At 38.9% G+C, this 287,107-nt stretch overlaps 3 protein-coding genes, 1 non-coding gene and 3 pseudogenes across 9 annotated transcripts; 4 read left to right on the forward strand and 3 right to left on the reverse strand.

The window, feature by feature from the left end:
• Positions 1-2,031: 2,031 nt before the first annotated feature.
• DDX4 (DEAD-box helicase 4) lies at positions 2,032-78,220 on the forward strand. 5 transcript variants are annotated; one of them, XM_012775677.2, is made up of 23 exons: positions 2,032-2,529; positions 9,389-9,507; positions 10,768-10,853; positions 21,082-21,142; positions 33,101-33,178; positions 36,026-36,103; positions 36,864-36,911; positions 40,683-40,742; positions 53,211-53,312; positions 54,251-54,331; positions 54,846-54,893; positions 57,522-57,569; positions 57,676-57,723; positions 57,955-58,097; positions 58,865-59,017; positions 60,559-60,713; positions 63,860-63,989; positions 66,011-66,177; positions 70,088-70,233; positions 75,201-75,300; positions 76,411-76,681; positions 76,824-76,937; positions 77,893-78,220. In XM_012775677.2, the coding sequence occupies exons 3-23, from the start codon at positions 10,782-10,784 to the stop codon at positions 77,977-77,979; spliced, it is 2,190 nt and encodes a 729-aa protein (XP_012631131.1). In that variant the 5' UTR covers positions 2,032-2,529; positions 9,389-9,507; positions 10,768-10,781; the 3' UTR covers positions 77,980-78,220. The 5 variants fall into 5 exon arrangements, with proteins under 5 accessions (XP_012631131.1, XP_075864139.1, XP_012631129.2 ...); XM_076008024.1 differs by lacking the exons at positions 2,032-2,529; positions 9,389-9,507 and adding an exon at positions 9,899-9,964; XM_012775675.3 differs by lacking the exons at positions 2,032-2,529; positions 9,389-9,507; positions 53,211-53,312 and adding an exon at positions 9,899-9,964.
• On the forward strand, positions 16,669-17,904 carry LOC105877291 (GTP:AMP phosphotransferase AK3, mitochondrial pseudogene; annotated as a pseudogene).
• LOC105877290 (acylglycerol kinase, mitochondrial pseudogene) lies at positions 25,342-26,618 on the reverse strand (annotated as a pseudogene).
• Positions 78,221-81,530: 3,310 nt separating the features above from the next.
• On the forward strand, positions 81,531-161,511 carry IL31RA (interleukin 31 receptor A). The gene is made up of 15 exons (XM_076007902.1): positions 81,531-81,540; positions 81,671-81,834; positions 118,577-118,758; positions 122,224-122,405; positions 129,383-129,534; positions 135,062-135,227; positions 140,697-140,776; positions 143,548-143,764; positions 149,262-149,444; positions 150,380-150,481; positions 151,661-151,807; positions 154,306-154,446; positions 156,333-156,426; positions 157,667-157,748; positions 159,779-161,511. The coding sequence occupies exons 1-15, from the start codon at positions 81,531-81,533 to the stop codon at positions 160,265-160,267; spliced, it is 2,391 nt and encodes a 796-aa protein (XP_075864017.1). The 3' UTR covers positions 160,268-161,511.
• On the forward strand, positions 151,446-151,552 carry LOC142874126 (uncharacterized; annotated as a pseudogene).
• Positions 161,512-180,387: 18,876 nt separating the features above from the next.
• Positions 180,388-230,038, reverse strand: IL6ST (interleukin 6 cytokine family signal transducer). 2 transcript variants are annotated; one of them, XM_076008028.1, is made up of 17 exons: positions 229,818-230,038; positions 215,551-215,583; positions 213,811-213,889; positions 209,005-209,310; positions 207,861-207,981; positions 204,268-204,434; positions 203,593-203,747; positions 201,642-201,801; positions 198,789-198,871; positions 197,909-198,119; positions 196,316-196,498; positions 194,166-194,267; positions 193,851-193,997; positions 193,395-193,535; positions 190,428-190,524; positions 186,808-186,889; positions 180,388-185,384 (listed from the first exon to the last, which is right to left on the reverse strand). In XM_076008028.1, the coding sequence occupies exons 2-17, from the start codon at positions 215,572-215,574 to the stop codon at positions 184,650-184,652; spliced, it is 2,793 nt and encodes a 930-aa protein (XP_075864143.1). In that variant the 5' UTR covers positions 215,575-215,583; positions 229,818-230,038; the 3' UTR covers positions 180,388-184,649. The 2 variants fall into 2 exon arrangements, with proteins under 2 accessions (XP_075864143.1, XP_075864144.1); XM_076008029.1 differs by having other exon boundaries at positions 215,496-215,583.
• LOC142874159 (U6 spliceosomal RNA) lies at positions 208,574-208,680 on the reverse strand. Its single transcript, XR_012921983.1, has one exon. It is a non-coding gene; the product is annotated as a U6 spliceosomal RNA (small nuclear RNA).
• Positions 230,039-287,107: the final 57,069 nt, after the last annotated feature.

Consider the following 287,107-nt stretch of genomic DNA (forward strand, 5'->3'; position numbering starts at 1 on the left):
CCAGGTTCAGAACTTGCATGTGTGTATAAATGGTAGTAGATTGAAAAAGAAGAGGGAAAACAAGTTGGAAGGAGAGCTTGAGAGGATGAATTCAGTACTGGAAATGCTGAGTAAAGAGTATCTGTAAAATATTGGATTGGAGATATTCAGTGGGCTATTGTGTAGATAGATCTGAGCTCAAGAGCACTCTACATTTGAGAGTTATCAATATACAAATGGTATTTGTGACTTTCTTTAGAGAACTGGGATAGCTATTTTTATTTGCCCAGTAAAAATTTTCCTTTTTCCTAACAATAGACCCTACTACCTTGGCCTGATCCAGGCCTAGACAATCATCCTACATCATCCTCTCATATGGGGAACATGACTCAGTGAAAATTGAAGTCTTTCCCCAGAGTTAGCATGTAGACATGAAGAGAAAGAAACTCTCTTCCTGAAGTTGCTTATTAGTTCATACGATGCTAAGCTAGATGCATGTGATTATGGGGTTGATGGTAGTCATCATTTCCACTGCCTCAGAAAGAGAACATATCTTTAGAACAAAGACATCTCTGCTGAATGTATGCAGAGAGTGCCTAGATTAGTGGCACTAAGTCTAGGACTGAGGTCTTGGTTCCTGTAACTCTGATCTTGTTTCTGTATTTTTCCAATATACATGAACCAGTAAATCTCCCCTCCACTTTTTTTTCCTTGAAGCTAGCTAAATAAATTCTGCTACTGATCTTCTGGTTGACTTTGATAAATAAATAAATAAAAAATAAAGAAGTAAATACATTTTGCCACTGAAAATTTTTTACTAATACATTTATCCACTGAGACAAGATTAAAATCATTCAAGACAAAGAAAGGATAGGGGCAGGAATTGAGAACAAGTCCCAAGAAACCCCAACATTTAAGGAATAGGTAGAGAAGGGAATCTGAAAAAAAGACTGAGAAGAAATTGGTCATAGAGGTAAAAGGAAAGCCAGGAAAGGAGTAAATTTTTATATTTTTTAATGGAAAATTTTATGTATATACAAAAATAAGGAATACTGTATAATGAACCCCCATGTATCCATCACTTATAAAAGTAATCAGCACAAGGCCAAATCTTGTTTCATCTATAAGCACATCCCAGTGTGTATTAATATGTTTTTTAGAGATGGGGTCTTTGCTGTGTTGCCTAGGCTGGCCTTGAACTCTCGAGCTCAAGCAATCCTCTTGCCTTAGCTTCCTAAGTAACTGGGATTATAGGTATACGCCACCATTCCTGGCAACCTGGTGTCTACTTCTAAAAGATAAAGATTCCTTTAAAATATTAAGACCAGGTTGGGCATGGTGGCTCATGCCTGTAATTCTAACACTTTGAGAAGCTGGAGTGGGAGGATCACTTAAGCCCAGAAGTTTGAGGTTGCAGTGAACTATAATGATGCCATTGCACTCTAGCCCAGGCAACAGAATAAGACCATGTCTTAAAAAAAACCAAAAAGTTATAACCACAGCATTGTTATAAAATCAAAAACATTAATATTTGCATAATATCATTTAGTATCATCAGTTTACAAATTGAATTGTATTATACTTTTTTGTGCAGTTGGTTTGTTTAAGCTGGGACTCAAACAATATCCACACATTGCATTTGGTTATGTTTCTTTTCTTTTTTTTTATTTCAGAATATTATGGAGGTACAAACATTTTGGTTATATGTAATGCCTTTGCCTTGCCTAAGCCAGGGCTACAAGCTTGCCCTTCCCCCATACGGTGCACTCTACATCCATTAGTTGTGAGTTTACATACCCCTACCTCCCCTTCCCACCTGACCAGTACCCACTGAATATTACTTCCATGTGAGCACCTTAGTGTTGATCAGTTAGTACCAATTTGATGATGAGTACATGTGGTGCTTGTTTTCCCGTTCTGTGATACCTCACTTCCAAGGATGGGCTCCAGCTCTGTCCAGGATAATATAAGAATTCACCATTTTTTTTGTGGCTGCATAGTATTCCATGGTATACATATACCACATTTCATTAATCCATTCATGTATTGATGGGCACTTGGGTTATTTCCACATCTTTGCAATTGTGAATTGTGCTGCCATAAACATTCAAGTGCAGATGTCTTTATTATAGAACGTCTTTTTTTCCTTTGGGTAGGTGCCTAATAGTGGGATTGCTGGATCAATAGCCATTATTTTGGGGGTTTTGCTACATGTCTCTAAAGAAGAACAGGGTTTTGATTTTCTTCATGATATTTTTAGTTGGCTCCATAATGAAATAGGTTTTTTTGTTGTTGTTCTGTCATACAAATTCTCTTTTGATTGTAATCCTTGCATACATTATATTTCTACCATTCGAATTATTGATGTTACATATCTCTTATTGTTTTATTTCTTCCAAGAAAACCAAAATCATGATATTCCAACAACTAGAGATGATCCAACAAAGCTGCAAATGTGTCTTCCATTGCTAGTGCACTGCTGCTAAAGTTATTACAATACCGAGCAGCCTCCACCTTAGGTTCAGAGACTATCACTGAAGAGGAGAGCAGGTGAGATTTTAAGAGCTGAATTGGGGGTGAAGTATAGAAGATGCTAATCCACTATGCTGATTTCTGAATGACCCCAGTTCTGGGAATGCCTCTAAGATTTCTACTTTTATGTATTTAGCATAAATCCTGCCCTTTGGCAAATTCTTGCCTTTCCCTGAGGGATCAACTTTAATTGTCATACAAATTTCCTTCCCTGCGGTATGTAAACCCTGGGTCTGGGGGTAAGAGTGCCAGGATGCACCATTTCACCTCTCTGCCACCCAGGACACAGCTTGTGTTCATAGGTTCCTATTAAATGTTTCTTTCTGGGAAAAAAATTAAATTAAATTTTTAAAAGTATACATTGAAAGAAATACACAATTAAAATACACAATTGAAAGAAAGAAAGAATAATATTTCTATTTCACTCTTAAATAACCATAGTTGCTTACTAATGGGATGTGTATACCTGTTGAGCACTGCATCACTTCTCAAACCTTGAAATCAGATGGGACGCCGCTATCTTTCCTATTCCACATTGCATTTTGCCCAGCAGTTGCTTGAGGTCATAGCAACCACTGAAAACTGGGCTGGAAGATATATTATAAAAAAGAATATAATTTGATCTAATGTTGAAACTTTGAATTATCTCAAACTAGTGGATAGTTCACACGGTGTCTGACAGATGTCACTGTGCTTTCCTCAAAAACTTAAAATACCGTATGGTGTCCCTGTGAGTTTGCTATGGTGTCCTCCATTTTAGGAGCTGGAGAACATCTAGCCATTATTTTTCTGGAATACAGCAAGGATTGGCAAGCGTTTTCTGTAAAAAGCATTTGCCCAATAGCAAATGTTTTAGGCTTAGTGGCCATATGGTCTCTGTCAAAACTACTCAATTCTGCCTTTATAATGTAAATCCAGCCAACATAGACAATATATAAACAAATGGGGTGACTGTTGCTATGGTTTGAATGTGTGTCTCCTCCAAGATTCATTTTGAAACTTAATTGTCGTTGTGACATTAAGAAGTGGGACCTTTCTGAGAAGTCATTGGAGTAGGGCTCTGATCAAAGTGCTTGAGAGTGAGTTTGCCCTCTTCTGCTCTTCAACCGTGTGAGGACACAGCATTCCTCCTCTCCAGAGGATGCAGCAGTGAGGCTTGTAATTGAAGACTGGACTCTTTCTAGATACCAAACCTGCTGGCACCTTGATCTTGGAGACCCAGCCTCTAGAAATGTGAGAAATAAGTTTATGTTATTTATGAATTACCCAGCCTCAGGTATTTTATTATAGTAAGCACAAATGGACTAAGACAACTGTATTCCAGCCAATTTATAGAAACAGGTGTAGGGCTGGACTTATCCTGAGGGCCTTAATTTCCTGACCCCTAGTTTGTAGGATAGAGTGGAGATTTTCATTTATTAGCTGAATTTTCCTTCAACAATTTACTCCAAGGTAAAGTGTTTTTAGGAAATGCAGTATAAACACTTCTCTTGGTCAGTTTTCCAAATGCATTGGTTCTCTAGCATCTTGCAAAGGTGGCTAATGAGGTTTTTTGGTTTTGACATTCGCGTTTTTTTTTTTTTTTGGTATCATTAAGATATGAAGCTATGGAATTCCCAAATACCCTTCATTCAGAGTTACCAGGTGTTAACATTTTGCCATATTTGTTTTACCATTCTCTCCCTCTTCCCTTCTCTCCTGGTGCTGTCACACTTTCTCTTTCTCTCCCCTCCCACACACATTTTTCCCTAAACCACTTGAGATTAAGTTGCAGACAATATTTCTCTGCCCCCAAGGTTCCTTGGTGTATATTTCCTAAGAATGGGGATGTTCACAGTACAATTATGAAAATTAGATCAGTTTTTATTAATATAATGCTCTTGTTTAATCTACAGGACTTACTCAAATTTTTGTAATTTTTCTAATAGTGTCCTGTATAGCAATTTTTTTTCTGATCCAGAATCTAACACAGGATTAATCATGTATTGCATTTAGTCTCTATGTCTCTTTAGGCTCCTTTAATTCAGAATGATTCCTTAGCCATTCTTTCTCTTTCATAACATTGACATTTTTGAAGAGTATAGGGCATTTAGTAGAATGTGCCTCAATTTGAATTCATCTGAAATTTTCTTATAAATAGATTCCAGTTGAGCATTTTTGGCAGAAATAGCAGGTGACTATTGTAATGTCTTTCTCACTGCATCCCACCAGGAGGCACAATGATGTCAACTGGGGCATATTGGTCATCATTAATAGCTACTCTCCAAGTTCTTCAGTAAACCATGTCTCCAGTTTCCATGGCCTTATGTAGTTCCTTGTTCTTGAATCTGGACTAGCCTCATGACTTTCTTGAAATGTGACAAATGTGAGTCTGTGTTACTTCTTACACTAGATCTGAAGAAGCTTGCAGCTTCTGCCTTGGTCTTTTGGAATGTTGTCCATGGAATGTTTGTTTGGTTGGAACGCTCAATCTAGGGGTAGGCAACCACCCTGAGAAGTCTGACAGAGACCACCAACCTGTGAGGAAGACCAGCTAGCCACTTGGAGAGAGATGTCTGGCGAGCACCCAACTATTCCTGACATCCTAACCACCAGATGTCTGAGTAAAGGAGCCATCTTGGATGTTTAAGCAAATCGATATTGAACCTTCAAATGAATCAAGTCCCAGCCGACATCCGATTGTTACTGCATGAGAGATCCCAACTAAGCCCCCTTAATCCACAGAACCATGAAAGATAATAAATTGTTTTAAGCCACCAAAATTTAGAGCAGTGTGTATGTAGCAATAGATCACCAAAATAGTACTGTTAACTTTGATCACTTGGTTAAGATAGTGTCTGTCAGGTTGTTCCATTCTACAGTTGTTATGTTTTCTTTTTAATTGCCAAAAAATTTGTGGGGAGACACTTTAAGACCTTATTAATGTCATTTTTTTCATTAAACTTTCAGCTGCTAGTTTTAGTATGCCAGAATGGAATATTACTATGATAGTTTCAACATGGTGGCTAAAGAAACCCCTTGGCTGGGCGTGATGGCTCATACCTGTAATCCTAGCACTTTTGGAGGCTGAGGCAGATCATTTGAGGCCTGCAGTTTGAGGCCAGCCTGAGCAAGAGCAAGATCTTTTCTTTACAAAAAAATAGAAAATTAGCTGGGTGTGGTGGTGTGTGCCTGTAGTCCCAGCTACTTGAGAGGCTGAGGCAGGCGGTTAGCTCGAGCCTAGAAGTTTGAGGTTGCAGTGAGCTATGATGACACCACCTCCTGGGCATGCTAGCCCAGGAGACAGAACAAAAGCCTGTCTCAAAAACTAAACAAACCTCTCTATTAATTCTTCTACACTTATTAGTTAGCATTCTGCTATAAGGAAATTTTTCTTCTTTTTAATTTACTTATTATCAACATCTATCATGGGTTCTTATTTTATTCAATAAGTTTTAATTTGTTAGTATTGTTGTTTACTTTGATGATCAGATTGTCCAGATTTGGCCAATGGGAGCCCATTTCAGTTGGCTTCTTGTGCTTTGGTAGGTTTTGAAAGGTTCCTTGCTTTTTGCCAAGGAGGTTGGTTTCTTATAGTGGAAAATAGTATTTAGAGAACATAATATATATGCTAGCATGCTTATTGCTAATGAGTTGCTAATTGTTTCTAGGCTTTATTGATAGACAGATGGGAATTTTTTTTTAGGAGATGAGTTCATACTGATATATCCAGTTCAAATTTAAGAGTACAGGGTATATATATATATATGTATATATTTTTTTTTTTGAGACAGGGTCTTGCTTTGTTGCCTAGGCTAGAGTACAGTGACATCATCATATCTCACTGTAATCTCCAGCTCCTGGGATCAAGCTTCCTGCCTCAGTCTCCCAAGTAGCTATGACTACAGATGTACACCACCACATGCAGCTAATCTTTCTATTTTTTGTAGAGATGAGGTTGCTTAGGCTGATGTCAAACTCCTGGCCTCAAGTGATCCTCCCATCTCCGCCTTCCCAAGTGCTAGGATTACAGGCATGAGCCACCTTGCCCAACCTAGAAATAGTTTATTATTTTGCAGTTCTTTTTGTCTTAACATATATCTCACTAGGGACAGATGGTCACAGTACTCTATTTCAAATCACTTGAAATAATTCCTTTCTGTGTGATTAAGCCATTGGCTGAATACATAGTTACTTAAGTATATTTGTTTTCTTTTGCTGTAAATTTTAGGTTGCTTTTTAAATTTTGTTTTATGTTTTATAATTTTGTATGACATGGTTTCACAATCAAATTAACTCAGAGAAGTCTAGCACACATTCTTAGCATTACTACTAACTTAAGATCCTGTCAGAGGGAGCCAGGAAATAGAATGGTATATAATACTAGCTTCACTTTCTTGGACTACACATCAAGGAGCAAATGTTTATCAAACTGTGCTTGTCCTTTTTCATGATTTATGTTCAATTTTTGAATTATACTATTTTTATCCATTGCTTAATTATCATTTCCTCATCAGAATTCAATTTTTTTTTTTTTGAGACAGAGTCTTGCTCTGGTCACCCTGGCGTAGAGTGCAATGGTATGATCATAGCTCACTGCAACCTCAAACTCCTGGGCTCAAGCATTCCTTCTGCCTCAGCCTCCCAAATAGCTTGGACTACAGGTGTTCACTGCTACACCCAGCTAATCTGTTCTATTTTTTGGTAGAGATGGGGATCTCACTATTGTTCAGGTTGGTCTGGAACTCCTGACCTCAAGTGATCCTCTTGCCTCAGCCTCCCAGAGTGTCAGGATTACAGGCGTGAGCCACCACACCCGGCCAGAATTCACTTTTTCTTAACCAGAGCTTGCTCTCACACATTATATATATTGAGATTTATATAAAGAATCATTTCATCACAATACCTGAAAGCAACAAGAATCTGTTCTCCCCAGGATTGAATAGCAAAGAATGTTTGCTAAGTGTTATAAAAAATGTATTCATTTTAGAAAATTTGTCCATGTTTTCCACACTTCAAAAAAACCTAGTTGCTTATCATTCTATCTACAAGATTTTATATCTTGCTCTTTTTGCTTAGTACATATTTTCCCATGGAATTAAAAATTTTGCAAGAACAACATTCAAATTGAGTTAAAATACCTCAAGCAGTGGTCCCCAACCCTTTTGGCACCAGGAACTGGTTTCATGGAAGACAATTTTTTTCACAGACTGGGGGGGTGGAGCAGGTGGAGTTCAGGTGGTGATGCAAGCAATGGGGAGTGGCTGGATAGATAAAACTTCACTGGCTTACCCACCACTCCCCTCCTGCTGTGTGGCCTCCTGGTTCCTAAGTTTCATGGAAGACAATTTTTCCACTGATGGGGTAGGGTGGTGGGGAGGTGGTCCCTACCAGCCCACAGAGCAGTACCAGTCCACAGCCTAGGAGTTGGGGGCCGCAGCCTCAGAGGACCCTGGATACGAATTCAGAACATCAGAAAGAGGACTGCTGCTCTCCTCAACATATATACAATTATTTAAGGTACTAGCTGTCTCAAGGATATGATGTGAATATTTGGTTTAAATAGGGACATTATTTAAAATGACAGTTATGTTAAAATATATTTTGGTTTTGTTAATGAACCTGCAAAAGGTTTTTCTTTCCTCCCACGCCCCAGTTGTTCGCTGCACAGAAAGCCAATTACTGAGACAATAAGGATTGTCAAGGAAGAAAGGAAGTTTATTGCAGAGGATGTAAACTGGGAGGTGGGAGGACTGCCTCAAATCCTGCCTTCTTGACTGATGGGGTCAAGGGTTTTTCTAGAGGTGAAATGAATAATGTATGAAATGAGTATCACTGTGTTTGAGGTGGAGTATAAGGCACACAAGAGCAGTGAGAAATCATACTCGCACATATGCCACAGGATAGAAAATGGCAGATAAGTCTCTCCCAGGGTGGAGATTTTAGTAGTATAATGAGCTAGTGGTGTTAATATCAGTCATCCTTTTGATTTTGTGCTCATATGGATGATGGGGAGTAGAAGCTCAGTGGGTCCTTGGGCAAGATTCATGGTACAATGCCTTATCTTGACATCTCTGAACAATTGGGTAGTGTAATGCATTATCTTGCTACTACAAGGGGGGGTCCACTGTTTCTGAGAAACAACTCAAAAGGGAGAAGAGGGGTCAATGAAACAGAAAACTACAAAATTCTGGTTGGCAAATTTTACTGGCCTGGGAACTTGAAACATATGAGAACTGCAAAAAGATGTTTTGTTCACGGACCCGGTCACAGTTTGGCCTTTGTCAAACATAATCTTTTAAAAAGAATTCACCTTGAGAATAGTCTGACAAAGTTTAGCGCTAACTAGATAAATCCTGACATAGTCTTGGTGATTCTAGAGATGAAACAAATGAAACAAGTCTAAGCCCATAAAGTGTCTTATACTTTATGCCTGAGTATCAGACTGTGTTCATCAGATTTATGTTCCTGCATGAGATAGGAATTTCTTCAAAGATTCAGAGAAGTAAAAACGATGAAAATATAACAAAAAAAAAAAGAGAACTAGCTGTTTAAACAACCCATTGCCATGGTTTTTGGAGGGATGGGGAAAATACTGAGGGATTTTAACTGTTTTGCAGGGTCTGTCTGTGTAAGAACAAGAAAATCTGGTTGATGACCGCATTAAGTACTGAAATGACCCTTTGCCACTTTGGCCAGTGATCCTAGGGATATAAACAAGTGGACCACAACTCCAACCCTTGATGAACCTATGCAAACACCAAATTTCCTCCTTCCTTCCTTCTGGATAGGAGGCTGTTTCCTTCCCAAAGCGGTGGACCCCCGAGTCTTAAAGTTTTCTTTATAACTTCCTGGGGTACCAGCTGAACGGAGTCTCACCCGCCCCTCTTACTGGCAGGAAAAAAGAAAGCACCACCTCTACCAGCCTCAGCAGCACGTTGAGGCACCTGGAATCCCCGGATGTGAGAGCTACTGAGAAATACAGAACCGGGGGCCAACCGCCAGGGACTGCCGTAGGTAAGGGGACAGAGAAAGCTAAAGGGGCAGGGTGGGGTTACCCCCACCCCTTTTATTTTTTATCATAAATGGGGGAAGTGGACAGCTTTGGCTTGCAGCGCGTGCACAGGGAAAATCTAGAGCCTCTCGTGATTGAGGATCCCACCCGAGAACGTGGACACAAGTGGGGCTGTAGGCCCACGGCCAGCCTTGTACCCGCAGGCCCAACCGGCCACTCCGTAAGGAGGCCAGGGAGCCCGACCACCGCAGCGTCCAACGCGAGCAAGTAGAGAACGCGCAGCCGCAGAAGGGGGAGGGATGGCGCAGGCCTTCTGAGCTCTGATTGGCTGGTGGTGCTCGTTGCTTGGTGCCATTTATTGTTGGAGCGGCGCACCTGACGTAGTCTGCGTCTGGCACGTGCAGCCGTTTAAGCGGCGTCGCCGCTTGCGAGGAGTGGGGGAGAGCAAGCAGCGCAGAGGTGAGTAGGCCAGCGGCCTTTCTCCCGGCCTTGGCCTGGCGGTCTGGGCTTCCCAGTAGCCGGCCTTGGGGCCAAACGAAGAGCAGATGGGGTGGGCAGGGGTTTGAAGCCTTCTTTGGGAGCCTTTACGACCTCTGCCTGAGGGTCCTAAACCCCCACAGGTGCCCAAAGTCTGGGTGAGAGGCCTGCAGAGGAGGCCTGGACGTTTTTCCAGTCCCTGCGCGGCTTTTTCTCTGACCAAAAATGGTTATAAAACCGTTGGTGTACAACTCTTTTTTGGTGAAACTGCTTTTTCTTTGTTGGAGGAATTTGGGCCACTAACCTTTCTCTCTTTTCCTCGCTAAGCTCCAAGGCCTCTCCCCCCCCCCTCCAAAAATAAATAAATAAATAAATAAGCCCCTAACCCAACATCCTGTTTACCTTTGTAGGGAAGCAGGTAAGGGGCGAAATTTTGAGTGGTTTCTGAAAAATTTTCCCTTAATATCCAGTAAGCCATTTGGGGACCCTTTGAGGGAGGAGATAAATTCTATGAACAGACTTTGGGGAAAGCATCACTGGGGACATGATTGCTAACATGATTTGGTAAGTGATTAAACTAGTTTTTAAAGATAAAAAGGATGAATATAATGCTACCTCTTGGTAAGAAGCAAGACCTTATACCTTTTTGCAAAAACTTTTGGGGAAAATCAGCACCGAGTTGAGTAGTTTTGAGAAGTCTGTGTGAAACGATGGTAATTTATACTTAACAAAGATTTGATTCTGATCTAATGGAGGCCAAAAGTGCATTTTTTTTTTTTAAACAGAACTTGAAGCCACCATGGGAGATGAAGATTGGGAAGCAGAAATCATCAAACCTCATGTGTCTTCCTATGTTCCTGTATTTGAGAAGGTAATGAAATTTAAAGTTTGCAGTTATTAAATGATATAGATTGTATCAAAGTTGTGGTGGGAAAGTTCTAAATTATACAGTCTGTTTCAGTGTGTATCTCCATGTGATTATTAAGAGGCATGCCACGCCTCAAATAGAATAAAATAGTCTGAGGTAATTTGATAATTAAAAGCTAAATTAGATGTAATATTAACGTTCTAATTTAAATGTCAGTGATTTAGGACTTCAAGTGAAAGCAAATTTGTACAAATGTGATTGAGTGTCTCTGAGAGACACTTGTGTGGAAAATTGAAAATAATTTGGTTCTGGGTGATAATTTAAATTCTGAAAATTGGTTTTGTGCAAGGAGAGCTGTCAAGATAAATATATTAGGTTGATTCAGATGGTACCATTAGTTTGTACAAATCATCAGATCATTTTTTCTTAATGGCATTTGAATAGTTTCATTGTAATTCAGAAGTAGGGGCTCTGGGGTAGGCTTTTGGGTTTTAGTTCTGGCTTGAAAATTGAGTTTAAAAAGATTTAAGAGTATGCTTTAGGAGATAATATATGTTAAGGGATTGTTTTTGCATTAAGTATTATTTACTTAATAGTGTCTGCAAAAGTTTATCTTTTTTTCTTCAGAATTTCCAGTTTGTATGTCAGTCAATTCTGACACTTTTTGATTTCTAGTGATGCCTGAGTGGAAGTTCTTATTTTACCCAAAAATATAAAATATATAATTCTTTGTCTTCATTGTATTTAATCTGTATATGGAGTTAATATTAAAATACCTGAAATATCATTCTGGATTCATCATGTTTCTTAGAACTCATTTTAGAAATAACATATTTTGTATGTTATCCCTTTATAGTCCTCGTCCCGTCAAAAAAATAACTATTTGAGAACAGAGGAAAAAATCATCTAAGAGTCTTGCTTATTAGACAACCATTCCTGTTAATTTTTTTTTTTCCCTTTAAGAGATAGAGTCTCCCTCTGTGGCCCAGGCTAGAGTGCAGTGGCATCATCATAGCTCACTGCAACCTCCAGGTCCTGGGCTAAAGCAGTCCTCCTGCCTCAGCCTCCTGAGTAGCTGGGACTACAGGCATGTGCCACCACACCCAGCTAATTTTTTCTAGTTTTGGTAGGGATAAGGTCTGGCTCTTGCTGAGGCTGGTCTCAAAATCCTGAGCTCAAGTCGTCCTCCCACCTGGGCCTCTCAGAGTGCTAGGATTACATATGTGAGCCACCACACCTGCCCCATTCCTGTTAAATTTTTAGTAAATTTTCTTGTTTATTTTTCCCAGATATGTTTTCCTGTCATTGTAATGGTAGAATATAATAGTAAGTTTTGAATCCATATTTTACTCTTCAGCACTATTCCATATTACTAACTTCCTAGAAATAATTTCTTATGGTTATGTAATATCTTGTGGAAAAGATCTATTAATACCATAATATAAGTGGTTTTCACTTTGTGGATATTTAAGGTGGTATTAGTTTTTCACTATGGTATTGTCTTGAATATCTATAGCTTAAGGTGTTTTTCCCCCTTGGCACTGTGCTAATGAGGATAATATTTGTTTTAATTTGGTAATTTTTTTCCAAAAATGGAATTACTTGGTCAAAGGACATGTTATAATTCTTTTCCCCCCTGGTTCTCAATAGATTTGTATTATTATATGAAGTTTGATTCACAGATACAGACTTTCTTCCACCTGGACTTTAATAGTCATCTGTCCAGTTTTTATTTTTTCTTAGTCTGAGATGTTTGTCTTCGTGAAGTGTTCAATCAGCACACTGCACTATCACATGTGCATATTTATTGCATTGGATTTCTGCCATTGAGGGTCACTGACTCAGATCTTTCAAATTTACCTTTTGGAATCTTTGTGCTATTTAGTAACATAATTAGTTTCTTGACATTGGGAATACTAAATTGAATATTAATTTATGTTGACAATTCTACTTTATTGTTATTACATTTGTGTGGGGTCAGTTTGAGTAAGTTTTTTGCATTTGTTGGCAAACTTGACAACTGGTACTGGTTGTGCTGTTATTTGCCCTAGTTGATTTGAAGGACCGTTTTGCCTTCCTAGGTTGAATACAAGTGCAGAAACTAGGAATGGGTAAACACCATTTTTATGTAAAAGAAATCTGAGGTCTTTTATTCAGCATAGTTTCTTTTAAAGGCACCATTTTGTTTTTCTAAGTGAATTTGCATTTCAAGAGAAAGCTGGCTTCCCTTTTAAATTTATAGTGGCTTTGAAACAGTCTTTGGTTATTTATTTATTTATTTATTTATTTTTTATTTCGGCATATTATGGGGGTACAGATTTTAAAGTTTCAATAAATGCCCTTCCCCCCCTCCCCCCACAAGTCTGAGTCTCCAGCATGACTTTTTTTTTTTTGAGACAGAGTCTTGCTTTCTTGCCTAGGCTAGAGTGAGTGCCGTGGCGTCAGCCTAGCTCACAGCAACCTCAAACTCCTGGGCTGAAGCGATCCTCCTGCCTCAGCCTCCCGAGTAGCTGGGACTACAGGCATGAGCCACCATGCCCGGCTGATTTTTATATTATATATATTAGTTGGCGAATTAATTTCTATTTTTATGGTAGAGACGGGGTCTCGCTCAGGCTGGTTTTGAACTCCTGACCTCGAGCAATCCGCCCGCCTCGGCCTCCCAGAGTGCTAGGATTACAGGCATGAGCCACCGCGCCCGGCCCCAAGTCTTTGGTTATTGATATCATCTAAAATGTATCTGTAATCAGCCTTGCAAAGTGCTTCTCAGGAGCTTTATTTGGAGATTTAATGTTGAGACACACTTATATAATTTTGAACTAATAGGGCACTGGTAGAACTGGTAGAATTAGGTAAAACGTCCTGATTTTAGATTTTAAAATCTGATTTTAGATTTTAAATTTAAAGTGAGTGTACCAGATGGGGATAGAACAATGAAAGATGTGAAGTTAAGAAAAATTCAATAATCTAGTAATTTATATAGTCCAGAAATATCAGTGTTTAGGCATTTGCACATTGCTTGCAGGCTTATTGGGATGAGTGTTAGAATGGATGGGTGTGGTGAGTCTATTAGGTGTTCAGTTTGTTTACTAGCTGACCATGCTTCTTACTAGCTGAAGAGGGGAATAAGTCTATATAGCGATTGCTTCTGTCTGATCTATTTGCCTTTTTTTGTGGCACATTTCAGAAGGCAAAATTTCTGGTTAAAGTGGAAAAAGCTTGAGATAATTAGTCCCTCTACAATAATTTTATTTAGGAGAGGTAGCAGAGTTAGTAATAATTGTTTAGATAAGAAACTAAACATGTATATGATATTCCAGAATTGAAAGTAAGAGTATAGGTGAAAAGAAATGTGTCCATCAGAGTCCAAAAGGATTATTTATAACTTCATATGAAAACCCTTATGTGTTAAACATTTTGAAATTTCTGCATTGATTCATTTGGGTGGTTTAAAAAATTGTAAATGATTTACAGGTAAGTGTTGTAAATGTAAGCTAATGACAAGACATTCATTCAACATACTTTTATTGAGTCCTACTAGGAACTAGAGATAGTGGTCAACATGATAAGGTGCTTGCTATCATAGACATTGTATTTTAATGGGGGAGACAGAATAAGCACATTTGACAACCAAATTATAGTAAAAAGTGCTATGAAAATAGGGAAATGTGTGTGCCTGCTATGGGTTAGGTTTAGATCAAGTGGAGAGGGAAGACTTCCCTGAGACAGTGACTCATGAGCCCAAGACTTGGGAGTCCCGACGGGACATCATGTGCAAAGGTACCTGAGGAGGGAACAAACTTGGGGTATAAGGGCAACAGGAAGAAGGCCAATGTATTAGTTTCCTATGACTGCTGTAATAAATCACCACAAACTTGGTAACTTAAAGCAACAGAAATTTATTCTCTCACAGTTCTGGAAGTCAGAAGTTAGAAATCAAGGTGTCAGCAGGGCTACTCTCTCTGGAGGCTCTAGGAGAGAATCTTTGTGTCGTCTATTGGCTGTGGACATTCCTTGGCTTGTGGCTGCATCTCTCTGCCTTCACATGGCCTCCCCCTCCTCTGTGTCTGTGTAGATACCTTTGCCTCTCTGTTCTAAGGACACTTGTGATGGCATTTAGGACCCACCTAGATAATCCAGGGTAATCTCATCTCAAAAATCCTTAATTTAATCACATCTGCTTGACCCTTTTCCAAATAGGTGCCATTTATAAATGCCACGGATTAGGATTTGGTATCTATGCATGGCCCCTTATTCAGTTTACTAGCCAGTATGACTTAAGCACAGTGAAGTGTAAGCCAAGAGTGGTGGAAAATGAAGTCAGAGAAGGAAGGGAAAAAAGAGAGGGAGAGGAACTGGAGGTAGTTAGGGACATAGAATTGATAGGACTGAATGGGTTTGGATAGTGAAAGAAAGGAATCAAACATGATGACTAAGGTTTTTAGTTTAGGCAACTAAATGGATGATGGTGCCATTTACTGAAATGGAGAATTTATGGAAGATGAGCAAGTTTGGGAAGAAAAAACAATCAAGAATTGTGTACTAGCTGTTTTCAGTTTGAGATGGCTATAAAAACATGTAAATAAGGATATACCAGTCAGTAGGATACATAAATTTGTTGCTTAGGAGAGGGATCAGCACCATAAATATAAATTTGGGAATTATCTGCATATTAATGGCATTTACAGCCATGAGATTGGGTAAAATGAAGGTAGAGGAAGAGTATAATAGACTTAAAGGGCCCTGCCATGAGCCTTGGGGCACACCAACATTTTGAGGTCTAGAAGATGAGGAGCTGGCAAAGGAAATAGGAGGGAGTGGCCAGTGGAGCAAGAGGAAAACCAAAGGGGACTGTGTGCTTTAAGCCAGGAAAAGAATGTTGTGAAGAGGAAGGAAATAGTCAATCCTTTCTAATGCTGTTGAGAGGTTTGATAGGTTAAAACATGAAAGTAGTAATTTTGTTACATACTTTCCTTATTAAAAGCATTGTCAGTACAGATACAGGGATGGAAGGTAGATTGGAGTGCCTGTAATCCCAGCTACTTGAGGCTGAGGCAGGAGGATCACTTCAGCCCAGGAATTTGAGATTGCAGTGAGCTATGATGATGCCATTGCACCTGGACGAAAGAGTGAGACTGTCTCTCCCCCCTTGCCCCCACAAAAAGGCAGAGAAGTGGTGCAACAGCTTGAGGGGAATGTGGTGAAGTTAGTTTTTTTTTAAGGTAATGGGAAAGAGTAAGATTTTTTTTTTTAATGAAATGAATTGAGAAAGTTTTCGGTGGCTTGTTTCAAAATTTGCCTTGGAATTTGTATGTTCAGTATATATGGGATATAAGGCCCAGTGTGGTGGCTCACACCTGTAATCGTAGCACTCTGGCAGGCTGAGGCCGGCAGATGGTTTGAGCTCAGGAGTTCAAGGCCAGCTTGAGCAAGAGCGAGATCCCATCTCTACCCAAAATAGAAAAAATTAGCCAGGCATGCTGGCACATGCTTGTAGTCCCAGCTGCTGGGGAAGCTGAGGCAGAAGCATCGCTTGAGCCCAGGAGTTTGAGGTTGCTGTGAGCTAGGCTGATGCCACGGCACTGTAGCCGGGCCAACAGACTGAGACTCTTTCTCAAAAATAAATAAATAAATAAATAAATAAATAAATAAAAAATATATAGGCAGGCGAGCAGGCTGGGTTCGGAGCGCCACTGTCAGGTGGTGGGGGCCTGTCCACGGCCATGGGGGCGTCCACGCAGTCATCATGGGCGTCCTGGGCTCAGGCAAGGGCACCGTGTTGTTGTGCATCACCCATCACTTCCAGCTGAAGCACCTCCCAGCGGGGTCCTGCTCTGAGACAACATGCTGTGGGGCACAGAAATTGGTGTGTTAGCCAAGGCTTTCATCAACCAAGGGAAACTCATCCCAGAGGATGTCATGACTCGGCTGGCCCTTCATGAGCTGAAAAATCTCACCCAGTATAGCTGGCTGTTGGATGGTTTTCCAAGGACATTTCCACAGGCAGAAGCCCTAAATAAAGTTCATCAGATAGACACAGTGATTAACCTGAATGTGCCCTTTGAGGTCATTAAACAGCGTCTCACTGCTCGCTGGATTCATCCAGCCAGTGGCCGTGTCTACAACTTTGAATTCAACCCTCCCAAAACTGTGGGCATTGATGATGTGACTGGGGAGCCTCTGGTTCAGCGTGAGGATGACCAACCAGAGACGGTTATCAAGAGACTGAAGGCTTATGAAGCCCAAACGAAGCCAGTCCTGGAATATTACCAGAAAAAAGGGGCGTTGGAAACATTCTCCGGAACAGAAACCAACAAGATTTGGCCCCACGTATATGCTTTCCTGCAAACTAAGGTTCCACAACAAACCAGAAAGCCTCAGTTACTCCATGAGGAGAAATGTGTATAACTAGTATGATGAGCAAACCCTTCTTGTCCTTGCATTTAGAAGCTTCTTTTCTTAAGACTCCAGCTTGTATGAATATTCTTTTAAAATTATGTTACTTTTATTTCTACTGATTTTATACTGGATACTAAGTTGGTGCCAAATGAGTCAGATACTAAGATTAATTTTTTAAAATATCATCTAATGTTTTATCTAGTTACCTACTATGGGTGTGCAATTCAAAAATATCAAAAATGTCTAAAGTTTTATAACATCTGTTAGAGCAAAATTAAAAGAACAATTGGTAGTAATATAACCTTTTGTTCAGTAAGAATAAATAGATGATAAAATTTCCATATTTTTCTGGAAAAGTTTAAAAAATTACCTGTCATTTGGGGAAAATATCTCTTCAAAAGTTTTTGCATAGATTGATGCCAAAAATGACGTTTCTGACATGGTGGAACATGGCTTCATGAGATACCGTATCTATAAAATTCCAGAAAAAAAGCAACTGGATTTACAGATCTATTGCAAGGTACAAATAAGAAGTATATAAGGTAGGCATGCTGTATTTTGTTGTTAAACATACCTTCAGTTTACTCAGAATTTCAATTTGCTATAAAAATGTATAAATTACCATACAGGAAAATAATTACTTTAAGATGACTTGTTTTCTTTTCAAAATATGTATGTATTGAGGGATATGATTTATGTCAGAAATTGACCTTACAAATTCTTAGATAAGCACCAAAGTTGAATGAATTTTCAACAGAAAATGTAATTAAAGTCTTGTTTTTAGATGTAACTCAGGTTAAGAAATGCGTGTTTCAGGATATACTTGCCAGTTTTTCTCTTTGATCCAAATACGTTCTGCCTTGATAAATCTAAGATACAGTGAAAGAAAAGGAAGGAAGGGAAGAAGAAAAGAAAAAAAATAAAAGAGAAAACCCATGGCACTATGAGCATACTTTAGGAAAGAGAAAGAGATCAGGCATACCTGGGGCGTATTCCCTTGGCATAAATAGCAAACATAATTAGTAAACAGGTATAGCAATAAAAAGAATGTATATGATAGGGTAACAAGGACCAGGAGAGTAACTGAGTTTCCTGAAGGAGTTCTTTATTCCCAAAAAATTGGTATCTGCTAGCTTTTACTGTCACCCTGTCTTAGGGAGAAAGAACTCTGCTGGCAAGTGTCATGTGAGCAGCATTTATAACTATAAATCATTTTCAATTCCTTAGTGGGGCAACAAGGATGCATGCTTATGTACTGTGACCTGGAAGAGAAGTGGGGCAATTTGAGAAATAGAAGAGAAACCTATGTCTTCCATAGGGTACTCTTACTTGGTGCTAAATCAAATGAAACAAGCCCTGTACATGCTGTTATTAACTGCCTTTGAAAATCTGGCCCATTTTATTCCAGGCACAAACAAATGCCAGCAAGTAGTTCTTATGTATCCTAGGGGGAAAAACTTACTTTCCTTTTCCTTTGATTTTTCAAAAATTTATTGTTGATCTTTCAAAATGGACCAAGGCTTTTCTTAAAGGATTATAGTAAATATTTCATTCTTTATATAAGTTTATATAATGCCTTATTTGGATGTTAATATGTTTTCTAAAAATATTGTGAACCACTAAACTTATGAATTATCACTAGATTATCAGGCATGCATTAATCTTTATTAGAATAAAATGAAATTTCTTAAAAAATATATATATGTATATACATGGGATATTAAATTCCATGACATGAGGATCATCTAATAATAATAGTTTTTCAATTCTTTAGTGCAAGAGTGTATCATTTCCTTTTATCAGTTTTATAACTTTTATAAAACCAGCCTTTTTTTGGTTCTGTTCACTCAATGGGACTTAGGTCACTAGAAACAAAAAAATCTTCAAGTTTTACTTTAAATAGGGTAGATTGGATGACTGTTCTTGTTGTTTTAATGTCTGTGGTGGTTATAAATTGAAACTTTTTTACTGTAGCAATTACCAGAAGTCCAATGCATTTGAAGTAAGCTGTTGTCTTTCTGCTCTTAATAACTCAGAAAAATGGATAACTCTCAAGCTTTATAAAAGTAGTCCTAAAAGTCATTTAGTGTCTCTTGTGAAAGAAATTTTAGAAAATTATCATAACCTAACGATGCCTACCTTGATTTACTCTCTATAGCTTTGGGACTTACTTAAATGAAATTACTTGAGGGAACATTGTGACTGTTCTAATGCAGTTGGTTAATTCTAACGCAGTCAGTTGATTATAAGGTTTCAGCCATAGGTTTTAGATCACCTTTTATTCTTAAACTATTAAATTCTGATTGTCATGTGCAAGAATTTCAGAGCTCTATTCTTAAGGTTTTGTCCTAATTAGAGGAAACTTATGTGAGAGAAAATAAAGGAGTCGATTAATGATAAGGACACTTTAGGAGTTAGAAGTGAGAAAAAAAAAGTACTCAGGTTGTTAATCCAGAGATAACCTGAGAAATGTTGGAAGGTTCCAGAATTAACTTGGCATTCAGCTATTGATATTATAACAAAAGTTGAATTTCTAAAATCCAACAGTCATTATACCACTCACAATGTGCAGTAAAAGTGAATAAATTTTTTTGAGATTAAAGTGGGGAAAATGGAACTGTGAGTATTTGAGAACATCAAAGACAGTCTTCAGCTACTGCTGTGACAAGTTTGATTGAAATTAACCATGAATATTCTGATCTTATAGCCGAGGGACATATCACTTAATTGGATTTGCAGTGCAGCAGCAGGATGCATACATAGATAAATTGTTTTCAGTGCATAAGTGAATTTTCTTTTGTGTTAGTTCCTTTTGAAAAATGTGAATATATGTCACTATATATGAACAGTGGAGGTTTTTAAAAATTACATAGTACTTTACTGTAGAAACTGTTAACCACTAATCTTACTCTGTGCTCTACTCTGTACGGTTCGATGAGTATACTGTAATATATGGAACTCTGCAAACTATATATATTGTATATTGGCAAGCATTGATTTATTCATGTGTTACTTTGGTCAGATTTTATATTCCTATTAATAGTATTTGATTATACTTTTCAAGCATATGGGTAATTTAAATGACCGAACTCCTAAGTCAGGCATCAACAAACTCTTTCCATAAAGTGCTAGCTAGTAAATTTGTAAGTTTATGATTTAGACTTTGCAGCTTTATAGTCTCTGTCACAACTTTGCTGTTGTAGTGTGAAAGCAGCCATAGATATATGTAGATGAAGAGGGTGGTTTTGCTCCCTCCTGTCTACAGGAACAGGTGGCCCACCAGATTTGGCCCATGGCTGTAGTTTGACCACTGTTGTTTTGTGTTTTTTTTGAGACAGAGTCGCCCCAGGTAGAATGCAGTGGTATCATCATAGCTCACTGCAACATCAGACTCCTGGGCTCAAGTAATCGATTTGCCTCAACCTCCCCAGTAGCTGGGACTACTGGCACAAGCCACACATCTGGCTAATTTTTCGATATTTAGTAGAGATGGGATCTTGCTATTGCTCAAACTGGTCTTGAATTCCTGGGCTCAAGCAATCCACCTGCCTTGGCCTCCCAGAGTGCTGAGATTACAGGCGTGAGGTACCACGCCTGGCCCCGACCGCTGTTTTAAGTGACATATATTAATATGTTATATATACAATGTTAAAGTGAAGAGGTCTTAGAATTTAATTAGTAAAGAAACATCCAGTGATCCAGAAAACCTTATGTTCTATCATTGTTTTGTTCTGAACAAAGCTCAATTATTAATATTTTCTAGTATTTGTGAAATAGTTAACACGTTCTTATTATTCAAAGTAGGAAACTAGTTTTTTCTCTCTTATTTTAGGATAGGTATTCTTCTGGAGCAAATGGAGACACTTTTAACAGGACTCACTCTTCATCATCAGGTATGTGTTAAGGCAAAAAGGTGAAACCTTTTTTAGGTTAAGGGTTTGATTTAGTGAATGAGTAGCAGTCTAGAAGACATCTTATAGATGATGTATATTTCCTAGTGAAAATTAATTCTGATTTGGCTATTTTGAGATGGGGGCATTTCTAACTAGAGGAAGGGAAAAAGGGGAGACTGTAGTGTTATACACTGTCTTATATGATTTAGTGGGTTGTTATGAAACATTTGTCCAACCTAGAAGTTGCATATTTGGCTTCCAGGTTGCTAGAGCATTGTCAAGGTTCCTCACATAAAGGAGTAAGACATTGGACCCTACAAGATTGTTGAAGCAGGTTACAATGGTGGTGAACTGTCAGGATAACAATTGTTTAAGCCAAGCTTACCATACCATCAAGATATCAAACTCCCCTTAGCCTTCTGTCCCCAGCCTCTGGCAACCACCATTTTACTGTCTATGAATCTGAATTACTATGAATTTACTATGGGTCTGTGAATTTGAGTTACTGCTACTTTTAAGGCTGACTAGCATAAGGAAGAGGGTGTAGTGGCATCAGGTGGTAGTTTTTCCATTTCCTTACCAAATATTAGTGGATGAGGTAAAACATTTTATAGTTAAAGAAGCTGCTGGCTCATTGAAGCCTGGCCTAAAGTGGAAAAACCTGTGCGAGGTAGGCTAGTTTCTAAAATGTGAGGCTAGTTTGAGAGTATCAGGTTGAAGCAAATTTAATTCCCATGTACATCTTAAGTTCAGGGTAAATCTATTGACAAAAGTTAAGTTTAAAAGAGATGCTTTTGATATTGTCAAAATGCACTTGTCTTTCATAAACATTTAAATGTGGTAGTTTAATATAGAATATTCAGATTCTCAAAAGTTTGGGAATTGCTACCTGCTGAAGCCCCATCAAAAGGCTAATTTTGTTTTTCCCCTATGAACTCTGTGTGTGTGTGTATGTACTTGGAATTGTCAAAAAAGACAAATGGATAAAAGTAATCTCTGCTTCTTTACATGTCTGTTTGCATAGATCACTGGGTAATCAGGACAAACCTGGTTTTTTGAGGTATAAACAGATGCCAGTTTTTGTAAACAAGTGAAAATTTAGATTTGTAGTATATTAAAGATGCCATATTTTGTGTTGGAATCTTCAAGAAGATCCACTGAAATAACCATCAACTAAAAGCCAGGACTTTTCTTAGCATTAGATCTGTGAATGTTTAGGTTAATGAAATCAGGTAATGAAAAATATTAATTGCTTGGTTTCTTCTGGATAACATACTTTTTGTAGTTCTTTTAAAATTTTTTTTTCATGTAACTTTTTCTCATTACAGAAATATAAACCAGGCCAATGAATGTATATATGCAAATATGCTTATTGAAAAAAATTTTAAGTAGAGGTAAAAGGAAGAAATAAAATGGTCTGAAATCTTGGCCCCCAGATTTAGCCACCCTTGATAGTCTGATTTTTTAGATCTCTGTGTAAATGCCCACATATATAATTACAGTTTACTGGTATATATGTTCCTTTTATTATAAATTCCTGCCTTGCTTTGCCTTTGTTTACCTTCCCTTCCATACCTCTTCATGCTCTTAAAATTGTATTTAGACATGTTTCTTTTCATTGTTTAAGTCCATTTCATGGAATCCTGTTATAGTACATCTTTTAGTTAATAGTCATGGAAAGTCTTCTAAGCAACTGGTATAATGTAATTCTTTTCAAAATTAAGTGAAAAAAATTCACATTACCTGGCTTTAAGGTGTCAAATATTAACAACTTATAATGAAAAACAGTCCAATTTCTCATCTTTTGACTTCCTAGTATGAATGATATATATGTAGCTCTTTCCCATCCCCCAACCACCCCACTCACACTTCTTCCCTTCCCACTTGCCTAATAGTTATCACACTTTTTGTTTAAAATCTATATTCAGTTTTTAGATTATCATAGCTGCATATATATCATTCACATACGAGCCACATAATATTACAGTTTCATTTTCTTTATTATTAAACCTTCTGTTTTGTTTTTACTAGAGTTACCTCTTACCTTGTTTTGTTTACTTGATCTGTGTTTCTATTGTTAATTCATTCCCAAACTCTCTACAGGCATCCTCAAACTACTGCCCCGCAGGCCACATGCAGGAGTTTTTGCCCATTTGTTTTTTTACTTCAAAATAAAGTGCATAGGAATTTGTTCATAGTTTTTTTTAAACTATAGTCCGGCCTTCCAATGGTCTGAGGGACAGTGAACTGGCCCCCTGTTTAAAAAGTTTGAGGATCCCTGTTCTAGACTTCAGGCTCTTTTCTAATTTAGGCATTGAATATCTTCTTCCATTCTGTTACCAGTCAACTTTGTGATTCTGCCTAATCAAACAATTTTAATTCTGAGGTCATTAAACTAATTTTTTTGCTTCCTGATTTGCTTTTGCAGTTGTAAATGGTTCCCCACCTCTGTCAAAAAGTAGCCTCCTGCATTATCTTTAGACTTTTGCCTTTCATATTTAGCTTTTAATCATCTGAACCCATAATTTTTTTTTAAGTTATGGTGCTATATTTGAGTGTCAAATCAGCATGTAATATATGCAGTTTGAGCGTACCTACAGAGCTCACTAAAGAAAGAATCTGACATTAGGGTTTTTCTGGTCAACTCAGGCTATGGATCTTCAGTTATTGTGGAGTTTCTGTGAAAACGAAATTCCCTACCTTTGAATATTTTGGAATAATGTGAGAAGAATAGGTATTGGTTCTTTGACAGTTTGGTAGAAATCAGTAGTGAAGCCATCCACTCCTGGGCTTTTCTTTGTTGGGAGACTTTTTATTACTATTTAGTATCATCATTCATTGATCAGTGCAGTTTTTCTGCTTCTTTCTGGTTCAATTTTGGTAGGTTGTATGTGTCCAGGAATTCATTTCCTTTTGGTTTTCCAATTTGTTGGCATATAGTTGTTCATAACAGTCTCAAATGGTCTTTTATATTTCTGTGATGTCAGTTGTAATGTCTCCTTTTTCATTTATGATTTTATTTGGGTCTTTATTTTTTCTTAGTGAAGCTAATGGTTTGTCCATTTTGTTTATCTTTTCAAAGCAGCTTTTCATTGATCTTTTGTGTTGTCTTTTTAGTCTTTGTTTAATTTCTTTCCTTTTAATTTAGGGTTAGGTTGTTTGAAATCTTTTTTTTTTTTAACTAAAGGACTAGTTCATTTATTTTTATATATGAATGAAGGGTGTCAAATTGGTACGGTATTTAAATTACACTGGATATGTTTAAAAGAGTGATGTAACAGTTATTTTTTTTATTTCAGCATATTATGGGGGTACAAATGTTAAGTTTACATATATTGCCCTAGCCTCCAATAACAGTTATTTTAAAATAATATCTACATGACACCACAAAGTACATACTTTGGCAACTATTTAACTTCCCATGAAAACTTTTAGGTATCAACTTAGATGTGTGAGGAATGATTTTTACATGATTTTTCAAAATACTTTTGGGGCATATGAGCAGAATAGTTTAGGGGCCACTGCTGTAAAACACTTTTTCCACGTAAGGTTGAGAGACCACTTAAAGAATCTCCTTAGGAAGAGTGGCCAGTTTTTAAGGCTCCATCCCCAAATTGAGTTACCAAGTTTGGGGTAAGCCCCAAGGAAATTAGTTTTCAACATGCACCCCATGTGGTTCTCATGCAAACTAGCATTTTATAGTATCTTAGTCATGGCTGAAGAGTGAAACCACCTCACATGTTTCTGGATTGAGGACAGAACTCAAACAAATGCTAAAAAAGAACCAAGCTTACAAAGTAGTAGCACTGCCCCTGGAATTCCTGGACAGTTTAACAGAGCAGGAATGGGGGAGCATAGACAATCTGAGGAACATGCTCTCCACTGTGGTTGCAATTGGGGAGCAAACAAAATAAAGCCATTTTCCATCCAATGAATGTGAGAACGACTTGAACCAGCCTGAGGAAAATCAGTGTTTAGGAGGGTTGACTGTTAACACCAATGCGCTAGCGGAAGCTGACCGTCAAGCAGTGGCAGAGTACACCTTGGGAAGCACTGCTGGAGGGGTACTTGCCATGAAAATGCCCTTGGGATCCTCTGACAGCACCAGCTGAGGCACCTGTTCCCTTTTGGTCTCGCTGGTAGCTTGAAGTACAGCCTTGGAGCACCCGTCTCCCACCCCCTCACTGACTAGGCTGTGCTCAGCCGCTGTTCCCTCTATTAGGGTTACAGAAGAACTGCAGTTTCCTGGGGAGCAGCTTCACCTCCACAGGCATTGCTTCATACTCCTCACTGTCAATGCTGAAAAAGCCCCCTGTTCTGTCAGGCAGGAAGCAAGGCACACTGGCTGGCCTGGAGACATGTGGTGCCCTCGGTGTGCAGCTTGGGATTGCTCCCTTTCTGCTTCTTATAGTTATAAAGTCTCCTTTGCTGACAGTGTCGGGTTCAATGCAAATATTCATAAAGTCATCTTTGCTTGTCAGGTCAAGCTGACCATTCCAAGTTTTGATGGACAGTTCAATGGATGACAGCTGCACTTCTTTCCAGACCTCTGGGCTCACCTCTGGAGAGGGGCATCCTGTGGTTGGGCCCAGTATGATGCCAGCCTTCGTAATATTCTCCTGTACAAGGAAGGCCAGAGAGGGGTCTCTTCTAGTTCACTGGGAGATCTCTCTGTAGGTCCCATGTACGAAATAGAGGCTTGATGAGTTTGAGGCCTCTCCTTAAGAGTGCTGAAAAAGTGGGCAGCTTTGGTTTTTAGAGGCCCAACATACCAGTAATTGCTGACTTTGACGCCAGCATCTCTGAAGGATCCCCATCAAAGGCCAGTCATTGCAAACACAGGTTCCTTTTCACCCTTGATCTGGAAGACAGCAAGTGGAACAGTCTCTGCTTTCACAATGGCAAGTGCACCATCTGTAATATGTTGGACTTTGTTTCCACTTTCCACAAAGAGAGGGTATGACTCAAACTACTGGTCTGTCCCAGTGGGATAAATCCAGTGGGAATCTTACTGAAGGTAGCCTCATCTGTTCTTTGAAGAACTCCGGTAACAACCTCTTGCAGGGTTCCATCCCCTCCAGCAACAGTGATCACATCTGTGCTTTCCATCAATTCCAGGAGCTTATTGGCTTGTCCCTCATAATCTGTCTTAATGATAGTCACATCCATGCCAGACAAATGCAAAATTGGGGCAGCATTTTTTTTCAAATAGAGTCCTGGCTTTGCCTTTACAAGCTGCAGGATTGAGAAAGACAGTTGCCTTCTTCACTTGTGCGTTGGGAGAAATGAGTTGATTGCCAAACACCTGAGCTTCTTGACAGGCTGCTCTCCTTATCAGGTTATCATAGTGTTTTCCTTAGAGCCAATGGCCTCCCCATGTCAGCAGACAGAGCCCAGCTGTAGTCTTCTTCCAGTGATTTTGAAGTGTTTTAAAAAACACAGTCATCTTCTCCTAGAGGTTTGCACGGCCAGCCCCGCTCACTGCCCTGCTTTTCCTGTGTGCTCCCCTTAGACTCCCCAGCTGGTTCTAAAATCTTTCTATTTTTTGTGTAGGTATTTATTGCTATAAACTTACCTCTTAGTATTGTTTTTACTGTATACCGTAGTTTTGGTTTGTTGTGTTTCTATTTTCATTTTTTCAATAAATTTTTAAATTTCCTTAATTTCTTCATTGTTCAGGAGCAGGTTGTTTAATTGCTGTATATTTGTACTGTCCCCAAAGTTTTGTTGTTACTGATTTTTAGTCTTATTCCATTGTAGCCTGAAAAAGATACTTGATATGATTTCAGCCTTTTAAAATTTATTGAGGCTTTTGTGGCTTAACACATGGTCTTCCAGAAAGTGTTCCATGTGCTGATGAGAGGAATGTGTATTCTGTAGCTGTTGCATGAAATGTTTTTAAATGTCTGTTAGATCCATTTGGTTTATAATGTTGTTTAGGACTAATGTTTGAGTTTGTCTTTCTAGATTATCTGTCCAGTATTCAGAGAAGGTTGTTGAAGTCTTCAACTATTGTTTTGGGGTCTGTCTCCCCTTTTAGATCTAGTAATACTTTAAATATCTGGGTGCTTTGGTGGTGCGTTCATATATGTTTATGATAGCTATATTCTCTTGCTGAATTGTTTCCTTTATCATTATATAATGACCTTTTTTGTCTCTTTTTATAGTTTTCTACGTAATCTGTTTTATCTAAGTGTAGCTACTCCTGCTTGGTTTTGTTTTCTAATTACATGGAATATCTTTTTCCATCTCTTTACTATCCAGTCTGTGTCTTTACAAATGTAGTGAGTTCTTATATGTAGCACATGATTAGGTGGTTCTTCTTTTTTTTTTTTTTTTTTAAATACTCGTTTAGCCAGTCTATGTCTTTTTTTTCTTCTTCTTCTTTTTCTTTTCTTTCTTTCTTTCTTTTTTTTTTTTTCTTTGAGATAGTTTCTCACTCTGTTGCCCTGGCTAGAGTGCAGTGTCTCACTACAGCTTCAAACTCCTGGGCTCAAGCAGTCCTCCTCCCTCTTCCTCCCTAGTAGCTGGGTCTACAGGTGCATGCCATGATATCTGGCTAATTTTTCTATTTTTTGTAGAGACAAGGTCTTGCTCTTGCTCAGGTTGGTCTTGAACGCCTGACCTCAAGCAGTCCTCCCACCTTAGCCTCCCAAAGTGCTAGAATTACAAGGTGTGAGCCACCATGCCTGGCCCAGTCTATATCTTTTCATTGGGGAATTTAAACTGTTTACATTCAAGGTTATTATTGATAGGTGTGGGTCTACTATCAATTTAATTGTTTTCATTTGTTTTATATAGCCTATGTTCCTTTCTTTCTCTCATTTATATTTGTGGTTTGGTGGTTTCCTGTATGATAAAGTTTGATACCTTTTGCTTCTTCACATGTGTATCTGCTCTTTTGTGTGTTTTTATGTTGGTAGTGATAGTCCTTTTGATTCTAGATGTATGACTCTCCTATGTATTTCTTATAACACTGGTCTAGTGGTGATGAATCCCTCAGTTTTTGCTTGTCTGGGAAAGACTGTAGTTCTCCTTCCTTTCTGAAGGATAGCTTTGCTGGGTATTCTTTTCTGGCAGGTTTTTAATCTTTCAGTGCTTTGACTATATCTTTCTATTCTCTTCTGGACTATAAGGTTTCTGCTGAAAAATCTGCTAGTCTGGTGGTGATTCCATTATATATATGAGATGTGACCCTTTTCTATTGGTGTTTTTAGAATTCTTTGTTTGTTTTTGACTTTTTGTTTTTGTTTTTGAAGCAGTTCACTTTGTTGCCCAGGCTAGAGTGCAATGGCACAATCATAGCTCATTGTAACCTCGCTTTGGAGCTGAAGAGATCCTCCTACCTCAGCTCCCAAGTAGCTAGGTCTATAGTCATGTGCAAACACATCCAGATAATTTTTAAAAAAAATTTTGTAGAGATGGGGTCTTACTACATTGCCCAGGCTAATCTTGAACTTCTGGCCTCAAGTGATCCTCCCACCTTGGCCTTCCAAAGTGTTGGAATTATAGGCATGAGTCTCTGCATCTGGCCTGTCCTTTGACTTTGATAGTTTAACTATCATGTGCTTTGGAGAGGACCTTTTTGAGTGGAACTGAGCATCTCTCCTTCTACCACCCTCCTGCTGAATCTTAAGTTTTCTTTTTGGATGTTAATTTTTTTCTTTTTCATGTCTGTTACTAGTTCAGATCTTTTAAATTGTTTTTGGAATTGATATAGTTTGTCACAGTTTTGAGATAGAAATTCTGAATTATAGACCTAGTCCTTATGGGTTCTATTATTTTGGGATTTTCACTTACTTTAATCTTTTATAAATATGAAACATCTACCCTGCCTTCTAACAGGGTTGCTGTAAGGATAAAGGTCAAATGAGATAATGTATGTAATAGTCCTTTTGTGGAGTTTAAAACTGTACACTGTTGTAAATGCTTTTCTTGAAGGAGACCATGCTTTGTGTTACTTAATTTAGATCTGCTGTAATCTTTCTGTTTGGTGAAATAGTTCTACAATTGTTGGAGAAGCTTATATATATGTATGATGAAAATTTACTTTTTTCTCCAGAAATAGTTAACAGTTTATCCAAATAGATGAGGCCACAAGAATATAACCAAATCATTTTTTCATTCTAAATTCCAAGTGTGATTAAGATTTCCCTGTCAAAAGCAGAAACATTTTTTGGAAAGCCTTCACACTTTTTAAGTGACCTTTCTTTCCTAATAGCCATAGTATAAGGTGACTAGCTCAAATTTAATTAAATTTGCTTGACATAAGTGTGTTGTTTTATGAAATCATATCTCACCACTCTCAGTATTATATCTATAATATTTATTTTTGGCTAAATTGAATTTTTGTCTCAGAAGTTGGGAGAAGTGTGTATCTTCATCATAGGAACCAAATGGGCATATATCCTGTGGCTTATAAGTGCAAAATGAGTGAGATAAAAAGTTACATAAAATTATAGTATGAGGGAGAAAAACTGAATGAATAGTGGCTAATTAATATAAATACCAAAAGATAGCACAAATATTGGGAAGCACATACAGAAACTTTGATTAGTAAAGGGTATTTTATTCTGTTTATTAGACCTAAAACATAACTGTTGACTCCAAGAGTTTATTTCTTATATATGAGTACTTATGTTTTGAATATCACTGCACTGAAGTCTGCTTTACAACTTGATTCAAGATGGAAACATGAGTGAGCACCTTATTACCTTTTGTGTTGATTCCTTGGTTTCAAAACTTTGGAATTACTTAGGACAGTGCTGTTCACTAGATCTTTCTGCAATGATGGAAATGCTCTCTAGCTGCACTGTTCAATATGATAGTCACAAGCTGCATGGGCTATTGAGCATTTAATATGTGACCAGAGCAACTAAGGAACTAAATGCTTAATTTCATTTTAATTTTGAATTTAAATAGCTACGTGTGGCCAGTGACTACTGCACTACAGAGCAGAGCTTTAAAATTCGTGCCAGGCAAGACATGACCATTTTTGTATATTTAGGGAGAGCCTGACAAACATTAGAAGCAAACGTTTGGAGAATTGTTAATTTTTCTGGCTGTATCTTGTCTGGAATGCCTTGTCACTGTAATGTCACCTCTCCTTTCCTCTTTTTGCTGAAAGCTCAGCTACTCCTTAGTGATACTAACCTGATACCTCTCGAGGGGAATGCCTTGAATGTTGGAGCAGTTAGATTTTGAATAGATCCTCTTAAATTGGTTTTGAGCTTTCCATGATCTAAGAATGTCTGAAGTTAACCTAGTTACTACTGCCTTGAACTCAGTGGCTGTTATGTTCCTTGTTGAAATGTCTAGCCTTGTCACAGAGAAAGGGAAATTGGTATGAGTGATGATGTCAGAATCTAGCAAGAGGAGAAAAGTATATAGAAGGAGGGATATGTGACCCAAATATTTTTTAGCATTTTTATTTTTGGAAGTTTTTTACCCTTTTAAATATGTGGCAACTAGTGAGAGTTTAAGAATCTAAAGAATAATTATTACTACATGACTGTATTATAGAATCTTTATTGAGGACTTTTTCGTGAAAAGAAATAGCTACTATATTAAAAATATCATATGTAAACTATAACTCTTAATGTTTTGAACCACCACTCAGTTTTAAAAACATTACAATACTGTTATATAGCTTATGTGCTCTTTTCCTATCTGTCCAACCCCTATCCTGTATTGTTTCTTTCCCTTTTTAAAGATTTTATTATGTATATATTATCTCCAAACAGTATATTTTAATTTTGCTTCTTTGAGTTTTACAAAAATGGTACCTTTCTTTGTTCTGTAATTTGAATTTTTCACTCAGTGATTTTTTAACATTTACCCATGTTTCAAAAGTTGTATAAAAGTTCATTTATATTCATATTGTTTTGTCAGTATACCATACGTATTGTTATACATACTATATATGATATTCAAGTTGTATTCACTCCATTCTGTGAATATACCATATATTTTCATTCTGGTTTTGAAAAATTTTCATGAACATTTGATTTGTTTCCTATTTTGCTGTTACTAACAAACTTCTATGAGTATCTTGTCTTTTTCTAGTTTACTAAGTATATGTTTTTAAGTCGTGAATGGTGTTGAATTGTGTCATATACTTTTATCTAGAGACACGGTTTTCTCTTTATCTGTTAATGTTGTAAATTACCTTTTTTTAGATGTTCTAATGTTAAAATATCCTTGCATATGGGGAGAAACCCAACTTGGTTGTAATATATTTTATCTATTCAGTTTACTGTTGGGTTTGGTTTACTAGTATTTGTTTTTGAAATTTTGCATCTGTGAGTAAGTGAAGTTTATAATTTTCTTCTGAACTTGTCACATCAAAGTTAAGTTGGCCTTGTGGAATGGGTTGGTGAATATTTCCTCTCCTATTTCCTGGAATAATTATATGACATCTGTATGATTAAGTCTTCGAGAGTTTGGTAGAACTCATTTGTAAAACCCTATCTGTTCATTTGCCTGATTTAAGTACCGATTAATTTCCATAGGACAGTTGGGTTTGTTTTTACTGTTTCTTGGGTCAGATTTGGAGAATTAATTTTCTGGGAACTTTTCTATTTCTTTTCAGATTTTGAATTTAGTAACAAAGTTGTTTGGATAAATTCTTTCATTATCTTTGTCTTCTATCTTCGAGATTATTTAAAAAAAAAACTCTAATACTGTTCATTTGTGCTTTTTCTATCTGTTGCCCTCTTTCCCCCTCTTATTAGTCTTCAGTAATTCATCACTCCATCAAGTTTTATTTATCTTTTCAAAGAACCAGGTTTTGGGTTTATGAGCCACTGTATTATATGTTTGTTTCCTGTTTTATTAATTTTGGCTCTTACCTTTACTCCCTCGTTTACTTTTGTGTGATTTACTTTGTTCTTCTAATGTTCTTATTCCTTGAGATGGCTATTAAGCTTATTAATCAAGTACTTATTTTCTAGTATAAATATTTCAATAACAAGTAACATTTTTATCATATGATTCAAAGTAATTTTAAACTTCCATTGTGGGTTTTTTTGTTTTTTTTTTAGTTGTGGCTTATATAGAAGTGTTTTTAAAAGTACGTTCCCAAATGTAAGGGGATTTTAAACAAGTTTTTCGTATTCAATAACTTTTAATTTGATGCATCATGATTAGAGAATTTTGTATATGTGATATTGACTTTTGAAATCTATTGTTGAATTTATACCGTGGCTTTCTACATAGCCAGGTTGTTAATAAACATTCTATCTGTTGAAGAATGTCAGTTCTTTCACATTGAATGCTATGTATTTCTATGAAATTAAAGTGCAGAGTATTCTATGGATGATCACAATTTCTTTATTCTCTTTTAATTAGTTTTTTGCTATTACAGAAAGTGCTTACAAAAACATCTTTGTGTGTCTGTGTAACTGTTTGTGTATAGCCAGAGGAAAAATTCATGTTAGTGTACTTTCAAAAAATATATGGCTATTAGGATCAATTAGGATTAATTAGGATAAAGATTGAACCAGTTTATAGTCTAAATGCAGTGTGTGGTATGTTCTTGTTTCTCTATGTCTGTTGACTTTTCTGAGTATTAGCAAACCTAACTTTTCTGTTCAATCATGTGGTTGAAAATTGCTGTCTCCTTTGATTTCCAATTCTTTAATTATTAGCAAGATTTAGTCACCATTTTTTTTTTTGAGAACTACCTATTCATATTCATAGTCCATTTTCATTTATTTATTTTTCAGAGACAGGGTCTGGCTCTGTCACCCAGGCTGGAGTGCAGTAGCATGATCATGGCTCACTGTAACCTTGAACTCTTGCATAGCACATTTTTCTATCAGGCACTTTGTCCTCTTTCTTATTGCTATATAAAATTCCTTCTTTGCCACGTGTGACACATTGAAAAGGCCTAAAATCTACAACTACTTAGATACATGTTTTTTTTTTTTACTTGCTTCAAAATGTTATTGGCTTTAGAAATGGATGATGGACCTTCGAGAAGAGATCATTTCATGAGAAGTGGATTTGCCTCTGGGAGGAGTTTGGGAAATAGAGGTAAGTATCTTTGTCTTAATCTGCTGAGCTGTTGAATAGTGAAATGAATAGAGACTTTTGTAGATGTTTGATGCAAAGCTAAGTCTGTTATAACTCAGTGTATAGAAGACTTTGTGCTGAGATAATGAGTCATTTTTTCAAGTGTCGATATTCTTTTTGCCGTTTTACTTTTTGGGTATAGTAGGAAATAGTCAATTGTACTGACAGACAGGTTGGATGGATAGACATTTCACAGAGCTGCTTTTTAATGTGTTTATGGTATTGATTTCCAACAGTTGAAATGGGAAGAATGTTTGTAAAAAATTCAGGAGTTAGGCTGGGCCTGGTGGCGCCTGTAATCCTAGCACTCTGGGAGGCGGAGGAGGGAGGCTCACTTGAGTTCAGGAGTTTGAGGCCAGCCTGAGCGAGAGTCAGACCTGGTCTCTACTGAAAATAGGAAAATTAGCTGAGTGTTGTGGCATAGAGCCTGTAGTTCCACCTACTCAGGAAGCTGAGGGAGGAGGATCATTTGAGCCCAGTAGTTTGAGGTTGCAATGAGCTGTGATGTTGCCACTGCACTCTAGCCGGGTGACAAGAGCAAGACTCTGTCTCAAAATACAAAAAAACAAAAACAAAAAATTTCAGGGGTTAGAGGTGGGAAAAACCTCTTCCTTGAGTTTAAATTTTTCAAGAAGAAGCAATATGGGAAACATTTCTGTTAGGTCATAGTGTTAATTTTTTAAGAGGTTTTGATGCTAAGATTGGATATTAAAAGTTTACTTTTACAACTACAAACATTGATTTTTAACAGATAATGACCAGTAAAACACCTTTGTATAGTTCATTTTTAGACTTGATGTTAAAAAGCTGAGAATATTCTGTACTGTTTTATTATAGTGCAATAACATTGGAACTTCAAGTAAAGTTTATTTGAAAATACATATGATCATTTATTTCCTTTAGGGGATGTCATGGCTATGGCTACTTGGTAGTTTTAAACACATATAACACTTATCCTTGAATTTATGGGATGTTATTTTTTCAAAAACTTTTCATATTTCCAGATAGTTTTATCATCATGAAAACTAAAAGTTGATGAGTGGTGTTTCATTTGACATTTGGAAAACTTTTTGTTTGGACAATGAACACAAATTTGGATTTTATATTTTGACATGTTCCTGCTACTAATGGAAATAACTTATTCAAATATACATATATTTTTAAGCCTGCATATTAATAAATAAGATGCATTGCTGCTTTTGACCATATGATTATGGTAAGAGGTTCAAATGTGGGGTTTGTTAGCTACTCCTAACATTAGAAATATTTTAATATTACATTTATAGAGTATTTAGATATATTTTAAAATTCTATTTTAGAAGAGGTTATTGACATTTTTTGATGCAAACTTCTAAACATTGTTGAGTAGTCTTTTTTATTGAGAAAACCATCATTGAGACAGATTTTACCGTGAATTATTTCCATATGTTTAAGTTGAAATACATATTAAATTTCTCATCAAAACTATCTATTGAATGTTACAACTTTAAAAAGTTATCTTTATACTGTGTATTATCTGGAAAATTCATAGACCCATGATATAGCTTTTTTCCTTATGATTCAACTAACATATAATTTCAGTTTGTTTTTTTCTTGGTAGAACTTGTATAGCTAGTAATGCGTTTTTGAAGTTGACTCTTAATTGCTTAAAATTAGCTTTTCATATTCCATGATGTATAGTTGAATAGCTTTAACCTCTTGAATCACATACATCTTTAAGATCTGATGAAAATACTTATAGTTGGGCATGCACAATTTTGCATATGGTTTCAGGAGTTTCATGGACCCCCTCAACTCCGCTGTACTAAGGTATTACAGAGATAGGTAAGACAATTTATAGGGATCACAAAGAATGCTTTCATTTTTCCCAGTGATAGTTTAAAGTGTCAGTTTATGCTGTTTTGGATGTCTCTGCTCTTCCTTTTTTTTTTTTTTTTTTAAAAAAACATGTTCCTTGCTTCACATCTCTGCCCTCAGGATTCTTAATTGAGTGGTAGAGAAATACATGGAAAGAAATATTGTTTAAAAAGGGTACAGATAGTGTGTTGTGGGAATGTAGGAAGATTATTATATGACTGGAGGACTGAAGACTTCAGAAAATAATTTTTTGAAGGGTGAAAAGAGTTTTGATAGGAAAAATGGGAAAGCAGGGAATGCCATGCTGAAGGACCAGCATGTACAAAGGTACAAAATATTAGAAATTGACAGTGTGGCGTGCGGGAGGTTTAGTGTAAACTAAAATGTTGTATGTTCAGAATTATATAGTGGGAAATAAAGCTAGGGAGGTTAATATGGGGAAATAGTGTGGCAAGATGGGGAAATGTGAAAGGGAGTGGTATTCATGGCTTTTTTCCCCTTTTCTAGCCCCTTTAACCCTTACTGATTTCAATTTTAGAAGAGGAAAGGTTGTGAGAGATATAAGTACTGGAAAAATAGAACGGTTAAACAGGACAAGAGCATAAAATTTTCAATAGCAGTGACTTTCACATGGGCAGATTGTAATACTGGCACTATCAGGGTGAATATGGAAAATCATGGTGCTAAATTTTCTGATTTAAGGTCTCCAGTAAAATAGTAACTAGTAGAAAGCTATATTTCACCAGTAGAAGGCTTATGTTTTTATCTTGGTATCACAATTTAAGTGTTGTTTTAAAAGAAGTTACAGGTATATTACTAATTTTGAGTTTTTGTATTACTCTGTTCCTATCCTTGGAAGTCTTGTTACCCAAAAGATTAATTTAATTCTAAGTTTATGATGATGCACTTAATTTTATACATTGAGGATTTTAACTGTCTGAACTTTTTTAGATGCTGGCGAGTCCAATAAAAGAGAGAATACATCCACAATGGGTGGTTTTGGAGGTGGAAAGGGTTTTGGAAACAGAGGTAATTATTATATCTTACCATCAAAACTTGAGTGATTTTGTAATTTAATTTTAAACTGATTGACAGATATTCCATATTGACATTTAATTTTAAGACATATATTCCCTATCTGTGCAGTAAAGATCATTTTATTAAGACTCAACATTTTTTAATTTTATGAAAGATTATTGATGGATACTTTTGAAAATAATCTTAGAAATGAGTCTATATGCTTCAGAGATATATAACTCTTAGAAAGGTTTTTAGGAAGTGAGAAATTTGAAGCAGAACTTGATTTTTTTAAAGTTGCAAATGAAAAGTTAACAGGATTTCTGTGTTACTGTGAGGACAAAATTATTACATGTTGTATTATAATTTACTTGTATTGTCCTTTAGTAAATGGAGAGATTGAGTTAATTTGCAAAATTTTTAAAAATTTTGATGTTTTGAAATAGAAAGTATATAGTGCTCATACTGACATATACTTTTAATTTCCTCATGAACATAAGAGGAGAATATGACTTGAGGTAATATAGAATTGGCTGAAAAGAAAGTTGTTTTTAACTTTAAGAGAATGGAGTTGACAAATTGCCACAAAGCAGAATTCATAGTACAGCCTGAATAGTTCTCATTCATTAGCTATATGTATGGTTGCATATGGTTTATCTTATTTTAAAGGACATTTTAACTAGTAGTCCCTGCAACGTGTTTTTTTTTAAACTACAGAGGTATAGGAAATTGTTTTCAGCAAATTGCAAGTTTCATTTTATATTTTGTGTAGGTTTTTCAAGTAAGTTTGAAGAAGGTGATAGCTCTGGTTTCTGGAGAGGTAAGTCCAGTATTTTTGTGTTGACTTTTAAAAATTTAATGTCAGGAATACTTGCTAAAGAGAAACTAAGATTAGGTATCTTAGTCCAATTCTAATTTATTTTAACCCAGTTTTATGAAGCAGCTATATCCAGAACCCTCAGGAAGGATATTACTGGTTTATATAGAGTTCAGACATCCTAATTTGGCCTATTGCCACCTGCCTTAATCTGTGAGATGTAGCTTTTCAATGTTCTGCTACCTTAGGAAAATGGGAATAGATAGTAAAAACAGCAGGTCAAGAATTGAAATTCTACTCCATATATAAATACAGTTTGGTATTTGTAGGGTCCCATTTAGACTCAAATAAGTCTAAGAAAATGAGAGTGTAAATCACTGCTGAAATTAAAGACATTTCTGTACTGACATTCTGCAGGAATACAGAGAATGATGAGAATAATGTTACCAAAAGATACACTACAGTAACAAACAGCTTTTGAGTAGATTTGGATGAGACCTTGGAATCTGTATTTAAAAAGTATCCCTAGTAATTCAATGCCTCCTTTGTTTGGTAACCATTTATCTATGGAATGTTTATAACGTGGTATGCTTTGGAGTTCCAGACTTTTTCATGTCTCTGCTCCCTATCTGCTAGTTGAATGAAGCAGAACAAGTTGCTTAATCTTTCTAAATTACAGTTTCCTGTTCTATAGAATGGAGGCCATCTGTTTCATAGGTTGTTAGGCAGATTAAGTGAGAATGTTTGTAAAAGCAGAAATCTCAGTACTAGACACCTTTACGGTAAATACTCAATAACTGCCATCTGTTAGTCTTCATTAAATATTTGAGACTTGATCTTTTTATACTCTTTGATTCCCAAAGTCAAAACCAAGCCTAGACCTGATCACCTTAAAACTCCTTTGGAATAAAGTGGCATTTTAATTTTCAAATAAGACTGTTTTCCCTGAACAGTTGCTAGGCCCTTTCTCCCTGCTTCTTTCTCCTTTTTCTCCCATTCCATTCAAATGAAAACATATGTAACAGAACTAGTATTATGAGTGAAGAAAAACATTTTTATTCTTTTCCATTTCTTTTTAACTGTTACTATTTTAATCCTTCAACTTGTAACCCATTTAATATTCAAGATCATTTCCACTTACCCAAAGACCTAGCTACCCAGTTGAGTCCCTTCTAGGGTTGGTAGGTCAGAGAGCTTTTAGTACAAATTTAAGTTTTTCACAGCACTTGAGAGAATTTCTCTTCTCCAAAGTGGTCTGCTTGCTTTGCTTTGATCTGCTTCTGTTTTCATTATTAATTCCCCTAAAATAAAAAAAATTAAATGAATGGATTGAATTCTTTCATTCTTCCAATTGTTGACCAGTCCAGAAGCAGGTTTTGAGTTTATGGTACTCATGCAGAAGCTTTTACTCTGCACACAAATGGATGGTGTGTTTTGTGGTGGTTTTTTTCTGTAATCGAGTCTCAAACCTAGGGTTTGAGATTCAGATCTTCCTCCTGGCAGCTGTGTTATTTGAACAAGGTATTTAACTTTTGTGTTTTTCATTTTCCCTATTTATAAAATGAGGATTATACCTACTTCACAAGGTTTTTGTGAGGATTTAAAAAGTCAATACAGGCCGGGCGCGGTGGCTCAGGCCTGTAATCCTAGCACTTTGGGAGGCCGAGGCGGTCGGATTGCTCAAGGTCAGGAGTTCGAAACCAGCCTGAGCGAGACCCCGTCTCTACCAAAAATAGAAAGAAATTAATTGACCAACTAAAAATATATATACAAAAAATTGGCCGGGCATGGTGGTGCATGCCTGTAGTCCCAGCTACTCGGGAGGCTGAGGCAGGAGGATCGCTTGAGCACTGGAGATTGAGGTTCCTGTGAGCGAGGCTGATGCCATAGCACTCACTCTAGCCTGGGCAACAAAGTGAGACTCTGTCTCAAAAAAAAAAAAAAAAAAAGTCAATACATATGATGTATTTAGAATAGTGCCTGGTACATTCTACGTTCTATATGTGTTATTTTTATATAATTAATAGATTATAACTCTTTTGGGGATCATTATCTCATTTTTATTTGTGCTTGGCTTTATTTTCTAACACTACAGTGATCATTTTTTAAAAAAATAACTTTATTTCAAGATGGTTTGGTTCACAAGAAGTTGCAAAAAAAAAAAAATAGTACAGAGGGTTTCCATGTTCCCTTCACCCAGTTTCTCATGATGTTATTCTATTTTAGTTCCCTGCGTGGTCAAAATAACTATAAGTTTGTTTTAGGGGAATAATTAGCAAAAGATAATCTGAGACTCTCTCCTCTTGTCAGGCCCCACGTTAATTTAATAGGCTTTTTCTCTAAGGCAATAAATGTTAGCTATCATCATCATTATTCCAGGGCCAACCTTCTTTCTAAAATTCTTTCTTTCCTGCCCAGCTCACTTGTATTAAATCCTGCTTTCAAGAGAGTTGTCTTATGGCTCTTCAGGAATGTTTGTCACTTGTTGACTACAGCACATATAGTTTATAACAAGAGCTCTGTAATATTGTTTACTGTAAAACAGTATTCATTAAGTAGATTAGTACTTTTACACAAAAACTTAGCCCGTAGCCTGCAAGCTGTTTATTCATTTGCTGCCATTACTCTGACTTAATTATTAATGCCATGTATAAAGATCTCTGAAAACCGTCTCTGTTTTTCTCAAATGTGACTTTGTTGGAATCTTCTGGAAAGCTTGAAGTTATATTAATAACAGAACTTTTATATTTTCAAAAATTATTTATTCCTTGCTATCACTCTACAGTTCAGAATAAACATTTCTGGGAATGGGGCCTAGAAACTTATTTTTAACCAACTCTAAGATGATAATTAGGCAGCCTTTAGTGTAGTGGTCCTGTCATAAGACTATTTAAAAACCTGGGTAATGTTACTTGTTAATGCTGTTAAAAACAGAAAATCAGGATATCCCTGAAATATTTCATTAGGATGAATGGGACAAAGTTTGCATATGTTTAAGAAAGTAGGCCGGGTGAGGTGGCTCACACCTGTAATCCTAGCACTCTAGGAGGCCAAGGTGGGTGGATCATTTGAGCTCAGGAGTTCAAGACCCGCCTGAGCAAGAGGGAGACCCCATCTCTACTAAAAATAGAAAGAAATTCTATATATAAAAAAAAATTAGCCAGGCATGGTGGTGTATGCTTGTAGTCCCAGCTACTCGGGAGGCTGAGGCAGGAGGATTGCTTGAGCCCAGGAGTTTGAGGTTGCTGTGAGCTAGGCTGATGCCACGGCACTCTAGCCTGGGCAACAGAGTGAGAGTCTGTCTCAAAAAGAAAGAAAGTACCAGTGTCTTAGGCTTATTAAGAATGACAAATTACAGAAAAATATATGAATTTTAAATATAACAGTCATGTGTTTCTCATGGTCAGTGGAACACTGTGAGAACCACTTGGTTATGTAGTATAATAGTTTAGATATTCCTTAAACCATTTTTAGTCAAATTGACACTTAAGAAATTCTTATTTTGGGGCTTGTTTTGCCTAGTATAGCATTTGGCAAATAGTAGATTCTCAATTATATGCTTAACATTTAAGTACATTAGGTGATTTGTGCAGGAAATTGACTCTGAGTAATGCTTTTATTTCTATTGAAATTATTTGAAAATATTAAATGTTAATATTTTAATTATGAAAATATTTTGTTACTAATTTGTCTTGTGACAGTACTGTTCTTTAGATATTATGTCTTTAAAGTGAATTATTTAGGTGCTATTCACATGTTAAATTTTTATTCAAGAGTCTAATAATGACCGTGAAGATAATCAAACAAGGAGCAGAGGGTTTTCCAAGAGAGGCGGTAAGGACCACATTTTGGAACAATTTGTACTTAAAATAGAAAATGGTAACTGACAAAACTGATTTTGGAAGAGTTGAAAGAAAGAAAAATTCTGGTGCTGAAAACCTTTGAAGAAAAATATTTTGGCATTTGTTTGCTGCTTTTAATACTTGAATGAATATTCAGTAGGTGTTCCTCCTTTCACTTTCTAATGTCACTGGATGTCCCCCCTCCCATGCCCCCCATCTCCAGAATGTGCTATAAATTACAGAAGAGGGACAATGTGAATCTTGGTCAGTCACAATTTAGATGAACTGGGATGTCTTTGTCTCTGAATAAAATTATTGGAAATTTGAGGCAGGGAAGAAATTATAGATCATTTTTTGTTCAAGTCTAACAGCATTCCACCATACTTTGCTAATCTGCCTGTGATGAATTTGAGGTGAGAAGATATAAAAATTCTCATGCTTAGTTCTTGATTATATGTGGGCAGTCATATTAAAACAGCAACAAAAATAAGAGAGTGTACCTACTATAAAATTGCTATAAATGTGCAAATCTATGATAAAAGGGTTTATTGTTTAGAACTACATGGTAATCAGATGTATTAGTGTTTTTGCTGCAACTTGAGCACATACTTTTCCTTTGTCTTTTAGGCGATTAGCTGGCTGAATCAGGCCTTCCCTAGTAAAGCTCTGGGGCTTGAGGATTGCAGAATGAGAGAAGGTGTTTTTGTCTCCTAAATTGAGTCTTAAGATAATTGAGGGGAGAAAGTTTAGCTAAGAAAAAAAGATTCATCTTTTAGCATTGCTTTTTTTTTAAACAAGCAATTTTTGATACTTAATGTTCCTAAAACATTGCTTATATTTAAACATGTTTGATTTTCTGCAGAACAGTGAATATATCTTCCTTACTATTACATTTACTTTAAATCAATTTAATTCATATTGAAGTGAAGCAGTCAAAAGCCATTTGCAGCTGTCTGTGCTTGGTCCTGGCTTATAGACTACTGCAGGGTGACTAGCCAGGAACACAGCCATTTTTAAGGGTGTCCCTGATACCCATTCTCTGTAGGCAAATACATTTGGTGGTAGAAAGCTTCCACATAGTGGTCATTTAGTAAAAATGTGTGTGTATATAGTTTTTATTGAAATGCAACATGATATAAGTGTTTTAACAAACTGAACACAACTGGGTTCAGTGTGTTCACCAGCAGTCAGGTCAAGAAATGGAAGTTACTAGTGCCTCAAAAGCCCCCTTTTATGTTCGTTTTTCCTCATTAATGACTCCTTACCTCCAAGGTTAACTTCTATTATAACTACTAAAAGCATGGATTCATTCTGTCTGTTTTTGTACTTAACATGAATGGAATCATATAGTACCATGTTTCCCCAAAAATAAGATAGGGTTTTATATTTATTTTTCCTCAAGAAGACCCCCTAGGGCTTATTTTCAGGGGATGTGTTATTTTTTTTAAGTACGGTATAACAATCCATATTTATTCAAATATAGTTAAGCCATCATCTTCTGGAACATCATCGTAGTAAAATGGCAGCCACAGCTTTCCTTCTCCCCCCCCTGGGGACACACAATACCTAAAGCAGAGCGTCCTGCTCCTCACTTCACTGAGGAGACTTTTCCCTCAAAGCCTCAGCTTGCAGCACGCACAGGATGGCCAGGACCTGACAGGGGGAGCCGACCTTGTTAGTGGGGCTGCCCGCACCTTTCCAGTCACGTCTGGGATAGTAGCTGTCATGATGGGGCAGATGAGAAGGGCTGCTGTTTGTCTTTACCGCTCTGAGACGAAATGTATGGGTTGTGCAGATACCACGCTCATCACGAGGTCTTATTTTTGGGTAGGGATTATATTGCACAAATGCTTAGAAATCCTGCTGGGGCTTATTTTCGGAGAAACAAGGTATGTACTGTCTGGCTTCTGCTTAATGATTTGTGAGGTTTATTCATGTTATAATACTATTAATATAGTACTGTTTATACTATTAGTAGATGTAATTGTGGATCATTGTCATTGCTCTGTGGTATTCTTTTGTTCTGTTTTTCTAATAATGACTATTAGGATTACTTTCAGTTTTGGGCTATTCATCCCAAAGTGCTAGGGTTGCAGGCTTGAGTCACTTTGCTCAGCCAATTTTGGGCTATTTTGAAAGTGAGTCTGTATGAACATTCTAGTATTCATTTGGTCACACTGATATATACTCAGAAGTAACATTGCTAGGTCATTGACTTTGTATTTCTTTTGCTTGAATAGCTATTGTCAGATGTTTTATATAGGATATACTCCCATATCCACACCAATACTTGATATTTTCCTTTTTCTTTCCTATCAACCATTCTTCTGGGTTTGTGGTGGTGTAGCTCATTATGGTTTTAATTTGCGTTTCTTTGGACTAATGAGATGTGGAGCACTCCATATGTTTATTGGCCATTTGGACATCTTTTGTCAAGTCTTTTGCCGATTTTTCTATTGGGTATCCTTATTTTACCTTTTTATTTGTAAATGATTTAAAACTTACAGAAAAGTTGCCAGAATAGTACAAATGATTTCTGTATGACATTTATATTGGAGACCTTTGGTGAATAAAAGTTACTCATTTTAATCAAGAACAGGCGCTTTTGGGAGGGGATGGGGGAGTTCCTGTTCAAGAGCTCTTTGCTCCCTCTAAGGTCATGAAGATATTCTTATATTTTCCTTTCAGAACTTTATCTTTTTGGCTCCCACATTTAGATTGTAATTTATCTGGAGTTTAATTTTACTTTATTTTTTGAGACTGGCTTTTGCTCTCTTACCCAGGCTAGAGTACAGTGGTGTCATCATAGCTCACTGCAACCTCAAACTCCTAGGTTCAAGTGATCCTCTTGCCTCAGTCTCACAAGTAGCTGGGACTACAGGTGTATACTGTCACACTCAGCTAATATTTCCATTTTTTGTAGAGATGGGGTCTCTTCCTCAGGCTGGTGTTGAACTCTTGGCCTCAAGCAGTCCTCCCACCTCAGCCTCCCAAAGTGCTACAATTACAAGCATGAGCCACCACACCTGGCCTGGAATTTATTTTTGCATATTTTTTAGAGTATAAGGATTAAGATTTTTTTTCCATATGGAAATATGGAAAATGACATATGGATGTCCAGTTGACCCTGTATTACTTATTGAAAAGAATGCCCCTTCCATTCTGCACTATAGGGCTGCCATTGTCCTAGTAAGTATGTGTATCTGTTTCTGGACTCGGTTCTATTCCATTAGTGTGTTTTCCTATTTTTGTACCATTGCCCCATAGTCTAATTACTGTAGCTTCATAATAGGTCCTGATATTTGGTAGTATCTTTCAAGTTTGTTGTTTTTCAAGTGCTGTGGTTTGGATATTTGTCCCTGCCAAACCTCACTGTTGAAATTTGATCCCCAGTGTTGAAGGTGGGGCCTAATGGAAGGTGTTTGGATCATGGGGGTGGATGGATCCCTCATGAGAATAGAGTAATGCCCTCCCAGGGTTGGAGGGGGCAGTGTATAAGTTCTCTATTAGTTCCTGTGAGAGCCGGTGGTTAGAAAATTGCCTGGCATCTCCCCTCTATTTCTTTCTCTCCTACCATGTGATGTCTGCACATGCCAGCTCCCTTTCACCTTTAGCTATGAGTGGAAGTAGGCTGAGGCTCTCACCAGATGCCCAGTATTGAACTTTTCCACACATCAGAACCATGAGCCAAATAAACCTTTTTTCTTTAAAAATTACCCAGCCTCAGCTGTTCCTTTATAGCAACAAAAAACAGACTATGACATCAAGATTAACCGAGTTATTCCTTTGCATTTCCATGTGATTTTTAGAATTATTAATAGCTTATCAATGTCCAGAAAAAAAACTGTGTTAATTTGGGCTGCTATGACAAAATACCGCATAAATTGGGTAGCTTGCTCACAGTCCTTGAAGCTGGGAAGTCCAAGATCAAGGCACTAGCAGATTTGGTGTCTGGTGAGGGCTCATTTCCTGGTTCGTAGATCTTGCTTTTTCTTTGTGTACCCACATGGCAGAAGGGGCAAGGCAGCTCTCTGGGGGCTTCTTTTATAAGAGCACTAATCCCATTCATGAGGTTCCTAAAAGGCTTCACCTCCTAATACCATCACCTTGGGGGTTAGGATTTCAAAATATGGATTTAGATGGGCCACAAACAGACCATAGCTAAAATCTAATGGGATTTGTATTGGGACTGCATTGAATCTGTAGATTAATTTGGGGAAAATTAACATTTTTGCAATATTCTGTCTTCCAATTCATGAAATCTCCCTGCTTATTTAGGTCTTTAGTTTTTGCTAGCCATATTTTGTAGTTTTTACTATAGAGTCATTATACATATTTCTGTACTTGAGTATTTTATATTTTGCATATCATTTTTTATTGAGCTAATATTTCACATAACATAAAGTTCACCATTTTAAAGTGTTTACTGGCATAGTTTATAATAGATTTACTATGTTGTGCAACCATTACCTAGCTCTAGAGCATTTTCTTTTCCTCCAAAAAGAAACCCCTTACTTACTAGCAGTTAGTCTCATTTGCTCCTTTCCACATATCCTCTGGCAACCACTAATCTTCTTTCTGTAGCTGTTGATTTGCTGATTCTGGACGTTTTATATAAATTAAATCATACAGTATGTGGTCTTTTGTGTCTGGCTTCTTTCACTTAGCATAATGTTTTCAAGATTCATCCATGTTGAAGCACATTATGATACTTCATTCCTTTTTATGGCTGAATAATATTCTGTTGTGTGGATAATACCACATTATGTTTATTCTTCAGCTGATGAACTTTTGAATTGTTTCCATGTTGGGCTGTCATGACTAATGCTGCTGTAAACAATTTGTGTTCAAGTTTTTGTGTGAACATATGTTGTCATTTTTCTTAAGTATATACTTAGAATTGGTATTGCTGTGTCAGATGGTAACTCTTATGTTTAAGTTTTTGGACAACTGCCAAATTGTTTTCCATAGCAGCTGCACCATTTTACATTCCTACTGTCAATGTATGAGTGTTCCAATTTCTCTATATCCACCAGTACTTGTTAATGTCTTTTTTATTATAGCTATCCTAGTGAGTGTGAAGTGGTATCTCATTGTGGTTTTGAGTTGCATTTTCTGATAACTATAATGTTGAGCAGCTTTTCACATACTTATTGGCCATTTGTATATTTTTGGCAAAATGTCTATTCAGATCCTTTGCCCATTTGCACAGTTGGGTTGTCTTTTTATTATTTGAAGAGTTATTTATATATTTTCAATATGAGTGATATCAGATACATGATTTGCAAATGTTTTCTTCAGTGGGTTGTCTTTGTACATTTTGAATGGTGTCCTTTTGAAGCCCTAAGATTTGAAATTTTTATGCAGTTTTTTTTCTTTTGTTTTGTTTTTCTTTTGTTTGTTTTGTTTCTTTTTGTTCTTTTGGTATCATATCTAGAAATCTGTTGCCTAATCCAAAGTTATACAGATTTTTACCCATGTTTCCTTCTGAGAATTTTATAGTTTTAGTTCTTGTGTTTAAGTCTTGATCTACTATTTTTGTATATTGTGTGAGGTAGGGGTCCAACTTAACTGTTTTGCATATGGATATCCAGATTTTAACAGCACTATTTGTTTTATATTAATGTGTCTAGGTGTAGATTTCTTGGGATTTATCCTCATTGGAGTTGAGCTTCTTGGATGAATAGATTAATAGTTTTCATCAAATTTGAGAAATTTTTTGGCAAGATCTCTATAACAGAAAATTTCCAATTTTAATTGTTTTTAAATGTACAATTTGTGGTGTTACGTACATGCACAAGATTGTGCAGCCATCACCACTATCATCACCCACACAGAAACCTTGTACCCATTAGATAGTAACTCCCTGTACTCCCTTATCCCCAGTGTCTGGTAACCTCTGTTCTATATTCTGTGTTCTCTATGAATTTGCTTTTTCTATGTATTTCATACAAGTGTAACCATACTCTATTTGTACTGTTGTGGTTGGCTTATTTTACTTAGCATCATGTTTTCAATATTCATCCATGTTGTAGCAGGTATCATAAGTATATTCCTTTTTATAGTTGAATAATATTCCATTGCATATGTTTATATTTTGTTTATCCATTCATCTGTTTATGGACGCTTGGGTTGTTTCCTCTTTTTGACTGTTGTAGGATAATACTGCTATGAACATTCATGTACAGTTATCTGTTTGAGGTCTTATTTTCAAATCTTTTGGTTATATAACTAGGAGTGGAATTGCTGGGAGATAGGATAGGGTTAAATTAAAATAACACAAAGTTTTGCTCTTCTTATCAGCAATGATCCCTTTTTTGTTTTTAATAAATATTTCCTGGGTTTCTGCAAGCCTTTGATTCATTTCTAGAGTTTGGAAAAAGTTTAATCTTGATGGTTTTTGTCTGTTTTTTTTTTTTTTTCTTGCCTTTTTTAAGTAGTGGAATTTGGAATTCCTTACATGGCTATTTTTGCTAATGTCAGTGATGCATATCATTTTATAACTTTCATTTTATTAGTGTATGAAAATACAATTGACTTATATATTGAAAGTTTAGTGACTTCTCTTAATTTCTGTTAAGTACTTTAAATGAAAAAAAGATGTTCACTTTTTTTTTTTAACAAGGTTAAATGATTTATAAACTCATCCCTTTCTGAAGATTGTTGTTACCATACACCTTAAAGAATCATAAGAGATTGTCAGCTGTCCCTTATGAAATTCAGAATATGCCTCTTGGAAGAATTCATGCTACCTTTAAAAATGTTATTTTATGAAAAATGGTGTTTAAAATGGTAAATTGTAAAATATTTTAATAACTCAGAAAAATAGAGTAGTCTATTAGAAACACCTGGATATTACTACCCAGATTTAACAGGAACATTTAAACATGTCATACTTCCTTCAAATCTAGAAAAATTAGAATTGCTAAAGGGCCAATCTTTTGGGCCTTCCTTACCAGGAGAAACTTTATATTTTAAATCTTCCCCTTCCCAAAGATAATTTATTTTGACATTGGTATTTATACTTCCTGTTCATATTTGTATAAAAGTTTAATATCTTTTTATGAGTCTTTTAATCAATATATCTTTTGAGATTTATATATTGAAAGTATGGTTCTAGTTTATTCATTTTACCTTATTCTTTTTAAACCATCTTAACAAAGATCACTTTAAAAATTTTTATTTTATTTATTTATTTTTTATTTCAGAGTATTATAGAGTATTTAGAGTATTATAGAGTATTTCAGAGTATTATAAACAAATGTTTTAGTTGCATAAATTGTCTTTGCACTGCCCTACAAGCATGCCCATCCCCAAGTGCAAAGATCCTTTGTAAGATTGGATAGGATGTAGGGCATTTCTGTTCCTTCATTAAAACAAGGAGGTCCTATAGACTTTTTGATTCTACATAGCATCAATGTTATTTTCACTTTCAGTTATTAGTCTCCTCATATAACTCGGAACCGACATCAGCTAGTAGAGGGGGAACCATGTTTCTTTAAATGTTTGGGTTGTACTGTTATGGAGCATTAGCTATAGATGCTAGAGGTACTGATTCATTGTAGTTATTGGCTTATATAGAGAAGGTAGAAATGGCCCAGGTTGAACTTACAGAAAAGGGTAGTGATTAAAATGAAAAACGTAAGGGATGGGTTGAACATAGTTGAATAGAATAAATTAATCCAAAGGTAGATCTGAAGAAATGCCCTAAGTTTGGAAGTCAGAAGCATGAAAACAGGTAACAGGTATAGAAGATAGAATAAGACTTCGTAGTCTAACATATGTGTCTAAATATCTCCTGAGTTAGAGAACAGAGAAAATGGGGGAATGGGAAGAAGGGAAAAGAAGACTATTCAGAGAGAATAGATGAGACTTTTCTAGAGTTGGAGAGGTATAGGAGTCCTGAGCAAATTAAAAAACTAATTTACACCCTTATGCATTTATTGAAATTAGAGTATTAGAAAGATAAAAAAAATTTGAAACTATCATATGAAGAAAGATAGATTCGTCTGTAGAAGAACAATAATATACACAACAGAATTTTTTCCTCAGTAAAAGTAGAGGTCAGAATATAGTAGAATAGTAGATTCAGAATACTGAGTGAGAATAAACTCTAAACCCAAACTGCTATATTCAGATAATTAGGTGCCAGGGGAATATAATACCATTCATATAAAAATGTTTCATATTCTTAGGCTGTTGAAGAACTACTAACACAGTAGTAAGAAGACAACTGAATGCAGGAAGAAACGGGGTAGGAAGCAAGAAACAATGATGATGAGGCCCCCTTTCCCAAAAGATAAAAAAATGTAAAATATGTAAACATACTGGTAAACTTAAAATAAGTATTGACTGAATAAACTAGCAATAACCATTAATTTTAGAAACAAAAGAACTAAAATACTAGCAAATGGAAAGACACAAATTCTTTACCAGCTTAGAATAGATTGAAAGAGAGTAGACTAAAACTAACATTTCTTAAATAGGTGAAATTCAAGGATAATCAGAGAAAAGATAAAATGTATAATTTACTCTAATGAAAGAAATCCAATAGAGCTTTGTAGGAAGGAGACTAAATTAAAAATAATTTAAATATTTTCTAAATATTCATGGAGACATTGATTAAAAATAAAATATGTAGCTTATCATATGAGGAAAACTAATGGACAGAATAGAGAGAAGAAAGCATTGGAGAAAATCAGTAAAGAGAGAACACAAAATGATAGAAGTAAAAATCCATATACGGTATCAGTAATCATAATATATTTAAATATATTCAATGCAGAGTTGAAAATAAGAATATGGTAGTTCAGTATTAACCCGAAGAAACTTGGCATAGAAATAGGCAAAATATATTCTAAGGTAGACATATTAGGGATAAAGAAATAATTATTTAATTCACCAGGAAGACATTATAGTTCTAAATATGATTTGAATCTAACAACATATAAAGATACATAAAGAAAAATACACATAATTTAAGGAATATTTGCAAATCTTAGTGTTAACCCTTTTCCCTTCAGAATCTGTTAGAACGACTAGAAACTAGTAAGAGTATAGAAGATTTTACTGTCAGTTACTAAGTTTAATATTTCTATTTGCAATCATGTAACCGACAATTATAAATCACACACTTTTCCAACATATATGGAAAATACAAATAATTCAACTATCAAGGCTAAAAGGGAAGTCCCAAAATATACCAAAACACAGTCTATTAAGGCTGGTGCAAAAGTAATTGCAGTTTTGGACCGTGAATTTTAAATCATTATAACTAGGCTCAAACACATCTTTATTAATCAAAATAGGAGCCATTACAATCAACATATTTTTGCCAATGAGAAATAAGTTTGTTTGTTCCCCCAGTGTAAAAAACCAAGCTTCAAAATTTGTTGAACTCTTGGAAAGCATTTTCTGCATCCTGGTTGTAGAAATGTTTTCCCTGCAAAAAGTTGTAGAGATGCTTGAAGAGGTGGTAGTCGGTTGGTGAGAGGTCAGGTGAATATGGCAGATGAGGTAAAACTTCATAGCCCAGTTTATTCAACCTTTGAAGCATTGGTTGTGCAACATGACGTTGGGCATTGTCATGTAGAAGAACTGGGCCCTTTCTCTTGTCCAGTGTTGGCTGTAGGCATTGTAGTTTTTGGTGCATCTCATTGATTTGGTGAGTATACTTCTCAGTTGTAATGGTTTTGCCGGGATTCAGAAAGCTATAGTGAATCAGACCAGCAGCAGACCACCAAACAGTGACCATGACCTCTTTTTGGTGCAACTTTGGTGTTTGGAAGTGCTTTGGAGCTGCTGCTTAGTCAAGCCACTGAACTGGTCATTACAGGTTCTCCTATAAAATCCACTTTTCATTGCACATCACAATTTGATTGAGAAATGGTTCATCGTTGTTGGGTACAGTAAGAGAAGACAACACTGATCAACAATTTTTTTGAATTTTGGTCAGCTCATGAGGGCACCCACTTATTGAGCTCTTTCGTCTTTCCAATTTGCTTCAAATGCCAAATGTGACTGTAGTATGGTTGATGGTGAATTCTTCAGCAATTTCTTGTGTAGTTGTTAAGAGGACCACTTTCGACGATTGCTCTCAATTGGTCCTTGTCAACTTCTGATGGCCTGCCACTGCGCTTCTCATCTTCAAGGCTCTCATCTCCTTTGCAAAATTTCTTGAACTACCACTGCACTGTACGTTCGTTAGCAGTTCCTAGGCCAAGGGCATTGTTGATGTTATAAGTTGATGACCCATTTTGAACTCTAATAAGAAAATTGGTAGAATTTGCTTTTTGTCTAACATTATTTCCATAGTCTAAAATAAATACAAAATGAACAGCAAGTAATAAGTCATTAGCAAAAAAGCATATATAGAGAAATACGAGTTAAAATGATATATAACCACATTTATTTAATAATGTATTCTAATATCAAATGGCAAATTTCAACAGTGCTAAAAACTGCAATTATTTTGCACCAGCCTAATAATCATAGACTGTATTCTCTTATTAAGTTACAATAAAAGTAGAAATTGGTAATAATAAGCCTAATTCTCATAGTTTGGAAACTAAATTTCTCAGTTTATGAATAACAATTCCTATGGAAATTCTGAAATATTTAGAACTTAATAAAAACAGGATATAGCAAAACTTCTATAGCTCTGGAAATTTTATGACCTTAAGTGCGTCCATTAGAAAAGAAAGTGAACTAAGTGTTCAAGTTAAGTAATTAAAAAAAGGAGGAACAAAACTCAGACAATAGAAGTAAAAAAGATAATAGAAATGAAATAAAAACAGATACAATGGAGTGTTGTTCATCAGTAAAAGTGAATGTGATAATTTCACACATCAACAAAACCAAAGTTGACTAAAGAAAGATGTAGGCGAATATGTTCTGTATGAGTCCATTATATAAAACTCAAAAACTAAACAATGTTGTTTGAGGTTATGTACACAGTTGATAAAATAAGAGCAAGGAATTGTAAAACAGTTCAGGGTATTGGTGAAGGGAGTGGTGGTGAGGGAGAAGGAGAGAAACATAAGGCAAAAGAAACACGTGGGTTGAACATACTGAGAATATTTTAGTCTTAAGCTGGGTGGTGGGTACAGTTTTTCATTTTATTGTATTTTAAACCTTATATTTTATATGTTCTTTTACTTTCAGAAAGTAATTTATAGCTTAAAAGATCCATAAGATAAATCTTTTTCTTTGAAAAGAGATAAACCCTGACAAGATTTCTTTTACTTTTAGAAAGTAATTTATAGCTTAAAAGATCCATAAGATAAATCTTTTTCTTTGAAAAGAGGTAAACCCTGACAAGGTTTCTTAAAAGATAAGGAGGCGTTGGCTTGCTCCTATAATCCCAGCACCTTGGGAGTTTGAGGCAGGAGGATCACTTGAACCTAGGAGTTTGAGACTAGTCTGGGCAATATAGCAAGACCCCCATCTCTACAAAAATAAAACTTGTCCAGGCATGGTGATGTGTGCCGGTAGTCTCAGCTACTTGGGAGGCTGAGGTGAGAAGATTGCTTGAGCTCAAGTGAGCTGGGTGCAAGCAGCTATTGAAGCTACAGTAAGCTATGATTCTGCCACTTACTCCAGCCTGAACAACACAGACCCTGTCTCTACTGTCTCTTAAAAAAAAAAAAAGCACAAATAACTTAGAATAAAAAGTGGATATAGATATTGATAGATAGATTGTTGATAAGATTGAGAAGTGTAAGGTTTAAAAACGTAATAGATGCATAACTATGAATATACTTTGAATTAGCTCTGCCCATTTTATTATAAATAGGCTTTTAAAATATGTATAATATCAAGAAATAGCATGTGCAGAATTTTTACCTTTTTTCCATTGTTCTTTTTAGGTATAAATAGTCACAAATTTATAAACTAAACCGTCTCAATTTCTTTGTTTCCTGCCCTGTTGGCACTTTGGTTTTGAATTGATCTAGTTTTTTCGTAGGTGGAATCAAATTTTACTTGAACTGTTTCTGATTTTTTTGGTATTCACTTAAAAATAAATTGTTTATAATAGGAAATCAGACTATATGTTCCTGCGTGTCTGTGCTTTGAGTAAGATGTTTACTGTTTTCTGCAAGGAGCAAATATAAGCCTAGGATTTATTTAATCCTTCCGTGGGTTGTGGAAATGCAGTTAATGGTGCAGCTGTGGTGACTTTCAGTGTTTTATTCAAGTGACACTTTTTATTCCTTTTAGTCATTTTTAGTTTTGATTCTCAAAGTAAGCAGTGGATTTCTTTTAAATCATAGCTGTATAAGTAAAGTTGAATATTTATAGGTCAAATATGGCATTCTTTTTTAGTAACTACCCATTAATGCCATAAAATTTTTAAAGTTATTGAATTATTCAAAGCTTAAATTAAATTTGGCCACCATGTGCCCAAGATTTCTTTGTTGTTGTTTTGTGTTGTTCTTGTGTATGTGTTTTAATATTATAGGCTATCAAGCTGGAAATGATTCAGAAGCTTCAGGGCCATCCAGAAGAGGTGGAAGAGGTAGTTTCCGAGGTTGCCGTGGAGGATTTGGTCTAGGACGCCCAAGTTAGTAGTGTATTGCAAATGGTTTGCTTCATCTATTAAGAAGGAAATGATTTAAAAATTTTTTAAAAACCTATCAAAGAAGGTTTTTTATCAGGATTATATTAGAATAGCTTAGCACAGTGGCTGATACAAATTAATCACCCTCATTGTATATAACATAAGTTTTTAGACACATATGTAATTGCATGTTGGTTAACTTGGAATACATGAATTTTTTTAATAAGTTTGTGTGACTCAGCTCTTTAATCTTACATGCTGTTAAGTGTTTTAGAGTCTTGGTAATATGGCTGACTTTATAAATAGGTGGCCTTCTATATGGCTCTACCTCCCAACACACCTTTCTTCACCAACGTGGCTTTCTGCCTTAAATTTCTCCAGCTGTCATTCCTTGGAGCTAAGGTACTGTCTTCAGAAGTCACTGTTGGAAAGTATGTGTCTATTAACAGGAGGACAGACTAGTGGTTTTGGAAGCTAAACACATAAATTGTAATAATGATTTAATAGATGCGTATTAAGGGAATTGTCACTTAAAAAAAGTGTAGCAATCTGAAGAGTTGCTGTGTAGGACTGGTAAGGTTTGATTTGGCAACAGTGGGAGTATTGGGATGCTATTCTGGAGAATAATGAAATGATGCAATGTGAAGTTTCTGGGGAAGTTTATGAAGGAGACTTTTTTCAAATATGAAATATATATTTTGGCATAGAATTGGCCTTAACTACTTTTATTAAGTAATTATAATAAAATAAAAATTTTGAGGAAGGACATAATTTGTAGAGAAATCTTTTGTGTAATACTTAGAAAAATACTCATAATTCTTGTTAAACTATTTTACCTAGCATCTTTTAACTTATGGCACTATAACTTGATTTTTTTCTCTTTACTGAATGGTTAAAAATTTTTTAAAAATAACATCTAATTTTACTTTCTTCAAATCAAGATAATGAATTCGACCAAGATGAGGGTATGCAGCGCACTAGTGGCCTTTTCGGTTCTAGAAGACCAGCATTAAGTGGCACAGGTAAGAAATAAAAGTTATTACTGAATATTAATCACTCATAGATGTTTTTAGTGCTAGATTAGCAAACTTAATATATATGTTTTAAGCACACTAGGTTGACTCATGATTTTCTCTGCTTTTAGATCTGTAGGTAAAAATATATGGACAATTTTGCTTCCTTTATAAAATTTGTGCACTGTGAATTATTTCTATGTTATCTACCAATTTGAGGTATAAATTATTATTTTAACTGGAGGAAGGAAAATGGAGCTTGCATTGGTTTCAGAGAAGGGATCTAAACTAGAGGAAAATGATTAGTGTGATTTGAGGTGAAAATGAAGGACCCCCCCCACACAATTAATGAAATGTTCAAATGAGGTTAAAGTTTAAATTAAATCTAGAATTGAGATGGATGGGTTAAGGGACTAGAATTCCTAAGTGATTACTCTGTATTGAGTAGAAATAGCCATATGGTTTATGTGCTCCAGAAGCAGCTGTGTTATCTCTAAATATTCTGCAAAACAATGCCTTACAGGTAATGGTGACACTTCTCAAAGCCGAAGTGGCAGTGGAAGTGGACGAGGTAAGGGTTATTTTCTTTCTTTTTTTTTTTTTGGTTCATCTATAAGAAGTTAAAATTATTGTATTCCAAATTTAATTTTTGAAGTTAAAGGTTACTGTTACTGCTTTATACACAGTGAGGAGTATACATTTGCACACTCTGCTTCAGAGAGTTCCTTTTTACTTGCCAGATTTTTTTAATCTCTGATCTAGCAATTCTGTTACAGGAATTATACACTATAGATATGTTTGCAAATGTACAGGAATGTTCACTGAAGCTTCATTTACAATAAGTAAAAACCAAAAATCACCTAAAATTCATCAATTTATAACTTTACTAAACAATATAACTATAAATGACATACTGTGCAGAGGTTAAAGGTTGAGATACATGTACAAATACTTATTAAAACAATATGCTTTTTCTTATGGGATAGTTATTTGATTTGGTCTAAGTAAAATATATATATTTTACTTTAAATTTTTTTCAAAGTATAAATACTTTCGTATAAATGTTAAAATGTGCCAGGTGTGGTGGCTCATGCCTGTAATCCTAGCACTCTGGGAGGCCGAGGCGGGCGGATTGTTCTAGCTCAGGAGTTCAAGATCAGCCTGAGCAAGAGTGAGACCCTGTCTCTACTAAAAAAAATAGAAAAAAATTAGCTGGAAAACAAAAAACAAAACAAAAACAAAAACCATATATATGTATATAAAAAATTAGCTCCGCATGGTGGTGCATGCCTGTAGTTCCAGCTACTCAGGAGGCTGAGGCAGTAGGATTGCTTGAGCCCAGGAATTTGAGATTGCTGTGAGCGAGGCTGAGGCCATGGCACTCTAGCCCGAGCAACAGAGTAAGACTGTCTCAAAAAAAAAGTTAAAATGCTTTCCAGATTAGTAAACCATTGGAGCTTGTTTGATGTCTTTGAAAGATTATCAGTAATCGTTAGTCTGAGAGCAAAACGACAACTCCCCCTTTCCCCAATTCTTGGATTCTTCAGTATAGAAAAAGTATAAGACTAGCTAAACCGATCTTCCACAAATGCTCATATCTTGTATGAAGAAGAATGTCAAGACTTGTGGACATATGACAAGAAAATCAGAGAACTCACATGTAAGAAGTGTTATATCTAATGAGCTCTGAATCTAATGTATCATAGTACCTAAAAATGGCACAATAGATGACTAATTATGTAAAAATCAGAAAAGTAATGTATAGAAAAGAGTTAACATCTGTTTACCTAAAATTCATCAATAAATGAAATTGAAGTTCCTGGTTACAAGGTTGGTCCTTGGCTAGTATATATTAATTAGGGTTCTCCAGAGAGGCAGAACCAATAGGAGATAGAAAGTATAGATGGATAGATGAGAAGGAATTTGTTAAGGGAATTGGCTCATGAGATTATGGAGGCTGAGAAGTCCCATGGTATGCCTATCTGCGAGGTGGAGAACCAGAGAAGCCAGTAGGTAACATGGCTCAGTCTGGGTCTGAAGGCCTTAGAACCAGGGAAGTTGATGGTATAACTCTCAGTCCAAAGCAGAAGGCCTGAGAACCTGGGGGGTTGGTGGTGTAAGTCCTAAAGTGCAAAGGCTAGAGAACCTGGAGTTCTGATAGCCAAGGGCAAGAGAAGAAGGGTGTTCCAGCTCCTGAAGAGAGAGAGAAAATTTACCTTTCCTTTGCCTTTTTTTCCTATCTGGCCCTTGGCCAATTGAATGGTGTGCCCACCCACATTGGATGAAGGTAGATCTTTCTTAGTCCACTGATTTAAATGCTAGTCTATGCCAGAAACCCCCTCACTGACATACCTGTACATAATGCTTTCGCAGCTATCTGCATATCCACTAATCCAGTCACTTTGACACCTAAAATTAACCATCATGGCTAGCATTTGAGAACTTGGATTTGGGTAGGGTTCCCACTACCCTACTTAAGAGTGACTCATTGTGCCTAAACAAATGTACAATGTGTTTCATACTAAATACTTGCTTTCATTCTGGGAGGCTGGAATTTTGGTATATGCCAGACTGAAGATGAGTACATTATTAGCCCCTAATAAAAGCCTTGAGTACTGCATATCTCATGAGTTTCTCTGGGAGATAACATTTCACATGTGTTATCACAACTCATTGCTAGGAGAATTAAGCATGTCCTGTGTGACTCCAGTGGGAGAAGACTCCTGGAAGCTTGTGCCTCATTTTCTGTGGGCTTTCCCATGTGCCTTTTCTCATTGCTGATTTTGCTCCCTTATTTGTTCACTGTAATAAATCAAGGTAGCCATCAGTATGATTATATTCTGAGTCCTGTTGGTCTTCCTAGCAAATCATTGAACCTGGGGATGGTCTTGGGGACACCCTACTGCAGATTTTTAGCTTCTTTTAGAAAATATATTCCTTTGCTGATTAGGAAAGAGATATAACAGGTTAAACAAAAAAATAGTAGCACATAATCTCATCTGCATAAAATCAGCATTTTGAATACTAAGGAAACTTAAAATGTACAAGATTCTATTTATCTTATCTCAAGTGTTATTTGTAAGACAGGACTTTAAAGATGCCTATTTTTAGAACTGTCCTCTTTGAAGACAAGCAATGAAAGTAAGGATGTACACAGCTTTTTATTTTGACTGATTGTCACTATGTATTTCTTTAATAGGTGGTTACAAAGGTTTAAATGAAGAAGTAATAACAGGTTCTGGAAAGAGTAAGTTTTACTTTAGACAAGGTATTTGATTTTTATAGTGAGTTCTTATTTACCCCTAGATTTAAAAACAAAACATTTATCTCTTTTTGATTTGATCTCCTTTAAGATTCTTGGAAGTCAGAAGCAGAAGGAGGAGAAAGTGGTGACATTCAAGGTATATTAGCGTTTTTGTGATCCACGTGAAAGTATATTGCATTTTAGTAAAATGCAAAATGTTTAAAAGCAAAGTTAACTTTTAAAAACTTGAATGATGAAAACTTTAATGGTAAGTAATGGAAAGTTCTATGGTATTTAAAATTTGATTTTGTCAGTTTTTGTCTGTTGTCTCTTATTTATTTCTTCTAGTCTGTGTAATGTAAATTATGTTTTTTATTTAAATTCCAAGGACCAAAAGTCACCTACATACCCCCTCCTCCACCTGAAGATGAGGACTCCATCTTTGCACATTATCAGACAGGCATAAACTTTGACAAATATGACACTATTCTTGTAGAAGTATCAGGACATGATGCACCACCAGCAATTCTGGTCAGTGTATTAATTGTTTCTGTATTGACTATGTAGCAAATTTTGGTTTTAAAATATATGGTATATTTAAGTTGATATCAACACAGAAATTTCACCTTCAGTATCTAATGTCTTGGATATTAGATACTAAATGTAGATGTCTACCATCTACAGTAGAATTAATTGCTATGTCAAAAGAGAGAGTACTAGATTTCATCCTCACTCCCCATTCCAGGATGAGAACTTTGTTTAAATTTACTAAAAAAGATACTTTTCCTAGGTTCAAGTTGTTTGCTTCCTAAGTATGTGAGAAGGTGTGTCTTAGGGGAGTGATTTTTTTTCTAAGCAGAGTGGGGGAGCCCTCTGTCTTGTGTTGATAATTATACTTATAATGAGCTATTGTTATGGGTCAGAGTTTTTCATATCTTGTTGAAATATTATAAAAAAATTTTATTTCTCAGCTTTACCAGCTGGAAGCAGAATCTAAAAGCTGTAAGATTAGGAGGAATAGCTTTCCATAGTACAGAAGTGATGCACTATAAATTTGTTTTTAAGTTTTAAGGGGCAGAAAAAATATTTTTAGAACCATTGTTTATGGGGAATACTTCCTGATTCTATCGAGGTGTAGTATACAGGCTCTGGATATTTACTTTTGAATGGGGGCATATTGGTAAGGTAACATTAGTATATAAAATGGAATTAACTTGACACTAGTTCAGAAACTAGTCTATAAAATGATCTGCACATGATATATGGAATTTAATCACTGCCATTTTTTTTCTTTTTAGACTTTTGAAGAAGCTAATCTCTGTCAGACATTGAATAACAATATTGCTAAAGCTGGTTATACTAAGCTTACTCCTGTGCAAAAATATAGTATTCCTATTATATTAGCAGGACGAGATTTGATGGCTTGTGCTCAAACAGGGTCTGGGAAGACTGTAAGTTATTTTCCCACATGTATCCTGCCCCATATTCAAACTTTTAGGTTTGTGGAACTTCAGGTTTTCCTAAATAGCTTGAATCTCTTTTGATAGTAGAAGGTTTGTAGGTGATTTCAATGACCTGTCATAAATATTCATGCTTTTGCATCTGATTTTTAATTTTATTGAGGTTTATATACTTCTGAAGAAAGAATTTTGAACTATTTCTAGGGTAGTGTTGTAGTTCATAGATGTTTAATCTGTTTATAAGTGTGTTCAGCTCTTTCTGGGACATGGCAGAATCTAAAACAAAATACTGAAAGTCCAAGTACCAAAGATTATAAAGCATTGAGAGAGGGAGAAAATGATTTCTGTAATATAGCTGATACAATCTTAGAGTCAGAAGATAGAGAAACAGCTATTAATATATGCATTGTACATGGTCCTTAGTATGAAGTGACCTCAGGTTATGCCAATTCTAAAAGAATTCTGATGAGATCAGGTTGGTCTTAGGACTAATCTGGAGGATTAGTCTGTTAAGTAGCATTTCATGAGATGAGACTATTCCCAGGGTCATACAGTCCTGGTTCATACCATTTTAGTCTTAACCTCCATAGTAGAATTGAAGGGAAAAATAGGTGAACTGTATAATATAATAGCTGATGAGAGTTAAATATGGTTTTGTAGGTAGATTTTAGTGTCTTATTTTCTTAAATGAGAAAACTATAGCACAAAATTTGTCTTGCCAAATGTAACTTCAATAAGAGTGGTGTGTTTAGTAATCCCAAATGATGTTATCCAAGTTTTACCTGCCTATGGACCACTTTTGCCATGCATTCTGAGTGATAATTTTATTACATACCCCAAAGGACTCATTTAGAGTAACTGTTAAGTACAGTGATTTGAATCAAATTATATGTACATTCCTCTCTATAAATAATATTTTTGGCTGGGTTCAGTGGCTCATGCCTGTAATCCCAACACTTTGGGAGGCCGAGGCAGGAGGATCACTTGACACCAGGAGGTTGAGACCAGCCTGGGCAACATAGCAACACCCTGTCTCTACAAAAAATAAGAAAAATTAGCTGGGCGTGGTGGTGTGCACCTGCAGTCCCAGGTACTCGGGGGGACTGAGACAGGAGGATCACTTGAGCCCAGGAGTTTCAGGGTGCAGTGAACTATGATTGGACTACTACATTCCAGCTTGGGCAACAGAGCAAGATCCTGTCTCAAATAAATAAATAAATAAATAAAAGTTGTTGATCTATTTATAACCCATGGGTCTGTTTTGTTAAAAATTCTGAAAAACATTTTTCAGATAGGGTAGATTGATTTTTATCATGCTTTTTCTATTGTATAATATGAGCATAAAACTTAAATGTTAAGAATTTGTTGAAATAAGAATTCTTCATTTCTCGTCTTAAATTTACCAGCAAGATAGAAGCAAAATCTAAAGGCTGTAAGGGCAGGAGGAATAGCTTTATGTAGGGACAAAAGTGATGTCCATGGAAGCGAGATGATGGCACATAAATCTTTAAATTAACTAATTTAACTTCTAGGCAGCTTTTCTCTTGCCAATTTTGGCTCATATGATGCGTGATGGAATAACGGCCAGTCGTTTTAAAGAGCTGCAAGAACCAGAGTGTATTATTGTAGCCCCAACCCGAGAATTAATCAACCAGATTTATCTGGAAGCCAGAAAATTTTCTTTTGGGTAAGTATATCTTGAAAGCCACTCACAAAATAGTTTTTCCTTAGAGATTTTTTAAAATCACTTATCTTGAGAGAACTCAGTAATAATGCATTCACTCATGTAATTTTAAGCATTATTGATTGAAGTGTATTTTTTCATAAGCTTTATGGAATCCCATTTATTTTTGAAAAGAAAAATTATTAGATGTTAGATAATAGAAGTAGAAAATTAGAAAATAGTGAACATATGGTTTTTTTGTAGTTTTTAATGCATATTTAAAAATGAATTTAGAAAAAATAAATTAAAAAATGAATTTAGGATATTCCTAATAATTTTCTTTTACATAAAACTTTATAATATGGAAAACATAATCAGACCTAATTTTTAATGACTTTAAAATTGTACATGTGTATATATTTTATTTCCCTGTTTTGGAGTATTTAGGTTCTATCTTGGGGCTATTGTAAATACAATTGTAATGACTGTCTTGCTATATAAAGTTTTTATTTTAAGTATCTCCTTAGGATAGATTTTTATCAATTTTAATGTTAAAGAGCATGAACTTATATTAAAGCTTACACAAATATATATTTCTGCCTATAGTATATGAGAAATCTATTTTCACTATACCTTTTGCCAACACTTGGTATTGGATAAGTCATCTATTGCTGCCTGACAAATTATTTTAAAACCTAATTGCTTAAAACAAGCATTTACTACCTCACAGTTTCTGGGGATTAGGAATTGGAAATAGCTTAGCTGGGTGCTTCTGGCTTTTGGAGTCTTTTATGACGTTGCAGACAAATCTTCTGAAGCTTTGACTGGACCTCTCCCTAAGGATGCTTGATTATCCTTAGGAAATAGCAACTGGCTTCCCATAGATTGATCAGTAAGAGCAAGGAGGAGGCTGCAGTAGCTTTTATGAAATAGTCTCAAAAGTCACACATTTTCACCTTGCCACATTTTGTTTGTAAGAAGCAAGTCACTAATTCTTGCCCACACTCAGGACTAGCTTTATACTTTGTCAGAACTAGTGAAAAATGAAAATGCAGGGCCCTTTGTTCTAAAATTATTGCAAATTTCAAGACAGCAACAGCAGAGCATTGAACCAAGCACAAGGTTCTCCTGAACTTGGTAGCCTGTGTGATTGCACAGGTTATACACCCATGAAGCCAGTCTTGCCCACACTTAAGGGGAAGGGGAGTCAAGATCCATATTTGGAGAGAGAAACATTGAATAATTTGTTTATATATTTTAAAATCACCACAGTTACATTCATTTTTTCTATTATTTTGAGGTTGAATCACTTTTTTGAATGTTTAATACATTTTCCTTTGTGAATTATCCATTTGCTTTTTACCAGTTTAGCTATTGGAAACTTAGTTTTTTACTTTACAATTTTTTAGAAATTTCTATGTAGACTGTTAGCTTATTTTGTATAAGTTTAATTTTAAATTTATTTTGTATTCAGTTTATTTTAAATGAGAGAAGAAAAAAGTAAAAAGTTAAAATCACTTTAATGTCAAACTTAATGGATCTTTTAGAAAAAGATGTGGATTGCTTATATCAGTATTTGCTCTTAGGCTTTTAAATCAAGTAAAAGAAGACCACAGATATTTTCTTTCTTTAAAAACAAAAGTGTAATGCATAGTAAATTCATACAATTGTGTGCACAGAGATGGACATTTCTGCATGAATATTTGTTACATCATTGTTAAAAAGTCTAAGAAATACCTAAATGTCCATCAGTAGAGGACTGGTTAATTATGGTACATATGGAATATTGTAGTAATTAAGTTATTGAGTAATTAGCATTTGCTGAGTTATAAATTTTTGTATTTCATTTAATCCTCATAATAGTGAAAAACAAGCCATTTAAAACAGTTCATTTAATAAAAAAATTTTCCGGCTGGATGTAGTGCCTCACGCCGGTAATCCTAGCACTCTGGGAGGCCAGGGCGGGAGGATTGCTCAAGTTCAGGGGTTCAAAACCAACCTGAGCCAAGAGTGAGACCTCGTCTCTACTGAAAAATAGAAAGAAATTAATTTGCCAACTAAAAATATGAAGAAAAAATTAGCTGGGCATTGTGGCACATGCCTGTAGTCCCAGCTACTTGGGAGGCTGAGACAGAAGGATTGCTTGAGCCCAGGAGTTTGAGGTTGCTGTGAGCTAGGCTGATGCCACGGACTCTAGTCTGGGCAACAAAGTAAGACTCTGTCTCAGAAAAAAAAAATTTTTTTCTTATGCTGTTTTTTGATTCTTTAGTTACCCACTATTAACAGTTTCATATGAATCATTGCAGAAATAGTCAGTACATTGTATGCACTTTAACCCTCCTCTTGACAAATAGGGGCATATTTAGCTGTTAGCACTGGAGTTTTTTTTAACTGACAATATGTGTTGGAAATAATGTTTAATCTAGAACTGTAGCCCTTTATTTTTATGAATGCACAGTATTCCTTTTGAGTGTACTATAAGTGCTCCACTGATAGACACTTAAGCGGTTTTCAGCCTTTTGATATTAAAAATAATGGTGACAGTGAATATTGTTATATGTTTATCTCTGTTTTACATTCATCTGTGTTGTACAACATGTATTGTACATTCATCATCTGTGGGAATGCATCGGAATGGTAAATTTCTAGGTGTGAATGTAGTGGGACAAAGGGTAAGTTTTTTAATTTTAAGAGACTAAAATTCTGAGAGGTTGTGTCAGTTTATTCTCTTCAAATGCCAATTCCCCCTATATCCTGGCTAACATGGTGTTACCACACTTGAGGGAAATGTTGTCTTAGTATTCATTTGTCTTTTTAAAGTATTATTGAAGTTTTTTTTAATGTTTAAAAACCATTTATATTTTTTGTGAATGATTGTGTCTGGCTTTTCGTGTGTGTGTGGGGGGTGTATTTAGGGAGGAGGGTAGTGGTGTTAACTCGTTGTTTTTGAAGAACCCTTTGTCTCATAGGTTGCAAAATATTTTTTTACCAGTTTGTCATTTGTTTTTCAATATTATCTTTTCAACTTTTTCCTGGGCAGAATTTATTTTTTAAAAGGGTAATTAAATGTATTGTTTTCTTTCTTTATGGATTTTGTTTTATATGTTGTGAGAAACAAATGCCTAATTTTCAAATAACTAGAAAATGCCATTTATTTTTCTTGTCATTAGGACTTGTGTAAGAGCTGTTGTTATATATGGGGGAACCCAGTTGGGGCATTCAATTCGACAAATAGTACAAGGCTGTAATATATTATGTGCTACTCCTGGAAGATTGATGGACATCATAGGAAAAGAAAAGGTAGGCTGTAGTGGGATAACAGAGTTGTGAGATTGATGAAATTTTTTGTATGGGAAATGGAAAGAATGGGGTAAAGAAAGATATATTTACTAGAGCACAATTTAAATGTTAGTCTTCATCAGATTCTTTGTATTCTCATATAATTCTTAAGGTAATCTTGACAGGAAATATTAATAGTATTTTCCATTTTATTCTTGGGAAAACAAACTCAATGAGATATGCAATTTATTTGAAATCCCTTAATTAGCTCTAGGAAATGATAGAGTGAAAGAGTATGGGTCAGATTCCAGAATCCATATCCTACATCTCCCCACCCTAGTACACTGGGAGAAAAATACAGTTAAATATTTTCATGTAGTTTCATATCTTAGTGGAAGTTTTTCTCCTGGGAGAAACCCTTTGTGGCATCAACAGTTTGTCTCTTGTTTAATCGTGTGAATGATATTAACCAGGATTATTGATTTTCTAACTCTTTAAAAAGATTTTAGAGCTAATATACTAATTTAGGAATTCACATACCAGATTTTTACATCCCCAAATGAATACTTTAAGTTCACTTTAATGAATCTGATTTGCTTTAAACATGTTCTCTCTGCATAAAGGCACCTTTCTTAGGATACTTATTAAAAGCATCCCTTATTAAAATATTAGAAATCTGTCTTACTTTAATGATAAACACCTTCACAGGGATATGGAAGTCACTTGTAATCTTTTTGCAAATATGTTTCTCTATAGCAATAAATGTTCATGCAAAGGTAAGAGAAGCTTCCCAGTTGTTCCTGAGTGATTAGATAATGGGGAATTTAAAGATGTTAGAAAAAAATTTACCAGTTACAGGATGTCTGAATATGTTATGTGTTAGGAGATTTTATTTCTTTTTGTTTTTGTTTTTTTTGTTTGAGACAGAGTCTCGCTTGTTGCCTAGGCTATAGTGAGTGCCGTGGCGTCAGCCTAGCTCACAGCAACCTCAAACTCCTGGGCTCAAGTAATCCTCCTGCCTCAGCCTCCCGAGTAGCTGGGACTACAGGCATGTGCCACCATGCCCGGCTAATTTATATATATATATATATTAGTTGGCCAATTAATTTCTTTCTATTTTTATAGTAGAGACTGGGTCTCGCTCTTGCTCAGGCTGGTTTCGAACTCCTGACCTCGAGCAATCCGCCCGCCTCGGCCTCCCAGAGTGCTAGGATTACAGGCGTGAGCCACCACGCCCGGCCAGGAGATTTTATTTCTTAACATTAAAAAGTCTAACTTTATCAGATAGTACAGTCTAGATCTATGCTTTCCAATTCAGTAACCCCTAGCCAGATTTGGCTATTTATTTATTTTTTTAGAGACAGGGTCTCACTCTGTCACCCAGGCTGGAATGCAGAGGCATGATCATAGCTCACTGTGGCCTGGAATTTCTGGGCTCAAGTGATATTCTTGCCTCAGCCTCCTGAGTAGCTGGGACAACATACTCAGCTAATTTAAAAAAAGTTGTTTTTTTTTTTTTTTTTTTTTTTTTTTGTAGAGATGAGGTCTTGCTTTGTTGCCAGGCTGGTCTCTAACTCTTTGCCTCAAGTGATCCTCAGCTTCTCAAAGTACTGGGATTACAAGTGTGAGCCTGGAACATGTGACTATTTAAATTTTAAAATGATAAAAATTCAGTTCCACAGTCATAATAGACACATTTCAAGTGTTTAATAGCTACATATGGCTACTGGCTGAAATGTTAGTGCAAATAATAAAACTTTTAAGTGATTGCAGAAAGTTTTATTGCATAGTGTTGATCTACATGTTTGGTTTTTTTAACCTTAATTTAAAAATGTTTTATAATACTAGATAGAGAAAATTGAGAACTGAAACAAACAATAATAGTATTGTCTAGTAAGCATATAAATTCTCATCATTTTATGCATTGATTTCTAGTCTTTGTTTTTTAAGAATATTATAACAATTGGAATCATGGGGAATATTTTAGTTTAATATAAACTAGTATGCATTTTCTGTTCTTACCCTTGAAAATATCTTTAAAGATTGGTCTGAGACAAATCAAATATTTAGTTTTGGATGAAGCTGATCGCATGTTGGATATGGGTTTTGGACCAGAAATGAAGAAATTAATTTCTTGCCCAGGAATGCCATCAAAGGAAGAGCGTCAAACTCTTATGTTCAGTGCAACTTTTCCAGAAGAAATTCAAAGGTAAATTGTTTTTCTTTTTAGAAATCATTTGGTTATATACTTATGTACCTTTATGGAAGTAAAAGCAATGTGAATATCCTAAGTTTTGGAGATTTGTCTTTTGTAATCTAAGATTTTAATATAAGTAGTTTAAAAAGTAGATGTATTTTTAAAAAGTCTACCACATTTTTCATTGTTTCTTACCTTTATTCCTTATTGCATTATCATCACATTTTATTAAAAAGCATGTGTGTATGTGTTGTAGCACAGCACTTAGCTAGGATTTAACAAGTGCTTATTAAATGAAATTATTTTTATTTGCCTTCTTTTCAAGCCTAAATGTATAGGATTTAGGAGAAGGAGGACTTTGGTAGAAAAATTCACATAACTTAGCACAGCAGAAACAAAACAAACAAAAATAAAATTCACATATCAATTGTTGACAGATATTTGAGGATCATGCTACATATGATGTGGTCTGGTGAATTCAGAGATTAGGATGACACATCCATGTTAGAATGGTGACTCTTTTTCCTGCCAGCTGGTTCATTAGCACAAGGAACCTGAAGTGCCCATGCAACACAAGTGGATTATACAAATCATCCTGGACTTAAGATGATTTGATTTTACATTGCATTTATTAGGATATAATCCTATTGTAAGTCAAGGAGCATCTGGATTTATGATGATTCAATTTAAGATTTTATGACTTTTTGGCTCGATAATGGGTTTATTCAAGGTATTAAATGCATTTTTGATTTAAGATATGTTTTACTTATAATGGGTTTATCAGGATATACCCCTGTTGTAAGTCAAGGAACATCTGTAATTCAGTAGGACTTTTGCTGTTTTCTCTAGTGGAGTTTTCTTTATGGGAACCAACCCCTCTAAACTTGAAGAACCTAGAGTTGGAGGAGGAGGGATGGGGATCACAGATTTCCCATGTGGGTTGTTGGGAATGATGGTGGTGGGCCACTCTTACTTACACTTGTTGGTTCCCAGACCAATGCAACATACAGAACTTTTTGATTCAAAGTTTCTATGTCGTCTTGGATGATGCCCTGTCCTCATAAAGAGTTGCCTCCTACTAGCCCTTGAACTGTACTTTCTGTGGACTGTTCTAATAGTCTTTCAGGTTGGTGCAGTATATGGTGTAACCTGTGGATCCCATGGTTATGGGCCTGTTCTAATACCTCCTTTGCTGTGAAGTTGGTCTCTTGTTCTGACAGAATGTTATGTGGAATCCAGTGCTAGTATAGCCAACATTTCATGAGTGCTTGGATAATGGTGGTGTTGGCTGTTGATTTGTTTTATTAATACTTATGTATTAAAAATCTTTGTCTAAAGTTAAGAAGAGTCCTTCATTGGGGGAAAAATCTAAATCCTAAAGCACTGGGTCACTTGACAGGATTTTTTTTTCTTAGTACATAAAATAATCATTTCTTAACAATTGAGTGGTATCTTATATTGGAAATGGGGTATTTGCATTCCCACCATTAGCTTTGGTAATATTAAGTAGGTAATTACCTACCTAATTAGCACGAATATTCCTGATGCCTGTGTCTTTTTGGATTTAGCCTGAAATAGGAAAGTATTTGGATGTTGGCCACTCAAAATGACTAGTGGATATATACTACTGTCATTAATATTTGTTGAGGATTTTGATGAGCCATGCTTGATTATAAGCCTGGGGATATATGGTAAACAAAATAAAGAGTCCTTGACCTTGAGTTGTTTATATTTTTTACTTCCTGACTCCTCCTCAGTTACTTCATTGTTTGTGCTTAAATGTTACCAGTTGCTCATTGTTCTATCCATAATCCTTTTTTCATTTTGCATATTCCCTGAACCATTGTAGTATCTATTCCCTTGACTTCCATATCTACCTGTAACTCTCCCAAATTTATTCTTTGTATTCTTAATCTCTCATCTGACCCCCCCCCCCAGAGATTTAGATTTAACTCCTTACGAGTGATTTTTCTTCCCAGGTGAGTGACATTTTTGTGTTCAAAATTGAATACCTTCTTTTTCTTCATCTCCCTCTCTCCAGTTTTCTTCATTCTCGTTATGTCATCATGGTCTGTCAAAGCCAGAAATTTTTGAATCATGATGATCCCTCACATTTCATTAATTATATGCCGTTTAAAAATAATCAGCTTGGCAGTTATCGTTAAAATATTGCAAATCTGTTAGTTTCTTCTCTGTTTCTCACTTTAATTTAGGTCCTTTTTAGCTTCCGCCTGCGCCTTGGCAGTAGCTTTTTAACCTCTCTCCCTGCCTCTAGTCTAATTTTGTCATTAGTAATAATTCTAAGATAAGATCTGATCCTTTTAGACATTTAAAATCTTCTGGGGGGATAGCAAGGGCATTATACACAACCTTAAAATTTGTACCCCTATAATATGCTAAAATAAAAAAATCTTCCCAGGCTTTCCCATCTCCACAGACTGATTTTTAAACTCTTTAATATAAAACACAATCTTTGCCTCATCTGCTACTTTCTTACCTGGAATCATGTATTTCTGGTCTATCAAAGTTATTTTCTGTTGGCTGAGCAAGCAGAATTCTATCCCTCCTTTCTATATGTTCTTGTTTCTTTTTTCTTTCAGCATAGAATACCTTTCCTCAGTTGTCACTCTTCCACATTCTTGCTTGCTGTTTCCTTAGATCAGGTTTCAAACTTGAAGTCTCTTCTAAATAGACATCATTTCATTAATTTCCTGTCAATGAATCTTGTGAGAGATTCTCTATATATGTAACTATAATATGTAAAACTTTTTGCACACTTCTTGAAATATAGTAAGTGTTCACTAAATGTTAACTATTCTAACATTAAATTGTAATGATTTCTTGTATGACTGTATCCCACTTGATGTGAGGCCTCAGAGGCAAAACACCATCATATTCATCTTTGTACTCCCAGCACATTGTACATGTATGCCTGATACAAGACTTAGTAAATATTTTAGTGAATGAAAGCAGTGGAGAGTGGAGAATTTCAGATGATTTCAGAGTTTGTGCCTAAGTGAGAGAGGGTGCTTGACTCTAGGAGGAGGTATAAAAGAAGCTTTTCTTTTATGGTAAGAGAGTAAGTGGGGAGAAATAAAAAGCAGTGATTAAGATTCTGTATATATGCTGACTTTGAGCTGTTTTCATGAAGGAGACAGCTAGAAAATATGGGACTGCTACATAGGAAGGAGGAGGACTAAAGATTTGGGCCTCCGCATTTATTCCTAAAAACTCAGCTCTCTAATCGGCAACTCCTGCAGTGTTTCTGGGTGATCTAAAGCATGACTTCTCATTTATATACTGATAATGAATTACTGTGTATTAATATGTTGATACCTTCAACCTTTGGGGCAAGGCTGACTCTTCCAAGGCCATGGGGCAAACCCTGACTCTTGCCCAATTGTGCTATACAAATATTTTCTATGTATGTTGTGATATTAAAAGCACTGACCTAAGATATGATGTGCTTGAAATCACTTAAAGCAGAGGAATTTAGCAGGTAATATTTTCAGAAAATAACTCCCAGTAATAACATACATAAAAGCAATGATAAGAATTTGTGCCTTAGGCTTACATTTGATTTTTAAATAAATTCCTGCTTGTTGCAGCTGATACTTATTTTAGTTCATATTTTGTATTTTTATTACATGTACATTTTATAGTTTTTTGTGGACAGCAGATCCACTTGAAATTACTGTATCCATAATTTGACACAAACTTTTCACCTAACGGTTATGTGTTTTACAAAATCTTAACATTTTATATTGATCTTTGAAAATAGTACTTGGACAATATAAGTAACCACCTTATCTTATTATAGCTGCTATAATCTAATATAGATGTAACACTTGTAGAAATTCAGTGAACATTATGAGTATTAATGGGGGAGGATAAATTAAGGAATAATCTTTTGTCTTTCAAGGTTGGCTGGGGAGTTTTTAAAGTCGAATTATTTGTTTGTTGCTGTTGGACAAGTGGGTGGAGCATGTAGAGATGTTCAGCAGACCATTCTCCAAGTTGGCCAGTACTCAAAAAGAGAAAAACTTGTTGAAATTCTACAAAACACAGGTATTTTACATTGATATAATTTTTTTAAATGACTAATTTTTAAAAATTACTAAAGTTTTTTGGCATGACTTCTAATCAGTTTGTTTTAATTGTTTCCTTTTCTTCTAAATCTTTTATAAAAGATTTTCTGATTCAATTTTTTTTTTTTTTTTTTTTTTTTAAGACAGAGTCTCGCTTTGTTGCCCAGGCTAGAGTGAGTGCCGTGGCGTCAGCCTAGCTCACAGCAACCTCAAACTCCTGGGCTCGAGTGATCCTTCTGCCTCAGCCTCCCGGGTAGCTGGGACTACAGGCATGCGCCACCATGCCCGGCTAATTTTTTGATATATATATCAGTTGGCCAATTAATTTCTTTCTATTTATAGTAGAGACGGGGTCTCGCTCTTGCTCAGGCTGGTTTTGAACTCCTGACCTTGAGCAATCCGCCCGCCTCGGCCTCCCAAGAGCTAGGATTACAGGCGTGAGCCACAGCGCCCGGCCTCTGATTCAATTTTGTGTGAAAATTATATGAAAATATAATCCTTTCTCCTCCATAAATATTGAAAATAGGATAGATTTTTAGGCATAGTTTAATTGTTCCAGCAGAGGTATATATATTTTTTGTTTTAGAAAACTAGAAAGGTAATGACACATCTTTGTATCAGGCTTATTTCTTCATCAAAAGCAAATTCTTATTTTTGTGTTTCTGGTTTCTAAATTCTTGCTTCCTAAAGCTTTCCCCATTCATAGATTCAAAGAATTTTAGAGTTGGAAGGGACTTAAGGTCTAGTTCTCTTGTTTTGTAATACCTATGAGAAATCTTTTCCTCTCCCTCACCCCGCAAAAAAACCACTTTTCATTTTTAAAGTCATATTTTTTGTTTGAGATAGCCTTATTTTGAGACTGTTAGTAAAATTGTTGAATGTAGTCATTTGAACACCTTCTTGTTACCTCACAGGCCAGGGTCTGTTTACAATGCTGTACTTTGTTCCATCCATACCCACTCCCCATTTTAGTAATTCTGTTTCAGCTAAATGTCACTGTTGAGATGGAGGAATGAGAAGGCAGCAAATCCGCTAATTTCCAATAATGAGCAAAAAGAAAAATTGAAAGAAAGGTGAATTAGAAAGTACTTAAAGGCTTACTTTTAAAAAAATTTTAAAAATTAAGTGATCATCCTGAGTTTAAGAAATTTTGGTTGGCTTCATCAAATGTTTCATTATACTTTAACATATAAAAATAAAAATAATAGCTGTGGGCCACATACTGTTCTAGTTGTTTTACGTATGTTAACTCATTTAATTCTCAAAACAACCTTATGAGGTAGGTTTTGTTGTTGCCCATTTTAGGGATGAGAAAACTGAAACACAGGTCAAGTAACTTGCCCAGTATGAATTGAAGCTCCACATACAGACGAGATGAGCACTACATGTTTTTGCTGATGTTAGAATATATTTCTAGTATAGTCAGCTTAAGCTCTTTTTATATATGAACCTGTAGAATAAAGTTTATTTAGAGAATAAGCCAAAAGGAGAATGTTTTTTAGAAGTGCTGGTTTGCCCTTGAGAAAAGGTCAACATATATGAGCACAACTAATATACTTCTGTATTATTTAAACAGTTAAATTTTTTGTAGTTTAGAATTAATTCTTGTGTGCGTGTGTGTTTTCTTTTTTCTTTTGAGACAGAGTCTTACTCTGTCGCCCTGGGTAGAGTGCAGTGGTGTCATCATAGCTCACTGCAACCTCAAACTCCTGGGCTCAAGGGATCTTCCTGCCTCAGTCTCTTGAGTAACTGGGACTACAGGCCACGTCATGCCCCCCAGCTGATTTTTCTATTTTTAGTAGAGATGATTTCTCACTCCTGCTCCGTCTGGTTTCAAACTCCTGAGCTCAAGTAATCCTTCCACTTCAGCCTCCCAGGTGTGAGACACCACACTTGGCCTTATGTGTTTTTAATTTTGCATGGAATATTCATGCAGAATATCCTCAAATTTTACATTTTTTTGCTTATGTAATTTGTCTACTTTTTTACTCTTTAACTTAATTATGCTATTTTCCCCTTTTGCCTTTAAATGCGTAAGTTTCTTTATTTCAGAGTAATATAACCAACTGCCATGTTCATAATTTTAAGTAGCAGATAAAAATTTTATTGAGCTCTTTACCAAAGGAACCAATAAGATGTTATAGCTAGTTCAAAGGAGAATTAAAAGAACACATGTATGTGTAGTGTAGGTTATTAGGAATGCTAAAATTAATTTACAAATGGATGTAAGACTGGTCAGTATCCATAAGGCAATAGTCACATTTGAGGGGAAAACTTCATTTACATTTTCATTGAGAATAATTTGCATTGCTATCAGTTGCAATAGGGTTATAAAATTAAAAGACTGGAAGGCACAGATAACCCAAAGGGTATGCTAGACAGTGATCTTTTCTGCTTATTTCATTGTCTTCCCAATTTTTCTTGACAGCTTATGTCCACCTCATGGACATGGTTGGTCTCATGTTGGCTTGCTTATTTGCATTTGTGCAGCAAGACTGTTCATTAACAGTATAGGCATCCTTCAGTTTGTTCTGCAAATCTAGAGCCATACAGTATTGAACAGTTACTGAAGTCACAAAATTAACTTTTGTCTGGAAGTATTCACAGGGAATCTCAGATTGAACTTTTAAAAGCCTCTATTACTTGATATCTGAAGGATAGGAAACTAAGTCTCAGAAACTCTGCTAGATTTCACCTAAAATACTAAAAATTTAAGTGAATTTTACTCAGAGGTGCCCCAAATTTCCTGTGGCTCCTGGCCTATCCAGAAGTATGTGGCCTTCCTTACAACCTCCAAGGCTGGGCCAGCTTATCTGGGAGGGCTTTGCAGGTATTGGTTCCATAATGAAAACCAACTTTTGTTCATTAAAACATCTGGTCCTATCTACCATGCCATTCTCAGTTATCAAGTCCAGGTAGGACCTCAGTTGCATGATCAACTTGTCCAATTATACCCTGGAAAAAGGAGGAGGACAGATTCTTATTGAACTGATGCTGATACGCCATGAAAAGTAAGGAGACTTAGTAGAGAGTTTCTGAATTGGGGTTGAGTAGAGTGTCAGCAGGAAGTGAGATCAGATACTATTTAAAAATGTTTCATTTTAGTTTACACAAACAGAGTCCACTAAATTGCTGAGTTATAGCTAGCTTAAGAAAAAGGCTTTCTGATGTATCCAGAAAAAAGAACATTAAAGTAATGTTAACAGTATTTCAAACAAATGACCACAGTAAGATTTCCTCCATTAGCTCATTGAGTACATATGTAATTCTTGTTTCATTAAATCTGTTAGGAATCTACTTTGATGATTGTCTGCTTCTATCATCAGGACTAGTCCTAAAAATCTCGCTTAGTCCAGTGATATGGTCTGAAAGTTGTCAAAGCAATGTTAACTTATAACTTTCTACCCAAGACTCTATTCTTTGAAGTATCAATAGTTTGAAGTGCCTGGGATAGTCCTTTTCCACAAGGCTCATAGTCTGTCTTTCTTTAAGGTACAGTTTCTGATCTGTAAGTTACAGCAGAACCTTTGGGCAAGCATCAAAAGAGTACAGAAGCTGTAGATGACAGACTTCATGACTGTGGTTAATTTATTATTCCTAATTGTTAAATATGGAAGGTCTGAGGGGAGGATTCATAATCATAATGCTACAGATAAATTTTTTTCTATGACATGCAAAATAAAGATGATAAAGCCATTCATCCTCTCCCCTCCATCCCCCAAGAGGCAGAGTCTCCCTGTGTTGCCCAGGCTGGAGTGAAGTAGCACCACCATAGCTCACTGTAGCCTTGAACTCCTGGGCTCAAGTGATCCTATTGCCTCAGACTCCTGAGTAGCTGGGTCTACAGGTGCATGCCACTATACCTGGCTAATTTAAAAAAATTTTTTTAGAGATGTAGTCTTGCTGTGTTGCGTGGGCTGGTCTTGAAATCCTGGTCTCAAGCAGTCCTTCCACCTCAGCCTCTTGAGTTTCTGGGATTACAGGTGTGAGCCACCATGCCTGGCCCATTCCAAAAAAATTTTTAGACAAAATTTCTCAGATGATTAAACCTGTTTTCCAAAAAGTAATCTGATTTATGAAAACGGGTAGACATAATTTTTCATACCAAGAACATAAAGTAAATAGAGCTGGTAAGTGTAGAATAGGGTCCAGAGAGCTGTATTTTTTAATGAAATGCCATGTGTAAGTCTGACATATATGTTGAGAATCACTGGAGAAGATGCTGGATTCAAATAAGGAGAGAAATAAGGTTGTAGACATATACACATTTTAAATAAGTGAAATTATGATTGGCAACACTATAATATATCAGTCAACATACGTTCAGGACTCTTTATAGGAAAAGTCTAGAATTATTTCATGAGAGTTTTGATCAGTGTTTCTCTTAAGTATAAAAACATACTAAAACCAGTGAGAGATTTATAGATCATCAGGGACTCACATAAAGAGACAGTTTTTAAATACATGGGTTGAGGATCTTTTATCTGCAATGCTAGGGATCAGAAGTGTTTCAGATTTTGGATTTTTTCAGATTTTGGAGTATTTGCACTATGTTCACTGGTTGACCATCCCTAATCTGAAAATCCTAAATGCTCCAATGAGCATTTCCTTTGAGCATCATGTAAATGCTTGAAAACTTTCCAGATTTTGGAGATTTAACCCTAACCCTAACCCTAACCCTAAGTCTCTACTTCCTGATACTGGCCTGGGAGGAGAAAGGACAACCTTATTTTCTTAAATCCCTAAACTGAGAAAGCAGTCTTTTTATCTTTGACATCCATTCAGGAAACATTTGGATTCCCCTTATGCACCAGGCCCCATGCCTGGCTCTGGGTGCTGGTAATAGAGTGGTGGATGAGACAAAGTTTCCTATTCAAAAACTCCATCCCTGTATTTTCCTTCTCCTAAATTTATAGTTTGAATGTTAATAATTTTGTTGTTTTGTAGGTGATGAAAGAACTATGGTCTTTGTTGAAACTAAGAAAAAAGCAGACTTTATTGCAACTTTTCTTTGTCAGGAAAAGATATCAACTACAAGTATTCATGGGTGAGTAGATTAATATGATTTCCTAGTAGGGGAATGACTTCTGTTTGATGTTTTAAGAAACATCAGTTTATATAACTAATATGATACAATCCTAGGATTAGGATTCAGAATTCTCTCAAGATCTAAACTACTACTTCCCTCCCTCCCCCAAGAAAAGAGACAACACCTAGGAGGACCAAACTATTGTTGTTCATGTTCATTCTTAGTTTTTAGAAGAATAAAGTAGTGGTGGTGAGTGAGTCTGCCCTAGGCCCCTCCTCATTAATGGAAACTTCTCAAGAGATCTCAAGAAATCTCTGGTCCTTGTATCTTAAGTTTTTCCTTTGCTGAACCTAATCTTTCTGATGCCTGACTTTTTTTTTTTTTTGGAGTGCTTAAAAATGTTATATTAACTTTATTGGCACATTAGTGGATCTAAAATACTAGTCACTGAGTATATAGAGTTCTGAAATTATACTTTTAAAACTTTTTTTTGAACAAACATTCTAATCATGTAATTGTATATTTTTTGTCAAGACTAGAAAGCATAGTGATTATTTGTACGTAAGATTTGACATTTATCATCCTCGAGTTTGTATTCTGGTTCTATGTATTAGCTGTTACCTTATCTCATCTGCAAATAGGAATAATTGTTACAACTCAAAGTGTTACTGTGAGGATGAAGCAAAATGGCGGCTTGTAACGAATTATTGTAGTACCTGTTATGTAAGAAGTAGACATTAATATTAAGTGCTATTTTTACTATTAAAAAGAGATTTGCATGTTGAATTCAGTGATTCTCCTTAACATATTAACTGCCATGTAAGTTGTATTTAACTCACGCTTGTTTTGACCTGGGGCCTCATGAAGCATATGTAACTCATGCATCTCTTTACCTTGTGAGCCTCATGAACTGTTTTTCAAGTTGCATGTAACTCATACACAGAAAACAATAAAAAATAAAAAAATTTTCATTAAATTAGAAAAGATAATTTTATTTTTGAAGTTTTTATTCTATTTTCATAATAAAACATGTGGTCCCAAGGAAAAAAAATTTTTTTAGTGTGGCAGCCAGTGTGTTAAAGATTTTCTTAAGAGTGCTCTCTAATGCATGCTTTCTTTTCTTTCAAGTGATCGAGAGCAGAGAGAGAGAGAGCAAGCTCTTGGAGATTTTCGCTGTGGAAAGTGCCCAGTTCTTGTTGCTACTTCAGTAGCTGCCAGAGGGCTGGATATTGAAAATGTTCAACATGTTATCAATTTTGATCTTCCTTCTACCATTGATGAATACGTTCATCGAATTGGGCGTACTGGTCGTTGTGGGAATACTGGCAGAGCTATTTCCTTTTTTGATCCTGACTCAGATAACCATTTAGCACAGCCTCTGGTGAAAGTACTGTCAGATGTAAGTTTTAAAATTTTAAAACTGAATGGTTAGTGTTGTTACTTCATCATTGAAAGTAGACATTTTATGAATATATAAAGAGTAGTTTCCAATCTTTGAGACTTTATGTTGCATATGAAGTTACTTTTTTTTTTTTTTAAAGGCTCAACAGGATGTTCCTGGGTGGTTGGAAGAAATTGCCTTTAGTACCTATGTTCCTGGCTTCAGTGGTGGTAGTACAAGAGGAAATGTGTTTGCATCAGTTGACACTAGGAAGGTTAGTTGAAGGGAAAAATTCAGAACTTGGCTTCCAGTTACTCTTTGTAAATGTTGTGCTTAATATTGTGAAGTAACTATAATATTTAATAATTTTAACCATTGTCTTCATGCCCAGAAGGTGGCTACTTTATTATTTCTGTAAAATTTTATGTACTTTTTAAATTTTTTTTTGAGACAGAGTCTTGCTCTGTTGCCCCTGGTACAGTGCAGTACATCATCATAGTTCACTGCAACCTTAAACTCCTGGGCTCAAACAATACTCCTATCTAGCTTTCCTAGTAGCTTGGGACACAGGTGCATGCCATGACACCTGGCTAATTTTTCTATTTTTAGTAAAGATGGGGCTCTTGCTCTTGAATAGGCTGGTCTCAAACTCCTGAGCTTAAGCAATTCTCCTTCCTCAGCTTCACAGAGTGCTAGGATTACAGGGGTGAGCCACAGCGCCTATTTTTGGTTTTAAAGGTGAGGAATTAACTTTGAGATTTATTCTCAAACGTCCTCCTTTCTCAAATTATAAATTTTAATTTGAGGTCTTTTAAATTTCCAATAGAATTCTTTAATTTTTAAAATCCGACCCTATTAAAATAAAATACAGGAGTTGTGGGGCTGCAAGTCTTTTCTGGTATGTCAGTTTTTATAGACAGCACCACCTTTATACAGAAACAATGAGCATACTAGTTAAATACTTCTTGTTGAAATGTAGCATGTTTTTTCCTACTTGCCAAAACTAATGGCTTGAATCTTTTTCTGAAAATATTTTGTACAATTTAGACTTCTGGTTTGATATGGGCCTTTTTTTCAAATGAATCAGATTTAGTGAGAATGAAGTTCTTTATGTATTTGGGGAAGACATGGTAGAAAACTTGAGTCCCTGCTATCAGTCTGGGCGATAAAACTTTAAAGCTATGATAAAAATTAAATATTTCTTTCTTTTTTCTTTTTTTTTTTTAAAGAATTACCAGGGAAAGAGCACTTTGAACACAACAGGGTTTTCTTCTTCACAAGCTTCCAATCCAGTGGATGATGAGTCATGGGATTAAAGCTAGAGCATCCTTCAAGTCTGTGGTACAATTTTGATGCAGAGAAGAAAATAGTTTTGATTTTTGAGTTTTTAACAGAAGTATGAAACCTGACATTCTCATATCTCTGGATGTCCTTCTGTTCTCACTCCCACCCTTAAAAAAATTCTTACTGACTAGTTATGTGAGATGCTAAAAGTTACAACGTTGCAGTTACTGATACAAATGGTGTTAACAGGAAATATTAAACATTCTAAATGTCTTGCTTATTTCTAATGTATTCTTCAAGGGGTTTAGACATGTTTTATGTCTAAATTCTAAGTCTTAGTATAGTGCTTAAAACAAGCTATAAGATATGATACACTTTTGGTTAAAAATTGTGTCTCATTTTTTTACTTGAGCCTTTAAAACAGTACTGTAGTATGTCACTATAATGTGATAACATGATTTTCATGAAACAGTGAAAGACTTAAGCCTTTAAAAGTGATTTTTATTTTAGATCATCAGATATGTGATGAAAATGGCTAAATGTTTGCAATGTGAGCTCTGTACTCAATGGCATAACAAATGTTTGTTTTTATACAGACTTTCCTTCAAAATAAAGGCTGAACCACATTTTCCCCTAAGTTTTCCAACAGTACTTTTAATTTTTCTTTGTTGCATATCATAGTTCTCAATTCCTCTTAATTTTGAAACTTTTGTTGTGTCTTGTGAAACTAGTGCAGTGAACAAAGTCTTACCTAAATTAAATATTAATATATAATATTCATTAATACACAGATATAATAAAAATCAGCCTTAGAACTCAAATTCATTTTTTCAACAAAAATGCCATTCACTTGACATAACTTTTTGATTCATCTTTTAAGAATAAGGAAAAGAACCCTGTCTTCATTCACCATTATATATTTTAAACTTACTATGCTTAGAATTTAAGAAGTTCTTGATAAATCATTAAATGAACGAACCTACACATAAGACACAAGTAAGGTATAAATATTGAGACAAAAATGATCAGGTTCTTGTTTGTTTGTTTTTAAAAAGAGTCTCCCTCTGTCACCCGGGCTAGAGTGCAGTTGTGTCATTATAGCTCACTACAGCCTCCAACTCCTGGGCTCAAGCAATCCTCCTGCCTCAGCCTCTCAAGTTGCTGGCACATGCAACCATGCCTGGCTAATTTTTTCTGGGTTTTGTACAGATGGGGTCTTGCTCTTGTTCAGGCTGGTCTCAAACTCCTGACCTCAAGTGATCTTCCCACCTTGGCCTCTCAAAGTGCTGAGATTACAGGCATGAGCTACCACACCTGGCCTCAAATGGTCAGTTTTAAGTGTTATTCACCTACACAATCCAAAATGACATGTCCCCAGTGTATATCTTGTTACAGGAATTTAATAAGTGAGGCATTACATATGAAAATGGAAGTATATTTGACAGTGTGAGGATAACTGGTTAGATGCCTACCTCATGCCATATTCAGAATTCTATGTGAATAATAAAAAAAACTGTATTAAATCTGTGAACTGGGGATAAAGATTGACTTTAAGCTCTAAGAACAGAAATCACAATGAGGGAAACAATGAACAAATTTGATCACTAAAGGATTAGTTGCCTATATAAAAAGAGTGAAAAGTAGATAAGAAAAAATATTCCTGTGACTACAGTGGATTATCAATATGTAGTTCATTATATATGGATATGCAGGAATACCAATAGAAGAATAATACATAACTCAAAAGGGAAGTTCAACTAATAAAAATATGGGAAATATTTCACTTTGTAATCTCACTTCTGGGAAAGGCTGAATGAATGAATGAAGGTAGGTGTTTGCATTGTTATATTTAATATTTGTGTGTCTTCTAGTTTGTTTACAAAGAACATTTATAGCCAGTTCTTGTCTCTTGTTTTTCATTTCCTCAAAGAGCTGCTTGGTCATAGCTGTCCTGATTGCCTTTTCTTTGAGACTGTCTTGCTCTGTCACTAGGACTAGTGTGCAGTGGCATCATCGTAGCTCACTGCAACCTCCAACTCCTGGGCTCATGTGATCCTCCCACCTCCCTGAGTGCTAGGATTACAGGTGTCAACCACCACTCCTGGCCCGTGATTGCTCATTTAAAGTTTTTAATTTTGCTTGACTTGTCAAATTACCATAATAACATTAGAGAATCAAATATAAAAAAGGAGAGGAAATCACATAATCTTACCACCATTATAGATAGACCAAATGTCCATATGTTCAATTATTTATCTCTAGGTATAGGGTTGAATAATTTCTTTAAAATTATCAAAGTAACAGTATATATGATTAGAAAATAAAATCCTATAGAAGCATTTATAGTAGGAAGCAATATTCTGCCCCTCTTTCCAAATTGTCATCCCACATCCAACAATCAGCTATTAATACTTTGAACCATTTCTTCTTGTTGTCATTATATACAGTTTGAATATCCCTTACCCCAAATTCCCAGGACCTGAAATGTTTCAGATGTTGGATCTTTTTTGAATTTTGAAATATTTATATAATACATAATGAGATATCTTGGGTATGGGACCCAAGTCTAAAAACAAAATTCATTTATGCTTCATATACACCTCATAGCCTACAGGTAATTTTATACAGTATTTTTAATTTGGTGTATGAAACAGTTTGTGTATGTTGAACTATCAGAGAGCAAAGATGTCACTGTCTCAGCCACCTATATAGACAATCTGTGACATCATGTTGGTGTTCAAAAAGTTTTGGGTTTTGGAGCATTTAGGATTTCAGATTTTTGGATTAGGGTACTTATTGAAATCTTAAGCCTTTATCATTTTGTAAATTGTATGTACAGATGCTCCTTGACTTACAGTGGGGTTACATCCGAATAAACCCATTGTAATTGAAAATACCATTTGTACCTTTCCCCTCAGTCCTTAGAGTCTAGTGCCCTTCTGTAATTCTGTTCAAGGTCTACTCTCAAGGCATAGGTTGAAATGTGACTGATAAGACTTTTCTTCCTTGAATCTTTTGCATTTTAGTAGGAGTGAAAGAGTGTGGCCTTAAGCTAAAGTAGAAAGCTCAAAATGTGGAATAGTAATCATCAGGTGTATGTGTGAGGGTTTGGGAGTAATGGTTATGTAGTAGGGAAGGAAGGTGAGGGGTGTACCCTATTTCACACAGGGTAGATAATCTACCCCTACCCCACCTGTCTCTGGAGTCTCAGGGTGGAGTAGAAATGTGTTCTGATTTCAGTGTTCAGCATTACTTACATTTTTATATAGGTAGCAGCATTGGTTTGTTGTTTACCCCTCCTCCCTTTACCATAGCTTCTGCACTTGGCTGTTTGCATGTGTGCTCTCTCTGTTGGTACCCTAATTTGGGAGAAGGCGGTTTTTCATTTTGTTTGGTGTGGCCTTCGTATAATTTTAAATATTTTGAAAATGAGATACGTATTTAGTCTTCTAAAGCATCTTCTGAAGACCCTATTCAAACTTCAACGACTTTCCAGGATCTGCTTATGCTCACCGTGGGGTTTAGATTTCCCCACCCCACACCCACAAACGCGAACCTAGTACCTTCTAAAAATTAGTCCAGTATGGACTCGCGTACGTCTTGAGGCCCTGGCCATGATGATTCGGCCATAAGAAAACCTGAGCCTGGGCAGCTGAGGGTTGTGTGCGGCGGGAGCCACAGTGAAGCTGCCAGTCCTGGGAAGCTGCTTCCGCCTGCGTCCAGAGCTCACGGAGGCGGTTCCCAGAGGCAGCCCTGACCGGGTGGTCCTTCCCCTCTCTCCACCTAGCGGCGGGAGCCTTCCCCTGGCGGCGCAGGAGGTGGGACGCGGGACTGGGCTGAGCAGCCGGCGAAGGTTTTCATGCTTCGGGGACTCTGGCTGCGCTCAGGTGAGTGGCACTGTGGGGTAGGCGCGGCTGAGCTTTCCTCGGGCTCTCATTTTAGAATTGCAGTTCGTTTTCTTTTTGTATCACGTAAGTTATAGATTCAAGTTTTACTATAACATTTCAGGGAATTTATTAACTTTTCTGAAATCTATTAATAGACCTACCCAAAGGTTCCAGGAACCACTGATTAAGACCCCTTCTCGGCCGGGCTTGGTGCCTTGCACCTGTAATCCTAGCACTATGGGAGGCTGAGATGCTGAGGTAGGAGAATTGCTTGGCAGCTCAGGAGTTTGAGGTTGCTGTGAGCTAGGCTGACGCTAGGGCACTCTAGCTCAGGCAACAAAGCTACCTGAGACTGTCTCAAAAACAAAAACACCCTACTCTAGGAACAGATGATGCCTTCAGGAATCCCATGTCAAGAGAGGATGGGGGACAACAAGGATAGTGTGTAGGAACATTAATGCTGACGCTGGAAATTGAAGTTAACAAATGAGATGTGTCCCTGAGTTTGTAGGCTGATGATTCAGGTAAATTCTTTAGATCTTTAAGTAATTCTATTATTTGTTTTGCTATAATTTAGTTAGTGATTATTAAATCTTCAAAGTAGGGCATCTGGAATTTACTTTTCTATGGGAGATTCCTTGAAAGAATTTTTTGTCTCCATCAGTTAGTGTTTTCTGGATTTGGAGTCCTGTACTTCTGTGGGGTTCTTTTTCACCATTCAGAAACAAGCATTTGCTTCCCTTGGATATATCTATTTTAACTTGATTTTCATTTTAGTTTTGGGATGGCGGTTAACTGTGTGGGGTATTTAAAAATTCTCAACAGAAATTAAAACACTTTAAAATAATTTAAAAATTTATATTATAGCAGGAGGAGCTCCTGTGTAACAAAGCAAGCGTGACACTTCCTAATACTAGTTGGAGTAGCCTTAACATTGGCTTTATTCATCAGCTTGTGTGGTGCCTAGCATTGCAAGGATCTGCTTTAGGCCTTGGTTTGCTTCTATGAAAAGGCAGACAATAAGTAGGTTTTTGTTGTTGTTGTTGTCGTTGGGGGCCACATCTCCATCTGATGAAGTCACACAGTCCGTGCAGTTACATAAAATATTTTAAGAGGCAATCCTATATAAGAATGCAGGGTATCGTAGTTGAATCTTGGTGCATTTATATTTTAATGCTTAGGTCTTATTCTGGTATTGCTTTAGCTGCTTCATCAATGTTAAATAGACAGCTGATTCTTGAGAAGTCAGTGACCACATTTCCAACTGTAGTAGTTGAATCTCTATGATAAATAGTTTGCCCTTGGGATATCACACGGCATGAGTAATGCTTGCTAACTGACCATTTTGGCATCACCTTTTATACCTCATCTATCAGTTTTTTCCTTAGTCTTAGAGTGTTCCTCCACTGGAGATTTATTCATGATAATCCATGAATGCTAATGATAACTCCCCAGTATGTTCTTGCCAATTAAATGTTGCAATGAAGATTTGGCAATTTCATCTTAACATGTTCTTCAGCTGAGGTATTTTATTGGATTAACAGTCATCTGAGAAGGTGGAAAGTTTGGTTGCAATAATTTATTTAAATTCTATAAACAGAATTGCTGTTGCTATGGTGCCACAAAGAAAATACTATCATTTAGAGTAGGATTTAGAGTGGATCAGTGCCCAAATAAGTATAGTTTATCATAGTGTGGATACTACTAATATTGATAAAGCATGTGCAGAGTGATCCTAATCACTTATTTAAACTAAGTAGTGACAGACTTGTAGTTTTCTGTGTACTTAGTTCATTAGGAAAATGAACCTGCATCTGTTGAAATGACTCGAATTGACCAAAGTTTGAATCTAATTGTGTGATCTTGGGCAGGTCAATGTTTTAAGTTTGAAATAAAGTTTACATATAATACAAAAATCTTTAAGTATACAGTTTAAGTTTTTACCTATGCTTACTCTTTATAACCATCACCCAAATCAAGATAATGGAACATTTTTATCACCCTAGATAGTTCCCTCATGCCATTTTCCAGTCTATCTCTCTTGCCTGTAGGTAACCAGCATTCTGATTTTTATCACCATAAATTAGATTTGCCTGTTCTTGAATTTCATATAAATGGAATCATAGTGTATGCCCTTTTTAGTGTCTGGCTGCTTTTATTCAACATAATATCTGTAAGATTCATCCATGTTTTATGTATCAGTAATTCTTTTTTCTTGTGTGGTATTCTGTCATTTGAATATACTACAAATTGTTTTGCAGTCTTCTCTGTTGGTGGGTATTTGGATTGTTTTGGCTATTATGAATAAAGCTTATGTGAATATTCTTTACAAGTCTTTTGTTCAACATAAGCACTCAGTTTTCTTGTGCATATACTTAGGAGTACAATTGCTCGATAATGGGGTTTTAACTTCACTAGAAACAACTAAGGAATTTTCCAGAATGCTTGTACCATTTATATATATCCACCAGCATTATAAGAGTGTTCCATTCACTCCATATTCTTACTTGATATTGCTGATATATTTTATTCTAGCCATTTATTGTCATTTTAATTTATATTTCCCTGATGATTAGTGATGTTGGACACCTTTTCATATGCTTATTGGCCATTTCATTTTTTCACCCATTTCCATGTCTATCCAGTCACAGTCTTGCAAACATCATAGCTGGGAGTAGTAAAAAGAGGGTGGGGAAAAGATGAACTCAAAGGGTGGGGTGCTGTCTTGCTGCTCAGTGGTGATCCCAAGAATTGTGAAAACAGTTTCCCCATAGGCTAAGTTACAATTCTTTGGGTCACTGATTATATCTTTAGGGTGGCACTTGCTGCACTTACAAACCCCAAAACTTCAGGGGCTTAACACAAAAAAGGTATGTTTTGTGCTCACCTGACTGTCCTGGGGAGATGTTCTTGGTAGGTAGATGGCCTCTCTAGCAGTTATGTAAGAATCCAGGCTCCTTCCCACCCTGTGGCTCTGCAGTGTTTGGTATGTGGTTTCTAAGGTCGTTATGCTTCTCTTCATCAAACCAGAGAAAGGGAGAGAAGAGTTGGGGAGAGGGGAAGTGGACTTGTGGAAGATTTTTATGGGTTAGGCAAGGAAATAGCCTTCTCACATTCCATTGTGGAGAACTTGGTCACATCTAACTCTAAGGAAGACTGGGTGATGTAGCTTTATCTGTGTGTTTATAAAGCTGGGAATTGGCTAGCACTCTCTGCCAATACTGATGAATGGAGATATTCTCCAGAATGGTCAATGGATTTCTGTACTAAATCGAGTCAGGGCAAAGACCTCTTGATCTGTTTCAAATAGCAAGGAATCTATGTAAACTGCTAAGAGTTCTTAAATAAGATATCTTCTTATTTTCTGCTTTCTGCTGCATGAATTTGCTATAGGAATTGGAGAGTGACCATGGCAGTCATTAGGATAACTTAATAAATCCATTCTGTGATGGCTTAAAATACTTGGGTGAAAGTGCTTCTCCATTCATTATGATTTTAAAATCTAGTATCTGATATTTTTTAAGTAAATGCAATTTAGAATAAAGTAGTAAAATTACTTTGTCTTTCATTCATATTTTGGGACTAAGGATTTTAAAACTTTTAAAACATGTTTAGGTAGTTTTTAGTGACTTACTTTTTAGAAAACTTCTACCAAAGACTTTCCATGGGGAAATGCAAAGCTGTTTGACATCTTTCCCTTAGAGCTACTAATATACTCCTAGTATACGGGGGTTGCCAAGTCATAATACTGTTTTTTGTAATTAAATACATAATACTTTTTTTGTAATTAGAATCTCTATCAATAAGAGACTGCCTTGAATCATTTAAACCCTGGATCATCAGTCTTTCTAGCTCTTAAGAGTCCTGTGTGCATCATTATTAGATGGAGGAGAGGAAGAAGAAAGAAAAGGAACAGGAAGAAAATGATCATGAGTTGAGATGCAGTAGAGCTTCCCCAATTTTTGTCTTATAATTAAGTGGCCTTGTGTTATCTAAGCTTTTCTTGTGTAAATCATCGCTCTAGAGCAGTCCAGTAAAAATATAATGTAATGTGAGCCACATATATAATCAATATATCCCAAATATTGTAATTTCAACATGCAGTCAATACAAGAATTATTGAGATATTTTACATTTTTGTGCAAAATCTTTGAAATCCAGTGCATATTTTATGCTTACATCTCAATGTGAGTGCTATTATTGGAAATCCTTGATCTATATTTAAATCTTATAAAATGGATAGTTATAAAGTAGAATCACATACCCAAGCTGTTCCAAACATAGTTGAAAAGTTTTCCAATAGCTGGATCAAGTCTTTTTAAATTTAAATTTAGATTAAGTAAATAAAATTTATTTAAATAAAATTTAGTTCCTTAGTTGCACTAGCCACATTTTAAGTGCTCAATAGCCACTTATGGGTAGTGACTATCATATCAACAGTACAACTCTGGAGTCTAGACCACACTGTGAGTTCTAGGAAGGCAGGGACTTCTGCTTGGCATTCAGAAAGTACTCAAAAAATATTTGTGGGTTAAAAATATCAAGCCTGGTTTAAAAATGTCTACAATAGGCAGAGTTGAAAGTGGGGCTTAATAAACAAGCTAATTTAATTGAACAGCTAAAGGGAAGCCAGATTTCAAAGCCAGATTTCAGATTTTAAATCTTTATTTACAGAACTTAATTATTCCTAATAAGCATTTAGAGTGTGGCTATTTAGAACAGAATGGCTCTACTTTTTGGAAATGTCTCTTTCTAGCCCAGTGCCTGGCAATTCTGGTCAAATTGCATATTAGTAGCCATGTAATGGATTAATTAAGCAATTTGGGGCAAAACTTTAAGTTGTCTTTTCTGTAATCCATTGGTTTGGATTTGAGGAATACAATGACAGGAAAATGAATGTAGTCAAAACAATGTTGAAATTCTGAGAAATAGTCCTATTCTGTATTCCATGCCATTCTACAGAGGAAACTTTTATTGTTAGAAGGGCATGCACATCTAATTAATAAAGTCTAACCTTCAAAATGTTCCTTAGTGTGAAAAAAGGACTTTATGTTCTTTGAGAATGTGAATCTTATACCTTAATGCCCACATGTTTTTTCCACTAATTACCCAAATTTTGCTAGTTCAGTGCTCTACTCAAGTTGACCTTATTTCACAAAGCCTTCCTTGATTACTGTAGTTCACATTGCTCCCTCCTTTCCCTGAATTCTTTTCTCACTCATGATAAGAACCAAATATTTTATCATCCCAATGGTACATGTCTGCAGTGTTTTGAATTATTTCCCGTTTGTCTAATGTATTTCATCATGTCTAACACATCCAACAGTGTTTTATAAATGGCAGTTGCTTAACATTTGCTTGAGTACACAGCAAACAAGAACAATATGGAAATCCTGGCTAATAGATACCATAAGAACCTCTGTACTCATGCTCTGTGCTCAAATTGCTTTACTTGATTCTGCTTGACTTGAGTAATGTCAGCTCTCTTCAGCTAAGCTGAAGAGCTCTGAACTTCCAAGTATTGTTGGAGTGCTGGATTAAAGGGCAAGTCAAAATGAAAGTGATATTCAAACCTTTCATCAGTTGCTGCAGTAGTATTACTATAAACAAGAGTCTAAACCGGAGAAAGCACTTACTCTTCTGTTCCATGTTCCCTATGGGATGGCCCCCTGGCTGAAGATCAGATGGACCAGCATGTTAGGGGTCATCTCACTATCAAGAGAGCCCCAAACAAAAGGCGTGGGCAGTTTCATGGACCCACGGCTTGTGGAAAGTAGAAACAAGGGCTAGGAGTGTACTAAGCACTAAGCACTGAGGGTGGAGAAAATTGCCTTCAAGTGTTCTTGATAAAGAAACCTCCATAATGGAGTCCACTGAGCATGGCTGGCAATGACTTCCAGAAACTGCAGTGTACTGGGAGTGAGGCCTACCAAGTAAAGTATTTGTAATCTATGAGCAGGCCTGAAAAATCACACAGGTTTTTTGGCCAGGAACCAAACTCCTAAAGTAGAAATCACTTCTGTTGTCAAGGCCCAAAACTACTCTCACCTCCTCTCAGATGAACATTTTCCCACATTTTAATTTATTTGAAACCAGGATGCATTTTACAATTGATGTCTTATAATTGCTGTCAGCCAAGTAACAGTTTTGATCTAGTTGAGTGAAAAGCTTCCCTTAACACTTTTGGGTAAAATCAAGAAAGTACCACTGCCAAAAAGTCTTAGATTTGATAAGATACAGTATCCTTTTCTATCATCTTATCTTCATAAACAGTGTCTACATCAGATCTAGAGTTTGGCGGTTTATGTCCTTGGCATCTCCATTTTTTGGCTTCCTAACATGTTCTGGTGAGCTTCACAAGATCAAGTCAGTTCTTTCTCAGCCACCTGAGGAGGATATAGTTTGTTTCTTTTTTATTTTCTTGATGAAAGGCCCTTATTCTGTAAAGGGCAACATACTCTAAAAAACCTATCAGATCTTATATCCCTCTCCATCATCCTCCTACTGGTGTTTACCTTTTCCAGGGATTGTTAGAACCTCTAATCATGACAAGCCTTTCTGGGAATGGCTTGAAGTCTTGCTCAGGAGTTTGGGGAAATAAGTGACGTGACTGAAAATGAAACTTCATTCATTTGGCTAGCTGATAGGTCTAAGTGGAACGAATTGTGAAGAGACTTCATATGTAAAATGGGTCATTTTACTGGACTGTGTCAGGACTGCTGTGAACTGTTTCATAAGCTCTGCAAGGGCAGAACAAACAAATTAAACCATGGAATGTTCTGTGTGCTTTGGCAGGATCCTACTGGAACCATTTCCCCAAAATCCAACTGTTAAACCTGCCTAGGAACAAGGATGAGGATAAGATTCTGATGGCATCACAATGGTGTTCCTCTGCACTGTTTGTCTTGAATGTAATATGGAAGCCACATTCAAGTGGTAGGCAGGGGCAGGAAACCTAAAGATCCTGAGGGACCAATAGGAAATTTTGCAAGCAGGAACCCTTTTATAGCAAAAAGATTTGTAGACCAAATCCTGGGACAGTGGCCCTGACAGCCCCATCTGCCAAGTGCTGAACCAGAGGCTTGGGCATTGAACTTCCTGAAATAGACTCTGACTTCCCTTTTTATTACCCCTCTTTACCTTTTTCATGTATTTCTCCCTTCTAACACTCCCCTTAGCCTTGGGTTATTCTGATGTGCATCCCAGCTCAAGAACCACTGGCTAGACTTTAGATACAGATAGCATGTATAGATAGGTGTATATTACCTCTTTGGTTTCTATTTTCTTGAAATCTGTTTTAGTTATCAATTGCATAATAAATTACCCCAAAGCCAAGTGGCAGAAAACGTTATCTCACCTTTTTCTGTGAGTTAGGAATCTGGGCAAAGCTTAGCTGGGGCCTCTGGTTCTGGATCTCTCACAAGGCTACAATCAAAGTGTTGGCTAGAATGCAGTCATCTGAGGGCTTGACTAGAAAAGGATCTGCTTCCAAGCTCACGCAAGTGGTTGTTGGCAAGATTCGGGTTCCCTGTGGGTTGTTGGACTAAGGGGCTCAGTTTCTCATGAGCTCCTGACCAAAGGGCATCCTGAGTTCCTCGCCATGTGTGCTTCTCCACAGTGCAGTTCACAACGTGGCAGCTGCTTCATCATAGTGCACAAGCGAGACGGCTAGAGAGAGTGTGAGAAAGACAAGTCATGGTTTCATAACCTGATCTCAGAAGTGACATCCCATCACTTTTGCTATATTCTATAATATTTGTTAGAAGTGAGTCACTAGTTTGAAACCACACTTAAGAGAGAGCATTACACAAACGTGTGAATTGGGAGACATTTTAAAAGCTGTCTACCACAGAATGTAAATTATTAACCATACATGAATGATACACAATTTAGAAAAAGTATGGGTGTGAATCTTGTTCCATATCACTCTCTTTCTCTTGGTTTTTTTTTTTTTTTTTTTTTTTTTTGAGACAGAGTCTTAGTCTGTTTCCTAGGCTGGAGTACAGTGCACAGTCATAGCTCTCTGCAACCTTGAACTCCTGGGCTCAACTGATCTTCCCACCTCAGCCTCATAAGTAGCTGGCACTACAGGTGCATACCACCATGCCCAGCTAATTTAAAATATACACATATATTTGAAATATAAATTTTTATATATTTTAGATAATATTTAGTATTATATAATATTATAAAATACTAAATATATTTAATGTATGTTTTTATATATTTTAAATGTATATATAAATCATATATATAAAATATATATATTTTTTAAATTGCTGTGTTGCCTAGGCTAGTGTTGAACTTCTGGCCTCAAGCAGTCTTCCTTCCTGCCTCGTCCACCCAAAGTTCTGGGATTATAGGCAAGAACCACCATGACCAGCCCTATTCCACATCTCTTGAATGTAATATCACACCTTTAAAAATTCAGCTTGAATCTGACAATCCACATTCTATTGGAATAGCTGGAAGTTTGATCTCAGTCATTACTGGAGATCACCCTCACCCTTACACATACACTTCTGGTTGTGCTGAGTTTCCAGGATTACAAGCAACATCACAAAAGCCCTGGGGAGCCCTTCAGTTATCAATCGCCTGTCCACATTGCCCGGTGCTGAGATAGATGTGGTGCTTCAGCCTCCATGGTCAGTGCCTTCGGGGCCTCTAGCTCTGCGACTGTGTCATACTGGGGCAAGGAGTCTTTGCCAAGGCCGAGAGCTTTTGTTCCCAAGGCCTGGCCACCCTAGGCATATCCTGTAAGTCATCCTCTTTGGGACAGGACGCTGAGAGGGGCATAGGCCACCAGATTATTGGAACCTACAAGTCCCTGACCTATCCCCAGTCTGGGCTTAGGCATGTTTTTTTTAGTTGTTCTTCTCTGCTGCCCTTCTTTCGATTTCCAGATTTCATTAATCTGGGCTGTCTCCAAAGACCGGAACAGGGTCTCACTGTTGAGTCATTGACTTCAAATAGACATTTCCAGTCTGTGCACATTCCTGAATCAAATAACAAAGGTCCTGGCTTCTTGTTTGTAATGGAGAAGATTGGAAAAATAAGATGGTGGTAGGTTAATTAACATCTCAGAATTATCCTATTGGACAAGGTTTGAAGCGGAAAACCTCTTAGACACCATTTAACTATTGTTATTGACCTAAGATATTAATAAGCTCTCTCTTGAAATTTTTGCTTTCCTTGGTTATAAGATGATCTCTTGGTTATAAGATTGATTTATACTCACACCCTTCCATTTCTGCCCAACTTAAGCTTGTCAGTGAAAGTGCTAATTGTTTTTGCAAATAGCCCTATTCTACTTACACTTTGCTTGTGTTGGTCTAATTACCACTCCATGTAACTGAGATAATACCTTTAGTTTCTTCAAGCAAAAGACCGCTGGACCTACAGAGTTTGGAATCCTTAGCCTTACTGTTAATTGCCAGTTACAGATTTTTTTAATAAAAGGGAAAGATTTCTCATCTTCTTCGAGAACTACCCATCCTCCTTTCAGCTCACCCTTCCCCCAATCTGTGACTTTGTTTTATTTAAAATCAAAACCAAAAAAGCCCAATACATTCCCAATACAAATTACAGAGAGTAATGTTAGACCAAATCTTGGTCTCATGGGATACACAGAGAACTGACCTTATTTTCAATATGTCAGAGATTTTCAACTAGAGAGTCACCGACTGTGAATAAGTCAGACTTTTATCCTGATAAAAAGTGAAAGTGGATTTTTAAAAGTTGAGAAACACAGTGCAGGAGAGATAAAAATTTGAATATGAAAGATTGCTGTAAGATTTGCAAGACAGAGACTGGTCTATATATTTATTGAACAGATATTTATGGAATGCCTAATACGGTGCCAAATGCCAAGCTGCACAGAAACATGGCAGACTTTGTCTTGTATTTTGAGAATTTCCTGTGGTCACTTTACTTCTGGTCTTTTTTTTTTTTTTGAGACAGAGTCTCACTTTGTTGCCCAAGCTAGAGTGAGTGCTGTGGCGTCAGCCTAGCTCACAGCAACCTCAAACTCCTGGGCTCAAGCAATCCTCCTGCCTCAGCCTCCCAAGTAGCTGGGACTACAGGCATGTGCCACCATGCCCGGCTAATTTTTTCTATATATGTATTAGTTGGCCAATTAATTTCTTTCTATTTATAGTAGAGACGGGGGTCTCGCTCTTGCTCAGGCTGGTTTCGAACTCCTGACCTCGAGCAATCCGCCCACCTCGGCCTCCCAGAGTGCTAGGATTACAGGCGTGAGCCACCGCGCCCGGCCTACTTCTGGTCTTTTTTTTTGGCATGATGTGTGTATAAATTCCTGTGAAAGGGAGGGAAGGAAGCAGAATTGGGCAGAGGGAGAACTCTGAATTGGATGCAGGTCCAGTAAAGCCTGAGAATCTCCATTTCTAACCAAGTTCCCTGCTAATAATCGTGGTCTACACTTTGAATTACAAAGTTCTGGAGCAAATTGATTGATTTTCAGCTGCTAATAAAAAGTGAAAGAAGAAATGAGCAACTGCTATCTGTGTCCATGAGTTCTCCATGGTTTCTTTTTAATTGTAATGATGTGGAAAAACCATTTGGTATTTGTAAAGTACACTTAATCATGTGAAAATGATTTTTGAAGATTAATTTAGATGTTCCAAAGGCTTTTAGAGTTTCCAGATAGCATAATACTACATTAATGCTTGGCATGATAATGTAATGGAGTCCACTTGTGACCATTTCCTTGGAAAGTTGTTATGTGAGTCTATCATATTTCAGGAAAGGAGATTTCAGAAACCGCATTTTAAAGTGCCTTTTTTGTATCATTGTTCTTACCAAAGTGGAGTTATGTGCACAGAGATTATAGCATTTTACTGCAGTTTTTCTTTGTGGTGGAGTTGGTGGAACTACAATCACATTCCATGATTAGCCTGTGAAGCTCCCAAGCTCTGAAAAGAGAATGATTACTTCTCGAAGGTATAGAGTTGGAGGCGAGAACTATAGAAGGCATAACTATGCAGTTTAGATATTTATTTTTGGAAAATAAACCAGGACTTATTAATGCAAAGGAGTGTTATCCATCAGGGTGTCTGTTTATAAGATCACAAATGTTTTTCAAGGGTATTGTAATTGTTCAACATTTAGTAATTCCAATTACCTTTTTGGATATCCACCTCAACTGGCTTTTCTCATTTGCAATGTATCCTGTACAAGAATTAAGCCTAATGCCCTAAAGGTATCCATGGTATATAACATTATATTGTATTATAATGATATGAATGAACTTCTGTGTATCTAGATTGGTACTAATTATGTTCCATTCTTGGTAAAATATCATAGTCACTTAAATTTTTTTCTGTGTTTTGTGGTTCAGATGAAGAACCTGGATGAGAAAAGTCATCAGTGATTCTTATAGTTTTAATAGAGCTATAGTTATTAATTGGCAGATTGCTGTGTAATTAATTCCAGCTATAGTTATGGAATTATAATAATTTAATAATAATTCCTAAATTAAAGGGAGAGGGAGGAAATTAGAAGTTTAAATAAACTGTAGTATATATGCAACCTCCATTTGAGCTGTGCCAGGAAAATCATCTTTGATTTAACACAAGAATTCTGTTCTCGGCCGGGCGCGGTGGCTCACGCCTGTAATCCTAGCACTCTGGGAGGCCGAGGCGGGCGGATTGTTCAAGGTCAGGAGTTCGAAACTAGCCTGAGCAAGAGCGAGACCCCGTCTCTACTATAAATAGAAACAAATTAATTGGCCAACTAATATATATACAAAAAATTAGCCGGGCATGGTGGCGCATGCCTGTAGTCCCAGCTACTTGGGAGGCTGAGGCAGTAGGATTGATTGAGCCCAGGAGTTTGAGGTTGCTGTGAGCTAAGCTAACGCCATGTCACTCACTCTAGCCTGGGCAACAAAACGAGACTCTGTCTCAAAAAAAAAAAAAAAAGAATTCTGTTCTCTTGAACAGAATAGTATCAAAGAGCTGAAGTTTTCAGGTGAGTGCTGCAGAAATATGAGAATTTTTTTCAACAATGAGCATCTGAAAATAAGAATGTTTCCCTTCTCAGCTGTGTAGGACCCTGAATGCCACTCAGCCATCCTTGTCCTCGCAAGGTTCTGGTCCCTAGTATGTTCCTCTCATTAGCTCTTCTAAAATGTTACCACTGCCCTTAGCTCTTTTCTCTTAGCAGACAGACATTTTTCCTATGCTAATAAGGAGATAGAGGCTATCAAGTGAAAAGGGCTCCCATCTGCAAACGTGTCTACATTCAAGCCCGTTCTGAGAGGACAGATGGGCAAATACACTCCCTCTATCTTGCATCCCACCAAAGCAGCCTTTGTTCGTAGCTTCACTGCAGTTAGGCTTCCCTGCCCTCGCTGCCCATGCACTCCTCCTGTGGCCTCCACACTCCTGCTGCCATTCTAGAACCTCATTGCAGCTGGCTCTGAGAAGAGAAAATGGATTCACTCTTTAAATAGAAAATGGATTCACTTTAAGAAGGCTGATGATGAAGAATTTGGATGATTTTAGTATTAGACAAAGGTATAGGCTCCCCAAGTCAACAAGAAAACAGAAAACAAAAACTTCAGGGAAAAGAGGAAGCTCCACTAGAAAGTCATTGTCCATAATGGAAAGACTAAAATGTGGCGTCATTTTGAGGAATCACTGGAGTTTAGGAAAAGACAATCCAATTTACTTTGATTCTTGAAACATACTCAATCTAGCATTATAGTTTCAGGGACATTTGAGGGATTACATTTTTTTTCTACAGATGCAAAACTCTACTTGATCCTGCTGTGATTATTGATCATATAATATTGTAAATGCTATTTACTGATGTTTACATTCTAGAATCAAAGTATAAAGAATGGAAACATAATTAAAATAATGTAAAACTTACAAACCTTGAGAGTATAAAAGTAGTAGTATAGTTGAAGATTTTCAGAGATGGAATAGGGAAGAAGAGAGGATTAAAACTCTAGCACAGCACCATCTAGTAGAAATACCATGCAAGCCTCATTTTAAAACATAAAAAAATAGTCAATTATGGGGGGGCATGGGCAATGTACATAACCTTAACATTTGTACTCCCATAATATGCTGAAATTTAAAAAAAAAGTCAATTATAATAATATAGTTCATTTAACCCAAAATGTTATAATTTCATTATTATAATCATTATAGTAATTAATGAGAAGTTTATATTTTTTTGTATTAAGTCTTCAAAATCTGGTACCATGTTTCCCTGAAAATAAGACAGGGTCCTATATTTATTTTTCCTCAAGAAGACACCCTAGGGCTTATTTTAGGGGATGTGTTATTTTTTTAAGTACAGTACAACAATCTACATTTATTCAAATAGAGTTAAGTCATCTTCTTCTGGAACATCATCATAACTCTCCAAACCCCGAATTCCATCCTGAATTTCTTGCGACTCTATTTCCTTTAGAGCCATTGGCCCCAATCTCTCATGTCGAGCAATAGAGCTCTGATGGGGCAGATGAGGAGGGCTGCTGGTGTTCTTTACCACTCTGCGACGAAATGCATGGGTTGTGCAGATACCCTGCGTAGCCATGCTCATCAGAAGTCTTATTTTCAGGGTAGGGCTTATATTGCGCAAATGCTTAAAAATCCTGCTAGGGCTTATTTTATGGGTCGGTCTTATTTTCGGGGAAACATGGTATATATAGGATGTCTAGCACATTTCTTTCTTTTTTTTTTTTTTTGAGATAGAGTCTGGCTCTGTTGCCCAGGCTAGAATGACGTAGTGTCAGCCTAGCTCATAGCAACCTCAAACTCCTGGGCTCAAGTGATCCTCCTGCTCAGCCTCCCAAGTAGCTGGGACTACAGGCATGTGCCACCATATTCGGCTAATTTTTTCTATGTATATTTTTAGTTGTCCAGCTAATTTCTTTCTATTTTTAGTAGAGACGAGGTCTCGCTTTTGCTCAGGCTGGTCTGGAACTCCTGACCTTGAGTGATCCTCCCGCCTTGGCCTCCCAGAGTGCTAGGATTACAGGCATGAGCCACTACGCCTGGCCACACATTTCAATTTCGAATTGCCACACTTCAGTTGCTCATTAGTCACCTGTAGCTAGTGGCTACTGCATGGGATAGCACAGCTCTAGATGCCATAAACACCAAAAAGATTATATAATTCATAATAGGTAAAGCAAAATTGTATGTTTCAAAATGTCATAAAATATACAAATAGGTTAAAATTAAAAGTAAGTCATTTGTAGATTTTCTAAATTTTTTTTCTCTTCTTCTTCTTTCCCTCCTTTTCCCTTCATTCCTTCTAAGTTAAGCCTTGGGACACTGTAACATGTAGAGGTTGGGAAGAAGAAGGGCCTAGGGAAAGGGGACTGAAAAAAACACCAGTGGAGCAAGAGGAAAACTAGAAAGTGGTGCTCTGGAGTTGTAGGGGTTTCTTGGAGTCAGCTTGTATCAGCTCATGAGAGCTGATTATTAAATTTTCAGGAATTTAGTGAGCTGGTTGCCAAGCATGGTCATTATTAAAAATTAAGTTATATAAACTTGACTAAATTAATTATATTAAAAACAAAAGTAGGCCGGGCGCTGTGGCTCACGCCTGTAATCCTAGCTCTTGGGAGGCCGAGGCGGGCGGATTGCTCAAGGTCAGGAGTTCAAAACCAGCCTGAGCAAGAGCGAGACCCCGTCTCTACTAAAAATAGAAAGAAATTAATTGGCCAACTGATATATATATATAAAAAAAATTAGCCGGGCATGGTGGCTCATGCCTGTAGTCCCAGCTACTCGGGAGGCTGAGGCAGAAGGATTGCTCGAGCCCAGGAGTTTGAGGTTGCTGTGAGCTAGGCTGACGCCACGGCACTCACTCTAGCCTGGGCAACAAAGTGAGACTCTGTCTCAAAAAAAAAAAAAAAAAAAAAGTAAAAAATTAATCAAGACTCATCTTTTTTTAATTATTTCACTAATATCTATGCTCTTGAGGTTATGTCTGTTGCATTTGTATGGTGGAAATACTAATGGTGTGGCTACTGCACAATTCTTTCCAACTCAGTACTGTCACAGTTGGTATTAATAGTTTGAAATTGGCCTTGGGGAGTATTTACACTATGGAAATCAGCAAATGCAACAAATCAGGGCTTCTAAAAATTTTCTTGGAGAACCTTTTGTTAAATATTCACCAGCACACTACTACCTGGAAGCCAAGAGAAAATAGAATATCAAGAAGAGAGTAATCAAGTTTATCAAATGCTGCTAAAATGAGATCAAGAAGAAGAGGACTGAGAACTGACCATTGAATTAAGCTGCCTGATTTTATAGTATCAAAAAAGACAAAATCACTGCCTTTGTGGATCTTACATTCTGATCTTGACTATTCAATTTAATGATGAGGATTTAGCAGAAAATAGAACAGAAAAAAAATCTTTGCCTTCATGGTCTGGTCCCTGCCTAAGTCGGCAGGTATTTTGAAGGACCTGCTGCTCTGGGAGTAAGCCTCATTCTCTCCAACCTCCAGACTGTAATTCTCTGTATTTAGACTGCTCTTTGTTGCCTTATTCTGCTAGTGTACGTCTGTCTACTCATTTAGAATTCAACTCAAATGTATACTCCTTTGGGCAGCGTTCTCTGAACTTCACAGGCAAAGTTAAATGCTTGCCCTGAACATTCTTGTGTTTTTTGACTCCTTTATCTTTCTCACTGCCACTGATGGCCCTTTTGTATAAATATGTCTTCCCTACGATAAGCCCGCTGTTAATGACTAGGATCTTCATCTTTGTATCACGGGGCCTACCAGCATCCTTGGCACATAGTAGTTGCTAATATATGTTTAGACTGAAGGAATCAAGTGATTAAATCTGGCATATAAGATATTGAGACCTGGCCAGGCACGGTGGCTCACGCCTGTAATCCTAGCACTCTGGGAAGCTGAGGTGGGAGGATCACTTGAGCTCAAGAGTTTGAGACCAGCCTAAGCAAGAGCAAGACCCCATCTCTAATAAAAATAGAAAAAATTAGCTGGGTGTGGTGGGGTGCACCTATAGTCTCAGCTACTCAGAAGGCTGAGGCAGGAGGATCACTTGAGTCCAGGAGTTTGAGGTTGCAGTGAGCTAAGATGACACCACTGCAGTCTAGCTAGGGCAACAGAGCAAGACTCTTTGTCTCAAAAAAAAAAAAAAAAAAAAAAGACCTGATCAGCAGAGGGACCACAAGACCTACTCCAGAGGGAGTACATGACCACAAGACCTACTCCAGAGGGAGTACATGCTTGTCATTAAAGCTATGCTTGTTTTAGTCTCTGGACCATTTGTTACTCTCTCCTTTTGTCATCCTCTCCTCTGACTTGAATATCTAAGCTGGGGCCTTAATCAGCAAGCTGTATTATAAAAGAAAACCTGTTTGCCTTCTATTCAGAGAGCCCTTTTATTGCTGAATTTTCCCACCTGTTACCTTTTCTTTCCGGAGCAATTTACACTTTAAATTTATTCCTATGTTTAGTAATTTTCATTTTGTTTCCACCTCCTCATGTTTTCTTAAAACCAAGTTACTCCTAAGCGTCATTGTAAAACCAAGGATCCTTTAGTTGCAAGGAACAAAAGCTTTTTCAATCTAACGTTAGTGAGCAGCAGTTTATTGCAGTGACATAATAGGCAATGTCATGGACGTTCACAGGCAGGGAACAAACTCAGCAGGGTCTCACATGGTCCACGTGATCAACTGGGAAGTCAGGTATTGAACTGTCAGTCATCACGTGGACTCCCACCTCTGCTTCTCTCTTTGCTTCCCTTAACGCTCCTCTTCACCTGCTTTCTTTTCTTGCATGTTGAAATATGGCTGCCAGCACCCATGACCTGCTGGCCCCATTGTCCAGCACCCAACTGACTCCTTCCACATGCCCAGGTGGGAGAACCCGATGGGTCAGCCTGGTCTATGAATCACATGTAACCTGGGATCCAATCTGGATGGAGGCATGTATTAGTTTCCTAGGACTGTTGTAGCAAATTTCCACAAACTTGGTGGCTAAAAACACAGAAATTTATTCTCTCACAGTTCTGGAGGCCAAAAGTCTAAAATTAAGCTGTCAGCAGGGTTGGTTCCTTCTGGAGTCTTGAAGGAAGCATCTGCTTCATGCCTGTCTTCTAGCTTCTGGCGGCTCTGGCAGTGCTTGGCCCTCCTTGGCTTGTGGACATGTCATGCCAATCTCTGCTTTCATAGTTACAGGGCTTTCCCCTTCTGTCCCTCTGGGTCTGTCTCTTCTTTCCTATCTCTTATAAAAACACTGGTTATTGGATTTAGGGCCTACCCTAATCCAGGATGACCACATTTTGAGATCCTTAACTTCATCTGCAAACACCCTTGCTCCAAATAAAGTCATATTTGGGGGTATAAGTGGACATATCTTCTAGGGGCGACAATAGGACCCACTATGGGAGGTATAGTCAAGGGCTACCAGCATGGCTTTGAGGCCCCATTCCAGGTACCAGTAAATTTCTAGATATTCCACACCTCTACCAGGAATATTTGTTATTTTATCATTTTGTACATTTACCTCCCACTAACATGTTCTGCTAAAATATCCCTTTCTCTAAGTGGCTTTCTGGGATCTACTTCCCTTAGGGTGGAATTAATGACTCCCATTCCCATTTCCTGTGGCACGTTATGCACAGCTCTTTGACAGCACTTGCCGTTTTCATTTATAGCACTTTATTTTCATGTCTGTTTTCCTATTTAAGTTGTGGACTTTTCCTGGGTGGGGCCCCCTGTTTACATAGGTTTGAAAAGGGTGTAGGGGGAAGGGGAAGGATTTATTTCTTTTGTAATCTTGTTACAGTGCTCTTTGTGGTCCTGGAAATCATGGTGGAAAGAAAATTAGGATTTCAGAAAACATTGCTTGTTTCTGTAGGAAGTGAACAATGTTTGCTAGTTTTAAGAAAGATAAACATGTCCAGGGTTTCTGGAGTGCTTTAGGAGGGGATAGTGCAGTCAGTGGCAGAAAATATGTTTTCCACTCTCTGTTGAGTTCTCTGTGGCAGATCTTGAGTATTGGCACTGAATGCTTGCTCCCTTTTAAAGGATGAGCATATTATTGTGCAACTCTGACATTTGAGTTCAACTATGTATTGACTGATTTTCTGCCTACTGGATCTGTCCATTTCTGATAGAGGGGCATTGAAGTCTCCAACTATAGCAGTGGAGTCTTTTATTTCTCCTTATAGTTATTTCAGTTTTTGCCTCATGTATTTTGATGCTTTGTTGTTAGGGGTGTGCAAATTAAGGAGTCTTGTGTTTTCTTGGAGAATTGGCCTTTACCATTATATAATGCCTTCCTTTATCCCTGATAACTTTCTTTGCTGTGAAGTCTGCTCTGTTTGAAATTAATTCTCACTTTCTTTATTAATAACTTAAGTTATTAATTAAGTTATTAATTAAGTTATTAATAACTTTAGTTATTCTCACTTTCTTTTGATTAGTATTAGCATGGTGTATCTTTCCCCTTTGCTTTTAATAAATATGTGCCTTTATATTTAAAGTGGGTTTCTTATAGACAACATATAGTTAGGCCTTGTTTTTCTACCTACTCTGACAGTCTCTCTCTGTCTTTTAATTGGTGTATTTAGACCCTTGACATTTAATGAAATTATTGATATATTATAGTTAGGTTAATATATACCATATTTGTTATACCATTTTTTATTTGTTGTTCTTTCTTCTTTTTGTTTTCCACTCCTTTACTGTCTTACGTGCAGCTTTAATTGATCATTTTATATGATTCCATTTTCTTTTCTGTCTTAACATATTAATTATACTCTTAAGTTTTCTTCTTTTAATAGCAGTTGCCCCAGAGTTTGAAAAATACATTTATAACTAATCTAAGTCCATTCTCAAATAACACTATACTGCTTCACAGGAAGAGCAAGTATCTTAGAATAACAAAAATATTCTAATTTCTCCCTCCAATCTTTAGTATCATTGTAGTCATTCATTTTACTTATATATAAACTATAATAATTAAATACATTGTTGCTATTATTTATTTACTTTTAGAGATGAGTTCTCACTATGTTGCCCATGCCGGGGTCATGTGATCCTTCTGCCTCAGCCTCCTGAGTACCTAGTACTACAGGTGTGTGTCACTGTGCCTGGCTCCATTGTTGCTATTATTGTTTTGAACAAGCTATTATTGTTTTGAACAAACTATTAAATGTGAGATCAATTCATAGTAAGGAAAAAAAAGTGTTTATTTTACCTTCATTATTTCTTCTTTAATGTTCTTTCTTTCTTTATGTAGATCTGAGTTTCTGACCTATTTTCCTCTTTTGGAAGAACTTCTTTTAACATTTTTTGTGAGGCAGGTCTACTGGAAATAAATTCCCTCAATTTTTGTCCAAGAGTCTTTATTTATCCTTCACTTTTGAAGGATAATTTCATATAATACAGAATCCTAGGTTGGTGTTTTTTTCCCCCTCTCAACACTTTAAATATTTCACTGCACTCTCTTCTTGTTTGCATGATTTCTGAGGAGAAGTTGGATGGAATTCTTTTCTTTGCTTCTCTATAGGTAAGATGCTCCCCCACCCCCTGGCTTCTTTTAAGATATTGTCTTTATTTTCCATTTTCTGTAGTTTAAATGATATGTGTAGGTATAGTTTTTCTGGAATTTATTTTGCTTGGTGTTCTCTGAGCTTTTTAGATCTCTGGTGTGGTATCTGATATTAACTTTGGGGAAATCTCAGTTTTACTGCTTTAAATATTGCTTCTGCTCTTTTTCTTCTCTTTCTGGTATTCTCAATTGGAGTATAACACCTTTTGCACTTGTCTCACAGTTCTTGGATATTCTGCTGTTATTTATTTATTTTATTTTGCTTTTCCATTTTGGAAGTTTCTGTTTTCTCAAGCTCAGATATTCTTTCTTTAGTCATGTCCAGTCTACTAATGAGCCCATCAAAGGCATTCTTCATTATTTTTGTTACAGTGTTTTTAATCTCTAGAATTTTTCTTTTTCATTTTCTTTTTCTTTTTTGAGACAGAGTCTCACTCTGTTGCCTGGACTAGAGTGCCATGGCGTCAGCCTAGCTCACAGCAACCTCAAATTCCTGGGCTCAAGCGATCCTCCTGCCTCAGCCTCCTGAGTAGCTGGGACTACAGGCATGTACCACCATGCCCGGCTAATTTTTTTTTATATATATTTTCAGTTGGCCAATTAATTTCTTTCTATTTTTAGTAGAGACAGGGTCTCACTCTTGCTCAGGCTGGTCTAGAATTTCTTTTTTATTCTTTCTTAAAATTTTCATCTCTCTGCTTACATCATCTGTCTGTTCTTGCATATTGCCTTTTTCCATTTGGGCCCTTAGCATCTTAATCATAGTTGTTTCATATTCATAGTCTGCTAATTCCAACATTCCTGCTGTATCTGGATCTGGTTCTGATGCCTGTCTCTTTCAACTATGTTTTTTGCCTTTTAGTATGCCTTGTAATTTTCTGTTGAAAGGTGGACATGATGTGCTAGGTAAAAGGAACTGTGGTAACTAGGCCTTTAGAGATGTGGTGGTAAGGTATGAAGGGAGGAAAGTGTTCCAAAACCCTATGTTTAAGTCTCATAGGGAAAGGGCAACGGAGGCACTTGGCAGTGTAGGGTGTGCTTGCACCCCGTGTCTGCCACTTGTCTGGGCTAGTTGCTCCCTAAGCCTGATGCACTGTTGTCTTGGCCATAATTCTTGGAATTCTTTCTCTCTCCTAGTTGAAATTCCCTGGTTTCAGGAACCCATTTTTTCCCCTTTTTGTTTTGGCTTGTGCTCTTGTTTTGGTAGTGTACTTTTTCCAATAATATCTTGAAGAAGGTTGCCTGGGAGGTAAAGTTCTTGAAACTTTGTATGTTTTAAAATGCCTTTATTGATTGTCTGGTGAGTAAAGCATCTAAAGTTAGAAATAATTTTCTGTTAGAGTTTATAGGCTTTGATCCATTGCTTTGTAGCTTCTGGTTTTGCTACTGCAAAATCTGAAGCCATTCTTAATCCTGATCCTTTATATGTGATTTATTTTTTCCTATCTGGAAATGTTTTTTCTATTTATTCTTGGTATTCTGAGAATTCGTTGTTTTGCATTTTTTAGTGTAGATTTGTTTTCATTTATTATGCTGGTTACAGCAGGCCCTTTCAATCTGGAAATAAATATTTTTCAGTTCTGGGGAATTTCATTGTGTTATTTCTCTCATGATTTCTTTTTTCTTTTTCTTCTTCTTCTTTTTTTTGCAAGTTCAAAATGAAGTTTATTGAGGCAGAGCAAGAGCAAGGTACATCTGCCACAGACATTGAATAGGCCCCCTGTTGTAACAAGAGGCCTCTCTCATGATTTTTTTATTTTTGGAATTTTGTTTATTTAAATTTCAAAATATTAAGGGGGTACAAATGTTTTTGTTACATGGATACATTGTATAATGCTGAAGTCAGGGCTATTAGTGTGCCCATCACCAGATAGTGTCCATTGTACCTGGTAAGTAAATTTTTATACCTCACTCTCCTCCCACCTCTCCCTTCTTGGTTTCCCATGTCCTTTTCATCTCTTTGTGCCCATCTTTACCCATAATTTCTCATGATTTCTTTCCCTCCATGTCTTTGTTCTCTGTTTCTGGAACTGCTAGTGGTCAGATATTGGCTATTTTTCATCTCTTTGTCTTTTCTTCTATCTTCTGGGAGAGTTCTTCAACTTATTTCTTAACCTTTAGATTTCAGCTCTTATATTTTTAATTTCCAAGAGTTCTTGTTCTCTGATTATGCCTTTATCATACCATCCTATTCACATTTTATGGATACAACATTTTCCTTGTTTTCTATGAGGATTTAAATAATAATATCTTCCTTTTTTTTTTATTATTTTCAAGACAGGGTCTTGCTCTGTCACCTAGGCTAGAGTGCAGTGGCATCATTATAGCTCACAGCAACCTCAAACTTCTTGGCTTAAGTGGATCCTCCTGCCTCAGCCTCCCAAGTAGCTGGGACTACAGGCACATGCCATCATGCCCAGTTACTTTTTTATTTTTTTGTAGAGACAGGGTCTCTCTATTGCCCAGACTGGTCTAGAACTCCAGGCTTAAGAAATCTTCCTGCCTCAGCCTCCCAAAGTATTAGTATTATAGGCATGAGTCAACGCCCCTGTCCAGTATCTTCATTTAAAAAAAAAATTCTGTTTTCTGCATTGTCTTTCTTCTAATTTTTTTTTCCCCAAATGGTGTTGCAGTGGGAGAAATTTAATCAATTGGCTTTGTGGGGTTAGGAAGGGATTGGGTGGTCTGTTTCTTTTTCAGATTTTCATCTGATTTTATTTTCATTTTTCAGAGGTACAGTCACTTCTAGCTATTCCTGGTAATTAGGTTCTATAAAGTTGCTGAAAACACTGAATTAGCAAATAATGAACCATTCTTCCTAGGGGAAATACAGAGTTGGGTTCCTGTGAGCCTCTAGTCATAACATTTTTGTCAACTAATCAACACATAACCTTGTTTTATGTGTGTTTCTGTTTAAAGATACCTTATCACATATACATTGTTAATTCATTAACACTGAACTGGTGGCCAGCAGCTGTATAACGCAGGTCTGAATGAAGCTTATCTAACACACATATTTTGTCCACGAGGCACATCACACAGCCTTCTTGTACTTACAGACACTTCAGCACTATGCTTGGGGGCCATTTGAAATAGCGAAATCACCAACAAAAGGCACAAAAATGCAAAAAACATGGCACTAAATAAACCATGAAATGGATACTTGTATATAGTATGAGAACGCAAACAAGAAGGCAGAGTGTCATCTTGTTCCCCCTCAGCTGGGAATGTGTACATCAGGTGACTTAAGTTTTTCACCACTGCACATGTCTGTGGATGACCACAAAAGCACTTGAGTATTGGCTTTGGGGCTACAAACAAATTTTAGCAAGTAGACAAATTCACAAATAAGCAATCTGTGCATAATGAGGGTTGATTGTGCCTACCTGGTGCCTCAAATTCCTGAGCCACGCGAAATTCCGTGGCATAATCATGCTTGCTGCTTGTTGGCAGCCCTTTTAGGTTTCAGCTTTCTCATCTTTTCCCAGTTTCCTCTTGATTCACTTCTGATTTTCCAAAAATGTGTTAACATCCCTTATTTCCTTTTGTCTTTTCCCATTTGCTTTGTTTTGTTTTCTAGTTCTAAACCTTTGCTTCACCTTTACTATAACTTTTGTGGTGGTTCCTGAGGGAGTCGGGATAAATTCAAATACTCTGTTGGCCATGTCTTAACTGGAATTCTGTTTACTATACACACTTTTATTCAGGAGTAATGTAAGTCTTGGTTGAATAAATTAAGGAAGTGCTTGCTATTTTTATGCTAATGTTTAGCTTTCCTATGTAGTACATTATACTGGGATTTTAAATATTTCATACTTATCATCTACTAGGTCAAAGACTACCTCTCTTTCTCCCCATTACTTCTCCTACTTAGTGGCACATTTAGTGGAACACTCCCTAAGGGAAGTGGCAAATGGGTTTAAAATAAAAAACCATGAGCCTGGAAAGTCTAAATTGTTTTAAAGCTTAAGTAGGCTTTCTTTCCTTTTGCATCATAATCTCTTCCCTAGTCCATTTATTTCTTTATGATTTTGTCAGTTACAAAAGGCTGCAAAATTGTAGTACTGAAAGGGATCCCAGAAATAATCTAATGTAATCCTTTGATTGATAGGAAACTGAGAGTCAGGCTGCCTTCGTTCAAGTCCTGGCTCCACCATTTACTTTGGACAAGTTCCTCATTGTTTTGGCCTTAGTTTCCTTGCCTATAAAATAGGAATAAAAATACAGCCAATACTATATTGTTGTGAAGATTGAAAGTTCTCAGTACTATGCCTGGCACATAGCAAGGGCTCTACATATTGTTAATTATTATTATTAATATTAGTGGCTAAGCTAGAGCTCCTGCTTCTCAGTTCAGTGTGTTTTCCGTTAGACGTAAATAAGAATCATAAGCTTCTTTTCAGAGTTAGCTACCATTATTTTCTTTCCTTCGTCTCCTTCCTTCTGTATAGACAATTACATGATTGTACATTTATCATTTCAAGCTAACAACTCAATCTTTCACCACATTTGTAAGGACTTTCTGAATAGAAAATTTTAAATTAGTCATTTCTTTTAGTTGTTTATGGCCTTTTCAGATGACACTTTTCCTGTAAAGTTGAGTGGTCTGCTGGAAGCACATGATGTTTTTAAAATTTTAGTTACATTAATGGGATTCATTTCCCAGCATAAGTGGTTAAGTGCCATTCTGGCTTGGGCTGGGCTTAGAAGCAAAGGAAAAGCCCCTAGAAAACCACAGAGGAAATACTCACACCTCTTTGTGTGGATAAATTAAGTCCAGATCATCCTTCCTGTCCTGGCTTGTGCTGTAGGGGATGGAGTTGCCTTTGGTGCAAATCCTCTGAACCAGCAGGACGTCTGTGGGACACCTCCTGATGCGTGAAGGTGAGTGCCAACTATTTAAAAGAGTCTGATAGCTCAAATCATCTTTTCTGCTACATGTGGATCTTTTTCTGTTTTCTTCAGTGAAATTATGGGTCAGGTCCATCACGTGAATTTCCTCTTAGTTAAACTGGCTGTTGACAGTTAAGGGGAAGCTAATCTTTGGAGGCACTATTTTAAGATGCTGGGTGGGAATGGGAAACCACAGGGGCCAGAGGTCGGGGTGAGGAAAAGATCTAAACAGAATGGGTCTGTCTTTCAGGAAACTGTAGCTAGAGACAATCAGACCTAACAAATGCAGAGGAAAATCTTTGTGCACATTGGCATTTCTTGGCAGGAGAGCTGAGGAGTAAATCACTAATAGCTACCACGGGATTTTAGTGGAAAGAGTCTAGGCTTTGGGAATAAGACAGTCATAGATTGGAATCCCATTTATGCTATTTACAAATGATTATTTTTGGACTCTTTACATGATATCTCTAAGCCTCAATTTCCTTATCTGTAAAGTAGACATAGAAATATTAACAGAGATTTTTTAGAAGTACGGGATACAATTTGTGTAGTGTAATTAGCACTTTGCAGGCTCTCACTATTCCTTCATGATTATGTTTTTTGCTAGTCTTGCTGATTGCCTCAGAATGTTCTTTGTATGAAGGCAGCCCACACCTCAAATTGGTTTATAGACTTTGAAACTGAATGTCCAAATCTGACAGCTCTTAATCTCATCTTGGGCAAGGTATAAAAGAAATAAAATATACAAATATAAACATAAAATATAGAAGTAAATATTAAAAATCTGCCTCATTTACCACAGAGGTGCCAAGGATCTAAGGAAATAATAAATATGAAAGTACTTATAAATCTAAGTCCATTGTTATTCCTGTAGGCTCCAAAGAAACATTTAAAATAAATTGAGAACAAGAAACCCTCCTACTTGCTCAATGAAAGTAAAACTATCGTGTTTCCTCAAAAATAAGACCTACCCATAAAATAAGCCCTAGCAGGATTTTTAAGCATTTGCCCAATATAAGCCCTACCCTGAAAATAAGATCTAGTGATGGGCGTGGCTATGCAGCGTATCTGTACAACCCATGCATTTCGTCACAGGGTGGTAAAGAACACCAGCAGCCCTCTCATCTGCCCCATGAGAGCTGTATTGCTCAACATGAGAGATTGGGGCCAATGGTTCCAAAGGAAATAGAGTCGCAAGAAATTCAGGATGGAATTTGGGGTTTGGAGAGTCATGATGATGTTCCAGAAGAAGATGACTTAACTCTATTTGAATAAATGCAGATTGTTGTACTGTACTTAAAAAAATAACACATCCCCTGAAAATAAGCCCTAGGGTGTCTTCTTGAGGAAAAATAAATATAAGACCCTGTCTTATTTTCAGGGAAACACGGTATAAACCAAATCATACTGGTCTGTGAGGAATTCTGTGGAACTGAGTGAGGCCGGGCAGCCTGCTACCTGCTTCCTCCCTCTGGTGTTATGAGTCTACAGGTACTTGAATTTATGGCCAGAGTGCTGTCTGGGGAATTGACTCCCTCTTCTTTGCCATTCTTTAAAAATCCAATTCCATACTATGGGAGATAGTGCCTGGCACAGAATGGGAGTGGACAAACATCAGTTGAGTGAATGCATGTGTGACTCAGTTAAAGCAGGGCCAGCCCTGGGAAAATCACAGAGTGGAACACTTTTGTACAAGTGAAATGAGATGAAGCTTAGCACCCAGGACATGGTCTAGTGGGGGAACTTCGTTGCAAAAGGGCAGCCTATGGACATGCCTCTAATGAGGGATTGCTGGGGAGTAGAACAGCCACTGTCTATGTCCTTTGCTTTAGTCCTATGAGACTGGGCATGGGGAGGCAGCAATAACAACATGCTAACATTTGTAGCATCTTCTAGCAAAAGCAGTGGGGCTCCCCCCTTTGCTTTCTGCCTCTTGCCTTGTCACCGGCCACTGCTGGTAGCCAGCAATAATTCTTGGATTTGTCTCCAGCCATTCCACTCCAAACAGTAACTACTACTAAGTTTACATCTTAAAGAAGGAACACCACCAGCTACTTAAGAGGCATCGCTGTATATTGTAAGAGTCCAGCATGGCATACTCATGGTGTCATTTGAGAATTCTAGGGCTCCGCTGAATGCTTCATTCAGATGAGGTCCCACCAATGTGAGGTTGTCTATTTCTAGGAAGTGATCTCTATTTGGAGAAGAGTTATTCAAAGTGGCTGCATTTCAAAAGTGAAGGCTGGAGACCCAGGGATGCAGGAAATGGTTGATGGTTCTCCTCAAGAGCACAGCAGAATCTTTGGAAAATTCCCGTGGCCCAGATTTGGGGAGGCTGATCACCCTAATTTAAACCTTCAAGAGACAGATACAAATGAGGAAATCTTTCTAATGACTGGAAGGTTCACATTCCTTGTTCAGGGCACCCTTGTGCTAAATTAAGCCCAGAATCAGAGCAATCAAAAAGGGAGGTTTTTGGTTTTGAAGTATCTTTCATCATGGTGGTGGTGAGGTCTTGTGGCTATCCTGTTAGAGTCTGTTGCTCTAGTGACAGGAAATTCACAATTTCCTCTCATAGCACTGGATAAAAACTGCCGACTTCCTCTTTTTAACCATCAATGTTTTACATTCTAAGCTGACCTCTCCTTTCTGTCCTCAAAGTCTTCTGCCATTTAGGATACAGTTAGTTGAGTGGGTTCCTACAACTAAACGACCATGAGGATTTTCCAAATCCAACTTTCTGAAGCTGCACACAGGTTTCCTTGCCTGGAGTTCTAAGTGAACTCAAGCTCTTCAGTTGCACATGTGCCCACTGCAGATAGCTAGGATCACCTGTGCACAGAGTCTACTAGCTGAACTCTCATCCTAAGCTCCTGGGAGGAGCTCACATTTGTTCACATTGACTACCGACAATGCAGGCCTTTTGGGAGTGGTTCTCTGGTGTGAGAGGGGAAAGTGGAAAAGGCTCTGGAGGACAAGCAAGGACTAGAATGAGGGATTTCATCCTCACAGCAGGGCTTGTTGACTTTCCACAGTCGGTAGCTCATTTCTCTCCCCAGATGCTCTGTGTGTGCATTGCACTGTTGCAATTACAGCACTTACCACGTGACATGTGAAGTTACCGGGCCTGCTTCTGTCTCTGCAAGTAGACCAATGGTTCTCAACCCATTTCTGTTCAAACCCACTGGAGGAATATGACACGAGAGTCCTCAGTAATGATGGCTCACTCCGAAATTTGTAGTTTGAAAAAATACTCCTGCCACCCTCTCTGTCCTCTGCCCTCTTCCCCTTGTTACTAATAGTCGCTGAACTAGAATATGAGCTTTTCAAAGTCAGGGATTGGGTCTTTTTCCATTTCCAGCACTTAACATGTGGCTGGGACCATGCTGAATGAATAAGAGAATGCCTAGGTCACCAGCTACTTTGTGAGAGTGCCAGGACTAGAACTCAGGCAGTCTCAATTTCTACAATGCCACACTCTTCAACTCCTGCAATATTTTGAGCTTTGATTCTGGGTGTGATTAAGTACTGTTGATTTTTTAAAAGTTTCTTTTTAAAATTTCAAAATAATAGGTGAGTATTCTCATTGTAAAGGAATCAAGCAATAATTACCAGTTACTTAAAAATATTGTATATATTAATATTTTATTCAACATTTAACATTGATAAGATTTAAAATGCAAAACCAGGCTGGGTGCAGTGGCTCATGCCTGTAATCCTAACACTCTGGGAGGCTGAGGCAGGAAGATCGCTTGAGGTCAGGAGTTTGAAACCAGCTTGAGCAAGAGTGAGACTCCATCTCTACTAAAAATAGAAAATTAGCTGGGCATGGTGGTGTGTGCCTGTAATCCCAGCTACTTGGGAGGCTGAAGTGGAAGGATCACTTGAGCCCAGGAGTTTGAGGTTGCTGTGAGTGAGGCTGATGCCACTGCACTCTAGCCCAGGTGACAAGGCAAGACTCCATCTGAAAAAAAAAATAAATAAAATAATAAAATGCAAAACCACTTGTGAGAATAATAGTATTAGCTGTAGCATCCATAATTATTCATTTATTTAATTGTTAAGACTGCCAGCATCTTGACTTTTATAGGCCCTCCTCCCTTTCCAATATGCGTTTAAGACTTATAAATAATGTGATCTAGGACCAAAGGCACATCTTCTGCTTAAGAGATGGAGAATTAAGATAACTTTCTGAATAATTAGACACAAAAGAATGCTATTAGTGTTGTAATTAATTTTTAAAGACATTTATTCTTTATTGAAAAATTTAAAATTTTCCCTTTGAGTTTTGTACCCATTTACATCAAAGCACCTATTTTTTGAAAGAAAAACTACTGCAATTCAGTAATATCGGGCATTACCACTTGCTGTTATATAACCACTCTTTTATTGTTTCATGATAGTATTTTTACTATTATAGATCCAAGTTCTCATTCTGCTGTATTACATTAGGAATTTTAAATTAAGTGTTTCAATTGCTTTGTATATGAGAAAATTTTATCCCTGTAGTTTTCTCCAGAAATGCTGCATGTGAATTTTTCTAAAATGATTTATTTTGTTGAGAACCCTTTTCTCTCTTTCTTTTCTATAATGATCTGGCAGAAGAAAATGTAGCATCATTTCTTTTATCCTGAAATGAGTTATTGCTTTTATATTTGCTTTATCTTTAGACTATCTCACTGTTTTATCTGGGATGAGATCAGGAGCCAGCAGGCTTCTGGTTCTAATTAACAATTAAATTCCACAAAATACTGAGTATCTACCTGGTACTGGGCACTGCCTTAAATACTAGGGCTTCAAAGAGGACTAAGAGAGGCTCCACGTTGGAGAAGCTCCCTGTGTGTAAGGAAGCCAAGAGGGAAACTGCTGAACGCCATTTGATGTGACAGGTGCTGTAGCACAAATGCCCTGCGGGGGGGGGGGGGGCCACAAAGGAGGGACTGACTGGTCAGCACCATGTGGGAATTCAGGGAGGGCGTCTTGGAGAAAGTTAGCCTTGAGATGAGTCTGGAAAGATGATTAATTTGGCAGGAACGCGGGGAAAGGAGCACTGTAGGCATGTCTGAGGCGTGGAGATGTGAGATAGTGTGGTGCTTTGGGGAAACTAGGAGTTATTCCATTTGGCTGGTGCGCTGGGGAACTGCGGGAGAAGCCAGAGGAGGCCTCAGATCTGTACAGACTCACAGTGCTTTTTTTCCTGGAGCATATTCTTGGTTGGTGTGCTTTTCCTATTACGCAACGCAGTGCATTATGGACAAAAGGAAAACATTGTAATAACTCATCTTTAAAATGTTGACTGGGGTTGATGGAGTAAATCTATGTGATGACAGTCAATAAAATAAATTTTTTAAAAGAAGAATCTTTCTTCCTTCTAAAATTCCTAGAATCTATTTTCTCTGAAAATAAGTGTTTGAAAAGAGGTAGGAAGCAACTCTTGACAGATGATATTTTCAGCTCTCTCCCCAGCCTTCGTGTGTTACCTTGGGGGCGATGCAGACCTGGGCACTGTGGACGTTTCCTTTGCTCTGCAAATTCAGCCTGGCAGGTAGGTCAGCCGGGCCCTGTTGTGGGTCATGTGGTTGCTATTGCCTTCTTTGGACAAGAACTGTTGTCTTTAGAGCAAAGGGACCACTGGACCACAGACATCCACAGACAGGCAGCAGAGGGTTTGTGAATTTGTGTGTGTGTGTGTGTGTGTCTGTGTGTGTATATACCAGGTTCATGTAATACTCCTGCATGTGCAAATTTGTCAAGATGGCTTATCATGCTTTCTAAGGGAGATAGGACCCCCAAAATGCCGAGATCCACTGTTTTAGAGTAGAGTAGTCCCCCCTTATTCTCAGGGGATGCTTGAAACTATGGATAGTATGAACTCTATGTGTACTGTTTTTCCTACCCATACATATCTATGATAAAGTTTAATTTATAAAGTTTAATAAATAATAATTGATTTTTCTCACAGTTCTGGAGGCTGCAAATGCAGCATCAAGGTGTTGGCAGGGTTGGTTTCCTTTGAGGCCTCTCTCCCAGCCTTGCAGACGGCCACCCTCTTGCTGCCTCCTCATGTGGTCGGCCCTCTGTGCCTGCACGTGCCAGTATCTCTCCTTGTAGGGATACCAGTCAGATTGGAGTAGGGCCAACCCTACTGGCCTCATTTTAAGTCAGCTACCTCTTTAAGGGCCCTATTTCCAAATAATAGTCATATTCTGAGGTACTAGGGGTTAGGGCTTCTATTGATGAATTTTATGGGGGATACAATCAGCTTAAAACATATAGTAATTGGTGATCAGCAAGAGGGCAATTGTGACCCAGAGACAATGAGAATGTCTTCAGACTTCTGACCTGGCGTAGCCTGCCTTGCAGCCCCCTGGGGTGACACCTGTGACACTGAGGAGCTTGACAGATTCAGGCAGGAGGCCTGTTGCTCTCCTCTGGTCTGGTCTCTCATGGCCAGCCTGAGATCCATAACTGCTCCCAGCTGGCCAGCCTAAAGTTCTAGTCACATGCATCGTGGCTCCTGTCAAGTCACCCTCTTCCTCAACTTGTCTTTTTCTATCTTCTGTCTCTGTCTTCTTCTCTTTTTCTCACCTGCACATATACCATTTCCTACAAAGTGACTCCAGTTTCCACCACTCTTCCCATCTGGAATATCTTCCCCTTGGACCTGCTCAGCCTTGCTCTTCTTCTATGTCAAGGTATTTTTCCAAACACTAACTTTGAAACAGCACCAGAGTGATACATCACAGAGGGAAAGAGGAAGACTGAGAACATCTTTTTAATTTTGAAAATGTTCCTCTTGTATATGGGTAATTCTCTCATAAACAAGAGCATTCTCCCAGTCTTCCTTAGAGGAAAGTTAATGAATATTTCCCCTTATTTCTAGAACTAAGAATATACCAGGGTTTTTTGTTTTTGTTTTTGTTTGTTGTTTGTTTGTTTGTTTTGAGAATGTGGGGAACGATGGATGGAGGGGCTGGCAAACCTAGCCTTTAGTTGGCTTTGTGTTAAAAATAAAAATTCTATTTTTTAATAATTTTAGATTTATAGAAAAGTTGTGAAAATAGTATACAGAATTCCTCTGTAGCTCTGATCCAGTTTCCCCATTGTTAATATCTCATAATATCATAATACCTTTGCCAATACTGAGGAACTGATATTAGCATATTACTTTTGACTAAATTCCAAATTTCATTTGTATTTCACTAGTATTTTCCATTAATGACCTCTTTCTGTTCTAGTATCCAATTCAGGGTCCCCTATTGCATTGAATTATCATGTCACCCTAATGTCTGCTGGTCTGTGACAGTTTCATGGTCTTTCCTATTTTTCATACCTTGACAGTCTTAGGGAATACTGGTCAGTACTCTTGGGTTTTGGGGAGAAAATGAACAGAAGTGAAGTGTCCATTGCTGTATCACATCTTTACTTGTGTTAGTAACTATCTTCTAATGGAGAGTCCAATAAGACTTAAAATGGGTGCACTGATTGCCAACAAGGAGAAAGGCCAATAGGTGTGTGGATTCTGCTAGCCACAGCAGTTCTGTTAGGTGAAGTCCAGGCAGTTCAGATCTGTGGCGTTCCTTCAGGTAACTGAGGCTAGAATTCTCTAGAAGCTGTGAAGTGAAGCAAGAAAGAAGTGAAGTCCAACATTGCTGATTTGGTTCATTTTTACTCCAGTTCCCTCCAACCTCCTAATTTGTAATAAGATGAATCTAAAATAATCATATGCAGAGTTAGAGCATCATGGGGACATAAGAGAAGACTAGAGAAAACTCCTGTTAAATTCCTCCTTCAAGTCTTAGATTTCTGGTTTTTCAGAGCAGGCAATCTGTTTTTGTATTAGGCAAAGTTTTTTATGCTATAGTATTCATAGTAAACAAGGCCCAAATCTTACTGTGCAACACAGCAAACTATAATGCATGCCAATCATAGGTAAGCAGGGACCCAGGCTGGTGGGAACTCCACTGTCCTAAGATACACCCATCTCAGCATGTGTCTCCAGGGTGTGCAGTGGCAGAGGAGAGAAAGGAGGGTCACAGACCTGCACTTAGATGTTTCCTCTCATGTGTCCAAGGCCAAGGCAAGTCACATGGCTGTGCTATTGCTGGAAATATTGCTGAGCATTCATTTTGTTAATATCTACCACAAATCTCTTCTGTAATGTCAAGTGGCCTCTGTGAGACGATTACTCTCTCTTGCTATATGCCAAGGAGTAAGGGCACAACAAATGTAGCCACATAAAAATATCTAGACACACACACATCCCATACATACCACATACCGCACACACTGCACACTGCACATACCACACACACTACTAACCCCCCCATACGTAACACATATACACCGTACACACACTGCCATTATTTCTGAGCCATGGAGATGGAGTCAGTATTCGAGTCATTCCTCCTAGAATATTGTTGGCTAACCCAAGGATTCACCCCTTGTGGGATTTTGCACATTCCTCCTGGCAGTTGTGAAGTGTGGAGTCTGTTAATATTCTGCTTGCTGAGCCACGGAATCCCCCGCGAGGGTTTCAAGCTGTGTGGACTCCTTGAGGAATGTGTTAGTGGTGTAGCTTCTGATCTCCATGTAATCTGCAGTATTATTTGGTTCAGGTCAGTTAACTTTGGTCTTTTTTAGCATTTGGACTTGGAGATCACTAGCTTTTGCTATGGTTTTCAGCATGTAAGTAGTGCAGATTGAAAGTCTTTGAGCGAGCTGCTGCCCAGTGGGTGCTGCCGGTGTTAGGCTTGTGTGCAGGACTCAGAGGAAGGCAGCTTCTCTGGAAAGAGCTAGAAGCTTTGCACAACACGAAGGTGTCTAGCTCTCCCTCACTCTCATTTGTCATTATCAGTGGCTCCTCATTTCATAGACCAAATATGTGAATGTATACACACATACACGTATCTAGAGCCCTTTGAAAAAGCCCAAACCTAAACAAAACTACACATGCCACGCACGCTGGAGCTCTTTACTACTGCCTTCCTGTGTAAGGTTGCATTTTGACAGAATTGGCATCTATACAGTATTATTCACATGTGCAGAGACAGGGGAGGGTGTGAGTAGCACTTAAATTTGTTAACATGGTCTTTCTTTCTTCTGGTTTACAGTGTCTTTTGGCTAATTCAGTCCCTCAGGGGTAAAAGCTCATTGTTCCAAAATTTCTGCCTTTCCTTCTGCTCCTCCTTAAGATGGTGTATGAATAGATGAACAGAGTTCAGGTGACTTCAAAGTCTTGGGAAGGGCTCCTGGATCCATGGGAACAAGTCCTTGTGCTGCCCTCTGGTTTTCCCTGGGCCGTCTGATCTCTGATCTGCTATCCATGGCAGGACAGCTGGCTTTGCCTGGGCTTTGAGCCATTACACTGGCGCCTACTCCTGAAATTCATGCCCCAGTTGTTTGCCTTGGTCCTGAACAACCTCTGTGCATGGAAGCCTCTTCATCCTAATCCCAGGCCTGATCCAGTCTCACAAAACTATCCCTAGCCCCTACATTGAGGCATACGGAAATTTCTGGATCCCTACATGCTACACTTACCTGTGTGGAGCTCACCTAGAGAGCTGTACCAGGTCCACCCTCTGCCAGTACATTGTTAGGACTTCCAGGTCACGATAAAGTTGGTGTTTAGTAGAACGTGAACGTTCTTCTAGCTACAGGCTTGCAACCTCCCACAGGCTTGCTGTGCCTGGTGAAACAGACTCCCATTCAGATGACCTTGGCTCATTAGACCTCTAGCATGTTTGTGCTGCTGTATCAGGAACACTGACATCTGAGCTCTTTGCTCCTTTCATTCCCTCCCCACTTCTCACCCTCAATATTTTACTTGTTAGAAATGATGGGCTTTTTCCTACTCCTTGTCTGGCAGGGACTTCCTGCCTAGGTGGCCCTAGAGCTTCCTTTGAACTGTAAATGTAATTTAAGGAGTTTCCTTCCTCTCTCAAAAAATGCCTGCTTCTTAAGACTATGGTCTTGCCAAAGGCTCAACAAAGAAGTTAGTTTAAGCCTCAGAGCTGAACATCGCCCTTAGTCTAAAATTACCCTCAGTTCTTGAGTGACTGAGTGAATGAGTGAGTGTGTGTGTGTGTGTGTGTGTGTATGTGTATATGATGAATCCCTTGGTTATCTGGTGAAGCCTATGGTTGGATTCTCAAAACAATATTTATAAGTGCATGTGAGTAAAATAAATAGGATTGCTAAGAAACCCAAATAATGAAGTTATTGAAATATTAAAGAAATAAATTAGTGATGGGGTAATATATATTCTTCTTTATTAACACATTAAATAAGAAGACCTAATAATTACCTTAATTTAGGTCTAATCATCAGGTCTAACAAGTACATTAATTCAGAAATAGTGCTAATAGTATTTGATATTTCAATTGCAACAACTGAAATGTAATATGAAAATACCTGTGATTTTTAGTAGTAACAATGTTATTAAAACCATAGGCAGTGGGGTGTGGGTTACTGGTCTAGGTCTAGACCTCTGCACAAAGATCCAATTATTGAGGCAACAAGGGTTGCTAAAGAAGAAAGGAATTTTTTTTTTAAATATGAAAGACATCTTTTCAGGAGAAAGGGAGAAAAGCTGCCTCAAATCTGTTTCTCTGACTAATGGAGATCATGGGCTTTATAAGGAGGGGCCACGTGCCTTGGGGAAGATCATGGTGTAACTAACAAGGGGCCACAGTGCATTGGGGACAGACTGTTGGGGACGGTAAGTCTTGGCATCAGGAAGTCTGCCTAGGGACCTTCAGAATCTCAACTCTTCTGTCTTGCAGAAAATCCATGATTTCTGGGGAACAACTCAAAAGATCAAGTGGTTGGTTAAGGGAGAGGATATAAAAACATGTAGGGGTCATTGCAATTTGTACATGGAGCCAGTTACAACAAAGTCACAGGTAATGATGTCAATACTGCAGTTTGTAGACTACATTCACAATGGAAGGAAATTCTAAATTTCAACAATAAGTTAGTGAAAATTAAAGATGTAAAAATTTCTCCATTTGAGTTTATGGGCCCCTGAATTCTACTTATGAACGCTTTAAGGGTCTAGATCCCTGTTCTAGATGGTAGTATCAGCTTTCCCTATGAAGGGATGCTTGTTATTGGGTGGGGAAATATTAATATAAGGAGCAAGATTTATAAGATATGAAAGCACAGCTGAAGATAATTTAATACATTTCTCTATTATACAATCTTCTGGGGAAAGAAAATTGTTGATACATAGGGTTGAAGTGTGGCGTGGTTCAGCATTTTGTATTTTTCACTTACACCCACATCGGCTGTTACCCAATTTTCAAGATTGATTCTGTCACTTGATACTTCACTGAGTATTTCATGAAAACTTTATATTTGACTGGTGTTTTAATAATTTTTGCTTCTCAAGTTTTGCTTTTGAGTAAGAATATGAAAAGTATTTCTTAAAAAGTATATTAATGGAGATAAACCCAAAACGCTGTGAAATAATTTAAAGAGGTTTATTCTGAGCTGAATGTGTGTGACTGGCCCAGAGCACATGGCCTCGAGGTCCTGAGAAAATGTGTCCATGGTAGCTGGGTTACAGTTTGGTTTCATATATCCATGGAGACAGGAATTACACGTAAGACCCTAAGTCAGTACGTAGGGGGTGTACATTGGTTTGGCCCAAAAAGGCAGGACATCTCAAAGCAGAGGTGTTGGTGGTGGGGTGATAGTGGTGGGCTTACACGTTATAAGTGGGTTTAAATATTCTTTGATTTGTAATTGGTTAAAGAAATGAAGCTTTGCCTAAAGGCTTGGAATGTTTTCACTTAAGGTAAGGATCTTTGTTAATCAGAGAGAAGCCAACAGACATTTACCAAAACTCGAGTGATCCATTGATCTGTTAAGTATATACATGGCCAGGAGATGTGGTTTAAGCTTTGTCCTGTATAGCTTTAGGCCTGTTAATAATTTAGTAGCTTATTGTTACAAAGAATATCTCCAAAAAGGGAGGGGATCATGATGAGGCAGGTCTCACGTCCCTTCTCATGGCCAGCAATTCAGCTTTAGGTTTTTTCTGGGATTCCCTTGGCCAAGAAGGGGTCCATTCAATCAACTGAGGGGACTTAAGATTTTATTTTAATTCACAAGTAGAAATCTAGCTCTTGCAAGGGAAAAATTAGAGTGATAGAGTTAGATTTTCTCCATGAATCTGATTAGGAGAGCCTATTATATCTAGCAACTAACCAACAAATCTTTTTCTTGATCAGCCTATTTTCATTAAAATGTTGAATGCTGGCAGTATTTATTGTTTACTGAAATTGTTGTATTTGTGTGTGTTGTATGTTTTTTTAAAATTTATTTAGCTCTGCCAGCTAAGCCGGAGAACATTTCATGCGTCTACTACTATAGGAAAAATTTAACTTGCACTTGGAGTCCAGGGAAAGAAACCAGTTATACCCAGTACAGAGTTAAGAGAACATAGTAAGTACAGAGCTTGTGTTTTACCAGTGGGGGAAGGGGAGGAGATAGAGGCTCCTGATTCATTCATGATTCACATCGCTTACAAAGTAAAGCTTTTCTCAGTCATAGCTTCTGGGTGACCACTGTGTACATCCTGTGGCTGGGGCGAAGTCTTGGCTACTTGCAGCCGTGAGGACGGGATCTGTGGCAGCAGAGGGAGGGGCGGTATAGCTGCCTGATGGCCTCCTCTTAGAGTCCCCACTTGGCTGAGATCAGTCACCAGTGATAAGCACAGTAGGAAAATCTGTTTATTTATCATATTCAACTATACCCCTTCTCTTTCCAGACTGTTAGAAAACTGTTCAGTCTCCCTGGATCCCGGTATAGGAAGTAGGATTATAAACCCAAAACTAAGAGGCGGTTCACCTCAGTCTGCCACTAATTTGCTGTGTGACCCTCTCAAACAGTAAAGTACAGGACAGTGATTCCCAATTTTCCCCCACAACTTCAAATATCACTTTTTATTAGAATAAAAATTTAATAATCTTTTGTTATCATGATAGCCCAAATCTTGTTGTTTTAGCAAGTATGCAGAGAATTTTTTTTTAAATTTTTGAATGTAGCCCATGAAATCCATTATTTCCTTCTTGTTCCTCTAGGAATAAGGGGGCCCACGTTGGGAACCACTGTAAGGTGATCTTTAGTCTTTTCCATTTAAAAAAGAAAGCCTATGGTTCCAAGTTTTTCATTTTGTTTTTTTTCTTTTTCTTTTTTTTTTTTTTGAGACAGAGTCTCGCTTTGTTGCTCAGGCTAGAGTGAGTGCCGTGGCGTCAGCCTAGCTCACAGCAACCTCAATCTCCTGGGCTCAAGCAATCCTCCTGCCTCAGGCTCCCGAGTAGCTGGGACTACAGGCATGTGCCACCATGCCCGGCTAATTTTATCTATATATATTAGTTGGCCAATTAATTTGTTTCTATTTATAGTAGAGACGGGGGTCTCGCTCTTGCTCAGGGTGGTTTCGAACTCCTGACCTTGAGCAATCCGCCCGCCTCGGCCTCCCAGAGTGCTAGGATTACAGGCGTGAGCCACCGCGCCCGGCCTTCATTTTGTTTTTTTAAACACAAGACCTTATGTTATAAGGGAATCTACTTTATGCTTTACAATGCAAGAAAGGGAAAAAGTAAACAATATTCTTTGTGTCACTGATACAGCAACAAGGACCTATGTCAGAGAGATGCTTTCAAACAGGGGTCAGCAAACTTCTGTAAAGGGCCAGATAGTAAATATAGTAATGTTTAGAAGGAGACCAGTCTTTGTCAAAACCATTCAACACCACTGTTGTAGTGTGAAAGCTGCTACGGACAATATATAGCAGCTTTCACGCTGACTTTCACATGTGACTTTTCCAATAAAACCTTATTTATGAACACTGCAGTCAAATTTCATATAATCACACATGCCCCAAAGTGTTCTTCTTTGTCTTACTTTTTCAACCATTTAACAATATAAAAACAGTTTTTAGCCTGAGTGCCATACAAGAACAGGAGTTGGGCTATTTTTGGCCTGCGGGCTATAGTTTACCCACCACTCCTTTAAAAAATAAGAATGATAAAGGCCCAATAACCCATGGTCCAAATGACTTATCTTTTCCCAGACTTGTTAGTTCTAGGCCCAATGTTGAACAGAAATTACAAGTAGAATGAGAATCTGGAAGCCTTGATAGGTTTACTCCTATTTTTCTATTTTATAGAGACATTCCCCCTCCTCCTTTTCTCTCTCCTCAAGGGTTGCCATTCTTATTACCAGCTGGCTGTGTAGAAATAGGAAACCACTGGTGTCCCCAGGCTTATACCCAGCCCCCTTTGACGGCCCCAGGCCAGCTAGGCTCTCCAGGACGCCTAGACGGCTTGCTTGCTTTTTGGTGAGCTTATCACCAAGAATATCTCGGTGACAAATATAAAGATATCCCACTGGATAGTCACCCTGAGAGTGTATCACAGTGGGTTAGTGATAAAGCAAAAATCCTACTGATGCCCAGAAACAATAGGAATGTGAAGTTTTGAATAAATGAATGAATTTTTTCCTTAGAGAAGAAGAATTGGGGATGCCTTCGTGGAGGTGGTAGTTTTTAAACTGAGACTTGAAGGAGGTCTAGAGGTGTGGAAAGGTGAGAAAGGGCATTTCTCAAAGGTTACAAAATGAATAAATGAAAAAATATTCAACCATAGTAATAGTAATAATAATCACATCTCATATGTATCGACTATGTGCCTGACATTTTTAAAGTGGTTTATACATATTAGCTCATTTCTTTCTCATATAACCCTGTGCTGTATTACTATCCTCACTTTAAAGGTGAGAAAACTAAGGCACAGAAAGGTTAAAGAACTTGCCCAAGTCACACAATGAATAGGGACAAACCCAGGATTCAAACCTGGTCTGCTTCCAGAACCCATGCTTGTAAACACAACATGACACTACCCTGGGGTTTATTTTTGTGTTGTGCAATAACCATCAAAAAACCCTCAAGGTCCTTTCTAGTTTCAAGATTCCATGATTCCATGTGTCCAAGCTCTGCTCTCATCCCGCACCACAGTAAGCACTAGAACCTTGCAAAGTGGGCCTCTTTTTCTGTTCTCAGCCAGCTCCATTTCTTCCACAATCCCAGGAACCATGTGGACTATAGTTATGCCCACCCATCTGATTCCAACTAATATGCGTTCTTGTTTTCACTAAATTGCAGCTTGATAGTATGTATCTATCTATCCATCTATCTGGTTTAATGAATTTTATGAAAACAATACATACTAGTGTTTAAAAATTCAACCTGAAACATATAAAGAATATAAAAAATTACCAAAAATTTCACTGCCAAAGGTAACAACTTTAACATTTTGATGATCTTTTCAGACATCTCTATGAATAATTATGTAAATAATCTGTATCTGTTTATATAACCATGATCATTCTATACATGATATACATCAGGTTTTTTTTCACCAACAATAGAATATAAGCATCTTTCCATATCAATAAATATAGTGTATTAAAAACCACCATTTTAAATTCTATTGGTATATCTACCATAATTTATGTAACACATCCTCTTTGAGATATATATTAATATATATATCTTATATACATATTTTAAGAATAAATTTTCAAAGCTAGAATCTGGGATTTTCAGGAGCTATTCATCATTTCTTGCCAATAGGACATGCACTGCAAGTGTAGCTTTTGGTGGGCTTACAGGGTTCCAAGTAGGTCTCTCTTCTTGAAGCATCTCAGGCAGGTAGAAAGCAGACAACTTTTACCTTTCCTTAGAAGTGAGGAAGGAATTTGGAGAGAGGGTAACTAAATCCTGGGCTATACAGTTCTCAAGAGAAACCCAGAGTCAAACTAACAACCACTGCTTAAAACTTTAAGTCTGGTTATGTTTCTAAACCATTGTACTAATCTCACATTGAATCACTTTTTCCTTGAAAGCTCTTATGGAAATAAAAGTGAAAATTGTACAACCAATAGTTCTACAAGTGAAAATCGTGCTTCCTGCTCTTTTTTTCCTCCAACTGTAACAAACGTAGATAATTGCACCATTGAAGTGGAAGCTCAAAATGCAGATGGTGTAATTAAATCTGATATGACATATTGGAACTTAGATGCCATAGGTAAGTGTTATTTGCTATTCTTATATACTCTTTATTGAATGATGACCTCCTATTTTTTAATAAAGGAGTATCTAGACTCAAAAGTAGACTCAAAGCTCATGGGTATAATACGTATGTGTTATGGCTATATAGAAAATTCACCATCTTATTAAAGAAGAAAGGAAGGGAGGGAAGAAGTAAAGGAGGAAAGAATGGAAGAAGGAATGAAGAAAGGAATTAATTAACTGAGAAAAAAGGAATGAGAGATATCTTGCTGGCCATTGATTTCCTCTTGTAGTTTATGCCATCAGTTGTACTCCAAGAAACAAAAGTCTCCCCTGCCTCCTGCCAACATTACTGCTCATAAATGAAAAGAGTAAAATTCTTATTTTTAAAAATGTCTCACTAACTTTTTCAAAGACTCATTTTTTTAACCATTTACTTTTTAAATTATAGCCTTGTTATAATATCATTTGCCTATAAATTCACTATAAATGTAAGATATTTTTCTGGGCTCTCAATCCTATTCCATTGATATATATTTTTGTCTTTAGGCTGTTACCATACTGTGATTACTGTAGCTTTGTAATAAGTTTGAAATTGAGAAAATGAGTCCTCCAACTGTGTACTTTTTCAAGATTGTTTTGTTTCTTGGGTCCCTTGTATTTCCGCATGAAGTTTAGGATTAGCTTGTCAATTTCTGCAGAGAAGTCAGTTGGGATTTTGATAGGGATATTGTCATCTTCATAAATATAAAATCTTCTAATCCATGATCATGAGGTATCTTTCCATTTATGTAGGCCTTCTTTAATATCTTTCATTCATTTATTATAGTTTTTAGTGTACAAGTCTTACACTTCTTTGGTTAAATTTATTCCTAAGTATTTTATTCTTTTTTGATGCTATTGTAAATGGGATTGCTTTCTTTTTTTTTTTTTTCTGAGACTCACTCCCTTGTCCAGGCTAGAGTGCTGTGGTATCAGCCTAGCTCACAGCAACCTCAAACTCCTGGGCTCAAACAATCCTTCTGCCTCAGCCTCTCGAGTAGCTGGGACTACAGGCATGCACCACCATGCCCAGCTAATTTTTTCTATATATTTTTATATAGTTGGCCAATTAATTTCTTTCTATTTTTAGTAGAGATGAGGTCTTACTCTTGCTCAGGCTGGTTTCGAACTCCTGACCTTGAGCAATCCTCCTGCCTCTGCCTCTCAGAATGCTAGGATTACCTGTGGGGTTTTGTAAATGCTCTTTATAAGTTGAGAAAGTTCTCTTTTATTTATAGTTTGTTGAGTGTTTTCTTATCATGAATAGGTATTGGATTTTGTCACATGCCTTTTCTGTGTCTACTGGGATGATCATGTGTTTTATCCTTTATTAAAATTGTATATTGTTAATACACTGACTAATTTTCATAAGTTAAACAAACCTTGTATTCCTGCAAGAAATCCCACTTGGTTATGGTGTATAATTCTTTTTATATATTGCAGGATTTGGGTTCCCAGTTTTTGTTGAGGATTTTTGCTCCTGTATTCAAAATGGATATTGATCTGTTGTTTTATTTTCTTATGATGTCTTTGAGGTTTTTTTTTCTTTTTTCTTTTTTTTTTTGTATCAGTGTAGTACTGGCCTCATACAGTGAGTTGGAAAGTGTTTCCGCTTTTGTTTTGGGGAAGAGTTTATGAAGGGTTAGTATTAATTCTTCTTTAAACTTTTAGTAGACTTCATCAGTGAAGCCATCTAGGCCTGGGCTTTTCTTTGTAGCAAGTTGTTTGGCTTGGTTTCTTTTTAAAACTCTTTTAAAGAACTCCCTTCAGAAGGCTTACCCTACACTGTCAACATTGATGTAAACTCATGGTGATGGACATGGAAGGGGACAAGACTATCCACTTTTTCTTTAAAAACCTATATTATTATTATCTTCACTTTCTTAATATGAGTATATATTACTTTAGCAGTTAAAAATATTAAAAAGTAAATTCAATTACAAAGAAAATTCAAAACAAAATTTTCTAGTCCTTCTTTTAACTAGATCTATTTATATATTCTGTAACTGCCACTGCTTAAAACTTAGAGTGAGGAGGAATTTTGGCCTATTTAGAACAATACCAATTTAGAACAATACCATAGTTATAAAATTGATCTCTGAAGAAACACTGTTTTTCTAATCCATCTCTAGGGCCTGGTAAAGTGTTGCTGAATACTAAGATCTTTTTGGACTCCATTAATGAGATAAGGGAATTTAATAACAGAATAATAATAATAATTTTATAATTAGAACTTTTCTTACTTAAATTCAAGTGGATAGGACTATGTGCTTTAAGAACAAGTGAAACTAGTTTGGTTTCTAACTGAAGAATGCCCCCTCTTTGGTTTACACTGGTAATTTGCTTAAACCGTTTTTCATAGTAATGCTAGGGTTTACTTTGATCTAGCCTCTGACATAAATTATCACAGTTAATGGTATCTAAATAAATTTTGCTGTGTTTCACATTTATCAATTTTTGACTTAAAGTCTATTTTTTCTAATATTAGTATAGCCACCCCTGCTCTCTTACTATTTGCATGGAACATCTTTTTCCATCCTTTTACTTTCAACCTATTTGTGTCGTTAGATCTAAAGTTAGTCTTTTGTAGACAGCATGTAGTTGGATCATTAAAAAAAGAATTTATCTACTGATCTATGTCTTTTGATTGGAGAGTTTATAAACCATTTACATTTAAAGTAATTATTGATAAGGAAGGACTTACTTTTGGCATTTTGTTATTTGTTTTCTGTATATTTTATAGCTTTTTTATCCCTCATTTCTTCCATTACTGTCTTCTTTTATGCTTAGTTAATTTTTTGTGGTGACATGTTTTGATTTCCTTCTCATTTCCTTTTGTATATTTTCTATAGATATTTTCTTTGTGGTTACCATGGGTATTACAGATAGCATCTAAATTTATAACACTCTAATTTGAATTAATACCAACTTAACTTCAATCATACATAAAATTCTATTCCTACACAGTTCCATTCTCCCTTCACTTTATGTTACTGATGCCACAAATTACATCTTTATCCATTGTATACCAATTAACATAGAATTAGAATTATTTTTTATGCATTAGTCTTTTAAATTCTTTGAAAAATAAAAAGAGGAGTTATAAACCAAAATTACAGTAATATTAGCTTTTATATTTACTCATGTATTTATCTATACTAGAGATTTTTATATCTTCATCTGGCTTCAAGTTACTGTCTAGTGTCCTTTCACTTCAACCTGAAGGACTCCCTTTAGCATTTCTTGTAGGACAGGCCTTCTGGTAATGAACTTCCTCAGCTTTCATTTATCTGGGAATATCTTAATTTCCCCTCACTTTCGAAGAACTGTTTTGCCAGATATAGAATTCTCAGTGAACAGATTTTTTTCTTTCTGCACTTTAAATATATAATCCCATTGCCTTCTGGCCTCTAACGTTTTTGCTGAGAAATTAGTTAATAATACTATTGAAGATTCCATGTATGTGATGGATTGCATCCCTTTTGCTACTTTCAAAATACCACCTTTGTCTTTCTACAGTTTGGTTGTAATGTGTCTTAATATGGGTCTCCTTGGGTTTATCCTATTTGGGATTTATTAGGATTCTTGGATTTGTAGATTCATGTATGTCATCAAATTTAGGGAGGTTTTGGCCATTATTTCTTCAAATAATCTCTCTGCCCTTTCTCTCCCTCTTCTTTGAAAGATTCAAAATATGTATGTTGGTCTGCTTGATACTATTTCACAAGTTCTTTAGGCTCTGCTCACTTTTCCTTATTCTTTTTTCTCTTTATGCTCCTCTTTTTTTCTCTTTATGCTCCTCAGGCTCAATACTTTAAGTTGTACTGTCTTCATGTTTGCTGCTTGTTTCTTCTGCCTGCTCAAATTTACCCATCTAGTGAATTTTTAAATTTTTAGGTATTGTAGATTTTAGCTTCAGAATTTCTGTTTGTTTCCTTTTTATAATTACTATCTCTTTGTTGATATTCTCATTTTGTTCATATACTGTATACCTGATTTCCTTTATTTCTCTGTCCGTGTTTTCTTTTAGCTCTTTGAGCATATTTAAGACAATTGTTTTAAAGTCTTTGTCTAGGAAGGTGGTATCTGGGCTTCCTCAAGGACGGTTTCTGTTGATTTATTTTGTTTATTTAAATTGGGCCATGTTTCCCTGTTTCTTTGTAAGCCTTGTAATTTTTGCTATTGTTGAAAATTGGGCATTTGAAAAAATAGCTACCTCTCCTACTCTTTTCAGAATGGCTCTGTGCTGGGGCAGTGTTTCACACATTAGCTGGGTTTGCTCTGATCCTACGGAGCAGCCTAAAGTGAAAGTTTGAAGTCTTCTCAGGTCTTTTCTGAGCATGCATCTTGCCTGGGCCTTCTCAATGGTGCTTTCTCAATTATCCTGAATACATAGCTGCTTTTGAATGTCTTAATTTATCAAAGAGTCTCACACAGTTTCCCCTTAGGACTTTGTTATTCTATTCTATGTCTCCATCCATAATCCCTTTCCCCAGATGTCTGTGGGTCTGTAGTCTCCCTGAGGCTTTTATGAGCAGAGCCTGCCACTTTTCCTGCCTGAAATGCAAGTTAGGCAAAACAGAGACTGGTCCTTTAGTCCACACTCAGACTGGTTAGAATGTTGTAAATAAGTTCTTCTCTGCTTTCTCCAGTTGGAGGAAGGAAACTAGGAATTGGGCTGCCACCTTCTCCATACCAAGACCACTCATGTTCCAGGAGAGGGTGGAGCAAGACAGCCACAGAACTTTTTTCCTACCACTTTGAAGGTGACTTTTTCTTTAATAGGTGTTTATAGTTTCTGAAAATCTTGCAGTGATTTCTAGAGCTCCTACAAGATTAGTTCAGCCAGCTTCTGTCTTTTTTTTTTTTTTTTTAATTTTTCCATGGGGGTACAAGAACTTGGATCTACTTAGTCTGTCATTTTGCTGATGTCACTCAATATCCATCAGTTCTTAATGAGCTATTCTGAGAGCCATTTTTAAGCAGAGGTAAAATTAATTATTTATGTCTCCTTGATGATAGAGCTATAGAGTCGAATGGAGCTATAACAAGAATTTGTGTTTACTATGAGGTAGTCTAATGTAGTGGTAGGAACTTCGGTATAGATGCAAATGAATCATAGTTTGGCTTTTTATTAGAAAGTTATTTTACCTTCTTAAATCTTAGTTTTGGCCAGATGTGGTGGCTCATGCTTATAATCTCAGCACTGTGGGAAACTGAGGCTGGAGGATTGCTTGAGCCCAGGAATTCAAAACCAGCTTGGGCCACATAGCGAGACCTTGCATCTGCAAAAAAAATATTTTTAAAAACCTCAGCTTTATCTTATATAGAGTGAGTATAATAGATGTTAGGTGGTTTAGAGGAGTCAACAAAATGATTCACCTAAAAAAATAGGTGAATCATTTTGGTATATTTCCTTTCAGGCTTTTTTTCTATGTAATTATTTGCATATCTTTTAAAATAAAATCGATAAATATCAATAAATATCAATAATCTTATGGAAATCCCGAATGTCTGTTGTGTTTAGCTCTACCCACTGAGTGGCCACATAGACTGATGACCACCCTTTAGTTTCAGCATTAAGAACACATTATTTTTTGAGTAGCCATCAGGGGCTTTCTGAATATTTTTACCCAATTAATGTTTTTAAGTCCATAGCTCTAAGTAGAGATTTTGCTCTCCAGAATCTTTCAGGAATTGCAAAGATTAAAAAGATGATACTGTTCAACTCTAGCTAAGCAAGGGTATGGTGAAATGGGTATTTGTACACTCTTAATGGAAACTGAAATTGGTGTATCCTTTCTGGAAAGCAAAATGGCACTGTATGGCAGAAGTCCTAAAAATGTTCATGCCCTTTTACCGAGTCAGCCTATCCTAAGGAGGTCTAGTGAAAACATCAAAGATGCAGAGAAAGATTCAACTGTCATCTGTTTATTCATCCACTTAATAAATATTTGATACTTGTAAGGTCAAACATTTGTTAATTCTAGACTCTGTGATCAAGACCAGCTTCTGTGCTCAAGAAGCTTTAAATTAAAAATTAGAAAAACTATTAATGTGCAAAATAGAGCAATGATCAAAATAAATTTATTCATCCATAAGGTAGAATATTATGAAGCTTTAAAAAAAAGCTGAAATTAAAAAAAAAAAAAACTGGAATGGGAAAGTATATATTAATAACTGTATATACCATTTTCTCTAAAAATAAAATCTTTGAGGCAAAAAAAAATAAAGTTTTGAAGAATTTTTAATAGCAGTGGATATATGCTGATTGCATAATGGTACTTAAAAAAAGGAATTATTTAGCATAATATCGATTTTATTTTAAAAGATATGCAAATAATTACATAGAAAAAAAGCCTGAAAGGAAATGTACCAAAATGTTAATGAGGACTATCTCTGGTTGATGGTATTTTGGATGATTTTAAGTTTTTCTTTGTATTTTTCCATATTTAAAAATTTTTATGTAATAAGTATATGCTACTTTTATAACCAGAAAAATACATATTTTCAAAGAGAGAAATTTGGGGCTAGAATGTTTGCAGTGTGCAAGGAAAATGAGAAGTGCTTTCTAGGTACCTAGGAGTGAAGGAAAGAGAGGCCTAGGGGAGGGTAAATAAGGGAAACAGCCTATTTTCTGGTTCTATGGTCTCTTGTTACCTCCCTTCTGCTTGGCATAGGATATGACCCAATCAATAATAGGCTGATTTGCAGGAAAATCACAGGAATGTGTTCTTTTTATCATTAGGCATTCCTTTTTTTGGAGGTGCTGGGGTGAGGGGTGGCATTCCTTTTGTACTGCCTTGCAAATACCATCTGCATATAGCAGACCACAAAATATGCACTACCATTTTCTTTCTAGACTTATTTTTTCCCCCAGTATTGGGTGGATGCTATAAGGACAGTCTCTTCTTTCTGCAAATATGAGAACTATATGATTTTTATTTTCAGCAAAAACAGAACCACCTGGAATTCTCAGTGTGAAACCAGTTTTGGGTATCAAACGAATGGTTCAAATAAAATGGAAAAGGCCTGAGTTGGCACCTGCTTCATCTAATTTAAAATACACACTTCGATACAGGACAGTCAATAGTACCCGATGGGTAAGTTATGCCATTATAATGTTTCCCATTAGAGGACCCCAGGAAGAGAATCATTGATGACTTTTGTTGACCTGGAATTATTGTTTTCACTTTCTACATTAAAAATAGAAGAGAGACAATACTGGGTGGTTTCCTTCGCAATTTCCCATTTGGACCTTTTAGATTGGAAAAGTGTTCTACCATGGGGATTTGCCTTCTGAGCACAGGGATATATTAAAGAGTGAGAGATTTACTTTTGTATTCCATCCAAGTTTGTGGCTCGGCTATGTTGGCTGCCAGAGATTATGTGGTTTGGCCATTTTATTTTAAATTTTTCCAACCTTTCATAAAATTGTGAAGTATAACTCACATTGAGAAACGTGAACAAAACATAAATATTGCATTTAACAAATTATTATTAAGTCAGTGCTCATGTAAAAACTACTGAGGTCAAGAATAGAACCTTTCCAGTATGCCCCTCCTCCCTTTAGAGCTATTATTCTGATTTTCATGTTAATTAATCTTTGCTTTTTTTTATGGTTTCACTATTTAAGGCTGCATCCCTGAAAAACATAGTTTAAGGGACTCTCTTTCTTTGACACCCAGGATGAAGGAATACCCAGTAGAAATTTATGAGGAACCTATAAATGGAATCCATACATTATGTATTTTTAAATTTTTGGCTTCTATCTCTCAATATTGTGCTTTTAGGGCTGAGTACAATGACTTGCGCCTGTAATCCTAGCATTTTGGGAGGCCAAGGTGGAAGGATTGCTTGAGGCCAGTAGTTCAAGACCAGACTGGGCAACATAGTGAGACCCTGTCTATAAAAACAATTTTTAAAAATTAGCTGGGCATAGTGGCATGCATCTGTAGTCCTAGCTACTCAGAAGTCTGAGGTAGGAGGATCGTTTAAGCCTGGGAGTTCCAGGTTGCAGTGAGCTGTGATTGTGCTACTGCACTTTAGCCTGGGTGACAGAGCGAGGCCTTGTTTAAAAAACATTATGCTTTTAAGATTTATTCATGTTATATAATGCTATAGTTCATACATTTTCATTGCTGTGTAGTACTCCATTATATAAACACAGTGGAATTTTGACTTTAATTTGCATGTGCCTGACTTTTAATGAGGTTGCATACCTTTTTCATATGTTCATTGGCCATTTGGATTCCTTCTTTGTGAAGTACTGACTTAAGCTTTTTACATATTTTTTTCTATTGGATGGTCTGCTTGATTTTTTAATTGACTTGTAGGCATTCCTTATATATTCTATTTATGAGTCTTTTATTTGTTACATGTGTTGCAAACATCTTTTACTATGTGGTATGTCTTTTCACTCTCTTAATGGTGACTTTTGATGAATAGAACTTCTTAATTTTTATACTGTCAAATTTTATCAGCCTTTTTCTTTTTAATACCTTTTATGTCTTAAGAAATCTTTTCTTATCTCAAAGTCCAGAAGATATTTCCTATTTCCATCAATTCAGCCTGAAATTATATCACCTTTTTTTGGTAACTATCTCACATTATTGACTCTTAATCAATTACTAGCCAATTAAATCATTAAGAGTCCCCCACACCAAGATTTGCTAGTAAAACTTATCTCCACTACCTTATCATTTGTTGATTTTTAACCCACATTCAGGTGTTTTATTTATTCCTATTGAATTTTTTAACATTGGTCTTATCCATCATTTCAGCCTATTTAGAATCTTTATTTGGTCACCCAAAACTTTTAGTTAACTTTTTACTTTCTAACTTTTCACTATCTTTAGATTTGATAACACTTACTTCTATACCTTTATCTAATTATTGATAAAAAACGGTGACTACATCAGAGCCCTGTGGAAACCAGTAGAGACCATCCAGAGACTCAACCCACTTTCTTTGAGTATGATCATTTATTCAGGCTTCTATGAATATACCTGATGACACTAATTCAGCCTACTTTTTTCATCTTGTCCGGGAGGCTATCATGAGACTCTTTCCTTTTTGGAAACCCATGGACACCATGTTTGTTGCATCCTATCCTAGTCTAGAACTCCTTCAGAAAAGAAAATTGGTTAAGTTTTACTTGTCGTATGTTAGAGAGATGATGTGGGCCACTCCTCCTCTCAGTTCCTTTCTAAGCCAGCTCTGCAACCATTCCCCTTGAACCTGACGACGGGTAACATTAGACTCATTGATTTGTAGTTTGGGGAACCCCTAAGCAGGGTAGTCCCCAGCACAGCACAGCTTCTCTTCCTTCATACCCATGTCATGGTCTCAGTGAACTGAAGGAACTTCTGGAGTGATCTGTGCCTGGGAATCCCTGATCCTTTCTGTTTGTCTGAGCCCAGACTCACCGTAGCTGCCGGGGTAGGATTCAACAGGAAAACAAAGCAGGCCCTGCGTCCCCTGGGACGCGTGTACAGCACTGTGGGCAACAAGCACAAACTACTCCAGCTCTCGGCACCCCTTTGACAGACTCACCGCATCTTTGCCACCTTCCTTCCAGTCCCCAAGGTAGGATGTCCTTCCTTCTGTTCTCCTAGGGGACATGGGAAGGAAGGTGGAATGTGCAGCCCAGTACCGCTGTCTCTTTTCAGCTTTCAAAGACAGGCAAGTCTCCTCACCTCTAAACCCAGCTCTTCCCAACCTTCTGTCAGCAGTTCCCACTGTTTGTTAGTTGTTTGTTGGTGTTTTTTTTTGACACAGAGCCTTGCTATGTTGCCTGGGCTACAGTGCCATGGCGTCTGCCTAGCTCACAGCAACCTCAAACTCCAGGGCTCAAGCAATCCTCCTGCCTCAGCCTCCCAAGTAGCTGGGACTACAGGTGCATGTCACCACACCCAGCTAGTTTTTCTATTTTTGGTAGAGACGGGGTCTCGCTCTTGCCCAGGCTGGTCTCAAACTCCTGAACTCAAGAAATCCTCCTGCCTCAGCCTCCCAGAGTGCTAGGATTATAGTTGTGAGCCACTGCGCCCAACCAGGTTCCCACTATTGATGGAAGGAGGTTCAGGTCCTTAACCCTCTGAGACCTGGAACTCACAACCCCTTCAAGCTCATCTCTCACCTTGCTGTTGCCTCTATGATAATTCTGAATTGCTTGTTTCCCCTGCATCATGTTGTCTTAGTATTCTGTGCCTCTCTGTAGAACATCCTCTGCTTTTGCACCTCTACTCCTGCCCCAATCTATTCATCTTTCAGAACTCGGGTCTGGCTTATTTCTTCTGAGAGCCAGAGCCTGGTGTCCCTTCTCTGCATGCCTCACCTCTGTCATTGCACTTAACAATTAATAGGTTTAAATTTCTCTCTCTTCCAATTAGACTGTAAGTTCTTCAAATGCGGGGACCTTGATTTTCATCTTTGTTTTCCCTTTGCCTGGCACATGCCTGTGCTCAATAAATGTTTGTTTAAGCTAAGCTATGCGAAAGTAATCCTGAAATCCCAAAACGTCCTTATAACAAGACCCACATTTGTATGAGATGAATTGTGAAGTGCTTCCTTACCCTCCAAATTATGTAAGCCTAGCAAATATCCTATAAATGAGGCCTTACTAGCCACATTTTTGCAGACTAGGAAATTGAGATGTGGCCAGCTTAAATGATCTATCCACGATCATAAGGTTTGTGAGTTGCAAACCTAAGCCCATGTTTTCTGACTCCAAGTTTGTCATTCATGTGACCGTACGTCAGTGCCTCCAAGTCTTCCCCTGGTCCTAGTCTAAAGGGCTTGCACCTTTACATAACGAAACCACGTGAACATCCTGGAAAGGGATCTCAAGACTGTTTTACAAGTTTGATTTAGGCTTTGCACCAAAACTTCTGACTCATTTCTTAAGACAAACACTTTGGCTTAGTTAGGATTTGGCACAAAGTATAGATTATAGAAGCAAACCTGATGAAACTAATTAATGTGTTGTTATGGTTCCATCGCCTGTGTTGAGTTGTGAAAGGTTTAGCTCTAAGCCTATATATAAAGGATCAGTTGATCCTGGACCCTTTGAGGGCCAAAGGCACCTCAGCTAGATAAAAAGCCAAGGTAAAGGGAGCCTTAAAGGCAGATTGTTTGAAAGACTGAACAGCTTTTTTGTTTCCCATGAGGCTGGGACTGGGAAGAACAGGCTCTTGCGGCCCCAGTAAGCAGAGCTCTTTGGTGGTTCTCAAACCACCAAGCAGGCTAAGCATGTGCTAAGAGTAAGAGCAAAGCAGGAGGAAAAATTAGAAAGATTCTTTAAAAAATCATATATTTTTAAAAGCATGAAAAGTGAAAGACAGCATTATTAGGCTTCCTTACACTTGATGTTTGGATTAGTATTATTATGTTGAGTTACATATGGAGAGCACCATGTGATTGGGCCTCTCCTAATGGCTTTATTCTGTTCCAGCTGGACCCCATAATGACAGACTGTCCCAAGTTATGCTCCCCACAACCCTGTCTGGTGCCACAGCCTCTCCAGGGGTGGTTTGAAGAGGATGCTCGGGGGGAACCAGGGATTCAGCCGCAACACCGTTGTCACCTCTCCTTGCTCCGCCCCATCGCACTAGGCTCGGGGTTCGGAAGTGTCCATCTGTTAGCTGGGAGGCTCAGCTTTCTGCCACAGACACAGGCCCTCCTTTTGCCCAGTTTCCTTTAGGCTCAGGAGCTGTAATTAGGTACTCATTTTCACAGCTTTTACACAGATGTAAGAAATATCAGGACTTCCTTCTCCTGCAGTGTTCCATGGGACTCTGCTGTGTGCAAACTAGCAAAATGGACATGCCTGTGAGTGCAGTTTATTTTTTATCAGCTCCATACACGTTTTATAAGCCAATGGCTAAAAGTTTATATTACAGCAATGACTGTGCTTAGAAAAGAATAGCTAAATTTTTAGTTTCTCTTAGAGGGCTGGGTCCAGGAGGGACTTTAGAAATTATATAAAGCAACTCCTTCGTTTTACTAATGAGAAACTGACCTCAAGAGAAGAGAACTGATTTATTTATATCTCCCTTCCCCAAGAGAGTGTCAAAGTGAATTTATACATCCAGGCTGTTGAGACTTTCAGTAGCTTGACTGACTGGTCACCCAAAGATCAACAGTTTGAAAGGAGAGATTTGCACAAAGGGAAAGAGCCTAGGAGTAAAGAAATCTGTGTTCTGGTCTTAGTTCTACTAATTCCTAGTTTAACTTTCATTTAATTGGTCATTGAACTTTCCTGGGTGTTGGTCATGACATGAGGATTGAGTTTGATGCAGCTAAGGTCTCTGTCCCCTGCCATTCTATGAGCCTGTAGTTCTAGGTGTTGGGTCACCTCCTAGGCCCAGGTTGCCCCAGGTCACGGGGCTCTGCCTTGCATCTTGCAGAACAGCAAGCGGCAGGGCTCCGTTCACTCAGACCAGCCCAGAGGCAGGAATCTCTACTTAGGAATCCTTATTTATGAAAATTATGTATTTAATATTTTAAAATTTGAGATAGAGTGTTACTAGTTCTGAAAAGGTAAGAGAGCATTAGACAGTGAAAGGAAAATGGAACGAATGATAACATGTGCTGTCTCCATTTCCACTGCGGGCTGTCTCTGTCTTGTAGATGGAAGTCAACTTCACTGATGACTGTTCCAATACAGACCAAACCTACAACCTCACAGGGCTGCAGGCTTTTACGGAATATGTCATAGCTCTGCGGTGTGTGGCCGAAGAGTCAAGCTTCTGGAGCGCCTGGAGCCAGGAAGAAATGGGAACGAGTGAGGAGGAAGGCAAGCTTCTCCCTGTCATTTCTCTTCTGCCTGCTCTGGTGTAGGGCTGCCGGGCTAGATTGGCGGGCTTTGTCAAGTGCCCCAGTGGGGAATCATGGGCCTGGGGAGTGTTCACTGTGCCCACCTGAGCCCCTGGCTGGGAGCCTGCACTGTTCTGCTGGTGCTCAGTACCTGAGCAGCTTTGTGCCCCAAAGACAAAGGATTGTATCTTTAATACTCTTGTATGGTTCTTATATTAATACTATGCATGAAGTAGTATCATATCACTTAAATGCATCCTATGATAAATTAAAGATATATATTGTAAACCCTGGAAATACTACTCAAAAAATAAAGGTGTAACTAATGAAAGGGGGAAAAAGGTCATATCTTTAGTGACATTGAGAAGGAAAGAGACAGGGACTGCACATTGAGCACTTACTATGAGTCATGTATGGCCAATAAGAACAATGCTTCTGGCCAGCAGGCTTGGCTAAAATCCCAACCGAGCCCTGCAATGACTTTGGGCAAGATACCTAATTTGTAAGTCTACTCTAAGCCATTTCCTCACTATTTATTCCTCTTTTCCATATTGAAATATAATTTATAAATTGAATTTATAGTAGTACCTCCTTTTTAGTGTTAAAGAGTAAATGAGGCCGGGCGCGGTGGCTCACGCTTATAATCCTAGCACTCTGGGAGGCCGAGGCGGGCGGATTGCTCAAGGTCAGGAGTTCAAAACCAGCCTGAGCGAGACCCTGTCTCTACTATAAAAAAAAATAGAAAGAAATTAATTGGCCAACTAATATATATATATATAAATTAGCCGGGCATGGTGGCACGTGCCTGTAGTCCCAGCTACTTGGGAGGCTGAGGCAGGAGGATTGCTTAAGCCCAGGAGTTTGAGGTTGCTGTGAGCTAGGCTGATGCCACGGCACTCACTCTAGCCTGGGCAACAAAGCCAGACTCTGTCTCAAAAAAAAAAAAAAAAAAAAAGAGTAAATGAAATAATGTATGTAGTAAATATTCACTAAATGCTAGATTTCATATTCTCATTACTTATCCTATTATTCTTATTAATCCTCCTAGGAGCCCTGTAAAATATGTAGTCACTCCCATTTTGGAGGTGAGGGAGTTGAGTTTCAGAGACGTCAATAAATGAATGGCTTGGGTCATTCGCATGTGTTATTGTTCTTGAGACCCTTGCCCAGTGCCTGACCCCCACTAGATGATCAATAAATGATGAATGTATTAGTTTCCTATTGTTGCTGTAGCAAATTACCACAAATTTAGTGGCTTAAAGTAACACAGATTTATTCTCATGGTTCTGGAAGTCAGAAGTTAAAATCAGTTTCACTGGGCTAAAGTCAAGGTATCAGCAGGGTTGTTTCCTTTTGGAGACTCTCAGTGGAGAATGTTTCCTTGCCTTTTCCAGCTTCTAGTGGTGGCCTGTATTCTTTGGCTTGTGGCTCCTTCCTCTAGCTACAAAGCTTATAATTCCATCATCACATTACCTTTTGTCTCCATTTCTGTGTCAAATCTCTCTACCTCCTTCTTATAGGACCTTTGGATCACATTTAGGGCCCACTTGGATAATCCAGGATACTATCCCCATTTTCCCTGTAAGAAAACATTTGTAGGTTCTAGGGATTAGGACCTAGATAACTTTGAGGGTCATTTTTCAGCCTAACACAATGAATGAATGATTCATTAGATGACTACTCGGTGATAATCTACATATCGTCTTCTGAATTATGGAAAAGGATTACAAAAATGCCCATCCTTCTAACTTTCCTCTGGGGCTTTCATCTTATTTATTTGTGAAGTATAGGTTTTAGAACACGAATCCCCCCATGCTCATGATTTCAGGCCACATGATTTCAGGCGGTTGTGGGGATACTCATAGTGTAATAGAAAATCAGATTTCAGTCTCATACCCAAGTCCCACATTGGTGTCACGGAACTTCTGAGGTCAGCCTCTGTGCTTCCTGCTCTGCATGATAATTTATTCCTCTGGATCCTGGTTGAGTTTCCCACAAGACTAAGTATTGACAGATGTTTGGTGTGTTCACTCCTATAGTCCGATGTCTGGAACCAATTTGATGCCTTCTGAATTTTGTATTCCCCACTGGGGATGTTTGTGTGGGACCACGGAGCAAATGGTCCTCTTCCTTTGCCTGCCTTTCAGCAGGTAGTCTGGGGACTAAGTGCTGCCTCAGGTGTGATGGCGCTTTGCCCAGCTCTTCTCCCCTCTATGGCTGTCACACTCTTCTCTCCTGGTGCCATTATGGCTCAGAGCCTCAAGCCCACTCAGCTCATCACAGTGTAGCCACTCCCTGATGTCAGTCCTCAACTTGTTTTGCTGCCAGGAACAAGATTTGCTAACTGATTTATTAGTTCAGCCAGCTTGATGAATTAGTAAACACCAAGACACTGGTGTTCTCTGTGTACTTTTCTAATTAAAGTCAATCAATACTTATTTGTCAAAGTCACCACTAGAGAATTTTTGCTTTTGTTTTTCTTCATTTTTTCAGGATCCCAGAGGAAATTGATGAAAGTGCACTCCCAACTCCCAGCAAATCCTAATTTCTTCTTCCTAGTCATAAGCCATTTGTTTTGCCATTTCAGTGAAATGCCAGTTGTTTAATGCATACCACCTCAAACCTTTCTAATTGTTTGAAAACGTATTCTAAGTTGAATGTGAAGCTCTACCTATTTTCTTTTGGATTTCAAACATATTGATTATTAGAGTTATTTACCTACATTTAGGCATTTGAATATCTACTTACTACATGATGAAGATATAATTTGATTCAAATCCTGGCTTTATTGTTTAAAAGCTTATGATATTGGACAGTTGCTTAATTTCTCTGGGCTTCAGAAATAGGAACAATAATATTGCTATAAATAACTACAGGGCAGTAGGAATTAAACAAAATAATTCAGTAATTCACTTGCTTAAAGTTAGCTGTTATTATTGTTGGTTTTTAACAAGGGTACCAGTATGTGTCTGACTGGTAGTTGTTGTGGGGAAACCTATATTGTAATAGAAACAGTATAGCATCATATTGTAACTATACCAATCCAGACAATTGATGCCTTTGAATATGTGGATATTTTGGTTGATTTGTAAAACTATAATTTTGTCTTTTAAACAAATACAGAGTTATTACTTTTCATCCTTGGATTAAACTGAAAATCCATTATAAACTCATGGTTAATGGAAAGTTGGCTGTAATAATTGTAGAAGATTTACATATTAGTCAGACAATGGTTTTACTAAAAGCTGCATTTGTGGAAAGTCTGTATTGGGAAGACTATTTCTCTTTGGACAATAACTGCAGGAACTAGTGGCCCCAATGAAAGGGGAAAATACCCAATTAAACTCAATTCATTATTACCATCTACTAAAACTAAATGGGTGGCTATAGGCTAAATCTAACGAGAATTTCACTCAATTTCTGGTCTAGTACCTGCGATGGTTATTTAATAATCAGTTTAATTTTGCCTATATCTGTCTTTGAGGTGAATATTTAGGACTGGATAGGAATGAACGCTTTGTCTTTAGTTTTTTTTTTTTTTACTCTCAAAATTATTAACCCTGAATTTGACTTTCCACGTGACTGGAACAGAGAGATTCTGCAAGTTAGAGACAGAGTAAGAATCCCTCTAATTCTGTGGGTTACCTTTGAAGTTCTAATGACTATCACCCTCTGCTAAGGCTGCCTTCTGGAAGGAACTTTGCCACTGCTTACACCTCGCTGAAACCAGCCTGCTGTTCCCTGTGTGAGAAAGTTGAGGACTGGCTGTCCTGTCTTCTGATCCAATAAAAACCTTTGGGAATTCAGAAAACTCCTGGCAGAGCTTTTAAGACACACCTCAGTGGGATTCCGATGAGGTCATATTTAAAGTCTAAATAGTTCCAATATCTGTATAAGCAATTTAAATGGAATTACAATAGGTCTCATTGAGAGACCCTGGGCCTAACAGCCAGACTGTGTGAATCACACTTCGGCTTCTGCAAGAGCAGTTGTAGAAACTCTCCATTGATGACAAAACAAGGTATTGACTTAACTGCCCTTTGGTACATTTTCCTACATTATAAGCTTGTCTTTAGTTGAAGTTCAGTAATTTCACTGAATTCACCTAAAGTTAAAAAGATTCTCTGAAGACAATTTCTCAGTACTAAAATAGTTTAGGTCTTGGCCTGAATGGTAGACCCCATTTTTTTGTGGACCTGTTTACATTTTCTCCAGCTGTATGACTTCCTTGAGAAAGAATTCAGAATGCAACAACTACATCTTTGATTAGGGACAGTGACTCTCTCCTCCAAATTGCTGGCCACTAGCCTTCTGGACAGTTCTCTGTGCTTTCCTCTCTTGGTTAAAGTGTGTGGGTCATTCTTGAATCAGCATCTTAGCATTTTGGCATTTCAGGCGCATGCCAAGACATTCTCTATAAATTGCCAGTGACCCATCCCTTACCAAAACTTGCTTGAGACATATTTGAGGTACATAGTTCAGAGATCAAGTGAAATGTAAATTCCTTGTTTTGTGAATTTTATCCCTGCATGGTTAGATCATCAGAAGCTTGTACACTTGTACAATGTTGTCTTAGACTATATTGTTTACTGGAGAAAGCTATAAGCCAGGATTTGTGCCTGGCATTTTATAGAAAACAACCACAACAAATGTATGTATATGATATTTCTGTGCTTTTGCTCAACTGGGATTGCAGACATTAGCCTTTATGTTACCCTGTGTCCTTTTTGAAAGGATCCGCATAATAATTTCCATTTATGAATTCAGTGGTCATAGCCAGAAAATAATTACTTCTTCATATGAATGTGATTCTTTTTTATTCTTCCTGCGGGGAAGACCAGCATTAAATTTAGAGTTCAGGGAGGGACCTAGTGAGGGTGATTTGTCTGTTCTTATCTTATTTAGTTTTTTCTTATATTTTTATTTTATAACATTCTAAATATGAAGTTTCATTTTTTTGGAAGCAGAGATGGTGTAAATTACATAAATATATATCCTTGTCACTTATCTGTGTCAGTCCCAGCTTTAATGTAGATAGATGTTAGATCTAGAGAACATGAAATGGTCACATTTTGATCCAGATTTGGGTGACAAATTATACAGGGTGTCCCAAAGGTCTCCAAAGGAAAAATTTTGTAAATAAAGACACATTTAGCTACAATTTTCCCATTTCCCTGTGTATGGTGATTTTGGGACACCTTGTATTACAGTGGGCTTGCTTATACTTTTCTTATACCTTACATTAAGTTGTAAGCCCCAAGAGAAGTTGATTCTAGTCCTCCCACCACAAAATGAAGATGTCACTGGTCATTGCAAGGCTGCCACCCTCCACTCTCCACCTTACTCCTTCGGGCTCCCTGGGGGACATCCTTCCCAACCGCCCCGCTCCCTTCCCCATCTCCTGTTGCGACTCCATGTGTGTTGAGCACCTCACTCTTGTTTCTTACAGCTCCATATGGCCTGGATGTGTGGAGAATCTTGAGACCAGCTGAGGCCGATGGAAGGAGGCCAGTGTGGTTGCTGTGGAAGGTGACCACCCTCTGGGTTATTTATTTATTTTTTCCTGGTTAAAGACCCTTGGTCTCTTATGCCCCCAAAAACTGTGATTCTTAAAATTTTAACTCCTGTATTTCCCTCCCCAGAGGGATTTATGATGCCCCAAATCTCACAATGGTTGCCCAGCTCAGAAAAGCCGCATAGGTCATCTTGCAGATGGCCCAAATGTGCATTACAGACCCTGATCCCCTGTCTTCTTTGGTCAGAAACATTAACATTTGGGGCATGTACAAAGTGCAAATGTAGGAGGCACCATGACCTTCTGGAGGAAACTGTCATGGGCTGGCCTCCACTGGAAGGCAATGGAAGTCTCTGTAGTCCCACCCTACGTCTGAGAAGAGCACTGACCAAATAGGTCAGCTTGCCAGTGTGTCCTTAGGTCATTGTCAACATATGTTCCATTTGTTTTGTGATAGTGGGGTGCAATGACAAAAGAGGGACCAAATGGTCCTTTCTAGGAGGGAGGAACAAGGACAAGGCAGGTAGGTAATGCCGAGAAGAGGAGAAAGGAAGAGGAGATCAGAGAAGAAAATGGGCAAAGGAACAGAAAAGGAGGGCAAGAGGGAACAAACAGGAAAAGAAAAGGAAAATAGAAAACCCACAAGAAATAGGAGCGACAAGCTGGGGAAGAAAAGCAAGAGGAGAGGAGCCAGAGGACAAAACTCTTAGCATGTCTCCAGAATCCTCAGGTGCTCACCATGCTGTCTTTTACTTGCTGAAGTCCAGGCAGGTTCAGAATCCTTTTGAAAGTGGAGAAATTGCCCTGCTTTGCCAGATGACATTCCAATCCCAAATGCTGCAGTGCTGGAGCATGCTCCCACCTTTGCCCCTTGCTGCCCACCCCAGGGCTGTGGGACAGCCTCCAGTTCAGAGGCCACAGAAAGGGAAAGCACAGCCAGTGGTGTTGGGAAATCTTTGAGAATCAATTCCACATGCTGTGGTTTCTTTGTTAGTTATCAAGTATGAAAACAGATGATGCTGTCAACACGTTTTTGGGGGAAGAAAGCAAACTGACACACACCCACATGTGGTCTTCACTACACAGCAGTGGGTACGGGTGAAGTAGGCCAACCTATGGAGTGGGGAGATCATTTCCTGCCTTCCTCCTTCTCCCCCTCGCTTTGGAATTGGTCTCTTTTTTGACTCATGTGGAGAGAGTTTTCTAAGAATTTGAGTTGGTTAAAAAACAATGTACTAAATTGTTCCAAAATTAGGTAGTGGTAATGATTGCACCACTCTATGAATATACTTTAAATTCACAATACATTGAATTCACTTTAAAACAGTGATTCTTTTTTATCTTTTTGAGATAGGGTCTGGCTCTGTCACCCAAGCTGGAGTGCAGTGACCCAATCATAGTTCACTGCAGCCTCAAACTCCTGGGCTCCAGTGATCCTCCTGCTTCAGCCTCCCAAGTAGCTGGGACTGCAGGCATGCGCCACCTCGGCTAGCTAATTTTTCTTATTTTTTGTAGAGACAGGGTCTCTCTATGTTGCTCAACACAGGCCAGGATCTCAAACTCCTGGCCTCAAATAATCCTCCAGCCTTGACCTCCCGAAATACTGGAATGATAGGCATGAGCTACCTCAGCTAAAACAGTGAATTTTATGGAATGTGAATTACATCTCAATAAAGCTGTTACTTAAAAGACAGTGTGGGTTGTCTTGAGAGTTAAAAGGCTCCCAGAGGCCAGTGCGGTGGCTCATGCCTGTAATCCTAGCACTCTGGGAGGCCAAGGCGGGTGGATTGCTTGAGGTCAGGAGTCGAAACCAGCCTGAGCAAGAGCGAGACCCAGTCTCTACTATAAATAGAAAAAAATTAATTGGCCAACTAATATAGAGAGAAAAAATTAAAATAAAATAAAATTAAAAGGAAGATTAAAGAAAAATTAGGAAGATTCTAGCTGATCTTTTTTGTCAGGGTCAGTGGCATACAGGAAATTTCTGATCTGGGAAGGCAATGGGACAACGTGACTTTGTGACTTCTGAAGTCCTAGCTGACCTGGTCATTCTGCTCCATCTCTGTGTGTAATCAATAACAGAAAACTAACAACTGAGAAGCCCTATAATTTCTGGGGAATACTCAGCTTGCTGACTTCTAGGCAGAACATCTGGTAGTGGGGCCAAGTTCAAGGTTGAAAATAAGAGTTTGGTTTAAAGCTCCAGGAGTTCCACCTTAAGCTTCTCACCACGGCTTTGGGACTGGTAGGGCAGCCCTGAATGTTCTAGTTCTCTTAGCTGCTAAGCCTGGCTAGGTGCCTGGTCCAGGGAAGCTGGCTCCCTCCCCAGAGGGGCAGGTGTGGTGATAAAAGACAAGGGCATAAGAACTTTCCAATTCTTGGACACTAGGGCAAGAGATGACCCAAGGCCAGACCAGATTTGGGATATGCTCAGAGGCTTGGCTTTTTAGCTTTTACTTCTTTATACATGTGGGATGGAGAGAAAGATATAGTCAGAAGGAAATGAAGGTGGCTTGCTTTCATTGGCTTGGGCATTCTCCTAGGTTAGCCTCATGGAATTAAACCTATGTTAAGGATTGATACCACCAAGTTACCATTTAGTAAATCCCATCTTTTGGCACTTAAAGAGTTACTCTCCCAGCCCAGGTTTTGTTATTCATCCCTAGAGAGTAACTACCTAATTGTAGTTTAGCGCCTGATAGTTAACATGATCTCCCTCCCCCAACCCCACCACTTAATCGCTGTCTCAGTGTCTTTCTTTTTTTGTTGTTTCCTTGGGGTTTAGAATGCAAGAGGAGCCCCAGTCCTGGAGAACACGCTTGGCTACAACATACGGTACTTTCCAGAAAACAACACTAACCTCACAGAGGCAGTGAACACCACTAACCGGCAGCTTGAACTGCATCTGGGAGGCGAGACCTATTTGGTGTCTGTGATTTCATATAATTCTCTTGGCGAGTCTCCAGTAGCGACTCTGAGAATTCCGGCTCTTCATGAAAAGTGTAAGTAGAGTGTCAACTTCTTACATAGGTCCCTGGCCCCATCCACTGGCCAAGGAGCAGTCCCTATCCTCTCAAAGGCAGTCGATTCTCTTGAGTCAAAATGCAAATGGAATGGGGACCCTGTAGGTTGCGGTGAGGAAATCAGAATCCACTGGTAATTAACGAGCCACTTGAAATAAAGTGCCCTTGGAACAAAGCCCGTGTTAAAAATCAGAGACTTTATAAATCACATAATGCAAAGTCATAAACCTAGAAGTTCTATGTGCAGCTTTTATTTGTTCTGGTCTGAGTGAATGTGAGCTGGCTGCATAAAACTGTCACATTTGTCACATTTGTCCCCAGTGACTGAAGACTTTCTTGAACTCTCCCCCATACAGAGGTCCCCAGCCTTGGCTTAATTCTCACTTTCCTGTTTTCTTCCTTTTCCCCCTTCCATTTGACTAAGGAAAAATTCTAATGTTTATGTTTGCCAATAAATTGCTCATTACACTTTTTGGTTATATTAGTTTTTAACATTACTGCTCCCAGACAAACTCATATTTTGTATCCTGTTTTGGAATAAAATACCTTCTTTGACTCTCATTCAAAGAATTGTAGGCCATAGATTTCCTCTTCTCTGCTTTATTTTTCTCTGTGGAACTTAGTACTGTCCCTTAGTCTATGTATTTTCTCCTTTATTTTATTACCTTTCTCTCCCTAAATAGGATGCAAGTTGCACGAGGGCAAGGATTTTTGTCTGTTTTTTTTTTTTCTTTTGGTTTTTAACCTGATTTCCTACACCTAAAATAGCATAGAGCAGTTGGCATGGAGCAGGCGCTCAGCAACTATTTGTCGAAACAAATAGTTAGGAATGTTCTCTCCGGTTTGCCACCTCCGCTCTGTTTGCTCAGACCCACTCTGCCTGTGCTCCCTTCCTTCTCTTCTCCTTAAACTTAACCCACTTCATCGGGATACACCTTCTTTGTTAAAGAAGTGCTGTTGAATAGTGACCTAGTGTGGCCCCAGAATGGGAGGCTGTAGAGAGTAGGGGATAAAAGCATGGGCTTTGGAGCCCAGCAGCCCTGGGTTCAAATCTTGACTCTTCCACAAGATACCATTAACCTTGGGCAAATTACCTAACCTCTCTAAACCTTAGCTGCTTATAAAATGGAGCTATTATATAATATTAATAATACCTACCTCATCATAGAGCTATTGTGAGGAATAAATAAGATTGTTTATGTAAAATGTTTTTTGTCTAGTGCTGATTGTTACCGTTGTCATTGTTAAAAAAATTTCTGATAAATTTCCACTGGATATGGATTATCAACTTTAAAAACACTACAAAAATATCTTAACTAAAATTGTGCTAAATTCGCTTAGGTTTTTTTCTGGCTTTGCGTCAGAATCATTAGCATGATCATCAATTATAATGTCCTAGACCAGATGTTGGCAAGCTACAGCTTGCAGGCCAGATCTGGTCTGACACCTGTGTTTGTAAATGAGGCTCTATTGGAACCCAGACGCACCTGTTGGTTTTCACATTGTCTATGACTTCTTTTGGGCTTCAGTGGCAGAACTGAGTAGTTGGAGCAGAGACCATCTAGCCCACAAACCCTAAAACATTGACTATCTGGCTCTTCCCAGAGAAAGTTTACAGACCTCTGTCCTAGCCACATAAGAAAGTAACATTCTACAGAATTTTGTTTAATAAGGTGGAGGCAACTAGAAAATAGTTATAATAATTATTTTTGTAAGTGTAACTAGCATTAAGTATAATTATCACATAGTTTCCATTAGTATATTACAGGCATTGTGCTAAGGCATCATAGGTTATCTCATTTCAGCCGTGAAATGACTGATGATATATGTACGGTTAGGTCCGTTGCAGAGATGATGAACAGATTCAGGAAAGCTTAGTAATTTGCCCAAGGTCTTTCAGGTGGGATTCCAGCTCAGGTCTGCATGATTCCAAACTTGTACAATATACTTTGTCCAGAATCTTGGCCTTGGTATTAATAAAGTGACTTGTAATTCTGGTCACAGATACTGTGTGATGCTGAACTGGTTGGAGCTCTGTGGGCCTCCATACTCCCCTCTTTCGCATAAGGGGTAAAATCAGGTCTCTTCTGCCTGAACATCCTCTGTGTTCTGTGGGACCTTGGCCAGCAGGCAGCTGTGGGAAAAGCACAGCCACTGTGTGGTCAGGGGCCCAAGGAGGACGTCAGAATTGAGTCAGGGCAGGGGTCAGGTAGGGCCAGGACAACTGGTGTAGGGGAGGCACTGCCAGCCCCTGAGAACAGATTCAGAAGCTATGGAGTAACTGTTGTCATGCAAATCACAAGAAATTCATGGTCTTCACGGCCAAAGCTCCTTCCCTGTTTTCCAAGGAAGGATCCTTAGTAATTAACCTCTTTTAGTAATTTTTTTTTTTTTTGAGACAGAGTCTCACTCTGTTGCCCAAGCTAGAGTGCGGTGGCATCAGCCTAGCTCACAGCAACCTCAGACTCCTGAGCTCAAGCAATCCTCCTGCCTCAGCCTCCCAAGTAGCTGGGACTACAGGCATGTGCCACCATGCCTGGCTAATTTTTTTCTATATATATATATATATATATTTTTTTTTTTTTAGTTAGCCAATTAATTGCTGTCTATTTTTAGTAAAGACCAGGTCTCGCTCTTGCTCAGGCTGGTCTCGAACTCCTGAGCTCAATGATCCACCCACCTCGGCATCCCAGAGTGCTAGGATTACAGGCGTGAGCCACCGCCACCGTGCCCGGCCTCTCTTAGTAATTAACCTACCACACCTGGGGATGTGTTGTATTAGGAGTAATTGCTCAAAAAGTTCTTGTTGAATGATGCAAGGACCCAGCAATTAGTTTATGTTCAGTAGAGTGATTGTTTGGAAACTTCTCTTTCAGCACTGCTGGACGTTGCCAGGCCTTTTCCCCTTTCAAGGTTGGCTCTTGGCTTCATGGGACCTTTTCCACATCCCTGTGGCTTCCTCAATCTCTGTAGCACACTTGGCACTTTAGACCCATCTCCTCCTGCTCCTCAGAGCCCCAGTGAGGAGAAGGAGCATGAGATTAGAACCAGCCCTCGCTCATCTTCAGTTCCGGATTTGTGGGCAAGTCATTTATTGAGAAAGTGCCTCCAGGAAGCCCAGAAAAGGAAGCAGGCCAGGAAGAGGGAGGCCACTGAGCCAAAGGTGCTATCTGATTTTCCTAGGGCTGCTGACAAAGTACCACAGACTGCCAGCCTTGAAATAACAGAAGTTCATTGTCTCGTGGTTCTGGAGGCCAGAAGTCCACGATCAAGGTGTTGGCTGGGCCACGCCCCCGTTAAAGTCCCTAGGGAAGGATCCTTCCTTACCTCTCTTCCTGCTTCTTGTGGCAGCTCCAGTAACGCCAAAAATGCCACTCTCTGCCTTGGTCTTCACATGCCCAGCTTCCTGTGTGTCTCTATTTCTGCATCCAAATTCCTTTTTTTTAAGACATAGGGTGTCTCACTCTGTTACGTAGACTGGAGTGCAGTGGTGCAATCTTAGTTCACTATAATCTCAAATTCCTGGGCTCAAGCGATCTTCCCACCTCAGCTTCCTGAGTAGCTAGGACTACAGGTGTGTGCCACCATACCTGGCTACTTCTTTTTAAATTTTTTTTGTAGAGATGGGGTCTCACTATGTTGCCCAGGTTGGTCTCAAACTCCTGGCCTCAAGTGATCCTCTTGCCTTGGCCTCCCAAAGTACTGGGATCACAAGCATAAGCCACCATGCTCAGCCAAATTCCTCTTTTCTTATAAGGACACCAGTCATATTGGGTTAAGGGCCTACCATCTTAACTGATTAAATCTGCAGTGGCCCTATTTCCAAATAAGGTCACATTCGGTGGTACTGGGGATATCTTTTTTGAGGGACACAATTCAACCCGTAACAGGTGCAATCTGAGATAAAAGTCCCCGGTAGGGTGGTTTCTACCAGATCCCGCAGCAGGACTGTGGAGTGTAAGTGACATCTCAAAGTTATCCCAACCAGGTGACACGCACAAACAGTAAGAAGGAATGTGAGAGAGTCGGGAGGAGCACTGACATTGCTTGCTGAAACAGTCTAGGGAAGGCTGCAAATGCTCCAGCAATGACTTTCACCCCCGACTGGCTGAGGATGATTCGGGGCTGTGAGCAGGAGGGCGGGAGGAGGGAGCTGGAGCCCTGGGGAGGAGGCGGGGTTGACATCCAGGCCCTGTGCTCCTGGCCCTGGCCCCTGCCCCTCCTCTGGCTTCACATTTCCTTCATGCCTCAGTTGCCCTTTCTCAGAGCCACCTTTTTAGGTTAACTAACTACCTGGCCTTCCTTGTAGGACTAGCAAGCAACTGGCGTGTTGCATAAAGGCCTAGTTTGGGAAAAGGATCCATAAACTGTGGCTTATGAGACAAGACTCCTAAATATGCGCCCAGCCTGCTGGGGCTTGTTGCTGAGGAGGATGCAAGACCTCCAGTCCCCACTGCAAATTCCTACATTGGCCTAGGCTTCCAGCTTCAAAAGGCTTTTTGGTTGGGTTTTTTCTTTTCACTTTTCTTTCTTTCTTTTTTTTTTTTTTAACAGGACACTCTTCTGCTCTCATCAGGACTGTCTTTGATGTTCATTGCAACATACTTCCTGTGGGTTCTGGTTTTGGAGGCTGAGGTGCTGAGGGTGCTGAGGAGTGGGTTTGGGGGGAGAAGCCACACCCCGTAATCTCTGAGCCTGGCTGGCCTTGTGCCTCTCTCTCTGCCTCACGGCACCTCCAAATAGGTCTCCTTTCTTCTTGTGTGTTCAGAACATTTTCAATAAGATAGTGCTCTGATTCTGATTAAATCCTGGATATTGGATCTGAAATCACACTATTAAAGGAATCCTTGTGTCCTGTTCCCAGAGATGAGTTTTTGGCTGGTCCTACAGAAAATGTTGCCAATTACGTATTTACATACTGATCCATGTCCAGGGACTTTGGATGGGTGTGCCTTTATCTTTCTGGTGCAGACACAATTCTTGCTGCCTCAAGGATAGGAATCCATATCCCATATTAGTAGGGTTACCCTATATAGTTAAAGTGTGAAGCCATCTCCCTGCTGTGACTTTAGGGTCACCATCTCCCATCTTCCCAGCCACACAATTACTAGTGCCTGAAATTCCACCTTTGGAGATTTATTCTCCATCTCAGATTTGTTTTCTTTTTGACTTGCAGAAACACCTTTAGAAGGTAAGTATTTTTAGTTCTCAACTCTCTAGTGAGATCCTTTTCTGGAAACAGGTCAATTTGAGGAGGTAAAGGAAGATTAAGAAGGTACTTAATCATCAAAGGTGTTGCATAAGGCAAAAGGATACCAAAAAAAGGGATAAAAATAGCAACATGGGGAGGCTGCAGTTGAGATCCTGAACTTTGGCCTTGTTTTACAGTTTGGGCAATGCACAGGTGCCAGTGTGGTTGGTGCATTTGGGGAGACGAGTTGGGTAGCTGTGAAGCTGTCCTTTTCTCTCCTTTCAGCATTTCGGTGCATTGAGGTCGTGCAGGCCCGCCTTGCTGAGGACCAGCTGGTGGTGGAGTGGCAAAGCTCTGATCCGAAGGTGGACACATGGATGGTTGAGTGGTTCCCAGATTTGGACTCAGAGCCCTCTGCTTATTCCTGGGAATCTGTGTCTCAGGCCAGGAACTGGACAATCCAGCAAGGTATCCAGTGTACCTTCTCCCACAAGTTCCCTCTGGCTAGATTTGGTTTCGTTTTCGTCAGTTTTTAAATCTTTAACTTTGGCTTCAAAGCTGTAAATGTGATTAATAGCATTTGACAAGCTCATGCAAGCTTAGGGAAGTGACTCACCTCCTGGCATCTCCCAGGCAAGGTTGGCACAGGAAGCTGTGGGTATTGGACCAGGTATCTGACCTGTCTCCAGGAAGAAAACACTAAGTTAACACGCGCCAAAAGAGAGCCCTTCTCAGATGTTTTGATAATCTTACACTAGAGTTTGGATTACACTAGAGTTTGGATCCCATCTGTCCTACCTGGGACACTGCCTTCAGTTCTTGTCGCTTATTTAAGAACTAGGCCCTTTCCCCAGGTGATTGATATAGGAAACAGCCTTCATTTTAAGACAGTCCCTGCCCCAGGTACGATGCATGAATGAGACTTTACCTGTTCAATCCTATCCCTCTGACCATTTCCTGATGCTAAATAGCAGCCATGTGAAGAGTGATAGGCATGCAGCGACGCAGGCAGGTAGAGAGGCTAGAATTTGTGTTATCTGAGTGCTCCAGCGTGATATGCTGTTGACCGAAGGATTCAGTTTTGTTCTGCAGTGGCCTCAAAATACATGATAACATCAGTGATGGAGAAGGGCCTGGATCTCTTACTTTTCTCTTCCTGGATAGCTCTGTAATTTTGTCAGAGTGGAACAGGGTTGAGTTCTAAGAGTTAATTAGAAAATCTAAGAGCAGCAATAGACATTAGAGACCATCCCACCTGACCTCCTTATTTTCCAGATGTGGAAACTATAGAGAAATGGAATATCTTCCATACGTCATAGGCCATAACTCTTAGTCTAGCATTCCTTCCACTCTGCCACGCTCTGTACTTATGCTTTTCTTTTTTCTTTCTTTCTTTTTTCCAGATAAATTGAAACCCTTCTGGTGCTATAACATCTCTGTGTATCCAGTGTTGCCAGACCAAGTGGGGGAGCCATATTCCATTCAGGCTTATGCCAAAGAAGGCTGTGCGTATGGACGAGGCCCCGTGGGGGACAGGAAACCCTGGGGCCTGTCCAGCATTCAGAGAGGGCCCGTTTGTGCCGCACCTTCATCCTGCAGGGACCCGTGAATGTTTGACACAACTAGGGCCAGGTTATAGATTTGCTGAATTTGAAAGCTGGGGTAGACACTAAAGAGCATCAAGTCTAATCCCCTCATTTCACAATTTAAAAATTGAGGCTCAGTGAGGTGAAATAACTTACCCAGAGTCACAAACACCTAGTGCAAATACAGCTGCAACCAGAAATAACATTTAATTAAGACCAACTCAGGGAGCCTTAGAGAGTTCATCATAAGTTAGGGATGATAAAAATTTGTTTTTAATTGTGTAGCAATAAGCAAGGACTTTACTGGTGAATTGCTCAGAGTTTATATGCATCTTTTTGGAAGTTCATGTCTTCCAGATTCAACTGGAAAAATATCTGCCACTCAAATGTAGTCCGTGGAGGCATATATTTCAACTATTTGGTAATAGCTACATGGTGTAATCCTAGCTCTCTGGGAGGCCGAGGCGGGCGGATCGTTTGAGTTCAGGAGTTCGAAACCAACTTGAGCAAGAGTGAGACCCTGTCTCTACTATAAATAGAAAGAAATTAACTGGCCAACTAATATATATAGAAAAAAAATGAGCTGGGCATTGTGGCGCATGCCTGTAGTCCCAGCTACTTGGGAGGCTAAGGCAGCAGGATTGCTTGAGCCCAGGAGTTTGAGGTTGCTGTGAGCTAGGCTGACGCCACGGCACTCACTCTAGCCTAGCAACAAAGCGAGACTCTGTCTCAAAAAAAAAAAAAAAATAGCTACACTGTACAGATATGACTGGAAAAGCTGAGTACCAAATTGGAGTGAGAGGTCTACGAGGAAGTATTTTTTCTCTGGCCTTTGATGTCACTTCTCTTCTCAAGATGGGTGACTCCAGAAAACCATGTTCTCATTGCTTCTTGGCCTTTTGGCTAAGATCAAGTGTAGTATTTGTTCTTATCAGAAAACAATTTCCCAATAAGTTGATTCATTAATTCCCTATCCCGCCCTCACCTCCCACCTCCAGCGCTGTGGTTTTGGTCTGAGTACTGGCCAGAGCCTTGGTGGGAGGAGGAGCTGCTGGGGTGTGAGTCAGCATTTATCATTTATTTCCCTGTCCTTTCCAGTTCCAAAAGAAGGTCCTGTGACCAAGGTGGAGGACATTGGAGTGCAGACTGTCACAATCACATGGAAAGAGATTCCCAAGAGTCAGAGAAATGGTATCATCAGTAACTATACCATATTTTGCCAAGCTGAAGATGGAAAAGAATTCTGTAAGTGTGCCCATGGCCAGGGTGAAAAAGCCCCACACAGATGCCATGGATAGACCTATCATAGGGTGGCTCCCATGGTTGTGATCTGCAATCTTATATTAGTCACTTAGCTTCTTTGAGCATCTCTGAAAATGGGGCCAAGAACATCCACCTTTTGAGGGTTTCGGGGTTTAAATGAGAACAAAGTAACAAAGTACCTGAGAGTCCTGTAGGAATGGGAGGAGTTGATATGATTTGTGCTGGTCAGGCCCTGAACGAGCTGACCTCCCGGGAGCTTCATGTTGTTGGAAGGGTATTAATGGCTTAAAGATTGGAAGGGGGCCAAGCGTGGTGGCTCATGCCTGTAATCCTAGCACTTTGGGATGCCGAGGCAGGCAGATCGTTTGAGCTCAGGAGTTCGAGATTAACCTGAGCAAGAGCGAGACCCCGTCTCTACTAAAAATAGAAAGCAATTAATTGGCTAACTAAAAAAAATATATATATATATAGAAAAAGTTAGCCGGGCATGGTGGCACATGCCTGTAGTCCCAGCTACTTGGGAGGCTGAGACAGGAGGATTGCTTGAGCCCAGGAGTTTGAGGTTGCTGTGAGCTAGGCTGACGCCATGGCACTCTAGGCCAGGCAAAAGAGTGAGACTCTCTCTTAAAAAAATAATTTAAAAAAAAGAGTGGAAGGGGGACAGACCCCATACCATGACTTCTACTGCCCAATGCCAAGTCATGCTCTTTTTCTTAAGTCCATAATATCTCCTATCATACTAAATTCTGGATTAGCTTGGATTCCTGTTTAGGCTAAAATTTTTGTGTTATGTAAAATACATGTAACATAAAATTTACCATTTTAAACATTTGAAAGTATACAATTTAGGGGCATCAAGAATATTCATAATCAGCACTATATATTTCCAGAACCTTTTTATTTTCACTTAAATAGAAGAGCTCTACCCATTAATTGGTCACTCCTTATTTCCCTCTTCCCACTGTCCCTGGTAACCACCAAACTACTTTGTGTCTCTATGGGGAATGCCTATTCTGGATATTTCATATAAATAGAATCATAGAATATGTGACCTTGTGTCTGGCTTTTTTTACTTAGTATAATGTTTTCAAAGTGCATCCATGTCATAGCATGAATTAGTATTTCATTCCTTTTCATGACTGAATAATATTTCATCATATGGAATGTCCCTGTTTTGTTTATCTATTCATCAGTTGGTGAATTATCAATGGATTATCCATTCATCAGTTGTTTCAACCTTTTGGCTACTGTGAATAGTAATGTTATGAATATTGGTATACAGATACATGTTCGAGTCCATACTTTCAATTCTTTTGGGTATATACCTACAAGTAAAATTCCAGAATCATATGGTAATTCCAGTTTAACTTATTGAGGAACCACCAAACTTTTTACATAGTGACTACACCACTTTACATTCTCACCAGCAATATATGAGGGTTTCAACTTCTCTATATCCTTGTCAACACTTGTTACTTTTCATTAAAAAAATATTATTATGGCTGTCCTAGTGGGTGTGAAGTGGTATCTCATTGATTTGCATTTTCCTAATGACTAATGAAGTTGAGCGTCTTTTCGTTTAGTTGTTGGCCATTGGCATATCTTCTTTGGAGAAATGTCTTTTTAATCTCTTTGCTTATTTTTAAATTTGGTTGTTTGTCTTTTTTGTTGTTATATTATGAGAGTTCTTTATATATTCTGAATATAAGTTTGTTATCACATGTATGGTATGTAAATATTTTCTCCTATTCTGTGGGTTGTCTTTTTTTTTTTTTTTTTTTTTTTTTGCGACAGAGTCTCACTTTGTTGTCCAGGCTAGAGTGAGTGCTGTGGCGTCAGCCTAGCTCACAGCAACCTCAAACTCCTGGGCTTGAGTGATCCTTCTGCCTCAGCCTCCCGAGTAGCTGGGACTACAGGCATGCGCCACCATGCCCGGCTAATTTTTTATATATATATCAGTTGGCCAATTAATTTCTTTCTATTTATAGTAGAGACGGGGTCTCGCTCTTGCTCAGGCTGGTTTTGAACTCCTGACCTTGAGCAATCCGCCCGCCTCGGCCTCCCAAGAGCTAGGATTACAGGCGTGAGCCACAGCGCCCGGCCTTGGGTTGTCTTTTTATTTTCTTAATATTGTTCTTTTGATGCACAAAAGCTTTTAATTTTAATGAAGTCCAATTTAACCTGTCTTTCTTTTGCTACTTGTGCCTTTGGCATCATATATCAGAAACCATTGTGGAATTCAAGGTCATGAAGCTTTTACCCTATGTTGTCTTTTAAGAGTTTTTATAGTTTTAACTCTTGTATTTAGGTCTTTGATCCAACTTGCTGGGCTAATTTTAGGCAGAACATGCACAGGGATTGGAGTATGAGATGGCCAACCTTAGTATCACAAGTTCCAATTGTTCTTACTTTGGTGCTACTAAAACACAGTTTTTAGTCTGGCTTGCCTGTGGTGTTTGACTTTTGTGTTTTTCCTTTAGCCAAGACAGTCAACTCCAGCATGCTGCAATATAGCCTGGAGTCCCTGACACGAAAGACCTCTTACACTGTTCAGGTCATGGCCAGCACCAGTGCTGGGGGAGCCAATGGGACAACGATAAAGTTCAAGACATTGTCAATCAGTGAGTATTTCTGTCAAGCCCTGAGTACCTCTCCTTGACATTTACCTTAGGTCACTGAGAAACAGTGTTTGCCAAAAGTGGGTGGAAGCCCAGTGAATGACAGTACCCAGGTGAGAGGAGCCGTCCAGCTCTCCGGCTCATTGACCCTTCTGGAAGGCACATGGACAAGGAGACAGGAGGGAGAGCACGCAAACTGAGAGCAGAATTCGGAAAGACTGGTTATTTTGTTCCTTCCTCACGGGCAGCTGCCAATCATGTCAAGAAGGTGGTGTCTAGTTAATGCTAGCTTCAGCCTCAGCTCCTTGCCAACTCCTGCCCCCAGGCTGTCCCCGAGCTTATAGTCACCGCCTCTGCAAGTCAGGGGATATTACGCTATAGGGCCTTGGAGGGAAAACCTTGGTTGACCAAGCCCACAGGAAGGGGCTTAACCTCATCTCATTTGTGAAATTCTTTTGGACAAAAAGATCAGTGATATGTTGGACTTACCAACTTTTACATTAAAAAACAGGAAGCAAGAAAAATTTAGTAGCTACCAGGAGTGATGTAAAATAGAGTGTAGCTTCATGTGATGGTTGGTTAAGGGAGATGTTCAAGAGGGAAGGAACATGGAATAAGAAGTGAAGCAGAAAGAAGGAAGGAGAATGGGAAAAACAAGAGAAATATATTAATTTTGCCAAGTCCTTGAGTGGCAGAGATTTGATTTTTAAGTATATACAAAAACTGTTTTAAGGAATGAACAGCCTTTTAGATTAAAAATGAAGGAACATCGCCAAGTTTTGTAATAACTGGTCAAGGTAAAAATTGTCTGCTTGAAATATTCATGAAAGCCTGTTTTATCACATTTTAAAGAATAAAATAGCTTTGTAACTCTGGAAAATGTGAGCATAGCATGTGTTTTTACATAGAAAACATGTTCTGTTTTTATGAATTAAGATTGCCTTTTTGGAACTCTTTTTGATCTTGCTGTTTAAAATCTTTTAGAATCATGTTATATTTTCATAACACTAGGCACAAATTGTATCAGCTCATGGGATTTTCTCCAAGAGGCAAAATGAAGGCAAGAGCCTGTCTCGAAGCCTCGAAGTTTCCTGGTTTATAGATCATAGATCACCCTGTGTCTATCTCTGATCCTTTATAATGCCTTTTCCACACAGCAGCCACAGTTTCAAACCCTGGATGCCCTGCTTAAAACCTACCAGTGACTTTTATTGTATTATAAATAAAGTCCAAACTCCTTCCTATCGCTTTCATGGTCCTTCATCATCTGACCTCATCATTTATCACTTTCTGCCTCCATTTATGTTCCTCACCTTGTTCCTGTGTCAAAGCTTTCACACCCGCTGTTCCTTCTGCCTGGAATACTTTTGCATGGCTGGCTCCTTCTCATTATTAAGATCAGCTTGAATTTCACTTCTTCCTTGGCCACCCTATCTAAAGTTGCTATCCTCCCTTCCACTTTACCCCAGTTACTTTCTATCTTACCATCCTGTTTTATCTGAAATCATCTTATGTTATTTAATGTCTGGATCTTTTACCAGAACGCAAGCTCCATAAGAATAAGGATCTTGTATTTCTAGCTTATTGCTATTTATTTAATTACCTAGAATAGTGTTTGCCAAATAGTAAGTGCTCAATAAATATTCGTTGACTGAGTGAAGTTGGAAGATGGGCTTAGCGAACACAATGTATCATGCAGGAGAAGACAACTGAATGGGGAGCTTCAAATTCTAGGGTTCTTTTAATTGAAAGAAATTGAATTTAATTCAAGGAAAACTAATAAGAAATTGTGTTGCTGAAGCTACTAGAAGAAAAAGTTAATCTTTGGTTTTTGTCAAGAAAGTGATGGACGGAACTTACTACTGACTTTTGTTCTCCTTTTCCCAAAGGTGTCTTTGAGATGTTCCTTATAACTTCTCTGACTGGAGGAGGGCTTCTTATCCTCATCATCCTGACAGTGGCATATGGTCTCAAAAAACCCAAGTGAGTTTATAGGCAACAGTGGGTGCCTTGAAAACCAGGGACAAAAAAGGATGGAAGACATCATGGGTGTTTTGTAGAAGAGAACACTCTACCATTAAGGGAGCATTCATTCACTTATTCCTATAGTATGTATTTATTGAGATTATTGGAGGCTATATATACTCTGAGACTCATCACAGATCTGACCAAGCAAGAGGACTTTCACTCTCATAGCTCCACGCACCAGGTCTAGGCCTTTTGGAGGCTGGGAGAGTGCCAGCTGCCCCGTAGGCTTCCTCTGCCGCATTTACTGTCTGAAACTAGAGGCCCTTTGTCTCATCGTCCAGAGGCCTTGCAAGCCTCTCTTGCAGCTAGAGCAGGGAGCAGCATCCCATGGAGTTGGAGTGCTGGCCAGTGTATGGCGGCACAAACTTGTTGCTTGCTTTTGCAGTGCACTGTCACAGGGCTGGCTGTAGCGGCCTTTGTCCTGCCTGGCCTGGTCACTATGGGGAAGCAAGCGTGTCTTCACGGTCTTGTGCTTTCTTTCTGCAGCAAGCCTATGCTACCCTGATGGTCCTTCCTTGGTAGAGATCTCTCTCCAAATGGAACAGTTGTGGGCTTCTCTGCCAAGCAGCTGTGCTTAGTTAATAGTCAAGCTAATGCAACCTCAGTTACCAGTGTAGGTTGTCACCAAGCCACTAGCACAAATTCTTGTACTTATGCACTTAAGAAATCATTTTAACCTTTAGCATGCATCAGAATCAGGCCCCACCCCACGGGTTTCTCATTCCATGGTTCTGGGGTGAAGCCCAAGAATTTGCAATTCTAACAAGTGCCCAGGCGTTGCAGCAGCTGCTGGTTAGGAGCACACTTTGAGAACCCCTACTCTGGAATGTGGGTAACTTATAAGGCTTAGAATGTTACCCTTCCCAGGGAATAAATCTCAAAGGAATGGCCGTGATGCTGTGCTTTCCAGCAATAGGACCAGGGATGGACATGCAGGCGCCAGAGAGGGGGAAGGAAGGAATATCTTTGCGTGGGCAGAAGTCTCCTCCTGTCACATCCCATAAATAGCTTGCAATTTTACCTGCTTCTCCAAACGGTTATACTTCCCTTTCCCAATTTCTATCAGGAGGCCCTTAGTTAATAGGGAGCCGTTCAGTTCCTCTTAGCAAAGCCCCACTCTTTCGGCTCAGCTATCCAGTGTGTATAAAATGCTTGCTGGACTCACTGCTTGTTTTAAAATCTTATCTCTTATTAGCAAATTGACTCACCTGTGTTGGCCCAATGTCCCCAATCCTGCTGAAAGCAGTATAGCCACATGGCGTGGAGATGATTTCAAGGTAAACGCTCCTGTATTTATTAAGGAAATCATTGTGCAGGCTGCTTGTGGGAGGTGGACAGGGTGGGTGGAGATGGGGCGGAGTCCTGGGCTGAGCTTTTCACATGAAGAGAACTTGAGGTTAAAAAGTGCCAGGGAGTGGCCGGTGGGGCAGAAGGAATCAACCTTCCTGGGACAACTTTGACCTCATGCTTTGGACAGGAGGGAGGGGCTTCACCAGGCTCATGAGGACCCAGTGTGACCCAGTGTGTTCCCACAATGGAGCTGGTCCCACAAAGGGTGCCGCAGATGACAGAGCCCAGCCCTGCCCTTCTTGACTTGACTGTCGAATTGGAGGGAGACCAGGCTGCTTTGAAAAGCAACCAAGAGCAAATTGGTCTGGATCCCGGGGGAATGTTGATGGGCAGAGCTGTCCACAGGCGACCTCGAGGTGTGTTCATCACATCAGGGAAGTTAGAGTCAAACTTCATTCAACTGGCATTGGGCTTTTTTTTTTTTTTTGAGACATGGTCTCGCTCTGTTGCCTGGGCTAGAGTGCTGTGGTGTCAGCCTAGCTCACAGCAACCTCAAACTCCTGGGCTCAGGCGATCCTCCTGCCTCAGCCTCCCGAGTAGCTAGGACCACAGGCATGCCTCACCATGCTCACCTAATTTTGTCTATATATACTTTTAGTTGTCCAGGGAGTTTCTTTCTATTTATAGTAGAGACGGGGTCTCGCTCTTGCTCAGACTGGTTTCGAACTCCTGACCTTGAGCAATCCGCCCGCCTCAGCCTCCCAGAGTGCTAGGATTACAGGCAAGAGCCACCCGCGCCTGGCCTTCGCATTGGGGTTTTTGAATGCATATTTCTTAAGTAGAAACCCTCCTTTTCCTAAGTTTTTAAATTGAAAACTGTTATGAAATTTTTAAGGTGTACTTTCTTGCTTAACCACTTCAGTACGGCGCTCGCCGGCCGCGAAACCTTGCCCACAGCCGGCACTCATAGTCCACGATAGTTTGTGCTGTGCATTGACGACAAACCCGTTTTGCTCTTGTGTGATGAGGAAAGCTTTAAAGCACTGAAAGCTTGTTTTACTTTACAGGCAGCTTTACTTGTAATGTCAATCAGAATAGGTAACATATACATATATGTTTTCATTATGTTATTTTTAAATGTTCACATGTTTATTTTGATAAATGAAAAATTAGAAAGTCATATCACGGCTGTCGGGTAAAGTCGCTGTGCATGTTCCTCTGTGGCTGTCGACTATAGCCGATGCTGGTACTGAAGTGGTTAAGTAGAAATAAGCCCAGTCAAATACAACCTTTCAATCCTTATTATTGAAAGACAGTCTCCAGTTTTTCTTTGATCTAGAAATTTTAAATATTAGTCTTTATTTCAACTCGAAGTTATTGTTTTAAATGTGGATATTTTCATTAATGGACTTTATTCCTATTTTCTCCTCTCCGTTATCAGTCTTATATTACCCTATTTACTTTCCTACATATGAAAAGTTACTTAGAGAGTAAATGAATCCATAGGCAATGTTGTATGATGCCTAAATTGTTTTTTGAATAATCTGTAGGTTGGGGCTCTACATCAAGCACTTATTAGTCACCCACTGCATGCCTGGCACTGGGCTAAGCCCTAGAGATACAAAAATGACAAAAATGCCATCCCTGCCAGGAGGCCACCTTTGATTTTTCTGGTGATGTTAGGCAAGTCTGTCTTTCTGATTGTGATTATTTCATCTCTAAGGGCTCTAACTTTAATGCTTCCATGTTAACATATGATTGTATGGAAAATGGCCTTCAGTTCTCTAGAAGAAGAAATTGTTTGAATCCAGGGTGCCATTTCTCAGGAAGTGGGCCACTCTTTCCCAGCTCCCGTGAAAGGGCTAGTGGAGATGACTGGCCACCACTTCTGGGCTTGGGAGGAATGTGGGGTGCTGTTCAAGAGTGGGGCATCTGGGGTCCCAAGCCTGATGAGCTTTTGGCTACATCAAGTGTAGCCCCTAAATGATCATTTGTGATGTCCCTTTTTCTTGTCCAGGATAAACTAAATCTGAAGGAATTTGATGACTCTGTGAACCTGGAAGAAGACAGGATCCTAAAACCATATTCTACCCCTAGTGACCTTATTGACAAGTTGGTGGTGAATTTCGAGAATTTTCTGGAAGACGTTTCTATAGAGGAAACTGGAAAGAGTCAGGAAAACATTTTGGGAGGGGAAAAGAATGAGTACATGACCTCCCCCTACAGGACTGAGTATGCTCCAGGGAAGAGTTTTGAGGAGTCCCTGGTTTCCACTGAGATTCCTCCCAGAAAATCGCAACACCCGTGTTTGAGAATGCCGGAAGGGACCTACTCAGAAGCCAAAGAGCAACTTCTCTTTTCTAGTCCGAGTTTAGGGCCAGACTATTTCGGTGAGGAAGGAGCACCAAATCCATATTTGAAAAATTCAGTGACAACCAGAGAATTTCTTGTGTCTGAAAGACTTCCAGAGCACACCAAGAGAAGTCTAAATGCCACCGTGGCATGAGACCCTCGGAGCCTCGGTGCAGACGGCCCTTGCCTAGTGAAAATACCACAACTTGGCACAAAGTGCTTCCATGTCCCCTCCCCACCGTCTCCCTGACCCCGAGCTGCTGGCTGAGCTTGGCTGGCACAGATGGGAACTGGTGCTGGGAAGAAGGAGGGGCGATAAGAAGCCCCAGCGCTTTGTAGAGGGAAAGCAATTTATTTCCTTGTGTTCAGATAGCAGGCTGTCACCAAGGCCTCTTGACAGATTGACTTTGAAGGACGAGCCCAGGTTCTGAGCCCAAAGGAGTCCTGAGGTGGACATACCTGGCTCCCCAGAAATGGGTCGTGGCCACAGCCTTTGCTGGGGCTCCTCACCAGAGTTCCAGGAGGGCCTCTGTCACCAGAGGATGGTTGTTTAGTTGGTACTTGGGTGGTTGGGTGGAAGCCTGGGCTCTGGGCTTCCCCTCCGAGGCAGCCCTGAAATCTTACTCTCCCTACACAGACGGGCTGGAAATGGAGTGGACCTTCCTAAGGGCGTGCCTGAGGCTTCTCCTAACGCTTATGGAGTCTCCAGTGTCTGCAGCAACACCGCACCCTGGACTCCTCGCCCCATTTACAGCACAGTGACTGCCAACACATCCAGGAAGGAGGGAGGGTCCCAGAGGGGTGCTGGAGACTGGACTCTGCTGGGTGCAGGTCTGCCGGTCTCCAGGCCTCCTCCCAGCCCTCCCACCTTGCCCCTGAGCCTGGGAGTAGAAAGGCAGCAGACATTGCAGTGCTGTTGTACAGGGACTCTGGCCCCTCACGCTGGCTCAGAGTCCAGGACCAGGAATGCTTACTGAGCGTACCCTTAAGAGGTCTCTTCCCAGAAGTAGCTGAGCAGGCCTGGGGACATGCAATGTTTAGCAACTTTGCTGCCCCAACACACGGATTTCTGCTCCTTTGCTCCAGCTGAGCATAGAGCTCGTGACAGTGGAGCCTTTCAAGTACGTGCTGATTGCACTGGGACCTGGGGTGCAGCTGTCTCTGGGCTCCTACGATGATCACAGCCATGGAGTCAGCGTTGCGGGAGGTCACCGGGAGGTCACTGGGAGCCTGGGGAGATCAGGGGCAGGCGAGGTAATAAGTGAGGGGCCCGAGATGCAATGACCCAGCATTTGCCTGCCTGGAAGCCTGATGCTATTTTTTCTAGGAGAGTTCAAGAAGTCAGTACTTGTGTCCCAGGCATGAACTTTCATAAGCCACCAACTCAGTTGTGCAAAACATCTCTTTACTTTCCTATAAATAAAATTAATTTCTAGCCCAAACCCCTGACAATTGGAAGTAACCTCAGCCCAGTTTGGAGATTTGGGGGTTGATTTACATTTATAGCTCAGTCCCATTTGGGATTTTGACCTCCCCTGTCCTACCCAGGACTGGTTCTGAGGACAGAGGACCTTGAATGGAGCAGCATTTGTGGGGCAGAGTGAGCCACTCAGTGGAGTCCTCTGGGATCCTGTGCTCATCCAGCCATGGTTTTGTCGCTGGTCTTATGTATATGCCTTGGCCACAGCTGTCCCTGTTGGGTTACCTGCCACTCGCCTCAGCCCACTGCTGCCCACTAACTGTGGGCACAGGAAGGTGTGGCTGCTCTCCTGAAGCTCCCTCCTCATTACATCTAAATGATGTCCTCGTTAAATCTCAAGTGGCTGCACCACGCCCAACTCTTCAGCCCTGGTTTACAAGATAGTGACTGCAGATTTTTCAAGGAATGAGGAGGCCTGAGGAAGGGCACTGGGGAACGGACCCAGGTCAGCCCTCCTGTCCCTCTGTCCTGCACCCAATCCTGGGTGTGGAAAGGGACCAAATCAAAAGCTTCCCTGATCCCTACTCTGCCACTGCCTCCGGGTGGCTTGGCACTTCTGTGAGGCTGCTGTCCTAGGGTTCCAGATGGGGCCCTGTCCGCCTTTGGAGTTGTGACCGTATGGGGAGGTTCTAGCCTCGCCTCCTGTCTTGGCCCAAGGAGCGGGGAGGCACAGGAACCCCCACAACCGTCCTGTCTCCCCTCTGGCCCCCTGCCCACCTCCAGCTGGGGGACCCTTCTCAAGTCCTGTGGGAGATGGGGGAGAGGAGACAGCCCGGAATGAGTCCTCCGTGATTGTCTGTCTCATACCTGGATGAGGCTTTAGAACCTAAAGTCCAAGAATTCCACGGCTGGAGGTGGGGAAGGGTTCCCGAATGGCTCCCATGATTGTGTTGCCCTCTGGCCCCCATCATCGAAGCGGAAATACCTTCTGTGCATAGCTGGCGAACACCCCTCGGCCCTTCCTGTGCCATTTCTCCTCTTCTCTCCCTTCCCTCTTGCCTCTGTCTTCTGCATCTTTTTCTGCTCATGTTTTAACTCTTCCTTTTATTTCTTGTTTCTTTTCATTCCTTTCTCCCCTGGCCATTGGCCTTCTTTGATCATTTTCCATATCTACTTTTGCCAACTTCGAGGGGTGGGAAGATGGTGCTCTCTGTTCTGTTCTAGGTGGGTCTGAGGTGGTTTCGCAGGAGCCAGGTGAGAGGAGCAGCTCCCAAGAGCCCTGCAGCGCATGCAGCGGGCCTCACGCCTCACGCCTGGCCCTCCAGAGCAGGCTCAAGGGACACCGGCCTCAGCGCTCTGTCCCCACTCCCAGCCCTCACTCCTGGCGCCCTGGGCTGGCCCTCTGGCTGGGGAAGGCCCTGCGCATTTTCTGTTTACTGTCAGACACCCTGTGAGAACACAAACAGGAAGGCTTGTGTTTAGCAAGGTCATTAAAAATGGAGAAAATGTCCATTAAAGAGTTTTCTGGGGCTCTGGGAACCCTGTAAACAGCTAGGTTAGTGGCCTATTAGTGGCCTTTCTTTTACAGTAAGAGCAGAAAACTTTAAAAGAATGGCAGAGAAGCCAATCTGTCGTTTTTGCTTTTTTTTTAAAAAAAAAAGGCTATCCCTTCCTCCTGGCGTCTTAGGTGGCAGCGTGAAAACACGGTGGGGGGGGGTCGGGGATGGGACGAGAGAGGCCTCCGGAGTGGATCCCTGGAGCTCCCTGCTGCTCCCCCGGTGTGTGGCCGTGTGTGCGGGGCAAGGCTGTGCTGGTCCACCCAGACCCCCCAGTCTGATTCCGGCCCCCCACACCCCCCAGTTCCTGCTGCTGCCGCCTGTGGGCCAAATGTGGGCTGCAAGCTAAAAGCCATGTTGACATTTTTAAATGGTTGAAAACAAAATCAAAGGAAGAATAATATTTTGTGATTTCAGTGTCCACAAATAAAGCTTAATTAGAACCCAGCCATGCCCATTATTTATGTATCCTCTATGGGTGCTTGCCCCACGCCCCCACAGGCAGAGCTGAGTAGCTGCAACAGAGACAGTTTGTCCCACAGAGCCTAAAACGTTCACCACGTGCCCCTTTGCAGAAAAGTTTATGACCACCTGCTGTAGCCCATAGATGGGAAGCTCAGGCCACACTCTGTTTTAACTTGGAATTTGCTGCTAATTAAAAAAGAAACAGGGTGTGTCCTTCTGGATTCCACCTGAATACGGCCCCCTTTGGAAGAACACACACTCTCTGGCTCCCGGAGCCCCCATAATGTTCCATCCCCTTCCCATTGTGAAGGTGGAGAGTTGGTGGCTGTTTATCACTTACACCAGTGGTTTTCAACCACAGTGACTTTGCTTCCCATTCCACAAGCCGCAGACGTTTTGGCAAATGCCTAGAGATAGTTTTGATTGTCACAACCGGGAAGGTGCTACTGGCATCTAGTGGGTAAGGCTGGCAATGCTGCTGTCATCCTACAGGGCAGCCCTCACAGCAAAGAATTACCTGCCCGAAAACGTCAGCAGGGCCGAGGCTGAGAAATCCTGCCCTGAACTAAGCTCTGCCCAACGCGTTTGCACGGGTGAGACTCAGCATCTGTACATGGCTCCAGCTGTCTCTCTCTTTTTTTCTTTTTAATTTACAATTTGTTTGGGGCTCAACTGTACAACAACAATCCCAAATGCTCTAAATATCAAACATTTATCTCATTCTTAACTCGCGATATTATCTCTGTGTACCTATATACATTCTCACCTAATTCCAAGTCATCCGTTGAATACATTGTGTTCTCCCTTTACTTTCAGTTATTTCATATGTGAAATTCTTGCACGAACACAGCATTGTGAATGGCCACACAGAGCACAGTGTGCCTGCACTGAGTGGTTTGCTAAGGCCTCCCTTAGTGGACAGGATTGTTTCAAATGTCCTCCTGTACATGAAACATCTTTGTATAAAATTTTCTTTTCTCACCTTTGTCCTATCTCCTTGGGGCTGTTTCCAAAAGTGGAATTGCTGGGTCAGAGTTTTATGGTTATGGTCACATATTGCATGACTGCATGCATCCCAAGAGAGGCTATCTGATTGATAACATCATCAGAGATGTCTGAGGGATCCTTTGTCCTTTTCCACTAATAATCAGCTGTTTACTACTATGCACTGGATTTTGTCAGTTTATTGGGAATAGTTAATAAAACCTTGTAGTTACTTGTGCCGCTTTAATCCTTATGAAGCCAAACTTTTGCCCTCTGTATTTTATGGTCTACATGTCCCTGTGTTTATGTTACAGAACCTTCTTCCTCCACATTCCTAGGGTATTAGAGACCAGCTGAGCTGCAAGAAATTAGAGGCACACAGCAGGACTTTAGCACAATGGGTAGACTTTGTCATTTGGTTCATTTTTGTAGAGCATTTTAAAAGAAAAGAAATTGCATACTTAGGCATTTTTTTGTTTTATGTAAATGTTAATTATTGACAAGGCCTATTTGTAATCAGAGTGTGGCATGGTCAGTGTCTTGTATTCTTATTGTGGGGGTGGGGTCCAGAAGAGTGGAGTGTGACAAAGAATATTAGCAGTCTCATGCCCTCTGCAGCTTTCTCTGGACACTGGGGTCCATGGCGAGTTTGCTGAGGAGCACAAACAGCCGCAGTCCATGTTGGAAGAGCCCCGAGAGCACGTTAGCCATCTGTGCTGAGCTCCGTGCAGGGCTGTCTCGTCCAAGAAGCCCACTCTGTGCTGGTGAGCAGGGCCGGGGAGAGCAAGGGGCACAGCTGCAGGAGAGAGCAAAACCTGCTGTCAGCAGCGGCTCCCTGGGTCGCTAGGGGGAAGCTAGATGTGTGTATGCCAATTTCATTTTTAGGAATGGAAGTCTCTTCTCACGATTCTACGTGTACACGTCACAGTTGCTTTGTTTCAAATCTTCCTTTATAGGAAACGACCCAAAGCGTGCAAGAAAACTTCCAGTTGGCCTTTCGAAATAAATAACACGTATTTACTCTGAAGCAAAGCTGAACATTGTCTCGTTGAGTCAGCATATGCTAAGCGATCTGGGTGTCGAGCCCCTCCCAAGACATGTTTTATCAGCCAGCCTTTGTTGTCCTGCAGGAAAAAATACGAGTTCCAGGAAAAAATGACAGGCTTGCTGGTTGTTGACTTCCTTCCTGATGGTAAAATAACAGCCTCCTAAGCTGACAATTCCATGAAGTCTCACGAGTGGGTTCCAGAGAACACTTTCTGCTCTGACCAAAGGGGGAACGCTCTGTCCCAAGGCACTTCTCTTGGACCCGAAGCAGTGTTTTCCATCCTATATCAGAGTCCACTCTCTTCTCCAGACTCCAGTCTCCTCGCTATCCCTCTCCCACCAAAATTTAAAAAAAAAACAGAAACAAAAAACCTCCAAAACAAAATCTTCTAAAAAGAGCAACCCCCAAATAGAACAACAAAATGAACTCCCACCCCGACCCCCGGCTCCTCCTGCCGGAATATCATCCTTCCGGTCCTCCCCGAGCCCTTGCCGGGGAGAGCTCTGAGTGAACCAGCTCAGGACAGTCCTTCTGAGGCCTGTGGCACAGGGGACCCGTTGCAATGCTGCCTGCAGCACATCTAGTGGGTAAGGCTGGCAATGCTGCTGTCATCCTACAGGGCAGCCCTCACAGCAAAGAATTACCTGCCCGAAAACGTCAGCAGGGCCGAGGCTGAGAAATCCTGCTCTGAACTAAGCTCTACCCAACGCGTTTGCATGGGTGAGACTCAGTGGATGTGCAAAGCCCTTAGATGGGTGTCGTCCCTGTCACAGCATCGTAACTGCTCCGGCTGCGTTGTCTGTCAGAGTCAGGGCTTAGCCAACTTACCTGGTGGGAAGAGGGTCAGGTTCTTTGAGCACCTGGGGTCACTCACGGTGTGTCTGGCCATCAGAACCAGTGCGTGTGAGTTGGGGTCAGTCCTCAGCGAGGCAGAGCCATGCTCAGGGTGCGAGGCAGAGCCATCCTCAGGGTGCGTGAACGCGGATGGTCACCCCAGCTTCCTCCCCACCGCCCACCAGCCTTGGCTGCCAGCCTCGCCTTGGGAGCAGGTGGAAGTGAGGGCAGCATGGAGGAAGTGAGAGAGGGTAAAGGAGGGGGCTTTGCACACCCATGGGATCAGGACACAGGCCCAGTGACAGACCAGGAATGCTCTGGCTCATTGCTCCCTTATAAGACTCTACAGAACCCTGGCAACAAAACCCTCTTTTCTAGGGCTATCATGGCCACCTGCTCGTCCTACCTGCCACGGCTGTGCCTCCTGGCTTGTGACTTTGGTGGCTGGGTGGAGCCCTGGCTGTAGTTAGAGTGACTGGCTGTGTGGGACTGAGGGGTTCATCAGCATGTGGGACTTAGAATGCTAAAACCTAACAGTCTTAGGCCAACCAGGATGGGGTGACCCTGCAGTGCAGCTCCTGGTCCTGTCCCCTCCTTAGAGTTATACACTTGTGCTAGTGGTATCTTGAGTGTGATGAATTCACTCTGCCCTCGGGGAGCCCCTTCCCTGACTGCGACAGGAGCTGGGGACCTATGGGTGGCCCTTCCTCCTGCTTCCTTGGCAGGCCTGGTCCCGAGGTCCAACCACCTCCCATGAGGCTCCGCCCCCCCCCACTTCCCATAATGCTCTTCGGGACCCATGACCCCCTCAGTAAACCTGGTCATGTCATGGAGACGCAACCCAGGAGACATCCCTTCCTTTTCTTACAACAGCAACAAGCTGGACAGTGTCCTGCTTCACTGTGTGGCTGATGTCTGTCGTGACCTGTTTCACTGTTGAGCCAGGCGGAGGGTGTGGGACCCGGACTTCAGAGGTTGCTGTGTCTCGCCTCCTGAGACCGCCCAGGCCCCATACGCAGGCAGCCCGTCCTCCCAAGGCACTGGTGTCACGAAGAGCCACTGCTCCCAATGGCCCAGAGCCTGGACAAGCCTCCGCAAAACCTGCTGTGCCCCTCCCTGTCCTTGTTTGGAGGCTCCGGCCAGCCCTTCAGATTAGCTTGGTCCAATGTCCCTCGTCCCATTACGGGCTAGAGAATAGGGAGGTTTCTGGCCAGTGCTGGCTGGTCTGCCGGGCTCTGGGTTAGGGAAAGTTGGTGGAGACAGGATCATGCGTGCTAAATTCTGGGTCCTGAGAGCCCACCCACAGGCAAATGCATTGAAATTGCCACATTTCACATTAATTGTTATGTCTTTTGGCCTTTAACATTTTGGAAGGGTTTTTATGTTTTATTCTTGAAATTATTTGCCCATACATATCTGTGTGATTTCTCAGCACCCATCCTGACTCTCGAGGGATTCTTGTAAATTGAAAAAAACATCCATTCTAATCCATTTGCAAATTGCTTACAGATGTAATAACATGCTTACGAATGCTAACATAATGAAGCTGGCTATGTTTTGTTTTATAATCACTTAAATAGTCTTCAGTTTTGCAATTTTCTTTCCCCATTTTTTTTTTTTGGTCAATAATTGTTTTCTTCAATTGAAGTATATTTTTGTAGAGCCCTGAAATATTCGCTGGCCTCAGGTCCTGCCCCTCTAGTCCCAGATGTATAGAATATCTCCGGCTGAGAGGTCTCAGCGGCTCGAGCAGCGGGAGCAGCAGCAGCGGCCAGGCAGCCCAGCTTCGAGAAGGCTCTCAGTGCCTGCAGCCACCCGGCGCACCCTCCCCACAGTTGTCAGCTAAACCTGCTGCTGCAAAACTAGAAAGGAAGCCAAAAAAGGTAGCAGCAAGGGATAGATCTTCAGATAAAAAAGTGCAATGAAAAGGAGAAAACAGGTGGAAGTGGCTAATCAAGAAACTAAAGAAGATTTGCCTGCAGAAAATGGAGAAACTAAAACAGAGGCGAGTCCTGCCTCCAATGAAGCAGGAGAGAGAGAAGCCACGTCTGATTAATAGTAGACACTGTGTCCTAGCCATGGTCCCTGTGTACCTCCTTGTACAATCCAGAGGAATATTCTTATCAACTACTTTGTAAAAGCAAGTTTTTACTATCAAGCTCTAGAAACATTTTTAAGGAGGGAATCCCACCTCATCCCATTTTTAAAGTTCAAATGCTTTTTCTAAGAGGTAAATCATTCTCTGGTTGTTTATTTTTTGGTACATCCAGAAAATAGTGTGGAATGTTGAATTATGGGAGGCTTTGACTGTCTTGGGTGTCAGCTTAACATTCCATGGATGGGGGGTAGTTTTTATATCCTTATAATACAAAGCATACTAAATGGCACCGTGGAGTTCCAGGCCTGCATTTAATGTCTTGAGTGTTTAAAATTACTTCTGTTCCTATGTTTTTTAGTAGAATTGTTTCCTAAAAACACTGCCCCTTGGTCATGGCTGTCCTGTCAGAATCGCGAGCACTCTGTAACACCTGTGGTCGTGGTAGTCCCGTGTTGCTGATAACTTTGTTGATGTGCTGGGAAAGACTGCAAATTTGAGTGTGTAGTACATGTGATAATAAATTGAATTCGTGGGACTTATGTGACAGCTTATCAGCGTTTGAAGATACTGGCACTTGATATCCTCCTCTTAAGGAAAATTTGCCTCCAAATTTTAAGCTGAAAAGTCACTGGAATAACAGTTTAAAAAAGAATTACAATAAATGGCTTTTTAGATTTGGGGTATGTACATTAAGAATTGTGTACAAATTGAAATGTCTGTACTGATCCTTAACCAATAAAATCTCAATTACAGGCCGGGCGTGGTGGCTCACGCCTGTAATCCTAGCACTTTGGGAGGCCGAGGCGGGCGGATTGCTCAAGGTCAGGAGTTCGAAACCAGCCTGAGCGAGACCCCATCTCTACCAAAAATAGAAATAAGTTAATTGACCAACTAAAGATATATATACAAAAAATTAGCCGGGCATGGTGATGCATGCCTGTAGTCCCAGCTACTCGGGAGGCTGAGGCAGTAGGATCACTGAGCCCCGGAGATTGAGGTTGCTGTGAGCCAGGCTGACGCCACGGCACTCACTCTAGCCTGGGCAACAAAGTGAGACTCTGTCTCAAAAAAAAAAAAAAAAAATCTCAATTACAAAAATAAAAAAGAATAAAGTCGCCCACCTGGTATCTAATTGGAAACCGCTGACATCCCTTAAAAGAGGGCACGAGCCTGAGGGGAAATGCCATTTACTTGAAGCAGGTGGCTCCAGGAGGAGGGCGTGGGGTCAGAGGTCAGCTTGTGAGCGGTCATAAAAGCAGGAAGGTACCGAGCCCTGACAGGATCCAGCCGTCGTTTCCCTTGGTTCCTGTTTCCAAGTGCAGCTGGTTGCAGAGTGAATTTTAGATGTGACGTGAAGACAGGTGATGCTGATGGCCTTTCTGGAGTCTGGTGAACTGGGGTCCCATGAGTGAGTGTGACGTGTTGGGGGGCTCTGCCTCCGACCCTCCCCGGGGCTGGCTGGCTTTCAACCGGATTCTGCCAGAGAAGAGAGAAATCTGCTCCATGTTGCCTTAAATGCAGTGAAAAGGTCGAGACTGGACATCTCTTTTGAACCACCCTCAGTTGAGATTAGAGGCTTGTGATTAGATGTCATCTGGGCATTCCTGTCTCTGCCCTGGGAGTAGAAAAAGTGTAGGATTGCCTCCCTGCAGGCACTCGGCTGTGGATTGCAGACAATTCCGACCATGTCCTGAGGGGTCCTTGATCACTTGAGGTCACACCTGTGGCAAAGGGGCTGGAAGCAGAGCAGGTGATCTCTGGATGTTCCTCAGGGAGGTCAATAAAAGTTCTTTTGACAAGTGCTGAAATTTAGGTCTCATTTCAACAAAAAGATTAAATAGTTGAATCTTACCCAGAGAACCTAGGCAACATTAATTTGAAAACAGTTCACGCATACTGGTCCCCCACCTTCACCAGTCCACGCCCAGTGCTACAAAATTCTACTGAAGACTCTTTTCTTCCAGGAAGGCATGCCTCATGAATACAGCTTTTTGCCTGAATATAAAATATTTTCTCCCAAATCCTTCCCCAGAAAAGAGGGAGTACCTTAAGAGTTAAGTCCTTACAAGGTTTCTCATATTATAAACTCTCTCAACTACTTTGACAACGGAAGTTTTGTTGGGAAGCTACCCATTCACCAAAATGACTTGTTCAGTGTTAATTTTGGGAGGCATGTGGAGACTACCAGAAAGAAATGGCATAAAAAAAGACAAAGGTGCAGAACAAAGATTTAGTAATTATTCTTGGGATATGATCTGAACATTAACTATATCAGATTTCAGTGTGGACAAAATTTTTAAAGACCATTTAAAAAGACCGGGTGTGGTGGCTCATACCTGTAATCCTAGCACTCTGGGAGGCCGAGGCGAGAGGATTGCTCAAGGTCAGGAGTTCGAAACCAGCCTGAGCAAGAGCGAGACCCCGTTTCTACTAAAAATAGGAAGAAATTAATTGGCCAACTAATATATATAGAAAAAATTAGCCGGGCATGGTGGCGCATGCCTGTAGTCCCAGCTACTCGGGAGGCTGAGGCAGAAGGATCGCTTGAGCCCAGGAGTTTGAGGTTGCTGTGAGCTAGGCTGACGCCACGGCACTCACTCTAGCCTGAGCAACAAAGCAAGACTCTCTCTCTCTCAAAAAAAGATCATTTAAAAAAGTGAAATGGTAAGAGGTTACATTGAGATAATACCTATGTATTTATGAGATAATTGTGGGAATGTATGATAATATGATAAAAGTGGATACTTAGTGCTTGAATGCTGTTTTCCATGACAGATTCGTCGTGCTGTGTCTCAGACAACTACATGGAAATGGTAGAAACCAGCTCTGAAAATCTGTGCTGATGATTCACAAAGGGGATCTGGAGATGACAAGGAAACACTTCGGAGTGCAGGTGAAGAGTTGCATAGAACTATTTCACAAGGTACGAGTGGAAAAAAATCAATATTCTATATTTCTGTACTATTCTGCATCTGATCTAAAGTATATAAAGAGGCAGATCTCTGACTATTTAATCAGCATCTGTAAAGCATACTTACTTAAGTTGTCCAAAAACCTATCTTTAGGATCTTCTCATTGAGGATTTAGGACAGGGGTCCTCAAACTTTTTAAACAGGGTGCCAGTTCATTGTCCCTCAGACCGTTAGAGGGCTGGACTATAGTTTAAAAAAAAACTATGAACAAATTTCTATGCACACTGCATATATCTTATTTTGAAGTAAAAAAACAAACGGGCAAAAACACCTGCATGTGGCCCGCGGGAGGTTGTATGTTACCAAGAATTTATCTGTTTCCTCTAGGTTTTCCAGCCTGTTTGTGTAGAGGTTTTTGTAGTATTCACAGATGACATTTTGTATATCTATAGTATCAGTTGTAACGTCTTCCTTTTCATTTCCAATTGAGGTTATTTGAGCCCTTTCTCTTCTATTTCTGGTCAATCTGGCTAGTGGACTACCAATTTTGTTTCTGTTTTCAAAGAACCAACTTTTTGTTTCACTGATCCTTTGCATTGTTTCTTTGGTTTCCATTTTGTTTAGTTCTACTCTGAGCTTTGTTATTCTGCTGGCTTTGGGTTTGGCATGTTCTTCTTTTTCTAGTTTCTTGAGATTGACATTAGGTTTTTAATTTGTGATCTTTCTGTCTTTTTTTGATGTAGGCATTTAAGACTATGTACTTTTCCCTTAGGGCTGCTTTTACTGTATCCCATAGATCTTGAAAAGCTTGCATCCCCTCTGTCATTCAATTCAAGGAATCTTATGATTTCCATCTTAATTTCATTATTAATCCAAGGATCATTCAGCAGCAGGTTGTTTAAATTCCATCACTTTGTGTAGATTTGAGTGTTTCTCTTGGAATTGATTTCTAGTTTTATTCCATTGTGGTCTGAGAAGTTACATGGTATGATTTTGATTTTTTTTTTAATTTGCTGAATGTTTTGTGGCCTGAGACATGATCATCTTGGAAAATGCCCTATGTGCTGATGAAAACAAATGTATATTTGGTAGTTTTTGGATAGAATGTTCTGTAAATGTCTGTTAGGTCTATTTGTTCTAGTGTTCCAATTAAGTTCACTGTTTCTTTATTCACTTTCTCCTTCAATGATCCTTCCAGTTCTGTCAGAGGAGTGTTGAAGCCCCTGACTATTAAGATGCTACCATTTGTTTCATTGCTTAGATCTAGAAGAATTGGCTTTATGAAACTGGGAGCTCCTGTGTTAGGTGCATATATATTGAGGATTTGTTGAATTGCTCCCTTTACCATTATATAATGACCATCTTTGACTTTTTTTTTTTTTTTACCACCATTGTTGATTTAAAATCTATTTTATTTGATATGAGAATGGCTACATCTACTGACTTTGGGTTTCCATTTGTGTGGAATATTTCTTCCATCCCATTACCTTGAGTCTGTGTGAGTCCTTGTGGTTTAGATGTGTTTATTGGAAATAACAAATATTTGGGTTGTGTTTTTTCATCCATTCAGCCAGTCTGTCTTTTAAGTGGGGCATTCAGACTGTTCACATTGAGTGTTAGTATTAACTTGTGGGATGCTGGTTCTGTTCAACATATTGGATGATACCTTATTGTTTTGTATTCCTCCTTGTGCTATTGTTTTATAAGAGCTGTGAACCACAACTTTTGGGTGTTTTTGCACAGGTCAGTATCTATTGTGCCGTTGCATGTATAACGCACTTGGAGCATTTCCTGTAGGGCATGTCTAGTAGTGACAAATTCCCTTAGTGTTTGCTAGTCTGAGAAAGACTTTTCTCCTTCATATATGAAACTTAGTTTAGCAGGATACAAAATTATGAGCTGGCTGCTATTTTGTTTAAGGAGATTAAAGATAGGATCCCATTCCTTTCTGAGTTGTAAGGTTTCTCTTGAGAAGTCTTTTAGTCTGATGGGTTTTCCTTTGTAAGTTCCTTGATGGTTTTGCCACATGACTCACAGGAATTCCTCCTTCATGTTGACTTTGGCCAGTCTGTTAACTATTAATATATGCCTTGGTGGTGATTCCCCTTTTGCAATGCATCTCCCAGGTATTCTTATATCTAGATGTCTTATTTCTAGCAAGACCAGGGAAGTTCTCAGTTATTCCCTCAAATATGTTTTCCAGTTCTTGTGCTTTTTCTTCTTCATCTTCAAGGATGCCTATGATTTTTATATTTGGCCATTTTACATAATTCCACATTTCTTGTAGACTTTGTTCATTCCTCTTGATTCTTTGTTCTTTATTTTTGACTGATTGGGCTAATTCAAAAGAGTTGTCTTCAAGCTCTGAAATTCTTTCTTCTGCTTGGTCTAATCTATTCTTCAAACATAAGGAAATATCTTATATTTCCTTAAATGAATTTTTTATTTTCAGAAGTTTTTTTTTTTGCTAAAATATATCTCTTTAGTAAAATTTTCATTCATTTCCTGAATTGTTTTTCTGGCTTCTTTGGATTTTCCATTTTCTCATGGATCTCATTGAACTTCCTTACAATCCATATTTGGAACTCTTTATCTGTCATTTCAGTATTTTTCATTTTGGTTGGGATCCATTGCTAGAGAGCCGGTGCGCTCCTTTGTGGGTGAACTTTCACTCTGATTTTTCATAGTTCTGGAGTTCCTGCACTGATTCTTTTTCATCTGGAGCAGCTGTCACTTCTTGGTTGGATTTTCTTTTGTTTAGATGGAGCTTCCCTGCTCCTACCCCACCCCCTGGCCCCAACATACTCTCAAGGGTTTTTTTGTGGATACTTTAATTGGAGTCTAGGTTCTGGATAGATACCATGGTAATAGACATTCTTAGTGTGGTGGTTTTCTCAATTGCTAGTTATTTGTAGGTTGTAGTAGTGGTATACTGTGTGGGTGGGCAGATTCCCTGTCTCTTGTTGACAAAGGAAGATGGAAATCTTTGAAATCCTTTTTCTTTCCCCAGCCCTGTGGTCTTCTTAACAGTGTGGATTATATTGGGATGTGCAGTTTAATCTGAGACACTAGGTGGTGCTTGTGGGTAAGAATCAGCCATGCCCTGTATGACTGAGTCAGTAAATGCTGTAACTGGCTGTACAAGTTGTCCTCCTTGCCAGTAGGTGGTACTTATAGGAAAGAGCCAGCTGCAGTGTTGTTTTTTGTTACTGCCTCTAATCCATCAGGAGAAGCACTTGAATGCCTCAGGTGGTAGGTGGGGCCCTGGAGCTCCCAGGGGACTCCTTATTGCCACCACAATAGAGGAGGGTGGAGCAATGAGGCTGGGCAGAGCTGGGTCAGACAAGCCTGCCTTCAGGCTCCACAAAGGCAGGCACAAGAGCTGCCTCTTGTGCAGGGTCAAAGTTCCACTCCCAGGCTGCTGGGGACAGCCACCAAGGAGGGGCTGAAATGGCCTCTCTAAGCCAGAAAGTCTGCCAGTGAGGGAGGGGCCATCTGGAATTATCAGACTGGCTGTGGGAAGTGGGTTTTGATCTTCTCCCTTCTCCCCTGCCCCATGGATCTCCTGGCATCTGGCCGAAAGCAGTAGCTTAAACTCACTGAGCTCACCAGCAGTGGCTGCAGGCTGGGAGCTTCCCTGCCCAGGATCCCAACCTGGACCAAAAACGCAGCTTTCCTGTTGGGGGAGGGGTGCTCCGTGAGTGCACTGTGGCTCAAACCCACTCTGTACTCTCCTTTCAGTTCTGCCCATGCAAACTCCCTTGCCTCCCCAAATTTGTTGACATACCACCACTCCATGCCCTTGAGCAACATGATCGAGTCCTGGGGGTAGGGGATCCAGCCAGTGGGCCTGTCCTCTGGTCCCCCAAGTTCAATCCCTGACTGTGCCAGGGAGAAGTATGCTGGTCCCAAGTTGCCTGTGGAGTGCTGAAGCAGGTTTAGTGTCCCTCCACTTTGGGGTGTGCCCTGCTCTGCTGGAGCAGCCATGCGAGCAGCACTGGGGAGGGCCGGTGAGCAGGGAGCTCAGGGGCTAAGCACCCCTTAGTCCTCTGCAGGTCTTAAAGAGGAATGGTGTGAGCCCCATTCTCTGTGAGACCTTGGTATAGCCGATGCACCAACAGAGGGGAAGCGGATGCTCTTGAGAGCCCGGGCTTAATCATCCCTTGAGGCACCTGTGCCACTTGGCAGCCTTTGGGGGGGGGGAGGAACAGTGGAAGGGCAGAAAATAATCTGAATGGAGGAGAGCTGGCACTCTTGTCCTCTTTGTCCCTCTCCGGAAGGCAACCTACCTGGAATGTCTGAGCTCTAGGCTCAGAGTTTCCCCAGGACCTACTGCCCCCCTGTGGCCACCGCAGTCTGTGCAGAAGTTGGGAAATGTTTGCATGAGGACAAAGGACACAGTGGGTGGAGAAGCAGGATGGCACACACGACCTCGGCTTGGATCTGGCAGCCTGGCGCTTTGTTTTTAAGGGCCTTCTAGTTCACTGGCGGTGGCAGCTTTTGGGCTCATAAGGATAGAAAAGGTCTCCAGCAGCTCCAGAGCCTGCTGACTTCCAGAGGTGTGAGGGAAGGAGACACAAAACCCCCACTTACCCTTTCCGTGGAATACCAAGTTTCTTGGGGTTGATTTCTGCGGAAATCTTGCTCCTCCTGTTCTGCTCTGCAACTTCTTCCCATGGAAACTCCTGCAGGTTCTGGCACTTTTCTCTCAGAATTACAGCTGAGCTATGGGTGTTTTTTTTTTTTTTTTGTATTGTTTTGTTTTGTTTTCCTTCCTTCTTAGATGATCTGGCGACCAGTGTCTCTAGTAGCCATCTTGCCCTTCCCATATAAGCAAGCTTTAGCAAACACCTGTGATAGAGCAGGCACTACGCTGGGTGCCAGGGACTCAGAGGTGACTGAGCCAACCTCTCTCTCCAGGGTGCTTCTGCACCAGATGAAAGGGAGGAAAATACTGGCTGTTAGTCTGGTCTTAGGATACAGAAGCCCTTAGCGTGGGGGTGGGGAGTAGAAGGTTTTACTAAGGAGGTTCTATTTGAGTTGACTGGTGAACAGGTAAGAATTTCCCAGCTAAACAGGGATTGGGGATTGGAGAACATTTTAGGAAGGGAAATTATGTGTGTATAGGCTAGGGGGTTGAAAGAAACTCAGTATGTTCTGGAAACGGTAAAGAGTGTGTAGCTGGAGAAGAGGCTTTATGAGGCTGGAGAGAGTCCTAGCAGGACCTAGAAGGATAGAAAGCAAATCTGGGGAATGGGGTCCATGCAGCTGGGCCACAGCAGGCTGCCCACACTGCACCCCCACCCCCCAGCGGAGTGGCAGGAGATGGCCGGGGACAGCTGGCCACGCTGTGAAGGCAACAGGCTAGGATGGGCCAGGAAGTCTATGGACAGAACCTTCTGGGATAGGAGTGTGGTCCAAGCACTCAGGAAAGGCCCCTGCTCCCAGATCCTTCTGTCACTGGCTGCAGTGGAGCAGATGCCACCATTAGAGGATTCTTTGGCAAAAGTAAACAGATGGTAGGGGTCATGGGAAAGTGCATTCTCAGGAAAGGGGGGAAACATTTATCTCTTTCAGGTGTTGCTATATGGGGTTAGAGGAAATGCGTGGGCTGGGTGGGTGGGGTGGCTCAGAGCTAACTCTGATGAAGTCATAAGGGGAAAGACCGTGATCAAAACACTGCTCTGGGCTCAAGGCTCCATTAGAGTGTTTCAAAGTGGCCAGCTGTGGGGAGCAGCCCGAGGCATGAGGTAGCCATGTTCACAAAGGTGGTGGGGGCGCAGAGACGAGGAGGGGGAGAGAAACTCCAAAGAGGTAGAAAGGTCTGGGAAGCAGAAGTGCATTCTCCACGAGCTAGCCCAGGCATGCTGATCGTCAAGGCTTTTGCGCAAAGTAGTTGGGTACAGTTGGTGCACACACGAAGAATGTGGACTTTGGAGTCAGGTCGGAGTCGGCTCTATTTGTCAATGTGTGACCCAGGGCAAGTTATTCAAACCCTGGGAGCCTAAATTTGTAAATGACGCTGATATTTACCTTGTAAGAGTTTCCAAGGATTTAATGACCCAAAATAAACATGCCCTAGATGGTTTGTATTTGTTAACTTTTAGACACCCTGCAACTAGTCTGTGGCTTCCCAGTAAGTGATCAGAAATGGCCACTGGTTTGCCTTGAAGAAGAACAGCTGTGGGCATGCAGGGAACAGCCCCTTACCCCAGCAACAATTTCTAGTCACAACTCTAAACGTGACAGTTAGATGTTCTCAGAAGTCCTTTCCTAGGCTCTGATGCCGGCTGGGTCACCCTGGCATTTGTAAGTCTAGATTGAACAAATGGCAAAATCTACACTGATTTTGCCCTGTAGTAGAATGGCTGCCTTTTCACTCTTTGTGCAGAATTGTGTTTTCCATTGTATCTCAGTAACTTTGAGTACCTTTTTATTTAAAAGTTCTCCTTCAGGCCATTCATTTAAACGCAATGATCCCTGTCGTGGAAACTTAGAGCCAATTTCAGAGAAATTTATATTCATTTATTTAAAAGCTACCAACAGTCAACAGGCTTTTCCTGGCTATAGCCAAACTGCAAGGAAAACAATTTCCTACAGGGACAGGACCCAGATGTGTGCTTAATAGTTGTATCTTGGGCCTGTTACTAAGAGCAGAGTGTTCTGGGAAAGTGGGCCTGGACTGAGGCGTGAGACTTTTAGTCAATAGGTGGGTTTTTTCAGTGTTTGCACAGGTACTCTGGGGATAAACCACTTCTGTTACTGTCTCAACAAAACTGTCCACAGCCAGGGGTGATGGGGCAGTTGAAGAGTGAAAAACAATCGGGGGGTGGGGAGGGTGGTGGTGGTGTGCACACGTGTGTGGGGATTTCCATTTTGTATCTCACTGTATTATCTCAGTAACATTCCGATTTCATACAAAATGCACAAATATGTAAATAAAACCATTTAAGTGGGGGGGGTAAGTCTCACTAAAAATGTTCAAAAATGATATGTGACAATTCTAGTTATACTTTTCTGACATGTAAAATGACATAACCATGGTCACAAATAAATGTAAAAGAATCAGGTTTGAGTGTCCACAGACTTTAGCAATGGGAGAAAATAACTAATTTAAAAACAAATGTTGAATTTTGAATTTAAAGATAGATTTTCCTCCCTCAATGGATAGAACCGTTTTAAGCTGTTGAGAAACTGAGTAGCCTTTGTAAGGTCTTTCTAGGTTGCCCAAGAGCCGATGCAAATGAGCAACAGCAGGGACTTGAGCTGTTTGCCTTGGTTCAGAGATGTCTGAGCTTCCTTCTGCTTTAGCACTTTCTTCTCCCTCAGCTTTCCTTCTCTTACTCTTCTGTTCACTCCATTCACTAGCCAAAGCATTAGGCTACATGTATGAAAGAACATACAGATAGTTTGTTGTAATAAGTTTTATATTTTAAAAGTATGGAAAGAATGTTTTATATTATTTTAAAAAGAAAAAAGCTTAAATGGAAAGTTAAGCAATCCTGAATTAAAAAATTACCTCTCTGCCTCTGGACTAGGGAAACAGAATGCTCTAAGGGACTAACATCTTTCCCAGAGCAGGATGGACTACATTAATCATACAAATTTGGACAAGAGGTACTACAGGCTTAAAGATAGGCTGAGCCTATAAAAGCCATAGCCAAATAAGAGTTTAAACAAAGGAATACATAGCCCAAAGCTGAGATACTATTGCTATAAATTCTAGTGTATATGTGACTGGATGACATTTACTTGTTGACTAGTTTGTAGATTTTTTTACTCCACTTTTGGATAAAATCACAATGTGAAGGCATATACATCTAATAGCTGAGATTTTTTTTCTTCCAGGTGGACTTGTTGACTAAGCTAGTATCATACACTACTACTCAGTAACTTCAAGAGGCAGCAGTGGGATGCTGTGCATCATTCTGCTTCATGCCTCCATGACAAGGATGGAGACTCCAGCAGTGTGGGCATAAATGGGCCACACGATGGCGCAGTACCTCCACACTTGGTCCCTTGACACAGTAGGTTAAAAAAAGTCCACAGGGGCTGGGCATGGTGGCTCGTGCCTGTAATCCTAGCACTCTGGGAGGCAGATGGATTGCTCAAGGTCAGGAGTTCGAAACCAGCCTGAGCAAGAGCAAGACCCCGTCTCTACTATAAATAGAAAGAAATTAATTGGCTAACTAATATATAGAGAAAAAATTAGCCGGGCATGGTGGCACATGCCTGTAGTCCCAGCTACTCGGGAGGCTGAGGCAGCAGGATTGCTTGAGCCCAGGAGTTTGAGGTTGCTGTGAGCTAGGCTGACGCCACGGCACTCACTCTAGCCTGGGTAACAAAGCGAGACTCTGTCTCAAAAAAAAAAAAAAAAAAAAAAAAAAGTCCACAGGGAGGTAGGTAGGATGCTGGGATTCTAGAACTCTTCTAATAAATATGGAAAACTAGTAAATGAACCTGCCATCTCCATTCTATGTTATTAAGGCCATGATAGTGTATAGATTTTCCTCTAAATCCTACTCCATTATGCCAAATAAAGTGTTTAACCACTTCAGTACCAGTGTTGACCATAGTCGATAGCCACAGATGAACGTGCACAACAACCGTAGCCGACAGTCGTGATACTTTTCTAATTTTTCATTTATCAAAATAAAGTTGTGAACATTTAAAAATGTAATAAAAACATATGTGTATATGTTACCTATTCTGACTGACATTACAAGTAAAGCTGCCTGTAAAGGAAAACAAGCTTTCAGTGCTTTAAAGCTTTCCTCATCATACAAGCACAGGTTTTGCGGCCGGTGAGCACGGTACCAAAGTGGTTAAAAGCCACAAAACCCACATAAAGCAACTACGTTATACTAAGGTGTTTATTTGCCCAACATCAGTAGTGATAAATACTGTCACCCCAAACATGCATAGATTAGTCGGATGGTAGTGACCACACACAGAAATAATTTGAATAAGAATTTATTTCTTGAAATTTACTTAAAGGATTAGGGCTAATATATAATAGAATGCTTATGGTAACCTTTAGAGTTATGTCAACAAAAAATGAAAGCTGTGGTTATAATTAGCACATGCAATTCACTGCAAAGGTAAAAATACATACCATAGACAAGCTTTCCAAATGAAGTTACATTAGGTGGGGTAAAACAGCAAGTGGATGTGAAAGGATTGCACTTAGAAGGAAACGGGACATAGCTAGGATACAAAAAGGAGATACACCTAATGCTAATCACTGTATTGTCCTACCAGCAGATTGCACATTTATTTTTAGAGTATATTATTCAATATACATATATTATACATTAAGATTAAAAAATTTTCAAATATCTACCTTTAAAATATCCCTTTGTTTCTGACACATCACATTTTGGTATTCATCTAACAGCATTTGAAACATGTAGTTATTCAGACAAAGCTTGAGTTCAAGGGATAAAAGATTTGGAACATCTGTTACCATCAGCCTTAAATGCATTTCATCATGTTCCATCAACTTTAGTGAACAACTGGGTAATGTAACCCATTTGCAGGAACTACTGACTGCAAAAAGCCCTTAAAAATTTAGGAACAGAATGAGTAACGGAAGAGCTCACTCTGAGCTGCCACCTTTTTATTGCAACATATACAAGAATATCATGCTAGTGCACATACTAGTAACCTATATGATGGAAAAAAATTAATCCAAAAGATGTTGCATTTGGCTTTGGAAAGTTTTGACTTACATCTCAATTGTTTATAAACTATCTGAAAAGGAACTGCTGCCAAAGAATAGTCCAAAGAAGAAATAGGCTGTAAATTTGCTAGTTCATATCTTCTTTGAAATGGATGACAATGTCCAATTTTAGGCTAACCCTAAATACCTTGCCATTTTATGGCTCTATATTCTTTTAACTTATAGAAAAGTACAAAAAAATTTTTTAAAGTAATCTGAGCAATAAAAATCTAGTATCTACAATAGAAAGCTATCCCAATCAATTCTTTTGAATAATTGAACTTTAAATTTTATGTAGATTACTTTAATATTTTACTCATCTCTCAACAAAATAAAAACCTTACTGACACAGAAATGTATGCTCTTAATACCAACTGAGCAAAATCAAATAGAAAAGAATGATGTGGAATATAACAGGAGGAAGATCTCTTCTGATTGATTTACTTGGTCAATATATGCCAGTAAACAAATACTTTTGGGAATTCTATATGATTATTCTACTTCTACATTTAATAGGTCATAGTTTTAACTAGTTAACTGTGTGGGTAGAAAAAGACATCTTTATGTTTGATATCTATTTCTAAAACTACTTTAGATTTTCTACTTTAAAGATGAATTTTAATAAATGCTTTATAAATATACTTCATTAACCTTTAACTTCACAATAAGAATTATGGTCATTGGATGACTACATGTGGTAAAATCCCTTATCCAAGAATAAGGTTGAAATTAAACTAGGTAGAAGAGAACATATTAATGATTGTTTTTTTTCTCCATGCTTCTATTCAAATATTGAGTATGTTCCTGAGTGCTGATTGATCCATACTAAAAAAGGATTAAATTCTTAAAATTTAACTGGTAGAAAGTCTGAAGTTTATAGTTTTCTAATAATTATTCAGCAGCACTATCCTTTCATGAGAGATGAAGGAAGGATACCAGTAACTGACAGTCAAATTACAATAGCAACACAGATCTTTTTTTTTTCTTTTTTTAAATCCTAAAAGGGGCAACTGCAGTTGTAGAAGCAGTGAATTAGTTTTGTCCACAAAGGCTGTTTTCTTATGTGCTGGCATTACTTTTTAAATGACATTTTTTTAGACACTAAAGATTTAAAGAGTAATCCACTAACTTATTAGACTAGGTAAGCAGAGGATATTTTAGGTTTATGTAAAATCTAAAGTACAACCTACATGCATGAAAACATAGATTATTCTAAGACATGCTCTAGGAAAGTAATTTTGTATTTAAAACAAGTTTTATGATTGGTTTTTAGGGCAAAGATGTACATTACATATTAGTGCTCAAATATATGTTCATTTCCTGAATGAATTTTTGCACAGTAACCATATATCCACTCACTGTCTAAAGTGCTCTTGTGGCCATGGGCATTCACTTACTGTACCATGCTCTATATAGATTTTAACATGCAAATCTGCTTATATGAAGTCCTTTCTTTAATGATCCTTCATTCTTATCCCCTTAGATCACGAGTTCACATTTTAAAACTGCCCCCAAAATGTATAAACCTCACACTACAATATGGCTACTTGTTAAGAGGAAGGTTACAGGTAAACACGATTTCAATAACATGAACACTTATTTTTGAGGAAATGGAAAATGTAACAGGTATAAATTTCTTGACATAAATAGCAAGACGAATCCAGTCTGATCTGGCCCAGCTTTGGTGGTGTTGCCACTATCTTGTGTGAATTTGGGTCTCTGTCCCTAATCTTCCTTGTTCTACCAATCTACTTTTGCTTAAAGTAGGAAATTGAATATATCAGAATAAAGCATCTACTCAGACCATGTATGTGAACAAACTGAAAAGTATTAGGCATTATATAAATCTAAGAATACAAAGGATAAAGTAAATAGGAAGTCTAACATATGAATATTCTGACTAAAAACTAGAATTCCATTTCAATTGTAAATGTATACAAAGTTTTCTTAGTCTTTTATTCTTCAATAACCTCCACAAACTATTTTAAGTCTGCCTGGCTTCTATAACTTAGTTATGACAGAAAAATCTATTTCCTCTGAACCCACTTGATAGTAGTAGTCAACCACTAATGCTGCATGACAGTTTCCTCTTATTTCCTCAGCCCCTGCCTCCATGTCACATGTGGTGGTTAGGGGACAGCATAAATGCATTAGTGGCTTTAGCACTAAACTCTGGAGGTCTGGCTCACTTTTCTCTTGAAGAAGAGGTTTAAAATATTCTTAAGCTGGGTGCAGTGGCTCATGCCTGTAGTCCCACGAAGGCTGAGGCAGAAGGATTGCCTGAGCCCAGGAATTCAAAACCAGCCTGGACAACATGGCAAGACCCCATCTCAAAAAAAGAAAAAAATCCTAAATCACAATGTGGAACTAAGTTCCACTAGAACTCAGATACAAAACACTCTTTATTAAGTGTCCCTACAATGAGGATATTTGCTAAGATCAATATGTACATTTTTGGGGTTCTCTTTTGTTTTGGTAAATACTGCTTCAGTCCTCTTAGTTTGCTTAAAACACTTATAAAATTTTAAAACCTTGCCCTACTTAAAAACAAAGTATACTTTTGCTTTCTGATCAGTGGTGAAAAAACCAAAAACCCCCAATACACTTTAAACTGAAAACATTGTATAAAGTGCTTCATCGCCAAATTCTCTGAAGTCTTAATGATGCTTATATATTTTATATAAATGCATAGAAAATGTCAACAATGTAAGCATTTATAAATGGCAAACAATTTTTAAATGTGGCATTCCCAGTTCTTATGAGTTTGTGAGATGGATCTTTAAAGAAGTTGTCAATAATAGCAAATTTCTGAAAATTAATGAAATTGGTTATATATTTAAAAAAACATTTTTAATATGTCAAGTTAAAGCTCCAGAATTCCTCCAGCAACAACTGGCAACATTATGCCCAATGGAAGGGAACTAAGGAATATTTTATATGTTGATATAAATATGAGGCCCTCCCCTGTTTTTGTCAAACTACCAAAAGCTGGGCTCATATAGTTATGTCATGTGGATCTCTTTTTAAATTATGTTGTCAGGTGAAGTAGGCAGTCTAGACCTTGTTCCTCTAATTTTTTATATTAACTGTTTCTAAGACACTTTGATGACTACTTGCATCAAAATCAGTGTAGCTGTGCTAAGTATATCACTGCTTCTATCATACATATCATAAGTATATCATACCTTTTGTTTTCTGTGTAGCAAAACAAGAAGTTTTACTGTATAAATTTCAGACAAGCTTTCTGTTTTTCTTCAGTGCAAACATCCTGAAACAGCATAAAGTCATTCAGCTATTCAGAGGATAAAGTCAGTTTATGTAGTGCTTAAAGGAGAATCCCAGGTATTCTGGGATGGAAATAGCCCATGGAGAGTTCAGTACATTTTTGTCCTTAAGGGCAAATGATTACCTTCAGAGAGTGAAGATTATTTTTTATCTGAATTCACAGATATTTTTAGCTTTATAGGTACTTCTGACATTGTAACAGAAACTAGTCTTTCATTGAGGCATGTAGCCACCTTGTCTTACAGTCTGTGGTAAGTAACTTTTAGGCATTCCTTCATCAAGCACAGCTTCCATCCCAGCTGTTTTGAATCTCTCTCCTTGTCCTTCAGTATCTGGACCAAAAGCATCTGCTGCAGAAACTTCCTGAAACATTTTCATTTGCCCAGATCCACAGGACTGTGGAATACCTGAAATCTGCTGTTTAAGTCTAACGAAATCTTCCTCATTGACTGATGAAACTTGATTTGACCTTTCAAAATGTGAAATATCTGGACTGGTTTCCTGTTGACTGCAGTTTTGTTTGAAATACTGTTGCCTGGGCAAAATGCCATCACCACCATCTACATTATCTACTAACTGTAGATCTTCTGGCCGCTCCTCTGAATCTAACAAGGGCTGGGTGGACTCAGATCTTGAGAAGACTTGGACTGATGGAACCTGGTGTCTGTAGCCACTGTGTACCACGGTAGAGTACTGGACAGTGCTCGAAGTATTTTGTGCAGACTCATTTTCATCACTGCTAGAAATGCTTGGCCTTGAAGAAGACATGCATGAAGACCCCCCAATACCACTGCTGTGTCCTTCAGTACTAACTTTTTCCTTTTTGAATAGTTCCAGTGATTTCAGATCTTCTGGAAAAGACTTTTTGTCATTTGCTTCTATTTCCACAACACTTACGTCGGTGAAATTGCCATCGGAATACATTTGATCTTTTGGATTAAAATTGTGCTAAGGAAGAGAAAAAAATAGATTATTACTTATGGCAAAGTTCATTTAGAAACTCTGATATGGCAAATATTAAAGCCACAGAGATAATACATCTGTGAAATTTCTCAGTAACTTTCAGTAGTGCAGAAATAACCCATATTATGTCACTAAATCACTGTCAACTACCCAAATTGAGGATATTATAAATAAGTCTGGCCAGTTGTGGGTTCATGCCTGTAATCCTAGCACTCTGGGAGGCCAAGGCAGGAGGATCGCTTGAGGTCAGGAGTTCGAGACCAGCCTGAGCAAGAGTGAGAACCTGTTTCTATTAACAACTTCAGTACCAGCATCGACTATAGTTGATAGCCACAGATGAACACGCATGTCGACTTCAGCCAACAGCTGTGATATGACTTTCTAATTTTTCATATCAAAATAAAATTGTGAACATTTAAAAATAACATAATGAAAACATATGTATATGTTACCTATTCTGATTTACATTACAAGTAAAGCAGCCTGCCTGTAAAGTAAAACAAGCTTTCAGTGCTTTAAAGCTTTCCTCATCACACAAGAGCAAAATGGATTCGTCGTCAATGCGCAGCACAAACTATCGTGGACTGTGAGTGCCGGCTGTGGGCAAGGTTTCGAGGCCAGTGAGTGCTGTACCCACCTGGTTGTTAAAATAGAAATTATCTGGGTGTGGTGGCACCCGCCTATAGATAGTGCCAGCTACTCAGGAGGCTGAGGCAGGAGGATCATTTGAGCCCAGGCGTCTGAGGTTGCTGTGAGCTAGGCTGACACCGGGGCATGGCACTCTAGCCCAGACAACAGAGCGAGAGACTCTTAAAGAAAGAGTCTAAGAAATCTGAATCGGGCTGTATTTCCTCAGAAGTTCCAAATTAATATTGTTGGTGTTACTAGTTGCAGGCCATTAGCTTATCAAAATGTATTTAATACCTAGACAGCAAACTAGAAAACATTAAGAAAAATGGAACCTGAATGACCGAGGTTTTGTAGAATATAAAAACATAACACATTTCAATCTGTTACATAAAATAAAAGGATTATTGGAGGATGATATATGCAAATTATTTCCCCTTTGGGGTATATTTAAAGAGTTTAGTGTAGATTCCCAGAAATCATTTCATCAGTGCTAAATGGTAGACTGTTAAACTTGGTTCTAATATTCAATCCAAAATGCTTGCCTTTTAACAAAGTTATCCTCATAGGAGTTTTAGCAAGTTCAACGAAATATTTGTTTACTAAATAGAGAATTAGGAATATCAGAACAAATATGCTAAGATGATGTACTGTATTTTAAATTTTGATTAAAATTTTCATTGTGTAACTTTTATTTTTATTTATTGTTTGATTTAGGCTATCTCTTGGTTGAACTCTACAAATGTATCCTAATAAACAACTCAGAAGTATTTTATCTTACCCTTGGAGGTGTGTGAGGTGACCACTGGGCAATATGACTCTTTGAAGGATCTGGAACGTTAGGCCAGATGTGTTTTTTAATTCTGAAGAGAAAAGAACTGCATGTAATAAACAATGAATAGTCCCTATTTCTAAACATGTTGATGTAAGAATCTTAAGAACCAAACCCCAAAGCCAAACAAAAATACTATTTTTCTTGTAACCAATAGAAAAATATTGTTGAAAATGCATAAGGGTCTTAATGTATTCATAATAAAGACCTGTTAACAAGTCTAAGGTTAATAATCAGTATTCAATTTTTTAAAAAATTCTCAAAATTCTGCAGTAAAAACCACTTAAAAACTTTATCCAGGCCAAAACATGTTATGGTACACCCCCTCCCAACAAAAGCAAAAATGTTCAATTTCCACTTAAAATAACCCAGATAAAATTGATATCAAATAGAATATAAATTATCTTTTTTACAATGAAAAAAGGTTCATATTTAAAATATCCAATTCACTTGGGATAGCCATATTATCGAAAACCTACTTAAGTATGTTTACCTTAATATAGTTCCTAGCTCAAAGTTAGAGATCCATTAAGTATAGGAAGTGAGCCATCTTGAAAATAAGTTCACATGTAAGAATGGTGCTTCTGGTAAGGCAGAGTGAGATCCTATCAGACTGACTGTCCTGCAAGAAACACCTATACAATCTGGATGTAATATGAAAAAGCAGTAAAGCTGACAACCTGGACAAATAGACCAACCAATGGATGCATTTCTTGAAAGACAGAAATTACCAAAACAGATTCAAGAAAAAGAAAGCTTTGATATACTTAATTAAAAACCTTCCCACAAAGAAAACTCTAGGCCCAGATGGCTTCATTTGTGAATTCTGTCTAATATTAAAAAAAAAAAAAAAAATAGTACCAATACCACACAAACTCTTCTAGAAAATAAAGGAGGGTAACATGTTCCCATTAATTTTATATTGTTACCCTGATTCCAAAACCAAAGACATCATACACAAAAGGACAGACTAATATCATTCATGAATATAGATGTAAAAAATTAACAAACTCAATGTAGCAAAACCTAAGGAATGCAAGGATGGTATATGAAAATCAGTAAAATTTATCATATTCATGGAAGGGAGGAAAAAAACTGTATGATCTCAGATTCAGAAAAAGCACTTGACAAAATTCACCTATTCATGATAAAAACTGCTAACAGAAGATATAAGAACTTCCTTCTGGAGGAAGTAGTAAGGGGGAGAAAAACAAACCCCACTTAAGCTACAGCTAAGATCCCATGTAATGATAAAAGATTAAATGCTTTTTCAAGTCAGGAATGTAAAGATGTTGGCTCTTATCACTTCTAGTCAACATTGTAGGGGTGGTCCTAGCCAGTGCATTAAGACAAAAAAAAAAGCATAAAAATAAGAACTATAATTACTTGCAAGCAGCATGACTGTATGTAGAAAATCCTAAGGAATACAAAAAGAAATATAATTTCTTAAAAATTATATTTCTATAAACTAATAACAATTAGAAATTTTAAAATTTCATTTACAGTAACAAGAAAACATACTTAGGAATAAATTTACCAAAAGATGTGCAAGGCCTGTCCACTTCAAACTACAAAACACATTGCAAAGAAATTAAACAAAAACTCAGAGAAGTAAGCAGACAATCCAGGTTGATGGACTAAAAGACTAACAGTGCGAAGACTGCATTTCTCCCTAAATTGATCTATAGAGTGAATAAAATCCCAATCAAAATTATAGCAGTGTTTTTTAAAGGAAACAGACAAGCTGTTATTAAAGTTTATATGAAAGGAAAAGGACCTAGCCAAAATTCTGAAAAAGAAGAAATACTGGAGGAATTCTACCTAATTTCAAAACCTACTATATAGAGCTATACTAATCAAGACAGTGTTATATTGGCGTAACAACAGGCATATAGATAGATTAATAGAATTAAGAGTCAAGAAATAGATATGGACTTATATGGATAATTGCTTCTGGCAAAGATACCAAAGCAACTGAATAGGAAAAAGTTTTTTCAAAATAAATGACATTAGAACTAGGCATCTATGGGAACAAAATGAACCTTGATCCTGACCTCCCACCATGCACAAAAATAACTCAAAATGGGCCATGTGTGGTTGCTCACACTTGTAATCCTGGCACTTTGGGAGGCCAAAGTGGGAGGATTACTTGAGGCCAAGAGTTTAAGACCAGCCTGGGCAAAAAAAAAAAAAAGAAAAAAAATTAGCTGGGTATGGTGGCACATGCTTATAAGTCCCTGCTACCTGGGAGGCTGAGGCAGGCAGATGATTTGAACCTAGGAGTTCAAAGCTGCAATGAGCTGTGATCATACCAGTACACCCCAGCTTTGGTGACACGAGACCCTGTCTCAAAAAACAAAAAAAATATCCCCAAACTCAAAATGGATCACAGACATAAGAGCTAAAACTATTGAACTTCTAGAAGAAAACATCAGAAAATATGTGACACTTGGTTAAGCAGAGATTTCTTAAACAGGACACAAAATGTAGGCACCAGAGGAAAACAAAACATAAAATGAATTTAAAAATTAAAACTTTTTTCTAAAGTCATAGTTAAGAAAACAAAAAGGCAAAGCACAGACTGGGATAAAAATTTTGTAACCAATACACACAAAGAACTTTTATAGCTCAATATAAACAAAATTACTCAATTTGAAAACGGGCAAAAGATTTCAATAGACACATAACAAAAGAAGATATGTAAACGACACATGAAAGGATCCACTTGGGCAAAAGATTTCAATAGACACATAACAAAAGAAGATATGTAAACGACACATGAAAGGATCCACTTCTAGTCATCAGCGAAATAGAAATTAAACCATAATCAGTACTACACACCCACTAGAAAAAAATCACTAAAATTTAAAAACTGTATTAGTACCAAGTATTAGTGATGATATGGAACACTGCTGGTGGGAATGCAAGATGGCATACCCAACTTTGAAAAAGTTTGGCAGTCTTTTATAAAGTTAAACATACACTTACCATAGGACCTTGCATTCCTAATCCTATTTATTCAAGATAAATGAAACCATATTCCCACACAAAGCATTGTATGTGAATATTCATAGCAACATTATTCATAATAGCCAAAAATTGGAAACAAGCTAAACTTCCCTCATGGATGACTATTTTGATACATTCTTATATTCTATAGAATAACTACTCAGCAATAAAAAAGAGAAAAATATTAGTATATGCAACACCATGGATGAATCTCAAAAATATTATCCTAAGTGAAAGATGTCATACACAAAACATTATATCCTATTTGATTCCATTTATATGACATTCTAGAAAAGGCAAAAACTACAATTATGGAAAACAGATCAATGACTGCCTGGAGTCAGAGACTGAGGAAGAGGAGAGACTATAAAACAGAATGAAGAAACTTTTTATGGTGATGGAAATGTTCTATATCTTGATTATAGTGCTAGTTATATATTAGCATATAATTATAAAAATTCATCAAACTATACCCTTAAAATGGATGAATTTTATTACACATAAATTATACTTCAATAATAATAGAAGGAAGATGCAAACATATGAATAAGAGTACTTACAGATCTCGCTTATTAAAACAGAACAATACTCCCAGAAGAGTTGTCAATAGGAATGCTAAGCAAACAGGCACGACTATGGCTTCGATTTCTCCTTGAGCTGAAAAACAAAGACAGGGGTATGATGGGAAATAACTGTAGACACATACCAAGGAGAAATAATATAACTTCCCAACCAGACTACTGTTGAAAAGATGAAATACCATCCTAATTTTTTTTACAGTCTTTTCAGACTTAAAGCTAGTTTTCCCACCACCCTCCTTAGGAAATCATATTCTAGCCATTTATGCCTTACATAGTTACCTGGCCACATACTAAGCATAAAATATAATGTTGGTTGGGGGATTTAAATGATATAGTTCAGTTAATTGGATAATCTACCCAGTAAATTAGAGCTTTCAAACTGTCCCCTTATTATATTTATGATCTGCATTCAGCAGAATCTTAGCAAAGCTTATCTTTGAGTTCTAACACTCATCACCATATAACAGACAAATCATATCAGAACAAGTATGAATACTGGGTAAAACTGGAAAAGCTATAGAATAAACTAATTGAACTAAAAATTTAACCTTCTAAGAGGAATAAAAACACAACTCTCAAACAATTTTTAATAACTATTTACCCATTTTCAAAAAGGTGATACAACTGATTTTTTCTTCCTCTTTAAATTTTACTGTATAGTCTAAATTCCCTAAATGAGATATTATTTAATACAATATTATATACAATACTGCATTTGCAGTATTACTTTCATACAAAGTAATGAAAGTAACACTGCAGCTATATATATACAAAGTAAGGTATGAAAATAATATTGCAGCCATATACTATTCACTCACTTTTCTCTTCCCACTACACATAGCCATATCCCTTTGTAAGTAACCCTACTATCCTATGAAGCCCAGTAGACATCAAGAAATAGATCACTGCTTGGGAATAAATTATGGGTTGGCATACATTAACTCTTAAATGCTAAGGATCTTATATATATATAATGCCAAGTCTAATTTAGGCAGAACTTTTCCTTTACTAAACTTAAGCTTTTATGTTTTCATGCCTGGGCCTTTACCCATGCCACCTTCTAAGACACCACCCTCTTCCTATTTGTTTACATCCTAACTTTAAGACTCAAGTATTGTCTCCTCCATATAACTCTATTTGACGATGACCCACTTCACTCCCCAACTGAGATGTTTAAATTCCTACTTTATTTACTATCCGCATAGCCCACTGGTTCTCTATTTGTTTGGTTTACTTATGCCATATTACTTCAAGTAAGCTGTTAGGTCTTTGGATCCATACCATGTGAAGAAGCCATAATGGATCCATGAAATAATAGATAGGTAATTGAAAAAAAGCAGATTATGAAATAATACTAATGAGCATGATCTAATTTTTGGAATAAAATGTATATATAGGAAAGACTAAAAGATATAAAAATATGTTAGATTATTTTTGGGTAAGGGATTAGGAATGATTTTTCTTCCTCTTTGTATTTTATTGTATAGTCTAAATTTCCTCCCTATAATGACTGACCATTACTTTTGTAATCAAGAAAAATATTTTAAGAGTTTATTTTTGTTTTTCTAGAGATTATGATATAAAGTTTTATTTAAAGTATTATTTGTTATATATCTATTCTCTTAATACACCACTACATGGGACAAACCTCATCTCAGAAACTATTAATATTCATTATTAGCCCTGAAAGCAAAGCTCAGAATCTTTTATTATCTGTTTTATGTAGTCACTCATCTATTTATTCTCTTAATTAGCAGGCATTCAACCAACAAGGAACATGGAGCTTACTATTTATCATTCACTGTGTTGGCACTTGGAGGCTGGGTTTATAAATACAATTATAATATAATAAGGTCATTTCTGTAATGACTCAAAATGTAGTGGGAACAAGAAAGAATTTAACTCAAGTATACTTTAGGGAGGCTATAGGAACAGCCAAAACAAGAGAAGGTGAGAACACCTAAATGAGGACAATGCACTGGGGAAAGACATGAAAAGGTGGAAAGCATGAGGAGGAGCTTATGGTCAAAGGAAGAAACGAGGAAAAAGTGTAGGCAGAAAAAATAATTAAGCACAATCAATAGGACCTGACAACTTGCTTTATGTGAGAGAAAAAGATACAAAGAAATTTATTGCAATTACATCTAAATTCCAGGCTTTGGCAAAGTTTTGGGTGGTTGTGGCATGGAATAGAGGAAGAAAATCTTGTGTTTGGGAAGGAGAGGACAGGTGAAGTCATGGACAGGGAGCCTGAATGGGCAGATAAGAAAATAGGGCTAAGAACAGAGCTCTGAGGAATACAAATAATTTAAAAGTAGAGCAGAAGGCCGGGCGCGGTGGCTCACGCCTGTAATTCTAACACTCTGGGAGGCGGAGGCGGGCGGATTGCTCGAGGTCAGGTGTTCAAAACCAGCCTGAGCAAGAGCAAGACCCCATCTCTACTATAAATAGAAATTAATTGGCCAACTAATACATATAGAAAAAATGAGCTGGGCATGGTGGCGCATGCCTGTAGGCCCAGCTACTCTGGAGGCTGAGGCAGAAGGATCTCTTGAGTCCAGGAGTTTAAGGTTGCTGTGAGAGCTAGCCTGATGCCACAGCACTCTAGCTGGGGCAACAGAGTGAGACTCTGTCACACACACAAAAAAGGAACCTGCTTGGAAAGATATACAAATTCTTTTGGGATGTAGAGTTTAGGTGAATTTGGTTGGTCAGAAGCAGTTAATAAAACACCAAAAAGGTAAGGAATAATATTTCCTATAGTTTAAAGAAACCACCAAAACTAGATAAATATAAAAATCATAATTTATGAACACTTTGTTTCTATGAATCCAGAGATGCACTTTTCCACAAAATATTACTATATAAACTGTGTTCATTTCTAACCTGATTAAGCTTAAAAAGGGAAAAGAAAAAAATAAAAGATCAAACTACATTATTTCTTACCAAATTTTGGTGTAGTAAAAGTGAATTCTGGACCATCCTTCCCACCTTCATCTGTGTACGCTGCCATTCGTACCATGTACAATGTGTCACTAGTCAAAGAGGACAGTGTATATTCTGTGTGGGATGAATCCACATTCACAGCTGGAAGAAATAAAAAGCTGCTTTATTCAACTACTCCGTGTCTTTGCTTCACCTGGCCTATATTTGGCATTGTATTAGAAGGGAATAAAAATATTTTTGCCAGGAAGCAACTTTAATAACCCTGATTATTGTACATATAATATTCTTCTATAAGCACAATATTTTTTCAATAGAACCATGAAAACAATCATAAGGTATACTCTCAGGTGTTTCCTGATGATAATATAGTATGATAAGATGTACAACATAAGTTAGTATTTAAAAGCTTAGGAAAAAAAAACATTTGAGTCTTAATAACTGATATGGTTACATTACCAGTTTCATTTCCAATGTTGGTTCTATAAAATATAGTATAATTTCTGATAAATCCATTCTGTACATCGACAGGAAGTTGGTCCCACTCTAAGACTGCTTCATTTTTCCCTACTTTTTTTGTCCGAACAGTAGGTCCTTTGGAAGGTGCTGAAACAGAATAAATGCACTTGCTAATTGAAAATCTATTAGAATTTAGTAAAATTTCCTTATCATAAAATTATTTTAACATAATGAAACACATTCTTACTTAAAACTGATATGACTTTGTTAATATGAAACTCAACCTTTTTTCAGAGAAAGTGATTTTAGACTTACGAGCTTGTTTAAGATATGCCTTTATAGATACAGGGCTTCCTGGTCCATCAGCATATACTGGAGTAACTGTTATCAAATAGCATTTGCTCTCTGCCAGGTATCCTAAAGTAAAAATAGCAGATTAGCATTTTTTCCCCATAATGAAAAAATGAGATTAATTCCTTTCCTTTTTTACATTATAATTCTTTAACCACTTAAATTTCCTTTCTTTTAAAACTGCAGTTTTCTAATTAAGCATTGCCTTTTGTGTACTGGATTCAACCTTAATAGGGTAAAACTGTTTGTAAACGTATCGCCAATACAGTGGATAAAAAATAAATATATTTTATTTATTTTATATAAATAAATTTATTTTATATAAAATAAATAAATATTAATAAAAGTAATGACTGTATTTAAAGCAATGATCTCAAATTACTCTGGGTCTTCCTTAAGAGTTAACAATTTTTGTATATCTTACCTAATTCTCTGAGAACTGCCTAATGAGCAAGATACTGCTAATAAGACCAAGGGAGAAGCACTAATGGACCTGGTTTGTTGGGTGAGTTGGAAAAAAAGAATTAGTGCTACTTCCCCCACAACTAAAAAAATTTATCTTAAACATTTCCTTTATTTATAATCCCTCCATATTTTATCACAGTAATTTATTTTTTGAGCATGCACCAGTAAAATTTTTCTTTTTATACAGTGTATTATCTGTCCACATCAACTAAGGTGTTTGTTTTATTGAAGTTTATACCTTCAGCAAGAACTTATTTTCCCCTATTATATTCATGAAGTTATATGCTTCTTTGCCTTCTTAAATAGAGTGGTTACCTTTTCTTGATTCAATATTATAAAGAAATGAAAATTTTTTATAGTCTGCTGTAACAGTGATGTTTTCAGGACTACTGAGCTATACAGGGTTACATACCTAATCTTAATGTCTCCAAAGCCTTTGCTATACTTTTAAAAAAGTCTCCATTGTCTAGTTATTTCCAATCTGTCTCCTCCCTAGTTACACCATGTTTTTAATTTGATAAGGTTGATAAACTAGACGACTAAGCTTATTAAAACTGCATATTAAATAATAGGTTAATGAGGGCCAAAGAACCTACTTCATAAAAAGCTTAAAAACTTTACAGCAGGTATCTCTCTCTGCTTAGGGCTCTTCTCTGATTAATCATATTTTTCATAGCTGAATTCTTATTATTCTTCTTTATTTAAAAAGCTCATTCAAGCTGAGTGTTTTTTTCTTTAGAGTTGCTGTATCACTTTACAGCCACTTAATAAACAGTACCTTAACACAGAACAATCCACTTTTGGAGCTCTATAATATCATTACTTCCTGTCTTTTCTTAGTGCTTCCAATTGAAAGACAAAGAAATAAGAGTTCTAGTCTGCTTCCCCTATTTGAGGGCTGTAAGAAGTTAAGTAAGTCATCCAGATGCTCTAGGAAACTATTTCCTCACCTGAAGGAGGGAGTTAAATCAGGTACAAAGAACATACAATAGCAGTCAGCAGGAAAGGTTGGATTCTCTTATATTTCTCTATTACTTTACAGCTTTATGAGTCTTCTTTGATTATATAACAATATTGGGGTATAAAAAAAGACTGTATTGGCCGGGTGTGGCGGCTCACGCCTGTAATCCTAGCACTCCGGGAGGCCGAGGAGGGCGGATTGCTCGAGGTCAGGAGTTTGAAACCAGCCTGAGCAAGAGCGAGACCCTGTCTCTACTATAAATAGAAAGAAATTAATTGGCCAACTAATATATATAGAAAAAATGAGCCGGGCATGGTGGCACATGCCTGTACTCCCAGCTACTCGGGAGGCTGAGGCAGGAGGATTGCCTGAGCTCAGGAGTTTGAGGTTGCTGTGAGCTAGGCTGATGCCACGGCACTCACTCTAGCCTGGGCAACAGAGTGAGACTTTGTCTCAAAAAAAAAAAAAAAAAAAAAAAAAAAAGACTGTATTAACCCCACTCTGTCCATAAGTAGACCCTATAGTTCAGAGTGGTTAAGTATGACTTGCTGAGAGTCACACATCTAATGATTAGTGGAGCTATGATAAATCAGAAGTCTTTTCAATGGACCACAACACCTATAACAGAAAAATCCATCTAAAGAGTTAGAAAAATGATATCAACGTAAGTGTTTCTACCCAGGTATACCTCTTATATACGTGTGATGCACAGTACCATCTTCTTGTTGCCAGTCTGGGATACAGGGAGATTTATCCGATAACACACACCACTCAAGTATATATTTGTTTGGAGATTTGCTTGGAGTAGTCCATTCTACCCAAAGCATGTTATCTTTGGGAAATGCTTTAAGATCCATTACTGGATGAGTAGCTTTAAAACAAAGTTTGAATACTGATATAATAAATGAACATTCAAAAATTTGAAATTTCCACATTTTATAGTCATTTCAAAATATTATTTATCAATTTCTATAGCATATATTAATATTAATTTCTTTTTATACAGTGTATTATCTGTCCACATCAACAACTAAGGTGCTTATTTTATTGAAGTTTATACCTTCAGCAAGAACTTATTTTCCCCTATTATATTCATGAAGTTATATGCTTCTTTGTCTTCTTAAATAGAGTGATGTTACCTTTCCTTGATGATTCAATATTATAAAGAAATGAAAATTTTTTATATTCTGCTGTAACAGTGATGTTTTCAGGACTACTGAGCTATACAGGGTTACATACCTAATCTTAATGTCTCCAGAGCCTTTGCTATACTTTTAAAAAAGTCTCCATTGTCTAGTTATTTCCAATCTGTCTCCTCCCTAGTGTATATATTAATATATTAAATGCATATATTAATATGCATTTTCTTGCATAAAAGCACTTTATTATAACTTACATGTAAAGTAAATAGTCAATTTATTTTTATTTTTTATTATTTTTAAAATTATGTTTTTAGAAATGGAGTTTTTGGGCTGGTCATGGTGGCTCACACCTGTAATCCTAGCACTCTGAGAGGCCGAGGTGGGAGGATTGCTTGAGCTCAGGAGTTTGAGACCAGCCTGAGCAAGAGCGAGACCCCGTCTCTACTAAAAATAGAAAGAAATTAGCCAAACACCTAAATATAGAAAAATTAGCCGGGTATGGTGGTGCATGCCTGTAGTCCCAGCTACTCGGGAGGCTGAGGCAGAAAGACTGCTTGAACCCAGGAGTTTGAGGTTGCTGTGAGTTAGGCTGACGCCATGGCACTCTAGCCTGGGCAACACAGTGAGACTATATCTCAAAAAAAAAAAAATGGAGTTTTTGTTGGCCAGGCTGAGCCTTGAACACCTGGGCTCAAATGTTCCTCCTGCCTCAGCCTCCTCAAGTAGCCGGGACTATAGGCACATGCCACCACACCCAGGAAATTTATTTATTTTTAAACTTAAATTTTTGCTTTCTCCAAATTCACAGATAAAGCTACAGATAAACAACATATTTAAGACATATGCATTTGAAGTTCTCAAAATCTTGAAATAAAACTTTAAAACCAGGTAAGTAATCAGAAAATGATTAAATGAATAAAGTAGCTTCCTGCAAGGTTTAAGTGAGCCATGCAGTGATTAAGTATTTCATGCATCCTGATGAAATCTGCCTGCTGAATGATTTCTAAAAATATGATCATTTCTAATACTGAGGAGACAGTCAGTCTTAGACTACTTGTGTGTTTTATGGGAGCCCCGTTCATCATACCTAACCACCTTTATTCCATCCATGAGTCAGGCTCCATCTCACAGATACAAACCTTGAAAGTCACAGGCAGGAATAGTTAAAACAGATGCATCTGATCTGCCAACTGCATTTCTTGCTGTTAGGGTTACTATATAACGATCATTTGTGAGATTTACTGTCAGTTTTGTGTCATTAACTGTGTAATTTTGTAAACGTGATTTCCATCTTGTAAGAGTCACTTCATAACCCAAGATTTTTCCATTGGCTTCAAAAGGAGGCAATGTCTGTAACAAGTTAAAAAAATCATTTCATAAATCTTGACTAAAGTTAATCAATTTTTCTTCATGTTCACAAATTCTGCCATTTTGCTAAATCTCTAAATATATAATTGGAAAGGACTGGCAATCTCATTTTAAACTTGTACTAAAGTAAAATTGCTACACACTGAATGAAGAGTAAAAGCATGACCTCAACTAAAAAAGGGGAAGTAGCATCATTCTGTTAGCTTTTACTTCTGTATACTATCCTATACTGTGGCTATATGGGCCTAAATAATTTCTTTTATGCTTGAGTATTTTTCTATCTTTTTTAAATATGATATACTCATGCACATTTATCAATTTATCAGCATACATTTTGATTATCTCAAACCTTTATTAATTATTTTCTGAGGCACTCTGGAAAATTCCATAGTATAAGACAGAGTCTTTCTTCTTTAAAACACTTGCACTTTCATAGAACTGTGCTTGCTACCTATTATCTGTAGTTTATGAACCTGACTTCTATATAATATACATAAAGCTTTAGCTTTGTGTTTCTAGTTATTAAAAATAGTTATTAAATGCTTTGCTAATATTAAGATGAATAAAAATTTATTGTTAAAAACCCTCCACTCATATATCATATAAAATGTATCTGTATAAGAAATAAAAGAATATAAATGTGATTTTTACCTTCCACATGAGTTGTACAGATCTATGGCCATGAGAATGGGATGGATCTATTTTATACCAGAAGCTGGGTGTGTTAGATGGTCCTAAAGAAAAGACATAAACTTTTAAAATAAAATGTTTTAACAGTAAAATATAATGCTGCAAATTATTCTTTGTTCTTAATATTCTCATCCTTTAATTGTATGGTGTTTCTAACTCTTTATACCAGCATTTTCCCATCCCATCATGATGGGATCTTCCTTAGAGTGATAGCTTGATGATTTAAATCAGGGGTCCTGAAACTTTTTAAACAGGGGGCCAGTTCACTGTCCCTCAAACCGTTGGAGAGTACGCACTGTGGGCCTGGGACGAGTCAGATGCTAAGCAGGACAGGCAGCTGTGGCAAAAACACCCAGAGGGCCGGATAAATGTCCTAGGTGGGCAGCATGTGGCCTGCAGGCTGTAGTTTGAGGACGCCTGATTAGATCATATTGGAACTCTTTTCTAACCTCAAAATGGTAAAGGTACAAATGTATCCTAAGCAATAACCAAAGATGCATCACTATTTCTTTTTTTTTTTTTTTTTGAGACAGTCTCGCTTTCTTGCCTAGGCTAGAGTGAGTGCCGTGGCGTCAGCCTAGCTCACAGCAACCTCATACTCCTGGGCTCAAGCGATCCTCCTGCCTCAGTCTCCCGAGTAGCTGGGACTACAGGCAGGAGCCACCATGCCCGGCTGATTTTTATATTATATATATTAGTTGGCCAATTAATTTCTTTCTATTTTTATGGTAGAGACCGGGTCTCGCTCAGGCTGGTTTTGAACTCCTGACCTTGAGCAATTCGCCCGCCTCGGCCTCCCAGAGTGCTAGGATTACAGGCGTGAGCCACCGCACCCGGCCTGCATCACTATTTCTTATTTTATTTCTTATAATTTCATGTTCTTTACTATTTGGGTGCTGCACTGTACTCATGTTTTATCTGTTTGAACCTCCTGTACTGGCAGGCCTTTTGCCCAGCCTTCCTGGTTTGCCTGTCCTCTTTTCTTTTTTTGTCATCTATAATTACCTCTGCTTGATTAACACACATTGCTTGGATTTTATTCGAATCCCTTTTTATTCTATCTAATATTGTATCCTGTATTTACAAAAGTTTTGAAAAATCAGTTGATACCACTGCTTTTTTAAAGAAAACTTTAAAATAAGAATCAGTTGATGCTTATTGCTAAAAATCAAATTGAAAAATATTTAAATACATGCCTAAAATCCCTAAATATACATAATATAAAACAAATTTAATGTAGTAAAAGTAGTATAAGTTTATTACCTTATGTAGGAGTGATAGTATATAATAAAAACGAATTCATAGTATTGTTGTGATAATCATCAATCATGTCAAAAAGCACTTTATAAAACCAAGTGTTAAATACCAGTAATTAGTTTTAAATTTTTCTATAGTATCAATTTTCAAAATTTTTATAAATTATAAACATGGTATATTCAAATAAAATAAGAAAGGATTTGAATAAAATCAAAGCAGTAATATGTTGATCATGAAGAAAGAATTATAGATAACAAATCAAAGAAAAGAGGATAGTCAGATCAGGAAGGCTGAGAGAAAGGCTGCCAGTACAGGAGGTGAGAATAGATAAATACGCAAGTGTGGTGCAGTACTCAAACAGAATAACATGAAATTACAAAGAAAATTTTATGAGTCAGAAATATTTCCTAACATAAAGAGAACCTAGAGGTGTCATTCACTAAGTTGAAAGAACGCTTAGTCCAATGGTTCATAACTTTTTGGATTCTTGAGAGTCATTGATTTGACAAAGATTATGTTCCTTCTCCCCAGAAAAATGCAAACAGGCACTAACCACAGTATATACATTTTCAGGTATCTCATAAACTTCCCCAAATGGATCCATGTACCTTTATAGGCCCAAAGAATCCCAGTTTAAGAATTCCTGGTCAAAACAAAGGAATCTGGTTAAGGAGTCGCAAACCAGCAATCGCAGGATTGCTTTTTTTCCTGGCTTTTATGAGAATGTGAGAGAAAATTCTTAGGAAAGAAGGGTACTTTTTTTGCCTTTCACATTCTCAATTAACATAATGACCTAAGTGTCTAGTAGAGCTGGAAGTAAAGGGATATAGATGCTAGAGGACGTTTTTAAGCCACAAGTATTGCCCCTGAGACCTAAAGGGTGAGACTATGACAGGAAAATGTTCAAAAAGAAAAATCTATATGCCACAGGATTATTTCTTGATGGCTACACAAGAAATGAGTAACAATTAGCTGCTTTGGGGAGGGAATCTTTAGAATGTACATTCTTTTGTGCCTTTTGTATTCTATAATATACACATTATATTATCTATGGGGGAAATGGAAAATAAAAATCAACCAATCAACCACAATTCCAGGATCAATCTTTTTCTAAAGGTTTATCAAGTGCTGGTAGAAAAAAAATGAATAAAAGGTATCGTATAAATATTTTTTTGTGATCATGATAGTCTAAGGTATATTTTGCCAGATAGTGTGATATTAATGGTTCAGGCTATGATTCTCTAGTTAGAGGTATCTCTGGACCACCCTCCTTGAATAAATGTTCTAGATTTATCAATAGTTAAGTCAATGGTTTTCTGATGGTATCTAAGACACCATTCCATAATTTTCTTTAATTAAGTATCAATTAGCTTTATACTACCAATAATGCATATTAAATTTTACTCTTGATGTTCTTAAAGATGAAAGTGTAAAATACTACAGTTTGAATAAAATGATCACAAAGTAAGAAGTAGTGAGGTCTATGCTATTAATATAAGACACAATTTACAGCCAGAATTCTAATAGCTTTATTTTTTCACATACTTATTTACTTACTATCTTCATATGTGATCCCACTTGCTTCTTCACTCCAGTCACTCCAGAACCCCTTACCATCTTCCTTCATGCAGCGAATCCTAAACACATATTCTGTAAAAGGTTTAAGATCCTGGACAGTGAATGAAGATCGGGTAGATGCTGTATCTTCAGGAGGAATCTGAAAACAAAGCAAATTGACCAACAAAAAACTCAATAAATCTTCCTAAATTGTGTTAGAAATTAGAAACTAATTTAATGAAACAAGACTAATATGTTAAACTTAACCTCTGGAGAGAAATAAATGAAGTAAAGAAGCAGTCAGAATCAGTAAAGTTACTAGGTTTAAAGAGTATGGAAACATCTATCTATTACCCTTCTTTTCTTTCTTTCTTCCATGGGACCTATAACACTCAGAACCTCAGAAGTAAACAGACAAGCACAAACCACTGAGATTAATTTAAAGAGGGCTTAGTAAAGGAACTATGGCCAGAATATAGGGAATCCTTAGATACTGCAGTTAGTACTCTGGGGCTTGTAGCTGTTACTACACCTAGGCCTAAATGGATAAGAGGTGGTACCAGAAACTGAAAATAGAGGGTCAGATAGAGAGCATGAAAGGAACAGGGACGTTAGGTTGAGAGACACAGCCACCTCAGATAGGAAGCAGGGGAAATAAACATGTTATTCTCACTCCTCTTCTTCTATCCCTCCTTCTGTTAATCAAACTCACTATGAAACTAGATGGAATGAGAACCCACAGATGAAATCCATATAGGTCAGCATGCCATGACAAAGCAGGAATGAAAAGGGTAGAGCATAGATCTGGACAGGCAAAAGGAAGATTTCCAGTCCAATCAAGAAAAACATAAGCTATCACAGTAGAAAAGCTTGGCTTTCAAAAAAAAGAGAGGAGATTATAGATAGATAAATAACTGTGGTTCTTTCTACTACTCTGAAAACTTCGGTATGGATATAAAATAGACGTCAGTTTTTTGTACTACTGAATTAAGATTCTATGATATTAAAACTCATTTTGAAGAACTTCAGGTATGTATCCTCTCTGCAAAACATGCAACATTCATCCAATTTTGTTTTATTGCTCTTTCAGACTGTATTCTGAACCCTTTGTGTAAGTGCAATGAGGACATTAGTAATAAGGTCATGGGCTCAATTCCCTTATAGACTCATTGCTGTGACAAGAGCAACAAAAGCAAGAAGCAAACTATTAGTGATAAATGGAATCACAACAGAATAGTTTGAGTACCTCAAATGGTATGGCGATCGCCTTTTAAAAAGCTCCAAGTATTTCTTTTGCTGACAGCTTCATCTTTGAGTACACCATCCTTTTCCTTCTCAGTCTTACAAGTTATTTCTTGATGGCTACACATCAAGATTCTCTACCAATCTCTTCCCCTACCTCAGGGGTTGACAAATCTTCTATAAGGAGCCAGATTAAATATTTACTAATATTTGAGGGCTATGGGCCAGATAGTCTCCATTGCAGCTACAGAACTCTTCCATTGTAGAATAAAAATAGAGATAATATGTATACAACTAAGTGGGGCTATGTTTCAGTAAAACTTTATCAATACAAAAACAGGTGGTAGGTGGATTTTGGCTTGTGGACTGTAGTGTGCCAACCCATGCTCTACCTTATCCTTACAGTCTCTTTATTTTTGTTCCTCTAATTTGCTTATTACTTGTATTTCTTTCACCACCCATCAAAAATGCCATTCCCTATCACCCTGTATCACTTTCATGTTTCACAAAGGCTACTGTATACCGTAAAGCTGTATTTTCTATTTCGGTATCTTCCTGCTTGCCCTTGCTTGAAATAAACACCCAGAAGAGGTGTCAAGCAAAATATTTCACATAATCAGAAACTTAAGATATTCAGAAAATGATTGAGACTTTTAGGTTAGAGGGTAGCAAGAAAGACTATTTGAATAAACAATAACTTTAATTTTACCTGGCTCCAAGTTGAGGCACCTTTGGTCCTATATTGAATGTCATATTTCAGTCTTATAACATTCTTAATATTTGAGTTGATCCATGTCAATTTTAAGATACTAGACAGTTCCTCTGAGTTGCTCACTGATAAATTACGTGGTGTATTGGGCTTCACTATAGAAAATAAATCATAGTGTTTATTTTTACTTCTACAACTTCACATACAAATTCAAATACATTCTTTATATTTTTAATTTACAATATTCATTTATTCTTACTAAATGAACAAATTTCTTTGAAAATGATGCTATGCTATACTTTATAATGGAAAGGAAAGGTTTCTAAAGAAACTTTAGTTTTTCTTACAGTTTATTACACTTATTAATCTTTTCAGGTGCATGTATCAAAAGAAAACTAAACATTTATGATATATCAAATTTTTAAAAAGAATAAAAACAATATGTGTATTGTGATTACAATGGTATAAAAAGTTTGCGAACTGGAAAAATACGAGAAGATAACATTCAAAGTGAAAAAATCTGAGTGTGGTTAGATTATGGATATTTTTCTTTTTCCAAATTAATCACTAAGGTAGTTAAATAAATGCTTCTTCCTATATTAAAATCTAAAAACCACTTTAATTTATAAACTGCTATTTAGTCTAATAAACTCTCAAATTCAGGTTTATAAATACCTTTATCTACAGGATCAAAATTGATATGATCTGATGTAACCTTCCCAAGGGCATTTGCTGCTTCTACCCAGACTTCCATGTTGACAAAATACACAGGAGAATAATCAACAGTGCATGAGGTGGGGGTGTCACGTTTTGTTTTACAATCAGCAAATTTCTCTGTAGCCCTAATAAAAAAAATGTAAGAATCAGTCATTAAAAATAGATCTGAAAAAATAAGAGTGAAAAAGTTCCTTAAAAAGAGTTTGATGAGACCCAAATTGTTGTAGCAAAAAAATTATTGATCACTAAAAACAAAATTTCTTAAAAATGAAGCTGCCTTTCTTTAAAACAGAGTTTGTTCTTTATCTTTTTTTTTTTGAGACAGAGTCTCACTTTGTTGCCCAGGCTAGAGTGAGTGCCATGGCATCAGCCTGGCTCACAGCAACCTCAATCTCCGGGGCTCAGCGATCCTACTGCCTCAGCCTCCCGAGAAGCTGGGACTACAGGCATGCGCCACCATGCCCGGCTAAGTTTTTGTATATATATATTTAGTTGGTCAATTAATTTATTTCTATTTTTGGTAGAGACGGGGTCTCGCTCAGGCTGGTTTCAAACTCCTGACCTTGAGCAATCCGCCTGCCTCGGCCTCCCAAAGTGCTAGGATTACAGGTGTGAGCCACCACACCCGGCCCTGTTCTTTATCTTATGACACAAAATTATTTCCAAATTTTTAGTCTATGGATACTGTTACTTTAGAATTTTATGCTCCATTCCTACTGATCCCTCTCCAGAAATGATCTTTTCCTTGTGATCCTAGTATTGTTTTTCTCCTTTCCTGAAACAGAATCTTTACTGTCCCAGAAACAATATGCTTTCTAAAAGCACAATATGTAAGGTGACAGGAGGTTAGTGATAAAAACTTCTATCACCCCAGAAAATTCCCTCAGCCTCTTTCTAGTCAAACCCAGGCAATCACTTTCTGATGTCTATCTCCATATTACCATATTTACTCACATGTGTATAAATTATGCCTCAATTAAAAATATTTACATACAATCACAATTTTAAAAAATAGGACAAAGCAAGCCAAAACAAAAATGGATAACCTCTAGGGGAAAAAAGGAAACAAGGTAGAGGAGACAGGGATAGAATTTAAACTTCTCTGAATATACCTTGTTTAATAGACTTGACTTTTTGGATTATTTAACATAATTATTAAGAAAAATTCCTAAAAATCAAAAGCAAAATGAGACATATGAACTTGTATATTGAGTTTTTGGTATAACCACACAGAAAGGAACTATTGCAAGTAACTGTATAACATAGTAATTAGACTACGCATCCTTCGTGGAGAAAAACAATTTTAAAATTGGTTTTAGTAATCGTATTGGTGCTAACGTTAGCATTGTTATTCTGCAAATGTTGTGTTTACTGTAGGATAAAAGCAAATTAATAATTATGTTGGTATCGTTGGGAACTAGGATTTTCAGTGCAGAAGAGAGGAGATACAGAAGTTAGATGGATTAAATTATGTAAAAACCTGTATCCTGATTTTAAATTGCAAATATTAGGAGTTCATATTTTTTATGATATAGTTTATCTCAAACTACAAACATTTCCTAGCTCTTTCCACTGAAAATGCCTAGAAACTATGACAACCCAGCAGCAATGAATTTCTCCTGCACCCAGACCAATCTCTAAATATTATTTCACACTGAATGGAACCCAGGATCCTTGGGAAATGGTTGATTCTGGGTCTGGGTGAGGAAATTTACATAAGATGAATTTGGAAAATGTTATACCAGAAATCAAGGAAGCTATCCAAAGGCTAATAAAGTTGTGTCAAAAGGATGCATGAGACAATCTGAATAAACTCCCACCAAAGATGGAACAATTTAAGCATCAGTAAGAATAACAACCATAATGGATTAAAATATATCAAATGTGTTTAAATACAATTTCTTAATGAGGGAGAAAAATCCCTCATTATATACCTTCCCTAGGATGCTAGGGAATCAACTCATTATAAAACTGGTAATGAAGGAAAAATATTAACATTATTTTGCTTCTCTTATCTGAATTGTGAGGTTACCCATAGTTGATAAAGAAAGTTTTTAAGTATTTCAGCTAAAAAAAAACCCCACACAGAATACCACAGTTTTGTAACTTACATACAAATAATGATTACTGATGATTGCTTAAACCTGTAGGGGAAAAACTAACGGGAAGCAATATGGTTAAATTTCAAAACATTCTGCCGAATTATAGAAACCTTTCACCGGAGAGTATATACTATATAATTCCATTTACATGAGATTCTGTAGTGGGCAAAAATGAGCTATGGTGAAGAAAATCAGACAAGTAGTTGCTCACATGGGGTGGGGGTGGTGGCCAGGACTGACTGGGAAGGGAGCATGAGGGAACTTTCTGGGGGTGTCAGTAATGTCTTATATCTTGATACTTGGTTTTAGTGTCAAAACTCACTAAATGATACACTTAAGATCACTATATATAAATTCTACCTAAAAATTTCACTATATGTAAATTCTACCTAAAAACAAACCTGTAAGCAAACATTTAACTCTAGTTAACAATATAAATACTGAAATGTTTAAGGGTTAGATATGTTAATGACTGCAACTCACTTTAAAATGCATAAAAAAGAAAAAAACAAAAAAAAAAAAGAAAAAAAAATGCATAAAAAAAAGTATAGATGGATAGATGCAGAAAAGGATACAAAGATAAATAGGTATATGATGAAGCAAATATACTAAAATGTTAACTGTAGGATCTAGGTGATGGGTATGTATGACTTTTCACTGTAAAATTCTTTCAACCTTTTTATGTTCGAAAAAATGAACGGGAAATTTTATTAATATTAAGAATAAACAAGGCTAACACTTTAAACTATTGCTCAATCTTAACATCACAAAAGAGAAAATCAATCAAACAGTATATGGTAGTTCCTGATGGAAGTAGACACTACTCCTATAAAATATTTTGGAAAAAAATTTTAACCTGAATCTGGATCAAGTCTGTAGATCTAACAGCAACTTTTTGGAAATAAAGGGACAAAGGAATATGTTACACAATGTTTATATAACAGTTGTCTTAACAACTGAATTGCAAGGAAAAAGAAAAAAGAGAAGCAGGTAGAACCTATAGTTTAAGAGACTTACAAGACATCAATTTGCAATTTATGGAGCTTATTTGGATCTGGATTCAAACAAGTATAAAAAATATATATTTATAAGAAAACAGGAAATTAATAGTAGCAGAAAATTGATGATATTGAAGTATTTTAAATTATGTCTGGGTATAACAATGGCATGTAGATAGGTTTTTAAAAAGTGTTCTTACCTTTTAGAGATATGTACTGAAATATTTATGAATGAAATTATATGTCTGAGATTTTCTTCAAGACAATATGGGGTGGAATATACATAAAATAAGACTGGTTATGAGCTGACCATTGTTGAAGCTGGGTGATGGGTATATGGGGATTTATACTATTCTTTCTACTTTTATGTATAACTGATATGTTCCAAAATATAAAGAATCCCAGCAAAAATGACTGACTTAATAAATACAACAAACTTAAAATAATGTACCATTCAGATTTTAAAGTGAAGTTTGTTTCCAGGTATGTTTCCCTTCCAGGATCCCAGTAGCACATCATTTTCTTTCCCTCATTCACAATACAATTCAAATTTTTAGGTTTCTCTGGAGGCACTAAAAGGGAAAAATTAGCATTTCTCAAAAAGTTTTATATCCACAAATATTATGCAATCTATATACTACTCAAGACATTTACAACCTAAATTCAGATAGAAAAAACAAACCCAAGCAAAAAGAACAGACATAATGAAAGACTGGTGACTAAAAGTTAATTTTTCTATTCAAACTCAAACTTCCCTTTAGACAGTAACATACATTTTCTATCTTGTCATCAACTAGTTTGTTTCACATTAATTTTCTACATAAAATCAACGTTCATTTATAACTGGATAAAAATATCAACTGATCTCTCCATAAAGTATATTTTTTAAAAGTAATATTTACATATGTTAAGAGGCATTTAAGTAGAAGCAAAAAGGATTCATTTATATTTCTCTTCTTATTGCTTTCCCAACTCTGAGAATTATATAGTTTGGGAAATTATAAAGTTTTATAAAGTTTATAAAGTTTGGGAGATAGACAAATTTGATAACCTACTTTTGGATCATAGAAAATTTACTTTATTTACTTTGACCTTCACGAAAGACATTCTCCAGGATTTATTTATCTTCTTCAAGCAGCTGCTTTAAATGTGCATGTTCTCAGCAATTAAGGGATTTTTTTTTTCTTTTTCTGTGTCATCTTTGTACAGGGACCATGCTAATCTTCTCTGTATCATTCCAATTTTAGTATATGTGCTGCTGAAGCGAGCACCAATTAAGGGATATTGAAAGTTACTTTGAATACATTCACAGATTTTAATTCAACAATACTTTTTTGGGGTATTGTGTCAAATGCTTTCTAGAAAACTGAAAAATGCTTGACTTTTAGGAAAGAGATGAAACTTGCATTATTCTTTAGGCTTTCTGTATATTAATAATGCAAATGTAGTTTTTTACTTCTAAGCTTATTTTTAAAAAATGTCCAGAAGTCACCGAGTCCACAGGTTACAGCACTTCATAAAGGTCAACAGACAACATTAAAAATGTGGTTCAGCAGTCATGACAAAGTCTGAAATAAGACAAAAACAAAACTTACAGCCTGAAATTAGTGTGATTCCATAAACATTCTGCTCAATCTGTCCAAATGTAAGAATGTTGCAAGTGAGTTGAATATTTAAGGAAGTTACATCTGTTAAAGTGACACTGGCAGCTGTTCTGTTTATGATCGTATATTGCTCCTTAGGAATAGTAAAATGGCCCATTTTCCACACAATGAAATTAGCATTTACATGAAAATAATCCATACACCGTTCCTTTAGCACACAAACTGCAGTGAAATTAGAACCAAGTTGTACAACTGGAGATTCAGGATTGATGCGACCACATGGATCTAGAAGTACACCTAAAAAGGAACAACAAAAAAATACATCAAACGGACTGAATTTTTCTGGTACGAAATGGTATCTGGCTGGTAGCATTCAATGTTCCTTAGCCTTCACTAAATATCCCTAAAGACACAGAAAAAGAATACACAGCTGAAAAATAATATGGTCAGAATTTAGTGCCTAAATTAGTAAAGACATACATAAATTATAGGGCAGATAGAAATGAAGAAAAATCTATTCAAGCTTTAGCTCACGGTATGTATACTATTCTAACATTTCTTCAGGAAACACAGACTGCCTGTAGCATGATTCATACTTGCCCCACTACCTATCCTGTTCCTTGATTCAGACCTAGGGTCTAAACTAAACTCTCCAGAAAACAGGCAGTGTTAAGTCTCCTCTCCTCTCTAGTCCTGAATGCTGTTGTAGGGTGCACATGGGGACACAGGGAAACAGTATAAATTGTCCATGTCAAAATTCAGACAACAGAGGAAATAGGAAGCAATAAAAAACAGAAAGAATAGAACAAGATGGCCAAACACATTAGTTTTAACAATAAATGTATGGGATAAGATCCCCTATTTAAAAACAGAATCAGGGCCAGGCATGGTGGCTCACGCCTGTAATCCTAGCACTCTGGGAGGCCGAGGCGGGAGGACTGCTCAAGGTCAGGAGTTCAAAACCAGCCTGAGCAAGAGCAAGACCCCGTCTCTACTATAAATAGAAAGAAATTAATTGGCCAACTAATATATATAGAAAAAACTAGCCGGGCATTGTGGTGCATGCCTGTAGTCCCAGCTACTTGGGAGGCTGAGGCAGTAGGATTGCTTGAGCCCAGGAGTTTGAGGTTGCTGTGAACTAGCCTGACGCCTTTCCTAGGCACTCTTAGCCTAGGAAACAGAGCAAGACTCTGTCTTAAAAAAAAACACACAAAAAAACCACATAATGTGGCCTGTTCATATCACCTTGCCATTACTTATACATGTATAGTATAAGTCCTAGCACATTTATTACTCACAATTTCCAACAGTATGGAACTTCACCTGTGGTGAAGGTATCTAAAAATAAGATACCCTGTGTAACTGGGCCAGATCTTACAATTTCCTAGACCTCACTTTATTCCTTGGCAAAATCACTCCTGATACACTTTCTCTAAAGTAATTACAGGGAACAGTAAATATGAAATACACTCTAGAATACTAAACACATAGGATATAATGAGACTCAACATTATTAGTTTTTAATCATACAGAATAAAAGAATATTTTTTTTTTTGGCTGTTAAAATGTTCACCCCCACTAAAAATGGGCAAATGTTCCAGTTTTCAAAGTGAAACACAGGTCCATTAAAACCATCCTATGCCAAATTAATCTCATTTTTACAGGGCTACCAGACCGAGATTAAATTGTAGAAAGAGAATACTTTCATTAAGGAAGGTATTAATATTTGATAAGGTTATTTTGAATATTCATGTGAGCAAGATGAAGAAATGTGGATTAGAATGTACTATAATAAATATGAGAATAAACATCATGAAAATGCTGGTATTTGGCTATTTTTCATAGACTCAAAGTAATAAATCTTTAATTGATTACTCATATATAAAAAATACTGGCTGGGGCCGGGCGTGGTGGCTCACGCCTGTAATCCTAGCACTCTGGGAGGCCGAGGCAGGCGGATTGCTCGAGGTCAGGAGTTCGAAACCAGCCTGAGCAACAGCGAGACCCTGTCTACTATAAATACAAAGAAATTAATTGGCCAACTAATATATATATATAAAAATTAGCCGAGCATGGTGGCACATGCCTGTAGTCCCAGCTACTCGGGAGGCTGAGGCAGAAGGATTACTTGAGCCCAGGAGTTTGAGGTTGCTGTGAGCTAGGCTGACGCCACGGCACTCACTGTAGCCTGGGCAACAAGCGAGACTCTGTCTCAAAAAAAAAAAAAAAAAATACTGGCTGGATGTGGTGGCTCATGCCTGTAATGCCAGTACTTGGGAGGTGAAGACAGGAAGATCACTTGAGGCTAGGAGTTTGATACCAGCCTGGGCAACGTAATAAGACCCTGTCTCTACAAAAAGAAAAAAAAAATTGACTACGAAAAAGTCAAAGAGGGTGATATTGGGCAGAATATGCCAAAGTGCCTCTCCTAAGTCCTTGGGGCAGACTGTATTTTTCAAGGATGACCACACTTTCAAGGATGACACACAATGTCGCTGATACTCCTTTGCGAAGAAGTGTGAAGAAGTAGGTTTTATATTCCCCCTAAACATCTCAGATCTGTGTGGGTGCTTGTGTCTACCCTAGACTATGGAGTGTGCTATGACTTCCAAAGCTAGATCATTAAAATAATATAGCTTCTGACTAGCAATCTTTCACTCTTGAGACATTTGCTCTAGGAACCCAGCAACATGTTTAAGGAAACCAAGGCCACATGAAGAGGCCATGTGTGGTATTTTGGCCAATAGCCCCAGCAAAGCCTATAGCTAGTAATAACACCAGACATATAAGTGAATGCACCTGCAGATGACCCAGCCATCTTTAAATATTCTACCCGAGGGCCCCAGAAATTGTAGAGCAAAGATGAATCAGTCTGGCTATGTCTGCCTGTCTGTATTTCTGGTCCATACAAACCATGAGACGTGTCATTTTAAGCCTTGAAGTTTTGGAGTTTTTGTAAGGCAGTAAGAGACAACTAATGTAGGTAGTCCTGTTATTTTGAACATTTTCATCAACAACTTGGGGGGAAGTCTTTCTCTCTGAGACATATACTTATCAAATTAGCAGAGGACAGGACTAGGAATGATCACTAAAACTTTGAATGAAAATGTCAGGATTCAAAACTATGTTGAAAGAGTAGAATAATAGGCTAAAACTAATAAAATGAAATCTGCAACAGAGAAAATTTTCCTATTTGGGTGATAAGAAATATATATAATCATAGTAATACACATATGAAAACTATCCTTTTTATAATGCTTACTGTGGGCCAGGCACTGTCTGAATGCTTTCTGTATATTAACTCCTTTAATACTCACAAAAACCCTAGAGGGTAGGAACCATTGTTATCCCTATGTTATAGATCAGGAAACTGAGGCACAGATTAAATGACTGGCCAAAGGTCTACAGCTGGGTAAGTGGGAGAGCTAGGGTGATATTATATTTTTAATGCTAGTCAACTGAGTGAAGAATCGGGACGGCAATCAACATGCACAGGGTTGGAAGCCACATCCTATGATGAATGATTAGGATAACTGGCTAAGTTCAGCTGGGGAAAGAGGGCTTAGAGACATAGGAAAACAGTCCTTCAATATTTGAAGAGCATAACAGTAGGAAGAGAAATTTGACCTACTGTAGAAGCATATTTAATAGGAAAAAGTTACAAGAAAAGAAATGTGGTTCAAAATAAGGAAAGTCGGGCCGGGCAAGGTGGCTCATGCCTGTAATCCTAGCACTCTGGGAGGCCGAGGCGGAAGGATCGTTCAAGGTCAGGAGTTCGAAACCAGCCTGAGCAAGAGTGAGACCCCCGTCTCTACTAAAAATAGAAAGAAATTAATTGGCCAACTGAAAATATATATAAAAAAAATTAGCCAAGCATGATGGTGTATGGCTGTAGTCCCAGCTACTCGGGAGGCTGAGGCAGGAGGATCCCTTGAGCCTAGGAGTTTGAGGTTGCTGTGAGCTAGGCTGATGCCACGGCACTGTAGCCCAGGCAACAGAGTGAGACTCTGTCTCAAAAAAAAAAAAAAAAAAAAAGGAAAGTTTTTCTAAATAAGATAGATTTTCAATATAACCTTTCTGCTACTTTAAGTGTCGAACAAGAAATTTCATTCCTGGATTTGGAGGAGTGATTTAGAGCAGTGCCTCTCAAACTATCTGTGATGAAAGATCAGTTTTTTCTCTCTTCCAATCTGTCACAAACTTATACTTTTGTTCTATACTGTGTTTAACAATACAAGTCCACTAATCTCATGCTTGGATGTCATGGCTATATCAAATTGTTAAGAGTGACTAAAAGTTTATTCTTAAAGTCTGTGTTTATTTTATTGTGGACCAGCAACCACCAGATCTCAGGAGAGCATCAGGCTATAAACCACAGTTTGACTAGTACTTCTTCAGGTACCCCTAAATTCTGGTTATTATAACCACACTGCTCAGTGACACTTCTGGCAATTGAGAAGTGAAGTGCTGCTAAGAGTTTAACAGATTTTCTCCTATTCCTCCATTTAAAAACAAAAACATTATTTTTTTCCTTCCCCACCTTGAAGTTACTATTAGTATAGCTAAACAGCAATTGGGATTACTGAATGACTGTTACAACTCAAATTCTACAAAAAAACAGTACTTTTACTTACTAAAATGATTTTAAGACAATATTATTCTCTCAATAATTATATTGGAAAAACCATAAAAGCATAACTAAATAATGATTAAAGATAAGTTAAATTATATAATTATGTAAAAATATATAAACCTCAATTTGTAGAGTTAGAAGATAGGGTATTTCATGAACCTTACCTATAGATCCAGTGATGAGGAAAATAAACAAGGCTTGCACTAGCCAAGTCTGCAACACTGACATCTTGCATAGATACTTCTGTAACAAACACATGTAATATTCTTTTTAATATTTTTTCTCTTATATACACATAACTTAAGATACAATCTTTTGTTTCCATTCTGTAGCTATTTTCTAAAAGTTGGTAAAATCTTTATGAGAATGCAGAAAACAAGTTTTCATATTATTTTTCTTTATTCCCACTGAAGTTATGACTATGTAAACATTGCTAGAAAACGTAATTTATACTTTAAGGTTAATTAAAAGAGAAATCCTGTTTCTTTATTATGTGAAGTCTCACACTATTAGTAAATAACTCTTGAGATTGAGAACTTGAGAGAGACAAATTTCTGCATGGCAAAACCAATTATAAGTAACCTCAAAAGTTACTTGACAGGCCAGGTGTGGTGGCTTATGCCTGTAATCCTAGCACTCTGGGAGGCCGAGGTGGGAGGATTGCTTGAGCTCAGGAGTTCGAGACCACCCTGAGCAAGAACGAGTGAGACCCTGTCTCTACTAAAAATAGAAAAAATTAGCCAGGCATGGTGGCACACGCCTGTAGTCCCAGCTACTCGGGAGGCTGAGGCAGGAGGATCCCTTGAGACCAGGAGTTTGAGGTTGCTGTAAAAGGTAGGCTGATGCCCTGGCACTCTAGCCCGGGACAGAGCAAAACTGTCTCAAAAAAAAAAAAACTTAACAAATGGAAAACAATGTTTGCGATCCATAGCATGACCAAATGACTAAAAATTTTCCCCAATATATGAGGAATGCCTACAAATCACTAAAAAATTCTAACATCTCACAGAAAAATAGGCAAAAAGATTTGAATAGGCAGTTTATAGAAAAGGAAATATAATCAACTCAAACATAAAAGGAGCTGAAAGGAGCTATAAGATACATCACAAGTAATTTGCTACTATTAAAGTTAAAGTAACAAAGTTTATGAATGACTTACTTAAAAAATTAGAAATGCAAGATTATCCCTGTAATTGTTTATTCTCATTTACTTTAATTCCCATGGATTTTCTCAAGTGGGAGAAAAACACTGGAGTTGTAATTGATAAATATTTAATAGCTGTACCCTTTATAAATTATTTTTATTGCCTATGGGTTGTAATTTTTACATTTCCTTTTTAATGCAATCCAAGGACGGAATGAAGAAGCATCACTAATACATTCAGATTTACTTTGTACATAAGGAAAAATATCAATATAAACTTTGTTACTATGGTAACATTACTACTATCACTGGAACAGTATATCAACTACAATTGCCAAACAGAAGGCAAAGTAATGTTTATTGAATGAATAAGCTGAGTAAGGATCAGGATGGGAAAATTTCTGTATGGTATCCTGTATAGTACAGTGTTATTGTGAATAAAGTTGTAAAAAGTTGGTCATCCCTACATAAAATTAACTATTAAATTAATTATTTAAAAAATTATCCACACTCCACTCTCTTCCATTAGTACCCAATTATTTCACAACACTTTGATACTATTTTACATTATATAAAAATGCTTTCATGTAAATTATTTCACTTGATTCTCCTAATATCCTAGAGAAGCAGGCAGGTAAGGCAGGGATTATTTACTGGAATTTAACAAAATAAAATACAAAAATTCAGACAAGGTAAATTACTTACCCCAAACACAAAATTAGTAAACGAAAGAACAGGGATTTGAAACTAAATCTTCTACCTCCAACTGTCGTGCTCTTTCCATTGGGTCTCACTGTAAACAGAAGAGAGCCTTGTTCAGAAAGTTGGCTTTGATAATATTTTATTATATGTGTACTTTTTTAGATCCCTCTCTGTTGTTAGGCTTTCAGGTTTGCTGAAAATATCTCATTTTAGATTATCTCCTGAGCTTCAGAATAAAATAATCCCATAAATACTTGTGTATTCAAATATTCTAGTATCATGTTGTGATGTACAGTTGCAAACATTATTTGTTTACCTATGCCTAATAGACATTTCCTTGATGTCTATGTAATGTCATAGAAATGTGAAAAGGACATTTTGCTGAATTTGACAAAAGCAGTTCTTTAACAATGCAATGCCCTGTCCTCAAACTGCCCCCCATCACAGACGGATCCTCCTCTGCCTGTTAGGAACTGGGCTGCAGAGCCGCCCCCCTGCAACCCCGCAGAAAAATTGTCTTCCATGAAATCAGGCTCCAGTGCCAAAAAGGTTGGGGTCTGCTGTGAATCATACTTTTTGTCTTTTATTAGCATTAAGTTAAGCCTGCTAACTCAACTACCAAACTATTCTAAGCACAGACATAAAAGTTCCTCTTAAGATTTTCTCAGTACTATGTTAAATTCTAGTATAAGAACTGGTAGCTCATTTTTGAAATATAAGAAGATAACTTCAAATTTAGGCAAGGAGTTGAATCCTTCATTGTTTCACATGCATCAAGCCTTTGATATAATTTAATAACATAAAAGGAATTAAATTATAACTATTTTTTAAATGCCAAATGAAAAGAAATTGAAAAAAATGTCATGTAAAAGTCCATTATAATCCGACTAAAAGTTAACTACTGCGAACATTCCTGCAAAATTTTCTATGCATCTATTATAACTTTGTATGGTATAAATATATACTTTCCTATTTTATAAAAATGGAATCACACAAGTGATAAATCTTCTATAACTTGCTTCTGTCATTTAATACTACATATTAGACATCTAAGTTAATACATAAAAAGATTAATTTCTTGTAACCTTCACTCAAATTCACCTTCCCATAGACATCTCCCCTAACCAGCCTATGTTGCTTATCCCCCATTTCCTGTTTTTTCTCCTTAGCATTTAACACCTTCTAAAATAGCTTAGCAAACATTTTCTGTAAACAACCAAATAGCTGTGGGCCTTAAGTTCTCTGTTGCAACTAGTCATCTCTGGTATTAAAGTGCAAAAGCAGCGATAGACAATATATAAACAAATGCACATCAATAAAACTTTCTTTACAAAAATAAGATGCATGCCGGATTTGGTCTGTGGGCCATACTGAGCCAACCTGTTTTAGATACCATGTAATTTATTTATTTTGCTTATTTTTTTTCATTTTAGGTTGAACTGTATCTCCTCTACAAAAGCTATGTTGACGTCCTAACCCCTAGTTCCACAAAATGTTACTCTCTTTGGAAATAGGACCATTGCAGATATAATTAGCTAAGATGTTGTATTATACTAGTGTAAGGTGGGCCCTTGGTACAGTTAAGACAAGAAGACATAGACATAAGAGACACAGACATAAGAAGAATGCTGTGTGACAAGACAGGCAAAGACTGGAGTTAAGTGGTTGTAAGCTAAGGAATGCCAAAAGTTGATGGCTAGCGCCAGAAGGTAGGAACAAGCAAAGAAGGATTCTATCCAGAGTCCCAAAAGAACTTCTAGCCTCCAGAACATTGAGAGAGTAAGTTTCTATGGTTTTAAGCATCCAGTTTGTAGCACAGATTGAACATCCCAAATCTGAAAATCTGAAATGCTTCAAAATCTGAAACTTTCGCAGTACGAACGTGACAAAGAAAGTGCTTACTGGAGCATTTCAAATTTCATATTTTTACATTTAGGATGTTCTGCTAGTTTAAGTACATAAGCAAATATTACACAATCCAAAAAATCAGAAATCTGACACTTCTGGTCCCAAGCATTTCAGATGAGGGATACTCAACTTGTACTTCGTTAGAGTAGCCCTAGGAAACTATACATTGCCTATGTCCACAAAATTGAAGGTAAGTGAGGAGTGGAATGGCTAGGCCATGTGGTAGGTGTATGCTTAGGTATATATTTTCTTTGGTCATGTGTCTGTTCAAGTATTTTGATCACTTTTTCTTTTTTGAGACAGAGCCTCTCTCCACTGTCCGGAGTAAGTAGAGTGACGTCCACGTCAGCCTAGCTCACAGCAACCTCAAACTCCTGGGCTCAAGCGATTCTCCTGCCTCAGCCTCCTAACTGGCTGGGACTACAGCCCCACACCACAACACCCGGCTAATTTTTCTATTTTTAGTAGAGACGGGGGTCCTTGCTCTTGCTCAGATTGGTCTTGAACTCCTGGGCTCAAGCAATCCTCCCACCTCCCACCTTGGCCTCCCAGAGTGCTAGGATTAGAGGCGTGAGCCACAGCACCAGGCCTTGATCACTTTTTAATTGGGTTTTTTGTTTTCTCATTATGAAGTTTTGAAAAGTTATATATTCTTGATAGAAGGCCTTTATTAGAAAATTGATTTGTACGTTATTTTCTCCCAATCTGTGGCTTGTCTTTTCCTTCTTACAAAAGTGTCATTTGAAGAGCAGAAGGTTTAATTTTAATGAAGTCCAATTTATCAATTTGTGCTTTTGGTGTTATATCTATAAAATCTTTGCCTAATCTGAAATCACAAAGTTTTACGGTTTTAGGTTTTACATTTAGGTCTCTGAACTATTTCAAGTTAATATTCACATATGGTGCAAAGCAGGAATTCAAGCTCATTCTGTACATACTGATGGCCAACTGTTTCAGAACCATTTATTGAAAACACTATTCTTTCTCAAGTGAATTGCTAATGCAACTCTGTCAAAAATCAGTTGTCTGGCTGGGCATGGTGGCTCACAGCTGTAATCCTAGCACTCTGGGAGGCTGAGGTGGGTGGATCATTTGAGTTCAGGAGTTGGAGACCAGCCTGAGCAAGAGACCCCATCTCTACTAAAAAAAAAAAAAAAAATAGAGGCCGGGCATGGTAGCTCACGCCTGTAATCCTAGCGCTCTGGGAGGCCCAGGCAGGTGGATTGCTCGAGGTCAGGAGTTCAAAACCAGCCTGAGCAAGAGCAACAACCCATCTCTACTATAAATAGAAACAAATTAATTGGCCAACTAATATATATAGAAAAAATTAGCCGGGCATGGTGGCGCATGCCTGTAGTCCCAGCTACTCGGGAGGCTGAGGCAGGAGGATCGCTTGAGCCCAGGAGTTTGAGGTTGCTGTGAGCTAGGCTGACGCCACGGCACTCACTCTAGCCTGGGCAACAAAGCATGACTCTGTCTCAAAAAAAAAAAAAAAAAATGGAAATTAGCTAGACAACTTAAAATATATAGAAAAAATTAGCTGGGCATGGTGGCACATGCCTGTAGTCCCAACTACTTTGGAGGCTGAGGGAGGAAGATTGTCTGAGTCTAGGAGTTTGAGGTTGCTGTGAGCTAGGCTGACACTACAGCACTCTAGCCCAGGCAACAGAGTGAGACTGTCTCAAACAACAAAAAAAATCAGTTGTCCACATGGGTCTACATGCATATTCTCAATTCCAGGGTGGACAAACTTTTTATGTCAAGGGCTAGAAGGTAAATATTTTAGGCTTTATGGGTCATAAGGACTCTGTTAGATCTATCAGTCTACCACTGTGGCACAAAAGCAGCCATAGCCATAGATAATGTATAAACAAGAGGGAGCAAAAGGGGGTAGCTGTATTCTAATAATACATTATAAAAACAGGAAGTGGGCTCGTTCACCTGTGGGCTGCAGTTTGCCAACTCCTGTTCTATTTATTCCTCTGATCTATTTGTTTATGCAATGACTACACTGTCTCAATGGCTGTAATTTTACAAGTCTCGAAATCAATGTTCTGTGCACACTTAAAAAGTACTACTGCTGCTGATAGAGTGTTACATAAATGTCCATCACACCCTAATTTGGTTGATATAGTGTTTTTCACATCTTCTATATCCTTACTGATTTTCTGTCTACTGCTATCAGTTATTGAAAAGAGGGGTAATGAAATTCCCAAATATAACTGATTTATTTATTTCTCCATGTGGTTTTATCAGTTTTTGCCTCATGTATTTTGAAGCTATGCTACTTGGTATACCCTCTTGATGAATTGACCCATTTATGATAATAAATGACCTTCTTTACTCCTGATAATATTCCTTGCTCTGAAATCTACTTTGATATCCAGTCTTCCTTTGATTAGTATCATGGCGTATCATCCTTTTATGTTTAATCTGTTTGTTTTTGTGTATTTAAAGGGCATTTTTTGTAGGCAGCATGTTAGTTGTGTCCAATCTGGCAATCTCTGCTTTTCAATTGGATGTTGAGACTACTTATATTTAATATAATTTTTGATATAGATGGTTAGGTTTAAAAACTATAATCTCCATACTTGTTTTCCATATATTTAACTGTTCTTTGTTCCTCTTTTCTTTTTTTTTCCTGTTACTTTTGTTAATTGAATGTTTTTTATTCTATTTTCCCCTCTTTGTTGGCTTATAAGCCATAATTCTTTTTTTTTTTTTTTTGGAGACAGTCTCACCCTATTGCCCAGGCTAGAGTGCCATGGTATAAGCCTAGCTTACAGCAACCTCAAACCTAGGCTCAAGCAATCCTCCCTGCCTCAGCCTCCAAAGTAGCTGGGACTATAGGTATGTGCCATGACACCTGGCTAGTTTTTTCTATTTTTAGTAGAGACAGGTCTCGCTCTGGCTCAGGTTGGCCTTGAACTCCTGACCTCAAGTGATCCTCCTGCCTTGGCCTCCTAGAGTGCTAGGATTACAGGCATGAGCCACAGCATTCAACCTAAGCTATAATTCTTTGTTTTGTTATCTTATTGGTTGTTTTAAGGTTTACAGTGTATATTTTTAACTTTTCAGTCTATCTTCAAGTAATATTATATCACCTCACGCACCGTCAAGTATAAATAGTATAATTCCATTTCTTTCCTCCTGACCTTTGAGCTATTTGGCATACTTTTTTTTTTTTTTTAATTTTTTTTTGAGACAGAGTCTCACTCTGTTGCCTGGGCTAGAGTGCCGTGGCGTCAGCCTAGCTCATAGCAACCTCAAACTCCTGGGCTCAAGCAATCCTTCTGCCTCAGCCTCCTGAGTAGCTGGGACTACAGGCATGCGCCACCATGCCCAGATAATTTTATATATATATATAATATATATTTTATATATATTAATTGGCCAATTAATTTCTTTCTATTTTTAGTAGAGATGGGGTCTCGCTCTTGCTTAGGCTGGTTTCAAACTCTTGACCTTGAGAGATCCGCCCACCTCGGCCTCCCAGAGTGCTAGGATTACAGGTGTGAGCCAACGCGTCTGGCCTGGCATACATTTTAATTTTGTGTATGTTAAAACCTCACATGTACTTTATATATGTTGTAAACTACATTGTCATTAGTTTTATTTTAAAAAGTTAATTATTTTAAAAGAGACTTAAACAGTAAGAAAAAGAGCTTGTGCTGATGCAGTGGCTGGGACTTGCCCAGCATTTTGGGAGGCTGAGGCAGGAGGATTTCTTGAAGGCAAGAGTTTGAGACTAGCCTGGGCAACATAGCAAAACACTATCTGTGCCTGTTGGTGTGTACCTATAGTCCTAGCTACCAGAGAGGCTGAAGCAGGAGTACTGCTTGAGCCCAGGACTTTGTAGTTACAGCTGTGACTGGCTGTGACAGGGCCACTATACTCCAGCCTAGGAACAGAGCAATATCTCGCCTCTTAAAAAAAAAGAAAGAAAAACAAAAAAGTCTTATGTATTTACCTATGTAGTTACCAATTCCAGAGCTTTTAATTTCTTTCAATAGATCTATATTTCCATCTGAGGCATTTGATATCATTTTCTTTCTGCCTGAAGGACTACCTTTAACATTTTTTTGGTAATATAGGGCTACTGGTGATGAATTCTTTAAGTTTTTATATGTATCCCAAAAATCGTTATTCACTATCATTTTTCATAAATATTTTCACTGGGTATAGATTCTCAACAGATAGTTTTTTTCTTTCAGTACTTTAAATATGAAAGCTCTATTTTCTTCTTGCTTGTATTGTTTCAAAATCTGCCATCATCCTTTTCCTTGTTCCTTTGTATGAAAGGTCTTTTTCCCTCTGGATGTGTTTAAGATTCCTTTCTATCACTAGGTTTGAGCAATTTGATTGTGATGCCCCTTAGTGTACTATTTATCATGTTTCCTTTGATTGGAGTTTGTTGAGCTTCTTATGTCTGCTGGTTTATAGTTTTTATCAAAAACCATTAAATATCTAGGACTAATTATATTCTCTACTATTAAGGCAAGATCCTTCTGTATACTCTACCTAAGGTCCCATGAATCAAAATGTTTTGCAATCTGGCTGGTGAGAACAGGCACTACTCCTGACCCATGGGAACAGCACCATTACCTCTAATCCTTTCAGGAGGTTCTTTTCCTGGCCTTCGGTCGTTTGTTTTACATATACATACTGCTCAGAACTCAGCTGAACAGATGGAGGGTACTTCCGAAGTTTCCCCTGCAGAGTCCTCTCTTATCCAGTATTCTGTTCTGTGAACTCTAGTCACTTTGGTCTTCCCAGTCATTTCTTTAGAAGTGTCTACTGGGCTCAGCCTGGGTTTCCTCTACCTGTACACCATGGATGGCCTGGAAACTCTCTGAAGAGGCAGTAGGCTAGTGGAATCACAGGGGCTCACTGCATTCCCATCTCCGAAGACCGTCTTTTATCACCTGATGTCCAGTGTCTTGATTATCATTGTTTTATATATATTTTTGGTTTGGGGTTATTTTAGGCAGGAGGGTAAATCTGGTCCTTGTTATTCCATCTTGGCCAGAAATGCAAGTTGCATAGATGTTTGGATACCAGGTCAAACAAGGATTACATAATAAAACTACTGTCAAACTGTCATGAATACTGGTATAAAAAAGTCTAGATTTGAAAACAAAATCAAAATGTGAACACTAATAAGTATTTAGCCTAATATATCAAGCATCGTTTAACATAAGAAAATATATTGTCACTCATTATATTAAGAAATTAAAGAAAAACAACACAATCATTCCAATAGATGTTTGAAATGTATCTGATAATATTCAAGAACTGTTCATTTAAAATTTATAAATAATAACAAAGTGTCAGAAAACTAAGACTAAAAGAGACTATCCTTTTATCAATGAAGTATAATAAAGAAGATAAGAGCAGGGACTCTGGAACCAGATTGTCTATGTTCAAATCTCAGCTTATCTATTTTTTGTAAAACATCTTAGGCAAGTTTTTTAACATCTCTCACTGTAAAAATGAGAATAACACCCATCACCTGCCCATCTACCACCTAGGAATGTTATGACAAATAAATGAATATCTATTGTAAAGTGCTCAGAATCATCTGGGTCATAGTAACTACCCAGTAAAAGGTAACAGCTCTTACTCTTAAGAGCAGCTCTTGCTGCTACTTACACCAGCACTACTATCAGAAACCTAAAATAGGCCAGGTGCGGTGGCTCATGCCTGTAATCCTAGCACTCTGGTAGGCAGAGGTGGGTGGATTGCTCAAAGGCAGGAATTTGAAACCAGCCTTAGCAAGAGCAAGAGCCCGTCTCTACTAAAAATAGAAAGAAATTGGCTAGCTAAAAATATATAGAAAAAATTGTCTGGGCATGGTGGTGCACGCCTGTAGTCCCAGCTACTAGGGAGGCTGAGGCAGGAGGATTACTTGATCCCAGGAGTTTGAGGTTGCTGTGAGCTGGGCTGATGCCACGGCACACTAGCCCGGGCAACAGTGAGACTCAGTCTCAACAACAACAAAAAAAAGAAACCTAAATAAGCATCTATATGTTTAAAGGTAAAAATAAGAAGCATTTGTATTAAAATCAGGATTCAGGCTGGGTGCGGTGGCTCACGCCTGTAATCTTAGCACTCTGGGAGGCCAAGGTGGGCGGATCGTTGGAGTTCAGGAGTTTGAAACCAACCTGAGCAAGAGCGAGACCCCGTCTCTACTATAAATAGAAACAAATTAATTGGCCAACTAATATATATAGAAAAAATTAGCCGGGCATGGTGGCGCATGCCTGTAGTCCCAGCTACTCAGGAGGCTGAGGCAGGAGGATTGCTTGAGCCCAGGTTGAGGTTGCTGTGAGCTAGGCTGACGCCATGGCACTCACTCTAGCCTGGGCAACAAAGCGAGACTCTGTCGCAAAAGAAAATAAATAAATAAAATCAGGATTCAGACAAGATGCTTAGTGTCATCACTTATTTCATACTGTTCTAGAGGTCTTAACTAAAAATATAATAAATAAGACATAAAAATGGAAAAAAATATAGACGATATGATCATCTATCAAGAATGAGAACCAAATGAGAAGCTATTAGGACTATTGAGAGTTAACATAGTAGTTGAACAAAAGATCATCAAATAATAACAGCTCTCCTACACACCAGTAATATCAGTTAGAAAATGTGATAGTAAAAAAAGATACACTCAAAATAGCACCAAAACTATAATATGTCTAGGAAATCTAATCAGAACTGTGTGAGAACTTATGGAGAAAACTATAAAACTTTACTAAAAGGTGCATTAACATGATCTAAATATAATGGAATGGAAACAAATACAGTAGAGATACCAATTCTTCACAAATTAATATATAAATGCAATGCAACTTTAATCCAAATAACAAAGTGGTTTATTATGGAACTTTACAAACCCATTTAAAATTTCATAAAAATATTAAAGAATAGCCAAAAGCCAACTTTCAAAAAGAAGAATAAAGAGAAGAATACTTATTCTACCATCTATTAAGACATACTCTAAAGGCAACAATTAGAACATGGCACTGGCAAAGGAATAGACAGTTAAACCACTGGTGCAGAACAAAAACAGACTCAAGTATTTATAAGAATAGCTCATTTTTAAAAAGTCATTTCATATCATTGGGGAAATAAAGGACAATTCAATAAATAGTATTGGGACAATGAACATAAATTAAGAACCCTATTTCATCACAGACACGCATACTCGTATGTGGGTGTGTGTGCACACGATCTCAAGACTGATTAAGCACCTAAATGCAGAAGCAAAATTATAAGCATATTTAAAGAAAATACAGAATATGCTTATGACCTTACAGTAGAGAAGGCCTTTTACAAATTATCAGTTTTAGCCAAATGAAAAGATTTAAATGGTATCTTGATGAACAACCCATGTTCTATCACTTAAGAAATAAAACATTACAAATATAACTGAAGACAAACAGTTCTTGCCCTTAAGAAGTTTAAAGTTTAGAGAGGTAAAACACCCACAAAGTGTTACAGGAGCACAGAGAATACCCAATCTAGACAGGGTTCAGGAGCATCCAGTCATGAAATAAGGGTAAGGGTTTTCTAGACAGAGAAAATAACATACATGTAAGTTATCCATCATCTTTGACTCTAATTACCAAGTGAAGGTTACCAATGGCAAAATCCCAGAGCATGCCAGTCTACCAACCAGAGCCGTGCTATCTGAAACAGCTCTGATGAAGTTTACTTTGCACTAGGGGGTGCAGTTGGGGGGAATATATAAAGCAAAATATCCACACAAAGAGAGATTGTGCAGAAGGCACCAATATGAAAAGCATTATTTAGAAGTAATGATTATGCCAATCTACCTTACAGCAAAGGATGAAACTGAATACTTAAAAGAAAATGAAAATTTGGAGGCAGAACATTCAAATTTTAACAGGGCAACAGATTTATAGTGCTGAAAGGAATGAAACTCCTGCTCTGCATATATATACATGAATCTTTAAAACAATCTATATGCTATAGCCATATTTCAACAGATATAGCTCTCTTATTCATGATCAATTAACTAACTTATTTCTCATTAAATCTAAGATATACTAGATAGCCACAGAATAAAAAAAGAGACTGCAGCCATTACGACAATATCACAAGTGTTTCTGAAGCGTCCACATTATTGACCATCCCTGTTTCTTGAAATTCTCATGGTTCCTGGTTTCTATGTAACCACATAATGTAATTGAATTCTTTCCTTTATCCCCTTTCCTGTCTCCTTTACAGAATTCTCTGCTAGCTTTTATCTCCTGGCTACTATGAATGTACCTGAAGGTGAAGTATTTGGTACCAACTTTTTTTTTTTTTTTCCAAAATACCAAATTCCTTGAAGACAACTTCAACTACTACCTTAACAAAATAATTTTAAGAATTCTGGCTTGGATCTTTTTTAAAATTTTAGTTATATACCATCTTCTTGAATATTCTGTCTCAGAATCAAATTAATTTGTCTAAAAACAGCATATACATATATATGTGCTCATACACACAAATATACATAAAATGCACACACTTTTTAAAAAATCATAGGGACTTATCTTTTTCTCTAATTCATCTCTTCAACTGCCATCAGTGGAGTCCATCATTGTGTCTCTTACCTATCTATTACATTCTAGCTTTTTTAGTCACAAATCATATCTAGTCTTCTTTCATAATGTCTTTCCCACTTGTCTCTTCTTTTTACCCTCTACCATGACTAACTAGTTTGGGCACTGATCACCTCAATACTTTTAATAGCTTTCCTGCTTCCAGTTTCTTCCCTTGTTCCCAAGCATTCTGAATGTAATTGTTGGGTGAATCTAAAACACACTTTAAACCCATTACTCTTTTCCTCAAACACTTTTTAAAGGATGAATAATACTACCAAATATTTTAACTATTTAACAGTCTAAAATTTTGGCTTCGGTGTGCCTGTCCAATGTATCTTCTCCAATATTCAAGTCTATTTAAAAAAATCCTTTCCTCAGACTTCTTCCTCAAGCTACCCTACCACTGTACCTTTAGAGAGAACTGCTTGCAGTTGCAAGCAATCTGGCTTTTACTCCAATCATTTACTATTATTATTATGAATATTATTTTTGTAGTTTCCCAAGTGCAAAGCAATTATTTAAGTTTCTCATTTTGCTTGACCTCACCATGCCATTCATAATTTGGTTTTCACCTTTTGTCACTCCCTACTAGCCAGTCCTATAGACTCTAAGCTCAAGCCACAGCAAACCACTGGACTTCCCCTAACATATCTTGCTCTTTCAGTTTGTGCTATTCCCACCTCTACGATGCCTTTCCTGACTGCTTAGTTCTACTAACTGTTTATAATCCAGATGAAACATCATCTCGTATGTGGAATTACCCTTCACTGGCACAAACACCTTTGCTCCCATTGTACTCCTACATATTCACTAAGATTTATAACACTGCACTGCATTATAACACACTGCATTATAACATTGCTTCAAATCTTGATATCCTCCCAATCTAACTTATTCTGAGGCACCTACTAGACAATTAAGAGTAGGTTTTAAAAGACCTTCTGCTATGATCACATTAATCTACTCACTGTCACTCAAGTATACTATATGAAGAGGCAGTATGTATCATGTTTAAGAGCTCAGAATCTGAAGCCAGGCTAAGTATGAATTTTGGATCTACCACTTAGCTGGACAAGCTAATTAACCTTTCTATGCCTGGGTTTCCCTATGTGTAAAACCAGGAATAGTAAGACCTATCTTATAAGGGTGTGAGGATTAAATGCATTAACATGGGAAAAGTGCTCAAAACAGTAACTGACAAAAAATAAGCATTAAATATGTATTGGCTATTATAATTAATATACTTTGGTTATTCCTGATCCTTTCCACACGCTAGTCCTCTGTTATGTTTTATATTCTACATTCTATATTATGTCCTCCATTTTTTTTTTTGAGAGACAGTCTTACTCTATTGCTCAGGCTAGAGTGCCATTGCATCAGCCTAGCTCACAGCAACCTCAAACTCCTGGTCTCAGGTGATCCTTCTGCCTCAGCCTCCTGAGTAGCTGGGACTACAGGCATGCACCACCATGCCCTGCTAATTTTTTCTAGTTTTGGTAGAGACGGGGTCTCGCTCTTGCTCAGGCTGGTCTCTTGAACTCCTGAGCTCAAATGATCTGCCCACCTTGGCATCCCTGAGTGCTAGGATTACAGGCGTGAGCCACCACAACTGGTCCTGTCCTCCATTCTTTCTGTAAGATAAACGGGCTTCTTTCATTTTTCCCTTTATCCAAATCGTATCCAGTTTTCAAGGCTGACTTTTGGTAGAGCCTCTGCTCATTGCAATCCTTAAATGATCACTCCCTAAATTAAATAGCATTTTCTGTATCACTCTGCATTTAATTTTTTTTTTTTGTTTACTTGACTCAATGTAAAGGAATCTGCATTTAATTAACAGTTTTGCATCCTTGTAATTTTTCATATATAAGTTTGTCAATCTAATTTTTGTAAAGTCTTTGAAGGTCCTGATGACATCTCATACATCTCCATGAGTTCCTATAGCAGGTAGTAAGCATTTAGAATTTGTTGTGTAAAATAATAAAGCACAATAGAAACCTCAGCTTTAATCAAACTGCCTTTGCAATCAAAGAAATAGAGAAACCTGTGAGAACAGGTCTCTAGGAGCCAACCTGCAAATGTATTAGGGCCAGGGAATTCTGATTCTCATTAAAGTGAGAAGCTCTGATATAGCTACTTGGAGGAGGGGGGGAACCTCCCTGCCACTGTAAAGGAGTTGTGGGTAGCCCTTAAATTCCCAAACCCAATTGTAGCACTGGATTTTCTATGCCAAATATGACAAATGATTGAGGGCACAAGATTTGGAGTTACACAGATCTAGGTTTCAGAGAGACTTAGAACCTGTTTCTTTCTTTTTTTTTTCTAAAGTAGACATTTTAACACCTCCTTCCTAGGTATATAACAATCAAGATTCACCCTAATACTTAACTGAAATGCAAATCCCTGGGAAAAAATTTAAACTGAAAATACTGAAATTCATAAGTAAATATGAGAACATTTTTAGTTACATAAGAATATGCTGTATTAAATTAGCTGGCAGCAGTATTTACAATGCTGTAAATTACCTATAAGAAAATTAAACAAGTATATTATTATCAATAACAGGCTTGAGATGAGGGAAAATTTCCACTACAAAGTTTATCCTCCTTCTTTGCCACTCACTCCTTCTTTTATGTGTGACTAAAAACAAATGTACAAAATTATCCCCAAAGAGAAATATCCGGAAAGCACAACTATTAATATCAACTTGTTTCTATAGTGTAGTGTTTCAGTTCATTGTTCAGAATTACTTCCAAATAAGAATTAGCATGAATTTAAGAAATTAAGATAATGGCGAACAGCTCAAATGATGATCAGTCAGTAATTTCAAATTAAGAGTTGTTCCAACTTGAAGCTGGCAGTCACACACAGTCTAAAGGGTTTGTTTACAGCACTGATTAAACCAAATACCCTAATTTTTTAGACGACTCATCCTGGCATTCTAATAAATTATTTTAAGGCAGTATAATTGCCGAAATGTCCAATACTTCACAAATTAAACCCAAATGGGTTTCTTTCTTAAGGAAAAAAGAACAAAAGTGGCAAGTCTTATTTTTAACCTGTGATTTTTTTTTTTTTTTCCAGTTTCAGGTTACGAATAAAATGCTGTTCATCGACACTGAAGAACAGAACCTTGCTACTTGGAACACCTTCAAGCTTAGGGGAGGAGGAGAAATTTTAAAAACACATGGATTTGTTCTCCTTAGGATACAGTGAGTGATATGTGGGATTCATTAGGAATGGTACATATAAGACATCAAAAGAAAAGAAACGTTAGTCAATAATGTTTATAAGCATTGTGAACTTTCAACAATGCTGAAACATTACAATTTAAAGATGAAAACATGGCTCTGGGGGGGGGGGAATCAACCTCCTGGTAGAAAACCGAGTCAAGTGCGAGGCTAATAGAATTTAAAAGGGGATGGAAAGGCGAATGGGAAAAACGTGGGCTCTGGTAACCAAAAAGGGGTATGATTTTGAAAAGAGTTTTTGGGGGGAAAGGTGTCCAAAAGTGGGGTGGGGTGTGCGTGTGTGGTCGGGGTAAGGTTTGTTCTTAGGACTGAAAAATCGAGGTGACAAAGTTGTGGAAGTAGAACTCGGCGGTGCGGGAGCAGGGAGAGGAAGGAATGTGGGGATTTCCAGGCTGAGCTGACAAGTTCGCGGCGTGAGCTGCCCGCCGCTCCTCTTTCGGGGAAGGAAGGCCCCCTCGAGTGCCCGGCCGCCGTCCTCACCGACCGAGCTCTCCCCTTCCCGCTACTCGGCCCTTCACCCGGCCCCGGCCCCGGCCCCGGCCCCTCCTCACCTCAGGCCGCTGCGCCTCAATCTGCCGCGCCTCCAGAACGCACGTCTCCCTCGGCGCCGGTAGGGCCGGACCAGTAGGCCTGACGGGCGCGGCGCCCCGCTCAGCTGCGCCCGGGCGGCCCCCGCGCGGCTTCGCTGGCCACTCCGCTGCTCCCGCCGACTCCAGCACGCTCGCTGCCCCTTCCCGCAGAGGTGGCGCGCGGCCCTCCTCCCCAACCCCGCCCCACGGCGCCCCCGCCTCGCCCCGCCCCCGGACGCGGGGCCTGTGCGCTGATTGGCCTCTACGAGACCCGGCGCGCCCAGGCATAGGCCCAGCAGCCGTCCGTCGACGAGGGGGCGGGTTTCCAGGGGCTTGCGATTCCCGTAACGCGGCTCCAGGCGTCCCGGATTCCGGTGGCTGCGCCCGCGTCGCCTCTCCCAGACTAGATCGAAGGGTTCCCCCCACCTCCCCTCTGCGGGCGGAAGGAGCGAAATGTTCCATTTTTCCGTGGAGTAACGGGGTCATGAACCGAAGGCCGGGTGCTGCCTGCTCCTCCCGCCCCCCCTTCTCGCCAGGGCGCCTTTGGCGGCCTTCCCCGAGCGACGTGGGACCGCGAGGGACCACAGGGCTCCCTTGGGGACAGAGGCGGCGTGGGAGCCTCCTGGGGAGAGTGAAGGGCTTGGCCGTGACTCCACACGAGGTTGCCGCAGATTGTGGTGGCGGCTTTGGTCCAATTCTTATGTAAACGAACTTTGCCACGATGGAATTTTTTTAAATTAGTAAATGAGTTTGGGTGCGATTGATCAGTGAACCCTAGAGCTGGGCACCCGCCAAAAGGCTATATTTCTTTGCGGTTTGTACGTCCCAATCTGCGATAAAAACATCGAGTAAAAACCACTTTCATTACAATTCACCTCCTCTCCCCTCCCTGCCTGGAAAATGGACCTAAAGGCTCGTGTTGCTGTATATATTATTTTCCCAAAGCAGGATGAGAAGCTGTGTGTGTGTGTGTGTGTGTGTGTAAAGCGAGGGGCTTTTGTGGAATAATGGCAGGCTATAGAAGGATAATAATGGTTAATGAACTTGAATAAATTATATTAATACCTATGAATTGATGGACAATTAGAAGGGTCTTCATTATATTGAGGATTCAGACACAGATCAAATTATGATCTTTTAGTTGTTGATCAGATAATTTTTAAAAGACACAGCAAAGTGAACCTACTAAGGAGTCCTTAGCAAATAGGGATGGTGCTGCGGCTGATGTGTTCAGCTCTTGATGCTTCCTGTCATCCTATAGCTAACCTACAGATTGTATTCTACCTTGGCCATTTATAGGAGTGTTTATTTTAAACAAACTTTTATAAAAATTTGTTAAATTTAAATATTGTATAGATCCCACAAACATGTATTCGGGGAAATGTATGGTGGTTAAGTGTACCCTGTGATTCCAGGTTTGAATACTGGATGCTGGTATTTCCCATCTCTGTGACCCTGGACAAGTCTTTTCAGTTTGTTCATCTGGAAAATGAGAATAATGACACCAACCAAATGAGATTGTTGTAAGGATTAAATGGGTTAAAATACATAAAGTGCTTGGCACACAGTAGGTGTTGAGTAGATATCAGCTATTGTTACTTTTGAATGTCTACTATGTCAGTTCTTCCAAAACCTTTTTATGTGACAGCATATATTGAAAATCATGCAGCCGGGTGCCATGGCATATGCAGGCCTGTAGTCCTAGCTACTCAGGAGGCTGAGGCGGAAGGTTTACTTGAGCCCAGGAGTTCAAGGTTATAGTAAGCTATGATAATGCTTCTGTACTCCAGCCTGCCAACCTAGGTAACAGCGAGGTCTTGTCTCTAAAAAAGAAAATGATATTTCTCTAGAAAGGGGAAGGCAGGTAAACAGAAGGGAATCAATATCTCACAACACACTAGCCCGGCTTGGCACACTGGTCAGGAGTTAGTCCTTTTATGGATGTCTTCATATTAGCTCAGCTCAAGCCCTATCCTTAAGAAACTCAGATTTTGTGGGGATAATGTCCTACACTAAAAGAATGAATATTGGAAAAAGAATTTTTCAGAACAGCAGGATAGTAGGAGATCTGTACTCTGCTGGAATTATGTAACTTTGCAGACACATCTATAGAGTATTGGCCCTGAAATGACCACTTTCAATGTAAGGATTTGTCAATAGAAAATCCCATCAAAATGTAAAGGTAAGTAGGGTAAAGTTTTTTTTTATTATTATTATTGAGACAGAGTCTCACTCTGTTGCTCCAGCTAGAGTGCTGTAGTGTCATCATAGTTCACTTCAACCTCAAACTCCTGGGCTCCAGCAATCCTCCTGCCTCAGCCTCCTGAGTATCTCAGACTACAAGTGCATACCACCATGCCTGGCTAATTTTTCTAAATTTGGAGAGACGGGTGTCACTCTTGCTCAGGCTGGTCTTGAACTCCTGAGCTCAAACAATCTTCCCACCTTGGCCTCCCAGAGTGCTAGGATTACAGGCGTGAGCCACCACGCCCGACCAATGGAGAACTTTCTATTTATGTCCTGAGACCATTTGGGATTTTAGAAAAGTCAAGAGCAGACAGTGGGGAACCTGTGCAGTGAGAGGGCAACGTGAGAGCACTGAGGTTACTTGGGAGTGAGTAGTTGAACAAATCTAGGAAAAAATGCTATGGAACAAAAGTGATAAATATGGAAGACAAACTTTGCCTATCTATTTGCCTAAATCTGGTCCTGACCAGGAATCAATTTACTTCCTTGTCTGCCCAGTTGCGTTTCTGAAACTCTGTGTCAACCCTGGAACTATCCTCATGTCCTTCATCAACCTAATGATTTCAGCATCCAAGTAGATGACTCAGCACCCTGAGCTCATGATTTCTATTCTTTCTTGTCCAGTGATCTTCAACTTCATTCTATATCAGCAACCCACAATTGGAGCCAACCTTCATCCTAGTCATCAATGAAATTACTCCCTCTCCAAAGTTTTGGGTTGTGAATTTCCCTCTCTACCCACAGCCACCTACTCCTCTACCTCTCTTCTGTGCTCACTCCCATTGAATCTGCAGTTTGTCCTTAGTGTGACCTCCAGCCTTTGTTCTCACAGTTTGTCAGCGATTTCCTACCTTCTGTTATCTTTCTAAGCAGTGAGAACCCTTTTATCAGCCATTTTAACTGCACTCTCACTAGTATCTTCACTTCCCTTGACCTTCAGCTCTGATTACCTTATCAATCTATTTCCTATTTCCCTTTTCCTTGAACTACCAGCCCCACATTAACTTGTATTCTTAGTATAGAACATACTTTCATTATTCCCTGGAAAAATCAAGACCATGATTTGTGGGCATCCTTAACTTTTCTCCAGCTTAGGAGACAACTATATATTTATCTTTTTTCTCTTTTTCCCCCATCTCAGAAGAAAGGCCCCTATTCTTTTAAAAGATCAACTCCTTCTCTGTTCTTGGTACTATTCTTACTAAGCTCAGACCCCTGGTCTTATATTTTTCATTATTAGCACTATGTGCCTTAGAAATGTTTAAAGATTAAATATTAACTCAGTGGCAAGTTGGGGACAGCTCTTCTGTATGTGCTAAAATCTTTGTAACCTAACAGCACCTAATTCACCAAATAAAATTAAAATTAAAAATAATTAAATAGGTCGGGCATGGTGGCTCAGGCCTATAATCCTAGCACTCTGGAAGCTGAGGCAGGAGGATTGCTCAAGGTCAGGAGTTCAAAACCAGCCCGAGACCATGTCTCTACTAAAAATAGAAAGAAATTAATTGGCCAACTAAAAATATAGAAAAAATTAGCCGGGCATGGTGGCACTTGCCTGTAGTCCTAGCTACTCAGGAGGCTGAGGCAGGAGGATTTCTTGAGCCCAGGAGTTTGAGGTTGCTGTGAGCTAGACTGACACCACAGCACTCTAGCCAGGGCAATAGATTCAGACCCTGTCTAAAAAAAAAAAAAAAGCAAAATTAAATAAAAGTCTCAAAATGAAGCAGGTTGAAATTCATTTAATAAAGTGAGTTTGGCATGAGATATGAACTTTTTTTTTTTTTGAGATAGAGTCTCACTCTGTCACCCTGGGTAGAGTACAGTGGCATCAGCCTAGCTCACTGCAACCTCAAACTCCAGGGCTCAAGGGATACTCCTACCTTAGCCTCTCAAATCACTGGGACTACAGGCACATGCCACGACACCCAACTGATATTTCTATCTTTAGTAGAGACGGCGTCTCACTCTTGCTCAGGCTGGTCTCAGACACCTGAGGTCAAGCAGTCTTCCAGCCTTGGCCTTCTAGAGTGTTAGCATTATAGGCATGAGCCAGATACCAGCCCTCTGAAATACAAATTTAAATCAAGTTGTAACTAAATTTCCATGCTAGAAAACAGGACAAGTTCATTTCATAGCAACAAAACTAAGAAGCATTATGACTGCCATTTAAAAAAATTTTACTGAAGAATAATGTATATTTGGAAAAATGAACATATCATAAGAGTGCAGCTTGAGGCCTGGCATGGTAGCTCATGCTTGTAATCCTAGCACTTTGGGAGGCTGAGGCAGGAGGATTTCTTGAGGCCAGGAGTTTGAGATCAGTGTGAGCAACATAGTGAGACTCTGTCTCTATAAAAAAATAGAAAAATTAACTGGGTGTGGTGGCACACATTTGTAGTCCCAGCTACTTGGGAGGCTGAGGCAGGAGCATTGCTTGAGCCTAGGAGTTTGAGGTTGCAGTAAGTAATGATGATACCACTGTACTCTAGTCTAGGCAACAGACTCAAAAAAAAAAAAAAAACTAAATAAAAATTTAAAAATAAATAAATAACTTGAAAAAGTTTCAAAGTGAACACACTCATGCAACTAGCATCTAGATCAAGAAACAGTATATGACGAGTACCCCCAAAGTTTCCTCCTATTCCCTTCCAGTTACTGGGAGGCCATCCAGTTACTGGATGACTACTATTTTGACTTCTAGCACCATAGTTTTACAGCTATCATTTTAAAATTGAAAAGTTAGCAGAATCTTTTTAATATTATTATATTTTCTTATTTTATTTAAATAAATTCAGTAGACCAAGGGAGTCTGAAATAAGTATTGCTCTGTATGAAGGTTAAACATACATGCAGATTGAAGAGGAGGGGATCTAACGTCTAGATATGCTGGACCTCTAGGAAACACCATCAAATAGTCATGGATGGTCAGTAATCTTGGGCTTCCTTGTTTTACAGGGAAGCTTGGCTTCAGAGAGGGAAAGGCCAGCACAGAAATGTGAGCAACTGATGGTGCATCATGTTCCTGGCCATGATTACACGATAAGGAGACCAGGTATTGAGATTGTAGCTTTGGAAGCAGCCCAGACTTGCTTCAGAATACCATCCTGGGGAGTTTGAGAAGCAAGGCCTCTCATATCAGCAATCTTCCTGGGAAAAAAATTCTGCAGTTACAAAATAAGTTTTTTGGTTCCAAGTCTGACATTTATGCTAAAACCAAATGAGTTTAAAAGTACCAACGTCTGGGAGGCTGAGGCGGGCGGATTGCTCAAGGTCAGGAGTTCAAAACCAACCTGAGCGAGACCCCGTCTCTACCATAAAAATAGAAAGAAATTAATTGGCCAACTAATATATATATATATATAAAATCAGCCGGGCATGGTGGCGCATGCCTGTAGTCCCAGCTACTCGGGAGGCTGAGGCAGGAGGATCACTTGAGCCCAGGAGTTTGAGGTTGCTGTGAGCTAGGCTGACGCCACGGCACTCACTCTAGCCTAGGCAAGAAAGCGAGACTCTGTCTCAAAAAAAAAAAAAAAAAAAGTACCAACGTGAATTTTAAAAAAAATTATTTTGTGGACTTATGTAGCTAAGAATTCCCACCACCCTACATAGGATCTGGATAAAGGTATAGTACTAATTGTATTAAATAATGGTTTTGGCAAATGTGTGTCTGTCTCCTTAAGGGAAGATGGCAGTGCCTACTGAAAAGGAAAAATTACATGAATATGCTTCCTGAGAGTGGTGGAATTTTCTGAAAATTGTCTCCTCTGACTTTTCTTAGGATTTAGGGAATGACCATTTTCCATGGTTAACAAATAATAAATGAAATTTAATGTCAAGAGTCAAATGAAACTGGAAACAAAGCTAATCTAGCTGATGTTTCAAATGTTGAGAATCATTATTTTGGTGTGAGGATGCATGACAGACTCTAAGGATAAATTCCATGGCCTCCTGCTTCCTAATGTTCCTTGTGTGATTTCCTCCTCTTGAGTATGAAGGGATATATGTGATCAGGTTATGTAAGATAACACCCATTTCTCACTCCTTTGTGGTTTTGGAAAATCCAGCTGCCATGTTGTGGGTTCTATGTTACAAAGATTGTTATGCTTGTCTTACAAGGACAATCTCTTGCTGGTTTTGATGAAGCAAGCTACCATGTTTGAGCTTCCATATGGAAGAAGCCATATGTTGGCTGGGCGCGGTGGCTCACGCCTGTAATCCTAGCACTCTGGGAGGCCAAGGCGGGCAGATTGCTCGAGGTCAGGAGTTCGAAACCAGCCTGAGCAAGAGTGAGACCCTGTCTCTACTATAAATAGAAAGAAACTAATTGGCCAACTAATATATATAGAAAAAAATTAGCCAGGCATGATGGCGCATGCCTGTAGTCCCAGCTACTTGGGAGGCTTAGGCAGGAAGATTGCTTGAGCCCAGGAGTTTGAGGTTGCTGTGAGCTAGGTTGATGCCACGGCACTCACTCTAGCCTGGGCAATGGAGTAAGACTCCATCTCAAAAAAAAACAAAACAAAACAAAACAAAAGCCATATGTTAAGGAACTGAGGCTGATCTCTGCCAATAGCTAACAAAAAACTGAAGCTCTCAGTCCTACAACCTCAAGGAACCAAATTTTGCCAACAAAAGCTGATCCTTCCCCAGTTGAGCCAAGGATGAGACAGTATCTCCAGCCAACAGCTTATCTGCAGCCTTGTGAGAACTAAAGCAGAGAACCCAGCTAAGCTGTGTCCAGCCCTTGACCCCACAGAAACTGAGAACTGTTTTAAACTGCTGAGTTTGTAGTAATTTGTTATGTAGCAATAGAAAACTAATACAGTAGGCAAAAGTGGAAAGCTATTCACATAAATGTTCATAATTGATATCGCTTTTAGACATTTAAATCAAGCTTTTCTTAAGTCAATAAGAAGGCATGGGTCTGGAGAGGAAATTCTACCAAGCAGGAGGTTGCTCTGGTGTTGTGGTGTCTTGAAGACCTGGAAATTTAGGGCATCCAACCATTCTAATTTATTCAATAAACAATTACTGAGCATCAAGCATGTGCCAGGCACTGAGATATGGATCTAAGGAAGACACACATGTCCTTGGGGATCTCAGAGTCTAATAATAGATATGGGTACATAAACCAACAATTACACAATGTCATGGCGCTATGAGGAAGGTGTTAAGAGTATTCTGGGAGTACTCATGCATGAATACTTCAGAAAGTGGGCATTATAAGAACTCAGTTGCCTCTCTCTACCTCCAATCCTACACCTCACACTTTGTACTGGATTAAAGATGGCCACAAGTTCTTCAATACTCCTCTATGGAGAGATTTGAGGTTTAGTTCCCTTCATCTTGAATTTAGCCAGGTTTATTGATGGTCTAGCCTTTAAGAGGATCTTTCATGTTGGTCTCTGGGAGTCCTGAGCCACCATGTAAGAAGTCCAACCACCTTGTTATTTTTTCCCCCTTCCCACTAACTACCTTGTTAGACAACCTAGAGAGGGCTGGGACCATATGGAGAAGGAGAGTGGCCCAGTGGATCCCAGCCTTCCCATTATTCCTGCCTAGACTGCAGGCAAGTGAGTGAAAAAGCTATCTTCGACCTTCCAGACCAGATCAGCCACCAGGTGAATAATGCTAACAGACCCCAGTCAATGCCCAATAGAGCAGAAGAATTGTCTGGCTGAATCCTGTCCAAATTCCTTACTCAAAAATGTGTAAGATATAATAAAACGTCTATTGTTTTAAGTCACTGTTCTATTAGGAGAAACTAGAATAAAACCTTCAGATTCATCATGCACAGAGCTGAAAATCTGACCATCTCACTCTCCCTGAAGCTCTGTCAATGCCTTTCCATCACCTAGGCCCCTTGTGAATGTCACAAGAGTCCTCCATTACCTGACCTCTACCTACTTCTCCAGCCTTATCTCCTGACATGACCTCCAACTCCAGGCTCTCATGTTACCTATTTGCTAATGGTTCCTGGGCCAGCATCCAATACCCTGTTTTCTGCTTCTATGCCAAGAAGAGACAGCTTATGCAGTTCCCTTGGCCAATCACTGCCTTCTTCATTTTCTTTGCCTAACTTACTCGCCATTTTCCAATATTTATCTGAGTAGTTATTTCCTCCCAGAAGTCTACTCTAGGCCATGAGAAACTCACAGCAAAAAATGCAAATGATTCCAGATGATCTTTCACCTTAGAAAAGGAATTGAGGAGGTTAGACATTTCTAGACCATAGAGCACAAAGGGAATGGAGAAAACCAGGTAAAATGACAGATTGGAAAAACTCCTTGCTCCTTAATTTAGCCTCTCTCAACGTACACAATGTCACCAGTGCTGTATGAGCCACGTGAACAAAGTGCCATGATCATTCAGAAGAGGGGACAATTACTTTTGCCTAGAGAGACTGGAAATGCACTCTAGAGGACCTGTGACATTGAAGCAGGTTCTTGAAAGGCAAATATGAGCTCACCAGTGGAGGAAGGGAGGAGAGAGTTCTAGACAGAGGGAACAGTGAGAGGGAGCAGCCACAATGTGAAAGCACAGGCACGATCTGCGAGGAGTCCACGGGTGAGAAATAAAGAGGTCGATGCCTTTCTTATATGCCGTAAGGGAACTTTTCTGAACAGATTTGTGGTTCAGAAAGCAAATGTTGTTAACACTGTGGATGAATTGGAACAGAAAGAGAGTGGAGGGGGTGAGTCCAGTAACAGATTACATTTGAGCTAATGAGGGCTTGAACTAGAGCAGCTTCTTTTGGAAGGGAAGGAAGGGGCTGCTCTGAGTGATGCCAGGGAGATAGAATGGGCAGCACTTGACAGTGGAATATGGTGAGAAACGTATGGACAGATCTTTGATCACAGCCTGGGTCAATCACTGCTGACCAGCTGTGTTCTTAGGTAATTTACAGTAACTTTGAGACTCAGATTCCTCATCTGTAAAAACCATTAGGCTTGGCCCGGTGGGTGCGGTGGCTCACGCCTGTAATCCTAGCACTCTGGGAGGCCTAGTCGGGCAGATTGCTCAAGGTCAGGAGTTTGAAACCACCCTGAGCAAGAGCAAGACCCCGTCTCTACTATAAATAGAAAGAAATTAATTGGCCAACTAATATATATATAGAAAATATTAGTCGGGCATGGTGGCACATGCCTGTAGCCCCAGCTACTTGGGAGGCTGAGACAAGAGGATTGCTTGAGCCCAGGAGTTTGAGGTTGCTGTGAGCTAGGCTGATGCCATGGCACTCACTCTAGCCTGGGCAACAAAGTGAGACTCCGTCTCAAAAAAAAAAGAAAAAGAAACCGGTAGGCTCAGTACATGTATCTCACGTTTCTGGAAGGCTTAAATGAGATAACATGTGAAGGTGACTGGCGTGAAACCTAGTACAGAGCAGATACTCAATGTTTATGTGTAATTTTAATTACCTTTGGTCATCATTGGACATAGAGAGTTAGATGAGGAAGACTTTAGGGATGAGTGCCAGGTTTATATCTTGGAGAAGTTGGTGGCTGGTGAGGAAGAGTGGAGCACATTTGTCAAGAAAGAAGACATTGAATTCACTTTGACACTTGCTTGCATGGAGCCCTAGGCCATAATGCAAAATTTACAGATTGTCATTGTTACCTTCCCTATTTGTATGAGGCTAAAACTCTTAGGAATGCCATACCCATGACTCTATCAGATTCACCTTTGGTTTAAAATCATAATCAAACAAATACACATAAAACTATCAAATTAAAAGTAATTAAAATTTAAAAGAAATTCCAATATTTCTCTTGACTCTCCTGAAAAATCACTGAAGGAGACTAGTCAGTTGGTTGTGGTAGAATATCCGGGATGTGTTGGTACTCCATGCTGGAATGACCAGAGAAAGTTTAGGGGACAAGGAGAGGACAGGAGGGAGGGAAGACAAGAGAAGAGAGGGAGAGAGAGAGCATGCACAAGCAGAAAAGAGAAGACAGAAGGCAGAGGCAAGCTGACAGCCAGGGAGAGGCCAAATAAGAAATCACACAGCTTTAAGAAACAGACTGAATGGCTCTTTTGAACCCTGGAAGCTCTCCAGATTTCAGTCCAGTCCCTCTTGAATCCTGGCCACTGTGTACTATGGCTGCCTCAGCCTCTCCCAATAAACCTTTCTTTTTTCTTCCACGTATATCAATGGAGAGCTGTAGTATAAAACCAGATGCTCAGAGGTGGAAAAAAAAAAGTCATCCTAAAAGAAAAGAAAACTCAAGCATAATTTCTATTTGAAGCCCCTAGTCTACCTGATAGAAAATGAAGTAAATTTAGCTAATTCTGAGTTTCTGGAATGATTCCAGATTTAAGCCCATAAATTACAGGATTTCCTTTTCTCTCTCCTTTTCAGAGTGAGCTAATTAATATCTGGGTCAGCAGGAGAGGGCTTCTGTCCACACACTTGCTGTGCCCTGGGGTCTGTTCAGGTGAACAATAGCCCCATCACCCTGTTATTAGGCACCTGCAGAGATGCCATTGGCCCCACCTGGGCTCTGGCTGTGCATTCCAAGCCACTTGCCATTGTCATGCCTGATAGTCTTGACTACAAGACCCTTTGGACCTCTTGTCAGCTAAATTCTGTTCTCTTCTTGGGAACCCATGGGCAATTTAGGTCTTTCCCTGTGCTTCCTTAGGGGCTGCTAGAGACTCAGAGGGGCTGCCTTGGGGTTTCCCTCCCTGGGGCACTTGTTATGTTTCTCTATTTGTATGAGGCTATAACTGCATCTGTGGCCATCTTTACCCTACTGCTCTTACAATATTGCGGTCTAGGAAACATCTGCTAGGCTGCTGACTCCCAGGATTTCAGATGTTAACAGATTGCCCCGGCATTATCCATTATCGTGAGCCTCCATCTCCCTACCTTGGAGCTAACCCCAAGGAAGCAGTGTGGTGGAGGACTCTTTCTTAGATCTTCACTACCTATAGTTCTCCTGCTTATGTTCCTTTCTCTACTTCTGCCCTCCCCAACTTGGAAAGTCTTTAGCCTGAGGCTGGGAGTTGGGGTGGGGGCGGTGATATTAGTGGGAGGGGCAATTAAAAGAGGTCAGCAAACATCTCCCCAAATCTTTCAGTCTCAAACCTGTACCAAGACTTTTGAATTTGAAAGTCTAGAGTTTGGCAGCTTCCTTCTTTACGAGTGGGTGGTTTTGTTTCTTTATTTTATTTTATTTTTCTAATTTAATAGGAGAGTGTTGGTAAGTGAGAGTGTAGAGAGAAAAAAACATATTCTGGAACAAATACTTTACTAAAATATTTTGACATACCGGAATCAAGTTTTTATCTCTCCCAAATCTATACAATCGCTTCTCACATCCGCCAAGACAGTCATAGGTAAGAAACCTCAAATTAGAATAAAGAAGTGTCTGCTTCTTTAATCTGATTCCTGCTGGGTAGGTAATGAGAAGAGGTAAAGTATCAGCCAGATTCCGAAAACATGCTTTCAAATACTTGGGGCCAGAATGTAAAACTAGATATTTTCCCAGGGTTGACTGACTTGGGAACTGAGCCTCAGGGGTCATGTAGAAAATTTCCCAGTGACATTCTAGGCAGCCCCTACTCTCTAGGTGTAACTGAAGGGAAAAACTTAAAAAGCTGCCAGGCACTGGACTTGTCTATGTGTTCAGCTCTGGCTCTGCCTTGTGGAGCTGCATGAGAGGGTCCCCAGTGCCCAGGTGTGCCACTACACCCCTCCCTCCCTGTGGTCATTTCTTCATGCATTCCTCTCTCCTCCTTCCCTCTTAAGATCATTATCATGAATGTTTTTTTCATTCACTCACTTTTTCTGCATGTATAAAAGCAGAAAAAGAAAGAATGAATCATAGCTCTTGTGTGTTTACATGTAATGGTAGGAGGTAGGTGAAGCGAAACAGAATATGTCTTTAAACCCCTGTAGCATCTAGCTACCCGTAGACTAAATGGTCCAACCCCAATGCAGAAAACTATCCTAAACCATTTAGACTGTGACTTTGACTTCAAATAAAAAAAAAAGTGATTTTTTTTCCAAGTAGGAATAAGTTATATAGTTTTCTCTAACTGATCAGAGACAAATTTTCAATGCCTGAATAACAAGGGTAATCATAACTGCTACCCTTTCTTTGTGTGCCTGCTGTGTGACAGGAACTCACTAGGCACTTTATATCCTAATCAGTCTTTGCAACAAACCAGTATGGAAGGTGTTGTCATTCCTATTTTACATGTGGGGAAGCTACATGTAAGCTCTGAGAATTCAAACAACTTGCCCAAGGCTACACAGTGAGAAATTGTTCATGGGGACTAGAAACTAAGTCTTCATTGCTCTCAAAATCATGCTCTTCCATGGTGACGCATCACCACCTCACTCACGTCTCATAAACGCCTTCTAATGAGTTTCATTATTTTCAGCTTGTCAGAAATGTGTTAGGATGGAGAGGTTTGGGAGAAAGTATTCAACTAATAGGAGCCACTCTATTTTCCACCCACATTGCTTTGTCTCCCTGCTCCCTTTGGCTCAGGCTCCTCATGGCAGTGTTTCTACGAGTAACGATTACTGTGTGTAGAAATCAGAATGACAGCAACAATCACTCAGCGTTTACTATGTGCCATTTTTCTGTGCTTCATATCCCAATTATCAATTCTTATAATAATCCTATGAAGTAGATATTATTATCTTCCTTTTAGATATAAGAAAACCAATCTCAAAGTGGTAAAGCAATTTTCCCAAGGCCTCACTGCTACTAAACAGAGACACTGGGATTTGAACTCTGAGACTGTGCTCTTAAATACTAGGGGAATGGCTATGTATATGTTAGAGAGCAAAAAGTTACTTTTATAATTTAAAATGTGATCTCGGTATCAATTTCTATATCAGTTAGGGCTCCTTATGCTGCAAGGGACAAAATAACCCAATGCCACTTCTGAGAAGTCCAGAGGCTTTGGACAAACTTTAATCCAGTGGCTCACATATGCCACCAAAGACCTGGCTTCTTTCCATCTTCCCACTCTGCTTAGACAGTATGGGCAGAGCCTTGGGCCTTACTCCTACTCTGTGGTTGCCTGGGCCGTTACCATGCTTTCACTCTATGATGAGGAAGTGACTGCAGCAGGTCCAAGCCTAACGTCACATCATTCCCATGGGAGAAGAGTGAAAGCTGGCCTTCCTTCAAAGTGCTAGCAAATGTGTCCTCATGTCTCATTGCCTCCAATTAGGTTACATGTCCATGTACAAACTATGGATGGGGGATGAGATAAGATGATTACCTTTAGATCCCTGGGACCCACCTCTAGAACTCAGGCAATGAGAGGAGGGTGGTTCCCCAAACCAAATACAGGCATTATTTCCTAGAGGGAGAATGCACACTGGGCAGGAAAAAGAAGTTGTCCACTGCACCCAAATTCCTAGAAGCTAGAAGTGTTAATATTTTGGTGTTTTTCTAGGAATATTTCTTACATGCATATACGTTTTATTCTGTTTCTTCAGTTAGCACTATGGCCTAAGCAATTTCCCATGTTGTTAAAAGCTCATTTTACTGACTACACTCATGACGCTTTTATTAGCTCAATAAAATCTTCCAATAAATTCCACAGATACAGATTATCAGCAGCAGACATAGCCAGATGGCATGGCAGCCTCAGATTAGCGTGGGTGTAATCCTGGAAGCAGGGAGCTGCCACTGCTCTCCACTACTCTCACCTCTGCTCCAGCCAGGCTGTAAGGCCCATCTCTGCATGGTTTCTGGGGTTTTGTGCGTGAAAGGAGAGGATGAGGAGAAAGCCAACTCAATCTTCATGGTATCACCACACCCACTCAGCCCATTCACCACCATTCCCAGTAGAAAAATTCTGGACACCGACACATACTCCCTCATGGCCCGAGAAACTTCCTAGCCTGGGCAAAAAGACCAGAAAGTGGGAAAAAAAATTAATTAGAATTATGGAGATCATGGCTAGACAGAGCTACCACTGCATGACCCTGAAAAGCCTCAGTGTGCCTTGGCAGCCATCTTTGAGGAAACAGTCTCACTTCTGTTCGAGGCGTTTCTCACTTTGGTTGGCATTTGCACAGGTAAGAAGGCCAATTTCTTTAAGGAGGTCAGCATGTTTCAGATCCTGAATTTGTGGGTCTAAACTCATTTGAGTTTATTCTAAATAGAATAGTCAGCTTGAACCTGTGGATTAACAGTCGGCCTTGTGCCAACCAAAATATTTCTCTTCCTTGAGGTAACTAATACATTCCAATAATTCTTCTCAAGCCTTTCTCACATAAGGAAACAGGGTGCATCATTTAGACTCCCCGGGAGGAAACAATGTGATAGCCTGTGTAAAAACCAACATTCTACAAGGGAGGAGACTATACCAATACAAAGAATTATTAATTACTATTTTGTGCCTTCAGACGGCTTGGTGCTTCTGTGTTAGTGAAGTTTATAGTGATCACATTATGTACGAGGGGGCCTCTTTCTCCAATTTTCATAAGTACTCCAGGTTCCCCCCTGGAATGTGAAGGAGAGGAAAAGAATCAGAAGAGATCTGTATCTCTTCTGAATGAACAGAAGAGATACAGATTAGGGCAAACTCTCAGGTTAAATAGGATTTGGTTACTGCTTAGCATTAAAGCATGACAATAAATACTTTTTAGACAACTAACTGAAAGACAGTCTTGCTCCCTCTTTTTCTTTAGAACCGTATATGTTCTTGAACATTAAACCAAAGGGTCCTGGAGAGGGAGGTGAGAAGTTTTCCCATGTTATGCTTTTCTTTGGAAAAGCTCATTCCATGTGCAGAGCACATAGGTCATGAGGGGGCAGATGACTAAGTTGGAGTCAGAGCATCTCTGTTTGAGGCCTGGCTCTAACTTCCTGACCATGCAGTCTTTGCCAAATCACATCATCACTCTGAATTTCACTTTCCTAATTGGTAAAATGCAACTAGCAAAGGCTGTCCTTGGCCTGACTGCATGAGGGTGGCATGAGGGCCAAATGAGAGAAGAGACAGGAAAGAGCTTTCTAAACTGGAAAGTGCTGGGCAGATGTAAGGAGTTAATATGAACCACAGAACTTCTAGCTGTGTGTGTGACTATCCATGAGAAGGGGGCAGGTTAGGGAGATGGGGAGGGGAGGTGGAATGTTGGGCCAAGGAGGATAAGGACGATTTTTACATTCAGATGCTAAACCACAGCTGCTGGGCAGGCAGAAAGCCAGGGCAAAGTCACTGTCTCTAGCTGCTCTTGAGACCCCGGTTTCCTCCCTTCACTATTTATTAACTGCCTTGCCTATGAGCAGGGAGGAATAAGGCCCTTCACCTCCCACAATCACAAGGAGGAGGGAAGCCAGCACTAAGTCACAGAGAAGTCACTAACAATGACCCAACTTGTTTGTAAAATGACCCATCTTGTTTGTAAAACACTTAGCATCATGCCTGGCAAATGTGTTTTACAAACAAGATCTTATTTATTTCTCATGTTAGAAAATAAGGTAGGTATGATTATTATCTCCATTGCACAGATGAGGAAACTGAGGTTCAGAGAAGTCAAATAACTTGCTTGAGATTATAATGAAACAGCATTCTCCACCAAGAGTCGAATCTAGGCGGTCTGGTTCTGGAACCCATATGTGCAAATACTAAGATCATGTACATCCTCACACTCTGAGCTTCCTGCCACCAAACACAGCCCCATTGGCGCTGTCCAGTTTTCAAAGAGCAAATACAGTGAAGGCAATTGGGTGCAGATGCCAGCCTGGCCTGGTCACTCCATTTCCTGCTCATTACACAGACCTCAGTTGGCACAATAACGTTCTGTTCTGCGGGAGTGACTAAGCATTTGTCTGGTACCCTGTGTCTTTGCTGGGGAAAGAAAAGGAGAGCAGAAAACTTTTGCTCCTAGAGATGCCAGCCAATAGATGTCATAAAGTTGTTTAATTCTAGTTAGGCCACAGTGGAATTAAGTTGTAATTAAGGCGGGATTTAGGGAGGTGGTCATAGCCAAGAAACACCTGTGGCCTGGGGGTGGGGGTAGTTGCTGACAGTGGCAGCAATTGGTACCCCACTAGATCCCTCATCTCCATAGACCAATGGAGTCACTATCTACAGCAAACATTTACTTAGCATCCGTGAAGTGGCAGGTACACACATACAATAAGCACTTAAGATAGGAAAGAAAGCAGAATATGATGAAAACAGATTGGTGCTTCGGAAAGTAAGTGAAACTGAACTCTGAAGAGGAGAAGACATTTTGGGATGGAGTTGTCAGGGAGATCTTTGTGAAGGAGGGAGTGAATTGGACTTTGAAGGGTAGGTGGGATTTGACTAGATGAAAAGCAGTGGGGATTGAAAGGAGAAATGTCAGAGGAGCTGACATTGTGGAAGAAGGTATAGTGTAAAGGTCAATTCAAAACAAGTAGGAATGAGTACTGGCGTATTAAAATGCTTTCAGCTACTAATTAACAGAAATTTCTTAAACAAGGCTAGGTGTGGCAGCTTATGCCTATAATCCCAGAAGTCTGGGAGGCCAGGAGTTTGAGATCGGCCTGGATAACAAAGTGAGACCCTGTCTCTACAAATAATTTTTTAAAAATTAGCCAGGTGTGTTGGCGCGTGCCTATGGTTCTAGTTACTGGGGAGACTAAGCCAGGACAATTTTGAGCCCAGGAGCTGGAGGCTGCAGTGTCACTGTACTCTGGCCTGAGTGACAGAGAGAGATGCTGTCTCTAAAAGAAAAGAAAAAAAAGAAATGGCTTAAATACTAATAAATTTATTTAGGGACTATTTTCACATAGCCCAAAGTTACAATGGATTGCCAAATTTAGCAGCCAAACAGTGCCAAAGACCTAGTCCTTTTCATGTCTCTGCTCTGAAGCTCAGACTCATCTTCAGTAATCAGGCAATATGCTCCCTTATTTACACCCAACAAGAGAGAGATGGATTTTTCTTTCCCAGAAATCACAAACTAACCTCTCTTTGTCTTTTATTGGCTCAAACTGGTTTCAGATCTGCTTGTTCCTAAGCCCATCACCGATAAAGGAAATGGAATATTATGATTGGCTTACACCAGTGGACTCAAACTCTAGCCTGCATGGAATCACCTTGAGGGCTTGTAAAAACTTATATTGCTGCTTGCTTTACCCCAGTTTCTGATTCAGTAGGTCTGGAGTTGGAGTTTGCATTTATAACAAGTTACTGTGGGATGCTGGTGCTGCAGATCTGGGGCCATAACTTTGAGGACCACTATTGTAGAATAATCACTTGGGGTATGATAGAGGTTGGGGCACCAACCACAAAGTCTCCTTTGAAATTAAGGCAGGGATCTTTCTCTACATGTGAACACAGGCTTGTGCATTAGGATTCATCAATAAAATGTGCGATTCCAACTGGGTGATCTTTGTCCTGTGTGCAAGGGTCTGAGAGAGAGAGAGAGGGAGAGGGAGAGGGAAAAAAAGCCATCAGTATCAAGCATATTTCACATTGTTGGATCTAGACTGATGTGTGTTAAGGGCATTGCTTTTTACTTATATGGAAACTATTATTTACTTATCATAAATATAGTTTTCACTATACTTTGTGCTTAATATTCTTAACATTATGGTTTCTTTTACTAAATAGTAAGGCATTGATTGCCACTAAGTCATTTTATGTCTCATGTTCATTGACTTACAGTTTTTAAAAAAATATGAAACATATTTTGTATAAGCTAAAATATCATACTTTTAAGATTTTGGTCATAATGCAGCTCACAGTAAAACAGAGTTCAGAAATAATAAACAGAGTTTGTTGCCAAGTATTTCTGGTTCATCCAGAACTAAAAGTTTTTATTGCAAATTAACTACATCTGGCAGTCTTAGTAGAGGGCCATATTACTTTTTGGAAGCAAAGTAGTAAAAGAATATTCCTATTTTTCTTTCTTAATCTAGTTTATTTTTCTTGGCTTTTTCTACCTAAAGGTTACCAAAGACTAGATTTGAAACTATAATACCTATTAGATACTGCCAATCTTACAGAATCAGATTTAACTTCCTTAAGGTCTTTCTTAAGAAACTGATAACAAGCTGTGTTTCGGATGCCAATTTAGAATTTACTTAAACCACTTCCTTCCAACCCCACACAAAATCACAAACCTAAGCACCATTCAGATGAGAATCATAGCCATGTCATTGCTCTTTGCAAAAGCATGAATTGTGAAATTTTAGTTAATCCCAAATTGTTTGAACATTGTTGTTTTAAACCTTTTACTAGACTTTCTTCTTATGCCAAAATAACCACATATGGTTCCAATCCTTCAGGATAAGGACAATTTGGGGTGAGTCTAGTAGAAGAGCAACATTTAAAAAGTTCAAACATGGTAGAATTTTTGAGTTAGAGAGATTCTAGTAGTGTTTTGTTCTAAAATTCTATTCATTGTAGGAATCTCCTCAATAACCCTGAGAGATGATTTTTAAAACTGAGTTACTAGCCTGGCACGGTGGCTCACGCCTATAATCCTAGCACTTTGGGAGGCCATGGCAGGCAGATTGCTCAAGGTCATGAGTTCAAAACCAGCCTGAGCAAGAGTGAGACCCTGTTTCTACTATAAATAGAAAGAAATTAATTGGCCAACTAACATATATATAGAAAAAAATCAGCCAGGCATGGTGGGACATGCCTGTAGTCCCAGCTACTCAGGAGGCTGAGGCAATAGGATTGCTTGAGCCTAGGAGTTTGAGGTTGCTGTGAGGTAGGCTGACACCATGACACTCACTCTAGCCTGGGCAACAAAGTGAGACTCTCTCTCAAAAAAAACCCAAAACAATTAAATAAATAAATAAATAAATAAATAAATAAATAAATAAATAAATAAATAGAGTTACTAATTCCAGTAATAGGGAGGCCTCAGCTTCAGAGGGTGGGGAATTGGTTTCCTGATTGAACAGCTTTAGCTACAGTGAGTCACAATGTGTCTCCCAATATATTTACTTTAGAGTACTATCAATTATGCTATGGACTGCATTTTGCCCCCCAAATTCATTTGTTGAAGTTCTAATCCCCAATATGACTGTATTGGGGAGTAGGGCTTTTAGGAGGTTAAAGTTAAACTTGAGGACATAACAGTGAGATCTCTCCAAGGAAAGCCCATGTGATACAGTGAGAAACTATGGCCCTCTGCAAACCATGAAAAGAGCACCTCACTAGAAACCCAAGTGGCTGGTGCCTGATGTTGGACTTCCCAATCTCCAGAACTGTGAGAAATCAAATTCTGTTGTTTAAGTCACCCAGTCTATGGTATTTTGTTATGGCAGTCTGAGCAAACTGAGATAAATTATAGGTACAGCCTTTTCTATGCCAGTCTTCTCAGTTATCATGCCCATCCTAACACCTACATTTAAAAATTAAACTTCATAGTGAGCTCCATTCTTCTTTATCTGACATCATTTCCAGATTGCTGTCTGGATTGACTACCCTCTTTGAGATCATTCCAGCTTGGGTCTGCCTCATCAAAATGATGGTGTCTAGAACATAATATTCCACGTGCATTATGACCAATGCAGAACACATTAAAACATTACTTTCTATGAACTAGATTACATGTCTTCTTGCAGGCCACACACAATGTTGGTTTTGCTTTTTCAGAAAATGCGTTGTATGCAGGCTAAATGTGTGGTCATCTAAATCTGCATATTTTTTTGATGAGCTTCTTCCTGGGCCTTCTTACCAAGTATGAAAACATATGAAAAAATGTGAAAGTTTAAAGAAAATTGATATTTCACCATATAGATGTGAACTCCAAGAGCAAGTTGGTTTAGTGGTAAAATGAATTCTGTATTCAAAAGCTGGCCCAGTGCAAAGACTATTCAAAACATGCTATATAAGGACACTGGGCTGAGTGTTCTAAGAGCTGAACTTAAATCTCAGCTTTACAAGTAACTTTAGGCAAGCCACTTTTATTTTTTTTGACCCGGAGCCACACCCAAGACGACTTATCTTTCTAAACCTGAGTTTCCTCATCTGTAAGGAAAGCTTTGACTAAAGTAGTTTTTAGGTCTGAGATTTCACAAACTACACAATTAAAAAAATAATGAGCTTGTGCCTGCAATCCCAGCTATTCGGGAGGCTGAGGTGGGTGGATCACTTGTGCCCAGGAATTCCAGGCTGCAGTGAGCTGTGATTGTGCCACTGTACTCCAGCTTGGGCAACAGAGTGAGACCTGTCTCTTAAAACAAAAAACAAAACTAAAATGAAAAATTATAGTTGGGTGCTTTGCAGTTAACTTTGAAATTATTAACTTTTTGTTTTGCCAAATTCGAACAAACGTTAAACATACATACCAGATTTCTTAGCCATCATACCCCTCCTAAAATACGGGAAATGCACAAACACTGCCCTCTCCCCCCCTCAATTACCATCTACTATCACTACCATTTTACAAAATAAAAGAACGTTTTAACACTCAAACTAGGCAAAACAACATAATCTCAGAATGATAATTGGCAAATTTGCAAGGCAAATTTACATGCACATTTTCTCTAAGGACTGTCAAAAACTGTCACTTAACTGAATGACCTTTTGGGAACCACTGAATTCGTAGATCATATCTAAGGTCTTGTCCAGACCCTCAAGTTAGGTGTGGGGCTTGTCAAAATTGGATAGTAGTGGGATGATACATTAGGCAGTATAAAGTTATTCATTAATCCATTCATGTCTTAATTTAGCTAATATTTATTGAGTACTATGTGCCAGAAATTTAAAAGCTGGGATATGTCAATGAACAAAATAGACAAAAATCCCTGCCCTCATGGTACTTATATACTAGAGGGAAGTAACAGAAAATAAGTAATAACTATACTACAGAAGTCAGTTATATATAGTATACTGGTTTGGAAGATGCTAACTGCTATGGAAAACAAAAGAAAGTAGAGCAGGGTAAGGATTTTGGGGACATTCTTCTGGTCATAGTACAGCAAGGAACACTGGACTCATTAATATGATTGTCACTTTTCTGCTTCTACTAATTGCCTCAAACCCAGCCATGAGTAAATTAACTTAGAAATTTATTACTTATATCACATATTTAATATCTCTAATGCAGGGTTGTTGTAGACTATGGTAATTAATTCAGCTTATGAAATTGTCACTGAGTTATTTATTTAGAATAACAGCTTGTGATTTTATTAGTGGAGTATCTGATTTTGAAAATGCCTTCATTCAATCAATTGATTAATCATCCATCATTTAGTCAACAAATATTTATGGACTGCCTGTTATGCAGAAAGCTGAATTAAAGTTACAGTTATAGAATTATGAACTCTAGAATTCCTGAGTGTTTATAAAAAGGGAATTAGGTGCCTAGAAATATTATGAAGTCTAAAATGGCAATTATTTTCTAACCCAAACAATATTGCTGCATTTGTTTAGTATTTTGCTTTATGATTATGAAAGAACATGTTAGCTGGGCTCACAATACTTCTCTGGAAGATAGGTTAGCATGTTTTCCTCATTGTACATGGAGGAAAACTTGAGATTCCAAGAAGTTAGATGCTCACCCGTAGTCACTCAGGGAATGTTAATATTGCAATGGATACCTTAGGTTTTGGGGTCATTTTTTAGCAATGTCTGATCTTGAGCCGATGAGTCTAAGAGGTCACACACCTTTGGCTCTAGGTTTCTCTAGGAGATGAGGGGCCTTCAATGCACCCACCTCCCAGAGGACGCACCTCTTTCTGGACTCTACCATCTTTGGTGCCAAAAGGCCTCAGATATCAAAAGTTCTTGTGTGCTCCAGGTCTTCTGTCTTGGCCAGTGGGGTTCTGGGCTCCCTCTGGTGCACAAGGAGGGTACAGGGGTAAGAGTTGGGGCGAGGGAAGGGCCAAAAGAGGGAACCCATCACGTTTATTACAGTTTCTTCATCTTACTGCTGCTTCCAGCTTGCTGTTTATCGTTTTCCTACACAATTACTGCAAAAATGGAAAGTAATCATCAAAAAAAAGGATTCTAGATATGTGACCCCGACCATTTAGGTTTTGGAAATGTCATGTCCAGGCCTTAACCTTTGGACATTCTTAGCTGGTGATTTTCAACCTGGTTACAGCATGGGCAGAAGGAATATTAGCCCACAAAGGAAATGTATTAAAAATACCTGAGGGAAGGTTGTCAAAATATGAATTTCCCCTTGCCCCAGGATCTCATGTTAGGTTCTCAGCCCTGGCTACACATTAAAATCACCTGCAGAACTTTCACAAAATGCCCAGGTCTGGGGCCTACCTCCAGCCATTCTGAATTCATTGCTCTGGGGTACAATCCTGGCTGATATTTTATTAAAGCTCCAGGTACTTTCAATATCAGCCAGGACTACTGCCCCTAATCCCAGTGTCCTGCACAGATGTGTCAGAGCATAGAGGAAAAAAACCTGAGAACCATTAATACAGCAGTTCAAGTGTGATCTGCAGAACAGCAGCAGCATCACCTGGGAATTGAGAAATGCAAATACCTGGGCCTAACTCCAGACCCACTAAATCAGAAACTCTCAGGGTGTGACCCAGCAATCTAGAGTTGAAAAGGCCCTCAGGTGATTCTGATCAAGCTAAATTTGAGAACCACCATCCTAATCTCTAGTATTCTGAATTGGTAATTTGAATATAATTGAGTTAGATACCTTCTTTTCTTTTCTTTTTTTTTTTTTTTTTTTTGAGACAGAGTCTCACTTTGTTGCCCAGGCTAGAGTGAGTGCCGTGGCGTCAGCCTGGCTCACAGCAACCTCAATCTCCAGGGCTCAGCGATCCTACTGCCTCAGCCTCCCGAGTAGCTGGGACTACAGGCATGTGCCACCATGCCCGGCTAATTTTTTGTATATATATATTTTTAGTTGGTCAATTAATTTATTTCTATTTTTGGTAGAGACGGGGTCTCGCTCAGGCTGGTTTCGAACTCCTGACCTTGAGCAATCCACCTGCCTTGGCCTCCCAAAGTGCTAGGATTACAGGCGTGAGCCACCACGCCCGGCCTGATACCTTCTTTTCTGATAAAGAGAACATTCTAGTTCTAAATAGAAGCACAGGGCTTTGTTTAGCTAAAGAAATTAAAGTGTGGCCATAGGAGTGTCAGGCGTTAACTAGTGCAGAATCCAGAGGTTGGGGCAGAGATTATACACAATTTTTGTTTTGAGATACAGGCTCCTTCCCAGGAAACCACATCACATGGGCAACCATCTTCTCTTGAGCTAAAGCTCTTTTGTTGTTGTTGAGACAGAGTCTTGCTCTCTCAGCCTGGCTAGAGTGCAGTGGTGTCATCATAGCTCACTTCAACCTCAAACTCCTGGGCTGAAGGTATCCGCCTGCCTCAGCCTCTCAAGTAGCTGGGACTACAGGTGTGCATTACCATGTCTGGTTAATTTTTCTGGTTTTTGTAGAGACGAGGAGCAGTGGTGGTCTCACTCTTGCTCAAGCTGGTCTGGAACTCCTGAGCTCAATCCATCCTCCTGCCTTGGCCTTCCAGAGTGCTCAAATTACAGGCATGAGCAACGCTGCCTGGCCCTAAAGCACTTTTTGAGTTGACTCTGAGTTTATATTTTAACCTACTCCAGGCAGTCTCTTTCTCATAATCAAATACGGTTTTCAAAGACAGTGAAGTTTAGCAAACAAAACCCATACTAGACAAAAGAAGTGGGAAATACCAGAAGCAACCCTAAACCAAGACGTCTCCCTGGGAATCAGGTCTCCTACTACAGTAGTAACTCTGATGGTATCATGGCAGACTGCCTGCGTCACCAGAGTAGGGGCAGAAGGGTGAGGTTTTCTGACCTATTTGATCCCTCAGTGACCCCTTTTGCTCTGATAGAAGCTTTAGATAAGAATCTTTGTAGGTTAAGCCAGGTGTAGTACCTGTAGTCCCAGCTACTGGGAAGGCTGAGGCAGGAGGAGACCTTCAGCCCAAAAGTTCGTAGTTGAGAGCCCCCTTCCAATCCCCCATCACTATTTAAAAAAAAATAAAAGAGTCATTGTAGGTGGGATGATGTGTGCTTGTGCATATCCTGTATATTATCCTATTTCCAGCTTTCGAGCATATGGATGAGGATTTGAACAATGTCTTAAAGCAGAACTGTATTATCACGAGAAAAGCTTCCTAGTTGACAAACTTTCATACAGAGTCAAACTTCTTTCTAGTGGCAGAAAGTATATAAATTATCAGTGACCTGGGATCATGGTGAATTTGCCTGAAACAGATCTAAGGAGTTAAGTTACTTCAGAGCTCACTTGTTTCAAATAGCTCATATATTCCCGAGCCGTAAATCACTCTTACTGGGACTGAAGACATGCTTAAAGTCAGAATGTGATGGTAATGATTCACTCTAGGATTTCATTTCAAGCCACAGGAACTAAAAATGCAAGTACAGTTCCCAATGTGAAACACAACCTGTGATCTCAATCCATTTAACTTCCTCAAATTGCTGTGTTACTCAAAACAGCCTATTTCTTCATTGAGCACAGAAGAATTTCATCTGTGGTGAATGTCATCATCCGACCCAATGATAGTCTAGGCTCTCCTCGCCACCTATGTGTTCTCTTTCAAGGAAAGGCCATTGAGCAAGCCTACGTGGTCTAGTTAAGAGCATGTGCTTTGGAATCAGATTACCTGTGTTTCAATCTACCAGCATAGCGTGGTAGGGTGTACCTTTGGATGGATCTCTTAACCTTCCTTCCTAAAGTACACTTTCCCTACCTGTGAAATGGAATAATAATATTGACATCATAGTATTAGCAATAGCATAGGGTCTGGTATAAAGGGAGTGGCCAATAAATATTAGTGCTTGTTTGAGGAGGCAATGGCATAATGGTTAAGAGCAGGATTTTATCTTTCTTTTTTTTTCTTTTTTTTTGAGACAGAGTCTCACTTTGTTGCCCAGGCTAGAGTGAGTGCCATGGCATCAGTCTAGCTCATAGCAACCTCATACTCCTGGGCTCAAGCAATCCTACTGCCTCAGCCTCCAGAGTAGCTGGGATGACAGGCATGCGCCACCATGCCCGGCTAATTTTTAATTTTTTCTATATATATTAGTTGGCCAACTAATTTCTTTCTATTTATAGTAGAGACAGGGTCTCACTCTTGCTCAGGCTGGTTTTGAACTCCTTACCTTGAGCAATGCGCCCGCCTTGGCCTCCCAGAGTGCTAGGATTACAGGCATGAGCCATCACGCCCGGCCAAGAGCAGAATTTTAAAGCCAAATTGTCTGGTTTGAATTCCAGCTCTGCCACTAATTAGCTGAATAAATTGGAAAAGTTAATCTCTATCATAGTTTTGGTTTCCTCGTTTATGAAATGGGGATAGTTGGTTGTTGGAAGGATCAAATGAGTTAACACATGGAAGAGCTTAGCATGGTAACTGGCACACAGCAAGCCTGGACTGAATGTTAGGTAATAGCATTACACAGGAATTGAGACACAGGACTCCTGTTGGGATGTACAGGGATGGGCCAAGAACCTGATCTCAGGTGGAATCAGATTAACATTATTCTCCTTAACCTCATTACCTGGGTAACACTGGCTAATTTATCAGAGAGGTACTTGAAAAGGAGTCCAAGGGAGCTGGAACAACCTGCTACCAGGTGTGCTCATCAGATGTCCAGGTGTTGACCTAAAGGAAGAAGCTGAGGCAAAATTGATATAGAGAGTTTATTTGGGCCAAGGCTGAGAACAGCTGCCTGGGAAACACTGGGAATTATTCCTCCTCTGCTCTGGAGAGCAAAGGAGAGGCTCAAATTTTTAAAGAAAAAGGACGAATCAGGAGAGGGGGTGATTAGAAAAGTTGTTCATGAGAAATGCTCATTGGTTGACAGAAATAACATTGACTAGTGATTGGCTACACATTGTTGGCACTATAGGGTATGAGTTACAGTGTCCTGCATAGGGCAGTTTATGGCTGCTTGGCATCAGTCTAGAGCTGCCATATAAGTGGCCTTAAGAGGTAATTATTTAGCTCAAGGAGGAAGTGAGACATGACTTCTGTCACATTATAAATGCCTCTCTGGGCCTGATAATTTGAAGGGGCCCACATTCTTCAGATAAAAAGTGTTTTTTCTTTGTTTCTTTTAGGGCACTGGAGGAGAGTATAAATGAGGCCCAGCTACCACCATATTTTTTTTTTTTTTTTTTTTTTGAGACAGAGTCTCACTTTGTTGCCCGGGCTAGAGTGAGTGCCGTGGCGTCAGCCTAGCTCACAGCAACCTCAAACTCCTGGGCTCGAGTGATCCTTCTGCCTCAGCCTCCCGAGTAGCTGGGACTACAGGCATGCGCCACCATGCCCGGCTAATTTTTTATATATATATATCAGTTGGCCAATTAATTTCTTTCTATTTATAGTAGAGACGGGGTCTCGCTCAGGCTGGTTTTGAACTCCTGACCTTGAGCAATCCGCCCGCCTCGGCCTCCCAAGAGCTAGGATTACAGGCGTGAGCCACAGCGCCCGGCCCATATTTTAAATACTTAAAAGTTATCCATCTAGCTAAACAACTGTTAAATAATGTTTTTTAATTTTCTATCCTCCTATCTTGACAAATACACCTTCACAGCAACCTAGAAGTTCAGGTTCAAATATAGAATTCCTCGAGTTCCATGCCAGGGGTTGGTGGTACAGGGAGAGCCAGGCCCTGGGCCCTGGCCTCCAGCTACTTCCCGTGCCCACCTTCTTCCTGGACGTAGCCCCAGTGTCCAGGGTCCAACCCCAGCTCCCGCCCCACACGCATACCCATGGTGCAGGGTGGCGCCTGGCAATCTCCAGGGAAGTACCAAGCTGGGGCTCTAGAAGATGGACTAGGCTCTTTGGACAAAAATTTCCAGACTCTTAGAATTTGAACAAGTTCAGAACTTTTTTCTGAAGGGAGAGTATTATGGACTAAATTTTTATGTTCCCCCCTAAATTCCTATGTAGAAGCCCCAATCCCCAGTGTGGCAATATTTGGAGATGTGGCCGCTAATGAAGTAATTAAGGTTAAATGAGGTTATAAGAGTAAAGCCCTGCCGGGCGCGGTGGCTCACGCCTGTAATCCTAGCACTTTGGGAGGCTGAGGCAGGCGGATTGCTCAAGGTCAGGAGTTCGAAACCAGCCTGAGCGAGACCCCATCTCTACCAAAAATAGAAATAAATTAATTGACCAACTAAAAATATATATACAAAAAATTAGCCGGGCATGGTGGCGCATGCCTGTAGTCCCAGCTACTCAGGAGGCTGAGGCAGTAGGATCGCTGAGCCCCGGAGATTGAGGTTGCTGTGACCCAAGAGGCTTAGTGTCCTTATAAGAAGAGATACCAGAGAGCTCCCCTACCCTCTCCCTCTCTCTCTCCTATCTTTCCTCCTCCTATCTCTCCCCACAGGCAGCAAGGAAAGGCCATATAAGGACATAGAAGGGGACCATCTGCAAACCAGGAAGAGGGCTCTCACCAGAAACTGACCATGGTGACACCATGCTCTTGGACTTCCAGCCTCCAGAACTGTGAGAAATACATTTCTGTTGTTTAAGCTGCCCAGTCTGTTGGGGTGTTTATGGCAGTCTCAGCTGACTGATACAGGCAATGTGGGGCTGGCTCCTGGTGGGCCGGGAGCAGACGTGGCCCTGCAGACTCCTTGATCTGTGTGGAGGAAAGGTGACCAGTAAAAAGCTGGAGTTCCCTCTAAAAAGCAGGTCTCAGGGAAGGGACCCCTTGAGCCCCACAAAGGTATGCAGGGAGAAGTGGGGAAACTTTGAATTTTATTTGTACTTGGTTTAGGCAGAGAGACTCAATGTGGGAATTTAGGCCAAGAACTAAGTGGTGGACCTTGACAGTTATGGTCATGAACTACGCAGCTAGAAATTATCTTAGGGGTCATCTAGCCCTCACACAGTTGCAGAAACTAAGGTCCAGGGACTTTCCAAAGGTTGTACAGAACTTTGCTGAGACTACAGCTCTCTAAAATCTTAGGCATATACCCTGTATGCATTAGGTTATAAAAGTTTCCCAATTTGTGGATTAACTTTCTAAGGCCTACTGAATTTGCTAGGATAAGAACTTTGGAGAATGCATTAAGAATTCTTGCCTTACTGCAGGCCAGAGCTTCTCATGTTTGCCTAACCTGGAGCTGATGAAGCAAAAGCGTTTGGTTAAAAATCATATATAACCACTGGTGTAATTATTTGTGTTTCTCTTAACATTTATTAACTAAAGAAAGAGCACATAATAACATTTTAGGGGGCGAGGCTTTGGATATTCACCGATTGTTATTCACCCCAATCAGACAAACATGACTAACAGAGCAAATATAGCCCTCTGAGGTTGAAATACAGTGTGTGTTTACATTAAAAGTCTATTAGGTCACATGAAGGAAGCAGATTTGAAACTGAGAAGAGGTGGCCAAGCTGTAGCTTAATAATGGATTTCATATCCCTTCACTTTCCTGAGGGCCTAAAGCAGGCATCCTCAAACTACGGCCTTCAGGCCACATGTGGGTGTTTTTGCCCGTTTGTTTTTTTACTTCAAAATAAGATATGTGCAGTGTGCATAGGAATTTGTTCATAGTTTTCTTTAAACTATAGTCTGGCTCTCCAACGGTCTGAGGGACAGTGAACTGGCCCCCTGTTTAAGAAGTTTGAGGACCCCTGGCCTAAAGGGTAGGGAGGTGGGTAGTCAGGACTTCAGAAGATTGCAGTCTAAAGAAGTAGGATTAGCATCCAGCACATCTATAGTTCTATGTTGCCTCTGTCCTTCCTTTGATGATAAACAACCTATTCAACCAATGACATTGATAGTCCTTCCAGGCAAGGAGAAACGTCTAATTATAGTAATAATTTTCATTTATCTAGGGTGTTTTCATTTTCAAATGACTCCTACACATTTGAATGCATTTGAGTTAATTGGCCATGCAGTCTTATTATTCCTCCTTAAGAAGTGACAATATTAAGATTCAGAGGGATGAAATGATTGGCACAAAGTCAAAACCTAGGAGTTGAGTTTATGTCTTCTGGCTTTAATTCCTCTGTAGTATGTAGTAAAAATAATATCCAGAAGACACAAGGGACTCAAAAAACTCAATAGTATAAAACTAAACAATCCCATTAAAAAGTGAGCAAAGGACATGAATAGACGTTTCTCAAAAGACGACATAGAAATGTCATCAACAAGTACATGAAAAAATGCTCAGCACCACTAATCCTCAAGGAAATGCAAATCGAAACCACAGTGAGATATCATCTTACCCCTGTTAGAATGGCTAGCTATTACTAAAATGACAAAAAATAACAGATGCTGGCAAGGATGTAGAGAAAAGAAAACTCTTATACACTGTAGATGTGAATACAAATTAGCCACTATCAAAAACAGTATGGATATTTGTCAAAAAACAAAAAATATAACTGCCATATGATTCAGTAATCCTGCTATTGGATATTTGTCCAACAGAAAAGAAATCAGTATATCAAGAAGATACCTGCACCCCCATGTTTACTGCAGCACTATTCACAGTAGCAAAGATATAGTATCAACCTAAGTGTCCATCAACGGATGAATGGATAAAGAAAATGTGGTATATATACACAAGGGAATACTATTCAGGAATGAGATCCTGTCACTTGCAGCAACATGGATGGAACTGGAGGTCATTATGTTAAGTGAAATAAGCCTGGCACAGAAAGACAAATAATCTCATGTTCTCACTGAAATGTGGGAGCTGAAAAAGTTTATCTCAAAGAGGTGGAGAGTAGAATAATAGATACCAGAGGCTGAGAAGGGTGTGTGGGTGGGGATGAAGACAGGTTGGTTATTGGGTACAAATGTACATTTTGATAGAAGGAATAAGCTCTAATGTTCGATAGCAGAGCAGGGTGATGACAGTTAACAGTTAACAAAGTACTGTATATTTCAACATATCCAGAAGAGAGAACCTGAAATGTTCCTAACACATAGAAATGACAAATACTTAAGATGATGGATACCTTAAATACCCTGAATTGATCATTATGTATTCTATGCATTTATTATAACAAAATATTACATGTACCCCATAAATATGTCCAAATATTATGTATCAAAAAATAAAAATTAAAAGGACTCAAGAGTATGAACTTATCTTATTCAGACCTTGGCTGTGCTTATCAAATGATATTATTTTAAGAAGGGAAACAGATATATTTCATCTTTTCCCAGTAGGGCTCCGAGTTTGTACATGTTCTTTGCAAATAGCTTGGGTAATCCAGGTGGTTTCCAGATCTCTCTGTTTGTAGGACAGGATTGCAGCCCCTTTCCCATCACAGCATCTCTGCCTTTGCCAGGAATGATCAAGAGCCACTACTGCTGCTCTTAGGTTTGAATGGATAAGATTCGGGGGTATCTGTAATTGGTATCTCATTTATTTCCTCAAAGGAGTAAAAGTCACTCAAAATAATGTTCCAAATAATTCTCTTAAAATAATCTCATGTTCATTGGCTTTTTCTTGATTATAAAAATAAATTTTATACTCTTGGGAGGCCGAGGCGGGCGGATTGCTCAAGGTCAGGAGTTCAAAACCAGCCTGAGCAAGAGCGAGACCTCGTCTCTACTATAAATAGAAAGAAATTAATTGGCCAACTGATATATATATAAAAAAAATTAGCTGGGCATGGTGGCGCATGCCTGTAGTCCCAGCTACTCGGGAGGCTGAGGCAGGAGGATCGCTTGAGCCCAGGAGTTTGAGGTTGCTGTGAGCTAGGCTGACGCCACGGCACTCACTCTAGCCTGGACAACAAAGTGAGACTCTGTCTCAAAAAAAAAAAAATAAAAAAAAATAAATAAATTTTATAGATTTCTTTGTGGAAAATTTAAAAGATGCAGAAAACTATGCAGAGGAAATTAAGTTTACCTCTAATTCCACCCCTCAGAGATAATCACTGTGAATACCTTGATGTGTTTCAAGACTTTTAGCTCTATATTTAGAATATTTACACAACACCGTATGCATAGCATTTCACATCTTGCTTTTTCCATTTAGCATTCTATATTAATACATCTTCCTATGCCATTGATTATTTTTAAAAACCAATATACTTATTTTATGAATGTACTGCAATGTATTTAAATGCTTTCCTGTTACTAGGCATTTAGGTTTGTATCTAATTTTTTAGTTTATAAATAATTCTATATTTTTAACAGGATTCTCTATTTCTATCTGTAATATCTTTAAGATTGAATCTTAAAAGTAGAGTTTTTTGATCAAGGACTGTAAGTCCTTTAAAGAACCTCAATACTTAGAGTGAAATTGCTCTTCAAAGACGGATTATGGTTAATTCCACCTGCAGTATAGGTCGAATTATAGAGTATAGAACCGTATAGCAGGATCGAACAGTTTCACGATAGCCTCCTGGCCAGGCTCTTGCCTAACAGTTTAGCAATGAGATGTGGCTCCTGAATCAGTCTAGGACTGAATCCTGACTCGGTCACTTCCTACCTGTCTGAATTGGGAAAAGTTGCTTAGCTGCTCTATACCTTGGTTTCTCTTCTATTAAATGGGTATAGCAATACTGCCTACTTTATAGGATTATTACAAAGTTTAAATGATATATTACAGATACTCAATAAATGCTAGTCTATTACTAATAAAATTATCTTCCAATTTGAAATATGAAAAACTGTGCCTGATTGTTGCATTAAATTGCATTCTTTGATTACTAGTGATGATAAACTTTTAAAATGTTTATTGCCCAATTTGTGTATATGTGTATGTGTGTGTGTGTGTGTGTGTGTGTGTGTGTGTATTGTCTATTCATGTCCATTGACTGTTCTTAATTTGAGTTGGTGTTTCCTTGTTAGAGATTTGGTGGAGTCCTTTATATCTCACATATCTTGCATTAATTGCTTTTTTTTTTTTTTTTTGAGACAGAGTCTCAGTTTGTTGCCCAGGCTAGAGTGTGTGCTATGGTGTCAGCCTAGCTCACAGCAACCTCAATCTCCTGGGCTCAAGCAATCCTACTGCCTCAGCCTCCCAAGTAGCTGGGACTACAGGCATGCACCACCATGCCCAGCTAATTTTTTGTATATATATTAGTTGGCCAATTAATTTCTTTCTATTTATAGTAGAGACAGGGTCTTGCTCTTGCTCAGGCTGGTTTCGAACTCCTGACCTTGAGCAATGCGCCCGCCTCAGCCTCCCAGAGTGCTAGGATTACAGGCTTGAGCCACTGTGCCTGGCCTTAATGGCATTAATCTCATGCATGTCAGAAGCACTACAAATATTTTTCACAGTTTTAAATTTACACTTAATCTTTGTTTATAAATTTTTGGCTCTATAAATGCTTAAATTTCTATGTGGTCAAAAATGAAATCAAATATAATAATGTTTTGACTATTTTCTATTGCTTTTTTGTTTAGAAATCCAGCCTTCCTCCCACATTAGTTTATGATACATAATTTATCATTCATAAACTGAATTTTTATTTATTTATTTATTTATTTTTTGTAGAGATGGGGTCTTACTATGTTGACCAGGCTGTGCCTGAACTCTGGCCTCCAGTGATCCTCCCGCCTTGGCCTCCCACAGTGCTAGGATTACAGGTATGAACCACCTCACCAGGTCTGAATTTTTATATGTTCTGAGGTTTATTTTGAAGTTTCCTAAAAGATTCTATTTTTGCATCAATACAATACTGTTTTAGTTGTTCTAGTTCTATAATATGTTTTAATACCTGATAGCCTTTTTCTTTCAAATATTTCCTTAAAATTTTTGAATGCTTATTCTTTCAGTTTATTTTAACATCACAAAATATCCACATATAAAAAAATCTTTAATTAGATTTGGCTTAAGTCTATAAATTAATTTTATGTTGGGAATATAGAATATTTCTTCATTGATTACAGTTTTATTAATGAAGTTTTGCAAGTTTGGTGTTGTTTTGGTGGTTGGTTTTACATAAGTCTATTCATTTCTTGCTAGGATTATTTCAACCGCTTTTAATATTTTTGTATTGTATGGGTTTATTTCTCCTATTATATTGCCTAACTTATTGCTGGTATGTGGATGGGACATTTACAAATTTCTGGATATTTTGTATTTGACAACTCTGAAAAACTTTCTTAGGAATTCTAGAAGGTTTGTAGTTGAGCCAGTCAGGTTTTCTAAGTGCATATTCAGATTATCTGGAAATAGCATTAATGTTTTTCAAATAATTATATCTCTTATTTCTGTTTTATGGATATTGCCAGTTGTAGCATCTAATGCAATCTCTTTCCTGCTCTCTCCACTTCTTTTTTTTTTTTTTTTTTTTGAGACAGAGTCTCACTTTGTTGCCCAGGCTAGAGTGAGTGCCATGGCGTCATCCTAGCTCACAGCAACCTCAAACTCCTGGGCTCAAGCGATCCTCCTGCCTCAGCCTCCCAAGTAGCTGAGACTACAGGCATGCGCCCCCATGCCCGGCTAATGTTTTTGTATATATATTTTTATTTGGTCAATTAATTTCTTTCTATTTTTAGTAGAGACGAGGTCTCGCTCTGGCTGGTTTCGAACTCCTGACCTCGAGCAATCCGCCTGCCTCGGCCTCCCAGAGTGCTAGGATTACAGGCGTGAGCCGCCACACCCAGCCTCTCTCCATTTCTGAACAACAAGGTTGAAGTGAGGATGAGGCTTGGGGAAGGGAAGGAAGAGCGGAGCTGGGACAGGGTGGAAGACGCCTCTGGGCTGCAGTCAGGAGGGTTTCTGCAGTGCTGGGTGCTGGCCAGGGGCTTGCCCGAGGCAAGCTGATTTGCTGTGGTCAGTGATCTGCCACCTTCCTTCCCCTTGTTTCCCTTCCTTCTCCCTCAGCCCTACTTTTCCCTTTCCTTCCTCCCTTGGCACTAATACAGCAGCGGCCACAGCCTCTGCACTGAGGAGAGAGGTTGCCAACATGCTTTTTGCTCCAGTGGAAGCTTATTCATCTTTGGCTAGAAGATCAGACCTTGGCTCGGCAGCAAGAGTTCCTTAGTGCACCTGTCCTGATGGGATTCCTCCCTCTCTCCATCTTCCCCGCTCCCACCTTCCTTTGAGCCACCAGCAACTCTCACCTTGACTCCTGCAATCCCAGATGGCTCCCCTCCAATCCATTCTCAACACAAATCAAGATGCACTCCCTTATTAAAAACCTTCCAGTGGCTACGAGTGGTGGCATGCACCTGTAGTCCCAGCTACTCTGGAGGATGGGCTGGGAGGATTGCTTGAGCCCAGGAATTCCAGGCTGTTATGATGGCACCTATGAGCAGCCACTGCCCTCCAGCCTGGGCAACACAGACAGATTCTGTCTCTTAAAAACAAATACGCCAAAAAACCTTTCAATAGCTTCCCACAGCTCTTAGAATAAAATACAAACTCCCTAACATGGCCCTGTGTGACTGGTGCCTTCCCATCTACAGTAGCATCTTTACCACCTATCTTCTCCTAGTTCTCTGGGAACATCACTTCGCCTTCTTTCCTGTCCCTAGAACACACCAAGTGCGTTTTCACCCTGGGGCCTTTGGACATGCTACCTCCTCTGACTAGAACATTCTTCTTCAGCCCTTGCATGTGTTTTCCTCCTCATTATTCAGGCCTCATAGACAGTATCTATGTTTCCTCCCTTCCTGCCCTCTCAGAGCCCTGTTTGTGTTCTTCATGGCATTTATCACCATCTTTGATGATCTTGTTTTTTTGTTCACTTATTTACTATGCCTTAGTCACTTGGAATGTAAGCTTTATGATGACAGAAAATCTGTCTTGTTTACTTCTGAATCCCTGGAATCTAGAAGTCTGGCACATAGAAAGCACTCAAGAAACACGGTTTCAGCCTGGGTTCCGTCTAGAAAGCGAAAGCTGTTACAGGGGTTGCGTGCATTTTGGGAAGTGATCCCGCGCAAGAGTACTGAGGTTGGGGAAGTCAGACGGCGAGGGAGGGAAAGCCAATACAGATGTCTTTCCAGCTGGTCACGGCTTCGTCTGTGGAGCCGTGTGTCTCAGAACAATCCGTTCAAGCAAAAGAAGGAGGGGTATCCACCCACTAAATTCTGTTTCTGCTTTGGTCAAGGGATCATGGTTCCATGGATGCATGCAGGACTAGCTACATGATTTGTGAGGCTCAGTGCAAAATGAAATTACAGATTCTTGTTAAAAAAGATATTAACAATTTTAAGATGGAGTTAGCATAACCTTAAACCAAGAACGGAGACCTTGGCCGGGTGTGATCACACCTGTAATCCTAGCACTCTGGGAGGCCAAGGTGGGCGGATTGCTCAAGGTCAGGAGTTCGAAACCAGCCTGAGCAAGAGCGAGACCCCATCTCTACTAAAAATAGAAAGAAATTAATTGGCCAACTAAAAAATATACAGAAAAAATTAGCTGGGCATGGTGGTGGATGCCTGTAGTCCCAGGTACTTGGGAGGCTGAAGCAGAAGGATTACTTGAGCCCAGGAGTTTGAGGTTGCTGTGAGCTAGGCTGACGCCATGGCACTTTAGCCCAGGCAACAGAGTGAGACTTTGTCTCAAAAAAAAAAAAAAAAAAAAAAAAGACCGGAGCTTTTGTGATCACCAGGTCCCTGGGCTAACACACAGGTCTCATGCCTTGTCCTCAAACCCCCCGTGAGTGGGTGGGTGCCAGGCAGGTTCCTGCAGCCTCCCACTGGATGTGAAAGTATCAGAGAAATCCCGCAGCACAGGGCTCGAGTGGTGAGGTACAGCTGAAGCCAGGTGCTGTCAGGTCACACCTGCAGGAAGCAGGTTGCTCAGCAGTGGCTGGAGCAAAAGGTAGGCTGAGAGGATGTCAGGCCGTGTCACTTAAGAAGTCAGATACCCAAAAGAATAAATGAAATTAGAGTACCCACAGCTCATTAACATTTGCCGAAAATTCCAGAAAACATAAACGGTAATCATTCTTGTATTTTTGATAATGTTAATGAGTTAACTCTTGCACATTGTCATTAAGTATGACCATGGTATTGGTTTAAATTAGACTGTATTTCTTATGTGAGGAAATGCCTTATTCCTCTTATTATACAATTGTTTATTAGAATACTGAATAATAGTTTTGTTTTTTTCTGTTCTGGTTATTGATTGCTGTGTTACACAGCATTTTATTATATCTTATAGTTTTGTGTGTCAGGCATTTGGGTGGGGCTTGGCTAGGCATTTCTTCTCTGTGTAGTGTCAACCAAGTCACTTGGTGGCATTCAACTATTGGATGGGCTGGTCTGGAGAGTCCACGATGGATTTGCTTGCATGTCTGGCATTTTGACAGGGTAGGTTAGAAGCCTGGGCTCAGCTGGTACTGTCAACGAGGGTACCTCTGTAGCCTGGTGGTCTCAGAGTAGTCAGATTTATTACGTGGCAGCTCAGGACTCCTAGGGAGAATAGGATGTTCAGGGCCAGGTGCAATGGCTCACATCTATAATCCCCGCACTTTGGGAAGCAGAGGCAGGAGGAGTGCTTGAGGCCAGGAGTTTGAGGCTCCAGTGATGTATGATGGCATCACTGCACTCCAGCCTGGGCAACAGAATGAGACCCTGTATCTAAAAATAATTAATTAAAAAAGAATGTTCAAAGAGACCCAGGTGGCAGCTGCTAGGCTTCTTGTGACCTAGTCTCAAAGTCCCAGAATGTCACTTTCTGGGAAAGGTTGGTGTGGAATTTATTCTTTATCCTCTCTACTCTTCTAAGAGACAACAATAATCCAAATGAGGTCAGGCGCAGTGGCTCACACCTATAATCCTAGCACTCTGGGAGGCCGAGGCAGGAGGATTGCTCAAGGTCAGGAGTTCAAAACCAGCCTGAGCAAGAGCGAGGCAGGAGGATCACTTGATCCCAAGAGTTTGAGGTTGCTGTGAGCTAGGCTGATGCCACGGCACTCTAGCCTGAGCAACAGTGAGACTCTGACTCAAAAATAAATAAATAAATAAATAAATAAATAAATAAATAATCCTAATGAAATTCTCAGAATGAAAGAAAAAAAGAAATCCTTTAGGTATTTGCTGAATCTGCCAAAAAAAGGAGGTAAGTATATATTCACCCTCAATTTGCACAATACTATGAAAAACTGCTAAGAAAATATTAAGGAAGAAGTTTGCACTTCTGAATTTCTAATGGCTGGGGGAGGGAGGGACATGGTGAGGGAAGTATAAGTATGAATCTAAGGGGCTCTATTTGAGGAAGAACTGCCAGACTTGTACAAAGCAATCAGAAAAAGGATACCACTATGCTCTTTCAATGTCTTGTTCTTAAAAAACAAAAGTGATCATTCCAGGAACTCTGATAAGGAAGGTTCCAGTAGGCAGGTCAGCTGAGGTTCAGCCAGGAAGGCTATTTACTTAACATTGCTGCTGCCTGGACTGAGGGGAGAGAAGCACTTTTAGTTCCAAACTCAATCTAGGCTGTAACACATGGAAAAAAGATTTGTGTGTTTTCTAGGAAGAAGCAGATATTATCTCTAAAAAAAAAAGCAAACAAACAAATCTACATAGCTGTAGCTGTTGTAAAATTCATGTGTGAGAACTTACAGGCATATATGATAAATGCCATATAGTCTTTGTATAAAGAAAGGTAATAATGTATTTTCAAATGATCAGATAGTTTTAAAAAATCTGGTTGGTCAAAACTGTATCAGGAAGAGAATTCTCTCAGGCCAACAGGTCACTGTTTGAGGTTCCCTCACCTACAGATTTGATTAAATTTCAACACATATCCATGGAGTGTGAAAGAGACATTGTGCTAGGTGCCAGGTATACAGTGGAGGAGAAAACAAACACAGCCCTTATCCTTACTGAGGCTAGAGTTTAGTAGGAGAAACACACCTAAAAAATTATATGTCATAATGAACATTTCATTAATGTCTTAAAGGAAAACAGCAAAGATGGAGGGTGTCTAATTTAGGAGAAGGACACCCGGGGAAACATAGATCCTGGCTACTCTTTTCACTGCCAGTTAAGCAGACCCCATTAAGGATAATTTTCAGAGTAAAACAATTATTTAAGCATCCAAGTGATTTAAATATTACTTTAGGATTTTTGTGTTCACAAGAGTTTTAAAATCTTAATCCCTTTTTCACTCATAGCACCCTGAACCACATAACAATAACAGTGAAATCTGTATGTTGTTTGGGAGTCAATGGCTCCTTCAGATTTAGATAAGGTTTCCTGAAACCTCCTTCATAGTAACCTCTGGCCTTGAACTATTGCTTTTGCAAATGGATTCAGAACATGGAATACGTCGCCTTTCTATAAATGGGGTATCTGTTTCATGCCATGTTAACCTATATATGAAACTCATCCTCCTTTAAGTCTTTTCTTTTGATTGCCAGAGTTCTTATAGGACATTTGGTGTGGCAGAATTGTTTGAAGCTTTGAGAGGGGATGAGGTGAAGAAGAAGTTTGTATCAGGATAAGTCAACCACTGTAACAAATGAATCCTACTGCAATAACAACAGCAGGATTGTTTTTTACTCACATCACAGTCCAATGGGGATCCGAATGGGCCTGATCCATACAGTCCTTCACAGACTGAGGCTCCTCTCTAGCAGCTTCAGGATCTTCTAGGGTCATGGATCCTCTACTTGGTCCTCTGCAGGAGAGGGAAGACAGTGCAGAGGATAATGTGGGAGTTACATTGGCCAGGCCTAGAGTGGCACACTCTGCCCCCACATCCCGTTGACCAGTGGTCACATGACTATACATAACTGCAAAGGAGCCTGGGAAATGTCTAGTTTTAAAGCCAGGAAGAAACAGGTTTTGTAATCTGTCTCTGCCACATAATTTATTCTGCAGCAACACAAACAGCTTCAAATTTAGCATTTCATCTCCCGGTTCTTAAGAATTCCTTGGTGTTCTTACTACTATGGATTTTAAATGTAATTCCTAGACTTAGGCCAACTCTTCCACTATTATTATACACTATTATTTCTTCCTTCTTTTTCTTTCTTCCCATATGGTAACATTCCTGTTAATTTTTTCTTACAGAGGGTTTTTAATTCTCTGTCATTGTCTTGTCTCCCACAGGCTCCTGAAACTCTCACTGTCTATCTAAATGTCTTAGCAGAACAAAATTCTTTACCAGAGATTTCTTCACAGGACATCAAATTTGAGGCCCTCTGAGGTCTACGTAACATATAACATATGTCTGTGTTTCTCAAACTGATGTAAATATATTCTTGGAACTGTGAGGCCTTATGCCTGGAAATACAAGAAGCCTCAAAATAAAAATACTCCGTTCTTAGCTCAGAAAATTCCCCCAGAGGCCATGTCTATCCTCCTTTTGGGGAATGGTTCCTTGGCACCCTACTGTTCTAATATGCAGTCAGAATCTTCTAAACATGATTGGTGCATATGTGTGTTACATTAAGTCTTTTCTCTTTTCTGGTGAAATTGATTATGGTACCCAAGCCCTTGACTCATGGAGAATAGCAGAAATGAGAAGCAGAGATTTCAAGCCCTTTAATCACCCTTTTCCTTGTCCTTTCTAGTTATATGAACCAATAGATGACCTTTTTTCTCTAAGCTACTTCAAATATAGTCTGTCACTTACAACTAAAAGAATTGCAATTCATATAATAAACGTGGCAACTTTCCTAAAGAGTCATTTATTTACTATCAAAATAGTACAAATTTCCCATTATTTTTATTTTAAACCCTAGATATACAGTCTTCCCTTGATGTCCATGGGGGATTGGTTCCAGAACCTCCTGTGAATAACAAAATCCACAGATGCTCAAGTCCTTGACATAAAGTGTAGTATTTGCATAGCACCTACGCAGATTCTCCCATATACTTTATTCATTGATTTTAGAGATAGGGTCTCGCTCTGTCACCCAGGCTAGAGTCCAGTGGCGTGCTCATAGCTCACTGCAGGCTCCTCATCCTGGGCTTGAGCGATCCTCCCACCTCAGCCGCCTGAATTGCTGGGATTACAGGCATGAGCTACCATGCCCACTTCCTCCCATTCATTTGAAATCATCTCTAGATTACTTGTAGTACCTATATAATGTAAAAATATACAAATTATTATTCTATAGAGAATGACAAGAAAAAAGTCTGTACATGTTCAGCACAGATGCAACCATCAATTTTTTAAAAAATATTTTTGATCCACAGTTGGTTGAATCCAAGGCTGCAGAACACACAGATATGGAAGGCTGTATATTATTTAACAGAATGTCTGGGTATGCTCCAGGTCCCCGGGGGCTGTATGTACTCCTTCCTACCTAGAGGCGCTTAGATGGGAAAGTTGGAGGACTGCTGTCACTTTTCTAAGCTTGAGACAGGGTCAGATTACTTTTTTCCTTTCTCGTGTGTTCCTCTATGGGAGAGGAACATTAGCGTGGGAACCTGTGAAATGATGAGCTTTATATTCATTTTCTAGTTGGATGTATTTGGGCTATGAGGCAACATATCCCAATAGGATAACAGAAATAGGAACATGCAATAGAGCAGCAACATCCCAACAGTCTGCTGAGCCACCAGGCATCTGGAGAATTTGCCCAGCTTGCTTCCTGGAGGTTGCGATAAAATGTATAAATAATTTATAACACAAGGACTGTAGGAGAGAGGCTTATAGGAAAACTCAGTGCTATCTCCAGCTGTCTGGAGCAAACTATGAGCCCTTGGCTACCTCCCCCACGACAAAAAAGTGCCAGTATTGAATGGAAGGAAATACTTATAGCTCCATTTCCTCTCAGGCACAAGTAGCTCTAAAAAAAGCAGCAAGAGTCTCCGAGAAAGAGTTGTAGCTATGGTTTGATAAGTGAGGAGGAAGCAAAGCCATAATCTTAACAGAAATAGTTTGAGACTAGGAGGAACAAAAAGAATTGCAAATTAGAAACTATACAGTAGAGGTAGAAACATCAGATAGAATCTACCTCACTGCACGGGGAGATGTGTATTTGTTTCCTTTGTTCCACAGTTGAAATTATCCTTATCTTCCAATCGAAACATTGCCTACCTCTAGTCTCTTTTCTTCTTCTTATGTGTGGGAGTTTCTATTTGAATTTTAGATGTGTTGTTTTGAGTGAATGATCAGCCACAGCAGGATATGGTTTTTTTTTTTTTTTTTTTAAGTGAGCTTGAACACAAGGTTAGAGTGATAATTAATGAGGCTAGTTATGCACATAAACATCTGCACACTATTTTTATGTTTTCCATAGTTAAAAGTTTTCACAAATAGGTGAGGTGTGGTGGCTTACGCCTGTAATCCTAGAACTCTGGGAGGCCGAGGCGGGAGGATCGCTCAAGGTCAGGAGTTCGAGACCAGCCTGAGCAATACCGAGACCCCGTCTCTACTAAAAATAGAAATTAATTGGCCAACTAAAATAATATATAGAAAAAACTTAGCTAGGCATGGTGGCACATGCCTGTAGTCCCAGCTACTCGGAGGCTGAGGCAGAAGGATTGCTTAAGCTCAGGAGTTTGAGGTTGCTGTGAGCTAGGCTGACACCATGGCATTCTAGTCCGGGCAACAGAGTGAGACTCTGTCTCCAAAAAAAAATATTTTTTTCACAAATAAAGGGACCTGGGATTCTGTGAGGAGTCTGCTATAAAATATACTATTGACTCATGTTGGATCCTGGTCAAGTAAATGTCTTTTCTTTTCTGTAAGATAGGTATCAAATTTTAAGAAAACCAAAATGACCTACACTGGAGTTGTTTAGGATCATTAAGTTTATCATGTAAAAACTGCTGGTTTTTGGGTTGGAGTTTGTCTTAGTCTGTTTTCTATAGTGAATAACAGAATGCCTGAAGTTGGGTAATTTTTAAAGAAAAGGAATTTATTTCTTATAGTTATGAAGGGTGCAAAGTTCAAGGTCGAGGGGCTGAATCTAGGGAGAGCCTTCTTGCTGGTGGGGACTCTGCAGAATCCTAAGGTAGAACAGGGGCTGAGCAAGCTAGCTCCTCTTCCTCTTAATATAAAGCTACCAGTCGCACTCCTGTTATAACCCATTGATCCATTAACCCATTAATTCATTAACCTATTCATCCACGAATGGATTAATCCACTCATGAGGGCACATCCCTCATGACCCAATCACCTCTTAAAGGTCCCACCTCTCAATACTGCCACTTTGGGGATTAAGTTTCAACGTGAGTTTCAGAAGGGGTAAATATTCAAGCCATAGCAGCATTGATCTTAAAAATCAGTTGCTTAATATGTTTTACTAGACATGTTTCAGTTGTTACACACATTTTGTTACGCATGTTTTAATTGTTTAACACGATATTTTGTGGTAAGTTCACAGACTGCATTCTGATACTCATCAATGGAAATGACTTCCATGTTAATCTGGTTATGGTTAACTTGATGAAGAGATAAGGTATAACTCATTTTAAAGAAAGTTCTAGAGTCACCACATTTGGTGTGGTGATTTCAGTTTGACAAACACTAGAACACAGTGACTGACTGTGTGGCCCTGCCCTGGGGTCTGTCGTGTACATAACATATGTGTGGTGTCAAGGTGAGGCAGTTTACTTTTGTACTTATAGCCTGCGGAAAATCTCCAAATGTGGTGATAACTAGAGAAATAGTAGCGATAAATCAATGGGTCCCAAGCATCTAGAGGGTGACCTGACTGGGTGACAGAATAACCAGGTTGTGCAGCCTTATCCATGCACTGGTTTTCCAAATGGGCTGCCCATCAGAAACACACAGAGATGCCTAAAATTTTAAAATTTTTAAACCTAGTAAAATTCAATCTTTTGAGGGTCAAGTCCTATGAGTTTTGACAAATGCTTATTACTACCACTGTAATCAAGATGTAGAACAGTTCCATCACTCCTCCAAAAACTTCCCGGACAACCCCTTTGTACTCAAAACCCAACTCTAACCCTTTAATCCTAGAAACCGACTAACCTGTGCTCTGTCACTACAGTTTTATAATTTTCAGAATGTTGTTTAAATGAAATACAGTATGGAAAATGGATTCCATCCCTTTGTATAATGAACTGGAGATTCATCCTTGTTGTGTTTGTTCCTTTTGATTGCTGAGGACTATTCCATTACATGTAGTATCAGTTTGCTAATATATTACCCCATTGAGAGACATATGGGTTAATCCCAGGTTTGGATGATTATAAATGAAGCCATTGTAACCTTGCATCTATAGCTCATTGTGTGAACATGTTTTCACTTATCTTGGGTAAATAGGTAGGATAGAGATATCGGAAAAGTTTTGAAAAATATTACCATGCCCACAGAATTACAATCTTTTGGCATGGAGCCTTGGAATATGTACTTTCAAAATGCTCCCCCATGTGATTTCTTAATGGATAAAGAGTGTTCTTTTGAGTGATGAAATGTCTTGGAAATAGGTAGAGGTAATGGTTGTACAACACTGTGAATGTACTAAATGCCATTGAGTTGTACACATCAAAATGGTTAATGGTTAATTTTATGTCAAATAAATTTTACCCCATTAAAAAAAAAAAACCTAAAAAAAAAATGCTCCCAGGTAATTCTGATGTTTGAAAGCTCTGATCTTGGGAGGTTGTACGTGTGTGGGTTTTGTGTTAAAAGATGTCTGCACTGGTCTCAGCCTCTGGGTCTTGGGCCAATCTTCTTGTGAATCTGTAACAAATGGAATTTTCCTTAGAAAGTTTGGGGAATCTTAAAAATTTTTGGTAGTTACCAAGCGAGCCTGTAGCCAGATCCAGTTTCTCCTGGAGTGGAGTAGTGTGGGTGAAATCCTTCTTGTTAGAGGATTAGTGAGGACAGACCAGCCTGGATTCTGTTGAGACAGTCTACACTGCAGGGGTCCTCAAACTTTTTAAACAGGGGCCAGTTCATTGTCCCTCAGACCATTGGAGGGCTGGACTATAGTTAGAAAAAAAAAAAAAAAAAAACTATGAACAAACTCCTATGCACACTGCACATATCTTATTTTGAAGTAAAAAAACAAACGGGCAAAAACACCTGCATGTGGCCCATGGGCAGTAGTTTGAGGACGTCCGGTCTGCTGGATCATTCTGGATGCTTGGGATTGGCTGGCTTTTAGTTCGCATCTCTCTGGGGTTTTTACTTTGTGCCAGTAGAGCTACAACTGCCTATTGCAACACTGGAATAGATCAGACCTCATTCCTGGCACAGGGTACACCCTAGAAGACCTTATGTTCATTCATAACCCTATGTTAGAGCACAGGCAGGCTTGCGGATATGAGAAAAACCATCCAGACATCCATACGAGACAGGATGTGAGGCAGAAAGAGCATAGGACAATGATATGCGAGGCCTTCGTTCTGGACTTTTCTTTATCTTTAAAGACTGCAGCAGAAGCACAGAGATAAGCAGAGGCAAGAGAGACAGAGAGTGCTCCCCAGGTCTCAGGGCCCTCCGTTCTCCATTCCAATCTTTCTCCAGGCTCTGCCGCCCTGGACACTCCTATGTCCTTACACTTCCTGTTTTTGTCTTTTTTTGTATCGCTGGAACCTTTGGCCATCTGTCAAATAGAGGATGCTCACACATGAACACCTTCTTCTGGGATCTGTGTATTCCTAGCCACTTTGAGGAAGAGGGAATAACCAGAGGAAGAAGGTGGCTGGGGGTTGGCGCTCAGAGTCAAGCTCCGTCCCTCTGGGATTTCCTAAGCCACCCCTGCGGTGGCTTGTGGGGGGTCCCAAGAGACAGGCACATCCCAAGCCCAGTGCGTCTCAGGCAGGCCTGAGTCCTGGGATATGACAAAGACCTAGTTTGGACTCCTCACTACCAGCTCCAGGGGCCCTAGTGTCCCAGGGGAGTCTTTTCTTGCTCCCTGGGATGGAAGCCTCTTCAGATGGATTGGCCTCAATGTTACAGAATTTTAGATGTTTGTCTTTTCCTTTTGCTTGGCCCTCTCTACTTTTTTCCCCATTTGGTTCTGTAAGTTGAATCATGAAAGGGCAGAAAGGCAGACAGGATTGTGCTCAAAATAAAGCAGAGATGGGGAGAGGGTCCTGGAAGAGGGATATCATATATGATGTTGGGGAGAGGAGGGAGGAGGGGAGGGAACCAGGGCTGAGACCTCAGGGAGGCTACAGCTCCGACCTGAACCTGTGAAGAAGAGATCATGTATGGCACGTTCCACCATCTGCCTAGACTGCATCTGAACACAAGCCAGAAGAGAACCTCATTCAGCCTAAGGGCTTAGCCATGAGGATGGGGGAACAACCAGGCAAACTTGTAGGGAAGCTGGTCTGTTTGCTGCCTCTCTATTTCCCTTTCTGGACCTCTCCACCCAGAACCTGGTGTCCTCACAGACTCTCAGAGTGGGGAGCCCTCGCTGACGACCCCAGTGGGACTTGATGTACCAGACCATTTCTGACACTTCTCTTTCCTCAGCCTCACTTTCCCTCTCTCCTATCCTCCCTCTAGAGTTAGTTTGAAACTGGGCCTAAGGTGTGGTGAGCGGGAAGGTCTTGACATGTTGCCCTCTCTCTGCTTCCAGGTGACATTTTTTCTTCTATTACTGGAAGAAATGAGTGTGACAGGGCTATGCGGAAACATGGTGGGGCTGTTGGTGGAGATATTTCTCGATGGAAAAACATTTAAATGCATATTATGTAGGAAATTAACTTGAATCAATTGACCTGTGCATATAAAAGATCAAAACTCCAGAGCATTATATGGAAGCACACAGTCAACATGCCCATCCATCCATCCGTCCGTCCGTCCAGTAGGTAATGATGGAGGCTTCCTGTGCACCTGCCACTGCACCTGATGACATGCTGGGGTATGTACTGGGGAGGAGAGAGGAAGGGACAAAGATAAAGAAGCTAAATACCTGACTCAAGGTAGTTATTGTCTGGGATTTATCACACAGAGAGAATTTGACACACTTTGTAAGAACTAGTTTGCACACGCATTGATGATCCTTAAGGAAAACAATACCACCACCTCGCAGGCTGTAAGGGATACCAGAGAGCACAACTCTAATGACATCCTGGCGAATCGCACCTCAGGGCACATTCCCCACAAGGCTGTGGTTCCCTGTGTCCTCCCCCTCCTTTGGTTGTAACAGTGGCCAGCAGGCCATGTTCTGTCATTAGTAACCTCTCTCTTTGTGGGAATAGTGGTGTAATTGTGGACAGAAGTTCCCGCTGAGTTCTATTTATAGCTTCTGGTGACTCATTAATATGTTACCTTAGCAAAGGCTAGCTCCAGAGCCAGCCTTTTAAAACTCTATTAGTCAAAAACATTTTCACTGGAATATGCTGATGAAATAAAAAGCAAACTATAAAACACTCCTAGCAATTTGCATGTCAGCCTTTTAAGTGTTATGATACTAGCAGCCTCATGCTCAGAACTGCGAACGGTAATTGTCAAAGGTACCTGTGTCTCCCAGTGTTTACCAACAGTGTAGGTTTTGTGTTAAGGGGGGAAAAAAGAGAATTCACTGGTAATCTGAAGAGTTAAACCAGCAGTTGATCTGGAAAATATCTTAACCAACCTTCAAAAGTATTTCCGTTCTGGGAAGTCTTAGAGCCCTCTGTAACTATGCCCTTTGTGACATTTCCACTCACGTGACCTTCACACTCACCACTTTGATTCCAACGGAGCTGTCGTGGTCAGGGCTAAGACTGAGCTTGGTAGAGATTGTAAAGTAAGACTTTGAAGCTGCTGTGCTTTTATCATTTCAGTTTGAAAAACAATCTCTGTGGTTAAGCGTGTTAAATCCCCTGTGCTCTCACAGCAGCTTGGCTAAAGGTTACTATGAAGGATGGAGGGAGAGTGGGAGATAACGTAGACCAGAGAGCTCTCACTGAAATAGATTCAAAGAAGTTACTTTATCTTCTATGCACTTTAGCAGAATCTCATAATTACTTACTCTATGCATATATGGCATATCTAGCATATAACAAAGCTACCAATATCAAGTGCTAGCAAGGATTTGGAGCAACTGGAACGTTCTTACATTGCTGATGGGAGTGCAAAATGGTACAGCCACCCTGAAAAACAATTTGGCAGTTGCTTTTAGAGTTAAGCATACACTTAGCATATAACAATCTCACTGCTAGGTATTTACCCAAGTGAGACAGTCAGGGAGCAGTGTGTGTGTGGTGGACACAGAACATTCTGGCAGAGGGAAGAGTACCTGCAGGAGCGTGACGAGTCTGAGGAACTGAGGATACTGGGCATTACCACGGAGGGCGACAGGGAGGCAGCAAGATGTGACTGCAGATATAGCCTGTGCTGGGCTTTGTGGGCTGTGGGAGGGATTTGGGTTTCTATTCTGAGAATGATGAGAGATGATTAAAAGGTTCTAAGCAAGAGGGTGACAAGATTAGATATACCTTTTATTTTTTTATTTTATTTTTTTGAGACAGTCTCGCTTTGTTGCCCAGGCTAGAGTGAGTGCCGTGGCGTCAGCCTAGCTCACAGCAACCTCAAACTCCTGGGCTCAAGTAATCCTTCTGCCTCAGCCTCCCGAGTAGCTGGGACTACAGGCATGTGTCACCATGCCCGGCTAATTTTTTGTATATATATTAGTTGGCCAATTAATTTCTTTCTATTTATAATAGAGATGGGGGTCTCGCTCTTGCTCAGGCTGGTTTCGAACTCCTGACCTCGAGCAATCCGCCAAAATCAGCATCCCAGAGTGCTAGGATTACAGGCGTGAGCCACCGCGCCTGGCCTAGTTTTAAAAAGATTGGTCTGGCTGCGGTGTGCAGAATGCACTGGAGGGAGGTGGGAGCTGGCTGTTGTCTGGGAGAATTCCTGGTAGGGCTTGGGCTAGGGTTGTACCCTCGGAGATGTTCTCTTTCAGTCCCCCCCAGACCCCTGAGAAGCTTTGCACTGATGCCTCTCATATAATATTTCTAATAGAAACAAGAATAATGAATCACTTCTTTCTAAATATGCTTGTTGTAAAATACTCAATATATAGAATTTATGTAACATTAAGGTAAATTATAGAACATGATAAAACTATGCGGAGCCATCTTCCTATTGCAGAACTAGAACATTATTGTCATGAAAACCTTCTTTAAACAAGATTCTGTACTCAGAATTTTACAAAGGGATTGAAAACTCTCCTCGGAATGCAGTGATATCAGGACTTTCTAATAATTGGAGCTTGTAAGGAAGCCTCGGGAGGCCGTGGGAGGCCAAGCTGCAGACAGTTTGTGTAAGGGTGTGGAGGACGGACCAGGAGGGGAGAAAGGTTGGGTGGGCGACTACAAAGATGCCAATTCTAAAATCTTCTGCGTCAATGCAACAAACAACAATAGATGTTATAAGTAAAGGTCTCAAGGGACATTTAAAAACCTGGGGTGTTGATTTATTAAAAATCAAATATGTCATTGTAGCTATTTTTATGATGTCATTGTAGCTACTTTTATGGTTAGTCCTTTGATTTTTTAAAACAAATGAGATGGAAACATGTGCATACATATATTCATAAATGTAGCAACAACACATGAGGTATAAGTGCTTGAATTTTTTAAGCCTCTGAGGTAGTGGATTAGGAGCAGAATGAGAGATTGGATAGTGTGTTTGAATGTAAGGAAGCAGCTGCAACAACTCCATTTTCTATTCTATAGCAGGGCTGGTAGACTGCAGCTTAGGGGCTAAGTGGCACGGTTTTGTATAACCCATGAGAACAGTTTTTACATTTTGATTAAATTTTTAAACTTGTAATTGTAGACTCACTTGCAGTTATAAGAATATAGGGAAAAAACAGATAAAACAGATGTTATCACAATTAAAAATGTTTGTATAGCATAGGATATGATCAACAGAATAAAAAGGCAATCCACAGGAGAAAATATTATATATCTGATAATATATCTGATAAAGGATTAATAATCAAATCAATAAGCAAATAATAATCAAATCAATAAGCAAATAATATATCTGATAAAAGATTAATATCTTGACTATATAAAGAACACAATTTGACACCAAAAAACCAAACCACCCCATTAAAATATAGGTAAAGGGCTGAGAACAGTAGCTCATGCCTTTAATCCTAGCACTTTGGGAGGCCGAGGTAGGAGGATTGCTTAAGGCTAGGAGTTCAAGACCAGCCTGAGCAACATAGCAAGACCCCACTTCTACAAACAATTTTTAAAAATTAGCTGGATGTGGTGGCAAGTGCCTGAAGTCCCAGCTACTCAGGAGGTTAAGGCAGGAGAATCACATGAACCCAAGAGTTTGAGGTTGCAGTGAGCTGTGATGATGGCACTGCACTCTAGCTAGGGCAACAGAGCAAGACCCTGTCTCAAAAAAAAAAAAAAAAAATATATATATATATATATATGTAAAGGACTTGAATAGGCATTTTTCCAAAGAAGGCAAATGGCCAATAAGCAAATGAAGAGATGATCAACACAAATAATCATCAGGGAAATGCAAATCAAAACCACAATGAGATAACACTTCTCATTCATTAGGATAGCTATACCAAAAATTCAGAAAACAAGCATTGGTGAGGATATAGAGAAACTGGAACCCTTGAGCATTGCTGACGGGGATGTAAAATGGTGCAGCTGCTATGGAAAACAATATTGCAATATCTCAAAATGTTAAACACAGACTTACCATGTGATCCAGCAATTCTACTTCTATGTATATATCCCAAAGGATTGAAAGCAGGAACTTGAACAGATACTTGTACACCAATGTTCATAACAACATTATTCACAATAGCCAAAATGTGGAAATAACTCAAATGTCCATCAATGAATGAATGGAAAAAGAAAATGTGGTATATACATACAATGAAATATTATTCTACCTTAAAAGGGAATGAAAACCTGGTACATATTACTGCATCGATGAATCCTGATTACATTATGCTAAGTGAAATAAACCAGACACAAAACGACAAATGTTATGTGATTCTACTTATATGAGGTCCTAGAACAATAAAATTCATCGCCTGATGAGGGGCTGTGGGGAGGGAGTCCCAGGGAGATATTTGATGGGCACAGAGTTTACTTTCAGGATGATGAAAAAGTTCTGAAGACAGTTGGTGGTGATGGTTGCGTAACAATGTGAATGTACTTAATGCTACTGAATTGGAAATTTAAAAATGGTTAAGATAAATTTTATATTATATATTTTTTGCTACAATAAAAAAAGATGGGCCGGGCGCTGTGGCTCACGCCTGTAATCCTAGCTCTTGGGAGGCCGAGGCGGGCGGATTGCTCAAGGTCAGGAGTTCAAAACCAGCCTGAGCAAGAGCGAGACCCCGTCTCTACTATAAACAGAAAGAAATTAATTGGCCAACTGATATATATATATAAAAAATTAGCCGGGCATAGTGGCACATGCCTGTAGTCCCAGCTACTCGGGAGGCTGAGGCAGAAGGATCACTCGAGCCCAGGAGTTTGAGGTTGCTGTGAGCTAGGCTGACGCCACGGCACTCACTCTAGCCTGGACAACAAAGTGAGACTCTGTCTCAAAAAAAAAAAAAAAAAAAAAAAAAAAAAAGATGTAATACAGAGTAATCCCATGTGCTTTTTACTCGGTTTTCCCCAATCAATGGCAACATCTTAAAAAATTATATGATACATCACATGACCAGGGATTTGACAGTGATATGTCAATTACATTCTACCCAAATTTACCCAGTTTTACATGTACTTATTGGTTTGGTTGTTTAATTTTTTACATTTTTAGATGGTTGAAAATGATAAAATGAATAACATTTTGTGAACATGAAGACAATATACAATTCAAATTTCAGTATTCATAAATAAAGTTTGATTGGAAGATAGCCACACTCATTTATTTATGTATTATCTATAGCTACTTCTGTGTTAAAGTGACAGAGTTAAGTAGTTGGGACAAGGACCATCTGGTTTACAAAGCAGGAAGTATTTATTATCTGGCCCTTTATAGAAAAAGTTTGTTGACCTATGTTCTGGACTACAATCAGCTGCCAAAAAAAAAAAAGCAAGCAAGCAAGAAAGGTAGTGAGTATAAAATTACTTAATGGAAATGACTGGATAATATGTCGAACTTTAGGCAAATGAATCATAATGAAAATGGTACATTGTCAAGAGTGGTATCTATGAAACTTAAGTTGGTGCTACTTGGCCTTGTTGGGAAACTTGTTCCCAAGATGCATACTCTTAGCTCTTCTCACCAAGGTGAGTGTTATTTTCTGGGTTCTTGTGCCTTTGGTCATCATACCAATGGATATTCTTTGATGCAAATAACAGAAAACATAATTAAATGCCATCTAAATTTAGAAATTTATATTACCTCTGACTGCAATTTTAGAAGAAAGGGGCTTCTGGAGTTGATTAATTCAATGGCTCAAAGACGTAATGAAGGACCCAGCTTCTTCCCACTTTTCTGCGCTGCCGTCCTCAGCTTGTTCTTAGGGCCGGTCACTCCCTCCTGTCCTCAACACGGCTGCAGAGGTTCATCACGTCCTCAGGTTGGAAGAGGGAAGAGGCTTGTCTTTTCCCCCATGTTCCGTTATGACCTGGTGGCATGAAGACTCTTCCAGAAGTCCCCTCGCAGACTCCCTTTCTGACTTGCTTCACGTCCCTCTTCCAGCCTGGGTGAGGGGAACAGAATCCCACCTTCAGCCTAGACTTGTAAGGATTCATCCCTTGATGGAAAAGGGCCCAAAGTTTCTGAAACAGCTGATTATCTAGTATTTGAGCAAAACTGGGATTTGTTAGTAAAGAAAAATGTGGGAGAATGAATGGTGGGGGGCAACGAAGAGTGTCCACCATAGTCAAAGTGTGACGCCTGCGGCCTCAGTCGTGGAGGTCGCCGTTAGGCACAGGTGTGTGACTGTGATGCACACATATCCTTCAATGAGAATATCTAAATGACTACACTCCTTTCCTCCTCCCTTTCTTCTTCCCCAAACTGTAAGCCAATTTGGTTTTTCTTCTAGGGGCATGAGAGATGGAGAGAGCAAGCCTCAGATTTTGAGAGGCTTTGTTCAGTGTTATGGTCTGAATGTCTGTGTGCCTACAAAATTCATATGCTGAAATCCTGACCCCAAGATGACAGTACTGGGAGGTGGGGTGGTGATTAGGTCATGAGGGTGGTGCCCTCATGGGTGGGCTAGGTGCCCTTATATAAAGGGCTTAGAGCTGACTGCCTTCCCCGTCTACCACACGAGAAAGGGCCATTTCAGTGAACCAGGAAATGAACTCTCACGGTCCGCTGACTCTGCCGGTGCTTGATCTTGGACTTCTCAGCCTCCAGAACTGTAAGAAATAAATTTCTTTTTTTTTTATAAACTACTCAGTCTTTGGTATTTTGTTTTAGCAGCCTGAAAGGGCAAAGGCATCCAGTGTAAATCACAAATACAGACCCATTTATAAAAACAGTTAACACACCAAAAAATCTTTACTGAGCATCTATCATGTGCCAGGATCTGGGGACACAGCAGGTAATAACCCAGAAAAGCCCCCAGTCCCTGTGCAGCTTACGTTCTAATGAGCATATTCACTGTATCGATCTTTAATGTGCACATTCACCATCTCCTTACACCTAGGTCTCAAAGTATTTTTGAATGTTGACTTTCCTTTCTCAGGAGATATAACTCAGTAGTAGTCATCTCAATTTGTGGGTGGAAATAAAACACTTAGATCAATCTGGTTCAGGCAGAATCTCAAATTTACCCACAGCCAACTCACCCCCTCTTTTTATGAATAGGAGAAAAAGTCTGAGAAAGATATCTCTGATTGAAATAGAGAAAAAGGATCAGCGGTGTCAATGAGAGGGCTTCCAGGAGAGTGACGCTGGAGGGGTGGGGGAGGCTCTGAAAGGGCAGGCTAAGGGCTGAACTCTTCCATGATAGCGGCAGTTGGGGAAAAGGACGTTAGTCCTAGAAATTCTGGGGTAATGGTAAGACTCTGCTCTCACTCTGATCTGAATCTGAAATCCTGAATGATGAAAAGTTTGAGACGGGGGCTATGATATGATCAGACCCTCCAGAGGAAGACTGGCCTGACCAGGGTTAACCCCAGGGAAGACTCTCCCTGCTAGACAGCTGCTTTCCCCTGGCACATCCGTCCTTGCTGCTTCTCCTAGGAAGTCTCCCGTTGAGCTCACAGAGATAGCTCAAGTCTTGAAAAGCACCCAGGGAGGTTGGGCCTCCTCCTCCCACTGCCAGATCACTTTCATGTCTGAATTATCTGTGATGCCATTTCTAGGGCCAGAGTACCTTCAGGGGTCTTTATCTTTTTTTCTTAAAGAAATAAGGTCTCTCTCTGTCACCCAGGCTGGAGTGCAGGGATCATAGTGATCCCTAGAATTCCTGGGCTCAGGCAATTCTGCTGCCTCAGGTGGGATTAGAGGCACATGCCACCATGCCTGCTTAATTTTTTTTTTTTTTTAATATTTTTATAGAGACTGGGTCTCACCGTTGCCCAGGCTGGTCTCTAACTCCTGGGCTCAAGGTATACTCCTGCCTTGGCCTTCCAAAGTGCTGGGATTATAGGCTTGAGCCACCACGCCCAGCCACTTTCACACTCTTTTACAGACTTGGTAACCTTCTCTGAAACTTCGTTTGTATCAATATGCCCCCAAATATGTGGGATGGATATCCTGAGTCAACCTGGATTTGGTAAGGATGTTAGAGCACAGGGCCTTATTAAGAACAGGCATGGGACAGAGTGGGGTGGAGTAAATCCTGGGAGTGGCAGAGATGGGTTAGAAGCAGCTGCCGTCATTAGGGCCCCCTGAGGTTAAGTGGCAGAATGCCGGAATGACATGAGAGGCACCCTGGACACTCGTGGTGAGGTGAGCAGAAATGTGAGTGCAAACAGGGACTTGGGAAGAAACAGAACGGTGCCACATGTCACAATAACCTTTCTTCAAAATCCTCTTATTTTTTTGGCGTGGTGAGTACAGATTTTTTTTTTTTTTTTTTTTTTTTTTTTGCTACACATCCATATACCTATCACAAAACTATAACCAGAATGCTTTGGAAAGAATGTTTTACTAATTTATATTCCTACTCCCTGTTGCAAAAGGATATATAAAATATAACAACATAGCATGAGTAATAATTAGAAATAAAAGAAGAAAGATAAAATAAAATGGAGTCAGAAACGTGACTACAAAAAACACACCGTAATTACTAGGCATGACCTGGCTGCAGATTTAGTTTTGGGCTTACCAGCAACCAACTCAAACTGGGAACTGTGGTTGGTTATATAATTCACAGAATTGATAAGATAACAAGGCCAGTGGTCCAAAAGAAGTACAACCGTTCCTGGAACTAAGACCAGAAAAATTCCTTGGAGAGTCCCCCAGAAAAAGACAGTGTGCAGTGTTGAATAATGTGCTCAGCTATATACTTAGAGGAGATCCGGTGATAAGGTCTTTCTAATAGCATCTTCCAGTGTAGCAAATTCTACTCAGGACAGGGTGGGCGGGGGTGGTGGGTTTTTAAAAAAAATATCAGTGTGTGTTCATAACTTTGAAGAGCCACAAATATATTGCCAGTTTGGGGCATTTCAATGTCTCAGTGAAGGAAAAATATAACAGTATTTTCTGGTAGAAGAAAACAGACTCCCTCCCTTCAAACCCCTAATATCACTGTTCCCTTCCCCCAACACACACATACATTAATTGAATTTTCATCCCATAGCTTCGCTGAATAAAGGAAACTTTATAATGTAATACCCATTTTTAAAATTAAAAAGGAGCTGCCAATTAAGTAAATCAGAAACAGACTAAGCAATAAATTGAAATTAAATATCATTAAATCTTAAAGGTAGAGCCAGATTTTATGTGAAACCTCAAGCTTATACAATTTTGGGCACTCTCTTTAAGGAAAAGAATATAAAGTTATGAACATAAGAGCTGGTATGAAAATAAATACGGAGAAAGAGAAAATAAATCACAACAAATTACTGGATCCATGGAGATCCACATCCTTTTTTCCTGAGATTAGCAACTTTACTAGAATTGCTCACACAGAGACACTTCCTGGTCATACCCTGCTCTCCCTTTCCTACCAGCAACTAACCCCCAGTCCTCACAGGGCCATGTGCACGTGAGCAGCCTCCCGAAGCTTAAGCTTCATTAATTTACAGCTTCATAGAAAATCTTCCCAATTCCCATCACTAAGTCCATCATCTTTTCCTAGAAGACTGAGCTTCTTTCTTCCTCTGATATGCAAACTCTGAACTGTTTTTAACAAGACCCCAAAGAAATCAAGGCCTTTCTTTCTTTGAAAATGACTTCATATCCATCTGGAAGAAATAATAGCTCCCAGTCTTGCTCTTTTCAAAGTGCTCATGTGCCCTCACTCGGCACAAAAGTCTCTAAATATAGGTATCCTTGGCTGTTATGCAAGATAATCTTTCAGAGAAGTGTTTTGGGGCCAAACAGGAGGAATGTGAGATTTGCTCTGCTCTGTGAGGCAAACAGCAGGAAGTCTGAATGCCTTTTTGGTACCATGTTGTCCTCCATTCAAATCAATTTCACTTTTTTTTCCTTGGATGAAGAGCAATAATCAGGTTTCCATTGATAAGCTATGAGAATTTTAACATCAGCTTTGTAACTGATACACTGAAAGTAGAAAGCCAGGTAGAAATACACTCTCCAACCTGAAAAGTAAAAAGTACAATATACTTCTAGAAAAATATTGCATATGACTTGGAGAAAAATTAGAATAGGATCTATTTTAAGATGAAACCTCCAGCACATGAGGTTTGCTTATGGTATTTCCTCTTTGTTTCTTGTAATTTTACTCTGGGATTTAAGCAGTGTTAGCATATTTGCCACACAATAAGTTTCCTGTAGTAAGAGGAAAAAGAGTCATAGGTTGAGTTTATTTGAGGGAAGGCAAGGCCCTCTGATGATTGTTTAACACAGAATGTAAAGTGATCAGATTTTTAAAAAGTGAAGTATCAGTTGAACACAGGAAGATTCCCTGCATGCCATGGTGCCTCATGGTAACTGAGCTCCTGGCAGCTGCTTCATGGCAGTGATTCCCTGCCAGGGGCCTGTGTTGGGAACCAGGTAAGCGTGAGTGCCCAGCAGGGACGGGGCTCTGAGCCAAGGCTGGAATGCAGAGCCCGGATGCTCAAGGCTGACTAACCCAATTCATGGGTCTCTCGGGAAACTGGGGAAACATTTTCGATTTGACGTCTTTGCTTAGGAGGCCGCAGAGCTGCCAATGAGAACATATCAAGCTGATCCACAAATGTGTTTTTATAAGAAACCGCGTGTAGGAAAGGAATGGGGAGTTACGTGGAAGGAGGAAAGAAAGAAAGGAGGAAAGGAAAGAGAATATAAGCTCAGGCCCAGTGTACAGAGAAGAAATACTCACTGATAGACTGGAGGCATACAACTACAGTGAACTCTCAGTAACTCAGAATAGTCTCAAAGAGATCTGCTCTGGATAAAAGTGCAAATAATACATTAAATTTTTTTTCCCCATTTTTTTAGAGAAAGGGTCTCCCTCTATCACCCAGGCTGGAGTACTGTGGCCTGATCATAGCTCAATGCAACCTTAAACTCTCGGGCTCAGGCGATCCTCTTGCCTCAGCCTCTTGAGTAGTTGGGATTACAGGCACATGCCACCAGGCCTGGTGGCAAAAAGTTTAAAAATATTTTGTAGCAACAGGGTCTCGCTATGTCGCCCAGGCTGGTCTCAGACTCCAGGCCTCAAGTGATCCTCCCTCCCTGGCCTCCCAAAGCACTTGGATTACAGTCATGAGCCACCATGCTAGGTTGAAACTATACATTAATTTAAAAAGTAAACATAAATTTATTATTGTAAGGTATATTGTTCCTTAATAGTTAAATAGCAGAAGAAACAAGTAGAAACCCTCCTGGGACTGCATACATGCCTAAAGGGGAAAAAAAAAATTCTAATGGGGTCAATTAGTTGTTCTTATCTAAATAGATGCTGCTAAAATTACTTTAAGTATTTGAAAACAGTTTGTTTCCTTGAGAAGGCTAAACATGATTCCAATGTTTGTTTTGAAAATCTCATTTTTCAAATTATTGCTTTGGCAGATTTTGGCTTTCTTCTGCACTCTTTTTAGTAGGGTGAGAAAGAATGTGGTCTTATTCCATGTGGAATAGATCAGTAATAATAGAACAATGCTTCCCATCTGTTGTGTATTTACTATGTATCAGGCTCTGTACTGATCTCTTTTCTGCATGTGTTTTTTGAGACTAATTATTTTTCTGAATTGGTCC

This window comes from Microcebus murinus, chromosome 11 (genome assembly GCF_040939455.1).
Source record: "Microcebus murinus isolate Inina chromosome 11, M.murinus_Inina_mat1.0, whole genome shotgun sequence".
Lineage (NCBI taxonomy): Eukaryota > Metazoa > Chordata > Mammalia > Primates > Cheirogaleidae > Microcebus > Microcebus murinus.

What these genes read in the sequence shown, in the direction of transcription:
- DDX4 (XM_012775677.2), top strand. Translation starts at nt 10,782, where the DNA reads ATGGGAGATGAAGATTGGGAAGCAGAAATCATCAAACCTCATGTGTCT. An exon ending in ACATCATAGGAAAAGAAAAG is followed by an intron (nt 63,990 to 66,010) that starts GTAGGCTGTAGT and finishes ATATCTTTAAAG; the next exon opens with ATTGGTCTGAGACAAATCAA. An exon ending in TTTCCAGAAGAAATTCAAAG is followed by an intron (nt 66,178 to 70,087) that starts GTAAATTGTTTT and finishes TTGTCTTTCAAG; the next exon opens with GTTGGCTGGGGAGTTTTTAA.
- IL31RA (XM_076007902.1), top strand. An exon ending in GAACTGGACAATCCAGCAAG is followed by an intron (nt 149,445 to 150,379) that starts GTATCCAGTGTA and finishes TCTTTTTTCCAG; the next exon opens with ATAAATTGAAACCCTTCTGG. An exon ending in GGCTTATGCCAAAGAAGGCT is followed by an intron (nt 150,482 to 151,660) that starts GTGCGTATGGAC and finishes TGTCCTTTCCAG; the next exon opens with TTCCAAAAGAAGGTCCTGTG.
- IL6ST (XM_076008028.1), bottom strand. Translation starts at nt 215,574, where the DNA reads ATGGAAAGAGCACGACAGTTGGAG. An exon ending in AATCACACTAATTTCAGGCT is followed by an intron (nt 207,982 to 209,004) that starts GTAAGTTTTGTT and finishes TTTCCCTTTTAG; the next exon opens with TGCCTCCAGAGAAACCTAAA. An exon ending in CACCTCACACACCTCCAAGG is followed by an intron (nt 185,385 to 186,807) that starts GTAAGATAAAAT and finishes TCTCTTCCTTAG; the next exon opens with CACAATTTTAATCCAAAAGA.